The 280,901-nt window shown below is 48.8% G+C and overlaps 8 protein-coding genes across 16 annotated transcripts; 4 read left to right on the forward strand and 4 right to left on the reverse strand.

Moving 5' to 3' along the window:
- Positions 1-7,293: 7,293 nt before the first annotated feature.
- Positions 7,294-35,634, forward strand: DPYSL3 (dihydropyrimidinase like 3). 2 transcript variants are annotated; one of them, XM_069869719.1, is made up of 14 exons: positions 7,294-7,579; positions 21,542-21,630; positions 23,788-23,972; positions 25,017-25,181; positions 25,426-25,487; positions 25,873-25,953; positions 26,901-26,969; positions 29,458-29,578; positions 30,456-30,612; positions 32,329-32,470; positions 32,801-32,971; positions 33,577-33,756; positions 34,343-34,505; positions 34,945-35,634. In XM_069869719.1, exons 1-14 carry the CDS (start codon positions 7,301-7,303, stop codon positions 35,031-35,033), a joined length of 1,953 nt encoding a protein of 650 aa, XP_069725820.1. In that variant the 5' UTR covers positions 7,294-7,300; the 3' UTR covers positions 35,034-35,634. The 2 variants fall into 2 exon arrangements, with proteins under 2 accessions (XP_069725820.1, XP_069725821.1); XM_069869720.1 differs by lacking the exon at positions 7,294-7,579 and adding an exon at positions 14,986-15,100.
- Positions 35,635-37,103: 1,469 nt separating this feature from the next.
- STK32A (serine/threonine kinase 32A) lies at positions 37,104-59,132 on the reverse strand. Its single transcript, XM_069869037.1, has 13 exons — positions 58,974-59,132; positions 54,928-54,983; positions 53,572-53,723; positions 52,937-53,110; positions 50,129-50,166; positions 44,002-44,091; positions 42,214-42,311; positions 41,012-41,128; positions 39,742-39,867; positions 38,600-38,728; positions 38,193-38,257; positions 37,561-37,985; positions 37,104-37,521 (listed from the first exon to the last, which is right to left on the reverse strand). Exons 1-12 carry the CDS (start codon positions 59,023-59,025, stop codon positions 37,895-37,897), a joined length of 1,188 nt encoding a protein of 395 aa, XP_069725138.1. The 5' UTR covers positions 59,026-59,132; the 3' UTR covers positions 37,104-37,521; positions 37,561-37,894.
- A 7,603-nt stretch (positions 59,133-66,735) lies between these two features.
- On the forward strand, positions 66,736-134,146 carry PPP2R2B (protein phosphatase 2 regulatory subunit Bbeta). Of its 2 annotated transcripts, XM_069869213.1 has the most exons (10): positions 66,736-66,760; positions 66,900-66,977; positions 115,295-115,392; positions 116,191-116,356; positions 117,985-118,097; positions 126,808-126,985; positions 128,519-128,683; positions 132,269-132,438; positions 132,914-133,005; positions 133,807-134,146. In XM_069869213.1, the coding sequence occupies exons 1-10, from the start codon at positions 66,751-66,753 to the stop codon at positions 134,084-134,086; spliced, it is 1,350 nt and encodes a 449-aa protein (XP_069725314.1). In that variant the 5' UTR covers positions 66,736-66,750; the 3' UTR covers positions 134,087-134,146. The 2 variants fall into 2 exon arrangements, with proteins under 2 accessions (XP_069725314.1, XP_069725315.1); XM_069869214.1 differs by lacking the exons at positions 66,736-66,760; positions 66,900-66,977 and adding an exon at positions 82,850-83,082.
- Positions 134,147-137,960: 3,814 nt separating this feature from the next.
- TCERG1 (transcription elongation regulator 1) lies at positions 137,961-169,495 on the reverse strand. Of its 4 annotated transcripts, none has more exons than XM_069869419.1 (21): positions 169,397-169,495; positions 168,450-168,675; positions 164,868-165,020; positions 164,414-164,663; positions 161,534-161,776; positions 157,749-157,811; positions 156,240-156,440; positions 154,883-154,998; positions 154,129-154,214; positions 153,041-153,201; positions 152,085-152,151; positions 151,560-151,695; positions 150,518-150,607; positions 149,677-149,795; positions 147,481-147,631; positions 143,114-143,278; positions 142,095-142,277; positions 141,227-141,406; positions 140,216-140,299; positions 139,866-139,966; positions 137,961-139,063 (listed from the first exon to the last, which is right to left on the reverse strand). In XM_069869419.1, the coding sequence occupies exons 1-21, from the start codon at positions 169,471-169,473 to the stop codon at positions 138,862-138,864; spliced, it is 3,054 nt and encodes a 1,017-aa protein (XP_069725520.1). In that variant the 5' UTR covers positions 169,474-169,495; the 3' UTR covers positions 137,961-138,861. The 4 variants fall into 4 exon arrangements, with proteins under 4 accessions (XP_069725520.1, XP_069725519.1, XP_069725521.1 ...); XM_069869418.1 differs by having other exon boundaries at positions 154,129-154,217; XM_069869420.1 differs by lacking the exon at positions 157,749-157,811 and having other exon boundaries at positions 154,129-154,217.
- Positions 169,496-172,014: 2,519 nt separating this feature from the next.
- On the reverse strand, positions 172,015-195,171 carry RBM27 (RNA binding motif protein 27). Of its 3 annotated transcripts, none has more exons than XM_069869580.1 (21): positions 195,012-195,171; positions 192,466-192,584; positions 191,817-191,941; positions 189,504-189,610; positions 188,727-188,917; positions 187,672-187,929; positions 186,897-187,130; positions 185,580-185,714; positions 183,605-183,754; positions 181,623-181,770; positions 181,190-181,343; positions 179,813-180,070; positions 179,584-179,712; positions 178,616-178,738; positions 178,057-178,131; positions 177,783-177,947; positions 177,265-177,369; positions 176,973-177,158; positions 176,288-176,374; positions 175,715-175,825; positions 172,015-175,082 (listed from the first exon to the last, which is right to left on the reverse strand). In XM_069869580.1, the coding sequence occupies exons 1-21, from the start codon at positions 195,068-195,070 to the stop codon at positions 174,996-174,998; spliced, it is 3,006 nt and encodes a 1,001-aa protein (XP_069725681.1). In that variant the 5' UTR covers positions 195,071-195,171; the 3' UTR covers positions 172,015-174,995. The 3 variants fall into 3 exon arrangements, with proteins under 3 accessions (XP_069725681.1, XP_069725680.1, XP_069725682.1); XM_069869579.1 differs by having other exon boundaries at positions 187,672-187,932; XM_069869581.1 differs by lacking the exon at positions 183,605-183,754 and having other exon boundaries at positions 187,672-187,932.
- A 728-nt stretch (positions 195,172-195,899) lies between these two features.
- Positions 195,900-218,832, forward strand: LARS1 (leucyl-tRNA synthetase 1). Its single transcript, XM_069869449.1, has 32 exons — positions 195,900-195,979; positions 196,169-196,287; positions 197,899-197,986; positions 198,620-198,700; positions 199,119-199,256; positions 199,642-199,803; positions 200,482-200,594; positions 200,980-201,043; positions 201,579-201,646; positions 201,946-202,171; positions 202,275-202,362; positions 202,456-202,532; positions 203,176-203,229; positions 203,931-204,071; positions 204,707-204,784; positions 205,693-205,778; positions 205,862-205,927; positions 206,028-206,110; positions 206,890-207,028; positions 207,721-207,933; positions 208,955-209,012; positions 209,868-209,931; positions 210,488-210,671; positions 210,911-211,001; positions 211,839-211,979; positions 212,513-212,653; positions 212,743-212,853; positions 213,937-214,047; positions 216,032-216,136; positions 216,727-216,822; positions 217,810-217,942; positions 218,442-218,832. Exons 1-32 carry the CDS (start codon positions 195,974-195,976, stop codon positions 218,645-218,647), a joined length of 3,531 nt encoding a protein of 1,176 aa, XP_069725550.1. The 5' UTR covers positions 195,900-195,973; the 3' UTR covers positions 218,648-218,832.
- A 10,315-nt stretch (positions 218,833-229,147) lies between these two features.
- On the reverse strand, positions 229,148-262,585 carry SH3RF2 (SH3 domain containing ring finger 2). Of its 2 annotated transcripts, XM_069869234.1 has the most exons (9): positions 262,534-262,585; positions 261,446-261,943; positions 246,506-246,775; positions 242,827-243,155; positions 235,344-235,433; positions 233,578-233,748; positions 232,127-232,350; positions 230,045-230,412; positions 229,148-229,698 (listed from the first exon to the last, which is right to left on the reverse strand). In XM_069869234.1, exons 2-9 carry the CDS (start codon positions 261,815-261,817, stop codon positions 229,405-229,407), a joined length of 2,118 nt encoding a protein of 705 aa, XP_069725335.1. In that variant the 5' UTR covers positions 261,818-261,943; positions 262,534-262,585; the 3' UTR covers positions 229,148-229,404. The 2 variants fall into 2 exon arrangements, with proteins under 2 accessions (XP_069725335.1, XP_069725334.1); XM_069869233.1 differs by lacking the exon at positions 262,534-262,585 and having other exon boundaries at positions 261,446-262,113.
- A 9,593-nt stretch (positions 262,586-272,178) lies between these two features.
- Positions 272,179-277,448, forward strand: GRXCR2 (glutaredoxin and cysteine rich domain containing 2). The gene is made up of 3 exons (XM_069869268.1): positions 272,179-272,775; positions 274,963-275,184; positions 276,985-277,448. The coding sequence occupies exons 1-3, from the start codon at positions 272,230-272,232 to the stop codon at positions 277,162-277,164; spliced, it is 948 nt and encodes a 315-aa protein (XP_069725369.1). The 5' UTR covers positions 272,179-272,229; the 3' UTR covers positions 277,165-277,448.
- Positions 277,449-280,901: the final 3,453 nt, after the last annotated feature.

A 280,901-nucleotide genomic window follows, 5' to 3' on the forward strand; every position in this document is an offset into this window, starting at 1 on the left:
ACATAAATAGCATTGATCATCAACGTAGAACATGTGAAACATATTTTCCTGATAAGCCCTATCACACCTGGTAATTCTCTCAGCCAATATCTTTCAGGGCTTCCCTTGCCCTGTTCCCAGCAGTGTGTTTCCTTGCTTCCAGTATACTTGGCTGATGCCTGTGCTCTCCCCAGCGCTCTGCTACTCCTGGTTCTGCCATAGTTGCCCTTGTTGTTCAAGCTCTGCAGAGAGAATCTGGACCTCTCTTGTCCTTTCATCATCGTCGTGGAAAGTGCTTTGCAATCCTCAAAGGAAAAATGCTAATGAGTTAGAAACTATTACTGTACAGGTCTAAATAAATAAATTGCAGTTTCAGACAAGGGCAAGTGCTAAAACAGCACACACTCCCTAACAGGGTTAAGGCACACACGTTACGTTGTTGTAAAAGAAGCCAGAAAAGCTGCCAGAGGACAGCTATGTGATATGGAGTTTAAGTCCCCCTGAGCTATAATGAGTTCCAGAAGCGATGCTCAGAAGGCTCTCTGTGTAAACCTCTTCATCCAGAACCAACACAATCTCTCAAACAAGTTAGAAAGCAATGGCATCACAATTTCTATGCAAACTCAGAGAATGAAAAGAATGAAGAAGATAAGAATGGCAGTATCCACCGAATATTTCAAGAAAAAGACAACAACCTACAGCAGTTTGGATTCCTTTGTACATGAAACAGGGAACTCTTAAAGTGACCGGTTCCCCAAAGCCCCAGGTAAGCCAGCCAGTTCAGTTGCAGTTGCTTGACTGATAGGGCCTGTGAAAAGAGTTCAAGCATCTCAGCCTGGCAGGAAAGAAAAGCTTCTGTTTTTACATTCTTAGCACAGAAACTTCCAGAGGCCACTGTGGTACCTGTTGCTTGGATTTTTATCAGTTCACCTTGGCACTGAATGAAGGATGTGAATGTTCTAATGTTGCGTGGCCACTTAGTCTAAACCTGTAAGAACATACCATGGATACTGTATAAAAAACTGTTTGACCACCTGCACTCATCTGTGTGTGACACACACGGGGTCTCATATCACAATGTACATGTCAGAAAGAATGGAAAGGGAAAAGGCAAACACGGCGAGGCAGAAGGGCCACACCGCACAAGTAGCCTGCTGTGTCCTGTGGAATGGAAAGGTTTCTAACTTCCCAGACTGCAAATAGTTCATCTGGCAGTTTTGGGTCTCAAATTCTTAAAATATTGAGTGTTTTATGGGATGTGCGAAAGCATTCTTGCACTTCAGGCATTAGCACATCTGGGGTGCAGACTGATTTCAGACTCAGACATCCCAAGTTTATCACGAACATATACAACAGTCACAGGCTTTGCTAGGGAGATGACTAATGTGCTGCCTCTCACAGTTTTCCAGTCACTGTGTTTTGAAAGTTCGCAGCCACCGACATCCTTAACTGGCCTGTGCTCTGTAAAGAGCCTGCATCAAAAAGCTGCAATTTGGACCCTGCGTTCTAGCCTGTCCAGCAAGAAAGCATCTGGCTCTGTATCTGTTCATCGGTTGCTCTCTCTCTGCTCTTTATTTCTCACACTCGGTTAAATTCCTAGAGCAGTGACACCCAGCACAATGGTGTTTTGTGGTGCACGAGCTCCTGTTAGCAGGAAAAAGCCTGCGGTGTGATGAGTAGGTTTAATTCCTGTCTCTGTGGTCTGCCTGCGGTAGGGCACTCACAAGCTCTCAGTTGAGAAGTCAAAGCAGCTGAGATGAAAGAACCAAGTCAGAAAGCAGGAAAAAGCCCTTCAGCCTGAGCAAAGGTGGGTATGAACACGTGTTATAAAGACAAAACTTTGGCGTTAATTAGATGTCTGTGCAACACTGTAATCCCGTAAAGCCAGATAATCCCTACCCCCTTGAACCTTTCTTCCAAAACTGTTAGAGATGAGGTGGCAAAATTTTTATTGTCTCACCCTCTCAGCTGGCCCTCTCCAGCCACTGAAGGACTGAAAAGCATGCCTTGTAGTTTATTCTCAAGGACAACAATACAATCATCATGTCGAAGAGAAAGTTAAGCAGAACTTGATCAGTCTTCTAACCTTCTACCGTGTCCAAAAGTTTAGAAGCTGGAGCATGGTGGAGGAAGCATCAGGCAATGGAGACAGCAGACTCAGCAGCAGCCTGCCCTTCATGAACGCGTCATCTCCTGGGGAATGAGGGAACCCACCCGTCTCTGACCTCTGCCTCAAAATATAAGTAGAACAAACAGATTTTCTTGTCATTTCTGGCTCTTTCACCGTTTCTTCTGTGTTTGTCCTTAGCCTGACTTTTTATGAGGCACATGAAATGCAGCGCTGGAGGCTGTCCTGACATTGCTGCAAGAATGAATCAGCAAAACAATCCTGTCTGGCTGGCAGTCTCTTAAAACAGGACAGCCTGGTAAATCAGGTCTGCAGAGTAAGAGAAGGCAGCTCTAACTTTGCCTGAAACAAGATAACTCCAACTCATTGCATCATTGCTACTTATCATGCATGTAGTAAAGGGCTGCAGTTTTATCAAACCCATGTAGGTTGCAGATGAGGATGAAGAAATTGGTGTTAACTGGCCATTACCACTGCCCCACTGCTCCTCAGTTCTTCTCCAGCTGAACCTACAGACCTTAGAAGCAAATACGCTATGAAACCAGACATGCATTTATCATGCTAACAAAGTTATGCTGTCATTATGTCTCATTATGTGCAATTAAAGATCTGCTACCTCCAGGCCCTCAGGAAAACCAGTGTAAAACCATTTTGCATTGATTTGATATGAAGGAAGGAAATGTCCTCACTCAGGACACCGCTCTCCTTTGCTTGAGCTTGTGAGCATTGAAGGAGGGGTCAAACCTCACCTAATGTCAACAGCCTGTTTCCTTAAAATAACTCAACATTCTGTAAGTCTAATGAGTATTGTGGTCACAGCTAAGGAGCCCGAGACGCTTCCCTCCCACCCCCTTGACTTTCTTTAGTGAGGCTGACTAACTCCAGAAAAAGAAGCAAAATAAAAAGCTAAACACTAAATACTGTGATTTTCTGGCAGGATTTTCTTCCTGCCAAAGCCTTTGTGTTTTTCTGGGGTAAAAGGGGAACATCAGCTGACACGCAATGCTAAGAAGCACCGGGAGTTATCCGATTTCTGCGAAGTCAGCTTGAACTCTGTGAGGGTGTCTGGACCTTGGCTGGTGCTCGGGGCCCAAGGACCAGGCCACCAGCACTGGGGCAGCTGTGGAGAGCTGCACGCAGCACCTCCGCAGGCCAGAGCTTCTTCTCAGTGGGGCAGAGACGTCTGTGCAGCTGCTGCAGCACTTGCAAGAGCTTTGTGTAGAGACTTCCAAGTGGAGTCTGGTTGAGAAGAGGTGCTGACTCAGGTCTGTGGGTCCCACCGGTGGGCTGTCCCCCATGGGGCTTCCTGGGTGCTAGGGTCATCCTGGCCATGGGAAAACACCCACACATCAGCAGTGACAGCGTGTCTCATCTTCAGCAACGTGGGAGCGAGCATCAGACCATTGCCAACACTGACGGCCAATGACAAAAAGTTCGGTGTAATAATGAAGGGCATTTAATTTACCAAAAGCGGAGGTGAAGGTGAGGATGTGACTGCTGCCTGTGAGACCACTGAGGGGAAAGAACTTCTGCAGCAGTGAGAGCACGCGAGCTCTGTGTGCCAGCAGTCCCACAGTGCTCCCCAGCACATCTGCCTCTGCGCATCCTTCTGCTGCTGCACCTGAGGCCTCTGGCATCTCACGAACATGCACAGCCTCTGCCGTGTAAGTTGCTATCGTATGATACACAGAGGGAGGGTTTTCCTTTTGGTCGTCCGCTAGCTTATGTTTTGAAACACGGTATTTGATTTCTGTCAACTGATAGATGCCTGTGAAAATCACCTGACTGAAGAACTCCTGATGTTTGCCATTGATCCTGAAAATATCCATTGTTCGATAAATTTCAGCTGCAGCACTAAGCACTGTGATTCTGCTTTGGGAGCAGCCTAAAACAAAAGTGAGGGCCGGTGGAATTCCCCTTGTTAGTGAGACAAGGGAAACAGAGCAAGATCTTAACCTTCTGATGCAGTGAGCAACTTCCAGTGTCACAGGCAACATTATGTGAAAAAGAAGTCACAGTTTGGGGATTGCTTCACTTTTTAAAAAATCCTTTTCTGTCTTTATTATAGACAGAAAGTCGTTGTGTGAGCATCTGGGAACCAGCACAGAAGTTTGCCAACAGAGGACGCAGAGTTTATCCAATTAAGAAACTGCCTGCCGGTGTGATAAATGGAAAATGAATGAACAAAATGATCAGAAAATATCCAGCAGAGAACAACGGTGCCTTGGCAGTGGCAGGCGAGGTCACCTACTTCTCTGTCAAAAACTTTGCTGTTTGAGCAGTTCAGTTGGCAATTTAAATTCTTCAAAAATTGAAAAGGTAACACTTTGTAAGTAGGCAGCCTCTGAGAAAATGCTCGTGACTGCTCCACCACGAGCTGTGCCTCTCACTGGTTACTCAGAAGACTGGGCAGTCATCATCGGGAGCCCCCGGTTCCCTGCACGGGACTAACCGTAAGCCCAGCTGGTGCTTTGGCAGCAGATGATGAGAACAACAAAGGAAACCAACATGGGGGCTGAGCGCACAGAATAAGAGAATGCCTACCCCAGACAGAGTGATTATGTCCCATCTCATTAACTAATCCTTTTGCAGAAAGGGATTTACCTGAAGAACATTTCCAAGAAGGCCGCACCACTCCCCCCATTCATAACTAGTGCGGCTCACCCTGTGACACAACTGATTTCCATTTCTGGGTGCTCCTTAATAAAAGCAGTTCATACTCAACTAGAAAGACACAGTCTGATCAGATGCAAAGCAGAAGCTTGTCAGTACAAAATGGAATTTCCCACAAATGAATGCTGTGCCCTAAATCAGAACAGTAGCCTGTTTATTTTCTTCCAAGATACGACGAGCAGTGCCCATCTGGCCGGCTTGGCTCAGGCTCCTGGACTGGGAGGGACGGTCACTCTTGTTCTGGGGTCAAGATGTGAACGCAGTCCTCGAGCTGAGGAAACGCGCTGCGGGGCTGATGTGTTGGTTCTGGTAGGTCCTGCAGCAGCAGCCGAGTTCAAATGCCGAGTTCATCCTCCTGGGGCCCAGGCTGGGAAGACAACTTTTCCGTGGGGTCCCCTCCCTGATCTGTATCTCTCACCTGCTTTGCACAGACCAAGCGAGAGGAGAGTTTGCCAGCAGGAGTCTGAAGATCACCATTGGTAATTATTTGCCTCAAAAGCATTTTTGTCAGCTAGCACATAAACATGTAATTTAAAGAAAAAAAAATGTGCTAAATTACAGCAGGCAGACATTTTGTCATTGTATAATTAAAAACTTCAAATCCGATCTGAGACAGGCAGGAATATAAATAACGCATCCTGCTGGGCTGAAAAGCCAGGCCATTGCAGTGAACACATGCTGAGCCCAAACTTCAGTTCTCATGGGATTCTTGAATTAGAGGCCTTACAACACCCAACAAAGAATCCTAAAAGTGAATTACAGTTTGAGAAATAAAATAAAGAATTGTATTTTATACAACAAGTAATTTCCATTAAAGGTCAGACTTTAAAACCCTCACTTCTTAGAAGAGCCCCTGTACTCCTTCACTGGTCTCCATAACTTCAACGCAGCCATTTAAGCAGCCAGGCGCTAGGAAAGATAAACACTAGAATCGGGATTTGAATAAATATTGCTATTAAAGTACAACGCTGAAACTTTTGCACATTTGCAGAACCAGACAAAGGCCAGGCCCTGTGCCAAGGAATTTTAATTCCCCATAAAGCTACACATCCATATGGAGAGGTCTCAACCAAAAGAAGGGGTTCACTCTGACTTCCCTGCAGGCGGCGAACAAAGCCACGGGGCAGTCTGTGGCTCGGAGCTCGCTTTGTGTCCCGCAAAGGCTCATCTCCTCAAAGGTTGTTCCTTGGCAACTGGAAGGTAGGGGCTCTGTGCACCGTCTTGAGTATCCTGCCCACCAGCTCCGAAATCCGCAGATGGGTAAATTTTCCCTCTTGGTAGCGGCAAAGTCTGTCTGAGATGTTTTTCAGCTTCTGCTCAGTGGGTCCAATGGCTGCTGCCATGTCAGAGCGAGCGTCACGCAGGCAGCAGTGTGGGGCTCTTCTCTGGCCACGCGTCCCTGGTGGGGCTCTGGCGCAGGCACGAAGCCCAAGGTGGTGAAGCATGGGAAGCCACAAAACTTGAGCAGCCACACATTAAAGTTCATGTAAGATTGCAAGAAGAACGACCAGATTTAACCCTCTCTGGTGTTGCTTTAGGGAAAGCAAGGGTAGACGCTGACTGTGTAACGTGATGGTGTTAAAGGAACTCATCCAAGTTTGCTGACACACTTCGTTTATATTTAATGCACCCTCTCTTCTCCTAACCCTTCAGACTGAACAATCACTCAAAAATTCAAGGCCCTGTAGATTGTTCCACTTAGATGGAAAAAAAAAAGGGTGCAGACACTGGTATAAGCCTGGTTACAAAAGCAGACCGCTTCCCAGAGTGCAAAAGGAAGGAAACGATCCCAAGCCATTTCCTCCCCCATCATCCAGCGGCCACATATTCCCTCTCCAGGCACAGTCACAGCTCATTGTTCTCCACGGTGTTCGGGCACCGTGTGAATTTACCCGCACCAGAGAGCCGCCAGTCCCGTGGGAACGGGCAGAGACAGCGGCACTGCCTTGTTTTCACCAAAAAGGTTGGGAAAGTGGGACTGACAACACTAGGAACACAGACACACGGGGTGGGGAATTCCTTGTGGGATGTTGAGTCCAGGTACTGCGTATGCTTCTTCTGTATAAAGAACAAGTGCTTGGGAGAGGAGTTTCGGGTCAGGCTGCGGCTCCAGCGCTGCCGGACAGTTTCTCGGGCTGCTCCCCGGCTGAGCGGCCGCCGGCCCGTTCCGGGCTCCCCGTGTCCCCGGGACGAGGCTGCGCCGGAGCCGCCGGGCCCCGCTCCTCGGCGGGCGGAGCTCGGGGGGCGCTTCGCTTCCCCGCGGCAGCCGGACCAAACCCGCTTAGAAAGTGATTCACTCCTAAGCAACAGTTACAAACTGCAAAATCTGCTTCTTCCAGAGCTGACGCTAGACTGCATTACTAACGTAAAACCGCTCTCCGAAGCGAGGGGGGGCGGCTCTCGCGGTGGCGGCGCTGGGGGCCCGGGGCGGCGGCTCGGCAGGGGCGGCCCCGGCGGCTCCGGGGTGCCGTGCAGCCGCCGCCCCTCGGGCCCCGCCCCGCCCCGCGCGGAGCGGCCGGGATGGCGGCGGGCGGGCGGCGCGGCGCCGAGGAGCTGCCCGTGTACCTGGCGCGGCCCGGCGCGGCGGCGGCGCCCCGGCAGAAGCGCGGCGGGCTCTTCTGCAGCGTCGAGGGCGCCTTCGAGAGCAAAACGCTGGACTTCGGCGCGCTGCGGGTCGGGCAGCGCCGCGCCCCCGCGCCGGACCCCGCGCCGGACCCCGCGCCGGACCCCGGCCCCGCCGAGCCCCGCGCCGGCCCCGCCGAGGAGCGGCTGCAGCACCCGGACCCCGCGGGCGGCTCGGTACGGGCGGGGGGCGCGGGGCGGGGCGCGGGGCCGCTCCCCGGAGGGTCCCGGGGGCTCGGGGGGTGCGGGGCAGGGCGCGGGGCCGCTCCCCGGAGGGTCCTGGGGGATGCGGGGCAGGGCGCGGGGCCGCTCCCCGGAGGGTCCTGGGGGATGCGGGGCAGGGCGCGGGGCCGCTCCCCGGAGGGTCCTGGGGGATGCGGGACAGGGCGCGGGGCCGCTCCCCGGAGGGTCCCGGGGGTCCCGGGGGTGCGGGGCAGGGCGCGGGGCCGCTCCCCGGAGGGTCCCGGGGGGTGCGGGCTCCCGGCGCCTCGGCTGCCCGCAGGGTCCGCCCCGCGGTGCCGGAGCGGCTGAGCGCGGCCGAGGGCGGCTCTCCCGGAGCTCCGCAGCGGCTCTCGTTACCCTCGGGAGGGGGAACGTCTGTCCTTGCCCCGACACCCGAGGGCTTTGGGTCGTTCCTGCAAACCAGGCTGATCCTCGTCTCACACCGACACGGAGCACAGTGTGAGCGGTGCGGGCGCCCCTGGACCCGGCGGTGCCGTCGCTGAAGGGATCATCGGGCACTAAGTTTCTCAACTTCTGCCTAATTCGGGGTCACGCTCAGGTCCATCTGGCTCTGTAGTTCCTTCTGCCAGAGGCTGGCATCGCTGGCTTTTTTGATTCTGGCCCTGTTCACACCCATGTGAATTTGGCAGGACGACAATTAAGTTCCGAGTGCTGAGTGAATTCCTCAGCGGGGTTTGAGTGAGCCCATTGCTCATTTCTGTGTGAGGTGAGGATGGCTGCTAGCTGGGCTGTGGTCAGTGAGTTCCTTTGGGATGGAATTTCTTAGTAAAGACTCATCTTAAGGGCACTTTCAAGGGTGAACGCAGCAAAGTATTAAAAGACATTTGTAAAAGTGGAAGCAAAAGTCACTGAAATAAATGGCGAGCTGGCAGCTTAGTTTAAAGAAGTGGTGTGGTTGCCTCAGGGTTCTGCAGAAACCTCCGCTTGGTAAACTGCAGATGTTTGTGATCGAGAGGACTAACCTCGCTAGCTGGAGACTGGTGGGAGCGGGCAGGAGGTGGAGGTGCAGTGTCGTGGCCTGTTTCGGTTTGGGGAAGAGCATCAGGCTGTCCTTAGTGCCCACCGTCTTCTGTAGGGACCTCTCACTAGGCAGGGAGTTGCTTTGAGGTTTCTTCATTGCACTTGAGTTTCTGCAGCCTCTGCTCTTTGGTTTCCTATTGGCACGCTGTTTGGCTCCTATTCTTGTGCTTTGCTCCTTCACAGCCTGTTTTACAGAGTCAGGAAAACGTGGACTTTTTTCCTGTCAGTACTCGCCTTGTCCATATGGTTTGGAAAGCAGCAGCAGAACTGACCACTGCATTAACAGTTCTGTGCTGCTGCTCATTGGAAAAAAAGCAGAAACTCCTGGCGTTTGCCTGCAGGCTTTGCTGTGAGCCTTCCTTCATTAGCCGTACTGAAAATTCGAAACAGACTTGTTCCCTTTTAAGGTCTTATGTAGACCTTTATCTCTGGAGCTCCATAGCTCAGGTTTTCCTTTAACAGCTCCTCTCTTCCTGACTATTCCTCCTGCCAGATTTCTTCCTCCGAGGCCTTCCACTTGATTAGCATCAGGAACCAAACCCTTTTTATCTGCATGTCTTCTTTAAGAAGCTTCATGTAAGTATTCTTGTGCATACACAGCTGGAAGAAATTGTATGGCTTGGTGCTAAAGCTTTTAAGTTCAGGAGCGTCCCAGAGTCCAGCAGCCCCAGTGGCAAACGTCCGTCGTGCATCCTGAGCCACGCTGTCTGCTGCAGAGCCACAGGGGGGTTTCCTTGTGTTGAATTCTCTGTAGATTCAGAGCACACAAAGCTGCTTTTGTCAAGGCAGATCGGACTTCTCTGAATAATTTCACAGACTAAGAATCTGAGAGAGGGGTTAAGTCATCTGCCCCTGGACCAAGGAAGTTGTTTATTAGGAAACCTGAGAATAAGGCACTTGCCTGTGCTCGGGGCAGCAGGCAGGGCTGCATCTCCCGATTTTTACAGTGAATGGTTTCTTGGGAGTGAAACAGATCAACACACATTTTGTTTATTTTTGTAATGGCATTAATTACAGTTAAAGCACCAGCATGTCTGCAGGAAGACTTCTGCAGTGTGTAACTGCCCGGGGATAACATGGTGTCGTACAGCCTGTCAGCATATTGCAGGCCCAGGTTGACGTTATAGCCTCACTTTGCTTTATTAGAAACTGTACTGCAAGGACATAAAAGCATTGTGGATTTGGGCATGGTGAATCTGTAGCTACACTACAATGAGGGACACAGCTAAGAGCAGTTGGGTGCCATGCCTCTGCTTTGAGCTTTGCCAGTTGCTGGAGGGACAGGGAGAGTCGCTGGGAAGGGGCCGGGAGTGGGTGCGGGAGGAGGCCCTGCCTGCGCGGGCAGAGGCGCTTTCTGGACTCGGCCACATCCTGGTGTCCAGTCCTGGTGCAGGACTCGCCCAGACGAACGATGTGCCTTGTAAGGGGCTCTTTGCCAAAAGCAAGAGGCTGGTTTCCCCAGTTTGAGGATTTGCTGCCGCAGGGTTGTTGTTGCAGAGCACTTCAGATTTGGAGCACATTGTTGGGGTGCCAGATTCTACTCTGACCTAGACTATTCACAGAGACCCTATTCATCAAGAACAATCTAACTTGATGCAGGTTTCCATCAGGAACAGACTGTGTGGGCTCTACCCTTGGGAAGTTTCCTGCAGTTTTCCTCGAGAGCTGCCCCAGAGTGGATTACAGGGCTTATTTTACTATAATGAAGTCAAAGGGAGTTTCTCTGTAGGTTGCAGACAACACCCGCTGGATTCTTGTGGTAAGGATATTCACCAAGGGCTGTTAAGGTATGAATAGGTATTAGAGAGCTGCAGCTTGCTTTGAGGAGCAGGAAAAGGAGCCTTACATGGCAAAGGGACACCTCTGTGCTCTGTGCCTGGGAAACAGGTAAACCAGAAGTCTGTGGTAGCCTCCTCCGTGTGCCTCCTTGCTGCTCAACTGTGCAGAGACTCTGCTTTTTCATCCTCCTGTTCAGTAACACGGGCAGGAGCGCTTGGCTTGTTGTGCTCACCCCGAGACGCTTCGTCTCATCCTGCTGCGTGGTTCTGCAGTGAAGTCGTCATTTCCAAGGCAACTGGCTGTGGTTCCACAAACATGGGATTGCAGCTTCACCGCAGGCTTGAGCAGCTCCATCAGGCTGGCGTCTGGGGAGGAAGAGGCTCCCACCCTTTGCAGGAGCCAGGAGTATGGGGGAAGCGAAGGGGCAGCCGAAGCAGGCGAGAAGTTCATCTCCTCCAGAAGAGCCGCTGGAGCCAGTCCTTGGCTTTCTCCTGGAGTTAGCCAGTGTCGCACATGCCTCATCGTGTCCGGTTGTGTGACACCACTCAGATTCAGTTAGGGATAATCCTGCAAAGACACACAGGTCTGCCTCAAACAGAGAAGGAAACTTGAACTAATTTGATTCTCTCTTGGTTTTTCTGACACTTGTAAAGTGTGCTATGACTTCAGCATTCAGCTTTTTTTTGTTTCCATTACCAGTAACTTACACCAGAAACACAAAGCCAACAGCAGTCTTTTCCTTAGTAGTGAACTTGGTGTGATCTAAAAGTTGCAGTTCTGCACTGCCTTTTAGCACAGTTTAAAATCTTACAGTCATAGAAGGGGTCTTAAAGCACTTTGATGGCATTAATTCATAACCTCAGTATCGCCCCACTCAGCAGAGAGCTGAGAGCAGGCTTGTAGCTTGGTTTTATGTTTTGATTTTTTTGAGAAGGATTTTGAGTTACATTATTTCTGGTATTGCTACAAACAATAGGCACAAACCCAAGGCACTGAACCAGTTCCTGCAATGCAAATGCGACAGTGAAACCTACATTATATGAAGATAAAATTATATGAAGATAAAAAACTCCTGCACATTTTTGTTTGTGTTTTTTAAGAAATCTGATGCCTGAAGCACAATAAGTGGTCATTTCTGTGTTTGTTTATGCTGGGTTGCAGATTATTGCCAGCAGTTACTCAAAGCTGAAAAGTTTGATAACTCCCCCCTCCCTGTGTAGGCAGACACAAATATTGGATTTCATGGGAGTCACACAGTAGGGCCAATTTTGTAAAGAAATTAGTAGTTCCTGCTTGCTGCAAAGAGTTTTATTTTACCCAAAACCTCACCCTAGCATTGAAATTGTTTGGTTTATCACACTACTTCATGGCAACAGCCCTTGGTTTCTTTCTGTGCTTATTCTCAGCTCGTGGTGGTCAGGGGATTTTGCAGCCAGGTGTAAAAAGATGAGTTGACTGATCGCTCAGTCCAGCATTAATCTGGTTCAGCATTCTTGAAGCAGTTCTCTCTCCTGTGAAAAGGCAGAGGCATGGGTGGGCTGGCCGGCACAACCTGCAAGATGAGTATGTCTGCTGGTGCTTTTCTTTTGTGTCATGACAGATGGGGAAGGGCTCTTTATCAGGGAGTGTGAGGATAGGAGGAGGGGGGACGGTTTTAACTGAAAGAGAAGAGATTTAGATGAGATATCAGGATGAAACGTTTTGCTGTGTGGCAGGTGGAGTTCAATCAGCATAGTGTATGAGCCAGACAAACTGCATGAGCCATGTGGACATTTCCTGTTCTTCTTGCAGGTTTGCATGACTTTGAGATGCCCATTTTAGGAAAAAAAGGGAAAACAATGCAATATTCTGAGTAGCAGCTAAACATTTTGAGATTTGCAAGGCAAGACTCCCTGCTTTCTCACTTGGAAGAGGCTTTGTTGTGTTGGAAACTCAATAAGTGTTTTGAACATAGTTGAAAGTGTCAAATGCAAACTTCAGTAGGTTTAAATTGAAATGAAACATTGTGGTTTGGCTACAGCAGAATAGTTGGCTCCATCAAAAATAATCTTTTTCTTTTCCTTTTGTTAAAGATGTCATCACTTCCAGTAGGGCAGAGCAACCCCAGCTCTGTCTGCCTGCGGGCGGGAGCCGTGCTTGTCTCTGGTGTGCCAGGCGAGCCACCAGCAGGGTGCAATGTTCTTTTGGGGCTTTCGTTTCCTAATGGGCACCGTCCCGCTGGTAGACAGACAGCTGACAAGACATGCGTCTTCATGGAGGATTCTGCAGAGTCCTGCTGTTTTAACTCTTCTTGCACAGTGTGCCTGCTGGCGGGCTCCTCTCGGGCATGGCAAGGCCGGGGCTCGGCAGGCTCTCACGCTGCTTTGCTTGTTCAGAGGTTTTGCTTACGGTCTCACCTGGGCAGCCAGAGTCCCACAGTGGCTGGGCTGGAGGCTGACAGCTTGTGCCTGCCAAACTGGACACCTGGATCAAGGCAGCTCAGAAGAAGCTGAGCTCTCGCGTGTGAAGGGAGGAGACTTGGAAACAGCCTGATCCTGTGCACACCCTGTCGACTGGGCTGCCAGCACCAGAGCATGAGCTTGCAAATTGTCTAGGCGTCTACAGTGCCATAGGAAAATCATACGGGGCTTCAGGGGAGGGTGTCTGAATTGTTTAGTGGGAAGCTGTATGCACCTGTATTAGAAGCAACACTTCTCCAGTATCACCAGTGCCCTGGGAGGAGTGTGGCAGTGTGTGTACAAGTGACAGTGACGTTGTCAATACCAGCTGGGGAGGAATGATCCCAATGTGGTCTGGAGGTCTTGGAGGTGTAAGCTGGGAATGGCAAAAAGAGATTCAGCTCTGAAAAGTGCAAGGAAAAGAAAGACTGTAAAATGTAGATGTCATTGCAAATGGCATCAAAACAAGGAGGAACACAATGGAGACCAGCTAGAGCTGCATTTGCTCTGTTGCTTTACTTCAGGCACAATCATTCCCTACAGGGATTCTTTCCATTGTCACCTCTACAAAGAGGTGCAAGGTGGAGAAAGCTGATTTTTCTTCTGGGGAGCAGTTGCTATGGATGGCTGGAGGAAATGGGAGGAAGAAACAAAACCCAAACATGCCAGCATCCTTCCTGGAGACAGGAATGAGAAGCTGGAAAATGTAGCTGGACCTTGGCTTGTTCAGCTGGGCTGGCTTTCAGCGGCGAGTCAGGGCGCGCAGCTCAGTTGTATTACTCAGACTAGGCTGGTTCTTCCAAGGCTTGCAAGGTGAGCAGCGCAGTGAAGGAAGACATCGGCCGGGAGGGAGCTGGGGGGCAGAAACCTGGGGACTTGGGTCAGAGGGTCTGTGAAAGAAAGGCAGAGAATTATACATAATCAGTACCCAACCCGGGGCATGCGCGCCGCTCTGCTGGGCAGTCTGCATTTCCATCGTGCCTCTGAAGGGAGGAGCTGGGGAGAGGCGGTTACCCACCAGACCTGGCAGAGGTGAAACATCTTGCCCGGTTGCTGCTGGCGCTGGTGGGGGTGCTGGGCAGGGGCCAGGGGCCCTGGTGGTGCCCTGTCCTGCAGCCCCTGTGGCTGGCAGCTCCCGCGCTGCCTCGGCCTCGCGTGGGTCGCTGAGCAGAGCCAGCCCCGGGACTAGAGGAGCGCTTGTTGAGCTGCCCAACTCAAGGGCACCTCATTGCTCTGCAGGATCAGGCAGTGGTTGAATTAATTGGCCTTGAAGCAGCAGTCACTCGTGTACACACATTAGAATATTCCATTTGACATCATAGAATTATAGAATCATAGAATAACCAGGTTGGAAGAGACCCACCGGACCATCAAGTCCAACCATTCCTGTCAAACACTAAACCATGTCCCTCAGCGCCTCGTCCACCCGTGCCTTAAACCCCTCCAGGGAAGGGGACTCAACCCCCTCCCTGGGCAGCCTCTGCCAGGGACCAATGACCCTTTCTGTGAAAAATTTTTTCCTAATGTCCAGCCTGACCCTCCCCTGGCAGAGCTTGAGGCCATTCCCTCTCGTCCTGTCCCCTGTCCCTTGGGAGAAGAGCCCAGCTCCCTCCTCTCAACAACCTCCTCTCAGGGAGTTGCAGAGAGCAATGAGGTCTCCCCTCAGCCTCCTCTTCTCCAGGCTAAACAACCCCAGCTCTCTCAGCCGCTCCTCATAAGGCCTGTTTGGTTTCAGCCGCGTTTATTTCTGGCAGAGAGAAGGGACAGGTTCCCCCTCGCTGGCTGCTGCTCCGCGCTCCCTGGGGCCGGTGGGACCGCGGGGACCCCGGGGGCAGCGCCTCGTTGACTGCGCCTGGAAGAGATCCTGTGGGAAAAGGAAACAGTTCCCTTTTGAATGATTTGGTCTGAGGGCAGCGCGTTTTACGGTGCGTTTGTGTGCGTGCAGCACGGCAGCCGGGAGGAGAGCGCGTCCGCCCTGAGGGAGGGTCTGAAGTCACCGCGGCGGGGTCGGGGCTCGAGGCGCGGTCGTCGCTCCCCGGGGGCGGGGCCTGCGGGGCGGTGTGGGGCGGGGGCGCCCCCTGGCGGCGGCGGCGGGCGGGGCGGTGGGCGGGGCGCGGCGGCCCCGGTGCGGGGTCGGTGTCGCCTTTGTGCGGAGGCAGCGCAGGCGGCGGGCGGCACCATGTCGTACCAGGGCAAGAAGAACATCCCGCGTATCACGGTGGGTGCCGCGCGGGGGGGCCCGGGCTCAGCCCCGGCCGGAGCCGCTCCCGGGGCGTCTCCTCAGGGGCTGCCGGGGCGGGGGGCGCCGGCGTCGCCAGCCTCGGGGCGCGGGGGGCGCCGCGCCCGCTGGAGCCTCCTCGGGCCCTGCCGGTGCCTCCTCGCGGTCCGCTGCAGCCTCCCCGCGCCCGCCGGTGCCCGCCGGGGGCCGCGCGGATCTCCCCGCTGGGAGGGCGCTCGGGGCTCGCGTCCCGTTGCGGCTGTCGGCCGCCTTCCTGCAGCTCCTGCTTTCCCTCCCGAGGAGCTTCGGCTGCTTGAAGGAAAAGGGAAAACAAAGCGCTCGGGCGTCGTGATCGCGTTTGATGTGCAGATGTGAGCGGAGCGCCCGGAGACGCGCGAGTCGGTGGCCGCTGCTCGGAGCAGCCCTTTGTCAGCCCCTTTGTCGCCGGCACAGCCGCTGGAACGGGCGAGGTCGCTGCCTGCACACCTTGCTGTCGCTCGACGGCGTTTCTGCTGCAGGGGGGATCCTCCCATTCTCTGGGGCGTCTCCTCCGAGGACCCTTACGATCCGCTGTACTGATAGGCAGGGCTCGTTCTGGCTCCACTGGAATCCAACAGGAACAGTGGTTACAAAATCCCACAAGGTGCTTTATTTCTCCCTATTAAATCCTCGCCTCAGCCTGCTGGAGGGGAAGATGCTGCGGGTGCGTGGTGTCTGTGTAGCTGAGGTTACAGGTGCTCTCTGCCTTCTGCACCTTGCTGACAACCCTCAGGGACTCGCTTACCCTGCTCGGCAGCATCATCGTGTCCTGGCTGTGGTAGAGGAGATGGCTCTGGGATTCTCATCGAGTGACCCGCATCTTCTGAACCCGAGCATTGCAGCCCAAGGGGAGCAATGAAGTGCAGACAGGTAGTGGTTCTCTTCTCTATCTTAACGGAATGATAGAGAGAAAATGTCAGCTATGGTGTTTCCCCTGGAACAAAGCCTCTTCCTTCCCTTCCTGCAGATTGTGCCCCCTCAGGCACTCTTTTTATTGCTTATTCCTCCTTCCTAGATTTCTGCCCCAGAATCTGTTCTTGCACGTCAGGGCGTGTAGCTGCTTTGGGGGATGGCAGATTGTCAGCTAAGCTGCGTTTATTAGCAGAGAGGCATTTGAGACTGCAGTGTGCTGTTAGCATGTAAGACATCTCAGAGACCTTTAAGGCATCTAAAGCATCCCAGCTAGGGTGAGGTCTGGAGTGAGAGAATTACAGGAGCCAGCTCATGCTTGCAGGTCACTCACCTATAGATGACTAACAGCACTGAAGCAGTCATTGAACTGCAAGAGAAAGGAGTGGTGCTTCCCTTGGCTCTGTCGCTTCAGTGGTAGGAAGGTCTGGCTTTTGTGAAGGGTGTATTGGGCATTTGACTGGCTCTACTTCCTGACAGCCTTTGTTTGACCTGTCCAGTGTATTCTGCAGATGCACAAACACTCCCTCACTCCCTCCTGATGTCTCTCATACTCAGTAGTGCTGCAGCTGGAATTTGTAGTTAGTTTCTGACAATAACACCTGAAAAAACCCTGCTTGCCTGGTGTATCTGCAGCAGTTTCTGGTCTTTTCTGGGACAGCCATTTTAGTGGAGAAGCCAGGAGCATGTGAGGGCTGCATGTGTTTGTGCGAGATACATTGCTGTGGGAACTATTCACAGCCTGAATTGGAAAAGCTTGGTCAAGAGCTGTGTGTGACAGTGTGACAGGTGAGGCTATAGCCATTGAGGAAGGACTGGGAAGTATTGGCATCTCTGTTGGCTGCAATGTGGAGAAAACACGAGGAGCTGGGATTATCTGAGAGTTTTGGCTTTCTCGGCGAGTGCTCTGTCAGAGCTCTTCCCTGTGCGGTAGGTTGTGCACAGTGCATCAGAAACCACTGAGGGTAGTACTGCTTTCCAGACGTGCGCTGATGCTGGGATGCCCAGCTCAGGAGAACAGTTGTGTCCGACCTTTTGTGTCTACTGAGAGACTTCTTCCTAGTTCCTTCTCTTCAGTTGTTTGGAGATATAAACAAAATGCTTCCCCTCCTGCTGCAGGCTGTTTGTTTTCCTATCCCTGCAGAAAGAGAGGTGGAAGTGTATAAAGTGGTGAAGTGCCTTGTCCTGGTTTCACAAAATAACTGTTAACAGAGCTGTTGGTTGAATTAGAATCGCCCAGTGTTTGTGCTTTGGTCACAGAAACCTTTCCTATCCCAGGCAGACTGGAATTCCTGTATTTTTTCTTGGTGTGGGCCATGCCTGTCCCGTTCAACCGCCCTGTCGCAGCCCACGAGCACTATCTCTGTGGTGTCTCTGGCACCTCTAAAACCAGTGCAGTCTGCACAGGGGTGGCCGGTGTGTGGTATCAGGTGCAAATGGGGAAAGAAGTCTCAGTTACCAACTTGACAGATTTTGGGAAACTGAGAGCTATAAATATGGCATTTCTTACCACACTCACAGACGCGGGGAGTCACTGAGTGTAGCTGGTGGGTGGCTGTCTATCCCTGTGATTCCAGACAGGTTTTTTTCCGTGCTGTTGTGTGATACGTTAGTAAGGAGGAAACATCCAGCTACTGATGAAACACCATTGCAATTAGTGTCTTTTACAAGGGAAAGAGCAGTAGAGCCGTACACCTGCTTCCATGCTACCCTAATTATGCCATTGTGCTTTGTAAACAAGGTGAGTGCTGTTCTTGGCTGGATTCAACACCCTTCTGGAAGCTGCTGCCTCACTTCTGCAGCCTCACACTGAGAAATGTTAAGAGGCCCTCTGATCTTTCGGAATCTCAAATGACCGAGTGATGCTTAAGAGCATCAGGAACAGAGTGTGGGCATGAGGGAATGGGTAATGCTTTTGAAAGCTTGATCCCAAATGCCAACAGGTGGAGAGACAGGGAGTGTTCAGCAAAAAGGCTTCCCAGCAGGGCAGCGATGTTGGGGCTGGCAGTGATCCCGCCAGGTTTTGGTGGAGCTGCGCTGGGAGGATGTGTCCAGGCTTTGCCCTGTGGGGCAGCATCCGTGCCTGCAGAAATGAGTGCTGCAAAACGTACCGCGCCACTGACAAACAGGCTGTTGCTGGCTGCAAGGAGACTCCTGGAGACACGGTCGGTGGTGGAGATGAGTCCGTAAGCCCGACTGGTCCGTGCCAGCAGCCAGATAGAGCTGAGCGGGGCAGCAGCAGTGACCCTGGGCACACTCGCCCTGTCCCGCAGTGCTTGTGCCAGGCTGAAGGAAAGGTGCTCCCTGTGGTGCCTCCGTGGCTTGTGGTGCAGGAGGATTTTTCCATCTGCTAACAATGGCTGATGACACAGCCTGACACTGGCTGGCAGGGAGATGTGGTGGGTGTGGAGGCGCACAAATGAGCTCTGGCAAGGGAAACAGTGCATTTATTGTAGTCTGAGTCTGCTCTGGCAGTGTGTGCTGCAGAAGCCTGTCTATTAAGTCAGACTTGTTTCCTCCTAACTGCTTCATTCTCTTCCTTTATTTTCCCCTGCCCCTTAATGTCTGGGTGTGCTCCTGAGAGATGCCAAAGCCCAAAGATGTGGTGTCACTTGGATTTTCCTTATTTCACTATATTGTGTTTTCCCTTGTGGTTGGCACCAGCCCTTCTCCCTCCTGTGGGTGCAGGGGTGACTGCAGCGGGCTCGGGGCAGGCGCTGGGGTAGCGCCCAATCCCCTGAATGAACGCCTTGTTTGTGCTCCAGCCATTATGAACCTCACCGCTTCATTTGTGTACTAACAGAGTTAGCACTGAGCAGCCCTGCCCATCTGCCGCAGAAGGACCGTTTGTGTTTGCGGGCAGGCATATTTTCTGAGTTCATATTAGCAGTTTATTCAGTAATTGTCAGGGCTGCAGGCTCCTGTCCCCATGCCGCCTGTGCCTGTCTCCCGTTGCTTCCTCTTGGCAGATGCGCAGGGAGGGGCAGGCCAGCATCACTGGCTGGTGCTCCCACACTTCAGTGAGAATGAACTCCAGGGTCTTTGGGAGAGCAAGCTGGGGAGTTTTAAAAGGTATAGGCATGACAAAAACCTCAGAGGTCCAGTTGTGTTATTGAAAGGGCAGGTAGTCTCTTTCTTTCTCATTATGTAGACTAGGTAAAGCCAAGGGGGATCTGCCAGGGTATAGGGGGCTGATAATGTGTGAGAAACTGTGTTTGGTTGACTGATATATAAAATGAGGATCTTCATCCCTGTGTTTCTAACTGTGGCCTTGGTTCTTGTGTAGCTGACACCTGATACAGCTGCATGTGAGTTTTCATCTACATTTTTTGTAGTGTTACTGAAATACTCATCATTTTCATCCCTGGGAGCCAGGGCTCAGCTGCTTACCCTCAGCGACTGATGGTGTAGGCAACCGGCTGTGGTCACACATCACCCTTTTAGGGGTTTCTGAATTTAAAATGACAGTATTGTAGAGAGGACAATTGGACAGACACAAAAGGAAGGACGAACGCCCTGTGGTGGGGGAGGAGGAGGAGAATCAGTGGCTTGCCAACAGTGTCTGTTTGTGGTGGGGGTCCTCAGCCCCATAGCCAAGCATTGCCTAGCATGTGCCCATCAGGGAAGAGATGCAGCACAGGCAGAGAGCTGGCACGAGGATTTGGGACTCCTGGGGCTGTCCTCCTTCCTTGTCTGTACCCGAGGAAAAGGGCTGCAAGCGAGAGATGGTAACAGTCCCCAAGGCTGCTGGTCAAGGCCAGTATCTTTGTGTGCTAGTTGTGATCTGTAAAATCAGGAGCAGCGTGGAGATGTCTGTGACCAGCAACACGCCCTTGCTTTCAGGCTGCCCCTTAGCACAGTTCTCCTAGAGCTCTGCACCAGCGTGTTGGCTTAAGTCAGGGCAGAAGGGGAGCTGACCCCCAGTCTGCTTGTCAGGGAAGGTGGTAGGTGGGATGGGAATAGGGGAACAGCTCAGTCAAGCGATTTTCCTGGTGGAAGGCAAGGCTCTTGGTTGACATTAAGCAGTGCTGAGCAGGGAAAGTAAATCTCCATTGCTGGCACTTGGGTTGCTGGTCATCAGTGCAGCCGAGGGAAGGCCCTTGCCTGGGAAGTGAGGAGAGATCGTGGCTCTTCCCTCTGCACCAGCGCTGAGCTGCAGCCGGGGCTGAGCGCGCTGCGCATTCTGATCCTTTCCCCACCCAGTTTCTTTGTCTTGACTGTGTGTGGATGAGATTGCTGTAAAAACGCACACCGGTCTCTGGGCTTTGGCTGCTGCAAGCTGCAGGGACACGAGGGGATTCTCTCGCATCTTCTGTTGCCAGGGAGGAAGCTGCAATTTACCATCACTCTGGCAATACTTGCAGAAATCACCCCAGGGGCAGCAGATGAAGAACAAAGCCAGTTCCCTGTAGAGGAATTAATTGTGCAGGAGCTTCACCGGGCGAGCCTGGCATTTGAGCCCTGCTGAAGGCTCCGGTCAGCTGTGGTCCAGGCTCGGACTGTGGAAGGGGGAGATACTCACACCAAGCCTGGGCTGCGGGCACTGGGAAGGAGCAGAGAGGAGAGCTGGAGGTTTGCTGGAGGCGTTTTAAGCAGTCAGGAAGACTGCATATTCCCTGAACATCCCAGTCAGCTTATGTCACCAAAAGCATGGCAGCTGAGTGTAAGATTGGGCTGGTAGAGGTAGAAGAACAGGATCTCAGCCTTCCCAGTTCCTCAGAACAGGGTCTGACAGTGTCTATTCTCTCAGTCAGTGTATGCTGGGTTGCCCAGGTCCAAAAGTGTGAACACAGGGAGAGCATAAGAGCAGTACCAGTCCAGGTGCTTCTCCTCTGTCAGAGAAGGCTGCTGGCGGTTTCTGTCATGGGAATACAGTTCAGTGTCTCCCAAGTCTTATGTAGTCCTGTCACGTGAAACTTCAGAAAGACCATCCCGAGCATTGTAGGGGAGGAACAGATTCCAACAGCAAAGGCAGTGTCTTCAGGGCTGCCAGTCCTGCTGGTGGTCTTTTAAGGTGGCAATGGAGGAGAGATGAAAATTCTATTCTCTAATGCAAGTTATTTTGCATGATATTTGGGTAAAATTTAAGGACATGCCCTTAATAACAAACTAAATACTGGTATGTAACTTTTGCTGCCTGCAGATTATGTACGTAATGACCTGGTGTGGGCAGCTTTTGACTTCTGTGTGTATATTTCATGGAAGTGTATTTGCTGTGTCCCCAGTGCTTCTCCTTTGTTCTCGTTCTGTCTAAGTGGTGTTCTTGGCAGTGCGTGTTGTGATCAGAAACAGCCCTATGAGTAGGATTTTTTCAGTCCTTGCTCTTGTCCTGTTGTTTCAAGTGTCAGTACAGATGTGAGTGTTCTGTTGTATCAGCCGTTGGGGTGAGCTGCCAGACACAGTGGGAGAGCGCTTCAGAAGGGCACTGTCCTGGCTGCTGAGAAGCGTGCATATTGCCTGCTGCTGACAGCTGCTCTGCTCTTCCCTTCACAGAGCGATCGTCTCCTTATTAAAGGAGGAAGAATAGTCAACGATGACCAGTCATTCTATGCTGACATTTACATGGAGGATGGCCTCATAAAGTAAGTATGGGACTTCTGTAGCTTCTTATCTCCATCTTCCATTACTTCAGGTTGGATGGTTATTAGCTTTGTGTGGATGCAGTCAGTATCCATCTTGCCAGCAGGTAAGACTTGATAGCCTGCTGTGGTTAGGTTCAGCTCTGCGCAGTGTGTGTGAGCACATAGACGATTGCCTGACACGTTTACTTAGTGACTCCAGTGATGGAATTGCAGTTGAGCTGTGCCCCAGGTCGTCTGCATCCTTGAGATGTTCAGAAATTGCAGGCTAACCTCTGAGTCCTCCCCAGCTTTTTGTTTGTGTTTCAGAGGTGCAGTAAAACCTCCATTGTTCAAAGGCTACTGTTCAGAAGTGGCAGATGTATCACACGATTGAAAGAACTGTGATAGTTCATAGCAGAGAGACTTGGAAAGGCATTGCTAGCTCTATGATAACAGGAAAATATCCAGCCTTCCCAGGATGGTGTATTTCAAAAATCCAGGAGCAGAGAAACACTTCAAGAAGTGGGACTGTAGTTTTATGAGGCTGTTTTTAGCTCCTGAGCAGGAGTGTTCATGACTGACTAGTACTCGTACCAAGGCAGGCATCAGAGCCAGCTTCAGGTCTTGCTGTGGTACAGACTATCATTTAACCTCATCTGCAACCTGGAGGTCAGAATTTCCTTGCCTCCCAAGTGAAATGCTCTCACAGGTGAATTCTGATAAAAATATAGTGAATAGTTTATTTCTTTTAGTGATGGATTCATCTCAATAAAAACGGTGGAAAGAGCTGCTGCTTTATTGCTGTGAGGACACTGGAGTGAGCAGTTCTGTCCACAGAACTTTTATTATCTGAGGAAAAAACCCTGCAAAGTCACTAAGGCTCTTGAATGAAGTGCTAAAATGGACCTTGTTCCTCATTTACTTCCCCAGTGTGCCAAGGAAATCAGAAGTTTTCTGCTAAACCCAACTTGTCTTTTATCTTGATTTATCAGGGAAGGCTGAGGAAGGCTTGATGAAAATAGGATTTCTGAAAGAAGAGATTTGAAGGCTGTGTGCTACATATGGACTGCTAAAGGGATTGAGGGGGTGGGGGGCTGAGTGGAGGGAGCCCGAAGGTCCAGGTGACCTGGCCTGCTGGAGGGCTGGGTGTACCTAGGGAGGAGAATGTCGTATGCTAGAACAGCACAGACTCCAGAGGACTGTGGTGGTATTTTAGGTTATGAGTAGATGTATTCTGGAACTTCTTAGGTTTCCTTTTTCCAGAAGATATTTTCAAGTACTTGGGATTTTAACTGCCTTCACTGCAGCATGGCCCGGCTGGTAGCAAAGATGTCCCTCAGGGGCATGAAGACAACATGAGAGGGAGGGGAGGTCTTGGGGAAGAGGAAAGTATGCTGTCTGCACTCCTTGGGGAGAGAGTGAGCCCAGTGCTTCCAGGCTGTGCCATGAGCCCAGCCGGGCTGCAGCCAGCCATGCTGTGCACTTTGTAAGCTCTTCCCCAGTTTCCCTTTAATGTTGGGACTTTGTGCTGCAAGCAGCATGACAAGTCCCTGACAAGCCCTGAGCTGGCCTAGCAGCTGTGGCATTATGCTGGGAAATCATCTTTCACTGTAAGTAAGCCTCAGACTTGAGCCGTACTTAAGGTGGGGAGAAGGACGGGGGAGAGGGGAGATTAGGGGTGCAGCTTACTGGAAGCAGGGCTGGTGTTGGGTTTTGTGAGCATGTACCCTGGGTGAACAGGTAAGATTGCTGTGCTGGAAATGCTGTCAGGAGCCTGACCGGTGAGTCGGGGGTACAAAGTGTCCTAGGCAGCTTCTCACCATACACTGCTGAGACCTACATGCCCATCAGACTGTACTCCTCAGCTACCCCAATCCAGTGCTTGCCCAGACACCAGGTAACATCGCAGTCACCCCTAGAGCCGTCAGACAGATGGCGGCTACCCCTCAACTGTGCAAATTGTAGGTTTAAGTGAGCCAGGCAATCCTCCATTTTGCTGCAGTGAGGTGATTTTACTCTGTTGGGTCCTGCAAGGTCAGGTGTGGGGGTGGAAGGAGTGGGGAATTTCTTCCGGCAGGAGGAGCTGACTTGTCTGCTCCCTGGCTGAACTGTTCTTTGGTTTCGTTGTGGCTTGTTTTCTTTTGTGTGTGGCTCACCACCTTGGTGTGATCTTATCAGGCAGATTGGAGACAACCTGATTGTTCCTGGAGGGGTCAAAACCATAGAAGCCAATGGGAAGATGGTGATCCCTGGAGGAATTGATGTCCACACTCACCTGCAGATGCCATACAAGGGGATGACAGCTGTGGATGATTTCTTCCAAGGAACGAAAGCGGCCCTCGCTGGTGGAACCACCATGATCAGTGAGTGCAGTAGGCAGGTCCTGTATGTAACAGCACCAGCACTCTTGGAATATCACTCAGTTATTTCTTTTTCTCTTTGCTTTTCAGTCTTTGTTTTAAAGGTCCATGACAGTGTGCTCATATTTTCTATGGTCTCTGTCAGTGCAATCTAGAGAATGAGGATTGGGATGAATCTTTGGAATCCTTAGTAATAATGGAGTGATGGGAAAAGAGATTTGCCTAGGACCCCTTGCCCTTGCAGATCCCATGTTCTGCAGTGCTTCATTGTCTGCAGACACTTGTACCCTGGGACACTCAAAAAGGAACAGTGGCGTAACTTTTTTTGCTGTTAAGAAAAAATAGGGCAGCATGATGCTCAGATGACTCTGAGCAGAAGAATAGAGCAATGTCCTGGCATCCCACACTGCTCAGAAATAAACAGCACTAATGAAAAAGGAAAAGGAATTCCAAGGTCTTTCCCTGAAGAAGGCATGGCTATTCACCGGTCTGAGGTCTGGATTTTATTGCTGTGCAGTGGCAACAACTGTGTGCACTGTGGGGTTTCTTGGGATGCAGGAGCAACTGTTGACACTTCCAGTAAAGGACTAGGTTTCTTGTCCTCCCTCCACTGGATCTCCTTGCCCTGTGAGCCAAAAAAATAAGTTGTGTAAGATGGACTGTGGCAGGGCCAGAGATGGTCAATGGGGAATACATGGTGGGCAATAAAAAGTGCATTAGTATTGCAGCGTGGGAGGGGGCTATGTGTTAATGGAGTGGAAGTGGGGGATGAGGAAGGACAAGGCCCTTCAGCTGATTTCTCAGCAGAAGCCTGTAAAAGCCACTGGTCCCATGCCAAAGGCTGTTAAGCAAGGGCTCTATGTGTTTCTCTGCCGATAAATGCATTTAGAGGAGCCCAGTCACATTGTGGAGGTGATGGAGGCCTCTTTAGAGCTGTCCTGAAGCTGCTGAGGAGAAGCGTGGATTGCAGAGATGCCTGTTGGTTTGCAGTGGGGTGGCCGGGCGGGGCGCCTGTGCCCACCCCTTGCCCCCAATGTGCCTCTGCAGTGGACCATGTGGTGCCAGACCCTGAGTCCAGCCTGGTGGAAGCCTTGGAGCGGTGGCGGGAGTGGGCTGACGGGAAAGCCTGCTGCGATTATGCGCTGCACGTGGACATCCCCCGCTGGAGTGACCGTGTCCGGCAGGAGCTGCACACACTGGTCCAAGAGAAAGGTTTGTTGCCCACCACTCCCTGGCCTTGGCAAGCCATGTCTGCTTGCTGTGAGGTGGTCTTGGTGGAAGGAGGGAAGGGGTGACCATGCTGTCATCCATCCTCTTGCCACCAAGTGCCTGCTGGGATCCTGTGTGGCCACAATGCGGATGAGCTGCTGGGGAAGGCAGCCCTGCGCCGGCAGCCTGACTGGGGCTATCCCAGAGCCCCCGGCTCACCCCTCTCTGCTCTGTGCTCTGCCTTTAGGCGTGAACTCCTTCATGGTGTACATGGCTTACAAGGATATGTACCAGATGTCAAACACTGAGGTAAGACCCACTTTCCCCCTTGCTTGTGATGATGTGAGGGGCAGCGGGGACAGGGTAGCTGTGCTAGGAGCAGGGTGACAGGTGGCTCACTGCACTTGGCTGGGCATTACAGCTCCTCTCTGCCTCAGAGAGCTTCCCTGGCTACAGGCTTGGCCCACTAGCTACGGGCCACCTGGGCTCCTGCACTGTTGTGGAGATCACTGAGGGCATCTGCCAGTGGCTGCAGCCTTTGGAGAGCACTGCCCGGCATGGCCAGTGCTGGTCCCAGAGTGCCCACACCAGCTCCTGCCAGGGCTGCGGGACCAAGGTGCGGGTGCCAAGGCTGCACAGACCAGGCCAGGCAGTCTGTCTGCTCAGTAATGATTTCTTCTTGTTTCTATTTCAGCTGTATGAGATATTCAGCTGCCTGGCAGAGCTGGGTGCCATAGCTCAAGTTCACGCTGAAAATGGGGATATAATTGCACAGGTAACTCAACTGCTCTTCTGGTATACGAGGACTGAAAATCTATCCAAGGCAGGTTCAGTGTGCAGCATTAACGAAATGAATAGAGCTGCACAGATGTCTTCTGCAAGTTGATCTCTGCTGCTCGCAGCAATATCAAGTGTACCAAGATTTTCTGCGCGGTGCATAAGCAAATTTGAAATAGTGAATTAACAATTATCTAGATGGAAGAGAATGGGCCATCAAGTACGGTATGTTCACTCCAACCACAGCGCTTTTTTAGTGTGGAGAGTGAGAGACCTTTGCTTTGCACGTAATTGGCTAAGAGAGACAAAGTGTATTGAAAAGTGCCATGGCAAGAGATATTTTTTTTTTCCCTGCTGTAAGCCAGCACTGGGAATGGAGCTGGATTTGCAAGGAAATTGTTGTGAGGGATGTTGTCTGCTGTTCAAGTGTGTAGGCTGTATTGGCCCGCTATGTTGTAATCGGTGCTGGAGGAGAGAAGTCCAAATATTTTGATTTTTATTGACAGAGAAGACATTACTCAGTTATGTTCTGCAGTACTTGTTTTTTCCTGTCTCTCATTGAAGGAGTGTGAACTAAGAGGTCATTCTTCAAACAGCCTCTCAGGCTACAATGATCAGTTTTTGTTTGGACTTTGTAGAGCTGTAGTGCACAATTGGATGGCTCTGTTATGGAGCTGGGGAGTTTTGTACCCTTTTTTCCTCCACACTCCGTTTGTTTCATCAAAGAGGTTTCAGCTGATGCCTGAGCTCCCTCCCAGCACTTGTGTTTTCCCGTCCTTTCCCACCCCTTGAGGGTGCAGCAGCCACTCACCATGCACGGTTGGACACACAGGATGCTGGGTGATGGCAGCCCAGAGGGGAGGGCTTGACACAAGAGGGATCTGCTTTTCTGTGGTTGATAGTTTCAGAGTCTTACAACATCCCTCTGTCCTTTTGATGTCCTAGGAACAAGCCAGGATGTTGGAGATGGGCATAACTGGCCCTGAGGGCCATGTGCTGAGCAGACCTGAGGAGGTAAGATGCAAAGGGCGATAATAACCTTGCTACGCTGAAGAGCATTCCCCACAAGTCACCTTAGGGCTTAATGTATGAGGTGGGAGCAAGCAAGTGGAGTGTGTGTGTGTATCCATCTGTGGGTATCTTTACGCAGGCAGTACTGTCTTGTTCATCATCAGCTGAGGAAAGAGCGAGGTGCACATTTGTGGCAAACATTTTCCAGTTTTGCTTGAGTCTCTTAGCAGAGACAGGGGCTTCTGAGTCTCTCAGAGGTTAATCAATCAACAAAAAGGTCTATATGGCTGTAGCAGCATATGGGGCCGCTCTGGGGGCATTTGTCTTGTGTAGGTGACTTTATGGGTGTGAGAAGGATTTAGTGGTGAGTTTTGGTTCTTCTTAAAGTTCACTGTTCACATGGATGGGAGTGCATGCAGATTCCAGCCTCTTCCTGCTTAATCTCTGCTTATCGTCTGAAGGTTGTTTCAAAATCAGATGGACAAAGCCATTGGTGGAAGGAGTGGGAGGGAAGGAGAGGGGGAATTTCCTGGTTACAAGTCATTGTCAAGACACTAATTAGATTACTTCTAATTTTAGCTCACAGGGTATTTTTCTGTTTGGTCCCTTAATCTGAGTTGAGTCTAATTTTAGATAGGTTTTCCTGAGATAGCTCCCTGCCGAGAGATGCTTTTAACTTTCCACAGCACATGAAAGAAAAGAGACAATAGGAATTTGGTACAATAGCAAAGCCAAGCAGGGGAGCAGGGGGGGGAGATTTGTACTTCAGGGTCTGCTGGAAATAAAGTTAGTTGGCTTAAATTGGAAGTGTAAGAAGTTGACTGTGTTATGGCTGCTAACAACATCTATAGCCTAGTGTAATGCAGTGCTTGTTCTTTTTGAAGTATGAGGCTGTAAAGCATTTTCCTGCACAGGGAGGACACTGAATGTCAAATACAGTAGATCAGAGTCCTGCTGTATGTAAACTGACATTTATTTTTTTACGGCTCTAGACCTGTTGCCACTAGTTGGCAAGCTAATCTGCAATTACGGGATGCTGTGTTTGTGCCAGGATTTGAGAACTGTCCTGTTATCATAAGGCAGCACTGTGGTTCTTCTCATTCAAAGCCAGCAAAACGCTGAGTGTTTGATCTTGAAATGCCACTAAAGCATAAGGCAACTGAGAGCAGTGCAAGAAGGCTCTATGTACCGTCTGTTCAGCCACATATGGGTCTTATTGCCTTTGAAACTGCAGTGTCCTCTACCAGAACATACTCTATCTGGGAAAATGGTAGGTACAGGGCAAATAACCCAGCTACTACCCTAAAGCCTGCAGGTTGATGGCAAAGCATTGGAAGAGTGGTCTGTAGTTCCATGGGTCTGCTCTGTCCCGAAGAGGTCTCAGTGCGGGTTGAAGACGTAATATTCTATCAGGTGGTGGTGGTGATGTGGTAGGGCAGGATGGCGCTACTCCAGATTGTAACCTGCTGTGAAGGGTATTCAGTGATGAGTGTTTGCCTCTGTCCATGTTTAAACCCCATCAACTGCTCAAGTCCATAAGTGCACTGATAAAAATGTTTTCTTGTTTAAATTTCTGTTGAAAGAGTCTTTAAGCATCAGAGAAAAGCCTCTTTTCACTGTGCAGCAAATAGCCTGCAAAAGTATGAGGGGCGTACGGGTGCATGTGTGTCTGGTGTGGTGCTGGGCTTCTCCTGCTGCCCGGAGAGTTAAGCTGGCACAGCAGCTGCCTGGCCTGTGGGCAATTCCTGCGTTCCCTGCATCGGGCAGTCCTAGCCTCCCCTGGGAGTTGCATGATTGGTGCATTGTCTTTTTAAGGCTTCTGTTTTGATCTTTCTCATGCTGAAGCTTGAAGCCAAACTGTTGAGCAAACACTTGGAGAACCTCTAGGGTTTAGCTTAGGCTGAGCACGGGCTGATGTAAGAGTCCAAAGATAGCCCTCGTGCTGGAAATCCACCCTCCACTAACAGCAGGACAGTGTAACACGAGGTAGGTGTCAGCAGACTGGGACGAGCAGGACAGCCAGGCCCTGATGTGAACAGCCTGCGAGCACCTTGCCTGCTGTACCCAGCCACCAAAGAGCCTGGAGCACTGAGCAGTCTGAAGGGACAGACCCTTTCGCTGTCTGGCATCAGCCTGTGAGCTGTGCTGTCAAGTGAGGGCAGCAGTCCCTGGGCTTCTCTGGCTGTTGGGAGAGCTGGAAACAGGTGATGTTAAAAATCAGCAGATGCAGCTCTGCGCTGGCCTGTGAGTATGGTCCAGGCACTGTTCCCCTGCCTAGAATCCTGCGGCTGTAGCCTGCGGGTTGAGCCAGGCCCAAGGAAGACTGAAACTTCCCCCTTCAGGTCTCCCTGATTAACCAGCCCTTGGAGAGTCAAGGGTAAGAGCAAAGGCACAGGATGCCAGCAGCAGTCTGTGGTCCGCTGAGAGGAGCAGGGGCTCTTCTCGACCCACCTAGTGCTCCTCTGTAGCTGTGCACTGTTCTCTCTTCTAGCTGGAAGCAGAAGCTGTCTTCCGGGCCATCACTATTGCCAGCCAGACCAACTGTCCCCTCTACGTAACTAAAGTGATGAGCAAAAGTGCTGCTGACCTCATTTCGCAAGCCAGAAAAAAAGGTGAGTGGCCGCTATTGCTGCACACAGCCTTGCTGTCACTGCTGCGATCCTGGGCAGCTGGATTAAGTCGTACCCATGTCCTCACGGCTGTCCTCCCTGCCCTGCAAAGAGCCATGGTCACTAGCTGCTGCCCTCTCCCCTGGCCTGTCCCTGGAGTGAGGCACCGGAGAGGAACGAGCCTGCCAGCTCTTTGGTGGCATGTGGTAAATATTTACAAGGGATAAAGGAGGAGGAACACACAGAGGATGACGATGAAGGATGTTGTGAGAGGCTTGGTCGTCAGCCTGGCATGGTTCAGCGTCAGGCTGCGTTGTGGCCTGCCTGCCCCATTGTGGGCTGTCATTTCTTATGTGTGACCCCGGCCAGCTGTGCCTGTGCTGTTGGTCAGCTTGGAGATGTGGCTGTCGCTCTTGGGCTGAAAGTCAGCGGGATGAAACGGCCACTGTGGCAGCGCAGGGACACCAGTGCGTGCAGGAGGGGCTGGAGTGGACCGGGGCCTCCCTGCGCAGGGCAGGGCAGGTTGGGAAGCAGCCATCTCCTGGGGCAGGATGCCAAGCTGCCAGTGTGGTTTGTAGTGTATCCTGGGGAACACAGCTCTGCGGTCATGCCTTCCCATGCAAGGCTTGCTGTGCCCATGGGGTGTGTGCCCTTGAGTGGGAGGCCCCTACAGCGATGGTGGGCAGAGCTCACCCCTGGCATCAATGGCCTTTGCTGTCCCTCCTGCCTACCCCAGCACCTGAGGTCCAAACCGGTGCTGTGGGACAGCCTGACATGGATCTGGGTGTCCTCTGGGCACAGCAGGCTGTTCATAGTGCTGTGGAACAGAAAATGCCTCCATGCTCCACCAAAATGACATCCTTTCTGCCCTACTTTGCAGGCAATGTGGTGTTCGGTGAACCGATCACGGCCAGTCTCGGGACTGATGGAACACACTATTGGAGCAAGAATTGGGCCAAGGCTGCGGCATTTGTGGTCTCTCCGCCTCTAAGCCCAGATCCAACAACCCCTGACTACATCAACTCCCTCCTGGCCAGGTGAGGGGCAGCTCTGCTGGGTGATGCTGTCGGAGAGAAGCAGACTCTGGCCTCAGATAGGGAAGGAAGAGGTTAAGGAGTACTGGGCAGCACAGACGTCAGTCCAACCTGAACCCCTTCACTGTAGGCATTCAGTGAGCTGACTGATGAAATGGCTTTGACTTGGAGTGGTTGTTGGTGGTTTATCCCTGTGGATGGAGGACAGGGGAGGCATGATAAGTTTCACATCAGTAATGACAAAAATATCAGGGCAAGCAGTCGTGAACTATTTTAATGCCCTGAAGAAGGCAAAGAAATGAGGACCAGCTAACAGACTTGCCTACTAGAGCACTCATCAAACTGGAGAAGCCCTCCTGCATGCGTGGGGTGGGGAATGGCTGCGATGATGTGGGAGAAGGTGGAGGGGATTACAGGTGTTATGAACTGGTGGGGACCCACCAATCAAATACAGAACAGACATTTTCTCATGCCCATACAGGTGAGCAGTAGTACAGCCTGCAGAGGGCTTTAAGGGCAGTTTGCGCACATCCCATGGGGATGGTGGATCCCTTTCTCACCCTGAGGGCAAGGGAGTGGAGAAGGGATTTGTTGAAAGTAGAGAACAAACAATAAAAGCACTTCAGCAATTTTGACCTTTCACAGTTATACTTCATCCTCTCACTGTCAAGGCACGCACAGCAGCTAGGGACACAGAGCTGACTGCTGGCCCTGCCACGTGTGAATTGCACACCCCTCTCATCCTGTGTTTGCACGTTGAATTGTGGCCATGGCAGCTGGTCTGTGTTAGCCAGGGACAACTGACACAGAGCAGGGTGTAAATGGGAATGACCTTTGAGGTAATGCTGAAAACATCTTTGATGAGATGTGAGCAAGGGATGACTGGTCAGTAAGAGGTGTCTCGGTAGAGGAGTAAGTTGGGATAAACCTGGGCTGTGCCATGGCTGGCGTAAGAGCTGCTGATGCACTGGGGTCTGAATATGCAGCCCACCCTAGATTTTGCTGTGGTCAGCGAGCAAGATGTGCCTCTACTCAGTCTGGATGTATGAAATGGTTACAGGGCTTAGGGACTGGCAGGGAAAAGTAAGCCCAGCTTTTGAGCTTTCTAATCCTTCCCTTCCACTTAAACTATATCCCAGATCTCAAAGGAGAGGCAAGTGCACTTCTGAGTCCATGCAGCCTGCAGGTGTGTCCTGACACCTTTCCCATGCTGTTCTGTGAGGCTTCAGCAGGAGGAGAGATTGTGAGGCCCCAGCTGGGCTGGGTGGCTTGTTTTCTTCCACCGGGACAAATCTGGTGGAGATTAGGAAGCATGTGTCATCAGCCCAGGTCTGCAACTGTGCAGGCAGTCAGACATATGGCAGAAATTGTCAGAGGAAGATGGAGATTACCAGTGGATTAGGGCTGATTCACAGCCCCGAGCAGAGCCGTTGTGTCTGTGCCATCCTGGATTCAGGTGCAGCTGATGTGGGAGCCAGAGACTGGAGGCCACTTGTCTCACGTGGGCAGTGCTGGGAGCTGGCCGGTGAAGCTCTGCTTCCCTTTGCTCAGCAGTGATGACTTTCCAACTGCTGCCTGTCCCCTGCTCCTGTGAACCCAGCAGCAACTGGGTGACTTCCAGGGAGCCGTAGACAGCACCCCAGAGGAGACCCATGTCCCTTGTGTCCCTGCTGTTGTCTGACCACAAAATGACTGACAGTGCTTCTGTTCCCACTGCAGTGGTGACCTGCAGGTCTCAGGAAGCGCCCACTGTACATTCAGCACTGCACAAAAGGCAATTGGAAAAGACAACTTCACAGCGATCCCCGAAGGGACCAATGGCATAGAGGAACGAATGTCCATCATCTGGGACAAGGCAGTGGTAAGAGTCACGGCAGGGAGAGGGCAGGGTGGGTGGGCACCTCAGACACCCTGTTCTCACCTGTGCAGCTGAGGAGCACCTGTGCCCTCTCTGGCTTTGAGAGTCAAAACAATCCAGAGCAGGAGAGGCAGCTGTTGTGAGTTCAGGGTGAGCACCCAGGAGCTGTGACTGCCCTCAGTTTTCCGTCTGTCTGGCACCAGTAGTAAGATCAGCTCCAGTGGCCTGAGCCCAGCCAGCTGGTAGCTCATGTGGAAGTGAGTCTGGTGCTGCCCAGGGCTCTCGCTCTCCCTTTCCCCAAAAGAGCACTTGCTTCTCTTTGTGTCTGAACAGGCCACAGGAAAGATGGATGAAAACCAGTTTGTGGCTGTGACGAGCACTAATGCTGCGAAGATCTTCAACCTGTACCCACGGAAAGGGAGAATAGCCGTAGGCTCGGACAGTGATCTGGTCATATGGGATCCCGATGCAGTGAAGATCGTCACAGCAAAAACCCATCAGTCTGTAAGTGCTTTGCTCCTCTGGGAATGCTGGAGGGTGGGGTGTGAGTAGCATTGAACAAAGGCAGCCTGGCTGCTGGGAGCTCAGTGCTGCCTTGCCGTGCTGGACTCTGGGAAGGAGGAACTGAGTCCAGACTCCAGGCCACGCAGTTTTGACTGCGGGGCAGGCTCTCTGTGAGCCCTGGGCTCTGCACATCGGGCTTTTCTCACCCTGCTGTGTTGGTCGTCTCCTGACCCTGGCCCGTGCATATATAAGGACATGCATTTCTCCTTGTCTGAGTGCCTCTTTGAGCTACAAATTTTCCCTGGCCTTGCCAGTGTACTTTGTTCAAACCTTACCTCAAGGCTAGATCCTGCCCTCCTCTGTTGTTTGAGTCCTTGCTCACACGGAGTTGCACAGCAGCAGGTCCTGGTTCATGTTGGGAACTCTGATGGGTTCTTAATGTGATGAATTTGTGAGCTATAGGAGACTTCTGGGGCAGACAATGCTGCTACAGGTGTCCTTTCCCTGCACTGGCAATGTCAGCAGTGAGGTGTGGGGGCTGAACAGCCCCGACTAGGCAGGCAGTGCCCATTTTCCTCCTGACCATCATCCCCTGTTTGCTGCAGGCTGCTGAATACAACATCTTTGAAGGGATGGAGCTACGGGGGGCCCCACTGGTTGTCATATGCCAGGGGAAGATCATGCTGGAGGATGGAAATCTGCATGTGACCCAGGGGACTGGACGCTTCCTGCCCAGCAGCCCTTTCCCTGACTATGTCTACAAACGCATCAAAGCCAGGAGGAAGGTGAGGAGCCAAGGATGCCAGGAGATGGAGTTTTGACGCTGTTAGTCCAATTGCCCTTTTCCCTAATACCTGATCAGTTTACCTCTGCTGGTCTCGCTAGACCCTGGAAATGTGTCCGCAAACTGGTGTGTTTTGAACCTACGGTGGGGTAGTTGGGCCTTGGGTAGAGAACTTTGACCTTAGTGTTGATGGTGTGCGGCTGCTGGAGGCCAGTGCTCAGCTGGGTCAACAGTGTGTGATGCCTGTCCTTGATGCTGTCCTGCTGCAGCAGGAGTCTGGAGGGAGATGCTGAGTTAAAAACAAAGAGACTGGGCACAAAACGGCCTTTTCCTTCCCCATCCAGGCAGCATTGACCCGTGCTGAGTGAGTGCCTGTTGCAGCAGGTTCTGGAGGGTGGGAGTGAAGGGAGGCTGTCACGCAGGAGTGGGCAGCAGTGCAGACAGGATGGAGGGACAGAGAGTGCTCTGGCAGTGTGAATTGCTTCTGCAGTGGGACTGGGGAGCCAAGGACTGCTGGAGCATGATCCTGCTATGGCAGGATGCCCCCGGGGAGCAAAGTGTCACTGTCCTCTTCTCTCCGGTGACAGATGGCGGAGATGCACGCTGTGCCCCGGGGCATGTATGACGGACCCGTGTTTGACCTGACCACCACCCCCAAGGGAGGCACCCCCGTGGGGTCAACCAGGGGGTCTCCCACACGGCAGACACCTCCCATCAGGAACCTCCATCAGTCTGGATTCAGCCTGTCAGGTGAACACACATGGTGTCTGGGCGGGGAGAGTGTTGGGCCACTGCCCAGGCTGTTGCAGACCCTGGCGTGGGGTGTGGGGCAGCTGGGAGGTGGCTCAGGGCAAGCTGAGCACAAGAGCAGAGCCTGGCAGGGTGATACTCTCTGTGTCCCTTAAAAGACAGGGCCAGAGCTGGCCCTCTGCCCCACTGCACCTTGCAGTAGAAGAAAGGACTGCGGCCACAGAGGTGCAGCATCAGACCCTGCTTTTGCTGTGCTGTGTGGATGTGTTTGTGGAGAAGCCTTATACAGATGTTCAAGCCACTGCTTGAATGGGGTCATTACTGAAGTTGGAGAGGCAGCAGGTTGCTGTAGTCCCCAGCCTGACTGCCTAGTCCTGTGAAGAAAATGCTCTTAACTTCTCTTTCCCTCTTCCCTTTGTGCTTTCTTGTCCTCTCCCAGGTACCCAGATTGACGAAGGTGTTCGCTCAGCAAGCAAGCGCATCGTCGCACCCCCAGGAGGCCGCTCCAACATAACCTCCCTCAGTTAAATGTCCGTGATGAGAAGGAAACAAAATGCCTCTTCAAGCAAAGGAAGAAAAATGGTACATTGATGTTTAAGAAGGAAAAGCAAAATAAACCTGTTCTGAAGAATCAATAAGCCTCAAGCCTTATGCTTCACAAATGCTTCTTGCTACCTAGCTTTAAAGATATTGCTTCATTTTGTTTTATGCATAGCCTTAAAATTCTGCTGTTGTTGTTGTTGTGGGTTCAGTCGGGTTGTGTTTTTACTCTTCCTTTTCGTATGCATGCCTCTCAGACAGGTCGCTTGGTTCAGTGTGTTATTCGTGTTGAACGCGTGTGGGACGCTGCAGTGTGGGACAGCGGGAACGACCGGGTGTGGGTGAACCAGCTAGGCAGGAGAAATGGTGGGGGCCAGCCAGAGATGCAGTGAGGGCCGGGCAGGAGCTGGTGGGAGCAGTGGGTCTGTGTCGTGATCGGGTCCTTCATCTCTACCCAATGCTCATCGGTGTTTCACCGCGAGGCCCCCGGGAACTCAGATCGTCTCTTGTAACAGCTGTCACGGCACCTCATGGACATTTTACTACTTTGTACACTTTATTAAAAAAACCCAGTTGTTCCTTCAAACAACTTGTGTTGCTGGTTGCCTTTTTTCTTCTCCAGGCTGCTGTGGCGAGCTGGGCAGCGGGACTTCAGGAAGGGCTTTGGGTGGTCTGTGAGCCAGAGGAGCTGCTGTAGGGGTCAGGGTAGTGGCAGAGCCTCTGGGGCAAGAGCAAAGGTGGCGGCAAAACAGCACCTTGCAAGTCATGTTCCTGCAGCTTGATCCGGTCATCACTGGCAGTTAACACCCAGCGAGAACTGCGTCTGTCAACTTTGTGGTGACAGGACCAGCTCTGCACCCTGCTGCCTGGGCATATTGCTCATGTCATCCCAGCTGGAGCTGGCTTGGAGGCTGTTTTCTGTGGGCACCAGTGAATTAAATGCTCCCCTTCTATCAAGCTGTGCTTATCACAGCCTTCTACAACTTGCAAAGCATGCAAAAGCCCCTTGATTGTTTTTTTAAATATTACAAAAAAATAAGCATCAATTTAGGCTATGCTAAATAAACAAACACTTTTTTTTTTTCCTTAAATACTTGACCTTGGAATATTTATTTTTACATGCCTGCAACTCACACGACAAGCTGTCCACAATGCAGTCCTTAAAGGCCTGTGCCAGAGCAGCTGTGCCAGGGGTGGGGAGGACTGTTCATACTTAGAAGTTTTGTGAAGTTCTGTTATCAAGTAATCACAAAGATTTTTTTCCCCCAGTTGCCTGGTAGTGATTAAGCTGAGGCTGTGCCTCTGTTTACAGAGGAAGAGGGGGAAGAAGAGATGGTTTTAGAAGTCTGAGGAATTTTTAAAGAGGCGGTGTTCTTACCTTCTAAGTAGTAGTTGAGCTTTTGTTTTTTTGGGGGGGTCAGCCAGTACAATGGTATTTGTACAGCAATATCAGGGCTGATTTCCTTGTCTGGGACTCCAGGTAAACACATTATGGTGTGAACCTCTCCACTACCTGCACCGGAGCAAGGCAATGATAGCTGTGTGCTGAGTGGGGGACAGGTACAGCTCTTGGCACAGTTCCTCTTGCCTGATGTAGGACTGGGCAAAGAACAGAGCGAGGATTGATGGAAAATGCTGCAGCTGCTTCCTCCCTGCAAAGGACAAAGCTGAAAGTAGAGAGACATGGAGATGCTGCTCCATTCAGCAGACTTATGGCTAGGATGCAGGCACAGCTGGGGAAGGGGCGAGCAAGGACACGACAATACTAATGTGACTGGGCTGTGACAGCAGAAGAAAGTGGTTTTCCCATTGCAGTGACCCCCTTTGAAGACTCAAATAACCGCTTGCTGGTGAACTAATTCCACTCCAGCTCCACAGCTCCCTGGGCAAAAGAGGGTCACGCTTTCCCAGCTGGTTATATCCGTGCTAGCAGCCCCCTGCAGACACACACTGTGCTGCAACTACTCCAAGAGCCTGACCTGAGCAAGTAAATGCAGGCAACCGGGCACAGTGGGTAGAAGAAAGTAGCAGTGCTGCAGCAAATCAATTCAATCCTTCTCCCCTCTCTCCATCCCGGTTCCTGTATCTGTTTCTCACAGAGCGGGACTGGTGGGCGCTTAGAGCATGCAGACAGAAGTGGAAATGAAGAGGCAGCAACCAGCCACTGGGCGAGTAACTGGCACCCAGGTGCTTTTCCAGGACAGCCTGAAAAATGCATTCACCATCCCATTAAACTGCTGCAACGCATTGAATCTGAAGGGGTTTGCCTTCCAACACCATAGGTAAATCTGAATGCCTATTTCTAATGTCTCTAGCATTGAAATCATGCTTGATTTAAGCAGCTATTGTTTGCAGCAGCAGCTGTATTCCAGGTGCAGTCTTTGCCAAGACTGAGATTGGCCAAAGCCTCTCTATTACAGTAATGCTGGGAACGATGGCTGGCGATAACAGCTCTACAAAGGATGCACACTCAAGCCTTTGGTTATTCTGCTGGCAGGCACTTGGCAGGCAGCACCAAGGGCCGTGATGCTGGCTGGCCAAGTCCAAAGGGTGAACGCTGAGTGTCTCATCCATTGTTTCGTGGTCACATTCCTGCCACCAAGAAAGGCAAAATAATAGGATCTGAGTCTAACTGACTGTGGCAAATTGCAGAGGCAGCGGCCAGAGCTTCTCCCCAGTGGCCGTGATCCACTTGCTGTGGGGTGGGAGGCAAAGGGAGCAGGGGCCCCGACCCCAGGCTATGGGCAGTGTCCCAGCAGCAGTGGACAAGTCCTGTAGTCCAGCTTCCTGAAAATATGTGAGTGTGCACTGGCCCCATGAAGAAAGCTCCAGTAGGTGCTGTGCTGCTCTCAAAAGCTGTCATTCTTGTTGTCCTCCTCATACATATCTCTGCTTTTTGCCAGCGTTATCGTCTGCTGGGTGTTCTGGCAGTGTCTCACCCTTATGGAAAGAAAGGGACAATCAAGCTGTGAGGGAAAACCCAGTCAGTGCCACAGCCCACCCAGTGGGGCAGCTGCCCAAGATCCTCCTGTTCTGTTGCCCCACAGGGGCTGCACTGAGCCCCTACACCCCTGAGCCCTGCAGTAACAGTCTGCTTGCACAAACTAGGAAATCACTGCAGTTGGCAGCTGCTGGGTCAGTACTTACTTTTCTCTGTTAAAAACAATGAAGTCCCGCTGGAGCATCTCCAGGTGCTTCTGAAGATGGCAGGCCTTTCACATTCAAAGAGAAAAACTAAGAATCGGTGAATAAATTCACACTTGACAGACATTACAAGGAGAATTTCAAGGTGATACACAGATATCTTTAGGTATAGAGGCTCCTTAGAACTGCAGGGGGAAACCAGCTTTAAGACTATTCTCATACACAACCGGTCTGTATACAGCAGCCTTCCACCAAAGGGAAAATGTGTAAGAGGCTTGGGAATAAAGCTAATTACAGGGGGAAAAAACCGCTCTTTTAAGCAGTTTGCCATGGTCTTGCTAGATGGCAAACAGCTTTCTTGGAAAATGAGAGAATTCCTTACCCACGTGCTTGTACCTGCTTGCTCTCACCTGGGAGGAATTGTTCTTGCTGGTATCTTTCTCCTTCTTAGCCAAGCGCTTTTTCTTCTTGTGAAGAGGTTTGGATTCTAGGATCATTTCTTCCAGCTCAAAGGTTGGGTCACAGTTCAGTCTGCCTTTCTGGAGAGGTCAGAGAAGTGGCCTTAAGTGATCGGAGCCTATCTTGAAGAGTCTCTCATACATGGGACTGCATCTAGGAGCTGAATTTTGTAAAAACCCAAACTAATCACAACTGCAGACACAGGCAGAAGGCCTGCAGTGCTGCTGACATATTTTATCTGTTCCCTCAGCCAGGGGCTGCTCTCGCTCCTGCCCTGCCCTTTGGCTGCTTTGAAGTGATGGCAAGGACCGGGTGGCAGGACAGGGCGGCACAGCAGCCTGCAAAACTGATTTTAAAGCAATAAAAATATGGGTTTACATAACAGAAAACCACCAGCAAAGGTGGAGGAAATACACAGAATTAACAAATATTCATAGTTCAGCCCAACTTTGGTTTGGCTGAAAAACAGTCGAGTAACACTGCACGCAACACTCCTTGGATTATTTTCCGTAAGGGTTATGTTACTTATGTGCTGCTTTAATTCAGTTAAAGGAGGATCAGCAACACTAATCTACTGCATTTGTTATTTTACTATGAGCAATGGGCTTGTTAGGGAGAGCCGTTCCGGGAAGGAACAATTATCACAGCATGGCAGGCGGTCTCCAGGCTGCTAAGGTGCCTGCGTCTGCTCACAGGGTTTGGCACGTGAAGAGCCAGAGCGAAGCAGGGCTGCTAGAAAGGGTAGTTCAGCACAGGATAGCTCACAAGTACCATCAGCATGGGTTCCATCTAGCACGCCACGGACAGTCCGGAGCATGTAAGACCAGTTCTGCATCCAGAAATTCTGGGAATATTATAGACAGAGCAGATCAATTTTAGGGCACCCACACTTTGTAGCCACCCCCACTACTCTTTATCACACCTACAGGGAAGTGAAAATTTTGCTCTTGCCTCTCCATTCTCTGTATCTTGAAACATCTGATACTCTTGTGGAAAGCTGCTAGAGCTTCTCCTGGTCTGGAGCCAGGCCGAGGGCAGGATGCAGCGGGGAGGGGCTGGCACATGGACACCCTGTAAATTCAAGCTGCCTTACTGTGGGAATGAACTCCGGTACTATCCTTTTCTGGAGAACAGCGTTCCAGTTCACATCTGACAGATACGGGAAGTCCTGGACATCCTTCAGCTGAGAAAAACGCTTCTCGGGATTCAGCTCCAGCAACTACAGCAAGCGTTAAACGGAAGAGATGAGAAAGCAAGACCCTGAGGTCCACACCAAACACTGTCCCCTCAGGTTGTGCGCTCAGCCGAGCTGGGCACAGCACACACAGCGCAGGTGACGCAGCATTGATGCTGGCACTTCAAGCAGGATGCACCTCTGCAGTTAATATCCTTCTAGGCTTAATGAAATATTAGCTCCATTTATTTTTAAGCAAAAGGAGATATTATTCAATTTTCCTTTTGTAAAATATGCCATGACTGTCTCGGCACAGAACTGAGATCTCATTTGCATTAAAAAGTTTGAGAGTGTTTCATCAGAGAGAACAAAATATTTCTACACACTATTTGGAACAAAAAATAGATGAGAGCTACATGAAGTATTACTTTATTGCCTGCATTTCTTCAAAAATTAGAAAACTATTTACATACTTCCCAAAACTTGCAGGTAGTGCTTCTGGGCAGGGTTCAGTTTTGAAGCTTTGCTGACACTGTATGCAAATAGTGTCTGACACAGTCAGACAACAGCTTTGTTTATTTAAGATATGGCTTCACTTCAAACATTATTTCAGCTTCAAAATGATTCCAGTAATGATTTTGAAGCAATTTTGACAACGGCTGTGTTAAAAAAAATAATTACAGTGCTGAATAAACCTCATGGCATCAAAAGATTTCAACAGCATCAGCACTTCTTGCAAATCTTTCCATTATTGTGAAAATGGCTTTTTAAAAATTAAAAAAAACAACATTATTTTGCCAAAGTTATTGACTCATATTAACGTCTACTGCTAAGTTACGTCCTTCCAGAGAGACAAAGTCACAGGGGAAACTGGAAGCAAAATGTGCCTGTGTCCTTGGGAGAGATGCGTTAGCAGAAGCTGCACCTGCCAGCACAAATTCCAACCCCTCGGTCCAGGACCCAGTGCTGCTGGCTGGTCCTTGCATCAGTGGAACTACAACGTTCAAAGCTGGATATTTATCATATGGTGCCACCTGAAGGTCAAGAACACTGGGCCAGGACACAATTTGCAGTGAATGCCCAGAACTCACTGCAAACGCCACCGAGCACGCTGGGGGGACTCGTTTCTGCAGGCGCCCCGTAAGATACATCCCAGCCCCGAAGGCACCTGCTCCCACAGCTCCCTCACCTTCTTGATGAGCGACACCATCTCCGTGGACCAAGCAGCAGGGTACATCACTGTTGCTGTCTTGAACACATACGCGATTTCATTTGTGGAAGTATTGGAGCGAATGTGATACGGCCTCTGCGAAAAGTGCCACAAGGAAAGCCTTCTCACTCATCTGTTTTTTTCAGACTCTTGGGGAAACCTTTCTAGAGCAAAGCAGCCTCAAAGTCTTTTGTACATGCCCCCAGTCTCTGTTGATAGTTCCATTACAGGTTTAAGCACCTAACAGCGTTTCTACTCCTATCTCTGGAAACAGTGCCATCAAGTCACAAGTCAATGTAATGACCAGTCCTGCAATTCATTTAATCTTAAAACTTGAAAACTCATATATTATATTGACATGCTTATGGGGACACATGGCTCCAGTCACCCAGCAGGTCAAGCAACCGTGTCCCCGTAATGTGTACTAACTTGATCACTCAAAATTTGAAACACTCAAATTCATTTGAAAAACCTATTCTTTAAAATATTCCCATCAGAACATTTTTAAGTGTTCTGCAAGCATTGACAATAAAGTTTATTAATAATGTGTTTTGCATACTTGTACTGAAAGAAATTGTTTGCTAGCTTCACAAGATTTTAAACAACCTTTTGCTTAGAAGAATGTGATTTAAATAATTTTATCCCATTTTTTTTTACTCAATGCTTCCAAAACATTAATTTATTCATCTGTCTGCAAGGCCCCCAGCCTCACCTGGGTTCACACAGAACACGGATGTGTCAGGGACTGTGCTTAATGATTGACACATTGCAGGTTGTTCAGATTGCTCAGTTTTACTACAACAGCAAAGAGGTGGGTGTTTTTTTTCAAGTTTTCTTTTTTTCTCTGCAGGACTGGAGCTCCAAGCGACTCGAGTCGCAGACCAAACCTCAGGAGCTGACACTTGTCTGCCTTGCCCTGTTTACGCCAACCCAGTGGCCCCTGAGCGTGACAGGGAGCGATCTCGACACGCGATTCCGTACTGCGACAATTCCTCTGAGCTCTCTGCTGGGAGCACAAGAACACTGGAGAATATGTGGTTTCTGATTCCTATGCTGTAATAACCCTTAAAGCTATGAATTTGGTCCAGCCCCTCCATCCTCGTTACACAGCATTAACCTTTCCAACAGAGAGTTTAAGGAAAGAGACTGACGGACGGGGACACGAGCCACATGTACAGTACCCGGGTCCTAAGCAGCTCGTAGGCAGTGATTCCCAGTGACCACCAGTCCACAGCGAAGGAATAGCCGGTGGGTTTTGTGGAATTAAACATTTCTGGTGCTGCAAAATACAGAAAAAAGAAAGTTTGTGATGCTGTAATCTCGAGTGAAAATCAGCAACTCGGAACACTTGGTCCGTGCCACAGAGAGCATCCCCCTGTCCTGTCTGGGGCACAAATCAGCAAATTACTCCTCACCATGACTTTGATAATTTCTGCTCTTTTCTTCAAAGCACCTGGCTGGCAGTTAAGCCCTTCAATGGAACGCTGCTGCGGTGGACATGGCAGAACCCATGGGTTTCCTGGCAGCAGTTCAGTTTTTGGTCTTTGTTAGGGTTCTCGACTGCTCTCTCAGCCTTGCAAGGCGGAACCTTCCTACCTGAGGGGGCTCCCACCTGTGTGTGCAGACCCCTCACCTACCCTGACACGCTGCGCCGCCACTGCGTGAGCTCCTGCAGCTGCACCGCAGGACCCGCAGCCTCCGTCCTGCCTGGCACCGCGTGCTGGCTCAGCGTGAGCCAGCCCTGACCCAGCTCCCAGCACGCCAGCTTAGCCCAGACACTGGGAGCAGACCTTGCAGCCTGGACCCTGCTGCCTGGACGCGGGTAATTAGTGTGGCATGAAACGTTTCCTGCTGTGCTCAAACCCAAACAAGCCTTCCAGCCCCTCTGCTGAAGTGTGACTGCCAACAGTTGCTCCTTCGGTGTTAAGAATTTAATTGGTGAATGTGTGTAAATGATGGGATGGCCTTAAGAAACAGATGTGCTGTCAACCTTATAACTGCAATGTGTAATCTGAATTACAGAACACTTTGTATTATGTCTAAGAGATTGACCAGACCCAATTAATTGCCTACATCGTGCAACCATCCTCGCGCAGAGCCCTTGCAGCTCTACTATGCTCCTGCGGCACTCGAGAGCCCCTTGGTCCCTCCATGTGGATCTCTCAGTGCTTCTCTGCCCACAAAGCCCAAAAAGAATAGACTCCTTTTGCTGACACAGGACTTGTCCGTTATCCCACAGAATGTGAGTTGGAATAAAGACTAACCCGAATTCACTCAATCTAGGCACAAAACTGGCCTGAGTCTCTCCTCGCCCGCCCCAGAAAGACCCTCTGCCCACAGCTAGTGCTCAGTAAATAGTCCTTTTGGGAAAGCTGTCCCCATACCACTCACATCTCATTGTTCATATCTGCACTACCTCAAACTGGTAGAGCCTACACACGGACTCACCCAGTGAGTGGAAGCAGCTCTTCAGAAACATCAACATGCAGCATCAATGCAGACGTGGGGCCTAATGCACCCTTTACACAGAAGAGCAAATTTTAACTGGGCGAAGCCTGAGCACCACAGGAGGAGGTCACCAGGCTAACGGGAAGTGTGTTGAGGCACCAAGCAAAACACTCTTTCTTAGCGAATAAACTTTCATTTTGAGTGTAAGAAAAAAAAAACCTGCAGGATTTTTGTATTAGCTGGGAGGCAAGAATTGCTCTAAAAAAACAAAAGAGGGAAAAAGCTTTCTTTTTGTGCATGTTTTCATTTTTAAATATTACAGAAATGCTTTTGAGTGGTTTTGCTTCAGTTAGGTAAGTGCTGCTTCTCACCTCAAACAAATGCAGGCGTTTTGTTGCATACTGGGAACAAAAGAGCTCAAACTTTCATCACAATGCCCTTCGGCTGCATCCCACCCCAGCGGTCAAATCAAGCCCATAACATGGCAACCCAAGAGCATGTTAAGTGCCGTTGGCTCTTACCCATGTACGGTTTTGTGCCAGCAATGGTGGTGACCCGTATTCCTTTAGTCAGCATCGTTGCAATATTGAAATCGGTGATGTGCACGTGTCCTAAAAGGAAGAGGTTAATGTGTAATTTGTTTTGCTTTAATTTTACATTAGAAACAGCTTTGAATCAGAAACTTAACAGTAAAACATTTCATGGAAAGGAGGGAGCTTCCAGGAAAAAAAATTCTGGTGGGAGAACTCCTAGAAAGTATCCCAGCCTGCAGGCTGCTTACAGATGTGCCTTGTTACATCAAATCATAGAATCATAGAATAACCAGGTTGGAAGAGACCCACCGGATCATTGAGTCCAACCATAAATATCCCCTTACTTACCTTCTGAGAAGCAAAAAATGGAGTTCTACAAGAAGTCACCTAATAATGATTGGTTTTAGTCTTTCTAAACATGGAAGGAAGAGAACTGAACTTTTCTCACATTAAAAAATCCACACCATCTATTTATTCCCTTGCTGGGAAAGGAGGATTGTAGCATTATTTGGGAAATTACATTTTAAAACCATCAGTGTTGGTGTCCAGCATCGTAACTGATGGTGACGTAGCTGCCACGTTAACAAACCCAAGCCTTTAAGAACTGGTTCACGTCATTTACACAGCCCAGTGTTCCCATGGGCAGAACCGGGCTCCTTGGCAGCATTCCATGCTGGAGGATGCTCGGGAGAACCTGCAGCCAGCGACAGCTCCCTGCTGGGCTGAGGCCTCGTGGGCTGCATCAGCCTGCATGCAGCCATGGGAGGAACTGCAAAAGTGCAAGGGGATGCAGCAGCAGGACATCCTATGGCATCGCTACAACATATCTGCCCTGGCCTCTTCAGGGCTGCCCAAAACCTGAGGCTCCTGCAGAGCGTGGCAGCCCGCTCCTCACTTGCCGCGGTAAGTGTGTGAGCAACTTATGCCTCTAAAGCACAGGTTTAGCCTTTCCAAAGCTGAGCTGAAGACACGAGTCAAACATTGCCCGTTTTGTAGGAGCTGGCTGAAGCAAGCATTGCTCCCCTTGAAGAGACAAATACAGTGCCCAGCAAGAGGAGATTTATCCACACCCCTTGAGGGAGTGATGCTGCTTTCCACCTCTATAACTGTGGCTCCTCACACAAGTCAGCTTATTTCAATGGTATTTGCTTTTAAAGATGATTTCCAGTGTTTACAAGCACACTTAACACTGGCCGTCTAGCTACTTGCCCGTTGTGTTCCCAGGTACCCAGCACCTCTCTCCAGTCTCCTCCTCAGAGGATGTGTCTAGAATGGAAAAAAACCACCTTTGACAGCAGGAAAAATAGCCTCACACAAGAAATTCATACATCATGAAAAGCCCCTTGGGGAGCAGGAATGGTGTCTGCTGTCACTGCTACAGTACACACAACCGCTGCCTGCAAACTGAAAAGGAAATAAAAGGGTTGGGTGCGATTTGCAGGGATGAGAAGGGAAATGCTTCCACCTAGCTCCTGCTTGCTCTTTCAGCTGCACTTTTTGTTTTGCAAGCACTTAATTTATTGCTCCCTATTCACTAACCTTCTATCAGTGAGCAGACCAGTCATGTACAGCAGTACAGCTAATCAAGACAAGGCTGGCCTCATTGAAGTGAATTTCTTTGAAACCTGTGGGTTGTTTCAGTCTAATTCTTCTGGTTTAATGCAGGCAATCTTCTCTTCTTCCTGACCTCATGCATCTTCTATGGTGCTGAACCTGCTTAATCCTGACAGAGCTGGGCTCGTTATCAAAAGCATCAGATGTTTTGTACATTGTGTTTTGCAGACTCATCACCTTCCTCTGTAACAACAGAGTGGCTGAACTGTTGTTGTTTCCTCCAGCCACAGAGATCAAATCAGAGTGGCTTTCTACTGATGGAGATGGTGTGCCAATACTTCCCTCAGCCATCAGCTTGTCTTTTCTGGATCCTATGAAACATTTAAGTAAATCTTTACAATTGTGTCTATTTATCTGTTATATGAGAACAGTGACACATGCCTGCATGGTGCAGGTGTATGATCTAGCTGGGATAATTTGGGGAATGAAAATAGAACTTTCCATTTCACCTAAAAACATCGTCTCACAGCCACACTCCTGCCTGCATCTCTTCACCAACATGCACAGCACATGGAGCACAAAAGCCTCTTGCCCATACCCCATTGTGGCTACAGTCAGTGTGCAGAATGCAGATATCTCCAAACTCACATCCCACAGCTCAGGAGGATGGCGGGGGTATGTGTACAGCTCCGCTTAAGCCAGGCTAGAAGCAGCTCAGATTTCCATCAGAACTGCTGGAAGCACGCGGCTCTGGCAGGGAAAGAACAGATACAACTCAGCAGGGCAGTGACCCAGGGGAAATACCTCTGCACCTCTGGGCTCTCAGTCCCACCAAGAGGCACATTTCCTTATCAAAGCTGCAGTGCTTATCAGGCTAAGTTTGAAAGAGTAAAGGAAAACTTGAGGTCCCTCTGGTGAGCTATGGGCCCTGCTGGAAGACTGCGAGTGCTGTTCAGACCTCGCCTCTCACAGGGTACCCAACTGAGCTGTTGAAAGCACGTGTCCCTCCTCGCTGCTCACGCTGCTGTACAAAGGCAGAGCCTCTCTGCCTCAGGTTGCCCAGCAAAGGGCAGCGTCAAATCGCTGGGGAGCGCTTGAGAGAAAAGAATGACATACAACCATCTTGCCTGGATACGTCCTCTGCGTCCTTGCACTGTTTTGCCTTTCATCTCTAGCTCTCGTTCCACTTTGAGGAGAGCCGTTTTCATAAACATGAATCATAAAGACTTATCAAGAATTTGATATTCTGAGCACAAACATGCCTTTCTCTGGATGCATCTTTTAAATGATTCACTTCAAATAAATCACAAGTTCTATAACCTAGCCCACTCGGGAAATCACCAAATCAAGCCAACGAGGCAGGGAAGGAGGCTCCGCACGGTACGACCAGGCTGCACAGTGACAGCAGCCTTACAGACTGGGGTGGACTGGGTGACCAGGGTTAGCAGCCACTGGTGACCGAGATGGAAGCCTGGGTCTTGCTGCTGAGCTTTAGGGTTGAATTTTAAGGCCCGTGTTTTCCTGATTGCTCAGCATCTCCAAGCACAGCCTGTTTCAAAACAGCACAGCTAGAGCTGTACTCTGGGCAGCGCGTCCTTCCCGAAGCTCATCCTGAAATTGGTACTTTCAGATCAAGCCTTTGGTTCTGCATTAAGGCAGAGAATTTTATTGTGTTCAGCATCTCTGTTATTACAATTCTTTCACCTCTCCAGAGCATATTTTGTGCAAAGCATGTAACGGTTCTCCAGATTCAACTAAGTTAATATTTTAAAGAGCATTAAACTAGAGACATTAGTTGCTGTGATTAAACTAGAGACAGTAGTTGCTGTGGGGTACAGACGCCCTTCACAGACTGTGCTGTGACTCTTACCCAAGATGAGGGAGCAAATGGGCTGCGTGTGCAGTGCCTGCATGGCACGAGCTCACTCATTTTAGCACTGCTCTCAGGAACCTTTTGGCAGTGGTGCGAGAAATAATACTGAGCAAAGCTGTGACCAGCCTCTTGCAAAATACCTCTCAGTTTTACTGGAGATAAAACTGAGCTTTTCTTCAATTTTATTAGACAAATGACCTGGTCAAAAACTCCTGATGAATTAGTTGCAGTTCCTGGAAACTGCCATCTGTTATATTCTTTTATTCCCAGGTGAGCTGTACTGTCACCGAGCCAAATCAATAGACTCATCATTAAATCACTTTGTGCTTGGAATGACTGTTGAAGGTGGTCATCTGCTGAGGATATTCTCACTGTGGGACCCTATCCCAATCTCTGATGTTGAACAACGGCTATATTTATTGCACAGAAAAATATTTGCCCAATATGCTACTTTATTTATGGCTCACTATAACTTCTTAGCTGAAATCGATACAGTAATACAGAATGTCACTGACCAGGGTGACAGGACAAACGCGTGGGGTGTGCGTCAAGTTCGTGATGGTCAGCGGTGGGACAACACATTTCAACATGTAGCAGGCACCACGAGGGGCATTTTTACTATCAAAAACCAGAATACAAAGATCAGATGATGCGCACGAGGGCTCCCACAGCCTCGTCAGTGATTAAAACCAGCAACAAGGGCGCTGTGGTTTTTAACAGGCATGGGCACCTCTCGATGTGTAAACATGAAATGGCAAAGGAATCATAGCTGGAAAGTTTGCCCTTCGGGGAGTAAAGACGGGCCAAAGGGCGAGTCAGGGGGAAAGGGGAGCCTAAAAGATGAAGGACTGAAGTCTCTTTGCTGAATACTTTGCCTCATACTCTCAGGGAACTTGTCTTAATCGAGAACATTATAAAAAAATCAATGTTAGCAAATTGCACATATTTTGCGATCACAGTTGCGAGAGCCTGGAGAAGGGAGAGGAGGGAACGGGGAGCTGCAGCACTGTTCCACAGGGAAAGAGATACCAACAAACAAGTACAGTTTACCAGGCTAAATATAGATAAACCTGCTATGATAACAGTTGCTCTGGGGACAAGAAAAAATTGAACTCACAAAGCCCTCGGTATGCATGAGCAGACACATCTTCGCTACCATGGATGAAAAAAAGAAATACTGTAAGTCACAGTCAGAAGGGCACTGAAGCCAAGGGTACATCCACAGAAAACAAGTGCTTGCTGCAGAGGTTTCAGAGTTAAAATATAATAGCTAGCAGAGAATAGGCTCAGAAATCAACCTAAATTGCAGTGTCATTAGAGAAGTTTGCAGGTTACGTCCTGCTGAGCTGACTGCGACTGCAGAGACAGCCAGAGTTTCTTCCTCTTTTTCCCCTCTTCGGGGACCACTGACCTACATTTCCCTGGCTCTAGTGCTCCCAGCGCCCTCCCAGGTGGCTCCGTCATCCCTGTCCCCCAGGGTGCTGAGGGTCTTGGGAGATGGGGACAGGTCACCCCACAGTGTCCGCTGTTGAGGACTGACCGACGCACGGCGCTGGCCGAGAGCGAGGCCCAGGGACCCCAGCAGCACCCAAAGCGGGGACACGGCGATCGGGGGGAGACTGGGTCTCTGCACCCCTCTGCACGCGGGGCAGCAGCAGAAGCACCCAGAGAGGCAGGAGAGAGGCTGCTGCACCACCCGGGGACAAAGGCAGCTCTGCTCACAGCTCCTAAATAAATAATTAGCCAGCACTTTGAAATTAGAGGTCATATGCAGAACAGGTAGAGTCTGGGCTCGGGTGCTGCCAGGCAACCCTAATTACACACAAAAGCTACAGCAGATCCTCAGGAGCTTCAGCATCTCTGTTACAGCCTCTGAAGCTACAACAAATTCAGATATGCCTTGTCTTTTTATGCCTGACTTTTCCTGCAGCCTTGCTGTAGCTGCTAACGAAGGTTTCTCACAACAAGCCAGTCGCACAGATTTTCAAAAACCAGGAAATAACAAACTATTTGCCTAATGAGTTAAAAGCTTATCAATATCAGACAATTCTCTACTGTGAGAGCTTTGCCAGGACAAAACAGTGTCTCTAGAGAGCAATGCAGGAACATAGTTCCAGTTTTGCCTGTGAACAAAACTAAAGAAAAAATGGTAGCAATAACTACAATATACCCACCCCCAAATCCTCTTTGGAGCTCCTTCCCAATGTCAAACAGATAGGGGAAAAAGAAAATACTGAATGAAGATTATGTATTCACCCTTAATTCACTCTGTTTGTGAGCACACATTACACACAGCCTGTAATTAAGTTTTATACAAGAGCCAAGAAGGTCTTAAAATAAGGTCTGCCAGACAACTGACCACAGGCAGCACAAAATGCATCGTCCCTGCCTGTGCCTTATGGAAACACCATTAGGTCAGGCAGTGAGTGTGTGTTGATTAAACACTAAGGCACCCCCAGATACAGCACAGCATCACAGGGTGCCCAGTGCCCTAAGGAACACGGCGCTGCCACTCAAAAAGCAAAACAACAACCAAAGCAGGATGGGATGGCCTGTTCCTAACCCACCTAGGGTGGGGAAAGCAACACAAGATGAGAAAACCAGCAAGCACCTGAACCTTAACTGGGATGCCTTGTTTCTGACTCTGGTTTTATGCACATGCACACGTGCAAAACAACTGGCACTTACCATGCTCATCCAGTAAAATGTTGTCAGGCTTGATGTCTCTAAGAAAAAAAGGCAGAGAAGGGGAGACAGCCATTAGCCTAGAAAAGTGACGTGAACCACAGCTGCACACACTCTAGGAAAGCCCGGGCTCTGCGGGACATGCTTCTAGACCTCATGCCCTAGGGAGGCTTCTTTGCTGGGGCTCTTCAGATCTGATGTTCCTGCAGAGTTTGATTTAGACATAATATAATGACTAATGGAACAACAGAAGCAGAGATGGTGGCACAGGGCTGTGACTGTGACGGCTGCTGTGGTTTGGAATAGTAGCACCTGGGTAGTCCACCTACAGCTTTAGCTCTTCTTTATATCTTTTCCTCCTTTTACTTCTTTATCCGTTTCAATACTATATTGAGAGCTGTTCCCTATTTACTCAGTAAAAGTGAAATTATTTTAACAGCTTTGCTGTAGATATAAATGGGTTACCCACAGGTTTTGTTTCTGAACAAGTAAAAAAAAAACCCATCAACAAAATAACAAAGGCTACCACAAAGCTGCAGGAAACTACTTTCTATTGAAGAGAGAAAACACACACCTGATACACCTCCTGTATCCACCTGGGTGACTTTACAAGCCATTACCTGGTTTTAATGAGCTCATTACACCACTCCCCACTCACCCAATATCAGCCTCAGCCAGGCACCTGGCAATTTAATGCCCCACGAGACCGTCACAAACACAAGGCAGGAACACGTGCAGGAACCCTGCACCAGCCTGATGCTTCCAACCATGCCCAGGGGTTCAAAGGGAAGGAAGGAGCAGGTTGGGGGTTTTATCTTTAAAATAGTCACTAAGATAAAGCTTGATTTCACCCAGCCCCCTGCAATCAAGAAAAGACAATAAATCTAATTATCCTGATGTTCCCAATTACAGATGTTGCAGCATAACTGACTCAGCTGGGTCACTCTATCAATCTAACTCCATCCCACTGGATTTCAGTGTTAATTAAACAACTTGCATTACAGTGTTAATTAAACAACTTGTAAATTTTACAGACTGCCATATATGTTTTCTTGTACTCAATTCACCTTAAACATGTACAGCTGCTTGAAATACGCATCACAGCCTAAACTTTAGCATCTCCCCCCTATCTTTACAGCCAACTCTCTGGACATCCCAGGAGTTTTGCTGTACTCTTTGTGCCTGCCCTCACGCTGCAGCTGTCACGGGACGCAGTGCAGCCCCGGGCAACCGCGATGGCCACTGACTGCAGGGATGCAGCTCCGAACAGGGACTGCAGCCCCCAGCACCCTGTGCTCTCTTGGCTGTCAAATCTTTCATCGCTGCAAGGAGCACCACCCTTCTCAGGCAGACTCATTCTTATAGCATTGAGTCACAAAGAATCTCCATCCCCTTAGTCCAATAAACACTGCTACTAATTGTAATGCATTACTAACAGAGAAGGATTTCTTCCTTGTGCTTCCCTTAGCCCTGTGCCTGACTTGATTTGCTCAGGCCAAGCCAACAGCGTGAGGATTCACCCCTCACTGCCCAGGACAGAAACAACAGAGTCCGCACTTCACAGCGTTCATTTCATGCTCATCCATTATTTGGTGCCGGCGAGCAAGAGCCGTACGGAGACGGCCAGTGCCCTGTCACTGCACACCAGCTTCACGTCCCAGACTGCAGCCGTGCCCGCTGGAGCCTGAACGGGGCAGCTGGGCTGGCCTGCCTGCCAAGATAAAATGCATCAGAGCAGAAATCTATGCAGGTATAAAGCAAACCAAAAAGCATGAAAGATGAGCCTCCTGAGAAAGTGGGAGCTATCCCCAAGGAGCTTTGGCTTCATCTGAAGCACAGCAAATCCTTGCTGGTGCTCTAAGGCTTTCCGTAACTGCAGAGAACATGCTATGGGCATGCCAAGCATCAGCCTTTCTGCCTTCACATCTTAGAAATGGCAGCCAAGTGCTACAGACACAAACGAGCATTAATTTCCATCAGCCCTTCAACAGCGTGTTCCTTCTCTTCCTAACAACCAGGATCATTTCTATTGTAAGTTTGGTAGCATGCTTTATTTTTACATCTCACAAGAATACTCTTCTTGAGCAGTATTTATAAATGAGATAATCTTCCCACTGCCCTTATCAGCCCTCCCTGTTCCATCCCCTGTTAGCAGCCTGGAGCCCCAAGGTGTGCACTGCCTGGCACAGCAGGAGGAAACACCTGGGTGTCTGTCTACCCAGAGCCAAACCTCGACTCTCCACCCAGGGAAAAGCTCTGCTTCCTCTGGTACTTGGCTGGTCTTCAAATGTGTGGGAATAGCCCTAATATCTTTTCACTGGCTGTGAAAAATCTTGGTGGCCAACAAGAAACTCTTGTCACTTCCAGAAAGGGATTTGGGCTCATACAGAAGACACGCGTTTGTTCCCATACCTTCTCTTTCAGCATGATACAGAGAGGGGAGCAAAAGGGAGACACTTTCAAGTGTCATGGCAGGGGAAATCTGAATGTTGATACCTACCCTCCCTGGACCAGGACGGATATTAACAAGCTACACATAATTAAACCTATTAGAGACGGCTTTTTGCAGGATTAGCAAACAAATCAAATATGCTATATCATAGCTATTCCAGAGGGAGCAATAACATGCTCCCTGCTGTATATGAAATGCTTCTCTCTGGGAAGCCTCATGTTTTCAATAAAAGCAAATGTATGTGGGAGAATATTTTGTTTAGCTCTTAAGCTTCTATTTGTCCTTTCATGCCAAAGAGGAACAGCCTGCCCCTACTGCAGTCTACGCGCACCCGTCCCCCTGCGAGCTCCCCCGCTGACCTGTGGATGATGTGCCTGCTCTGAAGGTAGTCGAGGGCCAGCACCAGCTCACAGATGAAGAGTTTCACGGTGCCTTCTCGGAACCGCACGTTTTGTTGGAGATGGTAACGCAGATCCCCTCCAAGCAGCAAGTCTACAACCATAAACATATCTTCTTCATCCTGGAATGAGTACCTGAAATGGCATAAGCATGGTTGAAGGATGATAATATAAAAAAAAAAGACAGGTTATAACGGGACACATGGTACCTCTGGGAATACTCATAAATTCTTGGAACTTTTTCACTTGGGAAATAATGATTTCATGACCTTTCCATTGCTGGTTTCCTTCTGCAGTTAACTTCTGTCTCCAGTATTCTCAGGATACTTGAGGTGACAATAACGTAGCTTTAGATCCACAACAGAGTCTGCGCAGTTTGCGTGAACAACTATCAGCAGCCCATGTTTTTATGTCTAACTTGTTGCTGTCGTGGACTTCAAAAACAAAGCCACATCCAAACCTCCCCATGACTCTAACACAGCCTGTTGCTGACTTCTCCCTCCCAAGGGCTGTGGGGGGAAGAGGACAGGAGTCTGGCAGGCAGGCACAGCTCTCAAGCATGTTTATCACAGGATACAAGCGGAGCAAAACTTTACCATAAATTAACTAGGAAGGGGTGTTCCAGACCCTGCATAATCTGCAGCTCCTTGAAAACATTCCTCACTTCATTACGCTCCACGCACTTTTGCTTATTCATGTATTTCATGGCATACATCTTCTTGGTGTCGTTCTTTTGCACGATGCAGACCTACCGGCACAAATCAAGAGATAAATCGGATATGATTTGTCAGCAGATTCCGGCACACAAAACTTGGGCGCACAAGCCTTCTCCAGTGGCTATAGCAAAGTTAAGAGTGCCAAGTCCCAGCTCCATGCACTGATGCTGCAGCACTGGACATCACCAGTAAATCCCTCACCTGGTTTTCAGCCAAAGAAGAAATTTTGCTGGGAGGAAGGTGAAGGGAAGAAATTGGTCACCACAAAGACAGGAGATAGGGAATCACACACAAGTAAAAATTTTATTTAATACACTAACTGTTCTTGATTGTGTCTGCCCCTCCCACATCAGTTACGGTTTGGAAGAGTTCTTTCCACCACAGAACTACAGGCTAGAAACTGGGGAGCAGCACCACAGCTCCTCTGTCCTGGTAAGTGTCATTCAGCTCTCAAAGAACCTTGGGCTTTGTTGGAAGAGTATTGGGGTACGAAATTTAACCTTTCTTATACTTCATCAAATCTAGAAAGAAACATTACTCCAATAAAACACCTGGAGTTTGTAAGAGCACAAAAACCCACCCCAAACTAGATTTTCAGATTTGTTTCTGTCACAATTTATGAGCTTGGGATGAATTTGCAAAGTTTCAGTCAACATTTTTTTGTTTTGCCAAGAAATAACTCTCTTTGCCTCAAGATCTTTGTTGCACCCTGCACCCAAGGCACATCCCATTACTGGCACAAGAGTGCCTTTACAGGAGGGGGCAAACGACCTTCCAGAATTCTGTCAGCGTATACAAGCATGGAATTCCATAACAACATAAAAATAAAAACAACCTATGACTGAAACCTGATGCTTAATAACAAACAGTGTCCCACAGAGAAATACCCCCTCAAAAAGCCTTCCAGGCCTTTTGTGTTGGTTGCAGTTCCTTATTAAAAGTGCATCACGATGTTCAGTGTTGCCTCTCTGGGGAATCTCAGAAAATGCTTACCTAGAAACAGCTCAAAATTCAGCCCATTGGATTCATCAGTACCTCATTTTAATCTCCTGTAATGTAATTTGTGGCTATGAAATGGCCACAAGAAATCAGGCTCCAGTTCTTCTTTAATTACCAGGAGTAAATAAGGAATGCAGGGGTTTTTTCTTTGCTCTCATGTGAGCCTCTAATTCATCCAGGTCTCAACCAGTTACATTTCCAGCTCTTCAAATGGTCGTTAGTTCACAAAATACTTACTTTTCCAAAGCTGCCCTTCCCAATAGCTCGCAAAATTTTGAAATGGTCAAAGGTAACTGCAAGAAAGAGCAAACATTCAAATATTAAATGGCTGAGCAATTGTTTGATGATATTACGCTATTTCTGCTTTTTCTCCATAAGAAAAGAGCTGAGAAAAACAAGGGGCACCTTAGCCACTTTCTGTTGCTTTTAGAGATTTGGGTGCTGTTTAAGACTTGGGGTTTAACAGGCTGGTTTTGCTTCCCAGCTCAGGTGCAAAGGCAAGTTCCCTGGGCCAGCCCTTCTCAATGGCAGATCAGGCAAGGAACCACCGAGCGAATGTTTTCACTCTGCTCTGCCTGTTAAACATGAAAGTCTCATCTAATTCCTGCTGAAACCAAATGCAAAGAAGTTTAGTCCATCAAACATTAACACCATGTGGAGACATAAATGGTCAGCTGTATCATTGTGGTATTCTCGACAAGTGCTCGATAACTGCGCAAACGCTGCGACCCCCAGTGAAGCTCCGCTGCCACTTACCATCCAGAGTGGCTGCTTCTCCGAAGGAAACACAAGATCAGCAGCTCTGATCTGCATTTCACTTCACCTTCAGGTCTCGGGATGGGGCTGGAAGGTGCACACCCACAGAGCAAAGGCAAACACACTGTGAGTGCTGCTCTGAAGGACCTTGCGTATCAAGTGTTTCTGATCAGCCGGTATGAAGCTGCTTGCGCTTCATCTCTGGCAATAAACAGACCCAGAGAGAGAGCAAATCAAGTTACCACACAGGAAACACAGATTAACTGTGGTGGGTTCAAACCCTGCTGCCGATGGCTGCATGACGTGCTGCTGCAATGATTCCCGAGTTCCTTGCTCTGAACTCCGTCAATGCTTCCCCAGCGCTGCTGCAGCAGCCGTCAGCTAAGGAGAGCTCACGCCAGGGGATCTGCTCCTTAACCAGCCTTGATGGCTGAACCGAGCCGCATCGAAACGCTTGCTCAAGGCACCAGAAAAGCGCCTCTGATTGATAGACTTATAACAACTCATTAGCCTTAATTAGCGTGACCACTGCAACTGAATGATACCACCAGCTTAGTGACCATCTCAGAAGGCAGCCAGCCACACTGTTCTCTGTGCCAATGTCCGGGTGTCGAGGGCAGGTTTGGCTCTCAAACACCCATCCTTTGTAACCCCCCCTAGTCTCCCAGAGCCTTTGGGCTCTCAGCAGGTGTTCTGCTACTGGACAGGACTCCACACCACCTCTGGCACTTTGCTACACAAGAGGAAAACCTCGAAACTTCTTTCCCTTTCATCTTCAAGCAAGACAAGAATGGAAGCACTTGCTGCACAAAGAAACACAGCGATGCCTGCCCTCATCTCCTGGCAGCAGCCTCGGGCACCTGCAGGCGCCCTTCCAGACGCAGTCTGCAGCTCCTGGCTGCCAAACCACGGGCTGGGCTCTGCTACCAAAGCTGGCTCGGGGCTCACTGCGGGCTGCCGACGGCACCTTGCTGAGGCGCAGGCTCCAAGTGGGTGTCTTGCATAACAAATCTTCTTTTGCAGCTGCAAATCCAGAGGTTTTAAGCCGGCAGCCAGATTTTGCACATTAACACACACCCTGTACTGCTATTGTCCTTTAATAGTAATGTTTTCATTAGCATTTTAAACATGGATCTAACACTGAGCTGGTCATAAGAAAGCTAAATCATATACTTTTAATTTCAGACTCTCAAACTAGGTACAACCATATTTTAACCACTCTCTGTTTTAGCTTTCCTGCCATCCCCAATTTTCACAGTGAGCCAGCCCAGAGCCTCACTTCTACAGAGTACTGAAGTGTGTGGTGTCCAAATCAGGAACCAAACACATGCTCTTCATCCTGAATCTATATTTACAGATTTGACAAGCCTCATTTCACTGCCTGATGGCATCTAAAACAATGGAAAAGCCAGAGCATTTGTCCTTCAGAGAGAAAATTCACGTGATATGCCAACACAGACAAATCATGTTTAAGAGATGCCAAGGAAGATAATACAATCCCTGTAAAGAACAAACTGAAGCATAAGCATGAAACACCATATCAAAAGCAGGGGCTGTATTTCTAAACCCAGGTTTAAGTGGTAATATTTAGATTAAAATGCAGGACTAACTAGCCATGAAAAATGTCCTCATCATAGAGAAGTCAGCCCTGCCAAAGGCCCGACTCCATCTGCCAAGCAGAAATCAATGGTTTGGAGGGCTTGGGTCCTCCAATCCCTGTTGCCCACCCAGCACACCACGCAGTATGGTATGACTTATCTGCTTTTTGTCACTGTAATTTCCCCCATTTTCATTATATTTCCTCCCTTCTCTGCTCTGCAGACTCAGGAAAACAAGTGCTACCATAGGACCAGGAATGATAAGGCAAGTCACTCCACATCGGGAAGCTGAACTCAGCGCAGATCCAGGCAGAGGAACAAAGACGTGTCCAAAGCTCTTCTGAGATCCAGGGCCAGCTGGGAAGGATATCTGCCTGTCGTCCCACAGGACGCTTTCTGCACCCGTTCGCCCAGAAGCAGCACAAACAAAATCTGGCTTTAAACACAGCTTCATCCTGCCTGCATCGGGAGAGGAGATCACCTTGCAACACCGAACCTTCTGTCTGGTTATTACATTTTCTTTTCATCTCACTAGCTTATTATGCACAACTGTGCCTACTCAGAGGAAACACTGAGGGAAAAATAATGCTGTCATCCCACTTCAGCCAAAGGCAAACAAAGCCCCTTTGAGAAGTTCATCTCAAAAACCCCATGCCTGGTGCCACAGGAGACAGCCAAATTATAGCAACAGCAATCTGGAAAAATATGCAAGAGGCGCTACAACTGTGCGCGTGCATCGATGGATGATGGCAGCCTGGGTGCGGCGTGAGCCCCTGCTCGCTCCTGTGCTGCGTGTGTCCACACTCCATGGAGCAAACGGCCGAGCCAGCGGCTCCACGGGGGCACAGGAAGGTGAAGTAGTTTGCCAATGGCTATTCAGAAAACTACAGCACAATACAAATCCAGATCTTTTCACCCTCAAGTCAGCTCATTAACAATGCTGTTTGGGTAAAGGTTACACCTTGTTGCAACTGCCTGAGTGTTCCCAAAGACTTTTTTTTTTTTTAAATTTTAAGCAAACTGAGAGGTAATGTGAGAGAAATGAAATGACTGAACATTACAGCTCAGTTCTCTGAGAAGAAGACCTAATTCCTGGGCACAACAGCAAAACACACATTTCCTCCTCACGCCTCCCCAGCAGTGGGTCCCAGTAACGTCCCCACTGAGCTGCATCTGGCTATCTAGGACCCTAGTTGCCTAGGATTGCATATATTTTACTTTTATTTCTATGCATATGTATCTATCTGCATCTACATTTTATTACTGTACCCAGGTGAAAGCCCATTTGGCAGTTAGCAAGCTGAATCATGCAACTGGAAACATATTTATGGAACAATCTTTTAATGACTGTCTATAATCTTGGCAGCACAGTGACTCTGGCCTCCAGTACTGCTCTCAGCAATGCACTCTCCTTTTCCAGCCAACCAAGTGCTGGTCTCCCAGTGCCGACACGCAGAGCTGCCTGGGTGGGCATCATCAGGAACCTTCACCCCTGTTGCTGTCGACCAGGTCCTGCTCGGTGGCCCTCCCACCAGGTCCCATGCAGGGATCATGCATTGCTCAGGCCATCTGCCCCCCAAAACCCGACTTCATACCAGCCCTCCTTGTGCTGTGATCTCCAGAACAAACCTCCCCTGACTCCAGGACAGCAGCATTTCTTCCTTGCCTTTGAAGCGCCTCACAGTGCCCCAGAGACATCTCAAAACCAAGCCTCTAGCAACAATTGCTCTCGCAGTGCGCGGCTGCAGAGAGCGGAGGCGAAAGGACCACAGGTCTGCAGGAGACCCCACGGCTGCCGCAGACCTTTACACACTTCGGCTTAACCAAGTTGCCCAGGTGCTGGCAGCCCCAGCATGGGAGCTGGCATCAACTCTGAGCCGCAGTCTCTGCACTTTGCAGTCTCAGACAACAACAAGGAAAAGCTCTTACCATCTTCACTTTCATCGAAGGGTGGCGACTTGCTGGAGGTGTTTGCTCCCATGGCACATCCAGTTCCAGCTCAGCTCGCTGCACTTTGCTGTGTTACCACCCTCGGAGCTGGTGCCTCCAGGATGGAGTTACCCACGGGCAATGTCCTGCTGGTGCATCCTGAAGAAGGCAGGAGGCAAAAAATCATCATAATTCAGGATTAAGAAGCATTTTACAGCTTGCAAACCTCTCACTGAGAGTGAGGGAAAAAGCACATGAAAATGGAGTTTACTAGAAAACCCCTGTAACATCACAACCTTGTAACCTCAACCAGGAGCGTTGCCTACCAAGGGAAGTACAGAAATTGACTGGTGACCAAAAGATCAGAGGACACGGGTCATGTTTGCTCTATCAATCAACATATTATACTTTGTAGCTTCAATGATGTTAAAACTGATTTAGAGGTGATAAAGTGTGGCTATTTGTAGTGAGGCCAATATCCAAACTAAACAGACACAGTGACTTGGCTAGATAAAATCAGAATGGTACTTTTGACTACTAACGTCACGTGGAAGTGAAAAAGAAATTCAAAGTGTCAGCCTTTTGATGTAAGTTGTTACAGAAGTTTTTCATTTGGGATAAAATCATATCTTTTCCTTTAAATGAAAAGATTTCATGGTAAATCAAGGTGTCATTACCATTCAGTTTCATCAATTTTTTTTTTTTATATGAACTACAAACAAAAGCTTGTTATTTATGGTTCAATGCTGCCTGTAGTGGCTGATTTTCCTCTCACACTGGGGAAGGACAGGTCTGTGCATCAGCAGAGAACACAGGCTACCAAAAGGCACCCAGAACAGATCAGAGGCACCACCCAAGGCACTCTCCCTCTGAGGTGTTCCACAATCTCAGCTGCAATCCACTCCCGGGGCTGCGGTTCACACAGACCTCCCTACTCCCAGCAAAGGTCAGGAGAGGTTGCATTTCTCAAAAGGTCAAAAAAACCCATAAGAGCTTGATTTTTCATCTCAGAGAACTGAAATAAGATGCAACAGTAAAACAAATGAAGCAGCAAATGTTTATGATCCCTGTCTGTGCCTCTGAAGGGAACAGACTGAGCCTTCAGTCTGAAACAAAGCCACACCAGCACCTCCCTTCAAGCCCCAAAACTTTCTCTCCAGAGGAAACACCTTCAGCTATAACAGCCACAAAACAGGTTTGCATACCGATGCCTCTGCAGCATAGGGCTCTCACGGCTGTCCACCAAGGTCACTTACTCAAGGAAGGTTTCTTGTGTAGGAGCGTGTAGCTGAATTTATTCCTGAAATACATCAATACATAAAAGCCATGAGGACGGAGCTCAGGCATTCCTTGAAGTTAAGCGAGCCTGAGTAATAATTACTAGGGTTGGTGACTTTATAAAGTGCACCCAGGGTACAATACAGATAACAACCTTTCCTGTTTCGCACTGCAAAGCCCTGAAATGATTAAAATCGTTACTTTCCCTCGGGCCGCGACCCCTCACGGTTCCGCATTAACTTGGTGCTCGGTCGCTCCGCTCTTCGCCCCACGAGCAGCGCCCTTCGCCGCGGCCCCGGGCTCTCCCCAGCCCCTCCAGGAATTCCACAGGGATGAGGAAGCAGCTGCCTGGGGGTCCCAGGCGCCCTCCGGCAGCCCGGCGTTTTCCATCCTCCGCAGGCAAGTGCGGAGCCAAAACAAGGGGGGGAAGAGCAACCACCGAACGCGGGGGTCACACCCGCTCCGACAGCGGCTGAGCTCGACAACGAGGGAGAGAGCGGAGCGGGGGCGGGGGCTTCTACGGGAGGCGAGCGGCCGGTTGCACGGTCGGAATTACCTCTGACGGCGAGCGCCGAGGCTGCGGGGCGAGGACCGCGGCTCAGCCCCCGCCAGCGCCGCTCCGGGCCGCTGCTGCTCCGCCGCTTTCCGACGTGAATCCCAGCGCTTCTGTCCCCGAGGGGCTGGGATCGCCCCGAACCGCCCCCAGCCGGGAGGGGCTCGTCCCGGGAGCCCTCACCGTCCCCGTCCCCGTTGTCTCCATCCCCGGAGCCGTCACTCCCCCATCCCCGGGGGCACCTACCGGGGCCGGGAACAACCTGCGGCGGCCGGGGCGGAGGAGCCCGCGGGCAGGAGGAATCCAGGAGCCGGAGGGGTTCGGGAGTGGAGGATGTTCAGGAGCCGGCGGGGTTCGGGACCCGGAGCGGCTCTGCAGCCGGAGCCGCACGGCAGCCCAGGGGGCCCCGCTCGGGCTCCTCCCGCCGGAGCCGCCGCCGGGGGCCGCGCCGGGCAGCCCCGCCCCGGGTAACGGCCCCTCCGCCCCGGGCAGCGGCCCCTCGGCCCCGGCGGCCCCTCCTGGGGGCAGTTCCCGAGCGGGTTCGGGTCCCGCTGCCGCCCTGCCCCGCGCAGCGAGGGGCCCCTCCTCCTCCTCCTCAAGGAATGGAGCTTTCCACCTCTATCAACTCAGAAATGGGAGGCACGTCCCAAGTAGAGGAATTTTTTAGTGGGAATAGAAAAAGAGGCTTTGTTCCAGAAGCAGACACCCATTACGGAGCCCCCTCACCTGTGCGCTGTACGACCAGCCCAGCGCACAAACCAGGGGCGTTGGCACAGACGGGTTGGGGAATAATGAACTGCTGTTGTCTTCTCTGCTGTACGCTGGTACCTGCAGCCTGCCTTTTGACACCCGTTTTCAACGTCAGAATTTAGGGAAAGCGCTGTAAAGAGGTTTATTCTTACACGCATTATATGGCATCCAGAAGAGTTGCAGCTGAATCCAGAAAATTACCTGCCTGGAAGGAAAACGAAGCTGCCGCCTAGGCCTGTGCGTACATATGAGCTGCGTGTCCAAAATACACTTGGAATTTACGTCAGAGCCACCGGTGCAGACTTCCCTCAGGTGTGTTCCAAGAAATCCAGCAGTTCCTAGCAGGTAGAGTCAAGGGCAGCGAGACCAAGAGGAGATGGGGCTGGGGGCGCCCAGCAGCAGGCAGGCACCCCCCTCCCCAGCCGCAGCTCCACCGCGGGGATGGGAGATGCGCTCCCGGCGGGTGACACCCCAGCCACGGGAAGATGAAGCGAAATTCCGGAGTTCGCTGCAGAGAGGAGGCGGCGCAGGAGCGTGTGTGCCCCGAGCAGGCGCTCTGGAAGAGCAGCGGGGTCTCCGCAGCCCCCTGAGCAGCCGCCCCAGCCTCCCCGGGTGGATCTCTGGTGCCTTCTAACGGAGAAGCCGCGAGGCTGATCCCTCCTGCCGGAGGCTCCACAACAAACCGGCTCTCTCCGCGGCCCTTCGGGGGTATCGAAGTCCCTCCAGCCACCCCAGCTCCTGCTCTGCAAACCCAGGTTGTGCGGAGGTTTGAGGGAACAAAGCATCGAATTGCTGCCACCAAATTAAAAGAGAACGCTTTATGCTCTTTTACAATTTTAACTATTCAGGAAACTGTATTTTTGTTTCAAGTACAAAACTAATTTTTAGCAATGGCTTACAAAAATAGAGGAGTTTAGCCATATTTACAGTATGTATTTCCCAGAACCACAAGTCCTAAAAGAAGTGAAATGATACTCAGCAGCCCTAACCATCTGGTGAACTTTAACATTATGGTATGTCTTACATGTGCCAGACTTTACTACCTGTTGCTGACGTCTCTTGTGGTTAAAGCAGACTCACTTCACACGAGTGCCCAAAGCTTCTACTGAATTAGAAGAATTTTGTATGCTTTGCAGGTGGGTGCTTGTTCAAAAGTTAGACATCAATATGCATATTTAATCCAGTTTAAAACCGGTGTGTTGAATATTTTAGTCTGCTTCACTTAGGTGAAACCTTCCTTTGCTGCACACTGAGAAGTAAAGGAGAAGCAATCAAAGCGGGCTGGATGCCACTAAGCAGAATTTCAGCATCTCAGGTGTCCAAAATGCCATCAGCTGGACCAGTCCAACAAGGAGGAAAGACACGGCTAAGGATTCAGTTCCTTCATCTGGTTTCCCTGACTGACATATATCCCATTACATTTACATATTGTCATTTAAGTGCTTTCCTCCCAAGAAGAACTATAAATTCAAGCTGCACTGGGTTTAATCTATGGCTAATATTGATGGAGGAATCCAAACCCAAGTTAATGGTGCAAACAGGAACAAGATAGAAATCAAAGCCAAAAGTACAAGTAACAGTGTAGTGGAAACTTGGCAAATGAAAAGAGGATCTGTAGCATTATGCAGGTGCTGGAGGATCTGTAGGTAGCAGGGACAGTCTGTAATATTTTAATAGAAGATGTAGTTAATCTTATGTTCTGTAAAACAATAATACTGGAGTGAAGTCAAGAAGATTTGAATCCTTAATTCACCTTAAGGCATTTAAATACTAAAAATTGCATCTACAGCAGGAGAATTTAAATGAAAACAAGATACCTCCTGTTTATTGAATATTTCAGTAAAAGGTAGACATGCACACAGGGGTCTTTTACTATGAAATCATAAAGAACCAGTAAGAAAAGTTTGAAAAAGTACTGTAATTTTAAAACTGAGAGAAGGGATTGTTGATGGTGGTTGTGACTTACCCAGTTCCCAGACTCCCACAAGCTTTGGCACAGCACAGCGGCAGCTCCATGCACTCGGAATACGCGCTGTCAGAGGGCTTGATCTGAAAAGGTCTTGGGCATCCTTTCCATAACACAAACCACAGCATCCAGCGGCCCACATCAGCAGAGGACTTTAAAGCAAACCAACGCCTGCAAGTTTTCTGTTAGAGCTCCAGTTTGGAAACGGTGCTGAATAACAGCTTGTCCTGACAGCAGCATGTGAAGTGCTAGGATGCTTCGGCTAGAGGTCACTAGAACGTAAGGCAGAGCAGGATTTCAGAATCATAAGTTACTCCAGAGGGAGGACATGCTCTGCAGAGAGGAATGCTGGTTAAAAGCTTTTATGTATTAACTGAAGCTCTGCATTCTTTCTCTGATACTGCTTCTAGTGAAGAGATTGCACAATGTTAACACTTTGCATGAGCTCAGTTAGCAGCGAGAACAGATGCGTGTAGAAGTTAATGCTGTTTCATGGTCGCACTGTATGTCAGTCGGTGGGCTGGGAAGTAAATAGCATTCCATCTTCCATTCCTTCTAACTAGTACATAACGTAACCTCAGGCCCCGGGAATTGTTCCTGTGTACCTCATCCAGTCCCATCAATATTACTAGACCATCACACCCAGCTCTCCCACTGCCATACAGCATTCATGTCTCGTTTCCTTTCAGGACTGAATGCAATGCAGTCAGCAGTAGACATCATAAAACTAACCAATATCCATGTGCAGCCTTTCTTAAAAGGGTTCTTAAAATTCTTAGAATAAAGAGACACTTAATTTACATGCAGGGAAGGGAGAGACCAAACTTGGAGGCAAGATTTTGTTACACATCAATATCACAAGAGATGTACTACATTAGTGAAATCCCATTCTCATAGTAGGAACTGGTGTTCTGAAAGCATTACAAGAGTGACAGGTGGTGTCTACATAGTCACAGAGAAATTGCAGAAGCGAAGTCGGCAATAGAACTTTAAAAACACAACAGCATTCTTTAAATCAATCATTTCCCACATTTGAAGTGGGAACTCAATTACTGAAGGCCTTTCTCCAGCCTGGTTTTTGTAATTTTGCAGTATTCCTGTCCTAGGACTCAGGAGGTAGTGAGGGCCAAGAAACCACACTGCTTTCCAGTGCAAAGTGGGAAAAAATTGTCCCTGGTGTAAATGCGAGACCTTCAGTGGTGAGGACAGGAATAAATTCTGTCAAAGACAGTTGGGCAAAAAATTTACTGAACAACAAAATTTATGACAGTGAAGAACCAGGTCAGAACCCTGCAAACTGCCCAGATGCTGAAGCGACTCATTGTCGCTCTTACCAGAGCTCCAGCCTGGACTCCACAAGCACCACAGAGCCTCCGGAAAATGTTAGTCTTTCCATTGCCTCTATGCGGATACTCCATCCTCTCCCGTTCCCCTGAATACATTCCACTCTCCCAGGGGTGTTGCCACCACCACTGCCTGGCTCAGCCTTGGCCAGAGGCAATTCTGCTCTGGAGCCCGTTGGCCCCAGCTTCCAGCAGCCTCCGGCAGCCACCACCCCACCACGCCCCGTTACCAAAACCCTTGCCACACAAACCCAACACACACACATATAAAAATATTCTTGTCCCAGATGAGCTTGATTGCCATATTTACTTACCAGTTTTTACAATCTGCGCTCCAAATCTCCAAGGAAAAAAATTAACAGCTGTTGATTTGTATGAACCCAGTTGCATAAATGTTCTCACTCCTATCCTCCAGGGGAAAGTCTGAGTAAACATGAGCTAGGGAAATCTATTCCCATAGAAGGAGATTTTCATGGAAATCTGAAAAACTCGGTCATTTATGAAAGTACCATCGTGCCTTGCTTAATGATGGCACATGGTTCTGACCAGGGTATTGCTAGATTTATCGTTACACCAGTTGACGTATTCACCTGACCAAATGTACCCCAAGCCAACCTAACCTCAAGTAACCTCACTTAGCATTAGCGTAATATGTACATCACATGAATGAATAATTATTCAATACAGTAATAACAATATGTTGCTAACTAAATTAATACTGTGATACAGCATTAATGATACTCCTGTAATGCACTGTACAGGTCTTTTCATACTCTCAAAACTCCAATTGTCCCTTGCATTTGGCTTGAATCTTCTAATAAAGCTCATTCTGGACTTTGTATCTGTGTTATGTATTGAGGGCAGTGATACTTCTTTTGGTACGTATTATATACATTGACTTGTATTAGTATACAAAAACTTATCGTGATACAAATAAAACCAGATAGAAATCTCACAAAGACACGTGGGCAGCCAGGAGATAACCTGTTAACCCAGTCACACCTCCTGCTGCGCGTTCTCTGCCTCCTGCAGGTCAGGAACAGGTTGGAGCCTCCCACAGGACGACCCTGTGGCCGAGTCCAGGAACACACCTGCAGCCTGTGACACCCTCACGTTTTCTGTGCCACGTTTCACCTGTGTGTAAAACGGGTAAGATGGTGTTTCCTGTCCTCGTGGCTCAGTTATGCAGCTTTCTTCATGTCTGAAAATTGCTTTGAGGTGAAATGTGTTTTAGGATAAAAGGAAGAAAGTTTTCCTTTGAGGAAATGTATTTTTTGTGCTACAGTGAAAACTGTATTCTAGAGAGGGAAATTCTACTGAACTGTCAGGAAAATGAAGAGCAGCAGTAGGTAAAATCCTAATTTCTCTCAGAGAGGCTTAACGCGGAGTGTTGCTACAGCAGCAAGCACAGCTGAGAGAGATACAGCTCAATAACACGTCTTGTGGTAGAAATGCCTGTAGGATTCTTTTAAAGCAACTGCAGGGTACTTCTGATTCCCGGCAGATTTGGACTGTTGTGTTACTACGTGCTGTAAAGCAGCTTCATTCTCCTTGGGTTCGTTACCAAGCGGTTCACAACTGCACTGACTGCAAGTGGGGAGAAACCGTGTTGTGGCAGGACGATGAGTTCTGTTCTCCTCTGCCTCTCTCTTTAACAGTGCTGGAAGCATCTGAGGGCATTAGTATTCTGATGAAGAGAGGCTGTGACAAAGACCGTGACTACAGGGCCTCCTGACTCTTCTGTGATGCAGCCAGTGATGTAGAGGGGACTGACTCCAATTGCACCGTGTTGGAAAGCGCCTGGAGCAAACCGACAGAGGGGCGATTCATAACATGGGTGTAACGCTCTCAGTTTCGCAGTGTTGGCCGTGTACCTTGTAAGGAAGAATGATAGCAGGTGAGCAAGCACCTACCTTCACACAGTGACTGGGGATAGTTGTGTGCCTGTTGGTATGTGTGTGCTTGTATACGAAAGGACGAGCCAGACGCAAATGTGACCCTGCCTCATCTTCTTTCTGCACGTGTTTCCCTGGCAGGATTTGGAAACTTCATGCAGGATGTGCTGTGGTGCTTCAGTCAAGTAAAAGGAACTGTGGATATTGGGGTGACAGAAGGTATGTTTGTTTTTCATTTTGTTGCTGTGATCAAAAAGGTCTTGCTTCACATCTCACCCGATTGGCGTGCAGAGGGGCCGTTGGTGTGTGGTTGGAAACCGCTGGCAGGGAGCGAAGTTATGTTCTCTTTGTTTCTGCCTTCGTTATGTTCTTGTACGTTTGAAAGAGATGGGTCTCTAAAATTAGCTACTGACCCAGAAAATTCATTTGAAAGTATTATGGCTTAATCATATCAATAGTTTTTGGTTTTCAGCTGATATTTACAGGATCTTTCCAGGAATTACAAGACAGTGACTCCCACTATAACATCCTTTACTGGAATCAGCTGGGTTCTGTTTCTGGGCAACACAAATATAACTTGATGCTCTTTCTTTTATCTCAAGTCAGAATAAATTGCAGTGCATACAATTCTACAGATGTGTACCTGTGTGGGAGGGATCCGTGTGAGCAGCTGGGGATGTAGGAGCACACGGTATGCCCTTTCACACTCAGTAGATTTCAGGGTGATATGTGCTCCTCCTGTGATTTTTTTTTTCTTGGAGTAACCTGGAATCACAGAACAGTAAGGGCTGACAGATCAGACTTGAAGTCTGCGTTCAGTGAAACTGATAACAAAAAGGTGGTCGTGTTGGTCTGTTGCATCTGATCAACAGGTGCCAATGGCCTCGCCATGACGAGCAGAGAGCTCGGGGAAGTATTTTAGGTGTGCGACTGGGCTTTTGGCTGTAACACTGGTTTTCTCTTTGTATGGAAATGTGTGTCTGCAGACATAGGCGCACATACACATGAATTACATGTCATAAATGTACTCACATCACAGAGGCCTCACTTTCATCAGAAGTTTATCTAGTTCATAATTTGCTGGTTTTATGCTGTCTTTGTGGCGTATGTTTGACCTTCTGAACTCTTGGTGACATCCAAGCATCCTGAATTTACAACAGGTAATCCCATTAGCTATTGGAATACGTGCAGTTGTGCGTGGTCAGGTGAGAGTGGCTGTGGCTATTGTGTTTACAGACTTCTGCACCCTCTAATGTAGAGGAGCCTGCCTCCTTCAGCATGATGGACTGTCGTTCTGCCTTTCAAGTGATACTGAAAATGTTGACAAGAATAATTCTGTTAGTTCCCTGATAATATTAATTCCTCTTTTCCATGCACACGTAAAACAATGCAAACTGAAATATATACAGACTCTCTCATTTTTTTTCTTTCTTTGTTTATCGCTTTCTTTAACTTGGAATACAGTATCATAGTGTTCAGTGGTGTAATGGATCCTTTCAATCTAACACAACTGTGTGAATCAGTGAGCTCTTTTGTGCATAGATGGGAGGCCTGGGATATCTTTCAACTGCTCAAACAAATGCTGGTTTCAGTATTACATATGAAGTGATGTTGCTGATTGCTCTCTTGGTGCCACAGTACTTTTAACTATTTTTCATTACTACTAATAGGAAATAAATTTTGGAGATCTTGCCTTATTTTGATGTATTAGTAACTAGCAATTTGCTGTAGAAACCAGATCTGTGCAAATTTAAGGGGTGGCATTTCCTCTAGTCCCCTCGAGCCTCAAGATTCACAGTGTAGAACTCCCATGGCTGTGGGAAGCTGCCTCAGCGCTTGCAGAAGGGCACGGCACTGGGGAGAGTCGCACCGCGGGTGCAGGCATTAGAAGGGCAAGGGCAGCTGCATGAACTCTGGGGCTGCCGTGCGTGTGAGCGGAGCTCTGGGCTGGGAATCCAGGCATTTGGCACTGGCATCTTGGTCATGTGAGATCAGTCAGGTGTAATGTATGCATAAAGTTACCAAATGAAGGAGAACCACATACATATTAATGGCTAAATTTGAATGGTCCTATGAAGTCAGATGTTCTACCCAGTATTTGGAATATTTACCAACTGGAATGTCGCCAGATCCTAGCAAGCTGTGTGACCAGCAGTTGTTTCCAGGAGCTCTAAGATTTTTATTATGGCTGCTTGCACACGCCTGTTTGCTACGTAATGCAAATATCTAACCAGTAACTCCAAACCACAGATTTCTGTGTTGAATGATGGACTGCAGGCTCACCAAGCTGGCTCAGAGCCTGCTTTTGTTATTACATGTTGGCTTCCATTTTGCGTTGCTTGCTAATTAAGCTCAGATATATATCCCAATTTCTGCATGGAAAGTGAAACTCAGTTTGTTAATGGAACATAAAAACTGAGTATAAATATTTAAACAGATCCAAGCCACAATAAAAATAATTTGTGGGGTTTGGATGTTGTTTTAAAGAGGCAGAATTAATTTGTTTCTTGGGGAATATTTGTGTCTATTTTTAAGTGGAAAACTATTTTTCTGTCATGTGCAAAGGAATCTATTGCATCCATACAGATGGTGGAAGAGAAGCACAGTATTCGCAGACTTCAGTCTGTCAGCCGATGCAGGCAGAACACAAGAACAGCCACAAAACCGTGGATGAAATGGAAAGACCACATTTATCTCCAGTACCTCGCCTGCTGGGGAATCTCCAAAGCAGCACCCAGGCGCAAGCGAATGCACGGGCATTGCAGAGCTTGGTCCTTGCTTGAGGATCACTAGGCCTGCTGGTTTTGCCTGTATATCAGGGATTTGCGCAGGTGCAGTTCAACACCGTGCTTTGATCTTCCCTAGAGCGGGGCAGGAATCTCATGTGTGTGTGACAGAGGCTGCTTCAGAGTCTGTCACAGGCCCACATTATCTAAACACAGAGGTTCTCCGTGTCAAGCACACAGGGCTGAGCCATGATTAGTACGATGTCTGTGTTTTTCTGCACCCCAGATGCAAGTCTCTCGAGTGTGTTTACAGTCCTCCTCACTAATCTTCTTCTTCTTTTCCCACAACATACTTATTTGTGCAAATAACTTGGAGTGACTAAACTGGTAGCTTAAAGAAAGTTAAGGTGATGCTGCGTTACGTGCACAAGGTTTGCTGTTGGTGTGGAATTGTGATGCTGGCTGGTTTTCCTGCTCAGGAGTTAAAAACAGCCTCATGCTGTTCTGTGGATAGATTTCTGTTTGCTTGGGAAATAGAAAACATAGAAATAGAAGAAAATTTATGATGTCCAGTGTACCCAAACCTGAGGTGGTGCACAAGGGGTACGGCAGCTCTGTGGTGCAGTCTGAGCAGGGATGAGCTGCAGTGGGTACGAAGGGCTTTGACACCCTAGCTGTGGTCGGCTACAAATATGAGGGGAGTGGTACTGCTCCAGTGTGACTCATGTTGGAGAACAAGCGGTGGTGGTGAGCACAGGGAGGTCTTGAACTGCAGCTGCAGAAATGCAGAACAATGGGCTGGCTGTGCGGTTACCACAGGCTGTGCTCTGGCTCAGAGCCTCGTTAGTTAACAGCCCTACTGTCTCTGTTATGTTGTCATTGAGGTTGCACTTGCTGCGTGTGGCACTCCTGCTGGGAACCCTGGCTTTCCTGGGACACGGTACTGTTGGTATTTCACCTGTTCTGATCTGCGCTCAGGGGGCTGCTGGCACAGCAGTCTGGGGTTTGACACATTCTTCCCAAAACCAAGCATTGGGTCAAGGTTGGAAGAAAATATGGGTAGATTTCTTAGCAGCGTTTTGGAAGGAATAAAAAAAATAGCATTGAAACGTCCCTTGGCATCATCTACCAGGATTAACTGTACTTACTGGTGGTATTGACAGAGTACGGGGGTTCCTCTAAAAGATCTTCAGTGCAGCTGCGGCAGAGGCTCAGGCTGTGGCTGCCCGCACCAGCCTGTAGGACAGCCCTGCTGCACCCTGCCACCGGGTACAGAAAGCCCTTGTCCCCAGTCCCTGTCACCACCCCCCCCCCCCCCCGCCCCGAGAGATCAATTAACCTGATTAACCTGTTGCTTCAGGAAAACCTTCCCCTTTAGCTTAGCAGTGAGAAGTGTTCAGACTGCACGGTGTCTAAGTTTCTCAATGGCAAGGTAAGCAACCAGCATGGGAATTGGTGCTAGAGAAATAGACTTCTGGCTCAAAATTAAGTTCTTTTCTAGTGAGAAAACATACCAAATAAGGAAACCTATCTTTAAGTGGATTGATTGTTTCCTTAGTATTTTGGTACTCGCAAGACTCAGAATCCTTGAAAGAATAAAATGTGACTTTCCTTTAAAACAAAGGATTTTGAAGTTACAGTAATTCCCAGAGTATCTGGATGAACAGTTCCCTGACTCAGAAAGGCTACCAAAGAGTGGAGCAATCCTGGTGTTTATCAGTCTCCAAGGTAATGATCAGTTTGTTTTCTCTGAAGCCTTTAGCAGTTCTCTGGTTTTCCCAGTTTCTCAGTTTCTGCCCACCTTTGCAGTAGCATTTTTGGAGGCTCAAGAGGAGGTGACACGAGGGCCAGGGTCTTTAATCACTCATGTGTGAGCGGATTGTAAAGCTTATCACAAAAGTTCCCTTAAGCTTTTTAGGGGCCTTTAACATGAAAGCTCAGCCAGAGGCACCTTAAAATGAAGCTTTTTACCTTAGGGGCACCTCTAGGCTAAGCTTTTGGCCTTTAGGATATTTTTGAGTGATGCATGTAAAAACTAAAATTAATTATTTCCTCCTATGCTCCAGACAGCCGATACCTCTACTAACAACCACAGAAAGTATGTTCGGGTTTTACCTCTTGTTGTACTCAGATCAGCGGTTGTGTTCCCGCTGTGCTGACCACAAGAGGGTTCATTTTTCTGGTGAGCCATTCCCATGGCTTCATCGCGAGTCAATCAGGCACCAGCAGCTGGGAGATCCACTCATGTCCTGAATTACCCTGGAGTAAAACCCACAAAAATAGAAGCTGAACCAGCGCTAAGGCTACGGAATGGTACGTGCATTAGAGGCACAATAAGATTGTGGAAGTATGCAAATATGGTTTGGTGTAACTAATAGTCTATAATTACATGAAGAGAGGCCATCAGTTTAAGGCTGATGGAGGAGAACACTGAGTTAACATTGAGCTTTCTACAGTAATTGCATTTCCCAATTTAGCTGTTCTTTAATTTCTGGATGCCATATTGACCCTTGCTTTTTAGTGGTGAACATCAGACTTGCTCTAATCTCAATTCTTACATTTATCAGTACTTGCACCGTGTGACCACGGGCAGCCAGAACAGCTCTTATCATAGATAGAATCATGGAACATTTTGGGTTGGAAGGGACCTCAAAGCCCATTCTTTTCCACCCCTGCCATGGGCAGGGACACCTCCCACGGGATCAGGGGCTCCAAGCCCCATCCAACCTGGCCTTGAGCAGCTCCAGGGATGGGGCAGCCACCCTTGCTCTGGGCAGCCTGGGCCAGGGCCTCACAGTAAAATATTTCTTCCTAAGATCTCATCTCAATGTCCCCTCTTTCAGCTGAAAACCATTCCCCCTTGTCCTGTCCCTGCACTCTCTGATCCAGAGCCCCTCCACAGCTTTCCCGGAGCCCCTTTCCAGACTGGAAGCTGTTCTAAGGTCTCCCTGGAGCCTTCTCTTCTCCAGGCTGAACAACCCCAACTAATGTTGCTGAGGATTTTTTAAAATCAAAACTACTGTTAATTGTGGATGTTCCATCCAGTCATGAAAGGGTTTGGAAAACGATTTTTCTTCTAACCCAGTTTGCGTTGGAAAGTTGCTCTTGTGCTGATCAGCAATCCCAGCACAATTGTCGGTCTCCAGGCTGCCTACTGCTAAGGCTTCCTGCAATTTTGGATGCCAAACCAGCTCCAACAAAAGACAGCTGAACTAAGAGCATATTTCCAAGGCTCTAGAGATAGTTCCATTATGTGACTGCATTTCACTCACTACAGATGGGTTCAGCTGTAGCTTCCCAGTGTTCCTGTGTCATCTATATTTAGTTACTGCTTAAATCAGCACAAAGGTACCTTCTGTCATTCCTCCTACTCTGAAGAGACCTGATTGAGGTTGCAGGGTCGCACAGCTAGAAACGCTTTGGAGCAGGAGAGCAGCTGGATGGAGGCTGGTCTTCAGCGCAGGGCTCAGTTCTTGCGTTCTGTAGCTGGCCTGAAATGGAGTTATTTTAAGCATCTTTGGGGAAGGCAGGATGGTCAGGGTGACCTACCTTAAGAAAGAACAGAGAAGTTGTCTCTGCTTATTCTCCGCACCACAGCGGCTTCACCCGTCTGTCGGTGGGATTGTTGAATTCCTTCTCCCACCTGCGGCGCGGGGTGAGGGCACCGCGGGCTGCATTCGGCACAAACCACAGGCACAGCACAGTGACTCTCATCAGACCCAGAGGCACATTTCACTGCTGTCCAGGTTGGCAGAGCAGATGGCAAATGCCCAGCGACAGCCTCTCTGTTTTTGTACGCTCTCTCCACTGAACCCACACGGGAATGTCACAAGTGACCACGTTGGCAGAGGGCACGAAAAGCCACAAGTCCACGTGTATTGACCCCATAAAAACATCTCTTCTCCGCGGACAGCTTTGCTGAAGCAAGGTGACCAAGAAATTCCCTCCTGCAGTGAAGCTGTGCAGCTGTAATCACTGTGCACAAGACCCTGTTCTCGCTGTGAAAACCTTGTATCACCCCAGTAACTATTTGACAGTAACCCAACAAATTGTGTTTGATACTGTACTCTAAATAATTTTCTAATGTGGATTATAAAATTAAAACAGGCTGTCAGAGTCTGGTCTTGCTATATTTGGGAACTAAATGCTCTATCAGCTTTGTAAAGCCATATGGTGGATTTATTTGCAATCAGCAGTTCTTTTCAAATGCAAGTTCATGGCATTTAGTAATAAATTTTCCAGTATACAGCTCAGCATTCTTTTTTTTCTTTCCTTTCCCAGCATATGATTTGAGAGTGGTCAGCTGGCTGCATTTGTAGGCCACCTCTTGTCTGAGCAATGCCTACTCAGCACTATAATTAATCACTTACGCCAGTGAGTTCTTACAGAATCCTGTGTACTTCATTATCAGTTTTTGCTCTGCACAGATTTGCTTCCAGTGCTGCTGGCTGCTTTTTTCCCCTTCTGTGCAGCGTTGCCTAGAAAGTCAGTGATTTTGTAGCTTAGTTTCCTCTGGAAATGGGGCTTGTAAGATCCTGCTTGGAGCCTGTGTCTGCGTGGCCGTCGGACCTGCTCCCCTCTGGCACTTGCTCCTGCTCCCACAGATCTGGCTGGGGCTATTTGAGGTGCCAGCTCTGTGGGAAGGTGGGCAGAGGGAGGATGGTCCCATCCTGAGTGATGGGACGCTGCATCCAGACTGGTGCTGGGGATGCTGGGCGCTGCTGACCAGAGCCTGTGTGCAGGTGGAGGTGTGCTTGTCACCCAGACATCGTGTGCTTAGTCCCCATCGTGGACCCAATGGGCTCAGGGGAGAGGGGGAGAGCGCGTGTGGCTGTGAGCAGTGGGACACAGTGCCAGCCAGGGTCAGATGGACCCGAGATGTGACTCCTGGGTCTCCTCCTGTTCCGAAGTTCTCTTGGTGGAAGTAACCACTGAAACCCACAGGTGATTCCTGCTCTGGGCTCTCTGGGCTGGGGAAAGCTGTGCCTCTCGGCTGGGTTCACACCAAGTAGGTCACGTCTGCCCCATCACGTGGGGCCCAGGAACGATGCCCAGACGGAGGCCAGCAGAGGTCACAGCAGCGTTAATGTTCTTGGCTTCATCACTTTCAGGAGAGAGGCAGGACCCCAGTGATGATTCCTCATGCCCAAGCAGGTCCAGAGCTGGGGATGCCTGGTGCAGAGCAAGGGTTGAGGCTTGGTCCTGTCTGGGGGGAGCAGGAATCCCACCACAAAGCCCTGGGGGCTTCCCGTGCCTTCCCCATCCTCCTCTCATGGGGGAGGCAAACAGCCCCCCATCTTCTTCTGCGGTTGCCCTATCCTGAATGTCAGTGCACACAAAACTGCACAGCAAACTAATTACCTGCAAAGGAGCCCATGTACAACCCTCTGCTGCTCGGGCTGCCCTCAAACCTTTATCTTCTCCTGTTTGGGCTGGCTTTGTAATTTTTCAAGAGTAGTTGTCCTTGAGAGGAAAAGCAATGCAGGTTTGCTGTGCCTGACCTCACTCTCTGTGTTGTCTAAACTTAGAAGCCATAAAATTCACACTGATGAAATTTCTCATGTGTAAGACTGGGAAGACCCTGGAGAATGCAGCTGATAGAATGTCATGGCCATATTTTTCTGACACAGATTATTTGAGGGCAGGAGTCAATGCCTTTGACTTTTTTCCCCATAAATTTGAGTCTCAGGAAAATCGAGCGCGGCAGCCTCTTTGCCACGGTCTGCTGGCAGAAGTCATGTACAGCAGCATCTATATTGCTCTCAAATAGACTCTGCAGCCAGCAGTGTTATGCCTGGTTCTGGTTCTAGTCAGGTGTGGTGAGTCAGAGTGGAAGGGCTAAGAGAGATGAAGTGTGGGAATTGCTTGGGCCGAGCTGCTGGATCCCAGGAGCCGCGGGTGCTGCTGTCGGCGGTTCCTTTGTGGGGAGCGGGACGGGCACCTCTCAGCCCGGGATCCCTTCAGCAGCAGGACGGTGTGCATTGCTACGGGGTGGGTGCAGTGAGCTGCCAACAGGTGTGAACTCAGGATGATCACATGAAATATACTATTCAAATGCCTTTTATTAACTAGCACAATTCCTTGGTTTAGGTGACTAATCATGATAAGACTTCATACAAGCTCTTATCCAGTTTTGCATCCATGTTGCATGAAGAATGGGGTGCCTCATGCCTCAGGAGTGCACTGGATGTCCAGAGGACACGCTGATGGGGTGATGATGTTCATGCTAATGAATCACTCTCCATCCATGACTGTTTCTTCCTTTGAATGTTCAGAAATCATTCAAAAACATGACAAGAATTAAATTAGTTTTGTTTATCAAATTGGATTAAAGTACCTGGATTCCCAGTGTGGACAGGGGCAATTGGATTTCATGTAATTTGCATATTCTTCCAGTCTCATCTTGGTGGGGATCATTGGCTGTTTTAGGAAGTAATTGTTTTTAAAAGGACAATAAAATCTTAATGATCACATCATCATGTTTCAGTGCAGACTTTTATGCATAACGTCTTACTGACCTAATTGCTTATGTTGTTATTATATGTAATGCAGGAAAAAGGCTTCGAGAAATGCTGGTACGTGTGTGTGAGTACATGCCCATGTTCGTGTTCTCATGTAGCCTGTGTGCTGGACATGGCTCCTGCTCGGTTCATGATTTGGTTGGGGCTATTGGATTTCCCTCCCTCAGGCATCTTATAATCTGTTTAACATAATACAGTCATTTGTCTTGTTTGCCGGCTACTTAACAGACGGATTTGTGCTTTTCATAATTACTTTATGAACATTAATAAGACGTGATATCTTTTATTAGTCAACAGTCTTCCAGGTTTGTTTCTCCAAATGACATGAGGTAGTTCATGTGTAGATATTAGTGACATACAAATATTAGTTCTACAGTGTTAGTGTTTTGAGAAGTCGTGCACTCTTAGGGCTCCCCATGGTGGCGTTGTTTTCCCCCTCCCCTCAGCTGTACTCTGGACTTATTCTCTGGCAGCACAACCAGTTTTACATTCAGTTCCAGGCTGATCTCTCTTCAGTGTAAGAAAAGCATAGACCCAGACGAGGCTCTAAGCCATTCTCTATCTTTATCCTGCCAATGTGATGTTCTTCCATCCCCTTTATATCCTTGTATGATTCTCAGATCCCATCTTTCCTCTTGGAGTTTTCTAAAAGTGGAAATCAGTGTAGATGAGTACGAAGACTGCATATGGCACAGGAGAGTTCACAGCCTGCAGGTTGTTTGATAGCTCTCCAGGCTTTTTTGGTTTGGGGTTTTTTATTACCATGGTTTATAGGTGTCACCTTTGCTCAGTGGAACTGGTTTCTACCTTTGGCTTGATGACTGTATTTTTTAAGTAGGAGAGTGATGAATGAGAAGTGGTTTTTGGAAGCCCCTTCACACGCTCATACACACCAGTGGCAGCCAGTTGCTGGAGCCAAGGCGAGGAGCCCAGCCTGCGCCCGCTGATTCATGAGCAGCAGATGAAAAGGGCTGCGCATGGCTGAGGTGTGGAGCCAGCTGAAGATAAACGGATGACCTTCAGTATAATTCTACAATATCTGTCCCACTCAATGCAGATGTAAGTTCACGTTCTCCTCCTATATGGTGACCTAACCTAACATAAATCATTCTGGGAATTGTAACTCTGCATAAAATAGTGGAAATAAAAGGGTGATTTTCTTCACCAATTGAAAATAAATCATCAGGGAAATCCAACAGAGAAAATATTGCCTTTATCTTCCCACTCTGTGCTCAGTAGATTTTGTTATTCAGGCTTAGACTTCCTATAACAATTATCTTGTGAACAATGTTTGTGTCATCTTGCATCCCCTTAATCCCTTGTATCACATTTCGCTGCAGCAGACAGAAGCACTTTGGGGCAAGAGCCAGAGTTTATATGTTAGCATCTCTGTATATAGTGTTCCATGTCCCCAGGAGACCTTCTGCACTGATGGTGTTTCAAACCTGCATACCCCACAAACACCAGTCAGGTTCTGGTTTTCCCATCTTGTGTGGTGGATTTTGCTAGTCGGGTTAAAAAACAAAACCAAAGGAGCAAAACTTCTCATTCACAGCACTGCCCAGAGTAGCTGTTTTCATGCAGAAACTTCTTCCTTAGCATCGGCTGTGCTCAACTGGTTCTGATGCACTGATGCTGTAACATTCGGCCTTAATCTTCAGAAACAGCAAATCCTATTTACTGTGTAAGTATTTAAGCTAATTATATCTCTGATGTGAGGAACATGTGACAAACACTTCACACTGTATCCTTTGAAGGACATTGAAGTCTTGGACACTCATGGAATAGTCTGTGCCTCATTCCATTGTGGTGGTATCGTATGTGTCCTGCAGTGTATTTACCAATAATGTAATTTATTAATAATATAGAGAAAATTAGTATCTTACAGCTGGATCATCTGTAGAGTAAAGGTGGAAATCATTCATAACAAGCTTTTCCTGGCAGCAACATGTTGCATGGTTATGGTACGGTTGGTCATGCTGATAAAGTCACCTAATGGTGGGCTCATCCCTGCCCACACAAACCCTGGCTGGGGGAAGGAACACGGGCACACGTGCTGCCAAGCAGCCGGGTTGCTGAGGCTGCTGGCCACGCACTGGGCTCGGAGCAGGTCACTGCATCTGAGGTACCTGTGAATCCAGCTGGAGCCCCAAGAAGCTGTGGCACCAACAGTGGGGTGACTGTTGTGCTTGGCGGCGATGAACTGCAGGGAAGTACATCAGCTTGCTGAACAGCCAGCAGATAACCCAGGTCTGCTGCTTAAGAGGCATAGAAATAAGACTGTTTTCTAATTTCAGCACACTCCATGGTTATTTCTCCTTGATTTGCTGTGTCTCCTTTGCAACCCATAGGATAAATGCATATTTTCTTATGTATATAAAGTTCCTATATATAAAAAAGTACCAGTGAACAGTACATCTGAAGTACACAATGAGATAATACAAAGGGAATACCTGAAAACATGGTTGAGAAAACTTATTTCTTACCTAACATATATATCCAAGACTGAACATATGGGAAGAGTTCCTGCTGATTTCCAGCCCTGATAATTGCGATGGTCCTCAGTTATTACTGCTTTCAGCAGAGAACAGATTGTGAAACCTTGATCATCTAGCACAAAAATGTTTATTCTTCCAAATGCCTGGGCTGTGATCCTGCAATTCAGTGGTTGCGCTTGATGATGTGGAAGTGCCTGGCCCTGTTCGGTGCATTGAGAGCTCTGTGCTGACACGTGTGATGAGTGCATAGACAGACTTAGATGTGTGAGCAAAAGCTGTGTAGTTTTGCACTGAAAAAACAGGCCTCACTTCCTCAGTTGCAGCTATTTGAGTATGAACAAAGACGGAGCCAAGTTTTAGCTCAGAAGAAGATGGGAGCTGTGTGGGGCTGGCCAAAACAAGGGCGAAATCTGTGAGGAGGCAAAGGGAAGCTGCTTTCAGCCCCTGGCACGAAATGCTTGGGCAGGAAAGAGTAAAAATGGTGAAAGGCCTGATAAAATACTGCAGAAACTGGTCAGCCTAATTGAAGACAGAAGAGAAAGCGCTTGGAGAGCAGCTGCTCCCTGTGCCGGGCTGGGTGGGTGGCAGCACTCGTTACTGGTGTGCTGTTAATCATGTACAGCTTGTACCAGTACCAGCAACAGCGCGTAGCGGGGGTGAAGACCAAGGAGATCAATTTATCATATGACCTTTGGCAGGCAGAAGCCCTCGCCTACTTTGCATTCAATGAACTGATTCTTCCCTTTTCTGCCCCAGGGTCCTGACCCTTGTTCCCTGCCGTTCAGGAAGGACACAGCTGCAGCTCACCCTTTGCGTGTGATCTGCCTTCCCAATTGTCTTGAACTTGCTTTAATCTAGTAAATAACTGGTGTTCCTGAAGTCATGCTGATTAAGGTTCACATGATTGGAACTTCACTCTGGATATGGGCTACTGATTCCCCAGCTTGTGATTGAAAACGTGAGAAACCAACTGACTTTGTGCAGTGTAGTTGTGGTCTCCATGAGAAACAAGGGCTGGGGGCTGCGCAGGGGGCTCCGCAGGCCTGTTAACGTGTGGTGGGACTCATACACGCTCTCTGGTGACCCCACAGCACCCCAGACCTGTGTCTGCGGGTGAGGAGGTGTCACACCCCGCCGGAGGTGTTCCCCAGGAGCGTGTTCACTCTCAGCGACGGCACCGCGCTAACAATCAGTTAATCAACAGCAAAAATCCTTACAAGTTTATAAGAAACTTTGTTACCTAAACCCACATCTAACAGTTAAAACCTGGAGGTTAGTGTTCTAGCCCAGACTGGTAGTTAGGAAAATAGATTTAATGCTCATGGATAAGAAGGTAAAATAAACGAGGTGAAGGAAGTTTTCTGCTGAGCATAAAATGGGAGGTTTGATTCAATTATTCCTAACGCGCTGCTGAGGCCCCACAGAAACCTTGCAGAGGAGCTCTTAAACCTATTCTGATTGAAGCAAAAACCAGTGGAGTGGAAAGTATCCTGGCTCTTCAAGAGATGTCAAAGTACGTAATGTGGCAGGCACACGGGGGTTTGGAAACCAGTGACAGCTACAAGCTGACCTTTGGCGACTGTAATCTGCAAATGGATTCCCGCTTAGGACAGCTAATGCTTTCAGTTACTGTAAAAGCTCATTCCTGGATTCTAAAAAGCTGAGAATAAATGGATTTCACGATGCAGCTCCTATGCATGTTACATAACAAACAGGTGCCTGTAGATGCATTTAAACCACACAGTGTATCGACAAACTTTCCAGGACTTATGAATACATAACTATAATGCATGCACAATGGGGAGGACAATTTTTCTGGTTAATAAAGGAGAAAGGACATGGTGCATGTTAAAACAGAAACACGGTGGCGATGGAGCTTGTTGAAAAGAAAGGGAAGGAGGCTGCTGATTTGTGTTTGTGTTTCTCATGGTCACAAGCATTGCAGGGGCTTGTTATTCAGCAGGGCATCGCTGTCTTACTGAGGCTGCCATCTGGGGTCAGAAGGGAGGGTGCGGTACCATAATGTTCGCTCCCTAAAAATCTGCCTGTATTTCTTTTTTCTGGAGCTGCATTGCTGATGCCAGACCACTGCTGCATCTGACACCAGCACACCCGCAGGCAAACACACATCACAGGCAGAGGCAATCCGAGTCCTGCGTGCAGGGGTTTGCTTTGATTTTAACCTTTCTTTTCCTTTTCTCTTTTCCTGAGGGAGGTCCATACCCCTTCCTGCCCTTTGGAGACAGGAGATGACAAGCACAGAGGTGTCAGTTACCTCACCCAGAGCCAGCGGCTCCGAGTCCTGCTGAGCTGGGTGCAGGTCTGAACCTCTCGCTGTAGGGTCCACACAGAGGGGAGGTTTAAAGCATGGTGTTACTGCCAAGACTCTTCCTGGCCTGCAGGAAAGCTGTGGTAAATGCACCTCTGCTCATTGCCCTGAAACCACGGCCAGGCCCTGTGCCGTGTCACCAGACTGACCTGTGGATCTCACCCACTGCAACTGAGAGCAGTGTCAGCCACAAACACAGTCTGCTTGCTTAACTTAAATGTGTGCCTCGTGATGATAGCAAAGACCCCACATTCCAGGATAATTCAGTGAAGGCTTTGGGCGTGGAGACTTCAGGCTCATGCCTGTCTGATCAATGCTCCTGGCTTGCCACACCAGTAATCCTCATGTGGATGAATGGCCCATGGTGCGACGCGGTTGACTGACAAATCCTTGAAGTTATACATGAGTAAGTGCCAGAGTTCTCCAAGCTGCAGCTTTACAATGCCGTATATCAACCTCCTCTTACACAGACTGTCAGAAAGCGTCCAGGGAGGCGGGCAGCGGAGAGCCTGGGAATTCACCTTTCCTCACAAGGTCATGGCACGGGGCAGAAAGAGCTTTTCCTCTCTCTTGCCTTTCTTCTGAGAGGATTCGGGCACTTCTCCACAGTGCTGCAGTGCTCTGGTGCAGTGTTTCTGTGGTGCTGAGGGTCAGTGGGTCAGCGCTGTTGTTGGTGCCGCAGTGCTGTGGTGCAGTGTTGCTGTGGTGCTGCAGTGCTGCGGTGCTGCGGCGTTGCAGTGTGCTGGTGCTGCAGTGCAGTGGTGCAGCTGTGTGGCGGTGCCGCAGTGCAGTGCAGTGGTGCCACGATGCTGCAGTTTGCCAGCGCTGCGGTGCTGCGCGGTGCCCTGTCAACACAAGGTGCTTACTGGCCATACTGGAGTCCTCGAGCCTCACCACCTAGAGGTTCTCTCACCTGTGCTGCCCCTGAAAGAGGCAGCTCCTGAGGCAGCTGTGCGATCTCAGAATAACAACACAGCCTGTAAAATCTTGTCCCTTCCCAATGAGATTTTAATCACGATAAAACACGAGGGGAGGGAATCGAGCTGCAGCACACCACTGTACTTACAGCGTTACCCAGCATCTTTGCCCATTCCTTCTGCATCCCTCACGTCCCCTCTGGTCCCAGTAACGCTACGTTCCCCGTTGATGTGGCCCTGGGCTGTCAGGCGCCTCCTGCCTGGGCCCAGGGCTCCTGCGGCTGAGCCCATTCCGAGGGCGTTAAGGGCACTGGGTTCCCGGTGCAGGACGGCGGGGCCTGTGCCTGTGCCTGCTCGCTGCGCCCAGCACCGAGCGGGAGCTCCGCGGCGTCCTGTACCGCAGACCCGGCCCTTCCTGCGCCCCTGTCCCGTGTCACACAGCGCCAGCCGCTCCCTTGTCCCAGAACGCCAGGCTCTCGCTGCGCCCCTGTCCCGGGTCACCTCACGAGGACTCGCTGCGGTCGGACCGCGGCCCTTCCCGGTGTCCGGGGGGGAGGCTCAGGGAGCCCCGGGGCGGCGCAGCCCGGGCAGAGCGACCGGGGCCGGGCAGGGGCGGCTCCGACCGCCCGGGGCGCTCCTGCCCACGGGGCCGAGCCGGGCCGGGCCGAGCCCGGCGGAGCCGAGCCGAGCCGTGCCATGCCGAGCCGTGCCATGCCGAGCCGTGCCGAGCCGGGCCGATCCCAGCCGATCCGATCCGATCCGATCCCAGCCGAGCCCGGCCGAGCTGAGCTGAGCCGATCCCAGTCGAGCCCGGCCGAGCCAAGCCGAACCGATCCCAGCCGAGCTGAGCCGATCCCAGCCGATCGCAGCCGAGCCAAGCCGAGCCAAGCCGAGCCCGGCCGATCCCAGCCGAGCTGAGCCGAGCCCGGCCGAGCGGACTAGGGGCGATCCGATTCTATCCGACCCGACTCGATCTCAGCCGACCCGCCGTGCCGATCCGCTGCGAGCCCCGCCGAGCCGATGTGATCCGAGCCGAGCCGTGCCGGCCCGGTCCCGGCCGCTCTGCTCTCAGCTGACCCGGCCCGTTCCGAGCCGGTCGCCGCCGCTCCGTCCCGTTCCGGCGCGGCCCGAGTGGGCGGAGCCCCGCGCCGCCGCCCCCGCCCCCCCGCATGTCGCGGCCGCCGCCGCGGAGCCGGGCGCGGGGGGGGAGGATGGATCCGCGGCTGCGGCTGCTGACGCCCCGCGCCCGCCAGCCCGGCGTCAATGGAGGAGGACGCTGAGACCCGCAAGATCAGCGGCAGTTTCCTGCGAGACCACAGCTATGCCACGGAAGGTGAGCGAGAGCCTGCTCGCCCGCAGCAGGTGGGGCCGGCCCCGCACCGCCCTGCGTTTCCCCCCGCATCCCCGTCCATCCCCCTTCCATCGCCCCGCATCCCCCCTCCATCTTCTCCGTAAGCCCCTGCATCGCCCTGCATTCCCCCTCCATCCCCTCCCGCATCCCCCCCCCATCCCCTCCCGCATCCCCCCCCCCATCCCCTCCCGCATCCCCCCCCCATCCCCTCCCGCATCCCCCCCTCCATCCCCTCCCGCATGCCCCCCCCTCATCCCTCCCGCATCCCCCCCGCTTCCCCCGCGGCTCCCGCATTCCCGCATCCCCCCGCGGTTCCCGATCCCGCGGGGCCGGGGCGGTGCGGGGGTCCCTGCGGGGCCGCCCCGGTGACTCAGCAGCGCCGGCCCCCGCCGGGCTGGGGACCCCTCGGCCCTCCCGCAGCGCCCACCCCGGCACGGAGCTCCGCGCCGGACGGGCCGAACGGGCTCATTAAGAGCTTAATTAGCGGCCAAAGAGGCTTTCCTCGCTGTTGCCTGCTCCTAAGGCTCCGGAGGAAGCCGACGCAGGACCAGACTTGGGGAATTTTATGACTAAAAGGAGCGTTTATATAGCCAGGAGATCTTCAGCTTAACGTAGCGATGGAAAGCTTGGGAAAGCCGGAGAAAATGATGATGCGCCGCTGGGTGCGGGTTGCGCGCAGCTGGAGCCGCGCGGGGTGCTCGCTCCGGAGGCTCCGGCGCTCCCGGGGCTGCGGACGGGCCGGGGCCGCGCGGGCTCCTTCCCAGCCGCTTCTCCGGCGCGGGGTTGGAGGGAGTTTCTGCTGGGTGGGATGGGGGCAGCCGGTGCTTCCCGGAGGGTGTTGCGGCCGGGATGGGGCTGAGCTCCCACGCCTCCCAGCCGCCCGGCTCGCATCGCCCTGTGCTGCGCTCTGTGGAAGGGTGAATTCGTCATTGCTGGTTGGAAAGGCAGGTGCAGCCTTATAATAAAAAATAGGAATGTAGCTGCCCAGTGGTGGCCTGCTGAGAACTCGGCTTTCCTGGTCGGGAAGGATGGAGGCTGAGATGAGCCTGCAGTGATTTCAGCCTCTGACACTGGGAGCTCTGGGGATTTTCCTGCCCGAGGTTTCTGTGTTACGATCCAGTCTGTCTAGAAAACCATGGTGAATTCCCCCAAGCCGTTTGCTGGCGCTCTTGGAAGAGCCTCGTGCGTTGCGCAGGAGCCTGTAGCAAAGCTCTCGATAGAAATGCAGCAGCCCGAGCGTGCGGTGGGTAGCGGGGTGAGCTGGGGGGACCCCGCTGCTGTGGCAGGGCCCGAGCAGGTTCCCCACAGTCCCTGCTGGCTGGGCATCAGCTGGGAGCTTTACTCGTGTTGTTTAGCACCCCGATTCTCAGTGCAGTTGTTCTGCTAGAGGAGGGCTGAATGCACTTTGAAGTGGTAGATCCTGCTAGGGTGGGAAAACATTAAGGAAGATAATTCTGTTTTATTCTTTCTAAGTGTGAAAGCCACACGTGCCCACACCAACGTGATTGGTCTTCTGTTTAAAACCCAAAATCCTTCCAAGCCCTGTTCAGAAGGCGCAGACGTGCTCTGGAAATGAGGGTTTCTGGGGTGTGTCAGTGGAGGGAACAGTGAGGTTATGCAATTCGGCATAGCGAGGTGCTGCTGTCACTGAAACAGGTCTGTTATTTTTATGCAAATATGGGGTGAGGATGGTGTTTCGGAAGCTCTCACAGGAACGCCTGGTTCCTGCCTGGTGCTCAGCAGTGCTGCTGAGGAAGGGGACACAGCCATTGTGCTCCTTCCTTCAGTCACCAGGGAGTGGGAACTGCAGAGATGCTGTGCGACCCTGTGGGGTGCGCCGGCTGCCGCGGGGCACGAAGGACACGACACCCTGCCGCTGCTCCATGGACACCGCTCGGCTGTTCTCCTTGTGCCCCTGTTCCTGAGACGCCAGCTGATGCCCCTGCGAGTCTTTAATCTCCTTGAGGAGTGTTTCCCAAACCAAATAGATTTTGTCGTTGAGAAATCTATCATTAAGCCTTGATTTCCTTTTCCTGATTTAATCTTGTTACTTCCAGCTGTAAACCCCTTGCCTCTCTCAATCATTCCCATCCCATCTTTCTCCTCGCCCTTCCATCGTGCCGTGGGAGGGAGTCCTGATGCTGGTCCCCTCTGCTCTGATGATGGGACCGTGGCCCTGCGAGTCCCCACACAGGCACCTCGGGAGGGCCTTTGGGTACCTGCGTGCTGTCGGATGCGTAAGCTGCCTCTGTGTACGGCACAGGACAGGAGGATCAGGCTCTTTTTCTGTCCTTTGGGGAGAGAGAGAAGCAGTCTGTGTGATTAAAACCTGAGAGCTGGTCCCCAGTTTCCTCAGGTAGCTGGGTGCATGTCTGTTCCCCAGGGGTTTCTGTCCCTCCCTCTGCCTGCCTGGGCTTGGCGTGCGGTTCCAAGGCCCTTCCAGGCACATTCCTGCCCTGTCCTGATGCTGGCAGAGCTTCAGAAGGTGCCTTGGGCTGTACCCAACCCACAGCCTCAGCAGTGTTGTGCCAGGTCCCTAAACACTTCTTCCTTTTTTGGGTTTGTTTGCAAAGAGCTCTCAGTGACGGGGACTTTTGTTAAAATCCGTATGAAGTCCTCAGGGAAGCACCGGGCATGGTGTTTTCTCCCAGTGCTGGGTTCAGGATGGGAGCTGCTGGGTATTTTGCTGTCGCAAATGAAGTGAATTGCTGTTTGGGGATCATCTGGATTGGGATTGGATTAATCCGGGAATCTCCTTGAAGTTGTTTTATCATGTAAGTACTTTGATTATGAAACACAGTCCTATACTTTGTGCTTTTTATTTATATCCATGCACTCTGATTAGGTCTCCCCCCTTCTCCCTGAGTCTGTGCTCCAGCCAGGTCGGAAGGACCCATGGACACATCTCCTTATGTCTAATCTGGGGATCACTGCGAGGAGAGCAGTATAACCCAGCCGTTTGTAGTGCACTGCGTCAGAGCCGACTTGGGGATACTTTAATCCACAGATTAATGAGAGAACAGAAGTGCCTGGGGACTCTGTAATCTAGGGATTACTGAGAGAACCAGGAGCAGGTAATGAAGTGACTCCAACCCGCTGTGGATGGGCCATACGAGTGCGCGGTCACTGGTGATGGCATCTGTGGTGGACCGCCTCTGGCTCAGGAGGCCCCTGAGCTGAACATCATTAGAGGGTGGGAGGATATTAGTGGAAACAGGTTACGTGGTTGCCTTGTTTGTGTGCATCTCTTACGTTGTCCACTGGAGATGGGACACTGGGCTGGAGACTGGCCTTAAGTCCTGCCAGGGAGGTTTACATTGGATAATAGAAAAAAATTCTTTATCAAAAGAGTGGTGAAGCACTGGCAGAGGCTGGCACGGGCAGTGTGGGAATCTCCATCCCTGGAGGGGTTCAAAAAGCGTGTAGCTGTGGCACTTGGGGACATGATTCAGTCAGCACGGTGGGATTGGGCTGACAGTTGGACTGGACGAGCTTAGAGACCTTTTCCAACCTTAATGATTCTATGATTCTATGTGCTTTTGATTTGACCCAGTATGGCTTTGCTCCTGGGCAAGGTTCTTTTGGTCGCTTGTGTGAACAAGAGCCTGCTGGGCTCTGCCAAACCTGTAATGCCTCCTCTCCAAAACACGGCAGGGTGTGGTGCCTGGAAAGCCAGCAGGCAGTGGCGCTTAATGGCATATGCTGAGCAGACCTGGGCATCATCAGCTACCCTAAACTCTGGGAGCGAGGCGTACCCCTGCCAAGGGTGGGGTGGGGAAATAGAGGTTCATGGATGAGATCCTTTGAGTATATGTTCCAGTTGCTGAGGCTGCTGGAAATTCCACTGGTGTCTCCCATCACCGCTGTGAAAGGTGTGTGCTGGCTCATACTGAGGTGAGACCCACAGAGCCCTGCAGGCATAGCAGAGCTGAGGCATCTTGACATGTAGGATGCTGATCAGGCAGGTTAAAAATAGCAGCTGCTTCCTCCCTGCTCCTCCCGATCTCGGCTGTGCGCCTGCAACCAGGAGCTGGAAGCGCTTACGCTGATGTGCTGAGCAGGCACAAAGCCCCAGCTGCAGCCGGGGCCGGCGTGGAGCTCGGGTACCACTGGGAGTGTGCCAGGCAGTGTCGCGCAGGCGCCTGCTGCCATGGGGCTGGAGCGGGGATCTGGGGTGCCCAGCGACAGCAGAGCTGCTGCACGGCAGGTCTGTCTGGGGCTGGTGGGTGAGCTCCAAAGCACCCACTGACTTCTTGTCTCGGCATCTCCGTGTTGTGCTGCCATGATGCCTGGATGCCCGTGTAGCGGCAGCCGCACTCCTCAGGGCCCTCCCAAGGTCCCTGTGACTGAGGACACTGGTGGATCCCTGCCCTGGAGCTGGGGAGCCAGAGCAAAGCACACCTGGACTGAGCACGCCATGCCTGGTCCATTGCTCCTGGAAGGGATGAGGTGCAGCCGTTGCCATCCTGCCCTGGTACCTGGGCACTGGAGCCAGGTGTGGGACACACTGTTTGTCCCTTGTCAGACACGCAGCTTGCATCCCTGCTGCCCTCCCCAGTAAAGGCATAATTGAGCTGTTAGAGTCAATGTCTCCATTCAGAGCAGTTGTTCCGGCACCAGTTGTTATTTTTCTCCTGATTCATTGTGAGCCTGATTTCTTGAGGGGAAACATTTGAAGGGTTTTGATTGAGCAGTTTTGTTCTCCCATAGCAGCTGCAGGCACGGACAGAGCTGGGAGTGGTACTGCTCCTCTTGCACCGTGCTGTTGGGCTTTGGATCGCTCTGGAAGTGTGGCACAAGTTAGTGGGACTTCACTCTTTGAAGGAGTCCTGGATGCTGCTGTTGTCCTTGACATCCTTATGTGGTTTCCCATCAGGTTTGCAGGTGCATCCAGCAGTTAATTGCGCTGGGGATGGATGGAGCTGCAGCCGCCAGGCTGTCTCTGTGCAGGAGGCACACTTGGGAGTGGGAAGAGTAGCCCACCCCGGCACAGCGGGTCCCAGCACCAGGCAGGTGGCTGTGCAGTTTGTGTGGTTATTCTGACTTGTTTTTAAGCCTTCAGCTGCTTAAGCCTCCTGCAATGGAGCCCTGGCTGCAGCTCCAGCTCACTTTGGCTAGGTGACTCTGAGGCAAGGATGTTGTCGCCCTCTGAGACGTGGTGTGTACCTCAGGAAGGAAGAAAAATGCCAAGCAAGTCAGAAGCATTTTATTGCAACCTCGTGGGGGCTGTGGGAATCCCAGGAGTCTAGGCAGCGGGGCTGAATAGGAGAGCGGAGTTGTGTCCAGGTCGCTGGGTATCCAGAAAGATCCTGCCTCCATTGCAATGCTGTTTGTCTGCATTGCATGCAGTTGTCATGCAGCCTTTTTGTTTCCTTTAAAAACTGTTTCCTGGCTTGCTGTGAGCATCCAGTCAACTGGGATGGGCTCCCTCTCCTATTGCTGTGCCAGAGCAGATCCTGTGCATGGAAAGGTAACTGAAATAGAAACCAGAAACCAAAATAGACACGTAATCTCCCGTTTCGATCTTCTCTGTCCTGCATTTCAGTTGATTCCCTAGTGCAGTCATAAAACACAACCATTATCTCAGCTTCCTGAGTATGCAAACAAATTGCTGTGATTTTCCTACCCGTGGATCAATCCGTATCCATACTCTCTGAGTAACAATAAAACGTTAATGGAGATAAAGACTGTTATCTCCCTCATGTCTATTTTGCCACTGGAATAACAACTTTAAATGTTAAGAGTGCTGAGATTTATAGATGCCAAGCCTGCTCAGCAGAAATAAATCATGTTCCATAGTGCACATTAATGTTTACTGCTACTGCATTATCTGAGCCAGGGTGGGAGTTGACCCTGTGGTAACATCCTCAGATGGGAATTTAAATAGTTCTGTAGTTTCATTTAAAAATTCCATTGGCTGCCTGGTTTGATCTGCAACTCATTTTAGTGCAGGGGTACTGAAGCGGAAACTATCCAAACTGCTGGTGACGAGCTCCCCAAGAAGTACGGAAGCTCTGGATCCTGAAACAGTGACTGTTTCAGCTGCAGCTCCAGTGAGCCCAGCCCCACATACGGTGCTTCCCAAATAGGCTGTTTTCCAAGGTTTTGTAGACTTTGGAAGACTGCTATTTTTTTAAGCTTCATCTTGGTGTTTTCGTTCTTGCTCTCAGGTCCTCAGTGCTGTACACGTTGACAGCAAGATAAAGGTCTTTCAGCTGTTACTTAGCACGTGAGCTGGGGCAGTTGACCTCCCTGCAGAGCGCGCAGTCCTTGCCCAGCCCTGGCGTTCTCCCTCGGGGATGGAGCGATGTCCTGCTGCAGCAGCGCCCAGTGATGGCCAGCTTTGAGCTGGCACTTGGCCCTGGTGCCGGGTGCTCCGGGTGCCTCCATCGGCCCCAGCAGCCCTGCTGGTGGTGCTGCCAGCCTCGCCCACGCGCTGTGGTGTCACCAGCTTCCCGACAGGAGCGGTGCAGCCTTGGTGGCGAGTCAGTCGGCATTTCCTAGTGCTCCTTTTGTTAGCTCTGCGAGTACAGGAACGTGATCTGACTCTGATGAAGAGCGACCTGTATGCAGGACACAGGTGCCTGTCGAGTACTGGCTACTGACACCTCATCCTGCCACCCATCTCTGGCTGTTCAGCCAGCATGAAACTGGGTGTGAGAAAAGAATCTGTGCTTCCTTGGGGCCCCTGCCCTGTTGCTGCCTGATGCAGTGTCCTGGAACGCAGGTGTGTGGTGTGACCCTTGCAACATGATGCAGTTTTCTTGGACTTCAGTAAAGCCTTTGACACAGTTTCTCCCAGCATTCTGCTTGAGAAACTGTCACCTCTGGCCTGGACAGGTGCACACCCTCCTGGGTGGAAAACTGGTTGGCTGGAGGGCCCAGAGAAATGGGGAGTTAACTCCAGCTGGAGGCCAGTGACAAGTGGTGTCCCGAGGGCTCAGTGCTGGGTCCAGCCCTGTTCAATGTCTTCAACCTTTCCCCAGCTCCCTTATGAGGGGCTCAGAGAGTTTCCTTCTCTCTAGCCATTTCATTTTAAGGGAAGCACTTCATGATGTTCTGTCATAAAATACTGCTGTGGGTTGTGGGTGTGGACAGCTGGGCTGTATGGTTCCAGTGAGCAATTTCAGCATCAGGATGAGAACTCTGCACTGAGAAAATGAGGCACAGCTGATGTTTCATGAGCAAGCAAAATAGCTCTCATGACCATTGTTGGTTTTTGTTCTGCTGAAACAACAGGCTTGGCTACGGGAGGGGTAAGGTTGTCACCCAGCCACCTGCAGCAGGAGGTGTTGTGGAGTGCTGCGTAATTCACAGGAGAAGTAACAGAAGGGAGATAAACGCTTGACACTTTTAATCTGAATTTTCTGAATGCTTACAGGTACGTACATGTAAGGTTAATTCTTTCCAGACCTGTGTGTATCAACTGATCTACACCTGTGTGGCGAGTAGAGGAAGCCTCGGCTAGGAGCAGATGATTTCGTGACCCCTGTCTTGGGACCCATGCACTTGCTGGTCCGGAGCAAGAGGTTTGCCCTGCTGCTGGAGGTCAGGTGTCGGCAGCTGCGGGAGCTGCTTTGACCTCAGCTGCCAAAGCTGTCCAGGGAAATGTGTGTCTGTGTAGGATCGGGGGAATTGGAGAGATGGTTTCCAAGAGCCCTTCCTCACAATCCCTAAATAAACTTGGCCCCGATTGCAGTAAGCTGACAGACCCTTAATTATAATAACAGCGTGAGCAGTGTTGCTTTAACTGGTTCCCTGCTGAAAACTTCTGGCTAGCAGGAGTGGTGCACCAGATGTCTGCCTGCGATTACCTCTGATTGTGAAGATCGGTTTGGGAGCGACACTCTCAGCCGGAGGATACAAATAGTGCAGGTTTCCAGGGGTGGCTTGGCTTGTTTGCCTGGTTTCTGGGCAGAAGCCAGAGTCCCATCGCGTTGGCCCATCAAAATCTTTGCAAGCATCTCTGCAGCACTTACCTTACACAAAAAGCCGTTGTGTGACACCAGAGTGAGTGGGGATCTGCACTTCTCCAGACAGTCACGTGCTGATGAATTTTGGTGAAGTTCCAGAGGTGTCCCTCCTTCCTCCCACTCCAGCCTTAGTTCTGGTCTCTGTGCTGTGGGTTTGTGCAGCCAACAGACTGCTGTGATTTCACCTCCTGTGACACAGCTACATGCAGAATGTGGCAGTTAATGGGGTCTTGACAGCCCTTGGCAATGCCTCTGAGTCCCAGGAGCTTTGCTAGGCTGGAAAATGCACGGAGTGATGCTCTGAGCCTGCAATTTTTATATCTGCTGTGCTCTATGTGTCAGAGTGGAAAGCAGTCCGGGGGCTGGGTGGTGGAGAGAAGCGAAGGCACGGTTGCTCTGAGGAGTCTCCAGACTGTTGCTAGCAAGTGTGATTGACTGTGTGAGTGATCAGGCCACGGAGAGGCCGTCGCTTGGCCAGGCTGGTCCAGCGCTGAGGTGCTGTCACACTGCTGGCACCCCAAAGGTGTCTGCTGCATGGTCACATCCAGCAAGTGCAGCTGGAAGCCCTTCTCCCCAAGTACCAGCTAGGTCTGAGCTTCCCTGCAGCCAGAACACTTTGGTTATGGATCCTGTTCCGCACTGTTATTTGACACCTTGATGTAATATTTTCATTAGGAGTCCTGCAAAATAGAGCAGCCCGGTGTTACTGATGAAGAGCCTCCAGCTAATAACAGTCATGAAGACTTTTTTCAGCAACAGAAGTTATGAAGAAGCATCCTTTATTAGTCATTGGGCTTAAAAATAAAGTCAGAGGTCAGTGCTTGTGGCACTAATAGGTCTAGTTTGCCCAAGGTTATGTTTGTGATGCCAAGCAGAGATCCTCTCATAGCCAGGGCTGTTCCTGGTGTCAGTGGTGCCAGATCCATTACTCCCACGCATCTCGAGATGGTCCAGTTTCAGTGTTCACTGTTGGTGTGGTGTGTGTTGGGTTGCAATGTCCCCTGCTGGGCCACTGGAACTGGAATCCAGCCCACGTCAGGCACTCGGGGATCCGCATCCTGGAATGTCAGTGAGGCAACAGTGGGTCCTGGGTCTCATCCAGCCCTCCTTCACTAGCAGTCTCGGAGCAGTTTGTAAACAAAGTGAGGCTTCTTGCTTGTATGTTCTGGATATATTGACTGATTCTTAGCTGTTAGTGTGCTTTCAGGCTGGGCACTGATCTTGGCGAAGCTGCTTTGAAGGTAGAACTGAAGTCTGCAGAACCACCTTGTCTGTACCAGGCTCTAGGGAGGAGGCAAGGAAGTCTTGTCATGTTTGGACATTTGATCTAATGTAAGAATTTTCTAATTAGGATGTTTACGAGTTAATCACATGTGACACTTTGTTTGCTCCCTGCTGCAAGCCTGAGATGTGTGTGAGGATGTGGGGAAGTGGATCATCCTTTTTTTGGCTTTGTGTCACCCTAATGCGCTATCTCCATCTGGTTGTCTCCTCCCCCCTCGTGATCCTCGGCTAAAAGTAAGTGTGTACCAGTGGCTATTAATAGCTGAATCCTGTAACAGTCTGCTCTTGCAGATGGGATTCTCAGCTTCTGAAGCCTAAAACTCATTACAAATAAAGAAATACGCTGTGTGGTCCTTAATACAATTAGGCTTACTGTAGGTTAGGTTCTCAGGGCCAAATGCCACCCTTGGCTTCTGTGTGAAGGTTGCCAGTGAGTGTCCTAGGCAACAAATTCGGACCAGCACATCCCCTCGACACTCCCATACGATACGGACGCAGGCACAGTGCTCTGTCTGTCTGTCTGTCTGTTCCAAACGTCCTGGTCTCAATGGCTCTTCCTGTGCAGTCCTGATGTCCCGTGTCATTTACGGCACCCGGACAGGGGGACCGTGGCCTGTGTTGCTCGAGGGTGGTGGCTGTTGAGGGCTTTGACTTGTTCCCTTTCCCACCATCTCCTTGAACACCTAAACCAGTCAAAGTGCAAGTTGCCCTCTTTGCGTAAGGGTTTTCTGTGTGGCAGGTAGAAGGTGTCTGTCTCTTTCTGACAGGGGTGTTTTACCTGCAGGAGGAGGCAGAATGGCAGAGGATTATTCACAAGCATCTCTAGGCCCCTTTTTCTCAGGGGACAAGCAGCTGTGTATCCAGCAGCCCACGCAGCTAAAAGCAGTTGGTTGAGACTTCACTTGTCACCTTATGTACCCGTGTGCTTGACTGCATGCACGTATGCTTGTCGTTACCACTGGTAAACCTTCTCCTGCTTGCCAGGCTCAGCACTTATTAGGAGGAAAAAGGGAGAGAAAAGACAAACTGCTTTGGCCTGAGAACAGCTGGGAGGGTGTGTGGGACAGATGGGCCATGTTAACTGTGCTTAGGACAGGTTAGGTGGAGCAGGTTCCAGGGCAGGAGACTGTCCCTGTGGCTTGGTGTGCAGCCGCAGGCAGCGCTAGGTGGTCTCATGAGGGGCATGTGGTGGGACAAGAGCACCATGTCAACTCAGACACCAGTGCCTGGTAATGTGACAAATTCAAAGCTGTGGACTTGTGCATTTATCTTTGTTCTTCTTGGAGTCTTGGGAACTAGTTAATTTCATTCCCCAAATCGCATTTTGCCTTGTCTTTTCATCCCTGTGTCAATCTGTTGCTAAAGTCACAACCCCACGTGCCAGCTGTGCACGGTGTGGACTGGGCAGCCGGGCAGCAGGGCTGGAGCGGCGGGGGCACAGTGGGACCGGCTCCGTGTTCCCCAGCCCCCACTGGATGGTTGTGGGCAGAGGTGGCAGATGGGAGCGGGCATTGGGCTGCATCCTCCTGGTTTAGGGATCTAGGGGCCAAGTCCTGACAGAAAAGTGGGAGCAGTTTGTGTTGCTGGGGGCTCCTGCACCAAACCTTCCTCTGCTCTTTTCCTTCACTCCAACCTGCCCTTTCCCAGCTCTCCAGCTTCCCGCATGGCAGGCGCTTCCAGTGATGGACCTGCCGCTGACGGAGCAGCAGGAGAGCAGTGCGGAGTGAGGCAGGACCCTTCTTCAAAGGCAGGAGGGACTCTGCACAGAGCTGCGTTTAGAGAGAACTGCCAGCAATTGCTCCAGACTGTGCTCCCGTCTGCTGTGCTTCCCCTTGCCAGGGACCCACGCAGCCGTGGGAACCAGTGAAGCTTTGGAGGCTTATTCTTAAAGGCTTTGTTTCCACAATTGAGACAGAGCTGTGCATTCTCTTAAGAGAGAAACCTGCTGTTAAAACTACCAGGTTGGCTTTTTTTTTTTACCTCTTCTTGCACTTTTTGGAGGGATGCTCATGTTCCCGTGCGTGGGAGGCATCTGTCCCTGTAGGGCCAGCGGTCCTGCCCCATCTCTGCTCTTGCAGGAGGGGGTTGAAGCATCTTGCCCAAGTTTTCAATGTGTTTGTGTACCATGGCTTGGGCACAGAGAGCCCTGGCAGCAGCGAATGTGGCCAGCACCACTGTGGCCGTGCAGCTGCCTGCTCGGCTTTGAGCCTCTTAGGTCTGTGAGGTAATGATGCAGCTGGGCTGAAGAATATGGAGCTGCTCACTTCACTGGCTAGAAATGATCGTCATGACTCCAGACAGGAGATGTGCCCTGGTTTCAAGTACCGTTGCACAGCTGAATCCCTGACTTCTGTGGCACTTTGTTCCCTGTCTTTTTAGAGCTACTGCCTCACCAAACCTCTTTCTTTCTTTGCAATCTGCTTCTGACAATGTGTGAAGTTATTGACAAGGTGATGAAATCTGGTGAACTAGCATTTGCCAGAAAAAGAAGGCTTTTTTCCTCTCCACGTGCAGTCTCAGGCCCTTAGTTGAAACCATCCCCCTGTAAACCCATGTGCTGATGTGCAGTGCACCAGGTACAGGATGGTGACCGCTGGGCTGGTGGCTGTGGGTCCAGCAGTGCCTTTTTGGGGCACATGCAGCCTCAGAAGAGATGCAGGTAATAATGAGCACAAGAGGAATACACTGTGACGCTGTTCTTGTGAGTTCTCCTCCTTTGGGTGCTGATACTGCTTACCAAACCCTATCCCTTCTGCCTCGCTGGGATAAACCTGTAGCAATGTTGTCACCTAGAAAGAGGAGGAATTGTCAACTCTGTTTTACAATCGGTCACAAGATGCATCTGTTTGATACCAGCATGTCACCCAGGGGCTTTGTGCTGTGATAGGGGCAGCAGGCACTGTGGTGTTTGGGATGTGATGCATGCACAGTGGTCGGAGCTGGCACTGATGTGGGCTTCGCAGAGGCTTTGCCATCCACTGATGGGCTTGACTGCTTCGGGAGGCTGACATGAGAGAACACGAGTGTAGTCGGATGCATTAAGTGGGAAGATGCTCCAAATGGATGATGACACTAGCACATCCAGAGGAAGCTTTTGGGAATATTTTGTTGGGAAAGAGCCTGTCTTGGCAGAGTGCTTAGAAAGATGTTACAGTATTTGAATTTATTGTTCGCTGTTCTGATGCCTTCAGTTGTCCTTGCAGATGCTAGGTCTGAAGCTCCCGGCTGCTCCGTGGATGGGAGCTGTGCGTGTCCCAGCCCAGGCTGGAGCTGCAGGGGCGGCTCCTTCTCCAGCCCCTTTCAATGGAAACAGGGGCTGCGTTTTCCTGGTGCGGTTTGAGCAGTCTCTGTGTGACAGTACATTAACACAGATGCTTGTTTTAACCATGGCGCTCGATTTCCTCCACTGTGAACATGCTAACAGGCAGCTTGGCTGGATTGTCAGATTTAGCTTTTGTTACGCTCTTGGCAGAGCTATTTGCAGGCTGGAAGGCTATTTTAGGTATATTTAATTACAGTGGTTTTTTGCTTAGTGAATAGCTGCTGGTACGGTTATTAACCTGTAGTGAAAATGTTAAGGCAGATGGGAAATATTCACGGCATTCTTTTATTCCATCCCCCTCCAAAAGATGGAGAAAACAATGTTCCTGTTTATCGGCCAGCATTGGTTTCTGACTGGCAGGGTTTGCAAGCAGTTCACTGTGTGCCTTTCTTTTACTTTCCAACAGCCATTGATTTTTGCAGTGTTGCAATTAGAAAACAAGAAACATAAAATGATGTTCTTCCTGTATTTTAAAATGGAGTTTCAGGCTCCTGCTGTCTTTTTATTGGTTTCCCCTCTTTCCAGCCCTGCTGAATGTTGCTGGAGTCAGCATGCTGTCACGGGCCTGTGGAGATCCAGGTCTTGCTGCTGTCGCTTAAAACCCAAATGGCTTTGCCACGATTTTGCCATTCTGGGGCTTCCCGTGTGATGGAAAAGCGGCTGCTCTGGAGCTGCAGCTGCATTGACTGGCAGCACTTGGCTGATCACTTCCTGTAATTAAATCCTTCACTAGGAATAAAGTTAATCTTCTCAGCGCATGTAAAACCTGACCCACAGCCTGAGCAGGCAGAAACGCTTGTTTATAGGCACCTTTATCCAAGTGTAAAGGGTCCGTTCCTAAACCAGGAGCAATTAGTATAATTAGATGTTCCTTGTCCTGAACCAAGGATGTATAATAATAAACTGTAAAGGATATGGCAGCTTTCTGCTCAAGATGCCATAGATTGTCAGGGTCGGAAGGGACTGTTTTGCCTTTCACTGTGACCTCTGGTACGACACAGCTCTGTGCGAGCCCTGTCCATCCAACGGAGCCGTTGACTCTGTGGCTGGGACTCTGGTGCAGGGGTTTGGTTGTTTTAAATTCTTTCAGATTAACATTTTCTCAGCCCTGTGGTGCTCAATAAGTTGGGCAGAGAAAAATCAAGGAGGCTTTCCCCAACTCTTTTTCTTTGTGTTTGCATAAACACATTAATAAACTAATTGACCAAATCCTTGCTGGCTGGCGGAAGCATTAAGCCTGTGATGGAGAACTGACTTGAACCATATGGTTTAGTCCCAAGGCTTCTTTGGGTTTTTAGAAGAGGTTCAAAAAGGGCCTGTTTGCATCATCTTGAAACATTGACATTCCAAGCACAAACAGTTTTGCATAATTTATTACTCTCGATGTAGCTTTGCTCTTACTTATAAGTTCAACTTCAAAGTACTGCACCCTCACTCGTAATTATTTATGTGCAGCAAAACAAAACAAAACAACATTAAGTGCCATCTGAGCATTGCTGTGTTCCATTTGATGGAGAAATTTGAAGTTGTTTCATAGTCATAAAATTTCTCATTCATTTATTAAGAGCCAAAATGAGAACAAAAAATAGCCTTTCCCACAGCCATTAATATTTGCTGTTCCTAGAACTTGGACTGATCAAAACCAGGTGCTTATGGAAAGCAGATATGTGTTACCTGGGTGATGCCAGGCCCCCACCATCAGCTATTTAATTTGGACAATTAAGATGTATTTGTCAGTTCCACTTTCATTTAGCATGAGATCCCCTTGCCAGTTCTCGCACGCTGCCTCAGTGCAGTGGTGTCTCAGCTGCTAACGATGTCAGGGAGTGTTTGGATGTGACAAGACTGTTATTTGCTTTCCGCAATTTATCTGCACCACAGCACTGGAAAGATGCTGTTCACCATTACAGACTCATGGCTAAAAGGGTCAGCTTGCACCTCGCGGCATGTCTGGGAGGCTGCCTGTTGCTTCGGGATCCTCATTGCTCCCGTGACTCACTGGCAAAGGCAGAGCTGCTGCCGGGCAGTGGTGGCGGGTTCCCACCACGCAGGACAAGCTGTGCTGGCAGCGGAACTGGGAGTTGTCCTACTGAGCAAGCGGTGGGGTAGTCACGGAGAGATTGCCCTCTTGTCTTTGCAGCAAATACCGTTAGAGCTAAAATTAGAAATGTAGCGGAGAGCTAGGGATGCCCTGAAAGCTGGTCTTCACCAAATCAGCCATGCTTGTGAAATCTGGTTTGCCAGTTGTTATGTTCTCCTCCTCACAATCGTGGGTTTCCTGCTAATTGATTCTGCCCCAGCTAATGGTCTATCATGGGGACTTGCTCTCATGATCTGCATCTCTCCCATCGTTGTGTGGATGCTAATGAAGGGTACCAGGGAGACATCAACCATGACGATAGACGGTCTGAATAAATCAGTGTGCATGGATCATTGAGCATCTTTGTGGTATAACAAATGGCTTGTGGTCAGTTAATCATATAAAGAAACATCTCTGAGACCTCATGGCATTATTCATAAGTCTTAAATCTTCTTGCAGTTTCATAAACAGAACATCTGTTAAAATATGGAGAAGTTAGTCTGGAACGGTTAGCAATGGATTTAATTTTTGGGGAAAAGCCTTGTCTCTCCACCACTCAAACTCTGTTGAGCTTGCAGATCTCCTTATGTCGGGTCTCCCATTCTTGCCGTGCCCGCACAGCCCTGCTTGGGTGCCACAGGAGCCTCTGTGCTTCCACGCTTGCTCAGGCACCCCTGGTAACGGGCAGCACGTGCCCTGTGCCGCTTGTTCAGGGCAGCGTTGTACACGGCCAATGGCTGCGTGGCCTTCTGTGCAATGTCCCCGGTGTCACTGCGGATGGAGTGAGCTGCCTGCCATCGCGGTGCGAATGAGGGCTGGCGGCAGCCCAGGGCCTCGCACGGTCTGTCTTGGTGCTGCTCCTTCCATGTAAATGCGGCGCTGTTGGTACAGATGAACAATCTTTGTTTCCTGCCCTCATTTCTCCCCCACTGGAAGGGGAATAAGTGTGCTGGAAGGTTGCCTGCTCTGATGGCCGCTCTCAAAACTCTGTCCAGCTTTTGCTGAAGTGCCATCCCTGCGCCGGGCGAGCCGGAGCAGCTGCGGCCGATGGGGCCGTGGTGGCTGCAGAGACCCCGCTCGTCAGGGCTGTGGCTGCCGGTGGGTTCCCCAGGCTGCTGTAAACCTCCTGCAACCCCTTCCCCCGTGCCCTTTCTGGACTAGAGGTGGGAGCCGCAGGTTGTGCCAGGCTGGCTCTTGCCGTGGGGCGCCAGCGTGGTGCCGGCACCCCGTCCTCTCCTGCCGCTGGGTGCGGGAGGCTGGGTGAGCGCGGAGAGGTGGGCGCCTGGCAGGGCAGCAGGGGACTCTGCTAGAAAAGGGGGGCAAATCGGGTAGTGGAGGAGGAAACTTGCACGTGGAAGCAGCATAAATGGCAAAGTGAAGGTGAAAGCCAATTAGCAGATCAAAGGCAGAGAAGCCAAGCCCCAAAGAAAGGGTTTGGCAAAGCAGAGCACTCTGGATTAAACCCAGGTGTTAATAAACCTGGGCTGGGCCGTTCCATCATAGAGTGGAAAAGGAAAAGACAGGGATTGAGAGTGACTGGAGGGCTGCTTGTCCCAGCCCCTGTTGTGTCCGCAGCGGGGGCCCAGAGCACCCAGGGGTGCCCCGTGGCACTGGCCATCGCCCTTCCAAAAAGGAGCTTCCCCGGGAGCCTCCATCACCTGCACCGCAGCTATTCCCACTGAATCTCCTCTCCAACTGCGTGTATGGTGGGAACAGTCCTAGGCACTGACAGGCCGTTAATTACTAGTAGCAATTAATCCACACGGGAGCCTGGACAGTCAGCATCGCAGTCCGTTTTGCTATTACAGAAACGAGGAGCTGTGCCCTAGAGCGCTCAGACCCTCTGGCATGGGCTGGCACAGCTGTCAGACACCAACCCCTCGCTCACTGGCAGAATGTGCACGCCTGTTCTGGTGGGAAGTCACAGATTCACTGTGTTCTTTTCACCTCGATTTGTCTAATTCTAGGTTAAGAGGCTTTGAAGCGGCTCCCAGCCCTGTAACAGAGTGCTCTGGGCCACATCACAGCCTCACGGCAGCTCTGTACATGGTTCACAGTCCCTGAAGATCAGCCCCTTCTGTGGCAGCCTGGGGATTGATGTCTGCAGCTTTTCCATCATGATTTAAAAAAAAAAAAAATCAAAACTGTGGCCATCCCAGTTTACAGTTCGTGTTTCAAGAAAGTGGCTGTTATGTCTTGCCAGCCCTCAGCACGTTCTCTCGTTAAATTATGCATATGCTAATGAAGTGTGAAAATCAGCCAAATAACAACTCTCTGTAATCGCTTAATGTCCCCAGAGCATTGTGGCTTTTTTATTATTATTATTTTATGATTTGCGACCCATTCTGAGTCACGTTTCTGCAGGGCATTCTTCCAACAACTGAGGTTAATTAGTATTTTCACTTTTTCCCCTTCTGAAAGGATCCCAAATTATGTGTTCACAACCCACAGTGCAGTTCACATTTTCTGTTTTGAATTAAGTAATCCCCAGATTTTCATTAGAGTGGGGAGCAGCTTCCCAGCACAGTTGCTAAAATCCACATCCTTCCCCTCTGCTTGCACCTGGGCGGGTTGGAAAGGACCACGTCAGCCGGTGGGTGTCCTGCAGCTGCTTCTGCTGCCATGGCCATTCTGGAGGAGTGATGCTGCTCCTTGTCCCCCCTTGCCCAGGTCCCCTGTCCCTGGGATGCAGCGCAGACAGCCGTGGTGGCAGCCTGCTTACCTGCCCAGAGCATTGCTATGGAATATTAAGCCATTTGTTGGTTCCCCAGCTCTCCTGTCAGTGCCACAGTGGCAGCCCGCACAAACAGTGACGCCTGCTGTAAGCTGTACCAGGCAGTGAACCAGGGGCAGAGGATGTTGCATTGACAGTGGCCTCTGTCACTAGGAACTGCTCGTCCTCCTCCTTCAAGGCACGAACAACCGATGTAGGGTGCCTGTTTGGGCACTGTGTCATCCCACCCGAGGCGAGCGTGTCGAAGCTTTCATGGTACCGATCCCTCTGTGTAGCAGAGATTTTCCCAAGTTCACCAGCATTACAGGGTGCTGTCAGACTTGAAAAGGCTCAGCTGGGCTGGCAACGATGCTTGGAGTCACCGGAGGTGGGTGATGCTGCAGTGTTTGGGTGGGGAGCTCTGAACTGACGCTGGCTGTGACTCAGACTTAGGGCATGGTTTGAATCTATCCTATCTGTGCTCTGTGGCTGTGCTCCAACAATGCGATGCACTGTTGGTGAACCTCAGAGGGCAGCAGTTGTGGGGAGAGGGAAGCCCAGTGCCTTGCCTTCAGACAAGCATTGGCAGGCCCTGGAGAGCGTGTAGAACACAGAACCCTTTCTCGTTGACAGCACAAGGAGAAATAGAGCTGGGGTACCTAGCTTTTGTCTCACAGAGTTGTGATGGTGATGAATAAGTGCAAAGCCTTGAAATCATTTCTAGACAATGGGCTGCAAGGGAATACATTGCCTATCACTGCAGGTTTTCAGCAGAAATTGCTGGATATTGTATAACTACGTCTGTTCAGGGCTGACCACAGGTGCTCCAAACTGGGAGGGTGATCTCTGTAAGCAGAATTACTCACAGTTCAGTAGTAAACCAGTAGACCTGATGATGGGATGTGCTACTAAAAGCGTTTGATTGCACGTGGATCTTCTGATGGAGCAGCTGCCATGTCCAGACAAGTGAGAGCTTCCTGCCAGGATAATTTTCTGTATTTGTTTCTGTCTTTGTCATTAGTTTTGGGATACACAAATCAGTAGTCTATTAATGTCGCCACGTTACTGTGTTAACTGGACCTCACGAGGAACCAGGTTCAGCTGCGACTCTGGCTTTGGCTCCGTGGCAGATGAACAGCATCATAATTATCGCAGTCCAACAATTTTGCCCAAAATGTTTTGTAATAATCCCGCCTCGGGAAGCACTATGTTTAGCTTCAGTGATACAGCCCCGACACCAGAAACAGAGCTCCCAGCAAAGACCTTTAATCCCCTGTCAGAATCAACTTAATTAAATCCCCTCTGACTGGGAGAGCATTTTCATTTGATCTAATGAATGTCTGTGCTTCCGTTTGGAAGCTTGTTACATTCCAGAATTTCCTGGTAACAAGCAAGATTTATCTGCCTTTTTCCACTTAAAACAAATCCAAATAAATTTTCCTTCTAGGAGGATGAGATCCATGCTAGCACAGCTAATTATAACTGAAAAGCAATGGGGCAGTCGGTGTGCCAGGCATGGCTGGTGGCGGGCAGGGCAGCGGGCAGGGATGCTGGTGTGGTGAGATGCCTTGCAGCCTCTTTGGTCTGCGTGGAGGAGCTGGTCTGAGCTGCTCACCCAGAGAATGGACATGAGCCTGTTGGCGTTGGGAGGTCCTCGAACGCGTTTTGGGCTGGTGACAGTCTCCTGGAGTAGGAGCTCGGCCGTTGCGGGCGGTGGGAGCCCAGTTCCCTGTGCAGAGGCGGTACCGTTCACCCAGCACCCACCCTGACCATAACCCTCAAGCAGGTTCTCATAGTGTGTGTCAGCAGAAATGCCAGGGAGCTTTCTGAGCTCTCCACATGGAGAGGATGTTTGCTCTTTCCGCCCTCTGAAATCCTGGTCATTTGTACACTCAACTCATAGTAAAAATGGACAGAAAGGTTTGTGCAAACAAAGAGGCTTTGCCAGAGAGTGGCCAGCAGGTGCCCTTGTCTTGTATTATTGAAGAGTCCTTCAGTGTTTCACTATATACCTTTCATGCGGATGATGGTGATGATGAGCAGCCTGGCGAGGATCCAGCCATGGAGATCTTTAAGCTTAAAGATATTATTTCTTCCATGCTAAAGATGAATTCTTGTTATCACAACCTGGCAGATCCTAAAAACAGCACGACCATGACCCCTTCATTCCAGGCACATAGTGAATTGTTGTTCAGGGAGGTAAGCGAGGTTATTTCCTTTTGGGCAGAGAGGAGGAGGTGTTCCCGTGGTGTGTTAGGTCCTCATTGAAGTCAGGAGATGAGCAATACAACCAGGTGGAGTTCCAGATTGTCTGCAAAAAGAAATATTTGTTATTTACACTTGCAATTTATAAACCATGTAAGTTTTACTTTCTGTTACTTACCAGCAAGAGACAGAATGTGTTCCTATTCAGCCAGGCTGCAGCCCTCTCCGGGGTGAGGTCGGTGTGTCTGGCACTGGGGGGCTGTCTGCCCCTAGACAGCACGGCTGCGGGTTGTGCTGTGCGGTGCCACGAAGGCAGGTCCTGCGTTCAGCCAGCTGCTGCCTGCTTGGCGTTGGAGTTGGGTAGGACTCTGCAGGAGCTGGTGCCCGGGACGTTGTCTGAACCATTGCATCAAATGATGCTGAACACTGCCACATACAGAAATGTGTGTGCACACACTGTGGGCTGATGCCAGCAAACAATGCACAGTTCAGACGATGGACTCGTTTATAGTCATAATCTCCTCCTTCTGCTGCTGCACAAATTACTTTTAAGTAATTCATTTCAGTGGCTCAGAATATCACTTAATGACCGTAACACTAAATTGAAAGAAAGAAAGTTTAATTAAAATACTGTGTGGAAAATGTCTTGAGATGAGCTCTTCCAGGGCCAGATTGAAAGTGATGGCACAGGCACTCAGCTTCTGTTGCAAGAAATGTTTGAATAGGCAGAAAATCTAGTTTATGATGAGTTTTAAAGTGAGCAGATAGAAGCTGTGTTGTGGACTGGCCCCATGCAGTAGCCTACAGGCAATGGGACTGGACTGTACAGACAGAGCAGAAGTGCTCTTGGTGGAGTCCTGTGGTGGCCAATGGCAAATGGAACCATCCCGTTTGCTTGGACATAGGATGGCTCTGATGGAGTAGGTGCTGCTCTGTACTGCTCTGTACAGTGTCACCAGGCGCCACTGGGCTGCAGCTGCTCGAGCCCAACAGGAAAGAAATCCTTTTCTGATGCCTTTCTACTTGATAGAGCCCCAGATGTTGGATTAAGCCATCTTTAGCAGATTAAATTCAAATCTATGCAACAAATGCCAGGGACTGTCTGTACATAGCTTTAGTGTGTTTGCTTTCCCCTAAATATAGAATTGGAATATGAAGCACGTTCTTTCAAGTACTGGCACTCTCCGAAGGCTGTGGCTTCCGTGTGTGCTTTCTTTAAAGGTAGATTATGGCAGGGATGGCTCAGCTGCTCTGTGCAGAAGGTGCTTATCTGTCATCGGCTGCGTTCCCTGTTTGCCTCCTCCCTTTCCCTGGTGTGTGTTGGGTCCACCTGCGTCTTGTGCTGATCTGCTGGCACTTCTTCCCCTGCGCTGCTTCCCTGGCTGTCCCTGAGCACAAGCAGCCCAAGAGATGCTCTCATTTTCAGGTGTCTTTATGCAACCTCTGCATCAGGTGACCCCCTTATAGCAGACTCTGAGGGGAGTTGTGGGCAGGCAGATTTCTTGGCTGGCAAGGGAGGACCCTGTGAGAAACCTCAGGTGAGCTTCCCTGCTCCTGGCTGCAGGCTCTTGGCTTTTCTCGGGTGTCTGAAAACTGGGAAGGAGAACAAAAGCAGAAAAATTGTGAGCTGAGTAGCTCAGGCGGTAGGTATGGCTTAGGGGATTCAAGGTTCATCTGGTCACCCCGTGCCCAGGTTTTTACTCTGAGTCTCCATGTTCGTAAAGCATTTGGGATCTTTCATGGAATGAGACTCTGGTGGTCCTCATTGAGAACTTGGTATCAGCCCTGTTAGAAGCTCCCCGTGCAGGAGGACATCTCTGTGGCAGTCACTGCGTGTTGTAGAATCATGGAATCATAGAGTGGTTTGGATTGGAAGAGACCTCAAAGTCCATCCAGTTCCATTTCCCTGCCGCGGGCAGAGACACCTCCCACTGGATCAGAGGCTCCGAGCTCCATCCAACCTGGCCTCGAACCCCTCCAGGGATGGGCAGCCAGAGCTTCCCTGGGCCAACTGAGCCAGGGTCTCCCCATCCTTGTACCTCGTAGCTTTGTACCACCAGCTGTCAGCCTGGGTGCTTGTTCCAGGGGTGCTGAGCTGTACTGAGACGGAGAGCGGCATCAGTGCAAGATGGTAACAAATTTGGTGACAAGCTGCAAACAGCTGCTCTCCAGGAGGGGAAAACTAGCTGCTTCCAAATTGTACTTGCCTAGCTGACATTTGGGTACTTCTAATTAAAATTTTTAAAAAATCAATAGGTTTTGCTGATAAGTGAACAGATGGCTTCAGCACGATGACCAGAAAGACAGGCTGCACGGCACACTGAGCGCTTTGGCAAACCATCCATCCCGACCCTTTAGCTGTGCTGATGATTTAACTGTGGTGTGCGCATACTGGGGCTCCCAGGGTTTGCAGGTGACGTCTTGAGGATACGTACGTGTACTGGTGGTCAGAGCCAGTTGTAGTAGTGGTCAGCACTACGCTGATCTTGCTAGAAATGCAGCCTTTGTCTTCCTGCTGAGGATAAAGACCTCTTAACCACAAAGAGCTAGGTATTGTTGACATCTATGAATTCATGTTTTCAATGTTGGCTGTTCGGGCTGCAGCAAGCAGCGACATCATTGGCACCTACAGGGTTTTAGGAGCTATTTGGAAACCAGACTGCTTTCTGGGGTTGCTTATCCCTTTATGCACATGGATGAGAAATGCCCAGACGGTCTCATGGCAGAACTGGTAGAGAGCCCAATGTTCACAGAAATCTTTAGAATTTTGAAGATGTCAGTGTGGCGAGAGTGAAGTGGAGCACTGGATCCACACTCAGGTGCTCTTTACAAAGTCTGATTTATTTTAAGAGGATATTTTTTCAGGGGGACTTGGATTTTCTGTTCTTAAACCCAGATCAGCCACACTGAGGAGGCTTTCTGTCGAGTGTGCTTCTGGGGCTCTGGCAAAAGGATGGCTGTGTAAATCCTGCCATCAGCCAAGGTGCCAAGCACAGTCAGGTGAGTAATCTGGGGATGCTCCTGGCAGCATGAGCGTGCTCAGCGCACACCCCAGGCAGCCGGCGCAGCGTCCCATCGGGAGAGTGGGGCTGGGGACAGAGCGGCGGGGTCTGCAGGGAGGTGCTGGCCCTGGGAGTGGTGGCGGCTGCAGGCAGGCTGCTGCTAGGCTGCATCAATTCCCAGTACGGCTCCACTGATCCCTTTGAAGAGGAGGAAGGTCAACATGTCATGGAAGGCTGCATTCAGGGGTGGGTGGGTGTGTGCATGCAAAGGGGATAATGTAGAAAAGAAGAGTGAGAAGAGAAAAAAGCTAATGCAAGGAAGGGTGGATTTCAGTAATTGCACAATTCAGGGTAGGCTTCGTTTCCTTGGAAATAACCACACTCTGTAGAGCGTGTGTTTTCGCTGTCTAAGTACTTACAGTGCCTGTCCTGCCATGATGTGGAGCATTAAGGCAGTATCAGAAAATCTTTCCATGGCTCGGAGCCACGTGCAGGTTTGCTCTCCCTGAGTGGGCAGCGCAGCCTCCTCCCTGCCGTGCGCCGGTGTTGGCTCCGTGTCCGGGATGGTGAGGCCAGCCTGGTACAGGGTGGAACGGCCCCAGAGTGGCTCTCACCATTCCCAGGTGCCAGGAGAGGCCACAGGCACTCGTGTGGGACACAGCCCGTCCTGCTGCTCAGCCGGGTGCTCATCGGGGTGAGAGGTGGTCCCTGAGCTGAGGCTGCTCCATCCTGGCCACGGAGCACCCGCTCGGCCGGTGGTGAGCTCGTCCCAGTCTCCCGCAGAGCGCTGTGCTCTGGGACACTGTAGAGCAGCTGTTAATTTTCCTCTCAAAGTAAGAAGGATTATTTGCACTGGTAGAGAGATTCTCTGCATCCCGTGCTAATTGTCTTGATTAACATGCTGTTCCGCCATCACAGGTGTAATGTATAACAGCTCTATAAGGTTTTCATAGCCTGACCAATTAAAAATGGTCATTAATCCAAGAGCTAATGAGTTGCGCATCTTAATGTCGAGAGGAGGTTTGCATCGCACGTGCAGATCCATGACCGGTGAGCACTGACAGCGCAGGCACAGGTGTTTTGGGGCTGGCTGGGCTGCCTCTCTGCGGTTGCTGCCGGGGCAGGGTCCCTGAGAGCAGCCCCATCGCTCTGCCGCTCCCTGTAACCTCCTCATCTGCTCGCAGCGAGCGTGTCGGGTTGATGAAGGGCCTCGCATCTGTCTGGGAGCAGGGGACGCAGGAGCCCAGCGCAGGGGGTTTCACTGCGCACGCCAGCCTTCACCTCGCTGTTTCCAGCCCTTGTCCCATGCTTTTTCTGCTTCTTGCCCAGAGCTGCCACTGGAAACCACCAGCATTTTCTGAAGCAAGCGTTCCCGCCCCGAGAGCAGTGTCTGCTGCCCACGCGCCAGGTGTGGCTGTGGCTGCTGCTGCATGCCGGCTGCAGCTCGCTCCCTTGCAGCGCTGGAGCCGCGAGCAGCTCCTTGGTGGCTAGAGGGACATGTCCTTCCCTGCAGGACAAGTTTTCCCTGGGCTGGTCAGGATCAGGGTGTTCCTGCCCAGAGTACAGGAGGTCTTTCTCCCTGCTGTGGCGTGTGAGTATCCACAGGGATGGGATGCTCCCCATGCTTCTTGAGGAGCCATCTCTTACTGCAAGGCACTCCCGAGGCAGGGGAATGGCCATGCCACGAGGTGGGCAGGAGGAGCTGGAGCATTATATCTCCTGGATCTCATGTTCAATAGGGAGGATGAGAGTGAGCATGATTCTGCTCTGTGCTGGGAGAGGACCCGGAGCTCCAGCCCTTTGCTTTGCCAGGTGTTCTGTTATAATCAGCTGCAATAGGACTCTGAAGACAAGATGTGTCAGGTTGACAGTGAAGAATCTCTGAGTGCCATTGTGAGGTGTGATTCTGTCTGGAAGCTGCTGTTGTTGGCTTTCTGTTCTATTTTATTATTCTGCTGCTGTTAGTGACCCAACCCATCGCATTTTGAGGCTGCCGGGTTTCTGCTGATTGCACTTGGCTGTGGAGGAGTGTCCGATCGTGGCTGCCGTGTGACAGGACAGAGCACTGCCCTGTGCACCCGGGCACCTCGCACTTGAGAGCTGCTGCTCTCCCTGTGCCTTCCATGACATCATTTCATTATTTCCTGAACTCTCGTTTCCAGCAGTTGCAGTGAGTTAATCCTTGTGAGGACAACGGGAGAGAAGTAAACCCACATCCTCCATTTAGGCGCTCTGGAAGAGGTGCTGCAGTGGGGGACGCTGCAGAGATGCATTGGGGGAGCCAGATGGAAGTTCCTTTTGTCTAGGTCTGTAGCACTGAATTATTCTTTGCTCTAACAAGGGTAGGGAAGTTTTGAATGTGCCAGTATTTTTAGCACTTAAATCTAGGAGAGATTTTCCATTTTGGGGAAGAGTAGCAGCTGCTGCTAGCTCTGCAGCATCACATCCTCGCGACAAGGAGCCGTACCCAGGCGGCAGAGCTCAGCATCGCGTCCAGCCTCCCTGAAGCTGCTGCAAGGTCTGACTCCAGCCAGACCCATGCAGAAGACAGAACTGCAATGGGGCAGAAGAACAGACTTGGGCTTTCCCCAGTGTTTGGAAGTTCTCAGGTGCTTTTCCACAGCCCTGGCACGTCTGGGATGCAGAGGTCAGGCAGGCATAGCTGCTGTGCCGCGCTGCACTTCGCGGTGTCAGCGAGCGATGGTGTTACAGGGTGTTTTGCTGATGATACCAGATCCTTACTGGGCTTAATGCAGTGGAATTGATTTCTGTTTGCCAGGCTATCATTCACCTCAGCAGGGAAAAATCAATGCGGATCAATCACGTGAGATTTTGCATGCCATTAGATCCCAGTTTAACCTCTGCTGTCCTCTTCCCTTTCCGCCTCCTCCCTCCATCGCGGACCACACAGTTTGGGGGAGGATTGATGGACTGGACTCAGGCCTGTGTGGCCCTGTGAATCGTGCTTTGCTTGGGGTCCCCCTCCTGCCACAGGGAGGTGGGATGGAGAGATGGTGTTTTGCCCGCACCGAGGCCCCTGCCAAGGGCTGGTGGGTAGGCTCGTGGTCTGGCTGCCCCATTACCAGACACAGCTGTGTCTTTGGTTTCCCTTCTTAAGCCCTTTAATTTTTCATAACCTCCTCGTGGTTTCTTCATCCACCTGAATGGTTTCAAGCGTAGATTTTATTCTCCAGTTAACAGAACGTGCCAGCATCCCATTTGCCCTCTCCAACACAGCGGAACAGGCGGCTGGGCAGGGGGATCAGCATGCAACAGTGTGTTATGTTCCCGGTCGGGAGCAGCATCCCCATATGCTTGGCAAATCCCCCTCTCCCTTCACTCTGTTTGAGGGACTGATGGGGCCGGGGGAGGAGAGATGTGTTTGCAGTGAGTTATTATCCCACACTTACCAGCATTATACTGGATTTGACAACTCATAGCCTGGGATTTGAGCGATCTAAATCCTTCTCCACTTGGCAGCCTGGTTTGCTGTTATTTATGGTGCTTCCCAATTTGTTATCATCTGCAGAGTTGGAGGCTCTGTGTGCGGTGCCATCAGCCAGGTGGTTTGTACAAATAAAACAACAAGTGGAGCACGTGGTGAGGAGCTGCGGTTGCGAGTGCCCTCCTCGCCGGCAGGGCCGAGCGGGCAGGAGCGTGCTGTCCCGCTGGGGACAGTTGCTGCAGTTGAGAGACTGGAAAGGCAGAGAATTGGACTGATGGTGCCATGTGCACGACTCCCGGGCCTGTATGTGGGTGCTGGGTCATGGGCTTGCCCACTGCCCACCCCGAAAGAGACCTGTCCCACTGGACCCCAAGGAGGGGTACGCGGAGGTCAGTTGCTTGGACTGGTCAAAATTTGAGCCTTTTGTTCTGTTTTCTTCAATATTTTGACAGGAACAAGAACAATCCTAAAAAACGCTGAAAACTTAGCAGATTTATTCTCTGCCTTTTTCTCTCCATATCACTTGTGTGTGATACTCTTCTCATAGATCTTCCATGAGTGTAAATAGATGCATCCTCTTGACTTCAGCAGGAATCCACCAGCTTGGTGTCTGTCCTACAAAGCAGCAGCAAAAGCACCTTCTTGTCACTTGGTTTGGAGCTGTTTTATGCATGAGGGGCTGAGTAACGGTGACTGAGCACCAGGAGCTGGAGAACGCGCCGACTCTCCAGTATCGGTGCCTGGGGCGAATGAGTATGCTGCATGAGATGTTTATAAAAACAGACGAGCTTTAGGGTGAAACCACGCAGAGCAGCGTGGAGCTGTCAGCTCTGGGTCTTGTTGGGTTGGAAATTGCTACTTTTGCAGCTGTTTGGCTGACTCATTTGTGGACCTCAAGACACGAAATTTGCTGTTTGTGATCTTCCCACCGTAGCCAATTTATCATAATGATGCTTACAGTAATGCTCTTCCTGCCTCTAATGGGTTTTCTCTGGGGCTGGCAGGGAGCGAGGCTTTGCAGCAAGTGCTTGTGCATCTGTCGTGGCCCTGCCCTGTGGATGGAGAGGATGGTGTGCAGACTCTCTGGGGGCAGAAGGCATGGGAGCAGAGGCAGCCAGGGAAGACACTGTCTTGCAGTCACTCACCTGTCCCCTGCTTTAAGCTGGCAGCACCCTGCAGCCACCGTGCAGTGGGCTGCACCATCCTGCCCCAGGTGGAACTGTTCTGAAAACTGTTTAAGATAGCAAGAAAGGGCAAAACCTCAGCACTCCTGTGCAAAGCAGATGCCCCACAGGTCTGAGCCCAGGGATGCCCCTGCCACCAGGGCAGTGGCTGTCCTGCTGCACTGTAGGTTGGACCATGGGTGTCATCCTGTGTGAAGCGGGGACATGTGCTCCTGGTATATGTGGTGAGACGAATGTGGTGTCCCTATGGCCTTCCCACCAGGTCAGGCAATATCAGGACCCTTCTGCACGGAGCTGGTGATGATGCTGAGGCAGAGAGGATGTGCTGGGACCAGGGCGCATGGGATGCTCCAGGAGCTGGGAGAAAGTGGCTGGGATTCTCCAGCAGCAGGGATGAGGTGCCTGGGATGCCCTGGGAGTAGGGATGGGGCGCCTGGGATGTGCCAGGAATGGGATTGGGGCATTGCTGGGCAAGAGGAGTGGAGTGACAGTGCAGGCAGCAACCTGTTCTGTGTCTGGCTGCTCCAGGGATGCAGATCTTGGCACTGACTGCATCTCCCCCAGTTTTGTCTTCTTTCTAATAACAGGTTTGTTTTTCTGTTCCTCATGGAGCACTCGCTTTCCCTCCGTAGAGGGAGAGGGTGAGAGCTGTGGGGCTGCGTATTATAAATTACCTATTTTTCTGATAAAACTGTATTGCTACGGCGGAAATCAAATCCTGTCTTCGATATTTTTAGCGTAAAAGCGTGAAGGAGCCCTGCTGCTGTGGGAAGGGAGGCCAGGCGGGTGCTGGTGGAGGGGAGCGTCTCCATGGAAACTGTTTTCTTTAAATTCCCACATTCGGGGCAATGAGCATGTAGGAGGTGATGAAGGAAATGGAAAAGCAAAAAAAGGGAGAAGGTTTTTTTCCTTTCTGTTGTCACAAAACTGCTATAGGAACCTTAGGAGAAATGGCATAAATTATTGATCATTTCAATGCGAATACATGTGAATTTTAATTAATAATCACCCTGTCATGTCTCAAGTGCAGTGGGTGGGGAAGCTCTGGCAGCAGCCCGTGACCAAGCAGCCTGCACTGGAGGGGGGCAAAGGCTGTCAAGAGATGTCTTGGAAAGGCTCCGATGCTGCACTGTGCTCCAGAATTGTGACCTCTTGAAGACTCCTCCATCTTTCCCCCTCAGGGATGTTGATGTGAGAGAAGAGCCCAAGCCCAGCCCACGGGTTTTGGGGTGGGCGATGGTGCCAGGCTTTGGGTTGGCTCACAAGAGGTTTCTTTAGTCGTTAGTTGATTTTAAGGTATCAAGATGTGCTGTAAGGTCTGTTATTATCCTTGTCTGAAATCCTGATGGTTGGCATGAGAAAACGGTCTGGGAGGCCCAGGAGGATCTGTGGTCCCCCCCTCCCCACAGGCGTGGAATAAAGAGGTGATGGGGAGGTGGTGCGAGGATCCTCGTGATGCCCGGCCCCGCTGTTCCAGACAGCTCTGCTGACAAGGTGATGCATTAGGTAGCAGGCACTGTCTGAAAAAATGTCTCACTGCAGCATGGAAAGTTATTTTTAATTCATTGAAAAATGAATGACCTAAAACCAGCGGCTGGCGATGGAATAGTTCCAAACAGATACATTTTCAACTGAGTAATTTTAGAAGGAAAAAATAGTGCTTAGTGTGAGGTGAACATTGACACCGCCTGGCTGTGGCTGCTGCAGTTCCTTGGCTGCTGCTGCACCTTCTTTCCCAGCCCGTCCCTGGCATGTTCTCCGCGTGACACCTCTGCTGATGCTGGGCTCAACTGGGGACATCGCAGCCGTGCTCACTGAGGTGGAGATCACCTGCTGCAGGAACGAGAACTCCTGCTTGAACTGGGGCTTAGCTCAAGCTGCTGGAGCGTATTTGCTGAAATACAAAGTTTCTCAGTGCTTGAGCGTGTTTGGTTCTGGCTGCGGCACCTGCCGGCAGCTGTGGATGCCGTTACCTGTGAGAGTGGGGGACGGCTTTTGACTGAACTGTTCAGGGTCAGAGGTTTTACATCATGTTGCTGATGCATTTGTGGATTATAAGTATTGGCAGGGAGGCAGTCTGTTGAAAGAGGTTTTAAAGAGCATGCGAGAGCGGCAGAAGCAACCAAGAAGCCTGTGTAGATTATAATGCCTAAGGGAAACCAGAAAACAACTCCCTTAAGACCTTCCACGAGCCTTCCATGACCTGTTTCCCCAGCTGCTAATTGGGAAGGATTTAACCAGCAGTTCAGAACCAGCCAAGAGAGGAGTAACAGGGGATCTGAAGCAGCTGAAGACCCATTCAGTGACTCTAACCCTCCCAGACTGCAGTCCCCGCCAGGCGCTGAATGTGCCCGGTGCTGCCATCAGCCCTGCCGCATTTGGCCTGGCTCTTCACGGTGCAAGCAAGAGCAGAGCTTGGCCCTTCCGCATTGCTGTTCAGCCTTTTCACTAATGGCAGCAGATGGCTAAAACCTTTCTGGCTCCTTGCGAGGGAATAAAGTGTTTTGCCTTAGAGCTTTCCAGCTCCGTGCCAGCCAGTGCAGCCTGAGCGCCCCCAGCTCTGCTCGCTCGGCAGGATGGAGCCGTTACCGTTAGCTTCGCGGGGTTTGCTTCAGCAGTGCCATCTCCGTCTGCGGTGATATTGTCTTCCTGAATCTGTTCACAGCAACCAAGTGTTGTAAATGAGTTAAGATGAGCTTCAGAATGCATTTGCTCTCACTACAAATGTACTTCATGCTGGAGAGGCGGGACAAAAGAGGGAAGATGTGCTAGTATTGATAGGAGCAGCATGGAGTTCATCACTCACCGCCGGCAGCCATCTGGATTTTCACAGCCCGGCAGATGTGGTGGCCTCCTGGCACGTCACCGGGGACTGAGGAGGTCAGGGAGCGAGTGGGGAAGTCCCCTTGAAGACACAGTGGTGGGCAGCAGGAGGACATTGGGGATGGACTTGTGTCCCTGGCCCCTCTGGAGGGCCGGCTCCCCACGGCACGGCACGGCACAGGGCTCACAACCCACCCTTGTGGTGGTGGAACAGGCAAAGCTGGATTGAGGCTCGGCATCTGTCTGCCGCATCGAGCGTGCCGGAGGTGGGTGCTGCTGCGGGCGAGGGCAGCGGCGTGTGCCGCTGACCCAGGGTGGGCACTGGTGAGTGGTGGTGCGTGCCGGTGTGCAGAGGTGCCTGCTGCTGTGTGGAGGTGTGTGCTGGTGAGCTGCAGTGTGCGCCAGTGAATGCCCCACACCATTAGGGCGCTATGGCTGCCCAGGCACTGCCAGTGCCCGTTCTGGCTCCCAAAACCTCTGGGAGTCACTCACTCGGCTCCAGGGCAGAGGTGGATTGTTTTGTGGGAGCTTGTGGCCATGGAAGAGCCTCTGAGATGCCTCCTCTGGGAGATGCAATGGTCTGGGGTGTGTGCTTGGTGAGTGCTGTCTTAGCTGATGTCCTGGAATCATCAGAAACATTCCCAGCTGCTGTGTAACTCTGCCAGTCTCTGAATTTGGGTTGATGGCCTTTTCTTCCTTATCTGTTCTAATCTGATGTGGTAACTTCCTAGCATATGTCTGAGAGGGATAAAATTCATAGGAGGGAGAAGGGACAATTCAGGTTCTGTGCTCTGGATGCTCTCTCTGCTGACACGTAACAGAGCTAATAAGCAAGAGGAATCATCGTGGTGCTCTGAGGGTGCCAGTGCCCGCAGTCTGGGCACTGCTGGTGGCGTGTGTGTGGATGGTGTTTGCAGCCGGAGTCGGCACTGGGGCTCTGCCCCTTCCCAGAGCTGCAGAGGCTGCAGCCATGGCTTGTGCAACCCTGTTAGTATTGCTGGACTGCAGAAGTGAGAGGGAAAAGAATTGCAAGTCCTGTCAGCTGCCATGGCAGGAGTGAACTGCCTGTTCTCATAGCCGAGTGCCAGTCATCGTGAAATCCATCTTGCACCCAGCACTGGGTCCCCAGCAGTGTGCTCATTCTTCCCCTTCCCCAGCTCCGTGCCGGCAGAGCGCGGCACTCTGGGTGGCGGTGAACACCAGTTGGGCAGTAATTGCTGTGGAATTAACCTTTGACATTCTTCTAAAAATAGGCCAAATAAATCCGATCATTAGCTGCTCGCCTGCCTGCGTTGCCTCCAGGGTAAACACAGCCGATTAAAGCCGTTACAGGTTATGGGTCTGGGAGCGTTCCCTCGCTTCTCCCTGTTGCTGAGCACTAGTCCTCTGCTCAGGGGCTTTGCCCTCTGTGGTGGCACCTTGGCTTGTGGGAAGGGGAGTGGGGCGAGCGTGGTGGCTTTCGGTGTCACAGAGGTCTGAAAGGCATCACTTCAATTTAGCTTGATGGACAGTGGGAGATCCAGCTCTAGGCAGAGAGAACTGGCACTGCTGATATGGTCTCCCAGGCTGCTCCGCCTGGTGGGTTCTGGTGGAGAATACAAAGGTGTCTTTGCCCATCTGCTCCCTCTCCTCTGAGGGTGAAGGCAAACCAGCCCCCCAGGTGTTGCAGGGGAGTGAGGAAGCAGAGGAGCCGGGTGGGCATGAAGCCCTGTGCATGGGCCCTGCTGGTAGGTGCTGGGGCGAGGACCACGTGGGCTCCCGCCCTGCATCCCGGGAATTGATCTCATCACCTGGAATGGTGGGGCAGCTCCCCAGGGTGCAAGGGGCGTGTGCTGTGCTGTGCTGTACCACGCTGTGCTGTGCTGTGCCACCCAGCACGGTGCCACGGTGCCCAGGCTGCGTTCAGCACGGCGATGGAAATACCCTGAATTTGGCTGTTGGGGCACAGGCTGGGGAAAGTGCGCAGCAGGTCTCGGTTCATGATAGCAAAGCTCCAGAATGTGATGGCCATGGTTATTACAGACAATAGAAAAACGGAGATTTACGAGATCCCACAGGGGATGCAGTGCTGACAAGGCGTGTAGCGGTACAGAGAATGGTGCTTTCTCGATGCCTGTGAAAGCCAGCCTGCAGTTACTTAAATTGTCTTTGTCTTCTTTCCAGCTGACATCATCTCTACAGTAGAGTTCAACCACACCGGAGAATTACTGGCAACAGGGGACAAGGGGGGCCGCGTTGTAATATTTCAGCGTGAGCAGGAGGTAAGTGTCGGTGAATGCAAAATGCCCATTTCATCCTTTTAAGAGAAGCTTCCTGCTGTTCCCTAATCCGTGTGTGTCACTCCTAACCTCGGGTCTCTCGTGGCAGGCTCCAAACTGAAAAGCAACTATTAGCATAACATAACAGAACCAGATTTCATCTTGGAAAATGACCTGCAAAACTGTGCTGCATTTCCTGCATCCCTCAGTGCTGGCTGCAGCCGGGTGTGACTTGGATCAGGCTGGCGCGTGTGGATGTGCCAGGGTGTCCGTCTTGTAGCTACCACCACCCACAAAATCACTCTTGCCACAAAAACCTCCAGCCAGCATAGACAGGTGAAGCAATCATGGTTCCCTTCTGAAACGCTTTGTCTCAGGAGATTTTAAGGAACTCTCTTTGAAGTTGCAGCCTGCCAAGCCTTCTGCAGGAGTGGCGAGCGCTCGGTGTTGAGCGCAGGTGCCTGTGCTGGCGTGAGCAAAGCCAACCTGGCCAGGGGAGTGGCTCAGCCACTGCTGCCTGGGACATACCCCACCACTTCCAAAGCCATCCCAGTCAGCGGGCCTGGCACGGCACGCACGGCCAGCGGAAGCCGTCCTCCCCTGTGGGTGTGTTTGCTGCGGGTGGAAGGGATGGGTCAAGCCTGGCCATGGAAAATGTCATGGTCCGATGGTGGCTTTAAATTCTGCTCACTGTGGCCAGGCACTTGGCGGCACTCAACAAACCGTAGGGAACAAGAGGGTCACCGGGCAATGTTCTCCTGCTCTCTGTGCCTCAGACTCCTCTCTGTTGCTCTTCCACAGAGCAAAAACCAGCCCCATCGCCGAGGAGAGTACAATGTCTACAGCACCTTCCAGAGCCATGAGCCGGAGTTCGATTACCTGAAGAGTCTGGAGATAGAGGAGAAGATCAATAAGATCCGATGGCTCCCGCAGCAGAACGCTGCCTATTTCCTGCTCTCCACCAACGGTACGTGGCTGCAGTGAAAGCCGCGCTGGCTCCCTTCGGGGTGACAGGGCTCCTGGGGCAGCGGGAGCCTGGCCAGAGCTGTCTGACAGAGCATGGTTCCTGTGCCCGAGGGTTTGTCCTTGTTTTACAGCACCTGTTCCCTGCGAGGCCCGGTCCCTTCCCCTGCTGACACCACGTTTGTTTATTTTTTGGATCTTGGAAACCCTTTTTTTTTTTTTTTAATAAGAAAACCCGCAGCTGATTTGTTTCAATTTGCAGCTGTGTTCAGCTCAGCAGCTACATGTTATGTTCAGATAAATACCAGGAGGATCCAGGAATATTACTTGGGATGAATGGAGCCTTAAGATGGATGTGACTTAATTACTTCAGGGAAAAAGGAGGGGTCTAATTCTCTTCCGTAACCAACTTACTTTGTATTATAGAATTGACTCTATTGATCATTGTAATAAAATTCGAAGACTTATTAAACTCATTTGGGGGGAGAATCGTTGAAATGCAATGAAGATTAATTATAGAGCATAATGTTCTGTTAATTGAGTTTTTAAATAATTTTTTGATTAACAGGGATATTATCTTTCCGTTTGGGAAGGTGTTTCACATGCTAGCAGGTCTTCAAAATTATTCTTTTAGAAATCCTCCCATGTTATGCTGTTTCTTTTTGTTCATACCGTTAAACTCACTTTACACATGGAAACCCCAGAAGTGGAGCGGGTTGATAAAACCAAAATTAATGGCACTCTCTTGGAATTGCCCTGTAAAGGAGGAAATGAAGATGGATGATATGTTTGTGTATGGAACGTGGTGGAAGTGATGCTAAACTACTGATAGTGCTTGCTCCAGCCCCGGTGCTTCTGCGGTTGCCTCCCCACCACCCCAGCCCCTCCTGGAGCCACCTCGGGCATCCGCATTCCTCTGTTCCTGTTTCCAAAGGGCTGGGGCAAGGAAGGCAGCGCCTCGCTGCTGGGGTCGGTGGGGGTGGCTGAGGGGTGTTCGCAGCATTAAGGTCAAAGAGGAGGACAAATGGAGCAGCAAATGGGGGTAGAATTAGGAGAGCTGCTGCATCCTTGGTATTTGATGCATTTCCAATTATTACAAGCTAAATTAACTGGGAAATTGCTCTCAGAAAGTAACCCGTGGCCCTGGGATAACTGCTGTATGAGCTATGAAATGGAGGAGGAAGAGATCTTACGTGGGGATTGTCTCTCAGATGGCAGTGTACCATTGCCGGAGCATCAGGCTCAGCTGCCCCGTACTGGTGCCAGCACCTCATCACCTTGTCTAGGGCGATGGCCCATCACGCATCGAACACTACACCAAGGGCATGACCTGAGGCTCTGAGCCCTGGGAGATCACTTCTTCTGTTATTTCTCCATTACTCCACTAGTTCTGTTCTGTTTTTCATCCATCTTCTTATCTGGAATGAACACCAGCAGTTGTCCAGCAGGAGGAGGAAAAGCAGGGCTCTGGAGATGAAGTGCTGTGGGGACAGGTACAGCTTCTGTAACCACTGCCAGCACGGTGCAGGTGGGAACGCAGCAGGCTTCTCACGGCTGCAAACCTTGGCGTGTCTGTCGGCGAGCGGCACAGGGGCAGCCAGGGGTAACCCTTCTCTTTCTCCTGCCCTCCAGATAAGACTGTGAAGCTATGGAAGGTCAGCGAGCGGGACAAGAGGCCGGAGGGATACAACCTCAAGGATGAGGATGGCCGTCTCCGAGACCCCTCCATGATCACCATGCTACGGGTGAGTGCGGGGAGACCAAGGCTGCCAAGGAGCCCTTTTCTCCAGGGTCTAGGATGAAAATCATAGCTGGTGTCACCTGTGTGTGACACCAGTGCTGGCTGTGCTACAGTACCAGGAATGCCATCTTGACACAGCGGGTTGATGCTGAAGGGCTGGTGGATGCCCCTTTTTTCAGAGGCTGGTGCTTTTGCTGGTGTGTGAGCACAGGAGCGAAGGAGGGAGTGTCTGCTGGAGCAGTGCCCGGACTGTGCCAGCCCTGGGCAGACGTGCAGTGCTCACGCTGGGTACCCCAACATGTGGGATTGCTGCTGCACCACCCAGCACGCCCGTCCCGGCGAGGAGGCAGCTACTGGAGCTCTCGCTTCTTGGTGTGTTCGCAAGCGCAACTTCTGCTTCGGTAGCACAGGAACCTTCTCTAAATGACTTTTCCTCTCAGCCTAAGGAGATTAAAACTGGCCTTCCAAATCAAATGTAAACACCTAAGGCTACATTTTCCATTTACTGTGAGGGGGATGGATGCACAGAGCCCATTAGTGCAGCCGCCCCTGCACCCTGGGAGCGTGTGGCAAGGAGAGGCCCATGGGCACGGCCGTGCCCGGCCGCTGGGCATTGTGTTGCCACCGTGGGAGCTGACTGCGCCTGGCTGGCAGTGCTGGTGAAATTGCTCTTCCCCCAGTGCTGCTCTGGGATAGTGTTTATGATCTTTGATTTGCATATAAAGAGTTTGCTCCGGCCGGAGGCAGCGTGCATGCCTGGTTAATTCAATCAGAGCTCACCCCAGCGAGAACAGGCGGTGCTGGAGACCCTGAGCAGGTGGGCCCAGCAGCGTGCCAGGTGCTCCTCTGTGAACGGGGAGAAGCCGTGCTCCCCGGCACAGACAGTAACTCCTTTAAGTCGTAGGCCTAGAAATGCCCAGTATGCAGTCATTTTGTCATGATGTTAATCAGCCCAGACTAGCTTGCAAATTATTAACATCCTGTCAGAATTTGCCTTTTGAGTACTTGGAGGTTTTATAGAAATGAAATGGTTGCTGTGATTATTCTTGGCTCACTTCTATGTGTTCCAGCTCCATTGCAGATGAAGCCATTGCAAACCCCAGACAGGTACTTAATTCTCATCTCCGCACTGAGTTGCTGCTGGTGGCTGGCAGGCATTTTTCTTTACAGAGCAAGAAAACGTTTCATTTCACATACATAAGTATTTGCTGTCATGTTTCAGGCAGCATTTCCAGCCTAATACGCTGTTACCTAGGTAGCCTGTCAGAGGAATTTGTTTGGCACCTGGGTGCGGGAGCTGGGGTTATCAGCCTCTGTGGGGCTGGAAGGCAGGTTTTAAACAGCCAGCGGTGCTAGGGGAGTTACTCAGTGAGTGCTGCCTTCTCTGGTTAAACGTGTGGGAAAAGCCCTGGGATTACTGAGGGAGTGTGGGTTGCAGTTTCGCCTCCATCTGTGCACTTGCTTTGGGTGGGTGGGCGGTGGATGCAGGAGGGCAGAGCTGGTGGGTCCCATCCCAGACTTGCCTCCACCAGTGGGGAGCGGCTGCCAGTCGTTTGGGGCCTGCAATGAGGGTAACGACACCTTGGCTGGGTGCACGGGCAATGCGATCATGAAAATATATAAATAATCATCATGCTTATCTTTGGTATTGATTGTGGGCATGAGCTGATTGCATTTGACTGCATCCTGGCACTTGAATTGCCAACCGCAGGGCTGCAGTGGAGCCGAAAATCAACCCAGGTGTTTTTGAAGCACTCGGCTGGTATTTACACCACCCAGCCTGTCCATCAGTGCTGGTCCCTGAGAAGAGGCACAGGTGCAGAGATGCTGCTGGCGGGGCTGATGCTGGGTCCAGCCCTGGGCAGTGCCAGGGATTTCCCGAAGACGTGGAACAGCCCCACAGCGTATCAGGGCTGTGTGCGGGGTGGGGGCAGCGAGACTATCCCGCTGGGCACCCACCTGCCCCATCCCTGCTCACCCTGGGAGCACCTCTGCACTGCCCGGGTGGTGAGGCAGCAGCAGGCACTGGAGTTTGTCTGAGGAGAAGGGAATTGCGATTTTTTTTTCCCCTGTAGAAAGTCCTACTGAAATACCTAAGAACTGGACACTTAATTGAAGTCCACTGTCTCTCTCGAAAGTTTCAGCCTTGATTTTACTTTTGGTCCATGTCTTCCTGATAGCAGCTTTATTCTGTGGATGGAGGAGTTTGCTGGCTGGGTGTCTTTCACTGTGCTGTGAGGTAAGGTGCTGCGGTTCTCCGCTCTCTGGCAAGCAGCCCCGCGGGAACATGCAGCTCCTGCTTCACAGCAACAGGAAGAGGTAAAACACGATGTAAGTGCTTGGTATTATGGTTATTAGTATCTGCCTGCGCAGCGCCTGCTGTCCCTGAGGACGGAGGATTGAGGAATCTTCACCAGCCCCGGTTTGATCTAATGTTTTGATGATTTTCCTTAGACAGATATTTACATAGCAGTCTCCATTTTCCTGCAGCTTCGTGTGTCTTTGACGTTTAATTGTCCTGTCATGCTCATGCTTTGGAGCATAGCTGCACCAATCCACAGTTTAATTTTTGACCACAGACAAGCAAAAAAGGGTTTTAAAACCACCTTGCTGCAATCAGCTCTTAGCTGTTCGTCGTAATGGTTTAAATGCACTTGATGAGCATTGTTCTCTGAGGAATTTCTAGCCCACATAGTGCAAAAGGAATATTTAACTCTGCTCAGCCTTTTGCTGTCATTAAAGAGCTCTATTTATTAGGATAGGCCCCAGTCTAATAGCTGCAGCCCTTCAGCCTTGTTTAACAGCCTCCGTGAGCTCTCAAGTGCTGGTTACTGTAGAGCCGTACCTGTGCCCTGGGATGTGTGTAGGAAATAATTAACAAATATAATATCCAGAGCTTAAATCTTTTTAAGCAGAGAACATGCTTGCTTTGGTCCCGCACAGCGCAGGTCAAGACTGCAGTGAAGCACCAGCGTGCACCCTCCCACCAGCACCCCAGCAGGAGGAGGCTGCAGACCCTGTCTGTGCTTTGGATGAGCAAAACTGGGGGAACTGGGTGGAGAGAGGCAGCTGCTGGGCTGGGCCTCCCTTCCTGATAGAGGGTTTGATCTTCACCGGAAGGCGATTTTCTGTGGTCTCCACCGGAGACCTCCCTGTGTGAGGAAAGACCCAGGCCAGGTGCGATGGGCAGCGCGTGGCTGCGCCCGCTTCTTGGTGATCATAGCTGTCACGGAGCTCTCTCTGCACCCACGAGCCAAGAAATCTGAATGCTTTGATCAAATGGGAGATACAAAATAGAATTTATGACAGGTTTTGCGGGAGCTGAAAGAGTGAAGTGTTAAGTCCGAAGCGGTTTCCTCTGTGGAGGCAGCGCTGTGTTTCCGCTGCATCCAGTGCACCTCATGGGCAGCCCCAGAGCAGAGCTGTTCGTGGGAGAGGGATGGAGGACGCTTTGGAGAAGGACTGCTGTGCTGCTCCATTTCTGCCCTGGCAAAGAGATTTTCTTTCTGTTGTAAGCGTTCTCCAAAACATTGTCATTTAAATGACAAAGTAATGGGAAACGTTCAGCTTTTTGGGCTATAAAATGCACATGGCAGAACTAATCAATTTCAAACGATCGTCCTCAAACCATTGCCACAGAAATTAAAAAAAAAAAAGGGTTTTCCCATTTTCATTAGTTGCTCACGCTGCTCTAAAGCCTGTGTAACAAGCTCTGTGTAACACTGGCGTGCCCGGCTGCCCGTGGGTAGCGTGGCCCCTCTGCCCGCGCAGGGCGGCGCTGGGCTCCCCGCCGTGCGGTGCCGTCTCTGGGAGCTGCTCTGCTGCTCTGGGATGTGCTGGGGCACCCGTGTGCCCTGCCTGCACCGCTGCCCGTTTCATCCTGCAGGTGCTTGAAGAAAAGTGAAGGACCCCATTCTACCTGCCCTTTTCTCATGTTTTTGTTCTTCCCAGGTCAGGAGTCAAATTCTTTCTTTTCTGGTGAAAAGTCATTATTCATCCTTTTAGCATTTGTAAACTTGCCTTGAAATGCTGATGACCAGAATTGACCTTTTGGTTATTTTTTCCATCTCTTCTTCCACAGCAATTACGTGTGTCTGTGTCTAGACAGACCGTAACAACGATGCACCAGGCAGAGTTATCAAACGGGTGGGGATTGCTTTGACTTTGTGTGTGGTAACAGGACTGTGCTTCTGCACGCTCCTTCCTGGAAAAGCAGGAAAACCGTACTCTGCTGAGGGGATTTTACTGACCCTGGGGCTTGTTCAGAAAGAGAAAAGTTTAGCAATATCTTATTAAACAATCTCATCTTCAAGGAGAGTGCGGTTCTAATGAGATTGACATAAAGACTAAAGGATTTTTAACTTCAAATAAGAAGTGTTCTGTTTGTTCTGTGAGGTTTCTGCAAACTGATTTCAGAATTGAGGTGTAGATGGTGGAAGTGATTCTGGAGCATAATTCCTGAGTAAGGATAAATTCTCAGTTACAAACAAAAAAAAACCCCAGTCATGCTATAAAAATATACAGAGAATGGGGAATCTGGGATGATTTGGGCTGTGTGTGGAATGACACATGCTCAACCATGCACTAAGAACCCTCTGTGAACTGGCCCCATTTTTGGAGTGGATGTTTGTGTTGGTGGCCTCAGCAGCTGGTCCTGGTGCCCCAGCTGGGACCCAGGCCCTTCTGGGCAGCCTGCACCTTTCGGACCCGTACGTGTTGAAGGTGGATCTTCAGCTGGCAGCGAGCCTGTGCCTGCCTTTCGCTGCGTGGAATGAGGCTCGGTAACATGTGGCAGAAGAAACGGTGTCAGTGTGATGCTACCAAGGAGGGAAATGTCTGGGGAAAAGAGATGAAACCAGGCTCTTTGTCAGCTACACAGGCCAGTAATGAGATAGCGGGTTCATCCTCCCACGGGAGGGCACCTTCCGCGCTGCACGGGGAAAGGCCAACGAGACAAAATCCTGACGAGCATGAAATTGTCAGTCTGCCATGAAAATAGCATTTGATGCACATTTTGTCTGCAAAATATTAATCTACAGGCAGGGTTGGCCAGTTACAGAACGTGTTTTTTGGAGGTAAGAATTAAACACCAGGGAGCACATGCAGAGGAGCTCGGCTGCTGGAGTGAGCCAAGAACCTTGCTGGATTTTCCCCTGAGCAGCTAGCTCTGCTTTCTCGTTTGCCAGGAACTGTGTTACATTTTCCTTCTTGCAAACCCAAGGTTGAGGTTAATTTGGGCTTTGGTAATGACTAATCCCACTTGGCCAAGTCCTACCAGCTCGCCAGGGCTGCGGAGCAAGCTGTATGGAGCAGGGTCGGTGGGCTGTACCTGGGCATCACCACGGTGCTGCCCTGCTGCCTGTCCTGCTTGCAGGTAGTCACAGAGCTTCAGTTGCAGCTGGTACTGAGGCTTGGTAACCCCTGATGAGGTGGCAGCTGGATAGACACCTAAATGGATTGATTATTGATTGGGTTTTTTTAATGGCTGCTACACCCTTCAGGAACTTTTGGCCTCCAGCGTCCCATTGGAAGGATTCCCAGCAACGCTTTCACCTTGCGTGCAGGTGGTGGTTCCCATCTTGCTGTGGGGCTGTGCTGGGGGCTGTGTGTCCGCAGTCTGAGCCCCGCTAACGGGCAGCTCGAACGTGGCACATGTGGGGCTTGTGCTGTGGGAGATCTGTGTCTGTGCCGACCTTCGTCTTCTACCCTTGTATATTGAGGTGGGTTCTGAAAGCGCTGCCACGCAGCCCCTCTGGGCAGAGGACGTTTTTTTTCTGAGAACACGAAGCCTCTGCATCTCTTCAGGCCACGTCCATCACAGTGACATAAACGATGAGGAGAATCTCTGCCTCCTACCTCGAGAGCAGGGACCGTTTGGTGAGGGTTGACGTGACCACAGTGAAAGGGGGGAACCTGATGGGAACAGAGGGCAAAGCAGTGAAGTGGCAGTGATTACTGACGTCGTGTGCCCTGTGCTGCGCTCCTTGACCCGGCATCTGCAGGTGGTGGGAGGACCTGCAGTACTGGTGGTGGGAAGGGGCCAGGACACGCCGGCTGCCTCCATCCCCAGCCACAGAGAAAATGAATTTTACAGCTCAAGGGAGGATTAGTGCCTCATTAACTCTGGAAAGGAGAAGCCTTTGCCAGACGAGGGGAGTGGAATCGAGTGTTATGCACTTTGAATGAGTGGGACCAGCTCTTTTGCAGGGGGTGCCTGCTAAAGGCAGAAGGAAAAATTAAGACATATTTTGTTGTAAATGGAAAATGACTGGCATTCCCCCCCTTCCTGAAAACAGAAAGTAATTTAATTCATTAGTCACTTATTTTATTTGACAGCCTTTCTATGTACTTGATGTGGTTTGTTACACTGAATTACCCTTTAATAATGGCTCTGTATAATACCAGAGCCTGCCCCGCAGGTTGGCGCTGTAATTGAAGAAGGGATGCACCGAGGAGGGCTCTGCGCTGCTGAGGATTGCCATGGCAATGCTGGGTGCTTTCCGCAGACGCTGGCTTGGCCTCTGTGTGCTTCAAAAGAAATAAAAAGACCGTGTGTCAGTTGCTGTCACGTTGCCCTGTTCGTCAGGCGCTTTCTCTTCACCATCACGAAGCGCTGTGCCCTGAACTTTCCCTGCCTGGGACAGCATCGCTGCAGCAGGGACCAGTCTGTGGGGTCTTCCCTCAGACCACCCTCCCTTTGACTTTATTGTATGTTCAGACAAAGCGCAGCGCAGGTGTCCGTCGGGCGCTGGGATGGGCTCTGGGGCGCAGGGGGCTGCGTTGCTGGAACAGGCGCAGCCCAGAACAGTCCCGTGGTGGTGAGCAGGGAGGCAGAAGGCTCTTTGCTTGTGATTTCCATGTCAGCAAGGGCGTGTGTCAGTGCTGGTACCAGGCTCGAGCCATTGACACAGGCTCACGTCTCCCTCCCCTGTGGCAGCGGCATTTCCAGCCGGCTTTGGGGCAGATTCCAGTGGAGAAGAGATTAAACCCAGGCTGGGGCCCAGCCAGTGCTGGGCAGCTGCTCTCCCTGGCTATCGTGAGACGGGATCTGCCTGCTGCTGCAAGATTTCTGCTGTTGCAGGATTAGATTCCTGAGCTGGGGTGCTCTCCTGGTGCATTCCTGGCAGCTCCTGTCTCAAAGCACCAGTGCTTTCAGGTTCAAGTTCTTATCATTGATATTCTTAACGAAAAGCTCACAGCATGCGATGAGAAGGGGCACAGACACTTGCTGGTTTCCATATTCCAGTGCAGATTCTTATGCCGTAGCAGATAAAAAATCCTGCTGTAACAAAATCCTCTGAGATGACCAGGTTTGTTCCTGTCATGAGGCTTTACCTGGTGTGAGACCAAGTTTCAGACAGAAAAAACTCCCCAGAATTTGGCTCTGAAGAAACGTGTGGAGATTTTTCTTGGTTGAAGCGTTTCGGTTAGCTGTGGTTGCAAGTAGCTGCCATATGAAAGCTGGGTAGAGAACTGTGCTGGGATGCTGGAAGTTGCGGATGGCCCTGGGGACCCAGGTTGCCCTGCTTGCTTCGCACCACGGTGCGCGCTGCTGGGCTCTTGCTGGGGAGAACTGCCCTGGGGTTTGACCACGCAGCACCATCTCGCTGAGTGAAACGCTCTGCTGAAACCTTCGTTGTACTTAGTTCTGTGCCTGGTGAGGCCCAGTGTAACCACTGAGCCCTTTCCCTTTGCACAATCGTCATGTCTGACGGTGAATGACAGCCTGGTTCTTGTAATCCCTGAGCCAAGCGTCCCCAGATGGCTGCGCAGAGTCCTTCAGCAGCAAACGATGCATCATTGGCCGTGTCAGGCTGAATTAGCAGGCAGGCTCGTCACATTAAGCTCAGGCTCTGAGCTGGCAGTCCCTGTGCTCTAGTGTCACTCGAGCTGGCTGTCACACTCCCGTCCCCACCTCAGCATAAGAAATCTCTTTGGGCAGCACACAGATAATACAAGCAGTAATGAAGTAGCTCGAGGGAATAGCTCACTGGCAAACAGGAGCGCAGAGTGACACCTTTCTAGTGTATTAGGTTGCCTGTGGAGCGTTATGTCTGAAGTTATTATTTACACCACTCCTCGTGTGTGCTATTCTTATTGCGCCTCCCCTTCCCCGGTGCTTACATGAGTTATGCTTATTAATCTAAAGGCAAACGTGTGTATCTCGGTTTCCAATCCCTCCATCTGTCCATGCCCTGTGTGTTCCCCTTCCCTGTCTCTTCTCATCTCTTGCCTCCGTCACTTCACTGTGAAGCAAATGCAGAGAAGTTAAAAGACAAATCTGTGCTCATCTGGATCCCTCAAGAAATACGCTTTTGTTAGAAGTGCTCCAGGAGTTTCAGATTCCAGTTAACTGTGACAAAACAAGGTAGAATAGGGTTTTATTTACTTTTTCAGAGAAGGGATGGCTGCTGCAGGAGATCCAAGCTGCTTTACTGGGTTCTTGCTGCCTCTCAGTGATTTAACTGCACTGCCGCCTCTTTCATAAGTGAAGGGCTTCTGTGTCTGCCTTTCCTTCTGTTCTTACGCTTAGGAAGGTGTTAGGTTTCCTTGGGGACTGCCTGCTAAGAGGCAGGTGGGATGGAGCGCTGGCAGCCAGTGCTCTGCGGGCACCCGCCGTGGGAGCATTCCCCCCATGCCAGGTGCTGTTGTGGGCCGGGTGGGACAGGTGGACCCTGTCCCTGGGTGCTGATGCTCTGCTTCCCGTCCTGCAGGTACCTGTGCTCCGGCCCATGGACCTGATGGTGGAGGCCACCCCCCGGAGGGTGTTTGCCAATGCTCACACCTACCACATCAACTCCATCTCTGTCAACAGCGACTACGAGACCTACATGTCAGCGGATGACCTGAGGATAAACCTGTGGAACTTTGAAATTACAAATCAAAGTTTTAGTATCCTTTGGTGCGTGCCAGTCTGTGGCCCCTGGCTGGTTCCAGGCCACCTGAGAGCAGCAATGAGGCAGGTGCCTCAGCTGGGGTGCAAAACCCTGGTATCCAGACACGTGCAAATGTCAGTGGGAGAATGAGAAAGCTGAGTGGGGAGATGGATCCTCTGTGAAGGTGAGCCTGACCCAGGCTCCACTACCAAGCAGTCCCCTCTCGATTCTGCCCGTGTGTCCAGGCTGAGCTGTGCTGTTGGCAGGACGCTGGGCTGTCTCCACTGGTTCCGTTCAGCTGTCACACCGAGCTGCTCCCTCTGAAGTGCAGGGCTCAGCCGGCTTCGTTGCGACCGCTGCCTCCCAGCGTGGGTGACACGGGTTTGAATTTTGCCTGCAGGGTCTGTGTGGGGCGGGCAGGAGGGAGGGGGTTCTGCGGGTGATGGAGAAGACAGATGCCTTGGGGAAGAGGGAGAGAGGAACTATTAATGGTGCAGTCTCCGTTGTACCCTGCGGTGCGGTGACAGGCTGCCAGTCACAGTCGTACAAATGAGGCCGTGCCAGCCACCCTTGTAACCGCTGCATCAGAAACAATAGCAGCGGGGCACTAGTCATCAGTGATATTTATATACTGATTTCTGTTGAGAAATCCCCAGGGCAGGTAGCAAATTTAGGCAGCTGGAGAGGATTTCAGCAGTCACAGGTGTGTGGCTGGTGGGAGCTTGAAGCAGGTGCGGTTGAGCAGTGCCACAACGTATGTTGCTTTTTTTGGGAAGAAGGTGAGGTATGTTCAATTTGGGTAAAACCTCAGGGGATTTAGATGGCCTGAGGGAGTTTGTGCAAGGTGCAAACATGGTACCCAAAACGCTTCCTAAGAATAGATGGAGAAATGTTACCACCGGAGAAGTGTTCCCCCACCTGCACAGTGGGAACATTGCTGGGTGTCTGGATTGCACTGTAGGATCTGAAGTCGCTTCCATCAGTGACCGTGTCTTGGTGTCAGGCTGAGATGGACACCTGTCAGCTGTCCCCTGTGGCACTGGGAGGCTTTGTGGGGCCACGCAGGTCCTCACCAGCACCATCTGCATGGCCTGGGGACAGGGTCTGTAGCTTGGATTTGAACCCAGCAGTTCACAAAGCCCAAGCATGTGAAATGTTTTGAAGTGACACGTCCCAGGGCAGTGGTGGTTTCTTTTAGTCCTCGTGGTCTGGGTTTTGCTTTCAGTGTGGTTACTCACCATGCCGACACCATGACAAAAAGATGTTTACTCTGGCTTGAGTGAATGAGCAGAGTCAGTTCTTGTGCCTTGTGGAGGCTGCGGTACTGGAGCTGCTGTGCCCACCTGAACAGAAATGTTTGGTTTTCCCCTCCCTGGCGCTGGCTGGTCCCAGCTCGGCGCTGCAGTTCTGCCCTGGGACAGTGCTGCTCACCCCGAGCACCTGGTTTGCATGGTGAGGGAGAACCTGGGTATCCAGAGATCAGCAGGAGGAGATCCCGCAGGAAGAGCAGGGTCCAGGCTGCGTGGGGCTCCTTGACTCGCCCTGCCAGACATCGTGGACATCAAGCCGGCCAACATGGAGGAGCTGACAGAGGTGATCACCGCCGCCGAGTTCCACCCGCACCACTGCAACACCTTCGTCTACAGCAGCAGCAAAGGCACCATCCGGCTGTGCGACATGCGCACCTCTGCCCTCTGCGACCGCCACGCCAAGTGTGAGTACAGCCCCACCAGCGGGACAGCCAGGATGGGGCCCTCTTTGGGTTAGAAGAGCCCCAGAAATAGAGTGCGGGGACTGACCTGCGCCTCGGTCTGCCCTGACATCTCCCCATGTCCTCCCTTCAAGTGTACTGGGCTATGGTCCTGCCTGCCCCTGGCCTCAGTCCTACCTGTCCCCAAAAGGACCGGGTTGCCCTGGGTCCCAGCCCTAGACCCTTTGTGGGAGCATGTTTAAACACCACGGTGACGTTTCAGCAGCAGTGGGTCTGAGGATCACCGGGATGGGAGTCCACAACACTATGGAGCTGCCGATGCCAGAAGACAGGGAGTCCTGTGCTTCTTCAGGCTGTTTATTCAAATAGCCCCATGTCCTGTTATCAACTGTGGTTGATGCTGCAGGGGTCAGGAGGTGCAGAAATGGCCCCTCAAAATGTAGAGTAATCTGGGCAGGTAGGGAGTGTATTCTCGTCCTCCCTGGGCTGACGGGAGTGAGCTGCTGCTGAGGCAGTTGGTAGAGCTTGGGTCCTGCTCAGCCTGTACGTGTCAGGATGTCATTACTGGAAATATTCTCCTTATTGGCAACTGGGTGAACACCCATGGCATTTATGGATAGGCTGGTTTGGTATCTACCTTAAAGATAGTGAAATACGGCAGAAGCGAGGGTCCGCGCGCTGTGACTGCATAGCTAACCCCCTGTGTCTCCTGTTCTTGTTTGAGTTTTCTTCGGAATATGGTTAATACCTTGTGGGAAATTAGTGAGATTTTCAGTGTTTAAAGTGTGATCACATTAGGAGAACAAGATGTACAAAGTGGGTTCAAGTTAATGGAGCCCAATGCAATGATCCACATCCAGAGAGCACCAGGGTGTTTAGGTTTCTCAGAGGCAGCAGGGAATCGCACACCAGCTATTGTTTTTTGGCTTTTGAGCTGCAGTTGCAATCTGATACTGGTTCTAAACTGAAGTAAAATGGATGGAGAGGAAGGCTTACATCGCTGTCTGGAGATTCAGAAATAGCAAGTGGCAGTTTTCTCAGATCCTGAGCAGAACACACCTTTCTCTTCTTGCATTTTCCAGTCTTACAGTGACAGCTGCCAGCTGAGCATCAGAACGCAATTATGGAGCAAATAAAATTCATTTCCCTGACACCTCAGCAGCAGAAGCACCCCCGGCATTTGCCTTTGTTTGGGTACCGCTGCATCCCTCCAGCGCGCATTAAGCACACCAGCCAGCACTGAATCCTCACTGGGTTTGACCTCCCGTGACATTTCCTTATTGATTCCCCTCCGCCCCTCGGAAGCAGCAGCCTCGGTCAATTGTGGTTCAGCAGATGCGCGAGCTGAAATTGAGACAGTTCATCAAAGTTCAAAATGAAAAGCAACATTGGCTTTTGGAGGGGAATCCTCCTACAGAAACATTTAATAACTGTCAATATTAAATAAAAATGCAGAAGATAGCCCTGCCTAGTCCAGTCAGGTTTATTTGGATAGATGCAGAGTGCTGCTTGGGGCCGGCTTTTGCGGGTGTGCTTCTCATTAAATTCTGTTTACACGTTTTGTTTGAGGCTCCTGTGAGCTGTGACATCATGTGTGTTACCTCCAGCCATGTAGCTGGCCTGAGAGAGAACACCAGCTTCCATACAGGAGTGCCTCCTCTGCAGGCATGTGCAGAGCCATGTGCTACAGCAGCAAGAGGAGTCCCTTTCAACCCAAACCATTCTGTGATTCTATGATTCTGTGATCTCTCTCTGTATTTCATGGCAAGGTGTGTTTGTGTTTGTGCTCTGAAAAGCCTTGGAAAAAGTGAGAAATGGCCCTGTTGGGGGTTACTGTAGTTATTTCCCTTTGGCAAAAGGCATTGAGCTTTCCACTTCTTTTTCTATGGAGCCACTTGTCCTTGTACCTTGCAAACTCCCGAAGCAAAAGGCTCAAATCCATCCTGTTTCCTGAAAGGAGACCTTTGCCTTCTTTTTCACTGCTGCCTGCAGCAACATTACCAAACATTTATTCTTTGCTGAAAACAGTTTCAGCTTTGGTGGAGTTAAGAAGCACACGAAATCGTGTTGGTGTGGTAACCGACAGCTCACGTGTTTTCTGATTTTGCAAATGTGTTTCTAGAACATGTGTCCCGCTGCTCATTTTCGGGTGGGCGCCCCTGCCTGATGGGCAGCCCGGTGAGGAAGAACCAGCCAGGCTCTGTGTGGCTCCTGCTTTCCAAGCATGGAGTGGAAAGGCCACTGATCTCCCTGCGGAGCAGGATCATCCCGTGGGCTTGGCCGTCTCAGGCGTGGTTCGTCTGCATCCCCATGCAAGCCTCACGAAGCCAGCCGACCTGGTGTGAGCAAAGCTGTGACGATTGCCACGCAGACAAGTCATGGCGTTCAGATGCTCTCCATAGAGCCTCAGATCTTTGTTTTCTCCTGTTGCTGTCACTTCTCTTATTTAAAAAACTTGACATGTCGTCAGGTTTCCTGCTGGTGATTAAAGGGCCCGGCGCTGGGTCCTGCTGTGGGCAATGCCATTTCTGATTTGTCGAGAGATCAGTTATACTGGCACTGCAGGCATTTTTGCCTCCGTACTCCAGAGTTCAGGCATTGGTATCACAACGAGGGGACAATAAACCCGAGCAAACACCAACGTGGCCAGGCCGGCGGCTGGCACAGCCCCTGCTCTGCGCACCACGGGGTCAGGGCCAACAGCCGCTGCCACAGAGGGTTTGTAGCAGAGCTTCAGCGTGAGGGACAAGGGTCAGACAAAGGCAGCTGGCGGCTGGATTTGTCTCCAGTGGAGAAGTGGAGCAATGTGAGCTGCTCCATGTTACCAGCTGCACTGGAGAGGTGTCTGGAGAGGTGGAAAGAGGAGGCTGGGCTGACATCCCTGCTCTTGATGCACCTGTGATGGATTTTTAAAGCTATGCTTGCCCAGCTGATGCTATTTGAAATCAAATTTGTAAATACATTTTATCTGGAGCTTCATCTGTCTCCTTCAAACTGTTTGAACTCTGATTTGTTCAAAGACTGATCAGATTAAATCTGTAGGTTGCAGTGGTTATAAAATATTTACATTGACTTTCAGTTATGCTGCACATCGATTTCTAGAGAGCAAAAGCAACATGCAGGGCTCTCAATCTTCTGGGCTTCTGTGGTGCTGTTGATAGATTGGGCTCTGATGATCCTTCTTGCTTATCGCATGCATTAAAAACAAAGGGGCTTCAGTTGTGGTGAGTGAAATCATTCAGATGTGGGCATTGTCCGCTCTAGGCCAAATCCAGAAGCGGTGAGCGCTGGGCCAGCCGGCTGTGGTGATATCCCATGGGCTTGTGTGTCCCTGTGATGGGCAGAGCAGGGCAAGCAGCGCTGGGGCTGGGGGGCGTTAGGGCGGTTGCCCTGGGATGCCAGAGTGGGGCCGTCTGTAGGTCTCCGCAGCCAAACTGGAGCTCCCTTCGCTGTGCGGCAGCGTGACTCCAGGGATGTCCGCTCCTCTCCCAGGAGCATCCTGTGATTACGGAGCAGGGTGGCAGGTCCCTGGCTTGGGGACAGGGAGCTTCTGCCTTGGCTAATGGCTTGTCCTTTCCTCTTCCGCAGTTTTTGAAGAGCCTGAAGACCCAAGTAATCGGTCATTTTTTTCCGAGATCATCTCCTCTATCTCTGATGTCAAATTCAGCCACAGTGGGCGGTACATCATGACCCGTGACTATCTCACCGTGAAGGTGTGGGACCTGAACATGGAGAACCGGCCCATCGAGACCTACCAGGTGAGTGCGGCACGGCTGGGACCTGCAACAGCCGGGCCACGCGGTGCCCCTGCCCGAGCCACGCTCCCGCGCCAGCAGGGCGGGACAGGCACAAACCTGGTGACGGGAGAGTCATGCCATTAACTCAGGGAAAGCAAATGAGGAACTGTTCAATGTGGGATAGGGTGGCATGGTGAATTTTAATCCGCACACCCACGTTGAGCGCAGAGGGGCAGCTCGGGTACTGGTGGCCAGGAGTACCATGTGGGAGGTGAGCAGCAGGGCACCTATCTCTGCTCCCTCTGCCAGGGAACATGCCCCAGCGCTGCCTGAGCCGTATGTGAAGCAGTGGTGGAGATAATGGCTGTGTCAACGCTGCCTGGATCAGATACAGAGCGTGTGGGGCTGGGCAGGGTCTGGCAGCCCCTGGCAAGCACTGGACTGGTGTTTGCTGGATGGTGTGAGGCCCTCATGTCCTCTCCCTCCCTGCTGGCAGGTTCATGACTACCTACGGAGCAAGCTCTGCTCACTCTATGAGAACGACTGCATCTTCGATAAGTTCGAGTGCGTCTGGAATGGGTCCGACAGGTGAGTGGCTTGGCAGCGCGGATCCATCCTGGTACCCAGCCCAGAGGGTGCACGCTTTGGGGCGACCCGGTGGCTCCGCAGCCCTGCTCGGTCCATTCCCTGGCCTTCGGCTGGATACGGAGTCCGAAGGGTTTTCCTATGGATACAACAGGGATCACCTAAACCCACAGTCCTGTACCCGTGCACTGCTAAGGGTTTTCTGGTGGGATCCCGGCTCTCTCCTGGATGGCTTTGGTTCCATTCTTTTCACCCACATCCAGAGAATGGTGGTAATGTGTTTGGCTCCAGATTGCCGAAGTCTGGGATGACAACTACCCACACAGAAATCACACCAGGTCTGGGGCAGAAAGCATGCGTGACCACTGGATCTGGCAGGATTGCTGCAGAAAGAGTTAATGAGGCACAACTGGGCCTGGAGCCCAAATTCCAGAGGTAATATAAATCTCGTTACACCTCTGGATACTCAGTTTGCCTCTAGTCACCAGGCAGTTTGCCTCTAAGAAAGTGTGAAAAGCATTCTGTTCAGGTCAGCTGAATCTTTGCCCTAAAGACTGATCTCTGTACGCGTTGTTATCCTGGAAGGAATTGCCTCCCCCTGCACCTTCCCTGGGTTATGGAGGAGAAAGCTCTGGGGACACGGCTTCACTGGCCGAGCCTGAGCCCTTCTGGCACAGGATGGGGCACGAGCTGCCTGGTGCCCGCCTGGGTCGCTGTGTCCTGGGGTGCCCGTGCTGGGCAGGTCTGGGTGTCGCAGGGGGCTGGGGTGCAGGCGGTGACTCCTCCTTCCTCCCCTCCTCACAGTGTCATCATGACCGGCTCCTACAATAACTTCTTCCGCATGTTTGACCGCAACACCAAGCGCGACGTGACGCTGGAGGCCTCGCGGGAGAACAGCAAACCCCGCGCCATCCTCAAGCCCCGCAAGGTCTGCGTGGGCGGCAAGCGGAGGAAAGACGAAATTAGTGTGGACAGTCTGGACTTTAGCAAAAAGATCCTGCACACAGCTTGGCACCCCTCGGAGAACATCATTGCCGTGGCAGCAACAAACAACCTGTATATATTCCAGGACAAGGTTAACTAAGAGGACAGCTGTTCTTTAGGAATCTCATGTACTGAATACTAGTAAACACAAGATTTCAAATGTTTTGTTTCTTTCTTTCTTTCATTCATTCTTTCTTTCTGTTTTTTCCTTTTCCTTCCTCTTCCTTGGCTCAGTTGATGCTCTGCAGGTAGCGGCTGTGCAGGGGCAAGAGCCCTGCAACCCCAGCAGATCCAGATTTCGCTTTATTTCCACGTTGAACTAAGGCGGCACGTGGGGTTGGGGCTGTCCCGGTGGCTCTGGGATGGCTGGAGCTGCTCCTGCAGGGCATGAGGGGCACACGCCGCGTGCCTGGGGGCTTCTCTTCCAGCAGCCCCGCTCTGGTTGTTTTAAACTTAATCCTACACCAGCTTTGTTGCAAAATCAGGGCATTGTCCCCTTTGCCACTTTTTGTATTTGTCCTTTATTATTATTTTGTGTTTGAAAACACCGGAGACAGCAAAACCAAATGCAAAGTGGAACTGTTCAGATTTGCAGTGGACAAGCTGAAAAGGGGGGAGCTGCTGCGCGTGGAAGCGTCTGCTCCTGCCATGCTGCTGCCCTCCCTCACCCCACAGAAACCCTCCGCAGGATTTGGCTTTGTAGTTACTGTGGTGCCTTTTTTGGTATATTAAATACCTTTATAAACAATGCTTCCGAACTGCATTGAGTGCAAACCAAACTGAACCTGGGCTTTTCTTCTGCAGTTCTTGTCTTTTGCTTTGGTCATTTTCACTTGTTCTGTTCTAGGCTTTTGCTTGTTGTGACTGTCTCTCTCTCTCTTTTTTTAAATTTATTTATTTATTTATTTAATTTTTTAAAAGATAAAGTATAAGTTGCTAATTTATGACCTTCTAGAAAAGAATCCAACCATATATTGCTGTTAGCACCTGACCGCTTCAGAGGGAGGCTGTCTGTGGTCCTACATAATAATAATAACGATAATAATAATAAAACCAATAACACTTCCTCTTTGCATGGCAAGGCTGCCCCTTTCTCCTCTCAAGATTGTTCAGGTCCCTCTTTTACTTGAGTAACTATTCAATAAAAAAACCCACACTACAGAATTTTCAGTCAATCTGAAAACGGCTCCTGCAACAAAAAGCGAATGAATAAAGTCAATTAAAACATCCAACACTCCCAGTTGGAGTGGCTCCATAGGGGCGGCCCAACGGTGCGTCCTCCCGGGGCCGGACACTGGACTCTGCGAGGGCCACGCGCTGTCCCGCGACACGTCTCTGTGACACCTGAGGATTCCTGCCGCGGCCTCCCAGCATCACACCTGCCACAGGTGACAAACCGCCGCTCGCTGAAGGAGCGCAGGGACCACATGGAAAACAGGGAGCAGCGGGACCCCGGCTGTGCCGCGGGCCAAGGACAGAACTCGGGGTGCTGAGTGCCGGGGTGCCCTGTCCCCACCGCCCCGCCACCTCTGGGGGGTGACCACGAGGGAAACAACCAAGTACACTGGCTTGTATGTATATGACAAGTGATGGCTTTCAGGAGTAACTGTTTTTTTAAGAAAAATTAAATGGTTAAAAAAAAAATAGCAAGAGTAAATGGACCATTTTTTTTAAAAAAAAAAAGTTCTTGTTTGGTTCCTGTAAAGAAAGCCTGCGCGCCGGTACCAGGAGTAAAGTTGTCCCAAATGTGTCTCTGTGTGGAGTTGCTGCTTGTTGTGCCTCTTGCATGCTGGGTGATAGCAGCTCTGTGGCACCCGCGTGTGTCCGGAGAAGGTCCCTGGCCAGAGGTCCAGCCAGAGGTCCCAGGGGTCTGTGCCCCTGCTGAGGGTATGGGACACGGGATTGTTCGGAGGCCGGTGAGGGCCTCCCCCTCCAGCGGGATGCACCGTGGCAGGGGAGACCCTTGGGCACAGGGGTCATGGTGGGATGAGCAAAGGTCCTGCACCTGCTGCTGGTGGAGCAGCCACAATGCTCCTGTGCAGAAAGCCAGCTGCTTTCTGCAGCTGTAGAGGGGCTGTAGAGGGACTGGCCCTGCCACCAGCCAGGGACCGTGGCTCCTTATCCTGAAAATGAGCCCTGCTTTTCAATATGTTTCTTCCCTTTCCCTAAGCTTGCTTAGATCTAACTTCACCAGCCTGTTCCAAGCACTCAGCCTCAGTAGCCACCCAGCTGCGATGGGAAAGGTGCTGGAAAAGCTGCCAGCACGCCTCGTACCCAACCATCTCTCTGGCTGGGGGCCCCAGGACTGTCCCTGCTGCTGGGGGACACCAGGGACTGTGACAAGGTGCCGTGGGGGCAGGGGACCAGTTTCCCGATGGCATCACCAGCGTCCTCTGGCAGCATCTCTGCGGTGCACCAGCAGCAGCTCCCTGCACGAGGGGCTCAGCCCCTCAGGCGTAATTGCTTTACCCACAGAATCAGCAGATAAATAAATGTTAATGAACATCTGGTCTCCATAAACAAGATAAATTAAAATTAATAGCAATCTTATTCATTTAACAAGCAAGTTAACCATATTTTAAACCGGCCATAAAAAACGCCTGGGGGACGCGCAAAGCTGGGTGGAAATAAACCCATTTACTGGCAGAGCAGGGCTGTGCTGTGATCTCAGGGCGAGCGGCACCGCGCTGCGACTCCCACAACCAGGGTCCCACTGTGCTCACCTTCCATGTCCCAGACACGGCGTCATTGCAGGGGACGCTGCGGGGTCCCCCTGTGCTGCTGCACACTGCGCTGCTGGCAGCCAGGCCCCGGAGCGAGCAGACGTGTCGGTCAGCGGCACCACTGGCTGCTGGGGCTGCCTGACCCTGCCCGTGCTGTGGCTTAGCAGACACTCAGTTCATTCATTAAAGTGAAATTTTAAATTAGGAACACTCTTGCTGTTCTGTTTGCCCAGCAGGGCTTTGTCTAGCAAGACTGCAATTGCCAGGGAAGATCAGGAACTGACTAGGGGAAAAACCATCCTTTAAAACGAACAAAACAAGTGTTTTGTGGGTGTAAGAGTAAGGAAAGGAGGGAAAATGGCCAGGAAATAAGGTCACAACAGCGCTGGTGACAAATTAACAAATTACACCATCCCACCCAACCCCCACAGGAATGTCTGCAGGTAACGCAGGGCTGGGGGTGCAGCAGAGGGGCTGGCAAAGGCTGCTGGGGAGAAGACATGGAGGTTTGACCTGAAAATGGCAACAAGGGCAGCCCAAGAAACCCTCCCCATGCCAGGACTGAGCAGCAGGGACCAAAGTGCAGCTGTGTCCATGCCCCTGCTGCCCTGCTCGCAGCTGTAGGGTTTCCTTTAGGTGGTCACACTGCAGCAAAGGGCATCAGCCGGACACGGCCCAGGACACGCCAGCAAAGGCATCGCTCAGTGCTGCTTTCTGACTGCTTGGGCACTCCTGGGGCCAGCAGGCACCAAGGAGGGACACTGGCCCTAAATCAAGGGAGTCTGTTCTTACTATGGGCACCGCATTCCAGAGGTCAGCAGCACAATCCTCTGTCCAGGCTGCCTAAACCCTTGTGAACAACCTTCTGCCTTGGTGCTCAGGCTGCACCTCCCTGTAGCCAGCCACCAAAACACAAACTGCTGGAAAAAAACCAGTTTCTCATGAAAGTATGAACTTGGACGAAGAGATCCACATCAAACACAGAAGAGAATACTTTGCTACCACAGTCCCTACCACCTCATATTTAAGCAAAAGACTGAAGAACAGAACTAGAATATGCCTTCACTGGGCACCCCCGGCACTCACACTGACCTGAACGCTGCTGCCAGAGACCAGCCTGATGCTGCACAGCACTGTGGGTTCTGCTCTGCCAAACACAGAATTTAGGCAGTAAGGCTTCAGTTGTTTGCTTTACTCATAAATGCAGAAGTCCAACAAAAACCAACAAAACCTGGTATTAGGCCTGTACAATCCATATATAAAAAGGGTTGGTTTATTGTAGTTCAAATACATAACCTGAACAATCCCAACATTTCAAAATTAAAACTTTAGAAACACAAGTTGAACATCCAAAACAGGAGTATAGTTTACAAGAATCGCCCAGAGGGGAAATCCACAGTCTAATCCAGAAGTATGTAAAGATCACTTTATCGTAAATAAAAATGTGTTTGTACAACCACCTTGTGCTGCTCCAGCGACCACCGTTATTGACCAACTCTTCCCAGCTTCAGGTAAAAGTTATTAGACAAATCCTCACTTGGGCAGAGCAACCTGATTTCACTTCTAATTCACTGGTAGGAGAAGGAACATAGCAGACCTGTGAACAAATTTACTTTGGCCTCTTGGTCCTAATTCTCCTCTCTCAATTCTAACTCTGGCTTTAATGGACTTAGTTCTGTCTACACAGGTGAAAGCAAGCAGAGAACTGGGACCTGTGTTTGCAGAACGCAGCCCTCAGTAACCGATAGTTTAGGCTGTCAGACCACAGGGGGCTGTTGGGGCTCAAGCCACAAGCCCAACCATCCTCAGGACTCACAAGTGTGGCAGTGCTGGGGGATGCCCAGACCTCAGACATCCATGCTTCATACAGACACTGCACTGCTCCGAGATGTGCAGTTACTAAATACAGCCCAAACATTTGGATTTTTGTCAGTCATGCCCCAGAGAAACTCATAAATATCTTTAATATGGGTCTTTTGTTGTTGGTTTCCCCCCTCCACAGACCATTTTATGTTCACAAATGCTGCTTCTCCCTCTGCTCCTCAGATGGTTTTGCAATATATTCACGGTAATGTGTATGTATAAACCTGACAGATGGCTCATGCAAGCTTTTTGATTTAACAGATACTCTTGGCTTAAGAGCATTTCCTATCTATTTTGTTGTTCGTCTGGTCGGCTCTGAAGCTGTGGGGGGTGGGGGCGGCCCTCGACGGTCTAGGTCATCTACGTAGGACACGATGAGCTTGCGTCTCTCTTCTGGCACACAGTCAAGTACCAGGTATCGCTTGTCATTCTGTAGTATCTTCTCGACATCCTTCAGATGCTGATCTGACTCCTGGATCAACTTTTTGGATCTGAAAGCAAGCGTATGAATTACCACCCGTGAGCAGTGCAGGACGGAGAGGGTGCCCCAGGAACCCACCCTGCTCCCAGCAGTGGCTGGGGAGGCTGCCCTCTCTGAGAGAAAGGCAGAGAAGAGAGAGGGTGCAGAGATTTGGGTATCTTCTTAGCTAGAAAGATGCTGCTTTGATGCACCTAGGGCTGATCCAATAGTGCCCTGTGCACGGGAAAGAGCAGCTTGCTGCCCATGCTTGTGCCGCTACAATTCATCACCACAGAAACCTGGGTCTGGCTGCAACGGCCTTGTAGAGCACTACATGAACTATATAAATGCTAAAACCTAGAGGGCAGAAACCAGGCATGTTATTTATGGGTTTTTTTAATAAAATTACAATATTTCATTGCTGTCTATGCTAAAGTCCTGAAATGCAGTCACTGCAGCACTGATCCCTCCCCAAGTCTAAACCAAGGATGAATACAAACACAAATGACAAACCTCGCAACAAACATATTAAATGCCTGACAGCACAAAGTCCTGCTCACAGAGTACTGTTCCACAGCTAAATAACATCACACCTGTGTCAGTTTGGTTTTCATCACTTGTTTGTCAGCAGCAGAAACATCAAAATAAAGCAAAGAGAGGTCTCTTGCTGCTGCAGCTTTTTTTTTTTTTTTTTTGACAGGTTATTAAAGGTTGTAGAAGTGCAACTTAGGTGTCAGCTAGCACCAGGAGAAAAAACTGGCACGAGTTTGTTGCAATTCACATGGAAAAGCACAATAAAAAGGTTAGTTCCCTGTTAATACTGCACTACACACCTGTATGTTATGAATTTGGTCTCTTTCAATAGCGTTCGGAAGTCAGCTTTGGCAGTGATGTATTTGTCTCTAATGTATTCCTCAAACTCCCTTTGCTTTTTCTGAAAGAAAAGGACAAGTTTAAAATACTGAACACAGACTTCATGCAACTTAACATACTGAACATAAGCAGTAATTACACATTAATCATGTTTTTCTTAATCTTTAGCAGTTTTAATTTACCAAAATCTTATTTAAACAATAACACTTCTGTTCACATAAAGCAGAAACCACTTCAGCGGACACTAACTTAAATTTCTGTGTATCCTGCACTACACCCAAAGTTCACAGCCGTGATGCAAACCACTTACCCTGTCACTTGAAGAAAATTTAATGCATCTTGGATCTTCTTTAATGATTTTTTTCACTTCTTTCCATGTTGACGTTAAAGTTATCTTTCAAAAGAAGCAAAAATAGTTAGATTAAAAGAAAATTAGATTCTAAGTATACAGAAGGTAAACATTACATCTAAAGCTTTGAAATATCTCGAGCCCACTGACAAAGTTGTTGCTGCACTTTTAAGTGTTGTGATTCATGCTACTCCAGTTGTATTTTTCATTAGTTGATTTTATTCATTTACTTTTCTTTAGTAATTTGAGATGAGAATCCTCACAAAATCACCTCAAATTATTTTGCCAGTACGTATCTAAGTATATGAACGTGTTGCTAAAACTGATCTACAGAAAACTCCCTTCAGAGTTACATGTCTGTCATTTTATCCTATCACATTAAAAGCCTGTTGATCTTCTAAGCACTTTTAACTAAAGTATTAAAAAAATGAGGTAAAAGCTTCTGGGTTAAAAGCAAGCTGACTGGTAGGCAGGTAACTAAAAAAAGAGTGAGACTCCCTAAAGCCCTAGTGCACAGAACAAGTGATAGATTTCCACAGCATCACAGAGCAGAATTTCAAGTTCAGTATCAGAAGGAAAAAGCAGGAGAACATAAACCAGATAACTAGTAAGATTTTAGATGAACAGTCATTAATGCGAACACACAGATATCTGTGAGAGCAAGATGCCACAAAGTAAAGAGCATCACACAGCTCAGTGCTGAAGAAATGTAACATCCTGCAGGAGATAAAAAGATCATTGATTAGAAGTTTACATGTAAATGAGGTGCAAATTAAACCAAAACAGCACTTGAGATAAACAGGTAAGAAAACATAATGCCCAGATTTTGTTATGAAGAAGAAAAGATAGTGAAGCAGCAAAGGGGTGCGGGAAATAAAACCAAACAAATCTGATTGTGTGACAGGAAGCCAGAAAAAGAGTAATAGCAATAGGATGGCGGAGCGTTGAGGTTCAAATGCACACAGCTCTTACCGCTGAAGTTTCATCCAGGAGTTGCCTGAAGTGTTCCCTCTTCTTTTTGGTAAGTGCTTCAATATGTTCATTAAAGAGCTTCTCTTTCTCTTCTCTTTCCAGCAAGGAGCCAGACTCCCATCGATGATCTTTGCGCAGAGTCCTTCTGGTATCAGACCACGACACATCTGAAGAACGCACCTGAATCAAAAGAGGATTGGTTTCTTAACTCACTTTTTCTACAGTTCACTGATATTTCTTATATATTACTTAGGTTTTCAATTTTTCTTCTTTTAAGTCAAGGTTCAAAAATAAAGATTAAAAAAAACAGCCCTTATGTAAAAGTCTGTGGTAGCTTTTCCACAAATACTGACCAGGCAGTGGCAGAAAAAACGACTTCACATCAGTTCAAATGCAGACAGAGATCCCTCCCACCGAGCATTCTCTCAAATAGGAAAACCCAGCACCCTCCTCTGCTGTGCACAACGTGCTGTATTAACTGTAAGTGGCCTGGAAAGGCAGCCTCAAAGACAATTATTTCCAAAGAAACAGTAGGAGCTTTGCAGTGCCTTCCTTCTAGCCCGAAAAGCATCCTCAGGGAGCTGTTGCCTTATGTTAGCAGATACCAGCCCAGAATGATGAGCCATTTGTATCCTGTTGCCTTATAAAGATTCCAGTGCCGAAACGTGGAACCGAGCACCAAGAACCTGTTGGGATGTCACATCTGACGCCAGGGAGCAAGAGCATAACACATCTACCAGTGAGAACTCATTTTGCCAATCCTGTCCAACTGGGTTTTATTTCTCTATAAACTTAACTACAAATGACAAAGCTTTTGCACTGGAAAGGGGATGCACTGCCAAGCTGCACCAGTCTGTCTGCAGCTCACCATGTCAGACAGAAGCGCTTTGAAATTCTGGATAGCTTCTTCCCGTTTGTGCTGCTCACGTTCTCTATCAATTTCCTTGGTCTGCTCCGAACGAGCTTTCTGGACTTCCCTTTCTCGTTCGCGCAAACTCGCCTCAATGCGTGCTTGTCTCTCCAGCTCCTTTTCTTTCTCAGAATCTAAATTCTGAAACACAAGAACAAACTTTTCTCAGGAAGAAGGACACACCACCTTTCATACGTTCATTAGACAGAAAAGTAAATTAAAGGGTTATCAAACTAATGGCCCCTTGGAACGAGACACTTCAATGTGATCTGAGACCTATGGATCACAAAGTTTTGCCTCAACAGCTCTGTGGAAGTGTTATAGAGTTTACATGGTGGGGAGGAGAGGGGCTTGGTCACAATGCTGATCACAGAACCACCCTTCCCAGGAGCAGGTTCCTGTGGACAGGGACAAATTCCGATAATGAGGGTGGGGCAGGAGAGTGTGGCATCTCTGTTAGCACAATTTTACATTCTCAGCTGTGAATTGCCTGGAAGAGAATGGTAGGAATATTGGATTAAGAGAGAGGAACTAGTGACGGAACTGTGCAGGAACCACCTATGTTCCTGAAGGAAGCTCAGCTGAGACAAAAATCACAGCAAAGGAAACTCTGCCTCTCCAGATAGGCAGCAATCAATGTGTTGTCTGTTTGGGCTGCAGTTTTACAGGCATTTTTACAATCGATGGCTTTACAGGAGTCTCTGCCTTTCTGCTGGATAAATCTTCCTGGACATCCTGTGTGTGCACGCATGCGTACATGGACTGCAACATCCGTGGCAGCAGCAGCACCAGCGGTAGCACCACTCAGTTCCCAACTGCCATCCTGGGATACTTCTGCAGCCAGCTACGGCACAGAATGCTCTTAGCACTGAAATGAAGCACACATTAGTGTCCCTCCTGCTCGGTTCCTTCCCCTGTTCAGAACAACGAGGCCAGCAGAACACCCATAGCTGAATCCCCGAACGCCCTGCACACACCTTAGCTATTTTCTCTATGTACTGCTTGAACAGGTCCTCCCTCTGCGAAGAGCTATCCACCGCTTTGTAACGCGGGTCAGTCTCTACTTTGTCCTTCACTTTGCTCCAGCGAGACTGACTGTCCAGGTGGTGATTTGCCAGCAGTTCGAAGAAGTCCATTTTGATCTGGTTTACAGACAGAAACAGAAAGGCAGTCCTTGAGAAAGACACTTTGATACTCAACAGTTTGCATTTACGAAAAAAGGAGTCAACTTACCTCCAACTGAGGGAAGCATATTAATATTACATACCATTACAATTCAGAGAAATCACTAAAAATCTGAATTTAGTCATAGCTGCATCTAAAATTCACTTCCCCGTGGGACAGTTTTGCAAGAGCAGATACATGAAAAAGATCTGCTGCATCTAAGATGATTGATATTCTTTGAAGAATAATTCACCAATACTGTTTTTATTATTTTACTCCAATTTAAGCTTCTTATTTTAGCTTTTATATATTTATATTAAAGTAACAAGCTACTGATTCTATATTGCAGCACATTAATACCACAGAAGCTATGGAGTTTTAAACAGGGCTCAAGATAAATCAAGTATTTATAGGTTCACCCTGTAAGTGTACAGAGAACAGAGGTAAATACTTGGATCTGCTGACAAAGGGCAATGTCTTAAGGTAGATCTAACCGATAAAGAATTACATATGGTAGTTAGGTAAATTACATTTAAGATGGATAAGCACATACGTAAAGGTTTAAGGAAATGTACTTTTTGAATCAGCAATGGCAAGTGAAGACTGTCCACAACAGCCACCACAGAGAGCTGGCAGAGGAGCAGTCACAGTGGTTTGCTTTATCTCGAGACAATTGGCAATGCATTGTCACCCAAACTCCCAGAACCAGCAACTGCAAGAGCAGCTACCGAGCCTTTATTACATCTCTTTCTGGGGCAGATGATCTCCCTGTTCCTGCTGCACTTTAGGCCCTTGGCATTTCTCATTTTCATTGCCATGACTTTATGCCTGGTTTGGCACTCAAGGCTCCATCTCTCTGGTGCAGAGAGGTAAGAGGCTGCTCCGCCTTGCTCACCGAGTGCCAGGGAACGGCTACAGGGACCCCATGGGCAAGGCAAAGCATGCTGCCTTCACAGCATCCCAAACCCTGCTGGTCCAGAAAACAAAACCCCTTCAGGGCACACATTAAAGACCCCAAAACCAGGGAGAAGGGGGTGGCCGTTCATTTATTTGATACTCATCCCTTTTAAAAGGGAAACCACCAAAAGCAGTTCAGCTGCAAAAGGCTGTGGTTCATAAGGGAAGTGAGCAGGTGCACAGGTGAACAAGCTCTGGTGTGCCAGAGCACCGTCACCTCCCGACTCCCTAAAAACGGGCCTTGTTACAGAATGCAAGGACAAAATGAAGATCAGAACCAACATCCTGCAACCTTGCCCACCGATAATTTTAGTTCTTAGCAATATTAACATATACACATAAGAGGCTTTATAGTCTTTTTTCTTTACTATCTCAACAGGAAGATTAAGAAAGTAAGCAGGGGTCAGAGAAGAGCTGGTTAGTGCCAGTGGGGAGTTGCTCTACATCTACAGCACTATCAGTTTTTCTTAAAGTAGCTGAACAAAATGCTAAGCAAACCATTTATTCATTGTAAATTTAAGAACGTTGTTTAAAAACATTTTAAAACATGCATGCAGTATCAGAAGTATGAAGCTTTCTAAGCCATGGCATTAGAAATATTTGTTAAAAGTCAAACAATTTCCAGATGTTGCTACAGAAGTCTATAAAGTAAGGGTGTCTCAGAGGTATGCACAGATCGCATGTGCATATATGTGCATTTTGCAGGACAAACACTGCCTACTCCACCCCCGCTGGCAGCCCCGTGGCACCAGCTGCAACACAGACCAGACTAAGCCCACCACCACCAGCCAAAGGGCGATGCTCCCCCAGGAGCCACTGCCTGCTCCCCACTTCGCTCCCACGGGACCTTGCTGCCAAGAGCTCTGGACTGAGACGCCAGCCGGGCTTTCTGCCGCTTCCCAGTGACTGACCCAGCAGAAAACTGGAAGGGTGCAACCAAGTCTCTCCTGGGAAAAACAAATGACACTTCCAGGCCTTTAATGTTCCTGCAGCATGGGTTTAACGTCTGCCATCCTCAACACATCCAACACAAGTGCTGTGACTTGGGCTTCCATTTAAAAAAATGGCAAAAACAACTAAAAAAATTGAGTCAAAGCCATCTCACCCAGAAGTAATCTTCTATGCTGATGGCTCTAGGACACTAGGTGTTCAGTACATTTACACACAGTTACCAGCTAGAAAAAGCTGTTTGGAGATTCTGGCAGAGGCGGGAGGCAGAGGCAGTTGCCGAGGGGCTGCAGGGTGTTTGCACTGAGCACTTCAAGCCTGCGCAACATGGGACACCCGGCTCATCCCTCGTCAGACACAACTCCTCTCGAGGACACAAAGCTATGCGGTGTCCTAGGACAGTGTGTGAGCAGCTGGGTCAGCATTACCAGTGCTCAGCCCCTCCCCTGATCTCCTCAAACCCAAGCGTGCCTCTGCATCTCTCCCTGACAAGGAGCATCGGTATCATATGGGCCCACTGCAACTACCAGGCAAATGAAACCAGCCCTCTGCAAAGGCAGCTGCTCCATCACCACCCAGTAACCTGTAACTCAATGACCCCAAATCAAAACATTATATAACTTAAAACCCTTACGTTAAAGATTTCTGTAAAGTTGATCCTCCTTAAATAAACATTTTGGAGTTTTAAAGCAGACTGAGAAAGCTTCAGGTTAAATGCCTTAAATTTTCTTTTATGTTTTAAGCACTTTCAAAATCAAAGGAAAATAAGACTGGAAATATTGCAGGTGTATTTAGAACTCTTTTTTTTTTTTTTTGGCAGTTAACACATTGCAGGTACAACTCGCATCACTTCACAAGGAAAAAAACTAAAAAAATGTAAAGTACCGGAACTGCGGGAGGCTAAAGTCACCACACAGAGATACCAATTCTTTCCTCACTAGGGAATCCCATAATATTTGCGTGTCAGTGATTGACAGCTGTCAGACTGAACTGATTGACAGGCCGCACAGCACATAACTGTAAAGTCTATCCACTTGTTATAAAACAGAATACATAAAATGGTTACAAAAGGCTTTTGGAGAAAACACATTATTTCAAAAGCAAACAAACACAATCTCTTGTCTTTTTAACTGTTCAACTTTAGAGCAATCATGCAACAACAAATAAATATTTACTTTTAAGTCTTCAACTGCACTAGTAAACTGCAAAAATGCTTTAAACATTCATATTCAGAATCAAAATGTCTTGTTCTGCACTATGTCAGCTCTCCCTCTAAAGCACAATCATTTCTTGAAAATACCAGCAATAAGTCAATATTTGACAAGAATCAAGCGCAGAATCAAATCAGAACAGATCTCCTAAATTAAAAAATCTTATTTAATAACAGAACTGCCCCCAAATCCAAGCTGTTATTCCTCATTTTGCTCTTCTTATTAGGTGAAATCTGCAATATGTTTATACTGCAAAATAAATATTGCAGACTTTAAAATGTCAGAAATGATTAGGCCTCAGAGGTCACTCTCTCCAGTCACATGGCACACAGGGACACGGAGGGAAGCGGCTGCTTGTTTTCCTGATAATGGCTGATGCCACCTCCCCAGCAGCCTGTGTCCCCAGTGGGGAATCCTGCCCTCTGCTACGGGACAGTATGGGCAAGTGACATTTGGAATTCATTAATCTTTAATAGCTGACCTTTAATTCTAATAAGTAGCAGTTAACACATAAGATATATTTACTGAAAGATTAAAAAGTCACAGGAGCGCTAGCTTTTAGAGGGAAGGAGCAATATATGGGAGCTATTTGAAATGTAAACTGAGTATCCTACAGAGGATTTCAAGTTCTTGCTGCTGCCTCCACTGAGAGAGCAGGAGGTAACGGCCAGTTCTGGGATTTCCAGCCAAACAGGACAAGAATCCTTTTCCTTTGAACATTCTGGGATAATATAACTTAAATTAAAAAAATAAAAAAGGGGTGTTATTCCAGCTGAGAACGTACTGCTACTTGCTAGGTATACAAAACCCAGTATGAATATTTAATTAAACTCAGCTTCAGAAATCAATGTATTAAGTTTAATTCTATGCGCTCTAATAGTCAGTATGCCTGAAAACTGAAACCAGCCACTCAGAAATCCCACAGGGCATTTACACTGCACAACCTCTATGGGTAGAGCAGGACCCTGGCTCGGTGGAGGCAGACTGGAAACAGATGCTGGCTTTGTCCCATCTCACTCAGACTTGCACCACTCATGCTGCTGGAACTACAAAAGTCACCTTACCTTCTCTCCTCTGGTCTTCGAATCTTCTTTTTCCTTCTTTCTTGCCGCTGTGATAAACTCATTAAACAAGGCCTCCCGATCTTTCATCTTTTCAATTGCCTTGAATCTCGAGTCTTTAGCATGCTTGGCTGCAAATTCACTAAAAGTAGTTCTGCAACAAAATGGCAAGTGAGCTAATTTGGCAGAGCTGTCTTTGCTGGGAAGCAGGTTCAGCAGAGGAATATTTCTGCTGCAAGAACACAACTGAAAAAAGGCAACATCCTATGGTCTCACTAGAGATGCTTGATCAATGAACTCTACAGAAAGGAGTCAGGTTTAGGCACACATGATAGGTATCATTAGAGAGCTACAGGGTTGTTTTGTTTGTTCATTTGGACGCAGCTACCTGCAGAAAGGGCAGGTGTAGGAAGAGAAATTGTGATGCAACCAAGAAGAAGACATGAAAAAACCTCAGCTGTTTACAAAAATCCTCTGGTTTGTGGGTTAGCAGCTCACCACCAGCCTATCCAGGCATCTCACAGCTGTTAAACTGAAAATGTTGCGAGCACTCACTTGCAGCCAAACCATGCTAAGAGTTCACCATGAAAATCACCTTTTGGTGTTAGTCACAACGGACACTGCCTGAACCAGTTTTCCCTCCTGCAGTGAACGTTGTGTGGCCTCATCTTAAAACACACATAGTTGGTATTTTAAGCACTATGGGCAGATGCAGCAATACTGGGCGTCCAACCCATCATCCCCACAGCATTTCCTTGACAGTTCTCTCACCTCCAGGGCCAGATTCCAACCTGTGCAGTAGAAATAGTACTGCCACTTACCTCGAAAAAAACCACTACTGTGCTTTTTCCAAGCTCTGATGCAAATCTGGCCCCAAGAATACGTGAGACATTTATAATCATACGAATGTTTTCATCACAGCATGGAAATAATTAGACTTGGAAAATCCAGCCTACTGTTGCTGTAGGGTAAATCGAAACAAGAAGAGAATTTGGTAGCTTATTCAAAAAGATCAGAAAGTGAATGTACAGCTATACTGAAGAACAAGAGCTGCTTAAGTGAAGTGGAACACAAACTCTTGAGCATGTTGGACTGAGACAGATGATAAAAAACCCGTCTGGCACTCACAGGAGTACAGCAATATCTTTAGACAAACACTGAAACCAGAAGACAAAGGATAAGATTAAACAAGACAGTATTTCACCTGGAATTCTCTCTCCCACCCCAACCCACAACCAGGTAAGAGTCAGTGCCTGTAAGACACACCGGCACTCTCTGGGAAGCTGAGGATACTGAAGCTAACACCAGTGTCCACGTTCATCTCCGAGTTACTTCTAACAGTTACTACTGATGAACTCGCTCTTAAAACTCTTCCATACCTCCATTCTTCCCCACCTATGACCGCCAAAACTGCTATCCCTATTAAATGAGCAGACAGCTGTTCCAAATAAGAGTTATCAATCACATTTAATGTAATTTAAAAGTTAAAACAAAACTGGCTTCCACCAGATTTCCAAGATGGGTCACTGAAAAAATTAAGCTGAAGTGAAACAAATGAGTTATTTCACTGTAAAAGAACTAAGGCCAGATAAGCCAAGAGATGCTGGAAGAGAATGCTTTAAGGCTCATCTGGTGACATAAACACATATTTCACAAACTTAATATGAGAAAGCTGTGAAATGAACAATTCTAGCACTAAAAACTTGAATGTTTGCCTGAATTTCCTGCCATCGCCTTGCTGTTACCACTGCAGGCAGGTCTGCCTGGGAGGGGAATGTAACAGCTTCTGTGGTACAGCACCCAGAACATTCTGTCAATAATATTAACACACTTTGTAACCAGAAAAATGCCCCTGCAGCCCCCTCCAAACTGAGGAAACCTTCCAAGTACTTCTCAGAGACTACTGACAGTCTTAAGAAACAGGGTTATTAAAGAAAGCATGTGGTGGATCACAAGGCCTTTCCCACAATCCAGACATGCAGGGGATTTCTTTAAAATGACTTCTTATATGTGACGCACTGTACATCACAAGTCCTATCGCTTTATGGGTTAGGTGAATACAAGCCATCAAATATTTCAAAAGCATCTGATGATTTTTCTCCTCTTTGCCCATTATGAACGAGGCTAACCTACCTAATAGCACCCAACACACCTTGTTCTAATAGTGCTTGCGCACATGAACAAGAGGGAAGCTCCTACCTTGGGTTAATCTTTGCTTCTTCCATCATTTTCTTGAAATCCTCCTTGGCCTGCATTATTTTGTTTTTCTTCTCCTTGCGCTCTTCTTCTGCTCTGGTTTTCACATACTGATCAAATACCTACAGAAACACCAGTCACTGCCATGACACACACAAACCTGACACCACATAAGCTCCAGGCAAGAGGAGGAAAAAAAAATCCTATTTCTTCCCTTTTTTCCTCCCATTTCCTTTCCTCTCATCAGAGAACCAACTTAGACAAGGTAAAAAGAAGGGTTAGGAACTCTGTGAATATGTGGATTACTCCAGTCTGCTGAACCTGTCATGTACTGCACCTAAGCATGTCATCTAGTAACTGCAAGTATTTCCTTACACTTTCAAGTTACTTTAACTTTTTTCTGGGCCCTAGTTTAAGGCAGCAGACACTCCCAGTAATCTTGAAGTTTTTCATTTTCCTACACCCAATTGAAGAAAAGAATTTGTTTAACTGTAAAAATGCGCGTAATTTTTCCCCCAACTATTTTTTAAAAAAATAAAAGGACAGATCATTCATTACACGATTCTCACCATTTCATTCATGTTTTGGGAGCTCTCTGTACACATACAGCTTTCACTGAGTTAAAATATTAGATCTTTCAACCACTGAAAAAATAAAAGCTATCAACTCACTTCTTTTGCTGCTGTCTTCTTCCATTTCCACACAAACCCTAATTATACCTAAAACCCCTTGCAACACTGTTTGGTCTGGAAGGTTATCAGGAACAAGAATTGGAGACTGAGGGGTCCGGCAAAACCTGGAGTAGCTGTGTCTGAACAGGGAGTGAATTTGACTTCTCTTTTACCTGTTTTCTTTCTTTCGGGTTGAGAAGTAAGTACCGAGGATCAAAAACTATCTTGTGTAGCTCCTTCTCCCACGTTGAAAAAGCAGAGACCTTTAATTAAAGAGCAGAATTTTAACTGATGGTTAAGGTTCCTCAAATATATAGAAGTTGTCCTATAATTTTCAAGCAAAACTTTACTTCCGATGGAAAGAGGGAAATGAACTTATGCTCAAGTTCCCATCACTAATGGACGACAGTGGCTGCCGTAGCAAGTTTCAGCACTAATTGGCTCTGAAAACTTTTAACAAGCTTGATTACTGCTACTGTGTAACACTTAAAATAGTAAGTACACCAAAAGAAAGCCTACAGATCCTGGGTTCTCACCACCCATGCCTGCTCTATGCCTTCTCTAAGTTGTATGAGTGTAAGCAGTTCTGCTACAGAAGAGATTGATTTAAACACATTCAAGCTCATCTTAAATAAGCCATAACTCCAGTTACTGAACCTAAATGAAACCTGCACAGGCAGCCAGAACCACTTGTATTTTTTTCAAGTTACTATATCAATTTATATTCTATCAGCCTAATTTAGCTATTGGAAAGGATTAGTATCAAGCATATTTCAAATTTATCTAACTAAAAGCAAGCCATCTCCCATTTAAGGACAAGAATGTACAGACCGCAGTGGAACTTACTGCTTTTCTCATGTAGGAACATTTCCACAAACACTAAAGACACGTCCAGTTTGTGTGTCCTGTTTATTTTCAATGGCAGCTTTCACTTAGGTACTCACTTAACTTGGAAAAGAAGTTAAAAACAATCTGTCTTGATACTGTTTAATGTCAGTGACTTCGAAATAAAAGGTTTGCTATAATTGTAACATTCTTTGAAACATGGAATCTCATAGCACATGCATCCACTAATCAGAGGAGGATGAGATTGTTTTCTTTACATAAAGCACTGCAGGTACTGAATTTGCTCAGAATTAAGACCTTTGCCAGAACCTCCCCCTCCCTCTCTCCCCTTCTCTCTCTCTCTCTCACACACACACTTATTTCTCTGACCCCTCTTTCTAGAAGCATGTCCTTGAATTGTTTCATCCGAGCCTCCAGAGGGACAATGGCTCTCTCTCGAGCGGCTTTAATTTCAGCTTCCATAGCAGCCTCCTTCTCTGAATCAATATCTTTGTTATCATCTTTCCTGAAAGAATTAAAACAGACAGCGTAACTTGAGAAGCTGGATTTTTTTTTGGCAACAAAACCTTGGCACAGGAATTAACAAGCCAGATAAACAAGCAACAGAAGCAAACTAAGATAAACTGCACTCAAAGTATTTCTGCATTTACCAAATAACTTACACCAATTATGGTTTCCAAAGGAGGTACTATTTCTTCTACACGCGAATCTCAGCTACCTCAGAGAAATACCAAGATTTTGAGCTGCTAAAATTATCAGAAAGTTGATGGTGGCATTCACCAGTCTTATCAGTTACTGTCTCTACTCTGCTGAACACAATAGCACACTGCTAAGATGAAAAGCTTTCATTATTTTATCTACACAGACCACTTTGTATCAAAGAAATAAACTTACTTGCGCTTTTTGATTTTAATAGGCTCATCTTCGTTTGCATCCTCAGTAGGTTCATGTTCTTCTCTAACTGTAACAGATTTCAACACTTCAGTGTTTATCTTTATGAAAAATTTGCAAATCACAAACGAAGCCTTGTGCAAAACCAGAGGACAGCATATGCACCAATAACGTATTTGGACAAAGGCAAACAGATGGTTTTCATTTGCTTACAGAATAACACTAGCAGAATTTGGTGGCAAGACTAAAGGACTTGTGCCCAACTGTATATTTAAAATTACAAACACTGATCTCTTATTTCCAAGGAAAAAAACTCAGGCTCAACAGTCTGATGAAGCACGTTTGGATCCCCTACAAACACTGATCTCTTATTTCCAAGGAAAAAACTCAGGCTAAACAGTCTGATGAAGCACGTTTGGATCCCCTGATCACCTACTTGCACTTTGCCCTCCTCCAACTACCCAGCCCAAGTGTCATCCAAGGATCATTTACTAGAACTCATGCCAGGAAGAAGCCTCATCTCAGCAGCCTCTGGAATGTTCTCTGCTCTTGGCAGCTGTTTCCAAACCTGTATGCGATGTTCTCCAAGCTAAATCCTCTCTCTGAGGGCCCATTCGTTTCATACGTTTAATCTTTTCTGGTCCCTAAATTGCTCTTGCTTATAAAACATAAAGTCCTTTCTTTCTAGTCAGTAAAAACTGGGGTTTTTTCAGCCTGTTGGCATTTAGAAAAAAAATTAACCTTGTTGGTACCTACTTCCTTCAACAAACTGTTTTTTTCTGAAGTACCCTCTAATCTGCATTCCCACCAGCCTTCTCAGATTCCAAAGCTATTTACATTTTTCAATACATCCTTACATTTCTCTCACTTATTCAAATGTTTCTAGCTTTGAAGACTGAGATAGAATAAGTGATAGATTACATTCAGACTTCTTAAGAAGGCAATAAGATTGCTCTTACTAAGTTTTTTTCCTTCTTCCATTCCCTTTTTGTGAGGTGGTTCTTGAATAATTTTGTCCACGTCAGCTCTCCCGATCAGGTCATCTGGTCGGTCCCACATGGAAAGACGTGTGGTAGGGTTATAGAAGAAAACGCGCTCGTCACCAGTCCACACCACACACCTAGGGATTCAACAGTCAGACAGGACCGCTTGTGTTACCTTAATGCCCCTTCACTCTGCATAGTTGTTGCCATGTGCAAAGGCTGAAGCACACGTAATGGTCACAGTCAGATCCAGGTCATACCTACTGCCCAGCCATCAGGCTTTCTTACTGTCCCAACAGGACACTGAATTATTGTTTTTCTCTGCCAGCACATTTGAAATGCCATTTTAAAAATGCCTTCTATCAGGAGCCACAGCACGCTCCGTTCCGCTCTGGACTAATGTTTTAAACAGCTGAATCAGATTTGGGGATAAAATACACCTCACCTCTGTGATGCCCTGCAGAATACGAGAAAAGGCAACCTAATGTTCTTGCCAGAATGCTGTAAGTGGTGGGATGAAAGAACCACAGAGGTGATTTGAAGGGAGATGGTTTTAAATATCAAATATTAATAAAAAACATTGATGACTAAATTGCAAAAATTAAACCAATACACTTTTCCAATCAGTAAGATTTTTACCATGGTCACCCAAAGACAGATGATTTATGTACATTACAGCAAGAGCAATCTCGCCACGACATCACACACAGAGGCACCTATTGAGTTTCTAGGCCTAAAAGGAATAAAAATCCCCAAGGACTGTTTTGGCCAGTGGCACCACCCACTTGCTCCCCAAGGTGTAAGGGCAAAGGCGGCACAGGCTTTTCTTTTTGGCCAGTATTTCATACCAGATCAGGAGGAACCACTGGCGATGAAGGAACTGGGATATGGAACCTACACTGCTAACGTACCTCAGGAAGCCTACACACACCCCACTGAACATCATGATAGTTGGCAGTGTGACAGCATTGGCTGGAGGAATCCAGTGTTATTTGTGACAGAAGTGTGCCACTGTCACTTGCTCTAAGTACCCAGCCTCCTCCCTAAGGAAAACCACTACCTACCATGGGGTTCCTGGGATAGGAGTGGTTGCAACCGGTTTGGCCTTTTGAGCTGCTTTCTCTTCTTCAGTCATTTCTTCCTCTTTCGGCTCCTCAAAGCAAAAACAAGTTACAGGATTCAGGCAATGACAGCTAGCTAAGTATCCATCAAAACTAACTACCTCATTTTAAACAAATGCAGTCTGACACAATAACAAACAGCTCTCAATTACACTTAATCTGTGCTTAAAACAGAAGCACTGGAATTTCAACAGTAACTGCTATTCAAAAACCTCAATACAGGAAACCTGTGTTCACATAACTTTTGACTTCAGTGAAACCTTATTTAAATGCCTTCCTAGATCTGCATGAATCCCTGGGTCAAGGCCTGAGTACAGGGGTGAGGGTGTAGCTCGTCACAAAGAAATTTCAGTTTATTCTTAGAATTAATTTCTATGAAAATGAAATGTGACAAGTTTCATTTCTCTGAACACCTAAAAATCAATGAGAGATCATCACGTCTGCTTAATGCCTAACCTTCCCACATTCTTATCAACTCCTTAATTCACTCTGCATTTTTCTTTCAAATGTCCCTTCTAACTTACACATAAAATTAATTTTAAAAATATAGCTATGAGCCCCAACAAGAAGACTTCCGAAATCCGCCCCCCGAACTCGATAACTCCTGTCAGCACGCCTGGTCTACAGACTCATCCACACCCGTAGGATGCTGGATTCAAAACAGCGATGCTGACTATTGGGTTGCAGGGCCTTTTACCTCCTTTATAAGTTCTTTTATAGGTTCTTCTTTTGGCTCTTCCTCTTCCGTCTCCATTGGTAAAGCCTCCTCTGTAGGCTCTTTAATTGGCTCTTTAATTTTATCTTCCATTTTTTCTAAACACAAATAGAATTTTCCGCAGTATTATTATGGAACCATTATAGAACCATAACAAATTTATTTTTATCAATATGATTTTCCAAGCAGAACAGCAAAATGAAACTTTTATTTTTCTGTCCTTCTTCGACTTCACAGTGTCTGCTTATGAAGACATGATTATCTCTTGTACCAAGAGCTGCCTGAGACTGGAAAAGGAAACAGCGTACAGCAGCCTATTCTACTAAAAAGCCAACTAAAGCGTCCAGCAAATTGCTGAAGCACCAATAAAAATATCACCCAACAGCTGCAACAAGCAGTGTGGTGCTGTGCACCACTTCTGGACTCAAAATGCCATTGCCAAAAGAAAAATCAGAGAAAATATGTGGAGAATTGGCTGAGGATTGCTTTGCGCCCACTTAAAAACATCATAAAATGCAGAATCTTTACTCAAAATTGATACTTGCTGTCCCAGACGCTTTCACCTCAGTAAAAAGGTGATCTATTACTTAAACCTGAATTATTAGAGAGATGGGTATTAATTAAATTGGTGTTCTGAACTTGTCTAAGTAAAGATTTCTTGTAACTGAAAAATGCAGCAGGCAATAAAAGGAAGAACTATTTGGGTCCAATTGGATTTGGTTTTCCTAAAAGACGTAACAAATTAAATAAAAGCCACAAGATTTTTGCCCCTTCTTATGACAGAAGAGCTGTTTCCCTCCAATACCCTCCATGGATACAATGTGGATTCAAATAAACACAAGTCAGAAAACAAGAACAGAATATGACTTAGGGACATGGACGTGGGAGGTAATTGCCACCCTATATTCCAAACCTGCTTATATACTTAATTTTTGGAGATCTGACATTTAGCATTTCAATGATTGTCATTCTTCCCCAGGTTTACAGTCTTTAGAGTAACCAAATTTTTCCCTCACTTTCTATCTTTCTGCAACTGCGATCTTCTCAAACCTGTTGAGTATGTAAGGTCCTTGCTTTCAACAGGAGCAGAAACACGCATTTACCCAAGGGTTACAGGTCTGAAAAGTCTCTAGCACCAAAAAGTCTTAGAAAACAGCAGAAAACAAAGCAACTGAAACTTTCAGACTCAGGACCAACAAGCATGGATACTTACAATCAGGATTTCAAACCACTCTGGCAAGAGATAAGGGATTAGAAAGGTTCACACTTCCAAACACAAACACCAATGGTCTAAGCAACTTTGCCCGGTATACAGCTGCATTTTAAAAAAAAAAAGTACCTTTTTCTTTCAATTCTTGGGGTTTTTCCCATGTTGACTCCAAGGTTCGGTTGTTATAATAGTAAGTCTTCCCATCTGCTGTTTTGTACTCTGTCCACTCGGAGACAGCTGTTGCTCCAGCCAGCGTTGCAGGCGAAGCAGCAATGGCAACCTGGGGATGGATCATGGGAACAATGGGAGGGGCCATGCCTGGCAGGACTCCTGTACGGAGAGGGGAAAGGAAAAAAGGAAAAAGAACAGGAAAAAAACAGTAAGTGACAAGGAAGTACCTGAGAACTTACACCTAGCACCTTGCTGACTTAACTTACAAATAATCAATCCACAGAAATAAATATAAGGCTTGTTTTCAAAATTAATCTGGAAAACAGTGCATCATTCCTACATATCCTTCCTGTGCTCATTCCAGTAACTCCCATACTGCCAGGCAAATTAGGTACCGCTTTATTTTATGCAGTGTAATGTGTAATTCTGCACAGCACAAAGCTTGCCCATTTTCAGATGTTTGCTTTAATGCTTTGGAATTAAGTGCTCTATGGATTAAAAAAGCCTTTATTAGAGCACTACAGCAAATTATTTGTTTTAAAAAAATCCACTCCACTGTTTTATTGTGCTGTCATTTTAACAGATATTCCTATTGCTCTTGAAAAAAACACAACACTGGCTTGAATTTGAGCCATATAATACAGGGCAGAACTCTGAAAGGTCTTAAATCTTGGCTTAAAAAACTTTCACATTAGTTCAGAGCACTGGATAAAAACTGGAGAGTATGAAATAATTCCAGATTGTGTGATGGGTTTGTTTAGTACTGCAGTTTCATCAGAAAAAACATTTTGTTTGCAGTGTGAAGCAAAATGGCAAGTAAACACCCGCAGGTAAGCAAGCCAGAATGTTGTTATCCTGTTATGACTCTACTCATCCCAACAAAACGGATATATTGGACATATTTGAGTGACAAATTCTAGAACCCAAATTGAACAGGACTAGAGCAATAAGAGCATAATTTGGAGCCTTGAACATCTGTATGAAAAGGTCCGACTTTTTAAATAACAGAAGAGCATACATTGCACATTGCTGTACTCTGTATTCTCAGTAAGCAACTTTTCCCAAATCCACAGTTTGAAAAATAAGAATTGATACTAGGACACACACCCACGCACACCAACATGCGAGCACAGTCACGTCACCACACGTGGAAGTAGGAAAAACAAAAATCCACACACAAGAAACTGAGACTAACTAAGAGGAATGGGCATGGAAAGTCACAGTTATTACAGAACTCAGTGATTACAGAAAACTGGAGTTTTTGTGTGAAATAAACTAATGCTAACAGTCATTTGAGAAAGGTACTTCCTGGCCAAACATGATATTTGCATTTATACTGGTTTGGAAAATAAAGGCTATAATATTCATTCAGTTGGGGAAGAAAATAAATAAATAAAAGATAAACACCAACATTCACTACCATGCCAACTTACAGACAAAACGAACTAAGATGGGTTTGAAAATTACCGGTCTTGGTGGTAGCGACTGTCTTTACATACGGGCAGCTGACTATTTGCATCATTGCTACACCTGTAAAACGGATAAGCAAGCATGTTGGAAAGCTGCCATTGTACGTCAGCTACCACTGGGAGTCGGGACGCTACCCATTTCCTGCTGCAATTTGGAATGCCGTTTGCAGCCAGTGAGAACGTGGGAATTGTTTTTGCTCCAACATTTTATGCCAGATCAAGTATAAAACTGATTTGAAGCTGCAGCAACAATTTCTGCCTACGTTTAGCAAGTTACTGGGATGTCATTAAAAAGAAAAACGGTATTTCAGCGTAGACGCAGGGGTTTAAGTTCATTCAAGGGGGAACACAGCTCTCCTTGTTGGGCAGCACCATAGGAAATATCCTGCTAAGGGTGCTGGCTTCCACCGACAGCCTTTGCTCTTGACAGATCCAGCAGCAAAATGAAATGGAACATCTGGGCTATTTTCAGTCTGTGGTGCATTTAGAAAGCAGTGGTAAGGGCAGTAGGAGAGATTTAAACCAGTCAGAAGGGCGGGCAGGGCAGGGTGAAAGCCAACTTCAGCCCGAAGGGAAAGCTGGGATTAGGAGGAAAGGATGGAGGGGGCAGAATGTAGGGGAGAAGAAATAAAAGTGGTGCAGCTGCAAACAGAGCTGCATCAGCTCTGTGGCAGCAAACATAGTCTGTATTTTTCATGATCAAGAACGACATGAGCTGAAAAATGCTCTCAAAGCCACGCAAGTAGCCTTCAAAAAGGTGACCTCGTGCGCCGCCCTGCTCCCAGGGTCACCAAGAAATGACACAGAATGGGCACAAAGGGGAAAGCATCCCATCCTCCTCCATGAGACGCAAAATTCAGTAGGAAATTAGATGGGGTGAGGGGAACGCATTTCCAAAAGCCTTCATTACAGGAGGTGGAAGGAAACTGCAGACTTTCTCTCTACACTGGCCCACTCTGGACACTCAGAAACTGCAATACTTCAGGAACCTTCCCCTAAATGGTTTCAGTTTCACCATCTGATGTTGGAAACCCTGCAACCCAAAGTGAAATTAAACCCCTGTGTTTGTAACCAAAGTAATTTCTCTTTTTCTTCACTAGAGATCCAGTATGGAAAGCAGACAAAAATACTGCCAATTCATTTAAAAAAATATTTGCGAGAAGCCAGAATTGTTCTTCAATAATTATTCCAATGAAAGAATCCCAAACTGGTTTTACAAAAAAGTATGAATTGAGACACAAAAACACTGACTCAAACAGCACTGAATGAAGTGTTTGTCTAAATTTGGGGGCGTGTTTCATGTCATGTCTTTGAAAATGAATCTGAAAATTCGTTTTGTTAAGGAAGTTACAGCATGTCTTAACACTGGTCAGTATAAATAACGCCATCTGCGGGGTCGCTGGAGTTAGGGATACTGCAGCGCAGATATGACTGAGCAAATACCCAAGCTGGTTCCTCTGCCAAGTTCATCCTCAAACACACAACTAACTTTTAACATGGGAATTAAGAGAAAGCAGACTTACTTTTTAAGATATGAGATTAAGAGATATCACTAATCAACTCTTCCATTGTTCCGACTTACTATAGCACAATACAGAGATTAACTTTGAAATCGCTTGGCAACGGTATCGGTCAGCTCTGCCTCTGGAACTCGAGAGCAATTTGGCTGATGTTACATCCAGTGCTGAAAGCCCACACATCTCCACAGTAAAATTTCATAAGCCTTTTTGACGTCACTTTTTACCACCATGGAGTAATTTTGACTTCTCTTTTGTTTCTCATCACTGTGAAATATTTTAAAGACTTCCTTTTCTTTTACAGTGTTTATAAACCAACGCAAGCCAGAATTAACTGAAAGTAGTAGACTGACTTCACTCTGTAATCAAGCAGAATGGCCAATTAGACTCGTTGGTGGAAGCCCATGCTTCCCTGCTGGGTACCCTGCCACCCAGAAGGTCCATCTCTCTGTGAGAACAGGAGGAGCAACCAGATCGAAGACTTGCTGCAGAAAAGTTCTGAAAAATCCCACTTCAAAATGGAGTTTAAGGAGGAGAAGATTGCTGTTCTTGCTCTGCCTGTCCTTCTGTATTGCACGATTCAAAGCTTCTTGACCGATAGCTTACGAATGGGCTCAACCCAAGCATGCTCCCAGCATATCTACCTGCACTGGCACTCCTCCCTGCAGCTTTGCCCATCCATGCTTTCCCTGACAGCTCACATTTAAGTGGATGAGGATATCCTTCAAGGGCAGGCAAGGGCTCTTCTCTCTGCTGATCCCTTGCCGGCAGTGCCAGAAGTCACAGTTAAGAACATTCAGCTGACCACCCTTATGGCTTAACCCTTCTTATTGTTCTGCCAAACCTCACAAATACAGAGACGTCAGAATCCTCTCTCTATTCTTCATCCATTTTTTTGTTTGGCCTTGAACAGCATGTTCAGAACAGTGTTTCCTGTCTTAACACAACAAGCACGACACTGCAATCTCCTTCTCATGCAAGTTACAGATGAAAGCAGCTTCGGCCAGTTATTACAGAAGACTATCCTAAATGCAGAGGCAACTAACAGTTGGTCCTCTCTTCTAGTTCGCAGAACACCCATCTTAACTACTTTGGTGCTAATATCCTTTATCAAAGTGTTGTAAAGGATTACTTTTTATCTGATCAATGTGACGGAAGAGGTCTCCCTCTTGGTGTACTGGATCGATGTGTTAAAACCGCAGCAGAAAAGAAGTCACCTCACTCAACCTGTACAGAGAGTCAGAAATAGGAGGAAGATGCTCAGAGCTGACTCTGTAACCCTTCATCACAAACTAACTTGTATCCAACACAACTGCAGTCGCAGACCAATAGAGGTCATCAGCTGTGGGTACATCTTTAGTGCTACCTCACACAGGAAACATCAGCCACTTCTGTACTAGCACAGGAACTCAACCCTGAGAACTGACACATGCTACCTGAGCAAGCAGTGGCTGCACCCACCTGTCTGGAGAGGCCTCTGTAGCAAACACCAACAACAGCCAAGTCTGGAATTCTGCCAGCCTAGAATAATCTCTTTGAGTATCTAAATATTTTATAACAACGTAAGAAAATGTGCTTTGCCCAGGAACCAGCGGGTGCCATCTAAGGCTTCTTTTCTGTGGCCTTTACATCCAAAGCCTATAAACAACACTCCAGCACCCACAACACCTTCCTCGTGGTCCTCAGTTCACATACGTGTTCAGCATCACATTGACAGCTGCAAACCAAGAGGACTGCAAGGACCTAGGATCATTCTGGGGTAATGTGTTCAAATAACTTTTTTCCTGCTCATAAACATATTATTTGGTTTAATTTCTTTTGGCTATAATCCACAGGACTTAAGGTCTAAATCAAGCAAACATAAAAGAATTATAGCAATATTGCAATTAGTAAAACGTTGTGCTATGAATTCTCAGTCACACATGGGTTCTGTCCAGCTCAATTTGCTTTAACAGGATGAAAAGTCAGACATGTGTCATGAGATTCAGAAGCATTTAGTGCAATTCTTATGCTTCTCTACTGCCTAAAAGAACCAGGTCTACAGGTTTACAGGCAGCTGTGTGCCGATACATATAGCAAAGAACTGGAAGGAGAAGTCAAAAAAATTCACATTCTTAAAAAGTCTGTCTGCTAACCCTGAATTCTTTCAAAAATACTCTGAGTGGAGAGGATTCAGGCAAGTTCCAAACACAGTGGACACATGAGTGCAAACAAATCGACAACATGGACATGTAGCGGACAAGACAATTACAGTTCGCCAATTTACCTGGAAGTGGAATAGGCATGCCAGGAAGGGGGACACGAAATGGAGGTACCATTACTGGTGGAAAAGCAGGAATTGCTGCAGTTGGTTGAGGCACTGCATGAGGAACTGCAGGAGGCAATGTCTGTGGGACTGGCTGGGGTACAGTCTGCACAGGTGTAGCAGAAGGAGCAGAGGTTGAAACACTGACTGATGGTGTGGCAACTGAAACACCCGAACTCGGGGTCTGGTCTTGGGTGGTAGGTGCTGATAAAAAAACACAAAGAACACCTTGTATCTTAGACACTGCAATATATTCGCTGCAAACATACTGGCTCTCTGTTTCCCAACAGGCATTATACAAGCAGGTATGCTTAGATATCATCAGCAGGAAGACATCAGCGGACAAAAAACCTTTGCCTTGTCTGTAACAATAAATATTCACCACAAAAGCCAATTTCAAGTTTTCCTTTGTCCTATTCTTTACACCCAACCCGTCTCTAGAGCAGCAGCAAGGATGTACCAAGAGGCAAATACAGCCCTGCATTCCAGGCCAGAGAATGGAAAGGGAATATTACAAACAGACAAAGTCTGTTCTTCTGTTAAATGAAATAGGTTCTACTTTATAGCAGTGACGGCAGCAGCATGAGCCTGACAACAGTCAGAACCACATTAACTGAGCCAAGATCCAAAATGGAAAATGTCAATAAGGGCCCATGTGAATAAGCAAGGAAAAGGCAAGGACTTTTGTTCAGAAGCTGCAAGAACTTTTTTGGTCCTCAGTGCCTCCCAGTGTGAAAATACCCTACCAGGATTCAATTCCGTAATCCTTGCCGCATGACCAACACTGGCCCCTAAGTGAGAACTCAGCACTGCAGAGCAAAGCGGTCGTGGGCGGAACCTGGGACTGGTTAAACTTACTGACCAGCCCTGAAAATTCACACTGCGAGACTGGAAGAAAAGGAACTGCTGGGAAAATCAGCTAATTGAAAAAAGAAACCACACCAACCGGTAACCTTATTACATATGGGCACACTGTGCATTTTTGTCAGTGTCTGGTGACTACCAGAAGCATCCCCAATAAAACACCAGTATCAGAACATTTACATGGAATTTTGAGCTGTCAGTATTTCGGAGAGGGTGAAAACTCTTAGCACTGCCTAAAATTTAGGGAAACAGAGCAGACAGTCAGTATGTGATTTGTTTTAACGCCTAAGTCAAATCAGTAGCAGGCAAGAACAAAGCTCAGCCAGAAACGCCAGGCTTTTTACAGTCTAAATCTTAGAGATATAATATTATTTCACATGATAAAATTTCATCACCCAGGCACAAACACCAACAGTAACAGTTCTTGGAAGCAAAGACAAAGTTTAGCAGGTAGAACAGGTAGAGGTGGAGTAGGTTCTCAGCATTCGATATTAGGAAGCTGTGCTGCAGAGAAGGTGCACGGAGTGCTATTCCAAAAGCTCACAGGCTTGGCACTAGGCCAGAAGCTGACTTTCACCTTCTACCTGATTCCTGTTACTCAGCAAAATGGTCAGAGATGACCACATTTCACCAAAGCAGCCAAACACAGGAGTACTGTTACCTTTCCAATTTAATAAAAGCCCTAAAGCACTCTCAGCAATACAAACTGTTTGCTGCTCCAATGATCTGTCCTCCCTCCAGTGTTAACGGAAAGCATAATCCGAGGTTTACCTAAATCTGACTCCCTTTCATACACAGAGCTCCAAAGCTTGGGTTAAACAGTGAGCGGGGCTTGGCTTCTCACCGCTACATGAAACAGATGAAGGCATTTCAGAGGATGCAGCCACCCGCTACCACAGGAGTGACACCCGCCCAGTGGCTGCTCCTCTTTCACACTCTCTGGCCTGACTCAGCACGCACATTTCTGACAGCATAGCTACAATCATCAGCTGTCAAACAGCAGGGTTCCTGATCACACAAACACTGAGCACACAGCCAGCACTGCTGACCAGACTGGTCCCTAACAAGTGCACCTGGCTTTGTTCCTGCTAGACAATCACATTCGTTGTTTGCTGGTGACACACACATGTGCAAATGGCACACAAGATACATCTCTGTAGAGATGCTCTGCACTAGAGGTGCTTTGTTAGCCTAGGCATGCCAAAGTGTAACGTAAATCATAATATCTGTGTTACATGCAGATACCGTGCAAAAACACACATTATCTGCATGATGTATAAGCGCTGTCCCATTTCTTCTCAAGATTCCCTCAGCTGGCAAAGCCTTAAAAGCAAAGGCTCAGCCTGTGCAAACAGCAGTAATCTTCAGGTTATTATTCAAAGGTCATGAGTGAACAAGAACGGCTCTGAGGATTTTGCTTTTCCGTTCAACTCTAGCAAATGGGAACTTACAAGGCTTAGTCAAAAGAACAATGCTAATAAAATTAATATACCAGAAGTAGCTCTATTCTGCCATCAACCACTTCTCTGCAGCCGAGGAGCAGCAGCACAAACTCAGCCTCTTAAAGCAGCAGATGCCTCTTTGGAAAGAGAGGAAACCACTACAACTTCCAACCCAAAGTAACTTTTCTTGGAAATAACTTCTACAAAACAAGTTAGCTTTCTCTATAGAAAGGAAATGGATGCATAACAGCTTCAAGATGATGTGATAATAGCAGAAGAAAGATAACACAAAGACCTAATGGACAAGGGCTGCACACGCTGATCCAGTATTACCCTCCTGGAGTAACTTTTACAGACTGGGGAAAAAAAGGGTTCGCATGCGAGGTTCTTCTGGACTAAACACTGCACTTTGAACTTGGACTCCAGTTTATATGAACCAATTCCCTCTGGATACCAAGTTTTTGTTGTGGTAATTCCCAGAGCAGCATCCCCACCAACTGCCCTGCCAAAGCCTTAGGAACCCCTGGGTACTCACTGGAAATCGTCTGTGAAACTGAAGTGGCTGTGGTTGTGGTAGAGGTTGTGGAGGACTGGGTGCTCGAGGAGGTGGATGGAGAAGCTGCAGATGCAGGGCTACTGGTGGTAGGGGTGGAGGCACCTACTGCTTGCGCCTGGGCCTGGGCCTGAGCTGCCAGCATCGGTGTCAGCTCCGACTGCTGAATCACTTTGACCCCATCTGGCTTGGTCCACGCCGACTCACGTGTGCGTGCGTTATAGAAATAGACCTACAATTTAAGAATGTCATCATCAAATAGCTGCTTATCTGGAGGAGCAGCATTTAGAAACGGACCAACACCTCTTGCTTTACAAATAATTAACAAGAGGACAGACAAGTGTGGGCAATCTTGCCACAGCGCGAGGCTGCATGACCACATGCTCACAACAGCAGTAAACAACCATCACTTCATTGTTCCTGGTACCCATCCTACCTTGCCGTCTGGAGTTTTGTTTTCTACCCATATCTCTTCAGCTGGGGGCATCGCTGGTGTCCCAGGGGCATTGACAGGAGGCATTCCTGGAGGGAACATCATACCAGGAGGTGGTGGCATGCTTCCCATGGGAGGAGGCATAAATGGTGGTCTCTAAAGGCATATAACAACAATAACAACAATGGTTATAACAACCATAATTAAAAAGATTTCCAAGCAAAGTTTCCCTGCATTAGAGCACCGACAGGCAGCACTGCTAAAGCAAGGTGAACTCAAAACAAAACAGCCACTAAGGCAACGCCATCCTCTCTCTCCTTCCTTCTCTCTTCTCCCCAGCTTGCCGCAAAATGATCTTTCTCTTCACTACTCTACCTGCCGTAAAAAGAATCTGGTTGAGCTTGCTTGTTGTCTGCTGGTGCTGCTTTCCCAGAAAAAAGGGGTGAGACAGTTGCAGGGCAGTGCTGGGGGCGAGGAGGAGATCCTGAATATCCTGCATCTCTGCTCTAAGCACAGTACGTCCTCCACTTCTACCTTTCAGCATCGCACCCACCCTGGCACCAGAAGTGGGACGAGAAGTGAAAACCCAAACACCCAATGCAAAGCTGAGCACTCTGCTGACACGGCACAAAAATGCAGACATGCTTGATGCCTGGATTCCACGTGTAGTAGAAGACACACGTACTGCACGGCACGATAAACCAGCAGTGATGGAATAGCTGAGACCTGAAGTGCGTTCAGAATATAAACCAAACACACAGATCAAGGCAACAGTAGCTCCCAGGCCTGGGGCTTCCAGTCAACTTGGGACGATCCTTGAGACAGCAGGAAGGAAGTGAGGTCCTGTTCTCTGCTCTCGGTCTGAGCTCCATAGCACACACTAACACTCTCCACTGCTCCAGGGCTTTCGAGGTAGTGAGTGCACGAGCACATGAACGCTAACACTGAGAAAGAGGAGAATGAGATCATAAACCATCAGAAGTAAGGTGCAGGAGCTGGAAACTGCCTTAGGTAAACTTAAGCTGAGCCTGAAAATGTCGCACGGGACAAGGCTCCCAGTGCTGAATGCCAGGAAGAGGAACGACGACATTCAGCAAGGTAACTGGGGCTGTGCACAGCCCTCAAACATACCCTTTCTGTCTTCAATTCCACTGGAGTGCTGTTCTGCTGAAAACGTTTCAGTGATGTGAACAGCCACTGCACACCTCCCCAGGAAGCCTAGGGTCTAACAAACCGCGCTCTGTTCAAGAAGATGGAGAGGAAGCTGCTATGGAAAACATGCGCTGGTTTCTTCTTGAGATCCTCTGCTCAGAATGGGGGCAGCACACAAAATCCAGCTACAGTTTGATGTCAGTTTGTTTCAGATAAAGTCCAGCTCAAGTCCTTGTTCGTGCTTTCACGGTTCCTTTGCTTCCTCTCCTACCGCTCTCTCTGCCTCACACAGAGCTGCCCACAGAGCCACTCACTGGACTGCTCCGCACTAATGGGCGTGTGGAAAAGCGCTCCCAAAAAAACATGTGCAAAGCAGGGCCTGAAAGGGCCACAGACTAACCTGTGTCCTTCTCTTTCCATCCTGCCCACATCCCTACATTTTAAAGTAAGCTTCAGAGCATGGAAGCTCTCACTATTCCCTTACAAATCATGGATGTAAACTGTTGTTTATGAACCACCACCCAGAGACTTTTCACCTCCTCACCAGCCCGTGGTCCCACAGAGCAATCGCACTGCCCTGAAGCACCATGCTCCTACCGTGCAGTTAGAATGGCACATCTCCTGTTCACATTCTGTGCCTTCCAAACCGTCTGAATCTCTGAGAAGTAGGCAAAAAATCCTCAAACACACTTCATCATGAAACACAGATTACAGAAATCACAGAATCACAGAAAGGCTTGGGTTGGAAGGGACCCCAAAGTCCATCCAGTTCCACGCCCTGCCATGGGCAGGGACACCTCCTGCTGGATCTGGTTGCTCAAAGCCCCATCTGACCTGGCCTTGAGCAGCTCCAGGGATGGGGCAGCCACCACTGTCTGGGAAACGTGTGCCAGGGCTTCCCCACCCTCACAGGAAAACTCTTCTTCTCATCACAATCTCCCCTCTTTCAGCTTCAAACCGTTCCCCTTTGTCCTACACCTGCACTCCCTGATCAAGAGCCCCTTCACAGCTTTCCTGGAGCCCCTTTCAGTACTGGAAGATGCTCTAAGGTCTCCCTGCAGCCTTCCCTTCTTCAGGCTGAACAACTCCAACTCCTCAGCCTGTCCTCGTACAGGAGGTGCTCCAGCCCTCAGATCATCTCCATGGCCTCCTCTGGACTTGCTCCAAAAGCTCTGTGTCCTTTCTGTGCTGAGGACTCCAGAACCGGACACAGGGTTCCAGGTGAGGTCTCACCAGAGCGGAGTAGAGGGGCAGAATCCCCTCCCTTGCGCTGCTGGTCCCACGGCTTTGGATACAGCCCAGGACACGGCTGGTTTCTGGGCTGTGAGAACATGTTGCCGGCTCACGTGGAGCTTCTCCTCCCCCAGCACCCCAAGTTCTTCTCCTCACGGCTACTTCCAATCCATTCACTGCTGAGCCTGGATTTGTGCTCGGGACCCACTTCTCCACGTCCCTCTGGATCCATCCCTTTGCTCCATCAGGTCGACTGCGCCACACAGCTTGGTGCCACTGGCAAGCTTACTGAGGGTGCCCTCAATCCCACTGTCCACAGCTATGACCAAGATGTTAAACACCAGTCCCAACACTGACCCCCGTGGAATGCCACTCGAGATCTGCCTCCCTGGAGCCCGACAGGCCCACGCTGTCCTGGCAGGAATGGTATCATGCTGAAAAACCCAGCAAAGAAACCACGACAGCAGCCATGAGCCGAAATGCACCCTACCTGCACCAAGAGTCAAGGTTCGCCAGTGCAAGGGCTGCCTGCAGCTGCCCCAGTCAAAGACTCTGCCTGCTCTTAGGGGTTTTCCAGAGGTAGGGACTTCTCTTGGGAAGGTGTTGCCTGTTGCTGGTGCAGCACCAACACAACCTCCTGAACACGGTGCTGACAGAGATCGAGGCCGATCACACGCCTGCTCCTTGCACACCCCTCAGTGATCGTTCACTGCGGATCACAGCAGCGACAGCAGGAGTGGCTCCTGCGGGAACCCACCTGGAAACCGGCTGTGCCTCTGGCAGTCCTTGTGCTCCCACCATTCCCTTGCTCAGGGAGCACAGGCACAGCCAGGATAACCCTAGAGGCTGGTGCGTCCTTTCATGGGCCTGCTCTGAGGTGTTCTGAAACCGGAGCACAGCTGGATTCTGCTCTCTGCACAGGGCTCCAAAACCACACCGGCTTCCACTGCAGCCTCTGTCGCTGAGCGTATCCCAAATGATTAATGCAGAATTGCCTCAAAGAGCTCAACAGAAGCGGTGTTTCCACACCACAGGTACACCGCACCGTTTAACACCATGCACGAGCCTGATGCTTTCGTCCTGCCGTGTCACTTTTTCATTCACTTTATTGTCTTTCCTCTTGTTATTTCCACATGTGGAAATGACAAAAAAATCCCTAAATCCCAACTCAACACACAGAGAGAATCTCCCATTCCTTACCTGTAAATGTGGAGGTCCCATTGGTGGAGGAATCCCTCCTGGAGGTGGCATGGGAGGCATGTTTGGATCAAAGGGTGGGCGCCCGAAAGGGGGCCGAGGTGGCGGAGGGGGGCCTCGCATCATGCCAAAGGGCGGAGGTGGTCGCAGGAGAGGTGGTGGGCCCCGCATCACCGCGTTCGGAGGGGGAGCAGGGCCGCGGAACCGCAGCGCCTGCTGCTGAGCCATTCTGTGGGTAAGGCCAAAGGGAAAGAAAGCATGTTTGCTGCTTGGCTGTAGGAAACCCCATTCTCACAATTAGCATGGAAAAGCCCTAATAAAAATTGAGACGTTAGTCAAACGCCTCATTGGAATAGAAGCACGCAGCTATTTCAACAGTCTCTTCCCCTTAGCAGTCGAGTTTAATCTTCAGTCTTTCATTTGCACGCAGGGAGATGAGCGAACTAGAGCTGGGACGCGGGCGGCAGGTGCTGCTGAGCCGCATCCAGACCTGCCCAGGTTCCTTCAGCTCCGGTTTCTGCCCGCACCGCCCCCGGGGCTGCTCCCGCAGCAGCTCCCGGCTGGGCCAGGGGGGTCCCAGCGCTGGCCCGGGGGCTGTCAGGACCCTGCCTCCTCCACACCGGCAGCCGAGGGCGGGATGCGACCCGTGCAGCTGGGACTGCCCCCGGTGCCCCCGCCCCTCGGCCTGTCCTGCCCGCCTGGCTGTCCCCCCTGCCCCCCCGCCCCCCGTTTCCCTACCCCCGCCCCTCCCGGTGCCCCCCGCCCCACAGCCGGGGTCCTAACCCCCCCGCCCCCTCCCCCGCTCCCTGTTTCCCCCGCCGGCCCCACCTCCCTACACGCGGCCCCTCTCCCGGGCGCTGCCCGCCGCGCCCCCGTCCCGGGCAGACCCCGCCCGGCGCCGCCGCTGCCCGGGCCCGCGCTGGAGCGGCGGCGGCGCCCCCCGCCCGCACCTGATGTCTCCGCCGAACCGCTCGGCCGCGGCCTCGCCCTCGCCGGCCCCCGCGCCGCCGCCGCCCCGCTCCGCCATGGCCGCCGCGCGCGCCCCGCCCGCCGCGCCCCATTGGCCGCGCGCCCCGCCCGTCAGCGCGCGCGGGGCCCGCCGCGAGCCGCCATTGGCCCCCGCGCCCGCCCGCCGCGCCGCGATTGGGCCGCGCGCGGGGGGGGTCACGTGAGGCGCGGCGCGCGCGGACGGACGGCGGCCGCGGCCAATCGGCGCGGGCGGCGCGCGGCCAATCGGAGCGGCCGGTCCCGCCGGTCCCCGCCTACTGGGGGCGTGGCCAGGGCGGCGGCCAATGGCCGGGAGGGGGCGGGGCGGCGCCCGGAAGCGGAAGTGCCGCGCGGCAGGCGGGGGGCGCGGGGCGGGCCCGGGGGCGGTTCCGGCCGGGGAGGCCGCGCGGGGCCGGGGGCGGGTCCTGCTGTGTCCGGGCCCGCCGGGGGCGGCCCCGCGGTTACCGTCCGCGACCCCTGGCCGGGCCGCGGGCAGCAGCCCCCGCTGCCCGGCTGTGTAACGGCAGAGCCGCTGCTGCCGCAGGGCGTGGAAGGGCTTTCTCGTGGAAGCGCTTACATCCGCGTACTCTTTTATCCTGATTCAGGCTTAATTCCCTCTTTCGTAACAGAGACATCAACAGTGGGAACTGAGATTGTTCAAGTCTTCCTCGTTCTGCTTTGACCCACAGGAATCGCAGAGTCTAAAAAGCGAAAAGGCAGAGTGGATGAAATTGTCTGACGTCTCCTTAGCCGCCAGAGAGCACTGAGGTTCGTTATGTTGAGTTGACTCCAAATGATTTTCACATGAATTAGTCAAGCACCAGAAATGTATAATTTATTAGCATTTAAATAAATCATGGAGCAGAAGTGCAAGATGCACGGCCTAGGCTATCGTTAACTCAAAAATGTCATTGGGCGCAGTGCCGCACCGACACAATCAAGGCACAACAAGATGAAGTACAAAAGGGGGTCGACTCTTGAAAAATAGTGTGGATCCTGGCACAGCAGCCAGAGCCCCAAGCCGGGGGTGAGGCCGGTGCCTCCCCAGGTCCGGGGTTCCTCCGCGTTGCTGTCAGGGTGTTTCCCTCTCCGGCCCTTGCAGCCCTGGCAGTGCCGCAGCCCATGCGCCATCAGGCACGAGGCATTGGCCTGTCCTACAGGAAACAACCTCAACAGATGCACAACGTCCCCACATCACCCGCTGCTTGTGGCCGTGTATCCCGGGGCTGGCGCTGCCGCCATGGCAGATTTAAAGGAGAAAAAGTGTTTAGAGAGCTCTTAGGTTGTGATGCTTTGACCTCTCAATCAAAGCTGTCTCCAAACAGCAAGAAACATGAAAGATACTGAAGCAACCACCAGTGTCCTGAGGAACAGAGGAGCGGAAATCCAGGCTTGGGAAGGATCCCAGGATTCTTCTGCCTTGTACAGGGTGGCCTTACAGACACTGATTGGCTTCTCCACCTGCACTTCCACAGGCTCTCCATGCCAGTCCCCTTTCAAGTTTATTCCCTTTTGTCATTAACTTTGATGATGTAGGAAGACACAAGTGTTTTGAACTTAATGCCAAACATTTCCTGCTCGATGTTAAGACTCATCTCCTCCAAGGGTTCTGTTGTACCTTGTAGTTGGTGGTTATCGTGAGGAAAGCAGACTGGAAGATGCTAAAGTTCAGTTACTGGCCATGAGAAAACGTCCAAAGCCTCAGGGGTCTCTGCAGCAGCTCCAACCAACACAGAAAAGCCTGCTCACGTTTCAAAACCTTCACCGCGCAGGACCACAAAAGGCTGTGAGGGAGACAGCGATGCAAACAGAGGAATTAGGGAGGCAAGTTCCCTCTTCTCCACCTTGTCCTCAAAGCCAGAGCACAGCAAGGAAAGGAAGAAATCCCCTTGTTGTGCAATGTCCACTGTTTCCAAACTAAGCTTCCTACAGCACACTGACACTGCAAGGAGGAAAAGTCATGTGAGAGAAGAGGCTCTTAAATAACTTGAATCACAAAGTTTTACATTAATGGAAGTAACGGGAGAGAGAAAGGAGTAACAGCAGTTAGTGAAAGCAGCAAGGAACGAGAATGAAGTTAGTGACAGAATACATTAGTTCTCAGACCAAATTGCAACAGGGTTAGAATTTGCCTGTGTAGTTTTTGGAGGTGCTGTTTTCAATAGCACAGCAACCCTGCAGGTCTGCAAGAGCCCACGGAACCCACCCTGCCCTGGAACACATGCTTCATTTTCTGGTAAACTTTGAACCGTCCAAGAGTGTAAAATGGCCTTGACTGGAATCTCCACCCCTCCCTATCCCCTACATTTAACTGGCCCAGGTTGCCCAGAGCCGGTGTGGCTGCCCTGTCCCTGGAGCTGCTCAAGGCCAGATTGGACAAGGCTTTGAGGCCCCTGATCCAGTGGGAGGTGTCCCTCCCCATGGCAAGGGGTGGGACTAGATGGGCTTTGAGGTCTCTTCCAACCCAAACCATTCTGTGAGTCGATTTCAGAGCACAGACGCATTTTATCCAGGCATTCACTCCACATCAGTAAACACCCCTTGACACCTGTATTTCCCCCCAAAAAATGTGATAACGCTCTTTTTGTGATAGCTGTAATTTTTTGGGAATGGTTCTGCTGTCCAATTTAAGTTAGAATTTTCTTTATCTTTTCTAAATTTTGAACCATCCCATAGCAGATCTTTATTGCAAAAAAAGTCAACATGCATCTTAGAAATTCAGATTGTAATCAATAAAACAAACATTACATATATGAATTTAAATGTATAAACAGTTAGAAATCCAACAATATCTCCTATGATGCTATTACACAAGTTCACAATTCGTAAAAACTATGGTACAAGTTCGCTATACACCACGAGGAACCGATTCCTTTTCACAGGGTTTGACCAAGAGGCACAGTGCTCAATGAGAGCTGGCAGTGGCTTCAGCTTCACCCTCGCAACTCGAGCTTGTTTGTTCTTTCTGCTTGGGTTCATTCAGTGAAAGGGAGATCATCGTGCACACCGCCTCTTTCTTCCCTACCCCGTACCCTGTCCATGTTCCCATCCCACAGTCACAGGCACATCCGACCCAGCGTCTCCCACACAGACTCTGCGGTGCACACCAGCTCCCTCGTTGATAACATTCAGTCTCGGGAACTCTAAAGTATGCGGCCTTTCTACGTTGCCATAGAAACAAATAAGCTGTACCAACCCACCACCCCACCCCTCCAGCACAGTCCAGCAGAGCCTGGCACACCTGAAATACAGGGAACTCATAAGCTTTAGCAAAACAAAGGCAGCTTTGCAACAGCCTTCCCCTCCCCGAGCCCCTGCGGGCAAGGACCACTGTACAGCCCAGTGCCAAGTTCCCAGTAACGCACAGCACCGGCTGCGCTCAGGGATGTGCCCTGGGGGTCGGTGTGAGCTGCCAGTGCATATCCTGAAGGGGGGAAAAGAACTCAGAAGCTCTGGACACAGGAAGGTACCGCACTCGGTCCCTGCGCCTCGCTCTGTGGGAACAGCTGGCCCAGCACGCCACACAGGTCACTGCGGAGCCAAAACCCTATGAAAAGGAATCCCAGTCTACACCTGTCAAAGCCTACTGCAATGCATCTTACAGCTCTGTCCATTCACTGTAATTTTCATTTTCCAAATACAAAAATACAACAATTCTTATGGAAATCTATACGCTGGTAGTTTTAGTACACAAAAAAAGCAAAAATATTTACAAAATTATACAGTTTAAGAAAAAACTCTGTACAGAAAAATATATAAATCCTTTTGTTCCCTCTCTCATTCTTTAAACTGTCAGGACTCAAAGGTGTTTGTTGCAATGGATTTTTCAGAATTCACACTGACTAAGCCACAGCCATAAAACAACATCAGATGATTGGAGAAAAGCAAAGACATTCTTCTAGGTTGGTAGGACTGGTTTCCCCTCAGTTCTTCAATGTAATTTAGCCTCAGCAGTAGCAGGGCAGCCCCAAGTGTATTGAGCAGTGAGGTTCTGATGTAAAGAGACAGAATACTGACACGTTCCCTCCAGTGGACATGGAAATAGGAGTTCACACTGGCTTGGATTCTGCTACACCAAGGATGATAGATTAGGTGACAGTGAGCCCAGCGCTGTGCACAGGACATGGCCCTGGCCGAGTTCAGAGCCATTGGAATTTAAAGGCTTTGATGTGTAGCTTTCTGCAGCCATGAACTTGCTGGCTAATGTACTGGAGCCAACTACCCAAAGGGGAGAGCCCTTCTGCACCCACACCGTGTTTAATCCGTAGAGGAACATACATAAACTGCATCAGGCAGTGCATGGTAGGAGGGGACAGAGTGGAGGGAGATGCCCATTCGATGACACCTTCGTGAAGGGCAGGAGCTGGGCACCAGCTCAGCCTGCAAGCATCACCCTCACCTCTGCGTTCACACACCCGGTGCTGGGGGAGGCCAGCTTGGGAGTGTTTTTAAGATGGTACAACGATAAGGCAACTGAGGACAGAACAGTGCTTGTCCCACATATGTCTGGACACGACTACACTCACAGATAAACAAGGAACCTTGCAAGCCCAGCACTCTGCATGCTCCTCTTGAGATGTACCACTGCTCTAACTAAGCCTTTGAGTGGGACACAGATTCTGTCAGTTAAAAAGCCTTTTGCTCTGAACGCTACAAGGATTTGGTTTGAACATAAAATGAACAGTTGGTGAAGGGAGAAGAGAAAATTTCTGCTGGCTGGTAGGCAGTGCCAGTTCAGCTGGTTTACTTTTTAGGAAGCATGAAACTCACTACATTCACAATCACAAATACTGAAGTGCAGTAAGCAGTCTGACTTCAACCTGAATCTGTACTGAAACTACAGAAGAAAATCAATGGGGAGTGCAAATCCCCTCAAATAGACGCCACTGCTGATGCCTTCTGTGAAGCACAGTTTGAGGAAACCACGTGAACTGGACAATATTCTAATGATACCCTGTTAAATTCCTCCTTCCATCTCTTCTCACAAAGAGCAGAAGACAGAGACCACGTGGCTTTCAAACATATAGAAATAAATGAGTTATAAATTTAGCCACAATTCCTACACTGACTCCATATGAAATAAGACGCTACCCTTTTTCAATTAGCAAATGAGGCAGTTTTTTCTTTCATAACATTTAATGAAAGTCACGTCTTTCCCCTGACCCCCTTATATTGCTAAATAAAACCTGTAATAGCTTTTCAATTATAAACTAACAAATCAATTGCATTATAAAAAACCCAAAACAAGGAAATACAGGTGACACAAAAAAAAGGACAAGAAAATATTATTCCCTCCCCCCCTTCTTTTTTGATCCTTCTTAAATAGAAAAAAATCACCACCCTGGTGAGCTTGGTAATAATGTAAAATGTTACTGGGCCTTTGGCTACCTTAGTATCACAGCTCAAGATCCGAAATGTTTTATAACAAACTTCGCCTACTTTAAGTCTTGTGGTTTGAAAAGAAAGTAAAGCTTTTTTTGGCTCATCAACTTCCTTAAATAAATGTTTAAAAGATGCAGCTTGAATTATATTCCTAAAATTATACATTTCCAACATCAAGTTTCATCTTCTCCAAGAACGGGATTCATCCTCATCTTCGTCATCGTCATCGTCATCTTCGTGCAAAAACAAATCTGAGGTTTCAGTCTCCTAGAGGAAGAAAAACCAAACTCGTAAACAAAAGTTCTGTGCTACGTCCCAGAAAACATGTCATGTGACACAACAACAGCCACACTTGGTACCAAGTTCTCGTCACCCTGTGTTTCGCTGAAACGCACACAATCCCATCCAACAGGCTCTATGGAAAGAACAGCAGCCTCACACATCAAGAGAGGAAATAAAGGCAAACTTCAAAGGAAGCAGGAATAAACAACCGCCCACCTGCTCCAAGACAACACCTTTAAACTCTGTGAAATACCTGGATGGGAAAACCTTTAAAAAAAGGTTTCTTAAAGTGTTCATTCCAGGAGAGAACATAGGTAACTGTTCCTCTAGTGGAGCACTAATACTGGGAAATAAAAAGATTCACAGCCTGCACACAGAGAACGCGAGGCTTATTGTCACTGTTCACAAGTCAACATCCCATCCAGAAAGTGTCAGTTTTGTTTTCCTTTTTCCTTCTTCAAAAGTGTGGAAATGTACCTCAAAACCCAGTTAAGTTTCTGTTTTGCAAAAACATCTTTTATGAAACTTCTTCAGCAAACAGAAAGCTGTACCCCAAAAATGTGCTTTGCTATCAGATTCCTAGAAGGGGGATTCAGGTTTTTAACGTGTTTTCATACCTCTTCCTTAGACTCCTCTTCCTCAACTTCTGTGGACACCGAGGGTACCTTAGGTTTGTACCACGATATTTGTAGCCGTCGGTCCTTGAACTGGGATCCCTGGTTAGCAGCCTGGATTGTATGTCAAATGAACATAGCATAAAGAAGAGATCAAGTGAAGAATTTAAGATGCCCAACAACAAGCTGGACCCAGAGCACATCATGCAAATGCACATTTGAAGACCTCAAACATAATAAATCACAATCATCCAATTGTGTCTTCTGAAAGCAGCTTCAGTCAACCCCAAGTCTGCTGAACAATGCTCATCTCCCAGCAATCTGCAATGACTACAGAGCTCAGAACTGATTGTGACATCGAACCTTTATCAGCAAATGACCTGTGTTACTGTTAAAAAACTGGGAGATACTTCCCCCTCCAGTGACACCACAGGCAGCAGCAACAAAACCCACATTGTCTGGCTCAGACCAGTGGGATTGAAGCCTGCTGTATTTTCAAATACAAAGACAGACAATAAGTTAAAAATTCTTATTAAAGAACCATAAAAAAACCCCCCATCCTTTAATTGTACTTACATTCTCAGCTTCTGAGCGAGATTTAAAAGTTAGAACGACACTTAGTGGGGAATCCTCTTCTTGAAGGTCTTCAATATCTCCAAATTTCTATAAGAGAAAAATCAATTAGGAACAGTGGCAATAGTCTCCTCCAAAAATATGACCATCGTGCTACACCTGCAGCATGCCAAAATGTCACTGAAATGTTTTTCAGACAGAAAAGGGAGAGCCAGAGAAATCTCAGCTGCATCACCCAGCAACACTGCAGCATTTGTACCTGTATTTTGGGGCAAAAGCTCAGATTTACCGTTATTTTAATAAACAGAGCTTGATTGTGCAGGAGGAAAAGAAATAAGTATATTAATTTATAGCTCAGAACTCAATTCAAATGCATTGGGTAGCTATTGGAGAGCAGCTTTAAAACGTTACATTTACACCCTTGATAACTTCTGAAGCTGCCTGCTTCCCTATTACCTGTTCCATGAATTCACGACAAAGTCTTTGATCTACTTGCACTAACAGAAACAGAGACTCACATCTTCAGGGATTCAGAAAAGAAGCAGTTACTTACAATGTCCTCACCATGCTTCTCTCTGGAAGTAAGCACGTGTGCAGGGTACAGGTTACCTATGCAATTTTGGATTCGTAGTTTGCCCACAATTCTCCTCTTCAAGTTTTTCCTTTTTTACTGTGACCTCATACTTACAGAGAAGTGCTGTAGCAATTCATCCTTCTCCTCTTCAACAAAGCCTCCAACTGTTAGTGCTTTGGGACGATGATCCACCACCATATGATTCAACATGCCCCTTCCTCTCCCACCACGACCCCGTCCTCGTCCTCGGGCTGGCACTGTCTTTCCTCGACCGGCAGGCAAAATGCCTAGGCGGGCAGCCTGTTCAAAGGTGGCAAAGCATGTACAAAGCCATTCTTGGTTTGAAAGGATTTACGCTACTTATATATCACAACTACATTAAAAGCATCAATCCAGACAAACTCACCTCTACTTGTAACTGATTTAGCTTTTTTCGCAGCTCTGTTGTGTCCTCTCCAGAAGACAATCTCTTGTGAAAGTCCAGTTCTGCGTCTAAAAGTTCCTTTTGTGCCTTAAAAAAAGGCACAGAGAAAAAAAGAAAAATCAAAAGTAGAACTGTGTGCCTTTAACGTTTTACTCCGCTTCTTCAGCAACACCTTTATGTAAATGATAAATCAGTACATAATATCCACTTTCTGCTAAATTCAGTTTGTTTTAGTTGCCTCCATGACCCTGTCCAACCCATTTTTCAAAGGTCCAGAATTCTCTGCTTCAGAATTGGAACAAGCTTGAATGAGCTACAACCAAAACTGGGTCATCCGAGCTACTTAACACCAAAGCTTACTTGTCCATTGTTATCACTCTCAAACTCAAACAATTGCTTGAATGCGTTTTGATCTAATGTTGCTGCAGTTTTAGGATATAACATTAGAAACAGTTACAAAATGACAGGTGGGCAAGTGTCTTGCACAATAAATAAAATACCTCTGTCTTGGACTTCAGTTTTGATGGTGTAGAGGTTGTGGATGAAGTTTTTAATTCATCCTTTAACTGAGATATTTTTCCTGTAAGCTCTTTTAAGGTCTTCATGATTTCTGCTCTCTCTTCTGGTTTCACGGCCTTATTTTTCTCCAGCTTGGATATCAACATCTATGTGTTAATAAAAGAGCAGGAATATAAAATTCCAGGAAAACCAACACTGAATAGACAGCAGTCTACAAAATCAGAATGTATGTACTAGATGATATTCTCATCTTACCTTCTGGCATTCTATTTGCTTCTCTAACATCTCCTGCTGCTTTTTCCTCATGTCTTGTTGGAGTTTCATTGCCTCCTACATAAGGAGAAAATTGTTTCCATCAGTAAAAATAGTCTAGCATTACATGTGAAGGCCACAATGAAGTCTACCCATTTGCAAAACACACCAGTATAAAGCGTACCTGATCTGGAATAAAACAAGGAGTTGCTAACTCCCTGTTCTTAAATATTCTACTGAATCTGTGCCCCCTTCAGACAGCTGTTAAAAAACATGCCCTGCATTGTCATTGTTGTGTCTCATACCCGCAGAGATTGCAATCAGAGCAATGCCTCATGAAAACCCACACCCAACCAGCTCTGTCATGCAGGATGCCCTGAAAGGAGTACTCCCTCACCCATGATTAACCTCAGCGTGCATTGGCAAGATAGTGATAACAACTACAGCAACTACGCTAGTGTAGAATGCTGTACAGCACTGAGGTTTAAGTCGCCCATCAAACCTTACTTTATAAAGTACTTTGACTGCTACAGTAGCGGTCAGGCAATGGACAGCTGAGTACCTGTTTTTTTTTAAGGGCTTCTTGCACATCGTGGGGTTTAGAGCCTGCACCAGGCTTCATTGATGTCTTTAAGTTTGAAGAACTGTAAACCATTTTTGAATGGCTGCTAGAAGCAGGAAATGTCTGAAACAGTAAAAAACACAAAACCATGTAATGGTATATCACACCCCTTATAAGCTATCAGTGAGGGAGAGGAACCCATTCTGTGAAACATGAACACCAACTTCCAGATTTGAGCAATGAGACAGAAAGACCAAGGCAACTAAAACACATGCATAAAGGCATCCATCTAACAGCCACCTTGCTCAGAAGCAAGCAGCTTAAATGCTTGCGAAAATGACTCCTGCAAAAGATACTTTCCCTCCTCATCCAAAACCCCCTCTGTATCCTGATACCCACTAGGAAGGCCACTGAAGCTGATCTGCATCTGCATTATATTGAGCTTTGCAGCCAGTCTAACAGGGCACTTTCTGACCAAGTAAGGCAGAGCAAGGCACCTGTGTCCTTCCTTTCTAAAAGGACTTCTCTGTGGCCAAGGACATGTGTTGCACTATGGTATCAGTGTGAATTAGACTGAATCAACTTGAACTCCCTACAGAAGCATTCTATAAGCTTCCAGTGCCGCTGTTAAAGCACAGCATAAGCGCAGAAATCACTGGGGAGAGCGATTTGACTCACTGACAAAAACCTGACATTGCGTGTAGGCTGTCAAATATATTTGCTGTGAAGCACTGCCAAAAATATTTTCTGTTACTAAAAATACTGATACTTCGTTTCTGTATAAAACAGGAACAAGTGTCTGCAAACAGCTAAGGAAACTAGGAAAAAGACTGTGTGGTTGCATGGAATCCTAATGAAAAGAAACAGAACCAACTTGAAAAAACTTGCAAGTTATACTTGTTGGTTCCTTCTCAGCACACATGCCAAAGTTTTCACTGGTAGCAGTAAGATGGTCTTTGCAGACATACCGGAGAGTCGTCTACCACTGCCCCGGCCTGGCTTAAGTCAGGTTGGTTTCCGCCTGCTGCTCCGAGGCGACGTTTCACTGGGACTTTGTTAAGCACATAGGCACCAGAGGCCAGTGGTTTCGTCATTACCTGTGCAACAGCAGATATTGAGAAATAACAATTATATCCTCTGCTTTTTGAAAGCAGTCATTCAGGAATGCTCAATCCCTAGTTTATGACAGCTCAATACCTTTGACAAGTTGCTGTGCGTTGTCACAGCTGGAGAGGTGGCCAGGGCTTGCTGCTGCAGGTGCAGTTGGTGATGGAGAGACTGCGTGGGTGTCTGTTGCTGCTGCTGCAACGGGGACTGCTGCTCGCCTTCCCTGTGCCACAGCACCCTTATAAATCGGTTGTTTAGAACGGCCTCTGTGCTGGAAATTGCTTTCCTAGCCTCATCATTAGTTAAGTACTGAATTAGAGCAGCTTCAGGATCATTCTGGAAAGCAACCTAAATCAAAAGTTCATGAAAATACATTACTTCTCAAGGAAGAAAACGTTTCAACCAGCAGCAAACTGATCTATGAATAATCTGCAATAATGAGTGGGATACCCAGTGATTAACAGCTCAGAATAAAGGCAAAACACTCTGGGTGATTAAAGTCAAGTACCTTTTGGCAGATATTACACGAACCTGCAGCAAGTCTATGTACAGCAAAATTAAGTCAAATGAAAAAAGACTCCTCTGACCAGCCTCACACATTCAGAGCACCATGAACCCAGTGGGGTGGGACTGAAAAGACCCTGATACTGTCTCAGAATCCATTTATTCCAACCCCCTGAAAGATGCCTGCTGTCCCAGAATGAGCAATGCAGAGGTTCATCATGTTCTCTGTCTGCAGTGTCTGACAGTCTTGAATAAGGCTATTTTTCTCTAAAACCTAATCACAGGGATAAAAACATAGCCTTATTTCATGCATTATTTCATCATCAGGGGGCAGAAAGCACCACAGTGTCTCTGGGCTAAGACGTAAAATTATCAACTCAAGAAATACAGAGGCTTTCCAGGTGCCAGTCTTCTATTCAGACCTTTAACCCAGGATCTGAAGCAATAATTCTGTCTAGAAAAATAAAAAGGAAATTAAATGCCATTTTAACCACGTAACTACCTGAGCTTTGCTTATACAGTGCAGAAGGAAGACCCTGCACTGCAGCCAGTTCTAGGATGTAAAGTGGTAACAAACTGATATATTAGAGAGACTCTTCTGCAGCATCTTGGTTTAAAATTCTGACTGAAATACTGCAGGACTACAACACAAGACAGAAACTGTTAGAAAAGCTCTATCAAAAAATCATACCCAAGTTGCTCAGAAGCCTGGGTTGGCTTAGATACTGCTAAAACCAGCAAGCCTTTTAAATGTAATAAGACCTGACAAAGCCAGAAGCCAATATACTTTTACAGACAATAATACAGAACGAACCAAGAAAAGTTTTATTTGACTTTAATCCCCTCCTCTCCCAGCCAACCTCCAGAAAGGTTTCTCAAGGAACATAGCTCAGCTGCAATACTCAAGAAGGCTACAAGGAAAATACAAGGCCCACAAATGGGCATAAAAGTGAACTTTTTTACCTGAATGTTTACAATAGTTCCAAACTTGCTGAAATGTTCGTTGAGCTGTGTAATATTGTTCAGTTCTGGTGGAATTTTTCGAACTTCTAGTTTTGTATTAGTGTACTGATTCTTCTTCAAAAATCCTGGCTTATTCTGGTTGTTATTCGCTTGCCTAGAAAAAAAGACAGCAAGTAATTTAGATAGGCATCTCAACACCTAAGTAAGACAGCAAATGTTAATGCACATTCGACTTCTACTTTCATCATAAAAAGTATAAATTCTAAACATTAACAGAAAAGAGCTCCTTCCACCAGCAAATGTTTAAGTCTGTGTTATGTGGACACAGAATCTCTGACCCAAACAATCTAAGGGACCAGCAAATTGCTGCAGTCACAGCACTAACAGCTATGAAATGCATCCCAACTAGTCAAGTGCAGTTGCTAATTCTTACTTTCCCAGCCATGGTTTCTTTAACGGTGGACATTCCATGCTGCTTGGAGATCTTTTCCTGCTGTCTGGTTCAAGGACAACTCTAGTTACAGTGCTGCTATTATTTGTAATGGGAATGGGAGGTTCAGTCTGGATGATAATGTTGGCAGCTGGAGGAAAGGAAAAAGACCTATGTTAATCACCCCACATCAACAGAGACACTGGAAAAGCTTTCACATAAACAGTAAAAAAGTTAAAAACCAAAAGTTAGCAAGTTGGCAAGTTTTGTTTATGAAGTTACTGCAGAAATCATTTGCAAGCCTTACTCAACAGGTTGAGGAAAACTACCTTGTCACTGCTGGCTGGACTCATTTTGGACATTAAGATTAGTACTACCTTGAAGAAACAAAGCTAAAGCTTCATTTTCCAAGGTTCTGAAAATTCAGATTCTGCAAGATGAGGAAGAAAAAAAAAAAAAGAGACGGGGAAAGAACAAAAGAGGAGGGAAAGAACCAAGGCTGAGTTCCCAGACTTCAGGTTAGAGCTTTGCAGCTTGACAAGGGCTGAATAACCAACCAACAGTTTTAACTGCATTAACCTCTAACAGCAAAAAAGCAACCCAGGATGTACTCCTCCCACTGCCATTCCCTGTCACCCCGCCATCCAGTTTTCAGCAAACTGTTATGCGCCAGCCATGGCACGAACTCACACTCTGAGGCATGAGATTTCAAGTCTGAAGCAGCTTCCACAAAAACAAAGCTGAAATGCTAGATCACAAATCTCACAGATTTCATTTGCCAAGTACTTGTTTACAGTCTTTTTAAGACTGTGCTACTGCCATCAGTCTCCTGCAAATGCTGAATATCCAACTCCTGAAAAGCAGTCTGAGTTACAAATCAACTTTCTATGCCTTTTCTGTACGTGAGAGCTCTGCTGATGACAGTGGTGAGAGCAAAGACTGGGTATTTTAGGGCATTTGGCTTTTACCTTACTTTAGAGGATGATCTGAGAACAAACCTCTCACACACCTGACCGAGACAGTAAAACAAGCAGCCTGAAGCACCACTGCCAAGCTCCCAGCCATGCCTTAGAGCCAGAATGGGTTCTTCAAGAGAATCTGGGGGCCAGCAATAAAGCCCCAACCCTGACTTTATGAGGCTCATTAAGATGAAAACAGCAATGACAATTTCTGCAATAGTATTTAACCATGTTCTTTATAGGATGAGACACTGAAAGTGCAAAATATCTTTCTTCTTTACTGCATTAAGGAACACTAAAACGAAACAGTAAACATTGATAGTTAAAAATTTTTCTTTTAAGGATGATGGCAGGGGAAGCAGGATGGAAAAAAGAGAGTTATGCTAGGAGAATAAACATTTTTTTAAAGAGCTCCGATTTGTTCTCTCCCCTAAGAGGGATTTGGTACGTGTCACCACTAAAGCCACATCTTCATTCACCCAGTTAAGGGTTCAGAATTACCTAAAGGCAGACTGTGACTTCTGCAGGAGAATTAGAACACTCCTTGCAATGTTCATTTTAGAGATAACAGCTGGCTACAGAGTCAGACCACCACGCCAAGGCAGTTCCCCCCTTCACTGCAGTCTCAACAGTCAAGACAAGCTCTGCAGATCATCACCTATGCACCCCAAGCCCTAAACATGCCCTTAGCAATTGCTTAAAGCCATCTTTCTGCCCCATTTGTCTCTCTAGAGGCACTCTGCACCCTAACAGTTCCTTTGCAGGATAAAGAGGAACAAAACCCCACCCATCCAACCAAAAAATCCTTCTAACATTCCCAACCTAGGGGCTATTTTTAACTAAAAAGGTTGCTTTGATGGCAATATGGTCATATCGTCATTTAGAAAAAGGTAGAGATGTTTGAGAATTGCTCTAAATACTAGAACAGTGAGGAAAAACTACTGCTTTCAGCCTGAAAAAGGGGAAAATGAGTGTTGATGGTCTCGGACAAAAATAGCAAGAGCAATGACTAGAAACCCTTCCTACCTCTTGGATTTGTATCCATCTCCCCAGATGTTAGGCCAATTAGATTTGGACGCTGCGTTTGTGCTCTCGTAAAGAACTGTCGGTACTGAGATCTACCGGCACTGGTAATACTAGGAGCTTCGGGGTTATAGCCATCTGGCTCATATGTATCTACAAAAAAAGGAGAGAAATGAAAGAATTTTTCAAATGAGTTTAAGACTCGGGTTAATTTTCCTTTAAGGGAAATGCGTGGATGTCTGAGAATCAGAAGTTGTTCTGAATGAAGAGGAGAGAGAAAAGTGGTTGAACAGCCAACGTGTGTAGCAATTAAACTCTCAACTGAACTTCAGGCTCAGGCCTATTTGGGCAAAGCCTCATTTTTGTTAAATCTAACTGTGTTTGTCAAAAGCCCATAGTTCAAGAAGAGCAGTCGTTGCTGCCCAACAGACCAGTTCAATGCAGAAAGGGATTTCTGGGGTAGGACGTACTTCAGTGTTTCCAAAGAAAGCTAACAAATTGGGGAATTTGACCAATACTTACCTATTAAATTCTCTTAAATTACATAAGAGTGAGATCAGCTGCCTGGCTCTAGTAAAGTACTAGCGATTATAGTAAAAAGGGTAACCATGAGAACACAAGATGGCAGAACTGACTCATTGTTCCTCCAGCCCAATGTCCAAATCAAAGATGATGCATTTTTCCAACCGCAAAAAGGAAAAGCTCTACCAGAACTAGAATAAAGCCAGCAGAAGACTCCACAGGGACACAGGACATCCCAGAACAGGGATGCCAGTACAAGGGGACCTGACAGACTTGAAGCACTCTACATCACAGCTCCTTATTCCACAGTAACAGAGGAGAATCTACAGTTTAAAACAGATGCCCCGGAATTTCAATACCAAAGCTTTACAGTTCCGTTACAGACTCTGCAAAGAACTTCCACTACCCTTCCATGAACTGAACTGCAAGGCCTTCCTCCACACTTTGGTACAGGACTGACAGAGGACAACCAGTAGCTGTTACTGAAGCAGTCCAAGAACAGGACATGAGAATCTATAGGGATGCTCTGGAGAACAGAGCTACAGAGGGCAACTGAAGTCAGTGGTGCCCCATGAGCCAAGATGGGCAGAATCACTCGTAAAAAGAAGTTCTGAAGCTGAAAGAATCAGGTGGCGACATCTGAATGCCTGGCAGCATCTGGACATAGCCGAACAGATCATCTAACAAGATGTATAAGTGACTGAAGTTCTAAAAAGCACGAAAGTCACAAGGGAAGTGACACGAATCATAGACCAGAGCCCTCCTTTCAATGACAGTCAGGATGTTTAGGAAAAAATTCCCAGATGGAAATACTGTAAAACACTGAGACTTAATGATCTTATTTTGCTCAAGTAAAGCATGGAAGTGCCATTACTCCTTTCATTACCAAACAAAGGCAAGCTTTGTAGGATGTCAAATCAGCAATCTAGGGCTCTCTAGGGATTTTGCTATTTCCCTTCATAAACCCCTCACTTTAAGCTTTGAGCTCTGTTAAGCAAGATGGCTCCCTGAAAGCCATGCATTTGTTCAAGTTAGGAAGCTAGAACTAAGCTGATGCCAGGAAGAAAAGCAAATATAGAAAGCAAGCGTATTAAGAGCATAGAGACTGTTGTGATACACAGCTGGGGAAAACTCATCCGTAGCAGTCCAAACTGGACAGGAATAAGGACTGGGTTAAACTGTAATTACAGGCCTGCAAGTGTCCCTTTCTCATGAAACAACCTCATTGCTTTGAGCACATGAAACCAGATGAGCTTTCCTCAGCAAAAGAACATGACTGCTATTGCATACAGAACAGAAGACAATGTGCTGACCACAAGGAAAGCCATCAGACTTCTTTTTAGATTTGTCCGTACTGGAGAAAGGCAGAGGTAATCATTTCCAATCACACATCAACAGAGGAATTTAAAAAAAAACAAACAAAAAACCCCCCAAAAAACAAACAGTATTTGCTTACGTTCGGATACTGTGTACAGCAGGTTCTGGGGTAAGGGAGGAGGTAGCCTTGCTCCTACGGGTGCAAGACTGGGAACGGCACTTGTCCCAGGCTGGTCACGATTATTGATCAAACTTGACTGTGTTAAAGGTGGCCCTAGAATGACACCACAGAACAGATCACAACAACTCATAACTCCACAGATAACACATGCGAACAACTCAATGCAATTTGTTTATGCCTTGCTTTGAGCAAGGTCAAGACTGTAAATACGTACAATCCCACTACAGCAGAAGGATATCGAGGAGCCCTGTTCAGGTAGCTTACTCAGATTCCAATAGCTTCGCTCTTTCCCAGAAAGGACAGAGTGCCTTTTCTTTCCCAGAGGTTAATTATGGTTAGAGATCGCATCAACTAAAGCAGCTCCTCCCCCTGCTTTGCCACAGAGAACCAAGTCTTGCTCTGAGCAAGAGATCATACCAGCAACATTTTGATTACAGTTCTGAAACAAGAACTATAGGGCAAAAGGTGCTCACAGACAAGGAATTTATTTAGCATTTTTGCTTTGTTTGCCCCACATATGATACATATATTCCTAATTAGCGTGTGCCCCCAAAGGACAATGAGTCACACTACAGAGCCTGGAAAGACAGGACTAAGAGCAGAGAGTCCTGTATCTTCACTCAACAGCAACTCAACCCTGCCCACTGAATGGCTCATGCACAACTAAGGATCAATTCCATATGGAATAATTTCTCATCCCATAGCTGCTGCTGTTTGATACAGCTAACACAGCATGCACTGTGTGCTGGAATAAAGCACAGAGTAACCACACACACAATATCCTATTTCTTCATAGAATTTACATTATATGATGCAGAAAGACAACAAGAAAGACTGAACAGTTCAAGATCACTGCTGAGCCAAAATAGGTCTCAGATGTATCAGTTACGTGCTGCTAAAACCAATACACAACACAGCACAGACACACATTTATTAGAACTTTCAGGAAACTAAATCTTTGCGCTATTGCATTAGGAAAACAAAAGTGCTAGAAATTCAAGTGTCACAATGAACTCAAATGACACCAGGGTCAGGAGACAATCTGAAAGATACTTGCCCCCACTTCCCCACCCCATTTTTCTGATTCAATCTGGTGTGCAGAGACATCCTCTTTTTACGAGCTGATGTTTCAGAATGATTCTGGTGATACTGTGAATAGCACACAGATTGCAAAGAAACTTGAACTCAGTACTTTGAATGCACGCAAATCTTCCTGAGAGCATCATCATTTTAACCTGGCGATGTAAAGGAACACAGAACAGCGGCTGGACTCACTTGGTACGGGAAGCACAACAGGAGGCGGTGGCTGTGGATGAGCCTGCGGAACTGGCAGCCTCAGGTTGCGAGCGGGACCTGGCAGAGGGGGCAGAAGCATGCCAGGCGGAGGAGGAAGTCCCGGTGGTGGCGGAGGAAAAGGAATCATACTGGGCAGGGAAACTTCATCTACTACTAAAGGATCATTTCCATGATCAAACTGGCAAAGGTCACCAAGCACACAAAATCCTCGCTCTGCAAAACAGGCCATTTAATCTTGTTAGGATAAGAACATTAGTTATCAGAGATTTGCAGCATTTCAGGGTTTGCTGTTATTTCTTACTAAGAAAGCACGTGCTCACTGATCCAACATTACATCACCAGAAGATGTTTCAAAAGAATTCAGATTAATCTTCCGTAAAAGCATGCAAACACACATGCACCCATCATAAAGGCTGTAGAAAAACAAGTCATGCAGTGATTTTATATCAAACATATGTCCTGCAGTCTTTATCAGAGCTGCCAGCACCTGAAATATTTGCCAGGCGTACACAGAATTGTGTAAAAACTCCCTATGTTCTTATCTAGCAACCATTAGGTTATAAGCAAACTGCTTCCAGTCAGAACAGTTATTTCTGCAGTAAAACACAGGTCATACATGCAGCTTTCACACACAGGGTATGCTCCATGCACTACTGCGTTTTGACTTGCTGCCTGTGTTTAGTGAATGCTTTAAAAAGGCCCAGAATAACAGAAACAAGGAAAGAAACTGAAACCCAAGAAGCAGACAGTTTACCGTCATAATCTCGACATCTTCTTTTAGGAGGAGGGTTTCTGCCAAAGGAACTGGGATTGCTGTGATTGTTGTAGTAATTTGACCAGCTCTCGGTTGTGTTTTCAAGGTGGTGTGCAGGTGCAACTACAGTAACAGCACTGGGAATAGCTTGTGCAGAGGAGTACTGCTCAGAAGATTTACTGGGAGACACGGAAACTGGATTATACGAGCCTTCAACATCATTTCTTTCACTCTTGAATTTTGATCTCTCTCGGTGCTCTGCTTAAAAAAAAAATAAAAAAAAAGTAAGGTAAAGTCTTCATGGTTTGTTCTGTAAATCACATCCTTGAGAGATACCACACAGCAGTAAAATTAAATATCCAGCATCCTGTATGTTCCACTGTTCTTGAAGGAGCCGAGTCTTACCAATGGAATAAGAACCCAATATAACGCAGACAGGGTTTTAACTTCAGAAATCTAAATGATTTCTTTGCAAAAGGCACATTATTCATCCCTCTACTCCTTATTTCATTTGCAATTACAGCACTCTCTTTTAAGGAGAAAGAGGAGGGGAAAGCCTGCAACAAAACCCCTAACCCCCTCCCCTCAACCAGCATGGTCTCAATGTGCTTTAAACCCCTTGTAATCTGTGCCTTTTATTTTTCTAAAAGACTGAATGAACAACCAATCACCGAGTAACAACCTTCAGTTACACAGAAATCTGGTCTAAAAAACACCCAGTAACAAAGTGAAAAAGAGGGTAACCTTATTTTGCAAAAAGATAAAACGTTGTTAAAGAACAAAACAAATAAATCAACAGCACTGTCAAGACAGAGCACAACAATATCTGCCACTGGCACCCACTGCTATACATCTGTGGATAAATTAAGAGGTTAGCAAAGAAGAAAACAATCCCCTTAATTGTTCTACTCTGAAGAACAGCATCTAAATAATTTCAAGAGTACAAAGCTCTCAAACACTGCTCCCGCTCCCCAAGGACACCTCCCACCCACTGGACCAGCCCATACGCACTGCGGACAGGAGGCGTCCTCCTAAAGCAATACCTGGGTACTCACCCACGCTCCTGTTTGCATCACGGTCTTTGCTTCTGCCCCTGCTACGGCTACGGCTGCGACTCAGCCCTCTGCTTTTACTGCGGCTTTTGCTCCTGCCACGTCGCCAGCTGGACTTCTCTCTGTACAAGTCCCTGTCGTAGTACCTGTCGTAGTCCCTCCATTTCCCATCATCTCGCTTTTTCTCTCTGGTTCTGGAAAGCAGATATGAAACACCTTTACAGAAAGAGAAACCAAACTGAAAAACAAGCTTGCCACAAGTTGTGACGTTGTTCTTCCTTCCCATCAGACTCAGACAGCAAAATGTTTGAGTTGGAATTTCCCTGATTACATAGAAAAGGACTGGATCTTACACTATCAGTCACTATATGGTAGAAACCAGCAAGGAGAGGGCTAAAAAAATCTGGAAAAGTGGAAAAGCTAAATGACCAAGCCAGAATATGTTTTAGAGGTGATGCTGACACTGTCTGAGCAACCCCCCACAATCCCTACAGGCCATCCCAACAACGCTTTTCATTTATGTAACAAGGTAGAGAAAGGAGTCGATGACCTTCCCAGGTATTAGCATTTGAGAAACATTACCATTTTTATTTTACAAGAGACCAACTTCTAGTGAAGGGTTCTCATGTGCTATCAGCACACAGATAAAACATTGCAGACAGAAAAGTGGAGAGGAAATCAGTATTTTTCTGAAAAATCACTACTATGAGGTGAAACTGCACAGCTGAAGACTGCCAGCAAATACAGAAGAATATATCAATATTTTGGTTCAAAACTAACCTTTGTTCACTGGAATCCGCACGGCTTCTCTGCGGACTGGAGTACTTTTTCTTCCTGCTGTCCCGCTCCTCTTCAACTGACTCTTGAAAATTCTGTTTAAGAGACAACTGCCAACCAAGGGCAAGCATCAACTTCATGTGTTACTTACACAGAACACACAAGCACCACAAGTAAGCAAGCGCTAGAGGTTGTTGGGCTTTTTGTTTCAAATCTTGCAAGTTTTTCTGTGTAGGAGGAGCCCCAAAATAAAACTACTGTATATTATCAGAGCATCTCTGCTCTAAGAACAGGCTGGGAGAGTTTGGGTTGTTCAGCCTGGAGACGAGAAGGGTTCCATGGAGACCTTAGAGCAGTTTCCAGTATTGAAGGGGGCTCTAGGAAAGCTGGGGAGGGGCTCTTGATCAGGGAGTGTAGGGATAGGATGAGGGGGAATGGCTTTAAATTGGAAGGGGAATGAATTAGACTGGACATGAGGAAGAAGTCTTCATGCTGAGGGTGGGGAGGCCCTTGCCCTGGTTGCCCAGAGCACTGGTGGCTGCCCCATTCCTGGAGCTGCTCAAGGACAGGCTGGATGGGGCTTGGAGCAACAAGATCCAGTGGGAGGTGTCCCTGCCCACAGCACAGGGGTTGGAACCGGATGATCTTTAAGGTCCCTTCCAACCCAAACCATTCTATGATTCTAAGATTTTGGTTTTAAACAGAGTTAATGAAAGACAAGTTCTCTACCCACGCTCTAACCCATAAGAGTAAGTAGTTCTGCAACTGAGGTGTTTTCTGACTGGTAACCGGAATATAACTACAGAGTTACTTCTCCAAGCAGATTCATCACCAGGTTACGCTCTGGCATAAATGCTTTAAAAACAAATCCTGTTCACAGCGTTGAATGAGCCATGTTCCTTGCTGGCCTCAGTAAAAGCAGTGTTGGCAGCCTGCCTGCTGCACCCCCCTGCGCAATCCACCGTGAATCCTCTTGGTCCTTTTGCTGCCATTTCACACTGCTCAGAAGCTGATGGGAATTTTGGTGGCAGAAGCTGAGGCAATAATCTTCAAAAGATGTTTTTCCAATTAAAACAAAACATGAAGGAAGGCTTCTTGCTTCCTTGATTAGGATTATCCAGGGAGAATTGGTAGGAATATTCAAGACGTGGCTTGATGGGGCATTGGGCAGCCTAACCCAAGGCCCTGCTTTCAACACCTGGCTGTGCCACACTATCTGGAGTCCCTTTCAGCCCAGACTTCGCTACAGTTCTACAGCTGTTTTATTTTGTGTCCCTCATTCGCAGGAACCACATAACACACAGAGCTGTATGACAGATCACCCAGGTCCTGCTGATGGTGAAATAGCCAATCCATATCCTGATTGGGAGAAGTTGTCCCACAGAGCTGTCCTGAGTATCCTCTTTTCCCGTATTCCCATCCCCTATCCCCTCATTCACCTTTCTCCCACCACAGAACTGTTTAAGTCCATTGAGGGTAGTTCTAAACCACTTTTATAAATTAAAATAAATTACAACAGTAGTTGCAGAACTGATCAGAAAACTATGAAAGGCAAAGTCTTCTATAGTAGCAAATCATGAACTTCCACCAGCAAAGCTAGTTCCATAAACTGTCACAATTTTGGGTCTCAACCTCAGGAAGAAAAGGACATCAGAAAGGAGAGAAAAAAATAAATAGCAACTTCAATTACATCAGCTGATGAGTCAAGCAAGGACCTGCATTCCACAACACAACACAGCTCTGTGCTGGCTGACTGACGGATTTCCACTGCAATTATCTGTCACTTCCATGACTGCCAGCCAGTTCTGACTCTGAAGACAGAACAAGTAACTCCAACAAGCAAAGTCTTTCCTTCAAGTTATTTCAGGCTCACAGACAAGAGCTCAGATCTGCACACCGACTTAGAGTACCTGTCAGGAAAAAAAAACGTTCCCCACGGTCTGTTTATAAGAGTTTTTGCTCTTAACGCTGCAAGGACACGCATGTCCCCATTCACTGGTTTTAATTATCACAGAAAACACTGAAAATAATTCCTGTTCCTTACATAATGAAACTGAAATGTTCCAGAACGTTTTTGCCTTCTCCCCTCTCTTAAACCCTTGCTAATGGTGATCAGCGTACACTGCCAGGGACATCAGAGTAGGGTTCCTGGATGCTGTTTATCTAAATCACAACAGACTCTACAAAGGGATTTTAAAACGTTCTGGTCTGAATGGTCACCTCTCATTTTTCTCAGGATGCACCACAGAGATCACAACTGTATGGGATGGCTCATCTGGAAATTAAGAGGCAGGTAGGCCAAATACACAGTGTTACCTCTTCCTTGATGACTTCTTTTTCCTGACCTGCAGGCTTCGCTTCTGCTTTTGTGGGTTCAAGAGAAGGAAGATAACTCTTTGTGTAGAGGCTTTCAAAAAGTTTATCGACAAACCCTGATGTTTCTGAGGATACAGAACACAGGAAAACACCATTACACATTGATCTGGGGGCACTGACAGATTTACCAGAGAAGCCCCTGAAAAAAGTCACCCAGGTGGACTGCTTGCAGCAGCATCTGAGGTGAATGAACATCAGCTCTGATCACAGAGCTGGAATTACACTTGGGGAACTTGAACGAAACTTCCACAAGCAGCTCACAGAAACCTGAAAGGTTCTTAGGGGCCAGGCTCTCCACATGTATAAAACATCTGTCAGGGACTCTCTAGCAGCATTACTGGTACTTTAACATGAAGCTGTCAGCTTTTATTTCACAGCATTTCCTCCCAGCCACCACAAACAAAAGACATAGCTTCATCGTAACGTATTTTTTTTTTTAATCAAAAGATCTTTATCTTTTCTTGCTCTGTAAGAAAGACTCAGTTCATGGGTGACGAGAAGCATTTTGAAGGCAACAATGGTGCGTCACCCTCCCTCCTGCGCACAGTGAAATGGAAACCAAAAGAAAACGCACCAGAAAGCACAGTACCTTTTTGCAGAAAGACATCCAGCTGATCGGCACAGAAAGCTTTCAGCTCTTTCTCTGGTTTATCTTTCTTGACTAATGCCACAACATAGTTGGCCAAGGCTGAGGGGTCTGCGTCACATCTAGGGAGGGAGAGAGAGAGATGCTCGTGATTCCGCTGGCGTGTGCCAGCCCCTCGCGCTGGACAACCCCTCTCACAGAGGAGCTGATGAGGAAAACCTGGCAATGTATCAGGTGCTCCTCTGCCTTCTGGCACCAATGCAGCACCCGGGGCCGATGGAGCCTGCAAAGAGGCTTTTCAATCACAATGCAATATTTTATCTGCCTTTCAACTGCCCCACACGCTACCACACCTGACAATGTTCCCACTCTCCTGCTCCTTCCTGAGCTTTGCTCAGGGAAAACTACCTTTCCTCCTCTTTACAGGAAGAGCCTGTTCCAGGGCAACTGAGCAGCTACCGTTGTTTCTTCCCCCAAGCACAGTAACCATCACCAAGTGTGGTTCTACAGGAACACAGAGCAAGTGTCAGGAAAGTCACCACAGAAGTACCGTAAGGTATTAAAGCAAGGTTAAAGAATTAAACTGGAATTACTGTGAAAAGAAGTTTGGAAAGATTTACCGCAAAAGCACAGTTCAGAGAGGCAGAGTCACGTTCTGCACTCCTGAAGTCACCGTGCCCAGCATGCTGGGTTTTGTCTGCCCCAAGGTCGACTTCCATGCCTACAGACATTACAGTAATCCTTTAACTGTGCTGAATACCTAATGGGGTGCAGCTACCTGGCACGGGTTCCCCGCCTGTGCTGCCTAAGCCCTCACCTACCTTCAAGAAGGCTACAGACAGCCAACTCTGTGCAGGAGTTCTCTGCCCGGATCTTTAAATTAGCTCTTGCCTTAGACTCCATTATTCACCTACTAGAAAAACACAACAACAACTAGACGAAGTGTTAAATAACCAAGGAACAGCTCCTCACTCTGCCTCTCTAAACAGGTGCAAGTGCAAGCTCTCAGGTGGGTGGGAACCTAAGACAGGCTGACCATGTAAAGATCTGTTTTTAAAGACTGTCACTGAGAGAGGGGACTGGGTACCTTCTAAGAACCTGAACCGTGGAAACAGAAATCAATAGTATGAAGCATAGAGACCTCAAAATAGTCCCAAGTTAAAAACACTCCAGAAAACAAACAAACAAAATGCCGACAGCTGTGCAGCTAACAGCTGGTTAAGGAAAATCAAAGCCCTCAGCAAGCAACCAGTCAAGCATCTCTGCTCCAAAGGCGTTTGCTCGCTCTTCCCAACATCCGACAAGAGCTATGTTAAACGCAGTAATTAACAAACCACCAATTTAGAGACTTCCCAACTCTTACATGCGCTCACAGAAACAAACTGTGTGTGATGCATTTGGTGCCAGTGCCCATGTAGTGCAGCTGGCTATATACCTTCAACTTCAGAATAAGGAGATAATCCGTCACTGTGCAACCACCTCCACTTTCTCCTGGGCATTACGTAATGTGATGCATGACAGGAGTACACATGAAGCGTGGATAGTGACCCAGGTGAACTGTTTTATATCTCCACTCCTGCATCCTCACTGCCAGTATCCCTCAACAAATCCCACAATTCTCTGCCAGGAGCCCTTCTCTCCAACTCGCGTCCCTGCAGGGCAGCTCAGCTGCCACAGGAACACCAGCAGGACAGCAGAGGGACAGAGGGAACTCGCAGCCAAGGTGCAGGAGCAAGGGTTATGCTCTGGCACAGACGATCTTGCAGAAGAACCTGACCAAGCATCACAGCCCTATTACCTTAAAACGGAACAAAGGAAAGCCAAGGAGCCTTTTCCAAGGCCTACCACTAGCCCAGGGAGGCTGTACATTTGATTTAAAGCATGAAAACAGAAAAACAACTGTAAAAACATTAACTACACACAAGGAACACAGTATCTGCAATGTCAAGTGTGTCTCAGTGTTACTTTCTGCAGGAATCTTATGGCCAGCTGCTCGCTTGGAGGTTCACTTCTTCTAGAAGGGCCCTGCAACGGCTGCAGCCACGCATGACCCCACACCACATCGCCACTCACGCTGGGTCGAGAGGGCAGGTCCCCAGCACAAACAGCCACTTCCACCGCCAAACGCTTCCCAGCAACCCGCTCCCTCGTTCATAAGAGCGGGACGAGGCTGCCCGCACAGAGCCTGGCTGAGAGGGAGCCGCTCGGGGCCGTGGCCCGGCTGACCCCGGGCGGGGCCCTGCCCGTGGCCGCTGGTCTCCCAGCAGACGGGCCGATGCGGGGCCCCGGGGGCCGGTGACTCGGCCAGCCCAGGCCCGGTGGCCCGGCCGATCCGCGGGGCCCGGCTCGGGGCTCTCGGAGGGGGCGGTGCAGCTGCTGCCGCCCAGCCGGGCTCTCACACGGCGACCGAGGCCCGTGCGCCGCACCTGGGACAGGATCCCGGGACAAAAGGCCCCGGGCCCCGCACAGCGGGAAGAACAACCGCGCGCCCCGGGGCCTCGGCGGGGCAGGCGCCGCGGGGCCCCGGCGGAGGCGCCGCCTGCACTCACATCGGCTCCAGCAGCTTGGCCAGCCAAGACTTGAGAGCGTCCACGTTGTCTATGATCATGGTGCCGCCGCCCCGCCCGGCTGCGCCCTAGGCCGCCGCCATGGCCGCCCGGCCCCGCTCCTGCACCGGAACCGGAACCGCGGGCCGCGCACCACGAACGCGAGCGCCGCGCGCGGGCTGCTGGGCTGCTGGGCTGCTGGGCGCGCGGGGGCGGGGCCGCGCCGAGACAAGCCAATCAGAGCGCGGCGCTGCGAGCGGCCAGCCAATCGGATCCGCGGGGCACCCGTCAGGGGTCAGCGGGGGCAGGTCCGCTCTGAGCCAATCAGAGAGCGGCGCTCCAACGTGCCAGCCAGTAGACTCGGCGGGGGCGGGGCCGCGCAGCCAACAGCCAATCAGAGTGCGGCGCTCGGCGCTCCCAGCCAATGCCCTGGCGGGGGTGGGGAGGGAGCCCACGTGACCCCGCGCCGGGATCGCTGGGGCCGCGTTTAAAGGGGCCGCGCGGCCCTGTGCGTGGTTTGCTGGTTTTGGGCGTCCTCGTCTCCGAGGGCTCGTCCGGGGGCCAGTGCATTAGTCTCGGTAGCTGTAGCTCCTGACCTGTCCCTGCCGCTGCCTCGCACTGCATTGAGGGGCGGCCCCAGGAGCGGGGATGCGCATGGGGGACGGGAGCAGGGCCGGGCCGCGCTCCAGCTGACGCGGAAACAGCAGCTACCGGCGTCACATTGCAAACGATCGTTTCCCCCTCCCGTGGCGTTGGTCTGGCCTGGCCTCTTTTCCCCCCCTTCCCGTGGCGTTGGTCCGGCCCGGCCTCTTCCCCCCCTTCCCGCGGCGTTGGTCCGGCCCGGCCTCTTCCCCCCCCTTCCCGCTGCGTTGGTCCGGCCCGGCCTCTTCCCCCCCACCCCCCTCGGCGTTGATCCGGCCCGGCCTCTTTTCCCCCCCTCCCGCGGCGTTGGTCCGGCCCGCAGCATGGCGGTGAGCGCAGGGCCTGCTCCCCCTCCCGCCTCTCCCTCCTCTCCGGGTCCCTGACCGATCCCCCCGTCCCTCTCCATCTCCGTGTTCCCCCGCTCCGTGTCCCCTGTCCCTCTCTCCCGCCCCCCCTCGCAGGGGTCTGTAGCGGGTTGCAGCTCTGTGTCTGTTAAGCAGACTTTTCTCGTTCAGCAGGAGCGCAAAGGGACAGCAAAACTCGATTTCCTGAGGAAAATTGAGAAGGAGATCCAGCAGAAGTGGGACGATGAGCGAGCGTTTGAGGTTAACGCTCCGGATAGGCAGGACCAGAAGAGGTATTGCTGCGTTCCCTTGCGGGTTTTACCTTTTACTGCTTGAACCGGGGGAGCTTTTTGTGGGGAGCTTTGTTCCACTGGGACGTGGCCGTTTGAATGGGCAGCAGTTGTGGGTTGTGCAGAGGGGCTTGCTTGGGCCTTGAGTTGGCGTTTCTGTAGCTGACACCAGAAAGCAGCAGCTTGCAGCTGGTGGTGGCAGAGTTCCACTAAACAAAAGTCTTCTCCTCATTCCTTGTTAGTGTTGGTGCCCTCCAAGTTTTAAAAACGTGTTCTCTTTGGTAATTTCTGACTTTTGTCATGGTGGATGCATCACAGTGTGATGCTGGAGCCCTTGTTAGCAGGAGGGCTGTTGCTCTCCTGGTTAGAAAGCACCATCTCTGTACCTGGAGGAAGCCGTGTGCTTGTTCTGCTTCACTGGAAAAAGGAAATCGTCAAGCAGCTGCCTTGGGTGCTGATGTGGGCCAACCAGTTTTGCTTTATGTAGGAGTGGACGGAGGGCAGGTGTGCGATAACCACTGCTCTCGGGTGAGGTGCTGTGACTTCTTTTAGCGTGTGGTCTGTATTGCAGAGGTTTGTCCCACTGTCCTCCTGCTCGTAGAGCTTTGATTTGCACTTCTGCTGTGATCTGCAGCAACATTAGTCCCGGGACAGCATGAGGAGGAGAATGACCCACGTGGGTCAGAAGGCTGGAGTGCTGTATTTGGAGGCGCAACACAAACTGTTGTGCAGGGCTGTTGCTCACACTGCAGAACTCTTCCTTTTACTTAAGAGAAATGGGGTCTGCACTTTTAAATAGTTGGTGTCTTCCATGTTGAAATACGAGGCTGTAATTAATACTTAGTTTCTGACTGAAAATGAAAGTAGTAGGTCAGCTTTACGATACAGAGCAGTTTTATCCCACACCAGGTAAAGGCATTCCTTGTGCTGTTTTCTCTGGCTGTGAGCTGGCTGAGCTCTGCTGTGATGTAGGTGAAACTGCTGTGAGAAGGTGGCAGCTTCTGGAATTGTAATACTTTGCAAGCAAAGAAATGACTTGACCTGTATTTATGTAGCTTTGTGCATCAGCAGTAGTGTCAGAAAGGAAAAGACAGGGCATGAGGTGGAGCGCAGACGTGGAGGTAGGAATTGGAGCTGTCCTAAAAAGCCTAGAAAATATGCTCATTGCTTTGAGGGGTCAGATCACAGCAATAAAATGTGCATTCAAAATGCTGTGTGACAATCTGTCGGTGTGAAATGAGTAATTATTGACAGTGTGCTGCTAGGAAAGCTGAACTCTGGCAGTGGGAGATAATAAATGATTTCAAGCCTCTGCAGTAATTAATTTGCAGAAGCAGGACTGGAATTTGTTACCTCTGGGGAGATGTTCAATCTGTTTCAGAGTTTCTCTGTGATGTTGTTCCTGTGTGGGTTCTTTCTCTTGTGGTTTTTTAAAGATGACGAAACCTGTCAGTTTATCAGCTTTTTAAAATTGGAGATAGTACTGCTGGAAAACATGATTTTAATGTCACTGTGGGCTGATAATAGCTGAATGTATCGCTTACCTGTTGTGCATCTTCTGGTGGTTGTTTCAAAAGCTAATTACATGTTTTAATTCTTTCTATGCCTTCTCAGCAAAGGAAAGTACTTTGTTACCTTTCCCTACCCCTACATGAATGGCCGTCTTCACCTGGGACACACATTTTCTTTGTCTAAATGTGAGGTAATAATTTTCCTTCGCTACTAGCTTTTAGCACCCCTCTAGAACCCATACCAGTTTTCTAGTTAAATGGTGAGCTAATAGGATGCTTTGCTAATTGCTGTGTACATTCAACGATGACTAATTCAGACTTTCCTTTGTTCCTCTGTTGTCAGTGGAAATATTGCTGGTTGAAGAGAAAGGTCCCCAACTGTTTTTTTTAGTCCTCGGAGACTTGGCTATAAGTGTTTCTCCTGTCTGGTTGTTCAGATTTGCCCAGGTTTTAGGTGGTGCTGCTATATGGCGCAGGTTTCACAAGAACTGCTGTTGTCTCTTCTCTCCTGAAAGCTGTGCTCTGTTACCTGTGTTAAGAGATTTTAGGTGGATAGGGTTCTACAAAATCAACCTCTTCTTTGCACCTGTTCTTCACCAGTCAAAACCAGCTCCTTGAAAAGCACCAAAGCTCATACTTACGCAGCTGGGCAGTGGTGGCCCTGCTAACCAAACCCAGTTCTGCCTGGGCGCTGCTGCCTGCACTCCTCTGTCTTTTGGCAGTTTCATGTAAAAGAAGGAATTGTGCTTATCTTTTGGGAAGAGTGCTGGCTTTGCCTTATGCCATTCTTGTTTCATTTGTTTTGTTTTTCTACTTTTTTATAGTTTGCAGTTGGGTATCAGAGGCTAAAGGGAAAGAGCTGCTTGTTCCCGTTTGGCCTGCACTGCACTGGGATGCCTATAAAGGTAAGGCGGTTTGAGGTGCTAAGGGCTCTTTCTGTTGTTTTTAACGCTCCTCAGAGCAGTGCTTGCTGCCCATGCAGAACACAGTGTTAATGTGGTCCAAAGCTCATCAAGACAGTGTGATTCAGAACATGAATTTGTAGTAGAGGTGCATTGTGCTTGAACTACACGTGGACTTTATAGAAAATAAAATACTTTAAAACTAAGTTTACCCATTGTATTTTTTTTATTTGCAAGAAAATCCTTCCTGGAAACCTTGTCCTAGCATGTCAGGTGCTCTTTAAGCTGCAAGATCTCCTGGAAATTAATGCAGTGTCCAGGAAAAGTTGCAGTGAAATGCAAAGTGTTATCAGTTATCTTTTAGCTACAACTGATGCGGTTGCTACAGAAGTGCTGATATTCTGCCCATGACTCTGTTCAGGCTTGTGCAGATAAGCTAAAGCGAGAAATTGAGTTATACGGCTGCCCTCCAGAATTTCCAGATGAGGAGGAAGAAGAGGAAGAAAATTCTGCTAAAAAAGAAGAAATTATCATCAAAGACAAAGCAAAAGGCAAGAAGGTAAACTTTAAGCAAAGGCTTTCTGGTTTGGTGCTGTGCTCTTGAAGCTTCAGAGTATGGTTATGTTGTTTTTTAACTCTGCAGTCAGAGAAACTGGTGGTGTGGGTATTTAGATTGTTTTCCAGATAGCTGGGTGCTTTTAAGGTAGACGTGAAAAAAATGCATCAGCTGCATGCTTCCAGAGATACCATTGTACTGCATATAAACTTAATGCTGAGCTGGTGTACTGTTTGATGATTTCCTGAGGAAAATTAGGTCATCCAGAGGAATACTCTGATTTTATTTATTTTTCCTCTTATCCTATTGCTTCTTACTTGGGAGAAGAGACGAGCACCCTCCTTGCTACAAGAACATGCCCTTTTCCTAACCAAAGTTGTCCTTTCAGAGCAAGGCTGCTGCCAAGACTGGCTCCTCCAAATACCAGTGGGGAATCATGAAGTCTTTGGGTCTCTCTGATAAAGAAGTAGTCAGCTTTTCTGAAGCTGAGCACTGGCTGGATTATTTCCCTCCCCTTGCTGTTCAGGATCTAAAGAGCATGGGACTGAAGGTAACTGTACGTAATCTGCGGTTGAGTCATGCACGCAGCTGTGCTTATGGTGTTGGATGCTTGGAAACGCGCTGCTGCTCCTTTGAGGAGATTCCCACTCAATACCAGTGTTACTCTAGAAATGTTTCTGGAATTTTGAGTTATTCATTTAACATTCTACTACTGTTGGGCAATAATTAAGTGCTTTCTTGTGTAGAGCTTATACCCTGTGCAATGATCACAATGGGAAATGAGAACCGAGTAAAGGAATTGTGCCTTTCCCTTCTCGTGCCCGTATTGAAAAGTCGTTCTGTAGCCAGTATGGACAGCGAGTTTAGGAAGAGTAATGGGATGTTAAATGGAGTTTCTTGTCCTTCTGACAGTAGATCTTTGTAAATAAAGACGGGTGGAGATCTTGAAATGAGGTGGTGCTGAAATTTACCTCAAGTGACTGGTTAGAGCTAACAAAATCTCTACAGTTCACAGTGGGCAGCCTTGGGTTTTGCTATTTCCTCTCTGTGCGCACACACAGGCTGCATAGTTTGGTGTTTAAGTGTGCGCTGGTTATGTAATATACACTTGAGTTATCTTTTTGGAGAGAACCTTGCTTTTTATTTTTGGAATAACAGTTGTGCTGTTGTGAGGTCCCTTGAATTTCTTTGTTGTATTTACTCATTGGAGGCTCTTCTGCATTCCCAGGTGGATTGGAGGCGTTCTTTCATTACTACAGATGTTAACCCTTACTATGATTCCTTTGTACGATGGCAATTCCTTACGTTAAAGGAAAGGAATAAGATTAAATTTGGGAAACGGTAAGCCTGCCATTTAACTGAGTTTATTGTGGAGATAGGCAAGCTCAGAGCTACTGGAGATGGAACCCTGTGATGTGTCTCTAGCATGTGCTTATAACTTGCATTAAACTAAGATCCTTCCATTTCAAATGCTCCACTTGACACAGTAAAGGTGTGTATTTTATTGTGTGAGATCATGTTCCTGTTTTAGTTTTTCTGTGGACGCCAACTCAAAGCAAAATAGGGCCAATACTGAAAACTTAAAAAACTGAATGTAGACCTTGGTGAAAACAGACTGGTGTAATATTTGAAAATACCATTAGGAGCTTTCTTTTCCGATAAGATTTTTTTTTCCTATCTATGCATTATTGTATTTGCAACTTAACAAAAAACTACTTTTTTCTAGGTACACAATTTATTCTCCAAAAGATGGGCAGCCTTGCATGGATCACGATAGGCAAACAGGAGAGGTAATGTTTTTAATTGACATCTTCATGCATTGCTTATGATCTTGAATACTGAATGGGAAAATAAATTGTGTCTTGGAGCGGAACGTATTTTGTACGTGCGAAGTGATTGGTTTTCAGTTGTCAGTACGTGTGAAAATTGAATAGACTCCTCTATCAAATGCATTTGTCTTGAACTCTGGGCAGTATTTTCCATTGTAGCTGTTTTCTGTGATCATTTGTTGGTTTGTACCAGCAGCATCGCTACATCATACCCTTATCTGTCTAGTGAGACAAAACAAATAAGCTGTTATTAACTTATGGGTTGCCAAGATAGTGGCTGTGATGGGAAGGTTTTTGGATGCAGGAATAAAGGATAACCTCTCTCTTTAGTCTGTGTTTCAGTTAACAGCCATTTGTTTCAGTGGAGATCTGATTGTCTCTGAAGATAGCATTTGGTGCCTGAAATAACATTTGTGTTAGGTTACTGCAGAATATGATTTGTTTTCTTTACTGCTTGGTATCATGCACTGATTGCTGCGTTGTTTGTGAATTGCAGGGTGTTGGGCCTCAGGAATATACACTAGTAAAAATGAAGGTGTTGGATCCTTACCCTGCAAAATTAAGGTAGGTCTTGAATTTGCAGTGGCAAGTAGGTTCTGTTTTATGCCCAGAAGTGGCCTAATGAGGTTTTGCCCTGTTACTTCTGGTGCTTTGAAGCCTTAGTTTGTGTTTTGAGCTGCTGTATTCCCTGTCTGTGTGGAGTTCTAATGGGAGTTTGAAATCAAATGACGGAAAATGAAATAAGCCACTTCTGTCCCTCCAGAAACGTCACTTAGAAGTTCACATTAGCTTCAAAGCATGTTCTGTGTTGCCCTGATGTTTTTATTTTGGTGACTTCTAAAATACCTTTTTTCCCCCCCTAGTGGCCTAAGAGGGAAAAATATCTTCTTGGTGGCTGCTACACTCAGACCGGAGACCATGTTTGGACAGACTAACTGCTGGCTTCGCCCAGACATGAAATACATCGGCTTTGAAACTGTGAATGGGGATATTTTCATCTGTACCCAGAGAGCTGCCAGGAACATGTCTTACCAGGGCTTCACGAAAGATAATGGAGTTGTGCCTGTTGTCAAGGAGCTGATGGGAGAAGTTAGTATCTTGCAGCTTGCTGGTCAGGGTTGTTTGTTCCTCTGAAGCTTATACTTAAAAGTGCTGTGTATTGCAATGCTATTTATTCCTTTGTCCTGCACAGGAGATTCTTGGCGCTGCGCTTTCGGCGCCTCTCACCACCTACAAAGTGATATACGCTCTTCCCATGCTCACGATCAAGGAAGACAAAGGTAACTGCTGCAGTGTCCTGCCATGGCCTGTTTGATGCACACTCTGCACCAGGTATATGTTGACTTATCTGTGTTTGTTGTATCTTTGTCAAGGGACTGGAGTGGTGACAAGTGTTCCCTCTGATTCTCCAGATGACATTGCAGCGCTGCGTGATCTGAAAAAAAAGCCGGTCAGTCTGTTAACTTGTGTTCCTGTTTCCTTTCTGTAGTCTGGAGGGGTCAAAAAGATAAAATGAAACTGCCTTTAACTGGAGTTTTGCCATCTCTAACTTGAGATCAAAGTCGTTAAAAATGAGTGAGGTTAAAGCCAGCTGGGTTGGGACAGATTTTTATTCTCAGCCTTCAAGAAGAGCATTGGACAAGATTCATGGCACCTCTTCTGCCTGGTAAAGCAGAGAAGAGTACCTGTGAAACAAATTCCTGCTCTGGGAATGACTTCTGGAGATGAGATTAAGAACTCTACGTGACTTTACAATCACACTTAAATAGCTGTTACTGTTGAAGCTTTGAGAGGACATCAGTATCTGAAGACCTGGCCAAGGCTGTTGGAGTTTTGTTGCACTCTTTTTTGAACTACAGAGATAGTGTTTTTTTTCCCTTCTTAAAAATGTAGACAAGCATGAAAAAGATTCACTTGGAAACGTGACCAGGATTAAACTCAGATGTGAGAAATGGGGAGAAGGCAGGGAAGTGGCTTTATTTGCTTTATAATAAAATACTGTGTGCAAGAAAGGCCCTGTAAATGGATAAAACCCTTTAAATCTAGCATTTTCTTCTAACCACATTGCATCATTTTTCTTCCAACTTTCCAAGGCTTTAAGAGTGAAGTACAGCATCAAAGATGAGATGGTCCTGCCATTCGAGCCGGTGAGTACAGCCAGGTGTGTCCACCTGCAGCACCCATGTCTTAGTCCTCACTAATGAGAAACATAGGAGCTGTGCCTACCTCTTCCGGAGTTCCTATTTAAGTCCTCCTCAGCTGAGAGAGCTGGCAAGTTAAAAGTCTCCATGTTTTGCTCTAGTTGTAATGTTTGGTCTGTTAGGGGTTGCACCCCAGATTTGTTATTCTATGCTGTATGTCAGAGAGAAAGTATTCCATGTTACCCTTGCTTCCACGCGCTGCCTTCAGTTATTATCTGAAGCCGTGCTGGGATGGCCAGGGATTTTTGATTTGATGATTGGAATTACAGTAATACATTTTAAGTCCTCTGTAACGTGATCAGTAATGCATGCTGCAAATTACACAGAGTAGTGCAAACCAGTAGAAGTTCGACATTAGCCCTGGCACCTGGTTCTTTGTTTAATGATGCTTTTGGCCAAGATACCATGCAGCACAAACAGATGCTTTTGGATAACTGATAATAACAGCCTTTTTTCCTCTTTATAATCTCTAGATCAGACTTCCATGTTGGCCTTGGGGCTGCAAACCAAGCAAAACAGAGTTTTTTGTTTTGTTCAGTGCGTCGTTTCTGATGAAGCTTATGAAATCTGGGAAACAAAACTTTGTGTAGCTCTTGTGGCATTGAGATAGTTGGAACTGAGTATCTGACACTTGTGTTAATCCTCAGGTGCCCATTATTGAAATCCCAGGGTATGGCAACCTCTGTGCTCCATCCATCTGTGATGAGCTCAAAATCCAGAGTCAGAATGACCGAGAGAAACTTGCTGAGGCCAAGGAGCAAATGTACCTGAAAGGGTTTTACGAGGGAGTAAGTAATACAAGATTTTGATAAGTGTTTTCTTGCTGAGTTTGTTTAGGAGGAAAGAGGTGGGTGAAGATAAAGAATAAAACAAAAAGACTGCATAAAAGAGGGAGACTTTTTTTTTTCCCCAGACACTTCCCATTTGCTTTCTCCTGCAGTCAGATTCTGTAGCTGAAGGAGTTAGTGAATTGAAGAAAGAAAGAATGAACTTGTGACTGCAAACCAAGGCTTATAATCTGATTTCTAATGAGTGATCACATTCTGGGAAGTTGAGTTGTTTTGTTACAAGGATTGGTTTGGAAGCTGCTATGAAGAGAGCAGTATGTCATTGTGCATTGTGGGTGGTCCTTTCAGTCTCCTGCCTTGACCTGTGCAGTGGCTCACTGTGATGTCCTCCTCAGCTGTTTTCTTGAAAGTGTTGTTTCTGACTATCTGTGTTTGATTGCTCCATGTATGCCAACGTGGATGCAAACTCATTTTCAGTGAAGGTGACTGTCTTATTTAATAAAAAGAAATCTGTATTCTTATTTTTTGCACTTTTAAGATTGCAGTAACTGCTACTTCATGTTGGTCTGTGAAGGTATTGTACCTATTTCTTGTTAATCTAAACCAAAATCAAGCCAGTTGGCCATGTTTTACAGGTAATGTTGGTGGATGGATTCAAAGGACAAAAAGTTCAAGATGTCAAGAAGCGCATTCAGAAGATGATGGTGGATAACGTATGTGGTAGTATGCATGTAGCTGCCTTAAAATGATGCATTTTGCCTTTTTCCCAGCAGCTGAGTTGCTGGAGAGAGAGCTCTCTGATTCAGCTCTGCAGTGCTCTTAGTGGTACTCTGGGTCACTACAGAATATGAAATGCTACAGAGTATGAAAGAAGGACCTTGTGTTCATGGACTAAGTGGGATGAATGGCTTAATTGGAGGACTCTCATTTCTTGCTTCATCCCATCACCTTGTCTAGGTCTGATTTAATCTTTGATAGAGTTGCAAAGTTACTGAAAGTGTAGGATCTGAAGCCATTTTTTTTCTAGCCTGCCAACAGAGGAGGTCAGAGACATGTAAGCAGCCCTATTCTGGGGCTCATTGCATAGAGAAGGAAGAGCGGGACATGAACAGTGATAGTGTCATCGCTCCAAGAGGATTTTCCTGATGAGGACCTAAGTGGGAGAGGCTCAGTTATTGAGTCAGTGTTCCCTTATTGTTGCAGCATTGTTGTGTTCGGATTAGGGCACTTTGTCCTGTTCCATCTTGCATCAGAATGTGGTTTGTGAAGGCAGAGCTAAAGCTCACTGTTCCTTTTTCCTTTATCTTCCCCTCCAGGTGTTTCTAGTCGCTGTTTTAATTAGTAGGGGCATAGGCAATGAGAAATATTTTGTACTCTGTCCTTTTCGTCATGCAGGGAGATGTTCTTTACAAAATTATGTGGACTGATAACCTCACAGAAACACATAGGCAAGTGTTGCCCTCACTTTACTGAAGAGGATACTGAGGCAGAGAGCCTATGCAGTGATGAAAACCATGCAATAAATGGTGTAAACCAGAGAGGATGATTTTTAATAAGATGTGAGGATTTTCAAGACTTTAAGTACTTAAATCCTAGCTTTTGTTGCTCTTTCAACTCCTAGGATGAAGCCATGATTTATATGGAACCTGAAAAACAAGTTATGTCAAGGTCTGGTGATGAGTGTGTCGTGGCCCTTTGTGACCAGTGGTAAGTCAAGTAAAGCTGTTATGAAGGTAGTGCCAAATTATTGTACTTGTGGATGGCTTTATTACAGCAAACTTTTCCTGTAGGTATTTAGATTATGGTGAAGAGAACTGGAAGAAACAAGCGTCAGAGTGCCTGAAACACCTGGAGACGTGAGTTATCAAAGCAGATGTAGAGGGGATTGAATGTTTGCTACTGCTGGTGGTCTTAGAGGGCTGGGAAGAGTAAGTGGTAACAGCTTATTTCTTACAGGTTTTGTGAAGAGACTAGGAGAAACTTTGAAGCTGCGTTAGATTGGCTACAAGAGCATGCATGCTCCAGGACGTATGGCTTAGGTAGGCACACCACTGCTTTTCTTGCTCAGGAGTTAATGGAGATGATACTTATCCCTTCTTTTGAAAAGTTTAAGTGCTTAGGAAGAGATTCTTCAAGATGAGGGTGGTGAGGCCCTGGCCCAGGCTGCCTAGAGATGATGTGGCTGTCCCATCCCTGGAGATGCTCAGGGCCGGGTCGGATGGGGCTTTGAGCCCCCTAATCTAGTGTGAGGTGTCCCTGCCCATGCAGGGGATGGAACTGGGTGGGCTTTGAGGTCCCTTCCAGCCCAAACCATTCTATGACTCTATCTGGAATCCAAAGTGATACAGGAACCCAGCATCCCAGCGAAGGCACATATTCTTGCAACTGCATGTGGCCATGGGTGCATTCCTATGGTGATTCTGTGCAGCATCTCTGTAGCTCTTTACCTGAGCCACTGATTTGGAAGAGACTTCATCTTAAGTGTTCTCCTTAAATTCTGACTCACCTTTGTCTTGTGTAGTCTCTGGCATGGGACAGCTGTGATAATTGCATTACAGTGCACAGCAAAGGATCAGGAGCTGGAAACTGGCAGTTGTGTTGACTAGAAAAGTAGCAAGTATTTTCTCTGTAGTAAAATTTTCAAATGCATAAGCTGAGTTTTTAGAAAAGGGGTTTTTAAAAGCATAAGCATTAATACTTGCTTATATATGTGCGTGTGTGACTGGAAGTCATACACTGCTTAGGTATGCTTGAGTGTCATGGTTGAACGTAGGGATGGTGCTGGCAGTATCTGATAACCAGTTTCCATCTCTGCTAGGTACCCGGCTGCCCTGGGATGAGCAGTGGCTGATAGAGTCTCTCTCTGACTCAACTATCTACATGGCCTACTACACAGTGGCCCACCTGCTGCAGGGAGGTAACCTGAGAGGCCAAGGAGAATCTCCTCTAGGCATCAGGTAAGGAGAGTGAATCCTCACGTTTTCTTCACTGCAGGCCAGTGGTTATGGAATTGTGGGTCTGACTTGCATCTCCTCATTGTTTTCTTTCAAAATTGGGGATCCTACCTCTAGTAACTGGTAAAGTGTGTCTAACAGTAAAAGTTAATTTTGAGTGGATTAATTCCGTTCAGAGTGGGAAAGGACCATTTTTCTGTGTAGCAGATGACCTTGAGTTATACAGTGACTCTTGTATTCCTGCTCTTTTACTTCCATGGAAGCTAGAAAAAATGGCTGTACAACTCAGGACAAGAGAGGGCAGGGAAGCATATCCTGGTGAAAGGATTTCGGCATTCCCTTGAGGTCACAAATAGTGCTGAGGGGGGTGCCATTTGGAAAAGGAATGATCAGATTTCCAGGACATTAAAAATTATGCTTTAGTTATGAATTACTTTACGGGACACTTCATGCTTCACTGGGAAATATCAAAGGTCCATTTAAGCAGGCAAGGCTTGGAGTTGTGACTTTGTTTCTGGTGTTGAACTCGCTCATCTGATCTCAGAGTACCCGAACGCCCTTTGTCTGGGTTTGCTCTGCTTATGAAAGGCAATGTGCTGTGACGATGAATTGGTGTTGAGCTGCCTCATTCAAAATGCTGTGGGGTGTAAGAGGAACTCTTACTGCTATCTCAATGTGGTACTGATTCCACACAGGGCACATCAAATGAGCAAAGACGTCTGGGATTACATCTTCTTCAAGGCAGCTCCATTTCCTAAAACTGAGATTCCAAAGGAAAAGTTGGACAAGCTGAAGGAGGAGTTTGAGTTTTGGTATCCTGTGGATCTCAGAGTTTCTGGCAAAGACCTTGTTCCCAATCACCTCTCATACTACCTCTATAATCATGTGGCTATGTGGGCAGATCAAAGGTGAGTTTGGAGATGGTGCAGAACATGGGAGCAGGAGATGAAGTGTGAGAGCCACATTTGCCAGTGGCTTTTTTGGACTGTACGCCAATCAGAATTAGGCTGAAACTGTTTACTTTTGTACCACAGCTTTGTTACAGTGTCTGTAGTAGAAGTTATTGCAATCAAAGGCTTTTTACTATTATTTCCCATGTTTTTTTCTAGAATCCTTTAAATATTTTTAGCTGCAAGATTCTCGTATGCAAACTCTAAAGCATTACTTAAAGCAGAACTGAAATCTAACTGCATAAAATGGCTTCAGCTGAGAGGACAGATTTTAGCCGTAGCTTTCATTGGCCTGTAGTATGAAAGTCAGCCATCTGCTGTAAATATATCCTCCTATGGATTTTCCAGTGTTGGATCATATTCTCGTGCCGGGATTTTAAGTGATTTTATTATAATTAACTTTTCTTAATTACCTCTCAGGGATGGTTAAAACAGCATGTGTCTGTTCCTGTGGATACAGTGCAGACTGAGAATCCTTGCAGTCGCCTGGTGCTCTTACACAGGTGTCATTCTGTGCACGCAGATCCTGTGTTTGCCTTCTTGAAGCTCTGTTTGGGAGTTGTATAAAACTGTGTCAAAAAAGCTGTTTTTTTATCTATAGTAAGGACAGGCATGGAGAACTGGATGTCTGCTCCCTCTGCTGGTGGAGGTGTGGGACCCAGCTCTGCCAAGTGCTGCTGGGCAGTGCCAGTCGCTGGCCTTCCATTAAACACAGCTGAATAGAGGGAGGTGGGGTAATGAAGTGTAGTTGTAGGTGCAGTGCTTCCCACTTTAAATTTCAGTGATGATTTTCACTTGCCCTTGCACTGCAGTTCTCTTTGAAGACACTACTTAATTGTTTTAAGGCACATCCTGGGTATTTTTTTGAAGATTCTGCTTAAGGTTTTCAACTCAAACTGGAAAAATAAATGTTTTTGTTCTTTTTTCAGAAGAGAAAAGGTGTTTACTTCAACAAATGCTTTGTCTTGTTTTCCAACAGAGAAAAATGGCCAGTGGCTGTGAGAGCGAATGGACATCTCCTTCTCAATTCTGAAAAGGTAAGAGTGAGGTTTTACGTATGAGATGGCTCTTGTGGCTGTCAAATGGGTGCCTGCCAGACAGGCTGGGAAGATCTGCCTCGGAAGTTAGGAGGAGGAGATAGTGAAAATTTTAGTGATGCCCTCCAGTTTTTCATTTATCACAGGTGCAGATGTGCCTTTCCTCCAGTGCTATTGAACACTTAAGTTTGTGCTCTTGTGTAGCTTGCCCAGGTTAGTAAAGATTGCAGTGCATTTCTGTTAAGTTTTAGGGTGATACAGAATGGAGAATGATTATTTTTCTTGACTAAATTTAACTTTCTTAAGCACTGGAGTGGATGCAGTGAGAGGAAAAAGTTTGTGCCAATAACTTGCTAATGTGTATGAGTTCTGAAATCGGATTTACTTGCATCTGAAAGTGCCTGAACCTTGGAATTAGGCCTTAGAGACTGTCCAATATAAAGCAGAAATGCGGGATGAGTTGAAAATGCCAGTTTTGAAGTAGTATTTAAGTTTGGTTTAGGTAATTTCTGGAATCAAATTTTGGTACCAGCTGTGCTATTTTTCGAAGCCTGATGAGGTCTGGGGTAGAACCCAAAACGATGCAGAAGGCAGCTGTCGTTCCCCCGTGGCTATGGGGTGCGTGGACTTTGGTAGTAACAACTTGTGCGAGTCTCAGGAAACTCAGCATTCAGCAGTTAGGTGAATGCTTGCCCAGTATAGGCTGCTTTTACTGTGAGGCCTAGTTCAGATTTACCCAATTGCTATGATTTATGAGAAAATACATTCTCAGTGGTTTGCATGAAGCCTCATGTCTGCCTTGCTTATCCAACAGCCAAATGGATGTGTGAGATAACAGACTCTTCTTTCTTTCAGATGTCTAAATCAACAGGCAACTTCCTTACCCTGACTCAGGCTGTTGACAAGTTTTCTGCAGATGGTAAGTACGTTCAGACCTGCATCTGGTGTTCCATTATGCCAGAATGACTGTTTTGCCCTCAAAGGAGTGGTGGGTTCGCTGGGGTGTTGAGGTGCGGTAAATCTACTGCTTACCACCCATTCCTCTTTGAAAAGCTGAGCTCTATTTAGAACATTAGGATGCCTATTTCAGCAAAGGAACCGCTCCTTGTGTCGAGACCTTCTAGAGGGGGCAGTTCCATTCTTTTGCAGTCACTTAAGAGGTCAAATATGAGATACGCGGTGTGTGTACTAGCATGCCTGTGTTCCTCCTTGCCTGCTCTTGTTTTCTGGACTGGGATTGTACTGTTCACCTGGTTCTTGGTGCCTGGTTTCCCTCCGGAGGAGGGCAGTGCCCCTCTCCTGGGTACAGTGCACCCTTTGAGACACCTCTGTAGTTGGCTGGGCAGTTTGTGAATTCACTTTACATTTGATTAACTCTTAATGAGAAGTTCATTGTATTTTGTTTTGAGTCCCATGCCTCCTGCATCTCCCAGCTAACTGCCAGCCAGCACCTTAGCTGATCTTGTTTCCTTCAGGCATGCGTTTAGCCTTGGCTGATGCTGGAGACACTGTTGAAGATGCCAACTTTGTGCAAGCAATGGCAGATGCTGGTATTCTTCGTCTGTACACGTGGGTGGAATGGGTCAAGGAGATGATTGCAAACAGAGACAGTCTAAGAAGTGGTCCTGCCAACACCTTCAATGACAGAGTCTTTGCCAGGTACCGTACAAAGGCTAATCATGCAATTGGGTCTGTATTTTTGTCTTGTGAGGGCATCTCTGTAGTTATTTTTTTTTCTATGAATGATTGAATTCCATAAACCAAATCATGTTGTAGAACGGGCTGTGCGATTGGATTGTGCTCTGCTGGTGTCATTTGTAGTGGTGTTTTGCACTGCGTTGCCTTTATGTGAGGTAGATTATGCAGTACTGATGTTTTCACCCCCCTTCCCTCTCTAGTGAAATGAATGCGGGCATAATGAAGACAGACCAAAACTATGAGAAGATGATGTTTAAGGAAGCTCTTAAAACCGGCTTCTTTGAATTTCAGGTAGGAGGTCTCTTTGTAGGTGTAAGAAACTAACACTTGGTATTTGTTCCTTTGTTGATTTCTTTTGATCCTGATGTCTCTGATCCTTAATTACACAGCTGCGTTGGAAAGAGAATTGTGCCAAGAAATGAGAGTACTTCAGTGGAATAAATCTGAGATTATGAAGATCTGCTTGAGTTGTTTTAGAGAGGGAGACAACTGTGATGCCACAAATAGTCCTGATCTCTAATATGAGCAAAAAGCTGCTTAAAAAAAGACACTGTTGGAAAGAGTTTTCTTTCTTTAGCTCTTTTGTAATAAGGAACTCTTCATAAGAAATCCAGATAGTATCAACAAAACTGTTTGGAAGCAGAGTGTGTTTTGATGTGCTCCATAAACCATGTCTTCAGAGCGTCTGCTGAACCATGCCACTTCACCTAATGAGTTACAGACACTCCTTCATGGGGCTTCTTTGTCAGGAGTGCAATTATGTAGGCTGAACTGTACAAATAATGATGGATCATGTTCATAGGCTTTTTTCTTAGTACTTGTTAGTCTCCTTATGCAAGCTATTTGGGATGACAGTCCCCAACGCACAGTTGGAGGTGTTTGTGTCTCTGTCTGTGCCAATAAACACTTTAAAAAGTACCATATTAATGTGAAAATCAAATTGCCAACTGACAGATTTACACTCGGATGGTTCAGGAAAATACAGTTCCTGTAATAATCCATTAGGGAGTTTGAGGCTGCTTACATTCTAAAGGCATGTTAGAGGAAAGAGTTATGCATATTTTCTTCTATGTGATTCTCCATGGCCACTGGGGCATGTTAGTAATGGTTATATTGGCTGTGTTTCAGGCAGCGAAGGATAAATATCGTGAGCTGGCGATAGAAGGAATGCACAGAGAGCTGGTGTTTCGGTTTATTGAAGTTCAGACTCTACTGTTGGCTCCCATCTGTCCCCACTTGTGTGAGCACATCTGGTCCCTGCTGGGAAAGGTACTCATGTTCTGTTTTTTTTGTCTGAATGAGGTCCAAGCTTTTATGGTTTTTTAGGAAGGCTCATGTCTTTCATGTGCAAGTAGAAGAAACCTGTGTGTTCTGGTATGAAGAGCCATAACAGGTTATTGTCCATAGGACAGTGAACGTACAGAGTTAGCCTGTTCCTGGGATCACCTGTGCAACTTTAAAACAAGTCACTTCAGTTGTCTGCTCACAAAGAACTGATCAAAAATTAGAATGCAAAATTCCTAGAGTTATGCATGAAACTTGAGAGTTTTGTAATTGCCCTGTACTTGCAGATGAAGTTATGTAGTTACGTGGCATGTGTAATTGCATATGTAGTCTTCAACACACTTGCAAATAAGTGCCTGGTTGCTGTGTACTCCTTTACAACCTGGTTACAGGTGGGTGCTCACTGAAGTTTGTGCTGTCTAGACACCAGTTTTGAGTCAAGCTATAACGGGTTGAAAAGCCACCAGATACTGACGTGTGTTCAACTCTGTGCGTATCACTTTGTCCTTTCTTCAAAGCCTGGTTCCATCATGAGAGCCTTATGGCCGACAGCAGGGCCTGTAGACGAGGTGTTGATCCGCTCCTCTCAGTACCTCATGGAAGCAGCTCATGACCTCCGACTCCGCCTCAAGAACTACATGGCACCTGTGAAAGGAAAGGTGAAGCGTATCATCTTGTGAGCATACATGTTTGATAATCCTGTGTTGCCTCAGGACTCCTCCCTAAGAGTTTTGCTCTGTTTCCTTAGAAAAGCGTGAAAGAGCCTTCCCAGAAGCCTTCTCACTGTACCATCTATGTGGCAAAGAGCTACCCACCGTGGCAGCACACCACCTTATCGGTTCTGCGCAAGCACTATCAGGTCACCATCCTTTCATGTTTCTTTGGGCTGCTTATCTGCTTTCTTGTGGGCTGCTCTTTTGCTATGTATAAGAAAACTTATAAGCTGTACTTTGTTACTGATTTATTTAAATATAAAGCAAGATAGTTTTAATTTTCTTTATGCTTTTACAACTGTCCAATGTGTTGTGGTGCTTAATGAAAATGTCCCAAGGATTGTCACTGATTTGGCAGCATAATTTCGTTGTGTTTTGACATCTGAGTAAAAAGCAACCCGTTTTCTTTTTCCATTTGTAAGAGGATAACTTTGAACATTTTCTCCGCCAGTATGTTTTTGAGTGCATTGACTGACAGATCAGTGCTTCCTTCCTGTGCAGGTGGGCTTGGACCTCACATAGGTCTGTACTAGTCAGTGCTGTTTCAAGAAATATGTTGAAATGGAACTCATCAGTCATGAGTAGAAGTGAGCTTTTCTGAAAGCAGAAGATTCTGCTTCAGGCAGGGAGAAACTGCTGAGAGGGGCTCTTGGCATCCTAATAGACCACCCTTCTCAGCTTGGACCCATCAGTGTTGGAGCTGAGAGATAGAGACATGGCTTTTCCAGCTTGCGGTATTGAGATAAGCTGATATACCTCATGTGAACTTTGGTTTTGTGGTATTAAACGTCAAGGGTTCTCTAGGCTTTTTTTCTCAGCAGCGTTAAAACTTGAGTCCAATGTGTTGAATGGGATTGTTGCAAATGCTGAAATGTTGGAAGTGAAACCCAAACATTTCAGGAAACCAGCACTTAAAAATGTGCTTGTGACAAGGCTTAAATGTGGATTTAATATGCATCCTAGTGGAACATTTAAGTATATTAATACATAGTCACCAGCAAGAATAAAGCAGAATAACGCAGAGTTGCCTGAATGTCAGTGGTTATCTGATCTTTTTGTCGAAGTTTTAAAATTCTACTTTAAAAATGTTTCAAAGGGATGAGAGAATTTTGTGGAGTCAGTGATGGTGACAAACCTTGCTGGTGTTCAGGGGGAAGCACCGAGGGTATGTGGTGTTGAGGTTTGTTCACGTTACTTGTACTTTCTAATGGATGTTCATCAATCTTTAGGCCGGTGGAGGTCAGCTGCCAGACAACAAAGTAATTGCCAGTGAGCTTAGCACCTTGCCAGAGCTGAAGAAGTACATGAAAAAGGTTATGCCTTTTGTTGCCATGATTAAGGTGAGTGTCAGAGGGTTAGTTCTTGTTTAGAAAAAGCTTTCCTGAGTGACATGTGTTGGACAAAGGCAACACTAGCTGTAATTTTGTGCATGGGTGTTGTTGTTTCCTTTATTTCATTCCTGGATCTCCTACTGACTTTAGCTGTCGGTCTCTGCCCTCTAACCCCTGCTTATTTGGCATCTCCATAGTTTTGTTTATAAACTTTTGACACCTTTGGAGGAAAGGCAGAATGAAAATGTCTCTATGTGAACTGGCCCAAGTGAACTGATGGGCTCGTTGGATCTTGGTGGTTTGTGTGTTCTGCAGGTTATACCATCTGTGCTTCAAATACAAGTGGATTGCTCTACATTTGAACTGCCATTGTGTTGGCTTTCCATTTTTTTGTGCTGGAACCAGCTAGTTTGTCATAGTATCTGGGAAGCCTTCAGAGGGCACAGAGCAGATTTGAAGGCCCCTGTACAAGTGAAGTTCATAAGGAGTTGTAGTGATGTTAGATGAACTGATGCAGCTGGAAACGGTCAGACCAGCTTTCAGTCATAGAATCGAAGAATGATGTGAATTGGAAGGGACCCAAAGCATCGCTCAGTCCACCTCTTGTTCCTGCACTGGACAACTGCAATGTTCACATTGTGCGTCCAAGTGCTTTGTCCAAGCACTTCTTGAATGCTGTCAGGCTTGGCTCTGTGACTGCTTTCCTGGGGAGCTGTTCCAGTGCTCCACCATGGTCTGGGTGAAGAACCTTTCCTGATGTCCAACTTAACCCTCCCCAGTGCATCTTCCTGCCATTCCCTCGGGACCTGACATTGATTGCCAAAGCGAAGAGCTCAGCGCCTGTTCCTCCTCCTCCCCTTGTTGAGGAAGCAGTAAAATGTGATGAGGTCTCCCCTCCGTCTCCTCTTCTCCAGGCTGAGCAGGCCAAGTGACTTCAGTCACTCCTCATATGACTTCCCCTCAACTCCTACAAGTGTCAGGTCTGAACACCCCTGGGTTTGATGCCCTCCTTCGGGCAGCGGCTGGCGATCCTGGTGCGTGCAGGAATGGGTTGGCGTGCTGGCGTATACGCAGCTATCAATCCTGTCACTTGTAAAGAACAGTAAGCAATTTCACATGAAGACGTGGAAACATCACTCCCTATATCAGTGTTTTTTTCTGTAAAACCAATCATTCAGCTATTCCAGCAGACAAGGAGAGTTTGTTTGTGCTTCCTAATTGTCAAAGGGGAGCTGAAATGTGGAAGGAACTTTGTGATTTACCAAGGGAAGCAATTGTTCACGTAGGGAATTGTTTGCTTTAAACTGAGAAGGCGACCAGGAAACCGCGGCTGTGCTGAGTCCAACAAAGCAGGTCTTCAAAGGAGACAGCTGGCTTGGTGTGTGAAAGCAAGCAAGGGCCGGGCTAAATTCCAGAGGGGAAGTTCTGTTTTAGGGAAAAAAATGATCACGTGGTTGTATATTGCCTTTGATACTTGGTCTCTTGTGACGGTTGCTGTTGGCTTTTGGACTAATTAAGTTACTTTTATGTTAACATATAAAGTAGTTATTTCCCTGCAGAGAACTTGTTTTACAGTTGCTGTGAACACTTCCAGTTGTTGTGTGCTTGGCCTGTGTTTTAAACTAGGTCATGAGACCAAATTTCCTGCTGTGAAACACCACAGAAATGCTGACTTGTTTTGTGAATTCTCAACCTGCACATGAAGTAGGGATTATAAATAACTGTGAATGTCAAACACCTTGTCAATTCTACATTAAAAATGTGCTCTAATTGCTCTTACTCCTCCCATTGGTGTTGCTAAGTCCCTGTAGGAGAAATCCTGTTACAAAGAAGTTATTGCTCTTACATTAGCGTGTTGGGCCAGCAGAGTTCTCATGTCTAAAAGCCTATTCTTGTTGTGTCTAATGTAGATAGTTTGCTATTTTGAAGCATCGTTTTACTTGCAGTGTTTAGAAGGTTTTAATCTCTGTTTTTTTTTTTTCCCCTATGACAGGAAAATCTAGAGAAGAATGGTTCATGTGTTCTTGATCTGGAGATGGAGTTTGATGAGCGGGCGGTGCTCACAGAGAATATTGTCTACTTGACAAATTCCCTGGAGGTTGGTACATACTTTGCATATTCATTGCTTGGTTTTTGTTGGGAATGCTGGAGAACCAGCCTTTCCTAAGGCTCTGAGCCTGTTTGTGTTTAACTTCTGGGTGTGCTTTGCTCAAGCAATAGCGTCATACCAACTTTATATGTTTTGGTCTTGCTGCTGGTATTTGTCAAATACCGGTGTAGAGATCTGTTAAATACAGGCATGACACATGGTGATAAGTGCATGGCACACAAACATGATCCCATGGAACAGCAGTGGTTTTTGCTGTAGTACTGCTTCTGCCTGTGGTAGTAAAGCCCAGGGACCCTTTTGAAGAGGTTTTTTTCTCTGAGCCAACCAGTGTCTTGCATTTTTTCAGCTGAAGAAAGGAGGAGGGGATGTTTCAAGGCCTTGCTAGCAAGAATGATCAGAGTTCTTGGCTTTGTGTCCTTCGACTCTTCCAATGACACGTTAACTGTTAATTGTCACATCTGCTTCCTGCTTTACTGCACAAACAGTTGTTTAATAGGCCTGGGAACTCCTCCTGTTCCCTCCAAAATCATTCTACTCCTATTTATTTCTCTTCCCACCCCCTTTTGATTTTTTGACAGCTGGATCACATTGAAGTGAAGTTTGCATCTGAAGCAGAAGATAAAATAAAGGAAGAATGCTGTCCTGGAAAGCCATTCTCCGTATTCAGAACTGAGGTAAAGTCAGAAATTCAGATACTGGGAGTCTGAAAACTTAATTTAAAAAAAAAAACAGCAACAAAATTCCAACAAAAAAACCCCAAACAAACAAACCAAAAGCAAATGTGCCATTTAAAACTTTAATTCGGTGTGAACATTGGATTTTTTTACCTTTGATCCAACACCCCTTCAAAATATGAAACATCTCCTGTAGCAATTACGTAGCGCTCTAAATGTGTCTGTGACTATGCCTGAGCTTTACAGCTCTTCCAGTCAACACAATTCAATGATTCAACCTGAAGGCTTTTAAAAACGGGTGAGCTGAGCATTAGTACATTCTCATATTTGTTTCAACCACATGCCTCGTCCACCACTTTAGAAAAGGTGGATTGTGTTCTAGTTAAAACATCAGCCCAAGAACTGAGAAGGTTTCATGCTAGTATGGCTGAATCTCTCTTCACCACTGTTATTTATGGACTGTTAGGTCACTTGTTATGCTATAAGTTACTGTAAATTTTTGTGTGAAACTGTTTAGGATTCGGCAAACAGGTAATACAGTGGGTTTTAATACTGCCTATGTTTAGCTGTTAGTTTATTACAGGCTAATAAATAGCAATTGGTGGCATAAAAATAAAACCTTTCCAAAGCATTCCTGTAGCTGTGTTTTGGGGCCTTGGAGGAATTACTGAGCAATCCCTAAGATCAGTGAAGCTCCAACAGTTGTATTGTATATGGATATTTTTAGCTCTAATAACTTTTAACACTAAAATTGTGATTGAATTCCCTAAATATGTCCTAAAAGCTTGTGTATCCTATGGCTTGTGTAGTGAAGAGTTGTGGGAGTGCTTGCACCCTGCTGCTGGCAGTTGGTGCCTCTAAATGAAGTTTATCCATATAGAAAATCTGCTGATAGGTGATGTTTGTTTGGTTTAGTTTCCTGCTTCCTCTGAGGCTTGGATCAATAATACACATCCTCCTTTAATGTTTGTATGCCCTTTCTTCCAGCCCAGCGTGTCTGTGTTTTTGGTGAACCCTCAGCCATCAAACGGCCACTTCTCTACAAAAATTGCCATCAGGCAGGGGGACAGCAGAGAGACAGTAATCAGGCGCTTGATGAAGACGGACAGAGGAATCAAAGGTGAAACACGCACAGACGTACAGTGCTTGCACACTGATTAGTTTAACCTTTCCCAGGGAGAAGTAGAAACAAAGCTGCTGAAGTTGGTGCTGCTGTCATAGGTTCTTAGAAAGAAGCAGGAAGTTTTGTGTTTGAGTAAACCAGAAAAGAGAGTATCTGCAAATAGGCTTCTGTGTAGCTTTTTTTCATTAGTCTTTTTGTTCTGCTACTGGGACATAGAAACCTGGTTTCAGCCAGGGATTAACGTAGGTGAAATTTCCCCTGATGGTTTGGGTTTCCAAGAAAGAGTTGAACCTGTGCTGAACATGCTGTGCCACCATGGAATGACATCTTTGTAGTGGGTGTCAGTCTCAACATGGATCTTATTCCCAAGAAAATATATTTCCTTGCAGCGGGTAGTTTTAAGTACTGAGTATTAATTGTTGTTTGGATTAATGCACTGGATGCTGCAGCTTGTGCATAGATCCCACAGCCTAACTGGCCTGTCTCTGTACTGCAGATCTCTCTAAAGTGAAGCTGATGAGATTTGATGATCCTGTGCTCGGGCCACGCCGTGTTCCAGTCCTTGGCAGAGAAGAAGCAGAGAAAACACCCATTCTGGAGCAAGCCATCTTCCACATCAATCTGGAGAAGAAACAGGTTTGCATTACTGAGAACGGCCTGACAAAGGACATCGGTGACACAATTGTTTATCTGGTTCACTAAACTGGTGCCAGCCTGACTTCATCTCTGGCAATGAGAAAGTTTATAGGTGACTTTGAAAGAATCTGTAATGAACAAACATGGGTATTTGTTCTATTAAAAAAAAAAAAAGACCACCTAAACCACCCTAACTCTGCATGCGAGTTCACTCTTTTAAATGTGGATATAATAAAACTATTTTCCTCTGGCCCTTTGGCTTTTCTTGAAAAGAAGCAGTTATCCTAAGAGCTACCAGGGCAAATCTTCTTTTCAGCTGCAGCCAGTGCTTTCAGAAGCAAACTGAACCCCATTTAGAATTCTGCTCCTTCCTGAGAAGGTGGGGATCTGAGTGGAGAAGTTTGTTGTAAGTCTCCTGTAACAGAGCAGGAAAAGTTGCTTGTGCATTTCTGTGCTTTACTTCCTAGTGAGCAGGGGACTGAACGCAGAGAGGACGCTGTCACAGACTGGCCGTTACAAAATGATTCTCTACTGAAGAACTCCCAAGCAAGAGTTAAATATGAAACTTTCCATGCATCTCAGCTCTTAAAACAGGAGTGCCTGCTGCAAACTCTGTTAAAGGCTGGCTTTTCCTATTTTGCTCTTTCATAAATCTCTTAAGCGGAAAGGTTAAGTGTTCTTTTCCTAGATTTTAAATTGATGTTTTGTTGTAATTTCAGGCCTGTTGCAGGCTGATTTTTTTTTTTCTTTGAGTCGTGAATCAACATGTATGGCTTCAGGACCTCTGTCTGTAAATTCATGAGGGTGCCTGGTGCCTGCATACGTTGTTTTGCGCCTGTGCTCGTTGACAGTTTCACAATTCCTCATGCTCCATAGAGCTTTCCCACAGGTGTCTGGGAGTGCTTGTTCGTAAGGCAGGGCTGTGTGTGCTGCTTGTGGGTGTTGCGGCGGGGTGTGTGGTTCCTGTCACGAGGGACAAGTCCAACGACAGTTGCATTTCCTATAGTCCTGGTGTGCAAGTGAGACAGCCAAACCGGCTGGAGAGTGGCACGGCAGAGCTAAGACTATTTTCTGTGCTGGCTTGTTGGCTTCCAGGAGGTGTCACTGTGGTGCTGGTTCTGGGGTGCTCAGTAGTCCTCACATTATGATTTTGGGTAGAGAAATATGGAAAGTGAACCCTTTTTCCTTTTTATGATGTGCCTGTTTTTGAAGTACGTGAATTCACAGCCACAGAGAGCCGGGTCATTGCTTTTATTTTCTGGCTCTTCTGCTTTCCTGCTGTAGCACCATATGATATTCCCTTGGCTTTCTTGCCCTTCAGTTTTCCTTTTTTCAGGAGAACACATGAATGCTCTTCTCCAAAATATTGTGAGGCTTAAATGAAGTTTCTTACAGAAGGAAGTTAAAATAATGTGGAGAAGTTTGGTGGAACAGCAAGTGCCACCGGCTGTGCCGCATGGTGTTGCACTGCACCGGACAGAGCCTGGCACTGTGCGGCCATGACAGCAGTGGGAAGGTAAGCTCAGAGCAGAGAGCAGACTTATTTCTCTCTTCAGCTGCTTTCCAGAGTGGAAGGAGGACATCTCCGTGTTGCTGCCCATCTCAGCACAGTCATGAGAAGTGAGAGGTCTGGGTAGAGTTGTCTCCATGTCTCTAGCCAGGAGCCATTCATGTTATGGAGGAGGCAGCAATGGGTGACGAAGGCACCGTGAAACCTGTTCCTTCTCTCTACCGGTTCTGCTGGGACTTGATAAATTGATTCCGTTTTACAAACAAACTCCAAGCCCTGCAGTGAATTAAATCTCCCCTGGCACTCCAAGTGCAGGGCCTGCCTGCTTTTCCCCCACTGGTTTGGGTTTGGTCTGTGAGCAGGGGGAGCTCTGCGGGAGGAGCGGCTCTGGGCTGCCAGCAGTCATGCGGAAGCTGCCCTCCACTTTTCAGCTGGGTTTGGCTCCATCCTTCAAATCTGACTCAGTCGAATGCTCTGATTTGAGAGCCTCCTGCTGCCTGGATGGTGGGGAAGCCGGAACTATATGACGTTGGAGCCTGGAGTTTGGTGATGTCACTTGCTCCATGCGTGGCGGCTGCTCCCAGGAGCTTCTTCCCATGCCTGGCTGCAAGTCCTTGCTCTGCTGGCAAGATTAATGTCTCTGGGTCCTGTTACCGTCTATTCTTTCCTGGGTAATGCCTGAGGACAGGAATTCTCTTTCTGGTCTAAAGTAAGGAGGAAAGTTAGGAGCTCTTATTCTTGGGTAACGCTATAAATAATCTGGTATATAAAAAAATATAAATCTATATAGCAGCCACACAGCTGGTGAGAAGTGAACGCTCTCTGCTGTGTGCTGCGCTGTGAAATATCTCTCTGCAGTGAGTCTCAGGTCGGGCTCCTTTACTCAGGAATTAAGTTCAAAGCAGTTTATTAATCCCTCCAGGCTTTGCAGGCAGAAGAGAGAGTTATTGACTCTGTGGCACCAGCAAAATATCCAGAATCTATATTTTGTTTAGAGCAGAAACAGTTGTTCTTCAGCAGTGCCTGATTGTGTCGAGAGGCTCACATGATCTTGGAGTTATTTGCTGCTGAAGTGGGGAGCAGCAGCAATTGCTGTGCGAGGGCTAGAGGTGCCCATTGGCTGCTGTGCCAGGGAGAGCTGCCCCGAACATCTGGGGCGAGGTTTAGCAGTTAGAAAACACTCCTCCTCTCCTCTGATTGGGGATCTGAGTACTTTTCTTGTTTAGCGTCTTTGAAAATGTTGGGACATACAACTGTGCAGATGTTACCTAGACGGGTCTGCGCTGCTCACCCCTGGCTGTGGGTGCTGGTGGTGCCCGGGTGCAGGCTGGCTGGCTGCGATGAGCCACAGTGCGAGGCAAGCAGGTGCGTCTCTGCGTGGGGTTCAGTCCAGGCACCCATCTGAGGAGATGCTTCCTTCCCCAGAGGTGCTGCTGCGGCTCAGTGCCTGCAGCCAGGATGAATGACCCAGAGTGGAGGGACGAATAGTGATCTTGTTAAAATGCTGCTAACATGGCAAGTTCATTTGGAGCTCAGTCCTGGAGAAGATGGATCCCACCCACTGCCCCCAGTGCTTTCTGCCCTGGCGTGTGCAGCACCTGCAGCCAAATTCTTTTTTGATCTGGAAATCTGTTCTCTTACCTTGATGCATTTTTAAAGCTGAGCTAATGCATTAAATCTCAGGGATTGCCCTGCCTCCCACACTGAGGCAAAAGCAGCGTTTGTTTTATAGTGGAACAGCAACTCCAAGGAACTACTCATGGTTTTTAAGTACTTCGTAGGAGCAGAGTTGTGCATCTGTGCCAGGGCTGGAGAACGGCACAGCTTGAGAGTGGATGCTGTACAGTGCACATCACCGTGTAGCTGGATGGTAGTGGGGCAAGGACCCCTTTCACATCCTTGGGAGGCACAGCTGAGGGCTTGGCACACCCTGCATCCTCATGTCTTGCTTTTGGTGAAACTTCCAGCACTCCTCAACCTGCCTCCCTGTTAAAGGTGAATGGGGCAGATTATTTCAGGTCAGGGGCTCAAACGAGCTACCCTGGCACGTGAGCGTGGGGTAATTCACTGGATCGGGTCTGGATCTGGCACATAAGTTCACTCTTACAGTGCAGTGATCTCGGGAGGAGGTGCAGGATGAGGTGGAGAAGCAGGTCCTTGTTCGTGTTGCTGGAGGTAAAGCTCTCTCACTCCTTCTAGGGGACCCTTGGCGGAGAAGGGGCAGTGGCCCGAGAGCCAAAGCTGTGGGCCACCAGCAGCCCCTGCAGCCTCACTACTGCTCAGCTGAGGCTGTCCTAGTTAAAAATTCTCCCAGCCTGAGTCATAATTCTTCCTATCCATCCAGTCCTTCTCCCTCACCACCCACCATGCAAAATGCCTTGTTTTAAAAATAAACCACACGAGTCTTTTGCAGCACCCTCTGTCTCTGCTGCTTCTTGTTCCCCTTGGCGTGTTAAACCTGGAAATAATGCCCAAGAACCCGCCTTGGTGCCTGGATCCTCATGGGACAGCAGTGCTCTGACCCAGCAGGGCTTTGAGAGCGTGAACCGAAGTTGCTGTCTTCAGCTGGGACCTGTGATGCTGACAGTTGGAGAAGGTTTGTTTGCTGTTCTTGGCAGAGCAGCAGGTGAGGCTGGGAGCAGTACTGGGGTCCCGTCCTTGTGCCCTGTGTCCCCGTCTGGGAGTCCCTGCAAACCTTACCAAGCAGAACAGGTTCTGTGCTCTCCTCCTGGCCAGAGAGCTCAGAGCACCGTAAAAAAAAGAAGTCAAGTGTTTCATACTAAATGTTACTGTTCTGTTTGCTTGTAGGCTCCTGATGGGGCAAAGGATGTCAAAAGCAGATGTCAGGAGCTGGAGCTCCGCACCTGGAATGGAGCTCGAGCAGAAGCTGGCTGGGGAGCCAGGGAGCAAAGCCCTTGTTCCTGGCCTCCTCCCCAGGTCCTCTCTCTCCCTGGCTGTTTCCTCCCAACCTGAAAAAATGAAGTTAAAATAACCATTTCTGTCTTTTTCCATGCGAAAAATTTTAATGGTACTATAGGAGTGTCCATGGGCTGGAACACCACTCACGTGGCAGGCTTTTCCAAGAGGTGTTTTTCCCCCTTGGTGACCCCCCAGTTGTCCCTGCAGGAGTGCACGTGTGCTGCAGCTACGTCTGCCACTTACGCTGCCGGGGTATAATCTGTTCAGCTCCAATTAACTTAATTAATCTACAGGCTACAATCCTAAATATTACTGCTATAAACTTAGGCAAATAAACTTCTGAAAACTTAACATGTTCTAAAACTGTTATTTTTCAGTTACAGAAATACAAAATAAATATCTTGAGCATTAATAAAAAACAGAAAATTAATATCTTTTTGTTTATTGGCTTCTTTCTTCCCCCTAATAGCAAAGTAAATTGAAAAAAACTCTTTTAAAAATGGACTACGCTTCATGGAAAAAATAGTGAGCATCACTGAACTTGTACAGGCGTTTCTGAACAACAACCGTGTGTTTTATTTGTTCCTCCTACCCGTCACCAATTGAGAGATTATATATCCTATTGCTTCTAAACATATACATGTAAAAATGGGCATTTCAGGATTCTCGTTTCAGTAACATGTCTCTAACGTTCCATTATGATGTTTCCTGGGCTCAGTGTATACAGAAGACAATGTTTCCTGGTCCGTTGCACAGGGGATCAGGGTAAATTGCCTTTTGTTGATCCCCACTCCCTTTACAATTTGTGTCAGTTGGTAATTTTGTATAAACAGATCCCTTTTCCTCTTCTGTTCCAGGTGCATCAGACCCACCTGGCCCTGCTGGGGATCCAGTGTCGAGCCCCCGGAGCAGTTCCTGGTCCCTTCACAGCTGCCCTCTTGAAACAGGTACAGTGTGATGGGCTGGTGCAGGCGCCCCCAACCTCCCTGCCAAGTCCCATTGCTTCACCTGAGCAATTTTGGGTTCTAAACACTGATTTTATGAGTATTTTGAAATGTTACTCTTTAAATGGCGGAGATACTGCAACTTACGGCAAAAAAAAGCTGAAAAATTTAAAGCCTGTAGCTATTATTACACTTAAAACTTGTAGCTGCACAAATGAGCTGCAATAACTCTTGGGCAATGAATAAATCTCCCAAAATGACCATAAATGTACATTTGATCTGACATGTTCCTGGTCTGCTCTGCTGTTCTGAACTTAAATGTTTTGGGGCCACCATTTGCGTTCCTGGGGCCGGAGGAGGGCTGGGTCTGTGCTGCAGCTCAGAGTCGGTGTGGCAAAGCCGACTGCGGCTGGAAGAGCTGCAGGGGTGAGGGCTCTTCTGTAGAGGCTGCTTCTTTGCTCAGAGTTTTATTCTCAAGCTAATTCCTTGGGTTTTCTGAATCTAGAGGAGATGCTTAGTGTCTTAACAGTTCATGTTTTGACTTGATGGCTTAGGAAAAATTAAACTGGATGAAGGCAGGAAATAAGACGCTTGCAGATAAGTGTGCATTAAAACAGCTGGTGACTGAGAACACAGCGTGGATCAGTAATCCAAACATATTACAGCCTTAAAGGCAGTTTTCTAATGTTAGTTTTGGAAAATGGACCATTACCAAAGGGAGAACAGGATTGTTGGGAGAGTAAGAGCAGCAATATCTGGTGTTCCACATGTTCTGATCTTCTGTTGTCTTCTCTGTGCTGGAACACCTTTTTTCCTGAAGTCCCAGGTCTCTGGAATCACGTGGCCATGGTGAGGAGGTGAGTTTGGGTGGTTTTGACTTCCATGCAAGAAGAGGAGCCCTCATGCTGCAGGAAAACCCCTTGAGAACGACTGTCGTGGGCTCAGCAGTTGGAAGACGAACGGGGATTGGGCAGGCAGGGTTTCTCTGGTGGCTGCTGTGCTGTCCCTGGCTGCTCTGCTCTCTGTCGGTGCCTGGAGCTGCCCGGCACCAAACCCAGCCTGGCTGGCAGTTCCTGGTGGCTCCCAACCAGATGTGATCCTAAATGCTTTGCGTGACAGAAGCATCGTCTTGTGTGACTGTCGCAGAACAGGGACTGATCCTGAGGGCCTCTCTGTGGGCCCCAGGCTGGCTGTGGTGCTCAAGCTCCTAGCAGAGCAGTCTGCTGGCTGGCAGCAGCCAGTTGCTGTCTGAAACAGCCCCGCAGAGTTCCCTCCTGAGACTGACCAACATTGCTTCCATCTTTCCTTGTGGCAAGTGGTGGGAGAGTCTGGACAGGACCGGGAGGCTCCTGTGTGTCTGAGACGAGTTGCTTCTGGCCAGGGCAGGGAGGCATCCTCCGCGTGAAGGATGGGGAGAGAATTAGTTAATGTGATGTTTTCTTACCTCTGCTGCCTCGGTAATTTATCAGGAAACATGACGGCAGTTCAGGCTTGGGGGGCAGGTTACTTACTGAAGCACTCTGAGGATTCTGCCAGGCTGGGCAGGCAATTAAAGCTGAGCTGATGAATGATCTGATTCAGGCTCGATTCATTAACTAATCATAACAAATGAGCAGATGGAAAATAAGCCAAATTCCAGAACTTGTGAGAGGTACATTAATGGTTCCTCTGTCTCCGTGCGCTGCTTTACAACGCTTTTCCAGAGCTGCTTTTCTGTGCTCTGCTAACAAACACGATGCTTTGGGTGGAGAGAGCCTGGATCAGCCTGCTCGTGCCTGCAGCTGGGATGGCAGGGAACGATATTATAGAAATATCTTGTGCTGCAGGACGCTTGCAATTGTATTTTACTTTCCTTAATGTTGTTTTCTTTGCACTCTGTGCTTCCTGTGCTAGTTTGTGGTGAAACAGGAGAGTGCAGACTTGGAGGCTGGGCAGGGCTGGGGCTCGGAGCAGTCTCTCTGTACCATGGGGAGACTTCCCTGGGGAAAAGTGGTGTCCTTTCCCCATGGGCCCTCCTGGCCAACTCTGCAATTGCAAAGCAGGGTCCCAGTGCCGCTGTCTAACCTGTCTTCACTGTGGAAATGGGGCTGAAGAAAGTCTGAGGGATGGGCAGAGAAGAGGGAAGTTAAATATATTTTTAAAAAGAACAGAAACCATTAAAGCTCTCGCCCACCTCCATGTAAAGCTGCCACCCTTCTGCCAGCATGTGATGCTTCCGTTTTCAGTGCCACCCAAGTAAAAAAATAAAACTTGGATGGCAGCAGCCAGAGCTGGCCAGGGTTGGGAGCAGATCTCCATGGAAGGTGCAGAGTGCTTCAGGCAGTAGCAGAACTGAAACAAGAACCGCAAAGCTTGCTCCTGTTCTGGGACCATGGGGTGGGGGCTCTGCATGCAGAGTGAAGGTGGTGGGAGCAGTTGTTCCAGAACTGATGTTTTCAGTCTACGCACTTGGAGAACTGCTCCCTGACAGACCCAGTTGATGTCTTCCCCGGGTTCTCTGCATTGACAAGGGCCACTTGTTGGGCACCACCTTGCTTAGGGCTTGTGGCAAAGCTCCAGATTCTCCTTTAGCCTGGGCTTTTGGAAGAGAAAGGACTGAGTTTGAGTCCCTCTTCCTTTGGGTGTGCTGTGGTGAGGTGAAGCAGTCCAGATGCCTCTTCTCAGGTGTTGCCAGAGGAGGAGTAGAGAAGACGAAGAGAGGAGGGTATTTGGGCCCTGTGGGCTGCAGACTGGAACCAGTGGGCAGGTATGTCTACAGGAACAAGATGCTTATTAGAGCTGTTGCTTTAAAATACGTCCTGTTTTCAGTTTTCTCTCTCTAAATATTTTGAATATATTTAGGGCACTTATCACCATAGCATTGAAGCACTGAAACATCCTATGCAAGAAACTGAGACATCTGTCCCAAAATAGCTGCCTGCTCTTTTAACATAGCATCATGTTTTCCGTCAGTGCTTCCTTTCCTGGCCATTGCCCGTGACTGTGCGTGTGCACGTGCACAAGCGTCAGAGCCTGCTCTGTCCCCGTCAGCCCAACGCTGTCCCTTGCTGTCGTAATGCAGCGGGTGAAGGACCAAGTCCAGGGGAGGTTGTAGTGCTTTTTGCTGTGTTCATCTCAAGTCTTCCATACCATGTAATGGGCTGAACAGTTTTGTAGGCTTCCCTGTGCGCACAGGTGCTGTGAAAGCTTATTGCTCTTTATCTTGATGTGAGAGGCTAGGAGGATGGTTTTGTTCCCTAAAAACCAATATTCTGAACTGATAATGTGCTTGTTCCATCCGTGGGGTGCAGCCCAGCCTGCTCCTGCTGCTTTACCCTGCTCAGCAAACAGTGCCCAAGACAGTCCTGTTACACCTTGGCTTTGTTGTGCTGGTGTGAGATGAGGACACTGCTTTTTGGAGGCAGTAAAAGGCAGAAGTTTGCCTTCCTTCCATACCTACAATGTCCCTGCCATGTATTCAGTTGGGCTTCAGATTTCCTGCTGCTCCTTCTTCGCCGGCATTTCCATCTGCACAATTAATTCTCACGTAGCTCCAACCACCCATGCCTCTGTCTTCTGTCAGTCTCTGGGGAGGTCACTGCTGGAAGGCACTGGATGCTCCCTCAGCCGATTAGAGACTGGGCCGTCTGCCCTCTCGTTAGTGTGCGACCACAGCAGGAGCTGGCGTGGGCAGATGGCACCTTCCCCTTCAAACCACCACTGTGAGTTACTGCCGGGGCTGGTCCTGGATGCACTTAACACGATTCTGTTTATTTCTGAGCGTGCTTGGGAGAAGTGGGGGTGTTCTTGGCTATGGAGCCAGCGTGTGAGGTTTTCTGGTTTAGTTTTGAAGAGATGACAGGAGTCTTCAGCAAAGAGCTGGCGTGTCTTCGAGACGTTCAGCTGCCTTTGAGGTGACCTTGCTGAGAGTTGTGCTCACCCCTTATTTGCAGCTTGCATCACCTTTCGTACCTGGGCAAACCCTACAGTTTCAGTTTGTCAGAGTTTTTCTGCAGGAGCTTAAATAGTGACAAAGAGCACAAGATGAAGAGCTTGTCTGTGCCATGGGTGGTTTCTGTGCTGCCGCAGATCCCTGCAGGCAGGCACCAGCTTTCTGCTCCACAAACAGAAAAGGTCTGGAACAGTAAGAGGACAGGGGCTGTGGACTAGTAAAGGACTTTTTTCCTTAGTTCCAGAAGATAATGGCCTTCCCTGAGGCTGTGCTGGTGCTCAGAGAGTTTCTGTATGCCAGAGGAGTTAATTGCTTGGGGTTTGTGAGCAATTAACCAAGGATGCGATTTTCCTGAAGCTACTGCTGTTTGGAGATCTGGTGGTTGGGGGTTGTGGCTGGGGTGGGAATTGCTGGTCTAAACTGGCAATAAAAGCAAAGTGTGAAAAACAAAAGGTGTTTGCAGGGGTTTGCTGGAGAGTGGTCCCAGCTGGTGAGCTGGACGCTGCTCTGTGACTTGGACTGCTTTTCCATGGATTCACAGCAGGACGCTTGAAATGGGGTCAGCTGAAAACTGGAGCTGCCGTGGCAGAGAGTGGTCTGTGGCACGGTGAACCCAGAGTTCTGCTTTCTGTTACGTAGGCAATGTTTCATGCATCTTAATGTAGACAACTCCCTGAATTCTACTTAGGATACTTACAGAAGCCCTGTCTGACTGGTGAGTGGTGGGAAGGAGCTGGAGTGAGCTTGGGGACTGTTAGGAGGTAGCTGACAGGTAATTAGAGGAAGCCAAGCCATGAGGAGAAGTGAGATTCGATACCCCTGTCTGCAGAGTCGCAAGGGCTGTGGTAACAGCACATCCCTTCCCATTGTCTCTTTCCTTTCCAAATCACCTTTTAAATTGTGTTCAGTGTTAACCGTCCTGGACTGAAACCAAACAGAAAAGCAAGCAACTAATGAGCCTAACAAAATTGGAGTGAAGCCCCTCCAAAGGCAACCTGGTCGTCAGCTGGGAACTGACTGAGTTTGATTTATGGTTTCTTTATCCTGCAGAAGCAGGAAGGTAATGAAACGGTGTTTTGATCTCTGTGGGCTTTCCTGCAGCAGCAAGGAGATGAAAACAAGCTTAACTATTTCTGATACCTGCACGCTTTCTTCCCCTCCTGCTCCTCCTCTGGTACCTTACAGGCAGCCTTGCATGGCACCAAAAACCATCAGGTTTGTGGATGCCACAAACCCGCTCGTGTCTCTCTGGTGCTTGCAGCAGCCCCAGGTGCAGAAGAGGCCAGGGATCCATCCATCCAGGCAGGGATGGATGCTGTCCTGTCCCATCCTTCTCCCTTGGGAGCTTCCCCAAGCATCAGGCTTTCAGGTCCTGAGGGTGCTGGTGGCATGGAGAATGCTCCCCTGGCTGTGGGGTGGGGAGGGAAGGAGGCTGGTGTGGGGTCTGGGGCATTCATCCCTCACAGGAGGAAGGAGAGGGGCAGGCGCATGGAGAAAAGCGAGCAGAGGAGTTACCCTCTCAGTTTGCAGAAATGCTGCTGTAGTTCTTCTTGACAGGGAAGGTCAGCTGCCCCGAGAGGTCCAGCGACAGCGCCTTCGGGTGCAGTGCCCGTCGCTGGGGCAGGGGGCTGGAGCTGGTCCTGGGCGAGTAGAGCACTGCCAGCTCGGGGCCCGGCAGGCTGCCTTCTGCCAAGAGAGCTTCCACGGCCGCTGCCGGCTCCGTCCTGCCGCGTGGGAGGCTCGGTGAGGGCTGCAGGCTGTGCCGCTTGGGCGGCGGGGGGCTGTGGTTCTGGAACCTCACGGTCTTCACTTGCTGCAATGAGAAGGGAGCAGAGTCACAGTGGGAAATTTTTTTGCCTGATTTTAGAGCTCAGAAAAGACTCAAGATTTGATTGTAATGGAACGTTGGTTTGCATGGACACAGCCTCTACAGCATCTCACCCTTTCTAAAGGACAATCTGAGCAGCACGGTCAGCAAGGCAAATACCTGATTTCCTAATGCAGGTACTGATCCCCGTGATTTCTGTCAGAAGAAAACCTGACGAGAACGGAGCAAAGCCCTTGTGGGGCTTAGCTCTAGTCAGTATTGGGCTGATGCTGAATGCCAGTCCCGAAGGACTGGGGGACCCCCTGGTGTAGCGGGTAGCCACCAGCCGTACCTTCTCAGCTGCGTTGCGGGAGGTGTCTGGTTTGACCAGGATGGATGGTGGGGCAGATGCAGGTGGCTTTGGAGCTGCCTCGCTCTTTGCTGGAGCGTCTTTGGCGTCCAGGATCACCGAGCTACACACCGAGGGAGTTCTGCTTTCTCCTCCTCTGGCCACAAGCACCGGGGAAGCATCGTGGGAGAAGTTTGGCCTCGTTCCTGCCTCGGCTGTGCTGGCTCCAGGAGGGATGCTGTGCAGCGACGGGCTGACGTGCTGATAAAGCTGAAACTGCTGAGGCCGCACCACGGCCATAGGAGGACGCCTGAGTGAGCCAGCAACCTGCACGGGCGTCCCAGCCTGCCCAGGCCTCTGCAGGGATCCATCTGGGGAGCAAGAACCAGAAAAGAGTTGAGGCAGCGGGAATCCAAAATGGTACAGAGAAAGCAAGGAGGCAGAAGTGAGCGGTGGTTACAACCCAGCACTGAGCGCAGTTCACAGGGATCCCCACGCACCGGGACCGCTCTGCAGGAATGCCGCAGACCATCAGTGGTGTGGAAGAGGCACCTTGCTTGCCTGAATGCGCTTGGAGCGGTGTTCCACACCGGCATAGGGTGGAAACCTTGCCAGCCTCATTGGGAAGAACACACCCAACCAAGCGCTGCATAAACCTCTGCAAAGAGTTCTGTGCCAAGACAAAATGTCTACGGTGACTGTGCTCCCCACGGCTGGGTGCCAGTGGTGTGGGACCCTGGCTCCTCTGCGGTGGTGGGAGGCATTCACCCAGGGTCCTGGCACCCTGGGGAGGGATCTCCCACAGCCCCAGGCATGTGTGTGTGGGAAGCACAAATCGGGTTTTTGCAGAGAAGGAGAAGAATATAGAGCTGCTTGGGAGGATTTTCCCTCTGGCTCTCTGCTACATCAAGGCTTTGACTTCACAGCTTCACTGGGTAACTCCCAGTGCTGCTTTTTTGTGCAGTAGCCTTTCTCATCTTCAGGCTCTTCATGATATTATCCATCTCGGATATTTCCAGGTTGAATGTTTTTTTCCCCTCAGTAGAAGTTGTTCTGTTCTCTTGATCATCCTCCTGCATGAGTTACCAGGAATACAAGCAGTGCTCAGATATGAGTTTGCCAGAACTTCCCCCGTGGCACAGCTGAGTTTTACTCTCTTGCTCAGAGTTCCTTTCTTAATAATTCCTGATAATACTCTAAATTAACCTTTTTCTGAATTGCTTCTGAGAATGGAGTTGGGGTTATCTTAGAGCTGCCTGTGACAATTCCAAAACCTCTCCCCTGAGCAACAAAAGCTAATGCAGGGCCCAAGGTTGTGTGTGTATAATTAGGGATTATTTCTCCCCATATCTGTGTATTGGTGTTTCAGCTGCTGTTTTAGTGCTGTGTTGCCGGATGTGGTGGGCTTCAGGGGTTGGATTTGCTGATTTACATTTTCCAAGATCACTGCAGAGGTCCCTTTTAGAGACCTGTACTATTGGCTTGGTACAGTTCACATTTTACTCTTTGGTTTGCCACATAAAAATGCTTTTACATTTAATAGTCTCCCTTACTCTGTTGTTTAAGCATTTGGGTTATGAATGCATTTTGTGCCACATTCGTGATCCTGAGCTGCTGTCCCAGAAGCGAGCCGTGCCATGCTCTGGTGCGGCGCTGGTTGATATGGGCGAGCCAGCTAACACCCCCACCCCGACTCATCCACAGGGCTTTGCTATGTTCAACCGAGCGAATTGCATTTTTCTCTGCGTTCTGGACACTGCAGCCTGGCCGTAACGAACCCCCTTGGAAAGAGCCTTGCCAAGAGCCCTTCTCCCAGCAGTCGCTCTGTGTCTGCAGACCTGGAGTGTCAGCAGGGGAGCCTGCGCCCCAGCTGCTGCTGCAGGGAGGTGCTGAGAGTGCCCTAGGAGTGCTCCACCTGAGCAGGAGCCCAGCCCTGCCAGGGACCACTCCAGAGAGCAGGGGCTCTGGAAACGTGCTTTCCTCTTTTTACTTTTTGCGGCTCCAGTGCTAATTACAGGCAGCTGGTGTGGTTTGAGGGGTACGCATCTGGCACTTACTGGTACGCATCTACCCCCCAGCACTTACTTTTCCTCGTGCCGCCGCGTCCACGCCGCAGCGATGCCTGTCCCAAGGCTGCAGCTGCGCTCCTTCCAGGTGAGGTGATGGGCATGGGCAGCAGCACTGGTTTCAAAGCTCTGCTCTGTCTTGGGCCATTTTCTGAGGTGCTCCCTTGAGACGAGAGTGAGGAGGTCGATAGCGTCCAGGAGGTGTACAGGGAAGGCATCTTCGAGTCGGAGAGATTAGGTTTCCTGTTTGAAATGGAAAAGAAAATAAGGTCAGACCAGGCATGTGGGTTTGTAAGGAGAGCAGGAATTTGTCCAACAGGGAAGGGGTGATGCTAGTGTTAAAGCAGCACCAGGACCTCCAGTCTGAACTGAGCAATTTGGCAGAATAAAATATAAGCAGGGAAAGAGAAACAATGCAGGGAGAAACCAGACAGCAGCGGGAGTATGTGGGAGTGAGAGTTTTTGATTTGTCACAAGAAGGCTTTTGGGGGCAGGGGCGGAGATGCCACTCATGGTCCCTTGGTGCAGACCCTCAGCCCTGCACAGGGCATGGGCAAGGCGTGCGTGGAGCTGATCCCCGCAGGCTGCCCCTCTGAGCAGAGCTCCCTGAGCTCATCCCTCCCCATCCCTGCTCCTGTGGATGGGACGGCACCATCGCAGCAAGTTTCCAGCCATGGAAACCCTGCTCCAAGTAACAAAACTGCAGTCCTGGGAGAGATGTCTTGACTTATCCTCCTTTTCTATTTGCAGAAACAGAACACTACATTTCTAAGTTGTTCTGCATTTTCTGCCTGACCCGAGTGTGTCTCAGGGGAACTGAGGGCACAGGCAAGGGTTTTTTTTCTCTCCTAAATTGTACATTTAATTGTTGCTCTTTGTAATACATGTTTGTTCAGCTACATCAGTGGCGTCCACTCCTTAAACGCCTACTCTAGAGACAGTATTTTGACTCTAGAAGAGCCTTTAGCTTGTGGTTTCCCTTCTAGCAGGAGCAGACCTAGACTGGAATCATCCAAATGGAATAAAAGGCAAGTTCGAGCACAGACATGCTGCCGTCCATCCTGGCTCCCTCCTGAGCCAAATTAAACAGTCATGGGAGAAGCTGCTGCTGTCCCCATTGACATCCCAGGTTTAAAATAAGTGGGTGAAGGCTGATGTCATGCTGTTCGCTCACATGGGCCATGCGCCCGCTCTGAGGGAAAACTGCCAGCACCCTCCACGTCTCCCTGCCACGGCACTGGAGGAGGAGGAGGACGTGATTCCGAGGAGTTGTGTGCAGCCAACTTGGTACACAGGAAAATAAGAGGAGTGAGGGCTGCCAGGTGTCACACCACCTGTACGAGGAATCCTTGTCCCTTGCTGCAGGAATCCCCTGCAGTGATTTCTCTGTGGGGATGAGAAGACCCCAGATCCTACGTATTACCTACTTCCCTCTCTGCATGTTTTTGTTTCATGTAAGAAAAACCAGACCTGAAGAGGGGAGCGACATAGTTGCTGGGGAAGATGCCCACTCTCCCTGTGACGAGGGACATGCCCCGCAGCCAGCCGTCATGGTCCTTCCCGAAGACGCGGACCCCTTCTCCCTTCTGCAGCTCCAGCTCCTCTGGTCCGTGAGCCACGTAGGAATGGAGAGCCACACACCTGAGGAGAAAGGACGGGTGAGGGGAGGCTTTAACTGCCCCAAACAGGGTGGTTGGGGTGCATCCCGAAGCTCCTGGCTCTAACCGTGCTGAAGAACTGATCTGCTGGCTTTGGGTGAGCGGTGGCTTTTGCCTGAAGCCACTTCAACCAGCACTTGCATCAAATATTTGGATGCTGCTGTTATTGTGGAGAGAACTCACAGGGGAGAAACTGTCTGCAACTTCTGGCTAAAGGGGATATGAATAAAAGAAGAGCTAACAGGAATGGAGAACAAAGGAGATCTCATCAATGTTTTCTGTCCCAGAAGTGCCAGCCAAGGGCGACAAGCATTGTTCTGGAGGAGAAAGCTCCACCTCGCAGAGAGTGCTCCATTGAAATGACTGATTAAGGGCTAATGTATACCTGTCCTAAGGCAAAGCAGTATGAAAGAGCGCAGGTAGATGCTCTGTCGGAGCAATAGCATCAAGAACACATTCTGTCTTTGAAGTCCCGAGCTAGAGGCCGTGCATCCCTGCCTTAAGCCTCATCTGGAGGTGTTCAGAGGCACAGGGAGGAGTGCTGCACATACTGCGAGGCAGGTGTTAACCCCATTATCCTCCCTGCCCTCATTCCTCTGTGACCAGACCCCTGCAGAGACAAGCACGGGGACTCCAGTCACTACTGGGGGCTTTTGAGGATGAAGTGGACAGAGGAAGAGACAGACAGCTCTGCTCAGGGCTGGTGAAGAATCTGGACTAGAAATTCATTTGAGATCCTCTCTGGACCTCTCTGTCGTGGTTCTGGGACTATGAACAAGTGATGAGGCTTTGTTTTCCCCAGTTAACCATGCGTGACCACACAGCAAAACAGGAGCAGGAGAAAGTGGTGGACTTCTCAAAACTTCTCCCTGTTTGTTCTTTACAGAAGTTTAATTTGTCTCAGTGCATGCAGTGGTTTTGGATGCCCCGTGCTAATGCCTGAAAGCAACAAATGCCATGAGTGCAACCTGGATTTATAGATATTTCTCACAGGTAGCTGTGCACCCGCAGGCCTGGCTCGACACTGTGGAGGTGCTAATTGCCACGTAGACAGCCTGGTGCTATTTTGTTGTTCTTGGGCAGCTGATTACAGAGCCAAGATGATGGATCTTACCTAGAGGAATGTAACCCTCACAATATGTCATCTGCACATTTTAAGTCTGGAAGAGTTTGAAAAGGTTAGATCATTCAAAACACCAGTGACCGTTACTGCCTTACTTGAAATAATTAATGGGAGGCACTTAAGGAGTAATTAGTTTCTTAAAATGGTCCATTGACAAGTGGGCAGAATGATACACTTATAAATGGTTCAGTGGGGTAGGAAGGTGCAAGGATGGAGCACCTGCTGGGAGTATAACTCGAAAAAATGAGACTTGGGACAAGGGAATGATCTATATCCCTTGATTTTCCTAAATTTAATCTTTGAGTTCAACTGCAATAATTCTCTGTGACCAGAGCTGCACTCAGGTCTGCCTTTACCTTTCAGTTCACAAGAACCTTGTGCTGGAGAAGCCTCCGGTGAAGATACAGGACATTACATCCCTCCCTCCTCCAGCATATTTCAGTTTCCTTACTTACAAATAAGCTGGGATGTGGTGCTGCAGATGGGGAAGAGTCACGATGGCTGCTGAGTGCCCCAGTGATCCTGATGCAGGGTAGTAAGATGTACTGACCTGCAGGGAGAAAGAAAGCAATAAATTAATCTGAATATAGGCTTATTTTAGCCACTGGAAGAGCAGCTAAAGATGTGACAGGCTTCACCCACCCTTCAGGAAAAAACAAAGACGTTTCAGGAGAAAAGAGTTTGGAGCATTTGACAAACAACATGACCAGGCAGTAAAAGGAAGACTCTTGGTCCATCTGCTTCAACACAGAGATGCTTTCCAGGACGTGGCTTTTGGTTGGTGCTTATCCCACCAGAAACCGGCTGGTATGAGTAACCTGCTGTGTGAGGAGGCTCTCAGAACAATGATGAAACAGGATGAACCTAAACTAACAACCATGACTCCAGGTGTTAAATTTGAGCCTTAGACCTAAACCTGTAACTGTTGCCGGTCTCCTCTATATGAGATCCAAACCAGAGAGGAAACGCTCCTGCCTCTCCTCTTGCACCCAATATTATCTCATCCCTTTCTGCTCGGCTCAGAATGAGGTGAGGACTTTTGATTCACTCAGTCTCTGGTCCCTGCTTCAGGGTGGAAAAGGAGTGTGGGAGAACAGCATTTTAAGCCCAGACTTCGCTAAGCAAGAGACGATCGCGTCTGCCAGGTGAGGACTGGTGTCATCACTGCTGTCTCACTTGTTATTCATTCAGCTCCAGCTGGGAGTATTGGCATTGTCTAAATCCTAAATAATACAGTCCTTGCCCCAGTGATCTTTTAATAACTGTTATTAAAGCTGTTTGCTGTGTCTGTGGCGTCCTGAGGAGCCTGCAGACCTGTGTGCACGTGGTATGTAGACTGTGCTGGGTAAGAGCTGGAGCTTGGACATGTTTGTTTGGTTTGGGGTGGCCTTTCCCCACCATCACTTTGCATATGAGGAGAGGTACCAGCCACCCTAATGCCCCCTCTCTCCTCCTCTCCTGGGGGTCTTTCCTGTTCCAGGGAGGAACCCCAGACCTGGTTCTGCTGTCAGGGTAGTTCTGTGCCCTGAGCACGCCGTGCCAGACCTGCAGCTGTGGTGGGTGAGTGCCCGTCCCTGCTGCCACCCACCGAAGGTGAGTGCCTGGACCTCCCTGTCCTCCCAGTGAGGATGCGGGCAGTGTGCTGGGCTGTTCCCATTCCTCTGTCTCCTTTGGGTTTGGGTACCTTTCCATGGCCCCAGGCTGGATATCACCTCCAGCCTCCCCCTCTGCCATGGGCTGTTTGAAGACCAGACGAAGGAGGAGGAGCCTGAGCACAAAGATGATTCATTTTAATTTGTGCAAAGGAGACAAACTGCAGATGGAGTTCATCAACTTAAAAGGCGGTGCTGCTCATTTTCCTTATCTGCGACAGTCTCTGTGGCAGCGGCTCCTGCAGAATGAGCCCGTGCTCCATTAGCTCCCAGCAGACAGCAGATGTTACTTGCTTGCCTTGGGAGAAAACATTTGCTGAGCATCCTGGCCAATTTATCTGGGCCAGTGCAAGAGGACTGGCACCACAGGTTAGAGGCTCTCGCAGCCAGGAAAGGGAGCTGGAGAGACACTGTGGTTAAAGGACAGAGGAAACTGCCCATGGCTAATGAGAGGGCTATGATTAGTCACTTCATTAGTTCAGCAGTTAATTTCAAAGGCTTAAACTCAGGCAAATTGGATGACGTCTCTCAGGCTGATAACTGCTGCAGCTCCATCTCCAGTGTACTCTGCAGGCTGAAGGAGCTTCCAGGGGCCAAGAACAAGGTGTGGTGATGTTTCACTTGGCTGCAAAGTGGGTTAGCGTTTCATGGCTGGCTGATGGAGTGAGTGGTAACAAATTGGTATGAGAGCCGCTAGATATGGGAGACATTAATCCTTTTCCGAAAGCATCTGAAGAACATGCAGATAAAAACCCATAGCATATACTGGCCGCTGTACTGTGTACTAAGAAACGCTGCTGAAGTGCTTGGTGGACAGTTAGGTCTAAGTGCCTCCTCTGCTCTTTCCCTGTGGCCACTGGGGCCAGGTCCCCTGGACAACCTTTGGTGTCTTTCCCCTTGGTCAGGAGACTCGGCATGCAGCGGGGTTATCTGATCAGGGCTTTCCTGCCATACCAGAAGATGATCCTGCCAGGAGCTGCAAGGCAGCGCGCTTGAGAGGAAATGGTGTCCTTGCTGGCTGCAAACTTCTGTAGCGGGTAGGGTGCAAGGTCTTTCAGTGAAAGTTAAGAATTTTCTAGGGAAGGAGAACCCTTCCCGTTCCCATGAAAGCCCAGCTGTCTTTCATATAGCAAAAGCAACATGATTTAAGCTGAACTCTTCTGAGCAGGCATAGCCAGTGCCTTGTGCATGTGCCCAGCAGCGTGGCAGAGCATTAACTGGAGCTGGGAGAACAACACGCTGTCCTCCAGAGGTGGTCCCTCCGTGGCAATAATACCCTGCACCTCTATTGCCTTGCTTGGGTGGCTCTCTGAGGGCTTTGCAGGCATTAGGAGATCAGTGAGGGCTCTCCAGCCCCACAGAGGCAGGCAGGGTTTGTTATCTCCACTTCCCGGGAGGGAGGCTGAGGTCTCTTGCAGGGGATGGAGGGAGCAGCTCTGCTGTGCCTGGCTCTGGGGCTGGGATGGTGGCCTTGGGGGCTTCCATCGGCCTCCACCCTCCAGCAAAGTTTCTCTGTGAAAATGATGAGAACGAGCGGTGCTGCTGAGCCTGGCCCAGGATGGTCCCAGTTGCTGAACCCACTGGTCGGTGCCAACCGTGCGTGCTCCTTCTTGTCCGTTTGGTTTCTACCTTTGCTCCTGTGCTTGTCACAGCAAAGCTCGGGGCTGGGAATTGCAGGGGGAGGGCGCCCAGCCCTGTATTGGCCTCCCCACAGTTTGGAGCATTCAAGCTGGCATCCTCGGGATGCTGTCTTCTGCTCATCTGTCTGTTCTAGAGCACAATAAGATTTCTCGGATTAAGCTGCTCATCCCCATCTGGAACTCAGTGCTGCATGTGCTGAAAGGCACGAGCCATGTTGTGCTAGTCAGGAGGTGAAAACAGTTCCCAGCGCGGCAGGGCGGCTGCAGCAGCGTCCCTGGCGATCGCAGGCCCCGGGAAGGCACCGGGCTGGCGTGTGGTTGGCTGTGGGGCTACAGGATCGCTAATGGTGCAAGCCGCCAGGGCTTTAATCTGTTATTCCTTTCAAATCCAATTTCTAGTGATCATGCCTGGGACACGGTGCTGGAGTGCTGGCTTAGAAAGGGGAAAAAAAGTGACTCACCAGCTCCATTGCTCTCCAGTAAATTAAGTTAATTAAAAATCCCCAGCAACTCTGGACCTGGAATGATGGGTCAGCTTCAAACAGCCTTTGCATTTCTCTCTTTTTTTCTAGTCCAGGTAGGGTCAGACCAGGCTCTCATATGAATAAAGTTGTTTGGAAATTATGATTCTGTTTGAATAATTTTCATAATCAAAACCTTTGAGGCTTGGGAATTTGGAGTTTCTTGTTCCTGCATGGAGCAAAATTGCTGGTTTTCCTGGTGGAACTGTGCTGAAATGCCCACTTCTGGACAAAAGGTTTAATGTTTTTCAGCTCTCTGTTCCCGCTCTGCATGGAAGCAGTGATCCTTTCAGAGCCTGCTGGTTTGTATTTTCAACAGAGAGGAAAAGAGATTGAATGAAATGTTTTCCAGCCACATGTAACTGACTTCAGCGTTCATGTTTGCCGATCTCCTGTGAGTACCTTGCAAGCCCTTATAAGTACAAAGGGTTTAATTTCCTGCCTCTCCTTAAATCCCTCTCTTGCCTCATCTCCCTGTTTATCTTGTCACCACCGTCGTTTCTGTTCCTGAGCCCTGCTGACACGGACACTTCCCTGTCGAGGGTGTGGGGAGGGAGGATTCCCTGTGCCACCACGGGGCGGTTGCTGCTCCTGGTGCTCCAGAGCTGGGTCCTGCGAGTTTCAGATCGTTACATAGAAAAGCTAAATGTACACTGGACACTGGAACAGGCTGCCCAGGGAGGTGGTTGAGTCACCTTCCCTGGAGGTGTTTAAGGCACGGGTGGACGAGGTGCTGAGGGATATGGTTTAGTGTTTGGTAGGAACGGTTGGACTCGGTGATCCGGTGGGTCTCTTCCAACCTGGTTATTCTGTGATTCTGTGATTCTGTACCATGTGATGGGCGTCAGGGTCATCAGCTCACCTCAGTCCTTTCCCAAACGATCAGAAGACCGTGCAGACAAACCCCTAATGCATTTTGGCCAACTGCACAGTGCGTTTCCCCCAAGGAACGCTGCTGAAGCGTGGAACGGGAGCAGCAGCTCTCAGCCAGATGTTCCCTGGCCCAAGCAGGGGCCGAGCCCAGAGGCAGGAACTTGGTTGAGGCTGGGAAGAGATTCCTGATCTGTGCTGTGCCGGAGGCGGCAGGCGGCACAGCTCAGCACCGCTGAGCACCCTTGCACAACAGCACATGCACAGACACGATGCGCCACAAGCCCTGCAAACTGGTTCTGGCTCCACCTGGGCCCCTTGGCACCACGACGGGGAAGGATGAGCAGGAGGAGGCTCCGGTTATTCCCTTTTATGGGCTGAAATGAGTCTGACCTGATCTGTGGTGGAAAGGCCCGGCAGGCACAGGGTGTTTGGGGAAATCCTGCAGACACCCAGCTCGGCTTCTGTGGCTTCCCCTGCCCAGCCCACCCCTGCCTCCAGGCTGAGGTCATCCAACCCTGGGCTTGTTCTCCAGGGACAATTCCCACTTAACTGGTTAAATCCTCATCTACTTCATTCTCAAAAATTGTTGAGTCTTGCCCACCAGGTCTCAGAAACACCTCCAGAGAGGGTGTGCTGTCTGGGGCTGGCTCCTGCTTGTTTTGGGAGCTGCCAGCACTGCTCCATGTGCAGCACCGCTGGGTGTGAGCGCAGGCTCGGGACTGGCTGCGCTCTCTGTGAGGATTTCAGCCTGGAGTCGGAAAGGCTGTGCTGAGCTGAAGACTCCATCTGCTGCACCATGTCTGTGACCACCCACAATGATCCAGGCTGCTCAACCTCTGCAGACTTGCTAGGGAGCATGAAAACGCATGGAAGCAACTCTGGATGTGATTCAACCCACTCTTTTCTTTACTACATTGCTAATAACGGGAGACCCCAGCCTGAGGGTTGTACTCTGGAGACGAGTTTTCAGGACTGGTAGTAGCCATGCAACTGTTCATTACTTCAAAGCTCATGGTTTTTTCTGGAGTAGTTTAAACCCAAGAAACTCAGATCTTTTCCTTCCATGAATACTGTGCATATAAAATCGCTTGGCGTGGAACAACCACACTTTGAGATGCGCTGCTCTTTTTCCAAAGCCTTGGCACTTGGTGTTGAAGCTGAACTCCCACCAGGAGCTGCTGAGCAGGGTAGACCAACCATTGGGATCAGCACCAGCTCTCGTCTCTCCTGTTATGCCTCAGTCCTGCAACTTTACCCAGATCACGAGGGCCAGCCTATCAATAAATTCATCCCTGCAGCTTTCTCATCTGATCAGTACTAGGAAGAAGGCCAAATTACCTTGGTGGGACATGGCCAGTGTGGTCCAGCCTGGGCTTGCAAAAGAATCTCAACTCTGCAGGTCAGCCATCGCAAACCAAAACCAGAGATGGGAAAGGAAAAGCAGATGGGAAAGGAAAATCATGTGTTCATGAACAGAACAGATCCTCCTGCAAACCTCCGTGAGCAAAACTGCTGTTTAGAAGAAATGAAATTCCGACCCTTCTAAGGCAGCACGTTAACACATCCACTCTGCTGCTGCTGCTCAGTTCACACTGAGACATTTTTTTGTACAGTTATATTGGGTTCGTGAGACCTGATACCACTTCAATTGAATTATGGTTCTATTGTAAGGTTTCATTTCCTCTCACATAAACCAGGACCTAATATCCATGGCTCTTTGCAGGCTATTGCTGAGTACAAAATGCATGCTGGGTTTTATTGCACAAGACACCGAACTACCAGGGGCTGGCTTATTGCTTTATAAAGCATTAGAGCCACCTTGAATATGAAAGATGTCGTATAAATCTAAACAAACCCTTTTTTCTCCCATTTCAGATGATCTGTGAAGATTCTGTATTGAGATCTTTGGTCAGAGTGTGAAGAAGGAACGAGACTCTTGTGCCTCCCAAAATGAAGAGCAGACATAGTCCAAAAGGTGAGTGTGTGCTTATTCTCTCAGCCTCAAATCCAGCTTCTCTGAACATTGTCCCAGGTTTAGACTGCAGAGGGGAAGGGCTCCTAGTATTTGCCTTCCCCTGGCAGAAACCATTCATCTGGGCGTGGATAGATGCGGGCAGAGGACCGACTCTGGGTAGGGCAAAGACCCTGTTTGCTTTTCAACAGCCCTGGTTAGAAGAAGAAGGAGGCTTCTTCATTACTTTTGCAGATGATGTAACAGTGCTGAACTGGTGTTTTGTGAGGAGTCCTGCCTGGTAGGCGTTTTGCTTTGGGAGAAAACTATGTGGATTAGATGATGCTAATGGATCTCTATGCTTCCAAAATGCCTTCATGTGCCCAGGTGGGCAGAGTAGAGGTTGTTTAGCAGAGCCCAGATGGGGCTTCTCCTGCGCTGCAGATTTGGGCTCAATCAAGTTTTTGATTAAGCCCCATCCATATCATTGAGGATATCTCCTTGTGTGCATGAGACTAACCGGAGAAATTGAAACACCAAGTAATAAAAAGCACAGGTTTCTACTTTCCTTTTAAGCTTGGAGGTTAGAGGAAAAGGCCATTAAGATGGTCACTGGCAGAGCAGACTGTCTCGTATAATGCTCCTTCCTCACTAACCTTGTTATCGGCTCAGAATTCCTGGCCTGATTCTGCGGGTCCTGCCACACAAATTGATTCCAGGAGAGGAGCTCAGAGAGGCTCGTGGCCAGAGGTGAATGTGGTCGACAGCTGGTTTTAGTTTTAAATCTGCCAATGCTCAGCACTGTCTGTTTTTGATCTACGTGGTTCTATGTCAAAGCAGATGTTTGCTTGCAGCGTGAATCGGGGCACGTGTGTGTCTGTGAATAAGCTGAGGCTCAGTTGGCTTCTATGGGAATTCACGCTCCCTACTGCTTTCTACAGTGAAAAATGTTATACTTTACAAGGTAAGTTCTATGTTTTTTGCACCTGGAGCTCACTGCAGGAGGGCAGAAATCAGAATGGGGATGTGCTTTAACCAGGCTTAGTTACTCTGATAACTTACTTTCTCTTTCTGTGTGTTCCCTTGGGCCCTTGAGCTCTGAAGACAGACCTTTCCAATGCAAAAGGAGTGGAAAGAATGCCGGGCAGACTGGTGTGAATGGATCATCTCACTGACATTGTTAGCATGGGTGTTTTGTCTTTGCATGTTTGTGCTGTAGCTTTCTGACTTCCTGCCCGCGTGTCGAGTGTTTCTAACCAGGATTTGCATTTCGCCTCATATGGCTCCTGCAGCACCCGCACCTTACCTGGAGAGAGGTGCCGTAGGGAAACTCCTCCTTCTCGCTGCTCTGGGTGGCCACGGTGGGGTTGCTGGAGCTGATGAGCACGGGGGAGCTGATCTCCAGTGCCTGCCGCTCAGAGGGCGCGTGGACCATCCTGTTGAGGGTGTTCAGGGCAGTGGTGATGGAGAACTGCCGCAAGCTCTTCCGCCTGGAGTCGGGCACCTTGGGGAACGCAGGTGAATCCGTGACTTTTGCTTTGGGAGATGCCATTCTTAGGGATGTGCACTTAAACTGAGGGGACCAGTGGCTTTTGCTGGTCTGCAGGAGTTGCCTTGCAGTGGTGTTTGGCTGGAAGAGAGAGAAGGGAGACGTGATGATGTGTTTCAGAAGTTTCACCTGGCACAGCCTGATGACTACTCAGTTTTTTTCTCTTTTTCCGCTTTCCCTATCTGGCAGCAGAGCTGGGGGCAGAATTTAGATGACGTTACAGGTGGTTTTTAAAAACTTGTGGCTCAGTCATTTCCCTGACATGTTCTCAGTGACAAACCCTGGATGCAAAACTACTGATGCAAAGCTGACAGCAAAAGAAACTAAAGCTGGTTTGGAAAACACGTTGCTTAGACAACAAGTTACTCAGGGTGAGCCCTCCCCCCATACATCACCAAAAGCGTTGTGACTTGTCAAAGCCCTTGGTTTGCAGGTGTGTGAGGAGACCTGGTGGACTCTCAGCTACAGAGTAATAAATGGAACTCTAACTTAGAAGGGACACTGGGGCACATCTCCCTTTATCGCGCAGCGCTGGCACACCTGGGCGCATCCCACAGCAGGTGTCAGATCCCTGCCACCGACTTCAGGGCATGAACTTGGAGAAGCCCTCACTGGTGGTGACTTCCCAGCAGAGAGATCCACTCAGTTACCTCTCTGTAGGCCAAAGCATCCATGGTTTGATCCTGCTTCTGCAGAAAAAAGCCTGGCTTTTCACCCATTGGGTTTATTGAGAGCAGGGCCAGGCACTGAGTTTGCATATGGGCAGTGTTCAAACAGTGTTTCTTGGAACGTGCTGATCACACAGTATTAATAGTGAAGGGCATGTGGTGACAGTGTTTTTTACCACCGTGACTGCCAGAGGAATTAATCATGATTTACTGCTGACATTAACGAATTGCAAAACTTTGAGATTCTCACCCACTCGTGTGAGGCAACGTGCCTGGCTCCGGGGATGAGCAGGGATTGCTCTCACACAGGAGAGGTATAGGTGTTTCTCAAGCATTATCATCTTAAAGCACGGATTGTTTTCACATTTCCCTCCTCCTCACTCCTTAAAGCAAGGTTTAAAGCCCACGGTGTGTGCACACATGCCCATAGAAAGTGGCAGCATTGTCATTTCTATGTGTAATTCAACTTTAGCCAAAGCCGGAAACATTTTGCTGCCTTCTCTAAACGTTGGGGATGTCATATAATGGGGCACAAATCTAAGTGTTAAAGCCAAGAAAAGCCTCGCATCTCACATTAGAGACCTTCATTTGCCTTGTCCGTAATTAATTCCTAATTCCTTCTTGGCTTTATGTGGCCCTAACAAACTTATTTCTGTTAATGCCAGACTTAAATAAGTAATTAGTAAAGCTGAAATGGTTTCATGAAATGAAAAAGACATTTTATAAAATATATTAGAACTTCAAATAAGATGTTTTACTGGTGTCCTTTCATAAAATAGCCACAAAGAGGTGCTTGCTGTAATTATGACTATTACAGGTATTAACTTTATTTCTAGGAATTCTTGTTGGTGCCATTTACGCCCTGCATCTCAAGCTAAACTACAGGAATGCAATTACTGGCTAGACCGGTGCTAACAAAACACTGTCAGGGAGTGAGCAGCTTCAAGGTGTCCGGAGCCGCAGCGCTGGGTCTGCCGAATGCAAGGCACCGAGCTGGTGCTGAGCAGGCTGGGGGCGGCTGGGGCCAACACCTTTGCACCCCTGCAGGACACAGGCACAGGGTTTCAATCGGAACTGGTGGAAATTGTGTTACTCTCACAACGAGGAAGGTGAGTCTTGGCTTTCATTTGTGTGTCTGAATGTTATCTGTTGGCTGCTGCCTTGAGGAATGAGAGGAGATTGGTGTGTGTTATTGCACCTGAATCTCTGCACAGCCTTTTTTCCCCCAGCAGCTCGTATTTTGGATCACACTGCCTGCAGCAGAGCATTAGTCAGTGTAAGCCAGGCTGTGCTGGACAAATGCAACTCCTGTGTCATCCTCCTGAGGCTTCAGCATCCCTGGGTTGAGGTTCCGCTGCCTGCTAGTGCTCCTGGAGGAATAAATCCTCTCGTTATGGTGGTTTACAGAGATGGCCCTCTCTGGGTACCCACCACGCTGGCCAATCGGCCCGTGCTCAGCGAGCTGCAGGAGGACAGGGCGCTGGCACCCGCACTGCCTCGAGGCTGCTGCAGAAGGGAGTTACAGGAGCGACTGCTCCAGTCTTCGCCATTTCGTGTGGTAGTAGCTGGCCTCTGTCTCAAAGCCGGGGACAGGAGGATGCTCTCCCCTCTGTGCAGAAGCATCTGTTTGTTTTAGATATGTGCTAATTTGCTATGTGTGAGCTTGGCTTATGCTAGTGGAGATGAGTGCAGCTTCCTAATGCAGATAAACAGAATGAGTAAGCTGTGAAACAAAGGCAAATAGAGTGAAAGAGAAAAAAAACAAATGAAGATGGCAGAAAGCCGAGGAAGGCGACACCTACTAATAAGTGAATCCTGATGACAAAGGGAGGAATGTTGGCTGCCCAGCCTCTCTGCATCTGCACTAGTAAGCTGAAAGCCCACACTTCATAGAGCTGTTGGTGATGTGTGATGATGCTCTGAGATGAGTTTTCTCTTTTAGCTCCTCCACTAAGTCAGAAACCACAGCTGGCTCTTGGCTGTTTGATTTCTCTTACCCCTGCCAGCCACTCCACATCCAGCTCTGACTCCCTGGGGATGCCTGGCCGGGTCCATGGCCGCCTCCTCCTGCCTCCTCTTCCTACCCATGAGAGCGAGGAGAGCATCGCAGCTGGGCTGACAGCTGGATGGAAGAAGAGGTGATTTCTCTGCAAGGACACCGATGCCTCTGGGCAGTGCTTGCTGTTCCGCTCTGCCATGCCTCACCTAATTTTGTCACTACAGGGACAACTGACTTTGCTTGGAGGTGCAGTTACTGTCATCTGACAGAGTAAATGCAAGCTCTGTAGCCTTTGGGGAATAAAAGCAAACACAGTAAAAGTTCAGGTATTGCTCTGCAGTTGCGTGCCTCCGGTAGTCTGGGCGTGTTGAGCCTACACAAATGATGTACCCCAAGACCTGGAAGCAGTTTTCTTTCCTGTATCAGGAGGTGACTTTAGAGATCTCCATGGAGTGTTGGCCCTGAGAGCAGACTACTGCCATCAGCCACTCCTCATCAACGACAGCCACACGGGCAAGAAGCTGCCCTGAGGGACTGCGATCGCTGCTTGTGGTGGGCACTTGCATCCCTCTCTGGATGCCCCTCGTCCTGCACATACCCATGTGTGCCCCTGGGACAGCTGTGAGGTTTAACACCAGTGTCTGAGGGCACCTGAGAACCTTACTGATTTGCACTATGGAGACCCTGTGGAGCTGGGGAGTCACAGAACACCGTACAATCTAGATAAACCCAGCCGAGCCCAGGTCACTGCGGGGTGCTGTTACCTTGTGAATCGCCAGGCAGTCCTTGTTTTCGGTCTTATCCCTGCTCCTCAGGTCAAAGCTGTAGAGTGCTCTGCCGAGGTGCTGTGGCAGGGGCAGGTGCTTGATGACTTGGACGGAGCTGGCTGGGAAAACGCCACTGATCCCATTGACCTCCCCCAGATACCAGTTCTCATCCAGCTGTCGCAGCAGCACGATGATGTCCCCCTTATTGAACCTCAGCTCCCCAGGGTTGTGTCCTCGGTAGGTGTACAGGGCCTTGGCTCGCGGGACCTGTAGGTTGAGAAACAGCCTTGCAGTTCATCTGTAACGGCGATGTTCAACATAGACAGAATTCCCCAAAAGCATTCATAATTGCTGGGAAAAATGTAGAGGTCTAAGGCTTAAGCTTGTATTTATTGGGATTAACTACCCACATCCTTTCTTGATGTCTTTTTCTAATGAAGACAACCTCCAAAATACTTATGCTAAATTTATATCGAGATGAAAAGCAGGCTGAACTTGTTTAAGAATATTAAAAAACAATTAATTCTTTAAACTCCCATGGGAAGATGAGTTTATTACCTGCTACAAGAACTTCTCTGATCAAATGTCTATTTTAATGAACCTGGGTATTTCTATTCCAGAGTGACTGGAGGTCGCAGCCATCGTCCAGCTGACCTGCCGGCTGCTTCCCGCAGTGGCCGACAGCGGATGCCGAGGGGAGTGCGACAAGAGCAAGGTGAGTGCAGGTCACTGCTCTCCTGTGGTTACTGCCTTCCTTTAGCACTGTGTAACCCTGGTTTTATTTCAGTCTTTAATCTGTGTTACAGGAAGAGAGGCTTTGTAATGTGACTGTTGTTGCTGTATAATATGAGAAAGAAGAGATAGACCAAAACCAGAAGAGATGAGGGCACTTTACCATCCGACTCTCATCAAAATGAAACTACAAAGTTCACTTAAAATAATCGCTTTACTGACCCTTAGATATACTAGAAAACTCAATTTAATACGCAATGCAGCAGATCATTTAGACAGCTGAATAACCCGGGGCCATCCCTGGCCTCGGTGCCGTGAACCCACGCGGTACAACTCAAGGACAGCCCGGGGAGTGTTTTTTCTGGAGGAGTGCAGAAGTGCTGCTGCTTCCTGAGCTCTGTGTAGCTGTTCCAGATATGCATTTGGGGGGTCCTGCAGACTGGAAATGAGCAATGCTGAAAGGCTTGATCTCTACATACTTGTGTTGAAGAAGTGATGGAGATGCATTTATTGTTTAGAGTACTGCATCCCACACAAGTGCATCCTGAAATGAATAAGCAACCTGTGTTTGTTTATGGCTATTGGCATTTGCAACGGTGCAGTTGTGAGTGAAATGCAAAAGACTGAGGAAAGGTGCTCAGTGGGGACCAGTGTTGTGCTCTGTTCCCCTGCTGGCCCTCTAGCTGGCAGTGGATGCTGTGAGAAGTTGTGCCACAGGATGGGCTGCTCTGCTGGCAGACCCCCTGGCCCCTCCTCGCTGCGGATTGCAGAGCAGTTAGAAATAAAAGCTGTAGGAACAAACATCCCCATGTGTGTTTGTGAAGCATCAGTCGCTTAATGATGCTGTTCTGGCCCAGGCTCTTGTCAGTACACAGCATTTCCATCCCATATTGGATGAGAGGTCCATCTAGCCTCACGTCCAACTGGGAACGGCAACCAAGGCAAAGTGCTCGGCACTGCTGCAATAGTGCTCCCCTGGGAGAGATTCCTTCTTCGCTTGCAGCAAACTGTGATTGTTCCTGGCGTGAAGAGAGACAGCCGTATACATTGAAAACGATTATCTGAACTGTTAGAGCTGCAACTACGGCTCTTGCCTTGAATCGTACCAGATTCTCAGTTCCAATAATGTGTTATGTTGTGGCTCATTTTCTTTAACCCCTTTAGATGAACTGTTCTGCTGTTTCTGGCTGTGGGAGCTTCACTGCAATTGGTAGGAATCTTGAACATCCATTTTCTGGGTTCTGTCTGCTTTCCAAGACATGGTAGCATTTCCTTCAAAGAATTCTTTGGACCGAGAGGGGATTCTTTGAATTTGGGATGAGAAAGTAGTTTAAAGATCCTGCCTGCCCCTCCTGTGCTGATAGATGAGATAAAAATCCTAACGAGTTACTCCTGGGCACCTCCAAGGGGGGCAGCCACAGCTCAGTGCTGCTGTAGTGAGGAAGCCTGTGCTCTTCCCTAGGGCTGCTGTCCTCACCCCCGGTGATGTCTCACAGACACAACACAACTCTAAATTGTAAGGGGAAAAAGACCGCATGCTGAGCACTCTTTCCAGCCTCCTTGCTGATAGCACAGCTGCATGAGATACCTGCTGAGAAAAGGGGAAACCAGGGTTGCCTCCAGCTCTAGAGCCTTGCTCGGTTTTAAGCCGAGGTGCCAGTGCCCAGAAGAGTTAGGGGCAAGAGGCTTTTCAGCTTTCTCCTGTGCCAGTCTCTGCTGATCTAGAACATCCTTCTCCACTTCCTAGGATTTGGAATGTCATCTGTGGACCTGCAGGAATATCCGTTGTGGCTGGCAAAGGAGCCCTACCCACAGCCAGGTGCTTCAAACCCAGCACATCTTCAGCGCTGGTCTGCTGGCCAAGGCTCGTGGACCTCCACGGGGAGCAGAGTCTCATCCCAGGAGAGCTCAGCTCCGCAGGTATGTGGGGAAGCACGCTAGTGGGGTGATGGGTGGGAGGGTTGCTGGCTCTGCATCTCCTGCAGGCAAAATGTAGATTTTTATCTGTCGGTGGGCAAGTGCTGTGGTCTTGTGAGAAGGACCCTGCATTGTGTTTCCTTTCCAAGGCATAGTCCCCAAGACCCTGCCGCCCTTGTGGGAGGTGGCGCTTCCATAGCCCTGACTCATTCAGGCTCTGTCTGCCTTTTTCTGTGGAAGGAGATAAACCCATTTCTCCAAATCCACCTGTGTCAGTGCCCACAGCTCAGGAGGGATTTCTACAGAATTCACCCCTCCTTCAGCCACACTTGGGACATCAGGAAGATGAAAGAGAGAAACTCAATGTTTCCTGAAGTGTGGAAAATATTGAATTTTCCATGGAATGATTTACATTTTGGGAAGAGAACATCTTCCAGCACTCCCCACACTGATGCTTGGTAGGGAAAAGGAACCGAGGAGAGAAAAATTTATGTACTGCATTTACTTCAAAGTATTTGAAACAGGAAACAATTAGTTTAATGTTTAGTTCTAGTTAACTCATTTTGTCTGTTAATTTGTGCTAAGAGTAAACACTTATGTTTGGGTTAGTGGCACTGAGGGTACATTGCTGGAAAAAGAGAAAATGGTGAATGTGAGACCCAGGCCAGCTTTGCTCTCCATCCATCCCTGGAACTCATGCTGGGAATACAGACCCTGTCAGTGCCCAGACAAGAGGAACCCTCACTGTGAAGGTGTCTGGATGTCCACACTTTCTCCTGCAGGAGAACAAATTGTGGGAACAGAGGATTCCAGGAGCGCAGTTCTCACTCACAAAGACTCAGTGACAGCCCCTGGTGTTAAAGGAGGACAAGGGGCACAGCAACAGCCTTTGATTGTCTCAGGAGAGACCAGAAACCAAATAGCACTCACGCAAAAAGAGTGTTTGTCTGCTCAGGTGCTGAGTCCAAACCATCCCATTGATTTCCCAGCTTTATGCAGGACATAGACTGAGCCTTTCTCTACCCACATGGAGCAGCCCATGTGGTTTCTGCTGTGCAGGGTGCTTTCCTGCTTTGCAGGCCTTTCACAAAGTAACTCTATGCTGAATTTTTCAGAAAGCCGTACCTCAAAATCACCATTTTTTAACATGCTCATAAGATGTAGGAAAGAGAAAGAAAAGCAGCTCAACCACCGTGCACCAAGCCACCTCGCTGTGGCTGGGGAAGCCAGCAGAAACCCTCTGCGGGCAGCAGATCCCATTCCTTATCATTCCTCCTGGTGCTAAACCACAGACAGTGGCAGGCATACCTTAAATCTGATTTCTTCCTCAGGCTTTGGCTGGTTTCTGTCTGCTCTTGGATGTACTGGATCCTCTGCAAGGCATCTGTTTTTCTTTATTTAAAGTAGGTTAATTGCAATGGCAGAAACTGGTGTACTAATTAAACTTGGTGATAAAGACAAGATGTGCCTGGAGGTAGCTCGCTCTGGGCTGACGGCAGAGGGAGCAGCTTTTCCCAGGGGTGAGTGGGGATGGGGGATTCAGGAAGGGCAGCAGGAGTGGAAGAAGAAGTTTCCCCACTGGTGTTGCCTGGTGCACATTGCTCCTCAGCCAGAGCCAGGCTCCTGCTATTTCATTTGTTTTGATGGACTTTTCTCTCCTTACCACATCCAGTTGCTTTCTGTTAATCCAAGGCAGTGTTTTATTCTAATGGGGTGATAGAAGGGAATACCATAGCACACTGAATTGCCCACTGACACCTTTCAGGCTATCAAGAGACCAATGCGATGTTTTGCCAAAATTCTTGGGCCAAAGGGTAACATTTTCAGTGCTGCCTTATTTTTTTTCTCATTTCCCACCCCCCGCCTCTGTCTTCTGCTCCATCATTCCTGAGCTGTGACCCTGTTGTCACCATGACCCAGCTGTCACCGTGCCTGCTGGGAGGTATTTTAGTTCTGCGAGAGGCTGGAGACCCAAAGGGCTGCCTGCAGAGCAGCTGAGAGAGCTCAGGTGAGAGAACACAGCAGGTAAACTCCAGGGTATGGAACCAGAAGCTCTCTCTTGCTTCAGCACAATGCAGTGTGTGGTCCTTGGGTGAGATGCTTGTCTCTCCTTGGCCACTCCTGCATCAGGGATGGTTGTGGCAGATGCACCTCAGTGTCTTGTCCCCATTAGTGGATACGAGGCCAATAGGGAGAAAAGATTCTTTTAGAACTATTTTTGGCATTTGGCATGAGCTGTTCCAGGGCAACTGGCCAATCCATCTGAGTCTCCCTCCATGCTAAACAAAGCAGCAAATTAAAAATACGTACATGTATGTGTGAGGAAGCGATTCAAAGCATCTCTTTGTAGCAGGGAGAAATGTGCACTATAATTATCTTAAATGAGCCAGTTATAACTTCCTTGTTATTGACAGTGGATTAATGTAAGACCACACACTCATAGCACTGGGATTTAAAAGGAAAAAGAGACAAGGAAAAGAAGTGTGTGAGGCTGGCTGGGGGGGTGTCACTGGGGAGAGGCATTAAAATTTGTCACGAAAGGAGGAAAGCAAAGCCAGGGAGTGCAGGGAAGAGGAGAGATTGCTGATGGAGGCTGTGAGCACTATGAACCTTGTCCCAGGAGATTCCATTTAAAACCACCCCGAGGAGCGCGGCCCCACGCTGACACTGTCTCTGCAGAAGCAGACTGACCCTGGGGAGAGCACGAGGCCGAGGCCGTAAACGTCCCTGCACTTGGGATGCATTTACTCCTTCAGCCATTTCTAAGGAAGACTCACTGCAAATGACTTCAGCGAGGCATCAGGTGGGACCCTCCTGTTTTCAGATGCTCTGACTTACGTCCACTGCTGCGTGGATAAGTGACGAATGGGATGAGCGACGAATGAATCCTTGGAATAGCTTGTTGCTGCTGATGCCTGGGGATGCTCCCTTTGGATTTGCTGTGTGCCAAAGGGAGGGCAGAGGGAACAGTTTTGGCAGGAGCGAGCCCCAGGAGCGCTGCCTGCTGCAGACTGACATGTCCCTGTGCCGCTGCCCGACGGCAGCATCAGCTCTGCCCCTCTCAACCTCAGCGGGTGCCCTGCTGACTCCAGAGGCAGAGCTGTGGGGCTGGGAGGCTGCTGACAGATGGATCAGGAATGGCCTCAGATGGGTTTGGGCCTGCACGAGGGTGATTTCCCAGCTCTGATTTTCATAACTCCATGCAGGGAATGCCCTGGAGTCACTCTCTGCTGCTTCTCGTCCCTTGAAGGCAGCCACCCTGAGCATGCAGTCTCCTCCCGCACTGGCCAAATGCTTTTGCAGTAAATACTGAGGGCCTGATCCTGATCTGGGTTTCATGGGTGTTGCCCACATGCGGGGAGGCAGTCACTCCCCAGGACCTTGCGCAGGAGAACTGGCTCAGGCGTGGGATGCTGGGGAGCCCCGGCACCCCGAGCTCGAGCAGCAGCAGCACTGCCAGGGCTGTCCCACCCTGGAAGAAGCTGACTGACCAGAAACAGACCTGGGAGGCTGAAAATGAGCTGGGATGAGCAAGGCCAGCTGTAGCTGTGTCACCCCGAAGGTCTGGCTGGACCCCTAGGAACTGAGATGGTGCTGGGGGGAGATGTGGTTGTCCTTGTGCATGGTCTGCAGGGCCCATGGGGGAGGCGGCACAGCCCCGGGTTCCGCGTGAGCTCTGCCTTCCCTTCCCACTCCAGCACTGTGTTGTTTGTGCCGAAGAGCTAAATATCCGTGCGGTGCAGGGGCAGCGATATTCCTGTCGATACACAATTTCTGTAACGCATCACAGCCTCCTTGAAAGGAACAATTTATTTCTAGGATAGTGCCAGGAAGAAGAGAAATCCAGTTCTGGATGTCTTCCAGTTTGATTTTAATCCCAGCAGGTACCATGGGTTGGTTCAGTTTGCAAGTGTTTTTTCCTATTTTGAAGCCATTTGGAGCAGGACTGGTATTGGTCGGAGGGGACTGGCGCACGGGTGAGCTGCACGGGGCAGCGTGAGGGGGACCAGAGACGGGATTTGCCAGGACTTGCTCTTCAGGGAAATATGTTTAATGGGATCCTTCAAGCCTCCAACTCCATCACGCCAGCTCTACACCTAGGTGGCCGGAGTCCAAGCACAGCCTAAATATTAAATTGTCCCGAGGTGCACAAAACAACCTCCCACTCCTAAAGCTGCCACTGTGAAGCAAAGCAGGGTCTGTACCAGAGAGTGGATGAAGCTCTTCCTACCAACCCTACCTCCTTTTCTTTAAAGAACTGCAGAGTGTGAAGAGGTGGTATGCAGCAGGTGAGGGCACGTTGCGTTGCCCAAGATCCATGTGTGAGCATCAGAGAGGTGCCAGGATGGCTGCAGAAATGTTAGAATATCTTTGCTTTTGACTTTGGCCCAGGGTGACCCGTCCATCTCTGCACAAAGATGCCTGCATCTTCAGTGCAGGGACCCTCCTGACACAGGGACAGGCTGTTCCACAGCATGCATGGGAATAGCCAGACTGTCCAATGTCTGTAGGAAACGGAAAACCTGTGTCTGACCTCACCGTGCAGGTGGGAAGGGTGGCAGGGTGAGATGGCCAGTGGTCCCTGCTCTCAGGGGCATACGTGTTACTGGAGGCTGCTGTGCTGGGCACTGCACTAACACAGCAATTCCCGCCCTGGAGAGCGGGCGAGCTAAAGGGACAGTGCAGTGGGACGATGGCAGAAATATTATCCCTGCTTTCCTTGTGGGGATACTACCAGGAGGAGTGTGAATGTCTCCCCCAGAGGCAGACAGTGACTCCAGGACAGATCTAGGAGCACAACCCAGGCCACACACCTGGTGAGTGGTGATTGGCATACTGCGAATGGTGAGCTGGTTATTAGCTACATAGTGGTGCCAAAGGACTTGCTGGCTTTTCATGAAGAGAGATTGTCAGTAACAACTGCCTCCGTTTTGATTACTAACTTTCTGCAAACCGCCTTCAGCATCCTGCCACTGCCTGCCTGCATTTCGATGGGATGAATGAGCCCCACATCCTCTCCTTTCTGTGCTCAGCTAGTGCAGTTTCAGGGCTCTTTAGGATCCAGTTGGATGAAAAGAGCTATTTGAATGTAAATTAATTGCCATTACAATTCTGTTTTTCTGCTTTTCGGCAGAGGAGATAACTTCAGCCTTGTCACAGAGAACAAAACCATCAAAAGTGAACTTGTCATTTCAATCTCTTCATATAATTATATTCTGCGGATTCAGACAGCTGGGTGGTTTCTGCGTTACTTCTCCCCTGAGGAGGATTGCTCTCATCTTCCCAGCACAAGCAGACTGTGCACCAGGAGAACAAAGTCAGTCCCCTCCTGCTCCTGCCGGGACTGAAGCTCGCCAGATCTGCCCAATTTGCTCTGAAGTTCTCTGGAATGTGAGGCCAGGGCTGGTTGTGGCTCATGCTGCCAGCTGCCCCGCTCTGCGTGCGGGAGATGTAAATGGTGCAGATTTAGCACTGGGTATGGAAAATGTCGTCTTAAATTCCAGGTGCAAGTGGGTGTGATTTACAGACTGAAGAGGTGAAAAGCAACTGGAGGAGCCTGCAGAAGTGGGTACTGGAGCCTGTTGCTGAGACTGACAGGGCTGGTTTCTGCGCTGCTCCCTCTGCGCATCCGCGGTGGCTGGTGAGGTGATGGCACTGGTGGATGGGGGCACTTACACCACCTGCTAACCATATCCCTGGTGCCCTTCGACACGTCACCGCATTGAGGCATACGCCACGTCTGAAATTGGGCTATTGCCACTCTGGCTTTGTAATGCAGAGGTGACACGGAAAATAGGGAAATTGATTGCAGAAAATACAGAGCAGCTTTTGTCACGGAAAAGCTGAGCAGATGTTGGACCAGGGGCAGCCAAGGCGCTGCCGTGGGCACCCAGCCCTGAGGGGAGCACCTGGCTGCACGTCCGTGATGTCCTTACAGCTCTGGAGGAGGATGGGGTGGATCAGGCTTTACTTTGGTGTGTGAAACCACACAGAGGCTTAGGTGGGCAGGACGAGTGCCAAGGCACGCACAAAGCAGGGGTTAGATCTGAGCATGGCTTTGCTTTGTAGACGCCTTGGTGCAAGCAGATCAGGGACAGGCCTGAAAAGCCGTTCTGTGAGAGGAAAGAGGGGAGGCTGGCAGCGGCTGGCGAGGGACAGCGCAGGGCGAGGGAGGCTGGTGAGGGGCACAGCAGGGAGATGGAGGCTGGCAGCAGCTGGCGAGGGGACCAGGGACTAGGATGTATGTGCTGTGGTGTCTGCAAGAAACCTTTTCACAGATCTTCCACTCCTGGTTGCTGCTACCAGATGTTTTTGTCTCTGCTGCTGTCAGCAGTCTCAGGCAGTGGTTAAGTTGTGTGTCATGGTTTGAAGCCGCATGGAAAACAGAGTGTCAGCCCTCGGCGTGCCCGGTCATGATGCTCTGCCTCAGCACCGTGGTTCTCAGAAGTGGCTGTTTACCGTGTAGGGAGGAAACCTGCATCCCGCTCCCTCCTCCGGCTGCTCCCAAGCCCTCTCCCTGCTGGTTTCGTGTCCTCCCTGGGCAGGGAGCCGGGCGCTGCTGAGCCTGGGCAGCTGCCAGGCAGGATGGCGCTGGCTGTCTCTGTGCTGCATCCCTGCCACCGTCCCCTGCCAGGGCCCTGCGCCCTCCGATCACCCAGCAACACGGGATTTAGCTCTCATATCATTTCAGGGAAGTGCTCAATGACTGATGGCGCATATCTCAGTCAGCCTACCAGCTCCACTTAGCAGCTGTTTGGAGGGTGGCTTAATGACCATCATGAGATGATGGCCTTGTCTTGGCCAGACCTGGGCCTGGACACAGGAGCAGCTCTCCCCTTTCTGTACTTCTGTTTTCTAGGGAGACCAACCAACTCTGTAGTCCAGTTCTGCAAGATGCAAGCCACCAGAGTTTCCCAACGGGTGAGGCTTGCTCTTTCCTCCCTGCAAAGCCAGTGAGAGATTCTGTGTCCTTCGATTATTCAGGAAATCCTCTGAAAGACTAGAATTGCTAAAAGTCACATCTGTCTCTTAGAAACAGCAGCTAAACTGCGTTCCTCCATTCATGCTTCAGAACAAAATGGCAGTTCCTACATCAGGGTAAGCTCATATATCCTCTTACAAACTCATTGGGAAAGGGTTTTCTTACAAAAATAGATTGTGGTTCTTTACTGATCTGCACAGCGCCTTGCACAGTGGGTTCTGATGCCAAACAGAGTTTGACTACCTGAAAATCTGTAACAGCAGGACAAAGTCCAGTGTTTAAAAGCCAGCACCCCATCTTTCCTGCAGTGACGTAGAAGAGGGCACAACCAGGTTTAGACAGCAGCAGTGAATGGGTCTTCTGGCAAGGTTCAGCCTCGCGTGTCAGGACACCTCTTAGCTCCAGCCCTGGTGCCCTGGCAGAGCTGCATGTGAATGTGCCATAGGGGAAATTACAAACTCCAGCTGATGATGAACTGTGTGGACCCAGGGATGGTGGCCAGCCACCAGCGAGGGAACTGCGAGCAGAGGAGGGCTCTCAGACTTTCAGCCTCCTCGCTGACCACCATACTTAGCAGGTGAATGCACATGCTGAGAAACCCTGCTGTTCTATTCCTAACTTGCCATCTGAGCCTGACTCATTGCCTTGGTAACAAATTAAAACACTTTTATGTGTTTGCAGTTTGGTGCCTAATTTTGTACAACCAGGGAAACTGGCTCCTGGTGTTTGCTGTCCTTTGCTTTCCCCTGCCTGGCGGTGCTGCCCAGGAGTGGCCCCGAGCCCCCGTTGTGAGCCGCACCAGAGGTGCCAGTGCTCGGCAGCGTGGTTCACTCGGGCTCTTTGGGAGTTTGCTGGTAGCTGAAACAGACTTTAATGCTCATAAGACAATCACACACCTGCCCCAGACCTCGGCCAAGCTGCCCATCGCACCATCGCTTCCTGGCTAGAGTACAAGCGTGCCGCCTCACAGTTACAGTGCAACCGGGTGTTTCATCCTTCATCCCATCAAAACGGTATTTTCTTTTTAAGCTTTACGTAAGGAACCTGACAGAGCGCTTGACCTGTTGTTGCACAACCAGCTTTTAGGGTGTGTATTGCCAGGCAATCCATATTGAGGTGACTTCACTCTCTCTTTACCGTAAGTACGAGGTGCTAAAACTACATGCAAGGGATCAGAAAAGGCATACGCTGGCATCTCTGTGCAAGGTGCAAGCGAGCACTGTGGAAATAGTTCTGTGGGTCACACTCGATAACTTTTTAGAATGAGACAAACCCTGGTGGGATGTGGCTGTGGAGAACTGGAGCAAGCACTTTCTCCCAGAAGGATGCAAACAAAGCCTGTGCAGACTCCCAGGGTTTGTAACGCTTGTTAAGAGCTTGTCCAGGCCAAGGTGGTACAATTCACACTATATGGTCACTACTATGACTGCACAGGAACTGTTGGGGTTTTTGGGGAGTGAGGAGTGTGTTTTGCACAGTGAGTGGGTCAGAAAATATGCTTGCACCCAGCAGGTACAAAAAGACCCAGCAATCCAAGCCTGTCTATTAAATTCAGCAAGGAGCTGGAGATGCTTCTGGAGGAGAAGAAAATATCAGGACGCAGGCACTATATATAGAAGCCCATGTGAAGGTGGCGACGTTGGAGTGCAGTGTATTTTTATCCCAATAGAGGTGTTATCTGTCTATCTCCCATGAAATGCTGGAGGGAGGTGTAACAGCGCTCAGTTAATGCAAAGAGAAAATAGCCGAAGTCACAGTTAAATTTGCGTGGTCTGTGTTTTCCAAAGGCAAGCTGTCATACTCAGAATTTTTCTCCTCTGGCTCACTGCCCTGTATTTGTTGCATGACAAAGTTCATCATCCAAGTAGCTGTTTAGTGGCCTGGATGGATTTTTGCTGCGTGTACGGCACAGTTTAGGTCTGCTACTCATCAGAGAAGTACGGGAGTTTTGCGTACACCTCAGCACACCCGATCTTTGTTCTCTCACCAGCGGCAAAGCCATGTTTAGCTTACACTGAGGCTGAAGCCAGATAAGAAGGATGCTTCAGCACAAGATGTAACCGCATCTGGCACATGCCAGGGGCAGTTCCTAAGAGTTCAAAGGCTTCAGCGCAGATTATTTACGCATTCACCTCCTAGCAAATCTTTTTATTCTTAAATTCCAGACAGATTATTACATGGAGATCCTGAAAATCCAACGTCTTGTTCTCTCTGCGTAGATGTTAAAGATCTTAGAACTTGGCCAGACATCCTGGGAGTGGCTGCCGTGCCGTGCCAGAGGGCTCTGTGCATGATGGCCAGAGCGGCTGCTCTCCCAGCGGCTGCACGGGGGCTGCCCCGTCCCAGCACAGGCACAGCCTGGCATGGATGCACACGTACGGGCTCACCCCGAGTCGGAACGTAGGAAGTGGGTCCAAAAGCAATTTAAATGCTAGCAAACAAGAAATAGTTTGGGCTGGGCTGTGAGTGGAATTCTGCCTGTTTTTTAAGGACTGGCTCTGTGGAATTCCTGACTCCAAACTGAGTGTTGTACTATTGCTAGCTGCAGCAATGCCTGCTTGCGCTTCCCTCTTGGAATGATGGCTCGCTTGGTGATGAGGGGGGTTATTTTACTTATTTTGTCTTTGTGGATGCTCATGAGATTGAATGGCTGAACGCTGGCAAGGAAACATCTCTGCTGAGGAGATCTTTGATGAAACTTGTGATTTCCTCAGCTCCATGGGATGAAGGAAGTTTATTTATAGAATGGCTTCTTTAGTGAAAACAAAACTGCTTTTGATGGCATATCTGGCTGCAGTGCAGCATGGTGCACATCAATCTCATTTACTTTGCAGCACAAAGTCATGTAGAGTGTAAGTGGTAATTAGTGAACTATACAGATTGGGACGGTCTTCCTTTGCAGAGCACATGGCCTTCCACTGCAGCTGCAAATGAATACTGAGTTTAAGGGTACTCAGAAAGCAGCAGTGGTGGGATTAACTGTAGGGGAGCAGGATTGCATGATAGCTGTTCTTACTGGGATTCTTGACAAAGACCATCTGCTTTGTAGTTCAGATGGTTTGGGGGCCTCTGCTCACCCAAATTACTGCAGATGAATGCCCTGAAACTCAAGCACTTTGTGGTGCAGGGAGCTGACAAGTCACCCTTATTACCGCCTTGTCTCAGTGCGTCCTTGCTGCTGCCCAGTGAAGCTCTGCTGTTACCGGTGCCAGTTCAGGGAGGGTCCATATCCATTAATATCCCACCAGAGCAGCTAAAGTGACCTGTGGTCCCATCTGCGTGTATGTAACACCACCAAAATGTCAGTAATATGTTGCGTGCTTCGCCTTGCAGCTGAGGATTCCAAAGTGTTTTATAATTAATTAACTAATTAAGTCTAAGAGCTTTTCAGTGTAATGCGTTCTCCTATCCCTTCATCAAGACGCATATGGAGTTAGAGGCCGTCCCAGCGCTGCAGGGAGCCGCTTTGCAGCTGCAGCCCTCTCAGTCACCAGTTCCCAGCAGTTTGGTCTTCAAACGCATTTGGGAGCTGCAGACTGATGGATGTTGCCATTGAGTATTATCAGCAACAAGTTCCTACCTGTCCTGAGATCTAGTGAAAGAAATGTGAAACGAGGGAGAGACAAGAAAAACAGATGAGGGTATTTGTGCTATTTTATCTGGGGCTGGAGGATTCCGACTGGAGAAACTACAAAGCTCCTTGTTTTCAGCTGAAATGCCGCCTGTAATGGCAGTGGCTGAAAACCGCTGCTGTCTGGTGGTTCGTACTGTGTGCCAACCATGTCAGCAACTCCCTGAGGCTCCCCCGGAGAGGCAGTCACAGCGAGGGGCCTCGCTGGCTGTGGCCTTGCTGCTCGCAGAGCTGGCAGCGCCGCTGCGGAGCGGGGGCATCCGTGGCAGAGGCTGCAGGGAGCCTGCGTGCAGCCTGGGAACCGCAGTGTCCCAGCCAGCTCTGCTGTCCCACCCGGCCAGCGCTCACCAAACAGGTGCTGCAGGCAGGAGACGTTTGTCCCTGCTCGCCAGCGCTGACAGAACAGCGTTGTCCAGCACCTTTGGGCACCAAGCTGCGTTTCACCTGAGCTGAAGCGTGATTTCTGGCTGCAGAGGTGCGTGCAGGAGAAGTGGGGTGCTCCTCCAGGATTGCTTTCCTGCAGCCCGCCCCTGGCCCGGGCACAGCCTCGGCACGCGGGCAGGCCAGCCTGGCACTCTGCTGGGCCCGTGCTCCCGAGGAAGGGGCTCGCTCTCACACCACACCACCACACTTCCCAGTGAGAAAATCTGAGCAAAGAGCTCCTGAGAGATGTCTGGGTCTGGTGTGTGATCCATCCAGGATGACTTTTCGATGGCACAGAGATTCCTTGGGCTATGCACACCACCTTGTACCTGCAGGACACAGGCTCCTCCGCAGCCCCACAGGTACCTCTGTAGCAAGTGGGTGAGGAAACCCATCCCACATCTACCTGGAAGGTTGTAGCTCTGGAATTCTGAACAATGCTCTGAGCTCTAACAGCTGTTCGAGTCAAGGTTTTAAATGGTGCAAACAGGTTTGTGGAGACATTTTACAGAGAGTAGCTCAGGTAGGAGAAGTGAAAACCTGATAATATAATGCAGGGAAGGCGAAGCCACACTCAGTCTCTACCCCAAATTGAATTGGAGCCCAGCTCCTTTAACTGGTCTGATATCACATCCTCGCTATTTAAGAAAATCCTTTGTACTGTTAAAGAAAATGACAGAAACAACTTAGAATTTTAAAATTAGCCAAGTAATTCTCCCTAGGTATGGTTGGTAAAACCAAGTTTAACTTTTATCATTAGTGAACCTCAGGGTATTTTGCCAGAGACATAAGCATCATTACATGCTCTCCTTCCTTCTCAGTGGCTGGGGAAACAGAGGTGCAGTGACTGGAAATACCTTTCTGCACTTCTAACAGTTACAGCTTTGCAGTTACCGATATAATAGCTATCAGTCAAAAACCAGTATATTGCTCAAAAGTCAAAGTGCCTTAAATGGTCCCCCCTAGAGTCAGGAAACACTTGAAAACTCCTGGGGAAAAAGCTACTGTGATGGTTTAGTAAGGAAAAGGGGAAGCTGGTTTTGTCTCAGCCTGAGTGTCAGGGCAATCACTGTTGTGATGAACTCGAAACAAACACCACAAGGAAACAGCAGCCAGATTTGCAAACAAAACGATCTCTCTTACTTCAAACATTTCTGCAGTGCTGCTAACAGGAAAGTTTCATAGCTCTTGGCACACAAGAATAAAGCTTTCTGTGCTGATGGACAGAGCAAAGAACAGAGACATTCCTTACCCCTTCCATGTGGATCCTGGGATTCGTTGCTACCCGGTGCTGATGAAGTTGCAGCCCCCTGGGGACTCTGCGGAGGGAGGCGGGCGAGGACAGGACCCCCGACCTTGGGATCGAGCCAAACCTGGTAACGTTTTGTCCACACCTGACTCCATCCAGGAGTCGAATGAGGAGCAGGTTGGAGGGCAGCTGCTCGATGCTGCAGAGGACGAGGGTCCTGCACTCAGGACACCTGAGCTCCTTCTGCGATTTCAGGATCCTCTGCAGGCAGGGCTTGCAGAAAGTGTGCTGGCAAGGTAGCACCTTCGCTGTGGCATCAAGCTTTTCAAAGCACACAGGACACTCCAACAGGTCAAGGAGAGCTAAATCATCCATCTTCGGTGCAGAGCTCCGTCACGAGCGGAGCCAGAGCCACCCACATGCCACATCCACCAGAGCGGGCTGAGGTGCCTTCCTGTGCCTGCGAGAACCACACCAAAATCCTGGACTCAGACAGCTATCCTGCACGGAGGGAGAGGGAGGAGGGAAGAGAGCAGAACTTGACTGCTGGAGTATGTAATCCATCCCACCTACATTGCAAAGCAGTGCCTCACCAGCCAATTTGCAAGTGTATACTTTGTGCTCACATCCAAGTTTGAAGTGAGTCATTTGTGACTCAGTACGCGAGGGGCTGGCGCTCGGGCTGCTGACGCCAGAGGCAGGAGCCCCAGGTCCTGCTCGCGGGGCAGTTGGATCCCATTGCCCCAGCTGGGCCAGGTAGCTCCGCCGGCCAGGGCAGCACCGGCTGTGGCAGGACAGGCACGCTCAGCCTCACTGTGCACTAAGTTGTTTTTAACACTAACCGCTCTGCGGATCATAACTGACACGACAGTAAAAAAATCTACCAGCTCAGGAGATAAGAGTCCCTGATAAACATCTGACCGGACCTGTTCATGCTCAGCTTTGGCTGAAAGCAGCCGCTCGCTGCGCACATCCCTCGCACACCTACACACCGCCTCGTTTTTCAGATCAGTCCCAATTAAGCTCATTCCCTACCCGTTTTGACAGTGGTTCTATAAAAAGTCCTTCAAACACAAACACTCTGAAGGTACCTGGCAGAGATGTGAGGCGCTCTGCAGTGCCATCCTCACCCGGTTTGGCTGCCTCAGCTCTCTGAAGCAATTATTCCTCCCACAGCCTGAAGTCACTCAACCTGTTCAGCTTCCCCGGCGCTGCACACTGGTGGAGACTGAAGCGCACGCCACGTCGGGATTCAAGTCAGGACTCGCGGCAGCCGCGCAGCCCTGCAGAGCAGCCGGGACACCCAGCACCCGCTGCGTGCTGGAGGGGCTGAGGGGAGCCCTTGCATGGCGAGCTCGTGGGGCTCGAGGTTTGAGTTCTGCCGTGCTCACACATATGGATGTTACATAACAAGAGAGCAGCAAACGTAGCGAAGATCCAAGACAGTTTTCCTTACAAACCCTGCCCTGTCTCCGTTGTGTGTTTGCAACCTACAAATACTACAGATATTAGAGGAGAAGACTGTTAACTGAAGGAACGATTTCTACCTCTCTTATGAGGACAGGCTGAGAGTGTTGGGGTTGCTCAGCCTGGAGAAGAGAAGCCTGTGGGGAGACCTTAGAGCAGTTTCCAGTCCTGAAAGGGGCTCCAGGAAAGCTGGGGAGGGGCTCTGGATCAGGAGTGCAGGGATAGGATGAGGGGGAATGGTTTTAAGCTGGAAGAGGGGAGATTGTGATGAGATTTTAGGAAGAAATATTTTCTGTGAGGGTGAGGAGGCCCTGGCCCAGGCTGCCCAGAGAAGTGGTAGCTGGCGCATCCCTGGAGGGGTTCTAAGTCAGGTTGGATGAGTCTCTGAGCACCCTGACCAAGCTGAAAATGTGCCTGGATGAGTTGGACTGGATGGGCTTTAGAGGCCTCTTCCCACCCACACCATTCTGTGATGCTGTGACTCTGTACTTGGTGCTCTCACAGGTGATGCCATCAGACTGCACATGTGCCCCTTCCCTCCTCTCCGGAGGGCTCGTTCAGAAGTATGGAGTGGAAAAGGCTGATGTGGCTTTTTGGCAAAAGTTCTCCTGTATGGATCATGATTTTGCCAAAATAAAACTTTTTTCATTTTCTTTCTTTTTTTTTTTGTTAAAAAAGCTGGCCATTGGGCTGAATTTAAGTGTTGGCAAACATCTTCAGGATAATGGAAGAAACCAGTGACCTCACTCTGTTTCATCTCAAGTTTCCTTTTGCTTTGGTATTTCTTTGTAGTCTCTCATATGTTGATTTGCGCTTGGCTGACTGAGTGCACACTTTTTAATGAATGAAGCTGCAAATAACATCACCTCATCTAGGGGTGTTTTTAAATGCAATGCATGACATAAACTGTATTGAAAACAAAGGTTTTGAAGGTTGTTTTTCCTTTTTACATATCCTTCCCTGTTTGTGCTCTGTGATTAACACTCATTGTATTTTCATCTGATTAGAAAGCAAACAGAATTCTGAAATGTCTTGCGGTGGGCAAGTGGTGGGAGTGAAGTCGACCGGCTGGTTTTGTGTATGCAGGTAACGCAGCTCCCCGATCAAATTGGTTTGTGAGGGCTGCTTCAGTTTTTCCTAAACTGTAAGGGCCAGTCTGCTTTGGTTGTGCTGCCAACGCGATGGGTGGGACTGGAGCTCTGCTGGCAAGAAGATGGTGTACATTTTGCAGGGCACAGCTCACAGCGAATTCCTGAGGGAAACCAGCGGCTGCTGCCTGACTGCCTCGTGGCACAGTTTGGGAGGGCCCAGGCGGGGGGATCCAGCGGTGCCGAGTGGACTCGAGAGGTCCGGAGGGATGCGGGGGTCTGGAGAGCACTGCACCTGCTAGGCGGCTGCTTTGGGCTCCTGAGGGCTGGGCTTTACCCCTCTTGGTGATGTGTGGCTGTGGGAAGCGTGCTGCCTTCTCCATGCCCCGAGAATGCCACCAGTGCTAAAGCTCTGGGCAACCTTCTCCCTGGAGGTGGCAGCGATTCCAGTGCCCCTCTGCCTGCCTGGGGCATGCAGGGATGCGGGATTTTTCCAACCAGAAGTTTCTAAATTGCACGGTACAGTGAGGCTCTGATCTTGATTGCAGTCTGTGGGTTCTGCTGCAATATAAAAGCCAATGATGCTAGCACTTAGCATTTACATAACACCTTAAATCTTCAAAGCACCTTAAAAACGCTAATTCATCTGTGGAAAGGCCCTCAGGGTAAGCATCACTCCTACTTTACATGGAGAAAACCAGGGGATGAGGCCACACAGCGTATCAATGTCTCATGGTTCTCCACTCAACACTCAGACCATCCCATTAAACTTTATTTTCTGCCACCGCCTCTCCCTCACAGAGTGTCTCATAATTGGGGTTAAAATATAAAGGCAGAGCTAGAAAGCTGCTAGTCCTTCCCTTTCATTTAAAAAGTCTCTGTTTCATGCCGATGCTGTAATTAACTCCAGGCTGGATGCAGAGGGTGTCCGGTGTGGAGGATGCTGCGTGTCGGGCAGGAGGCAGCACTGTCACTGCTGAAGCCTCCTGCCTGGGCACGGCTGCGCTCACCCCTTGCCACCCGGTCCTGCAGGAGCCCTCTGCAGCTTTACCAGGGGAAGGGAGTGTGGTAAAAGAGGGATGAAATTGCCCACCCAATGGAGAACTCACATGGAGTCTCCACTCTTTCTAGGGAAACGTTTGGTGGGAACGTAGCCCCTCCTGGCCACTGGGTGCTCCAGGCTGCTGCCCGCAGGCTGCTCGAGAAGAGTTTCCAGCAGGACCCTGACGTGGGCTGGCGATGGGGTCCCAAGAAGTCCCCTTTGGTAGCGATGCTGAGCTACTTGTGTTTCTGGGTTCCTCTGGGCTCTCTGCTCAAAATTACAGTGGGGAATAGCGTGAGCAAGTAAGAGGAGCTTCTGTGCTCTTGATTGGCCTCCTCACTCCATCCTTCATCCCACCAGGCGCCCTGGGTGCAGTCAACCAGTTGCTGCAAGTGCTGCTGTGGCCGGGGAGCGTGTCTGCTAGGAGAGGGCACGGGCACTGCGACGCTTCCCTGGGGGCGGTAAAACACCTCTGCTCCTCTGCAGCTCATAAGTGGATGCCACACGCCTCCTCCTCCGGGGAAGAGGGACCTTTCAGGCTGTTTTTAGCTCCTGGAGGGCAGGGAGAGGGGGTGCCACTTACAAGCTGCTACAAATTATAGAGCTGAAGCTAACAGCTTGTCCTCCTACCCACCCACAAGCACAGCGTGAAGGGGGGACGGCAGGTCCTGCTTGTGCCTGTGGACCCCCAGGGCCAGGAGGGGAGGCAATGTCCCCCCGGCTCGGCGATGCTCACCCTGCGGCTCAGCTCCCTGTGGTCAGCGCGGCATCGGCCACTGCAAGTGGCTGCACGGCCGCAGCGCGGGGTTCGTGCACATGGGCTAATGCTAATTGGGAGAAGCCTGCACATTTAGTAAATACATTGCATTTGCTTGAAGACATAATTAGGGCAGTGCGAAACTGCGGGGATGTGCACAGCATGGGAACCTGCAGCCAGCAGAGCAAAAGCCTCCTTAAAATTTTCCATCTCTCAAACCAATCCCCAGTTCCCTGCTCCGTCCTGGTGGGGCAGGCAGCCAGCAGGCACTGCTCCCTGCTCCCACCACCCTGCTCCTCGCAGCAGGGACAAACCCACCGGCAGTGGGACAATAACCCTTTCTTTCACCTTTTTACCTTTTCTTAGGTATGCATCAACTGCTAGGTGAAAGCCAAACAGCGAGAAGTCATCTACACTTATGTAAGAAGAGTGATTTAGAGAGTGGCTAATTAACCTTACAGAGTTGCATGCTGGTTTTTGCACACAACGGCCTCATGCAGTCGTGCTGGTGGGTAACATGAAGGCTTCAGCTGGATCTGAAGCAGCTGGAGCGGAGCAGTGCCTGTCCAGAAACAGAGAATTATTTTTAAATGAAATTTATTCACTGCTTTTCCTTAAGACTGATTGTTAGGTGTTTGTTAAGTGTTATTAGAAGTAGGTGGTGGTGAAGCTGGGCCGAGCAGCAGCGAGTGGACAGACACCATCCTCTGCCACAGCCCTATCGCTCTCTGCTTTCTGGTACATCCATCCTCTTCCCCCTACAGAGCAGTAAGAACCACAGAACACCAAGCAGTAAATCCTGCTCTGCTGGGATTTGCCCAATAAGGGCTGAATGTGCAGGGATGCAATTTCCAATTTTTAAAACAAGAAATAAGGGTTTCCAAGCAGCAGTAGACCTAAGCCCCTGACCAACAGGCACTGGAAAGCTGCTTTGAGTGCTTCTCAGCTGTTCTTCATGTAGGTCTGGCCACAGAAAATGCCAAGCTCCGATTACCTAATTAAACACAAATGCAAATAACAAGGCTGCTTGCAATGATACATCCATCATCTTTTAGTGTTCCCAGGTGCTTCCAGCCAACAGCAAGTGCTGCAGCCCAGAGCAGGGCCTACAGCGAGGCCAGCAGGTTATAAATACTGCTGCTCAGAAAGCTCCAGCTCCATGGAGAGAACAATTGTGGTACAGGAGGAGGACTGTGGAGGGTGTAAGTGTTGAACAGACTGCTGCAAATGGAGCTTAGGAACTACTGGTGGTTCAGTTATGTGCTGCTTCTTTGTTTGATCAGGTAGAGATCTGGGGGCTGGTGGTTTGAGTTTGTTTCTCCACCAGCTGATGCTTGCAGAGCAGTGCTGCTGGTGGAGGGGGGTCTGGAGAGCAGCATCCAGTCCGCTACTCAGTGGAGGGGAGCGTAGTGGAAAGGCTCAATGGGGTTGGAATCCTTGTGGTAGAGTTACTTCATACCGGCAGAGCCGTTTCCATGTCTGCAAGTGCCTGGGAGCTGTGTCTCACTCATGGGGTACCCCAGAGTTCCCATGCGCTTACCTCCAGTACGAGGTGGTGCCTACGTGTCCACTATCCCTCGCTGGCCGTGGATGCTGGCTGGGCAGTGCCACCTTGGCGCTGCGGCTGCTGCTCTCTTGTCTGGTCTGTGCGCCTGTGTTCTTCTGAGCTCCAGTTTCGGGCTGAGCTGCTGCTTATAGGAGGAGCCGAGGGAGGTTTGTCTCCATAGGTAAAACTCCACTCTTAGGAATTTCCCTCTTTGAAGTGCTCTTCTCTGGTTTTTGTTTCTGTGTGACTTCCAAGGTTTTTGTGCTTACTTAGGACTCTTGCGTGCCATGTGAGAGTCTCTAGGGCTAAGGTGGGTGCTAAGCAAGCTGGCTTTCATCAGGGAGCCTGCACGAGGCTCCTGGAGGTGCTGGGCGTCCCCCACTGCCCTGACCTCAGCCTGCAGGAATGCACACGAAGCCAGGCAGCAGCCACCCCCAGGACACGTCTTAGCTTGGGTTCCTGGAGAAACGGAGCCTTGGGAACTCGCAGGGTATGGTGTAGCTCTGTCTGTGCACCCTCGTAACTTGTGAATCCAGTTCAGCAGAGAGTAAAAGCATCCAGAATTTTAAATATCCTGTGTCTTCTGTGAAAACAAGAGCCTGAGTACAAAAGAAGCAAACCCTGTGAGCTGCTTCACAAAGGGAGATGATGCAACGTGGTTTCACAACTTGTTTCAAATCTAATTAGATGCTCGGGACTCCCCACAGGAGAGAGGTATTGAATGTGCTCTGAACAAGAGAGGATGTTTGCATCTTAACAGATTGGAGAATCCAACCATGAGCTAAAGCTATATGAAATCCAGCTTTCTTTAACTCCTGTATGTGTAAATCTACTAGTTCTTACCACCCTACCAGTGGCTTTTCCTGCTGTATCCCTGTCCCTCAGCCTACATGAGGTATGGAGAGGATGGAGTTCAGCCCCCCTTGTAACAAGAGGTTTGGGTGCGGAGCGAGAGATGATTAAGAAAGGCCTTGTGGGGGTGCTCGCCAAGGGCTGGTGGTGAGTCATCAGCACCTGCTTGCCACTTGATGCACGTGTTCATTAGTGAGTGGATGGACGCTGCTGGGGTAGTAGACCAGCACTGAGCAGCCCCAGCCCAACGAGAGCAGGAGACCAGGGCTGCACTCACCACCCTCCTGGCTCCCTTGGCTGTGGGAGCTAGGAGAGAGACCCCTGCTTTGGCTCCTTTGAATTTCAGCAGGTTTGGTGCTTGCCCCTCTGTTTCACAGCAGGAATGCAGTTGCCTGCCCTGTGCTTCAGGGATTTCTATATAAATCTCTGGCAGAAGATGGAGATAGCGGGGCGCTTCAGCGATGCTTCCCATCACCAAACTGAAACAAAGCTTAGTGCCTCCGGATCTGAACATCAGAGCTCAAACTTGTGTTCAAGGCTGAGCATATCTTGCAGTGTTTTCCATGATTTTGAAGTTGTGGGTGACTGGTTTCAGTGCTCTTGCACTGGTACCACCACTTCTGTTCATTTTTTATGCCTATTTTCTGCTAATGATATTAAACAAATTCACTACTATGAATATCCATGGGAACAGAGAATACCGAACAGACCGCTTTGAGCAGGAGGTTGGATTTAGATCCTCTTGAAGTCATTTCCCTGCCTGGATTATGTGCACACATCCAAAATGTAACCCTGTCCTTAGGCTAGCAGCAATGATTGTAACTCCATGCAGAATCTTTTTGCTCCTGCTTTTACTTGCTGGCCTCTTCAGCACACAGAGCCTGTTCCAACTCCTTTAAATCACCAGCTAAAATTATCCACTTGACCTGCTGCTCTGAACCTTTCTGCTTGCTACTCCCACACTGAAGCAAGTTCAATGCTTGTGTCCTTGCTTTCAAGCTTCTACTTTGCTCCTTTGCTTCCTTTATACCTGCCCTGCCTCCTTATCCATGACCTCTAGCCTTCCTTGGTGGCCCCTGATGCTGGCTTGGGCCTCTTTTTACCTCCTCTCCAGCAGCTGCCCCACAGACCTTGCTTTAAGATGCTGAATGTGAGAGAAGTGAGGTGGGACTGAAGCATTTGGGCATTGCTGGAGCTGAAACCATAACACTCTGCCCCATCCCGATTCATTGCCTACCCTGTGCCCTCATGGGAAGGAGGGGGGGCTGTAGTGCTCGCTCTAAAGGCACAAAACACAACAAACCACTTTCAGCAAAACTTGCAGGAGGAAACATGCCTTCAAAGCCTCACAGTCCAATGCACTGCAGCTTTCCTTTCTGTCCTCCTTTGTACGTTCTCTACTTAGTTGCAATAGATCTAAGCCAACATCTTGTGCTCCTTAGGGCAAGGACTGTCTTTGTTCTGCACAGCCTCCAGCACGCTTCCAACAGCCACTTCATTCCTCCTGACGTGGGGAGGAGAGTGCGGAGGCTTTGTGCCTGACAGAGAGATGTCATTAAAATATAGTGGAAGGGAGTCTGAATTAAAACATAGTGTAGTGATGGTCTGGATCATGAAACTTCATGAGTTCACTTCTGTATGCAAAGTGATTATTGTATTTTCAGTAAGGCTTGTGCTAGCTGTGAGAAACAAACCCACACTGACACGAGAGCAATGTGGATGCTGCTGTGCTGGCAGGGCTGTAGCAGACGGTGTCAACCTCCTTGCAGCCCGTCTGTCCTTCACCTGGCTCTCGGCTCCTGGCCGAGCTGCCCACCCCTGGCGCACTGTAATGCTCCTTGGCTGGCGTGAGGCACACATGGCTTTGGAGATGACCTTGTAAACCACCCTCTGAAACCCTGAGATGTTCAGGATAACTAAGAAACACCGAAAGGCTGTTCAGAATTCTTTTCTGTGCAAGACTTATCTGTACTGGGACGTAAGAAGCACGTGTGTATCTGAGTGTGGGATCCCTCTGCTGCAAACCCCAGTAGGAGCCTCTATGTGTGGACTTCGGGTTCCCAAGGGAACATGTGGCTGCTGGACATCGTGCCCCTGCAGAGGGCTGAATTTCACCCTGACCCCAGCCCCTGTGCCAGGAGCCACGAGCTGTTCCCATAAACAGCAAATCCAGCCGATGGTACTGCAGAGGCTGGGACTGTTCTTTGGCACCAGCTGCAGGGCTGGGGCAGATCTGCTGTGTTTTGACAGCATCTGTAAGTAACAGTAAGGGTGGGAAGTGGCTTTGCTTGTCTTGCAAGCGCAGGTCGTGGCAGTGGTGCTCCTGCTGGGTTCTCTCATTTCTGCTTTGGACTCCATTTCCTGTTTGGTTGTTCCCTTAATCAAAAGAGAATGAACTTCAATTCAGGGATATTGTGGGAAATGATTTGTACCAAATGAAGACTGCTGGTGTTCCTTTGAAAAAGCAGGAATACTGAGGCCTGATTCACACAGGACCTACAAGAGAAAGGGGTGGATCAGGCTCTTCAAGTAAACGCAGCAAGATTCGAGTTTGATTCATGCAAATCAAAGTTTTCATATAATGTGAGATCCTCCTGTCTGAGATAGGATGGGAGGCTGACATGGACATTGTAATAGTGTTTTTGAGATGCGAAGGGTGTCTCTGTGGCTGTAGGTTTACTCAGGCGTGTTCATGCATGTTCTCTTGATGGAATGTTCATCTTCTGGGTGTCCTTATGATGAGGCTGCCAACAACCCAAGGAACCTGTGCAAGCTGAGCCTGTCACAACAGAAACCACTGTCGCGCACGAAGACTGTCCCTCTGGCTGGGGGGTCTCTCATGTGTTATTAGCGTACGCCACGCTCAACCATCATCCTCGTATTTCATGAATGAATTCTTAATAAACACAAATTAATCTATTGAGCGTATTAAGCTTTTAAAGCACTGTTTTTGAATTAAAAGAAGCAAGCCCTGGCAGGGTGTAGGCAGAAAGCTTCGTTTTATTCCCACTCAATGAAACTGCATTTAATAATGGAAATTTGCTGAGATCTTGTAAGCTGAAAGAAGAGATCTAACCCCTGTTGTGTGCACTTATGATACAAGGAGGTATTGGGAGATGTTTAAAACCCAGACAGCAGTTACCCTGTTGATGCATTTTATACCAAATATGCTCTTCATTTCCCCTCCGAAGGAAAGACCAGTCCCAACAAATGCAGCAAGGATGAACAAACCCCTGCTTCAGCTGAGGGATGAAGCACATGCCAGCTTTGGGGAGGTGGGTGGGCATCTCTTGGCGACAGGCTGTCGGGGCAGGTAACCTGGCTTATTGCTCACTGCCATCTGGGTGGAAGTTTGTGAGTGTTGGAGTTCACGTCCTGCTGGGGGAGGCTGGCTGTGACCAGCCTAACGCTGACCTCTCCTTTTCCATGGTAACCCAGGCCTGGCACCCTGACCCTTTGCTCTGCTCTTCTGCAAACATCTGCTTTGCCTACTGGAAAAGGATACGACTGAATGGGAATAGCTGCCTTTGAGCACAGGGACTGCAAATGAGGTGGGTCTGGGGCCTCTGGTGTCTCTTCAGAGGTGACAGCCTTTTACAAATGAAAAGCAAACCTAGCAGGGTCAGGAGCCCCTGAAAGGCAGCAAGAATTACAAACGGGGACTCAGAGCTAAAGCGAGAAAATCTTAATTCGATCTCCACCAGCCTGTAGAGGAATTCGTTTGGATTGAAATGAAATGGAGCTTTGTGCTCTCAGAGTTTCAGAGCAAGAATGGAAGAGGAATTATTCACATTTGCTATTTGTGAAGCTGGATTGCTTTTTCTGTGAACTTGTCTTTTTAGCTTCTCACCTTGTCAGAAAACTGTGAAAAGCTGCTGGGATGGAATATTTGGGGTAGCTTTTATCACAGCAGGCAGCAAACATTTCCATGGTTTCAGAAGATGGGCAGAGTTCCCTCTTTAATCCTACCCTCCCTAAGTTAACTCCTTTCTCCTTGTGGTGAGCTGACCTGTCCCCCATTCACTGATCCGCCTCATGTTTCACCACCATCGATGTTTTCTCTTTGTGAATATCTATCAATATTTAATACTGTGGTGTCAGTTCTGCTGTAAAATGAGAGGAACTACTAAGAACCTTGAATTATACATTGTGTGGCTGGGAGAAGCTGGAGAGTTTTCTTTTGGACCCAAAGCTCTTGGGGTTGATCTCAAAGACCTGCAGCTAGAAATCCTAATAATGGATGAGCCCCAGAAGAAACTCAATCAGCGGCACGAGGGAAGGCCCCGCAAAGTGAGGTTCAAAATATCATCAGCTTGCAGCGGGAGAGTGTTAAAACAAGTCTTTGAGGATGGGCAGGAGCTTGAGCTCCCAGCCAAAGAGCGCTCTCGGCGTTTCCTCCGACACAGCTTCGAGCCAGTGGACCATTTCTGTGGGGCCGTGGAAAAGCCTGAAAACAGGCTGTATCCACCAGCCAAGCTGACTGCCCAGCGCATCAGCATATTCAGAGAGAATGATAAATACGGTCTCACCAGCAACTCACCGCTCCTCAGCGACCACCAGCCCGGCGAGAGCCATTGCAGGGTAAGTGATGTCCAGCCTGGGGGTGTCACACAGCTTGGAAACCAACCTGAGACCAAACCCTCTTTATAGCTGTATAATAACAGGAGGCTCAGCCTGGGGATCCTCATCCAGATAAAACTCAGTTTTATCAGTGCAGGATTTTAAAAGGATGGATCTTCAGCCTTTATCCCACAAATTCTGTACCCTGCTTACTCTGCAAATGGTAAGAGCTGCAGGTATTGTGGCAGCACAGCCAGCAAGTGAACAGCATCCGTTCACTGTACTCCTTCTTCTCAGCAGGTGGATTTGCATCTGTCCGTTCTGTAGAATAAGATAAGGCATTTCCACATATATCAATATCTACACATAGTCATCCTAATGCATCAAAAGCAGTCAAATGTGAGGTGGGTATTATCTTAATCTGTTATATTTAAAACATTAAAGTTGCATGACTTCAGATGGCAGAAAGGTTAGTGCCATGGCAGTGTGCCAGGAGCCTCCGAGCGAGTCAGAGCTCCCTGTCAGCTGCACTGACAATCCTGGCTTAGTTTCACTGGGTATTTTATCAACCCACAATTAATGCCATTGATGTAGAAGTGTCTCTTCAGTTCTAATAAAAAGCCTGAGTACATGTATTATAAGTTAAATTCATTAATACACAGGGATTATGTTCATTTTCTTATTCCATCGAATTAGATTTGTCTCTTACTGCTAATGTGGTTTTATCAAATCTAGACACACAAACTAAACGACCCTAGCAGTGATGGTGTATCGGCTGATAACACGGCCACGTCACTGGTACGCAGACTCTAAGTGGAGTACGTTATGCTGATCTCGTCAGCAAACTTCTAGAACCTGAGCTGTTCAGAGGAAAGACAGTAAAAAGGAAGACGGAGTGAGGTAACTGAGGGGGTTGTTGAATCACTCTCTGGCCTGAGAGATTGCTTATTCCCCTCCAGCTCAGACTGACCAAGATTAGGCAGCGTCAGCAAATAGGTCAACCCGTTGTCCATCCCCCTGCCAACCCCAAGCCTGCAGCACATCCTTAGTGACGGTGCCCCAGCTGCTTCCAGAAAGGTCACTCAAACCCAAGTTGTATTGTCATCTGTTGTGATCTTTGGGTAAATTAAGTCTCATTCTGGCACTTGTACAATAAAGAGACTGAAATGTCTTAGTCTGGAGAAGAGGAGCCTAAGGGGAGACCTCATTGCTCTCCACAAAACCCTGAAAGGAGGTTGTAGCAAGGTGGGTGATTCTATAAATGCTTTAAAAAGTATAAAATGTATTTTATGGCCTTGATTTGAATACACAAAGTGTCTATTAGTTCTTGGCGCTAATCGCAGTTGCGTGCAGGAAACCCAGATGGCTGATATTTGAACTGTATTTAGTTAGTATACTGGGCATCTAGTTTAACTTAAAACATCATACCACAATGAATCTCTCCTGCCTAAAGCCAGAGCACTAAGGTGATCTTATCCATACCACTCATTTGTTATGCATTCTTGGGTAACACTTGGGTCTGTTCCACAGTTCCATAACCACAAATACCTTGAGTAATCACCATCCAGTATCAGTTTTGTTTTGCATCAACATGCATTTGGAGATGCCACGTCTGTGTAAGGAGCATGAGCCTTTTAGAGTGTGAGGGCTTTTTATCGTCTGACCCTTTTGCTAGCATTAATAAATTACAAAGAAAAGCTTTGTTTTTAAATCTGAGACACTCTGTTAGAGGCTGCGGGATGGTCACCATTGTGGGGAGTTTCTATTTCTGGCCAAAACCATGAACCCCCCTCTTTGCCACCCCCTAACTATGCAACCTTCAAAGAAAGGTAGGTCGGTCCTACAGAGGTTGCTTTTCTGTGTATTTGCACACAGCTGCTCTTAGAATTGTGCCTTTGTTTTTTTCTCTTGCATATGGGTTGGGATGAGCATGTACATCCCAGGAAGCTTTCCCCACACAGAACAGGACATTAAAGTGAGGCTCCTAGGATTTGCCCTGACATCTGGGTCTAATCCTGTGGCCCATTAGGGTGGTCTCTCCAGTGCCATTCTGCTCCACACGCTGAGCGGCTGCGTGGGGCTGCCTTGTGCTGCAGAGCCAGCTGAGCAGGTGACTGGCGGAGGGGATGTTCTTCTGTGAGCCCATGTATTGTCAGTGCTTGTTGGGTGTGTTTATACAGGTGAGACACTGATAAGATCCTTTTACAGGCTTCCCCAATTATAGATTTTGGCAAGATCATCATCTACACCAATAACCTGAAAATCATCCGTGCACCGATTGACCAGAAAGAGCTCATGAGGAGAATCATCCACACTGAGGGGATAAATGACTGGACCTTCATACACCGAGAAAGGAGAGAGAGATTTGGTGGTGGACATAAAATAATGATGGATGTGGAGAAAAACGCAGCCTGCAACCAGTACATGCAGGTAAGAGAAAATGGAAAGTGCTTTTCTTCCCTCTAAGGCTTTTGGGTCTCACAGCTCTGGTCAGACCACTGAGTATTCCTGCCTAGGCCTCATCTATGCATCTGACATTGAACTAAGTTTGGATTAAAAGCATCACTTTGTTCCTCTTTCTGCTTGGGGACAATCAATTGGCGCTGCACGGCAGTCTGTGCTCTGGGGACAGATCATCTGTCTCCAGATGCTCATGTCTCCCACTCGATTCTTCCCTGAGATCACTGACACTTATGTAGCTTGGCTTAGCTCCATCCCCCATCTCCGTCTCTCAGTGGAACAAGAGCAGGCTGGAGTTTCTCCATCCTGACAAGGCTAAACACAGCTGCTCTGTGGCTGAGACTGCCAAAGGCTGAAATTGTTATAGCAGCTGAAATAAGATTGTGCCCTCCACTTGTTTTCTCATAGGTTAGTCTTTGTTGGTCTGAATCTCTATTAGTCTGACCTTAATCTGATCCCACACAACATGTTGTTGTGCAGGGCAAACATGAAGCACTGCAGTTTTGCAGCTCTGCAACTGACCTCCTGTGCTGAGTGAGGGTCACCTTGGCCCTTCCACAACCATCAGCCTTGATTATGGCTGATTGGACCCCAAGAAAACCAAAACCAGCCCTGAGAAACTAAGTAGGAATTTTGACCTTGACAGTTTTGAAAGAAACTTGATTTTCAGAAAGAGGGTTTTAACAGAAAAGCCAAGAATCAGGCCACCTACTGGCACACACTTATCCGAGTCACCAAAAAAATCACTTCTAGCCTTTGGGGGGAATACATGTGGAAAAGGATCTCCATCAAGTAACCGATTACTTTCTCCAGTCACTCTCACTGGTGGAGCATACTTTGGAGAAGGAAAATCTCTCTGTTCCAGAGAAATTTGTTCACCCTGCAAGAACTTGGTGAAGTATTCTGTTCTCCTTGATGGCTGGGAACAACAAGTAAAACTTGAAAGTCCTAAACCTGTATAGAATAATTTTGGACTTTCTATACACTGGTATCATGAACGTTCATTTAAGGATGAGCAAACCACAGGAAGGTTGTTGTTCCAAGAGTCAGTCATTTTGGACTATCACAATCTTAAGCAGGTACCACTATGCAGCAATGTGGCACCAGCTCCCCACATCAGAGTTGAAACCTTGTTCTACAGCGCTGTGTGAGGTAGAACGGCTGCACAGGAATGATGCAGGACTGAACCTGACAGCAAAGGCATAAACCTACGCTGTGATACTTTCTTCCTGATGCAGATATTGAATCATTTCTGGGCTCTGTTGTAGCTCTGAATTATAAGATGGGATTTGATAGAGTCTGCCTGGCACTCTGGAGTGAGCTGCAGGGCCAAGGAACAGCCTGAAAGGAGCTGTGCATGGCAGTGATGGGGAGCTGGGGGAGGGAACGTGAAAAATGCATGGAGGAATGAGGAGTGGCTCAGAAGTGAGGACAGAGCCCTGGACCTGGATGTGATAAGAAAGGACAGGATGATGGCTGAAGCTCTGCAGCCCCTTGCAGGAGGGGATGAAGGAGTCTGGGAGGGCTGTGTTATAAGCCCAGTCACATTAACTTCTTACCTAGCAGCATCTACAAATTGCCCCCAATACACAGGAACCTTTTTATTGAAGATCTTGCTGTTGAGAGCTGAGTATTAATTGTCAGAGCGGAATGCAAGGAGCAACAATTGCTTAAGAGACCAGAAGGCAGAATTTCCCTCTTCCAAGCATGTTACAGACTTTGGTGTCTGAGATCCATTACCAGATTTTTTTTATCATCTCTTTTTTTCAGGAAGGCGATGCTGAACACGGCTGTTCCCAGTGTAAAGGGTCAGGCTCTGCTCCTTGCTCACTGTGCCATGGAAGCAAGTTTTCGATGCTGGCAAACCGATTCAGGGAGTCCTACAGGGCTCTCCGATGTCCGGCTTGCAATGAAAGTGGGCTGCAACCCTGCCAGATCTGTGCTGCCTGACCGGACTGCCCTCCCTCAGTAGGCACCACAGCACTGTTTTGCTGAAGGCTTTGAATCCTTCAGCCTTCAAGCAGTCTCGCTCTAATGACAAATCTTTAAAAGCTGGGAAGGCATGTTGTACACACCTCACAGTAAATATGAATACTGCTCCTCTGCTGCTGACTGTCCCCCTCTCTGCTACATGCATCTCTCTTCTTCTGCATCTTCCTGGGTGCGGCTTTGCAGAGGTGCTGTCAGCAGGAACGAACATAACCTGGGTGCTGGAAGAAATGGCCCACGCTTGGAAGTTCAGCACCTGCGTAAATGTCTCTGGCATCTGGAACAAATTGGGAATTTACCAGCATTGTCCCTCAGGTTGGGATCTGGTGCCTGGCAGGGCCAGGTCCTAACCCAGCAGGTGCTCTGGTAACACCATTAAAGGCAGCAAAACTCGGTGCAGTTTGGGTGTGTCAGGGTGAGAGATTGGTTTGTATGAGGTTTGCATTAGGGTGTGAGGTTGGTTTTTGCTGCTCCGCAGCAGAGCGGTGCCTGCCCTAGGTTTAACTTGCTGAACATTTTAAAATTATGCTGGTTTTTGTCATTAACTCTGTGCTCGCCCTGCAGAGTCACAGGCATTTCCTGAACATGTAATGGTTCTTACATCCTTGTTGGTGGGTGCAACAATTCCTCTGTCATCTGATCCATGGGAAGAAGATGAAAACCTTTCCTGAACCTGGAACACTGAAAAGCACACAAAATTTCATTATTATAAGTAGAGGTTATTAAGGTTTTAGCCTACTCACTAGGAAGTGCTGAACTAAACCTTCCCTGTACGACGCTCAGCAGTTTTCAGGATCAGGCTGGCAGTGGGCAGGACTTTCGTTGCTTAATATTAATCCCATGTTGTCATCTGCTGAAGGTAAACGCTAATTACTCGAGGTGAAGCAATGCTGCGGGATGCCTCTCAGGCTGCCACTGGTGGCACAGAGCCCAGGGGCTTCAGGAGGGGGAGGCAAACATGGGAGTTAGTGTTTCTTCCCCAAAGCCTTAACTTATTACATTTTATATTCACAAGTAACGTTATTGCAGCCTTAATGCACGTATTGCTGCTGAGGATCTGTTAGGAGACTGCTTGTGTGTGCTCCTTGCTGAGGCTGCAACCCAGACAGGGTAATTTATAGCCATATTTCTGCTTTCCTGTGGCAGGTTATAAGAATTCTCTGCAATACTTAAATGATAAGAAATAATGCTGTTTTAGCATTGAAATAATTCGAAAATAATACAATATATCCCACAAACCATTCCATGATTCTATGTCCATGGCGTACGAGTCCTGGGCTCCCTCATACCACATGGCACCCTGGGATGCCCAGGCTGGGTCTGGTGTGGGGGATCATGCAGGCAGTGCTGTGGCCAGAAAGAGCCCAACCACTGCTTGTAGAGCACTAAAACATCCAAGAGGGATGTTGATGCCATGAAATCCTGCCTGCTCTGAGCCACAATGGGCCCGGTGGGGGTACAGCACAGCTGCCCTGTGACATGAGGGACTGTGCACAGCTGGGACAGCAGCACCTGCCCTTCCAGGGACTCTGCTGTGGTGGCTGGGATCTGTCTGAAAGAAGGCTGGATCACTAGAAATGAGTTCTGGTTTCCTGTTCTTGCAGAATCTGACCCCTGTGTTGTCAGTAGGTGCGGTGTGGTGTTTGGCCTGGTGCTGCAGCAATCATTAGACTTTTATGTAGGCTTTAAAATGAAAATGTTTCACAGTGGCAGAAGGCTGTGTTAGCGACAGGTAAACAGCATTTCTGTGTGGCACCTGCTCCTGGCAAAACAGCATCCTGCTAAATCTTCCTTCTGAGCACGGTTGTCTCTTGGAGCTGAGCTCCAAGCTGTGCTTCAATACTGCCCCTTTCAGTGGCATTTTCCTTTGAACGGCAGCACAGAAATAGGGATGAATTCTAATCTCTGTTGTACCCAATGTGGGGCTTTTGCCCTCTGGCTGTGACAGATTTTTGTGAACACGCAGGTGAGGAACAGAGCAGGCTCCATTATGTTTGTTTTGGCCGTGTGTGCTTAAACGTTAACAAGTGAGCAGCTGTACAGTGCGGGGCATTTCCTTGGCACAAACGCCTGTGGGCTTGAGAATGCTCTGCAGGACAAGATGTTGAAACAAATGTTGACTTTGGGCTAAATTAATCCTTGATGCAACCAACTTAAATCACAAAGAAGGATTCTTTTGTCTCAGCCAGCTCTCGGTCTCCTGTAAGCAGAGGTCCAGCTTGGACAATGGCAGTGCTGGGAGGAACCTGGAGCGCCCCCGCTTAGAAGATGCAGAGCCAGCTCTGGCACCCGGGCACCCGTGTGACTGGTGCACAGCAGAACCGGGGCTGAACTTGCCTGGTATCTGCTGTGGGGCCAATGCCTGGGGCAGCCCTGGCTGGGGCAGCAGCAGAGCAGAGCCCTGCACGTGCTCCCTTGCAGCCGGAGCAGTCCCAGTCCATCGGCGGCACGGCAACCTGTGGTGTGCAGCCCTGCTCCTACTGCTGCTGTCCTGGGCACTGGGACTCACAGAATACCCCTTGCTAAGTCACCTGTTGCTGAAAATTGTCAGATCCTTAACAACTGGGTTGGTTTCATGGATTTGGGTAGGAGTGGGAGGCAATATGTTGCATTTCTACCAATGAATAACAAGTTTTTCCTGTTTGATGAAGTCACCAGACTTCTACATGTGATGTTGGTGGGGTCAGCGTCTCATCCTCAGAGACCATCTTGTGTGGAAATGACTGCTGAGGGGCGTGAATCGCTGAAAGATGTGGTGGTGTGGGTTTGTTTTCATTGACTGCCTGATTTTTTTTCTGGTGTTTCATGGCTCAGTGCAAAATGGAATTGGATCCCTGCAGTGCTGTCGTGCTCTGTACTAAAACTCAAACCTTCACGTGGGTGAAATTGTTATTACAAACGAAAACCCCAAATTTCGCAAGCTGAAGCACCAGGACTCTGAACAGTGAATACAGACAGAGATGCTTAGTCTGGAGTCTATTTCTCTTCTGTTTCTGTTAACTGTCTACAGCTGTTTCTTTCTTGCCCTAGAACAGCACTGTGCAAACAGACATCTAGGGGTTGTGTTTTTATTAAAAAAAATAATAGCCAAAAAAAGCAAACATTTCTGCTGAGGAAATCCTGAGTTGTGTCTTTGGGCAGCCAGGCTGGTGAAGTGTGCAGTTTAGACTGCCACACTATGGCTGAGCCGGAGATGTGCTCTGAAACCATCACTTCAAAACTTGGAACAAACTTGGGAAAGGGAAGGCAGGGCCACCTTTTGCTGCTCTCCTCGAGTGCCTGGCTGTTAGGGGTGAGAGGAGAAGCAGGGTTAGTGTTTTCCATTGTGGAAGGCTTGAACCTGAGCAGAAACGCAAATGGAAATTACATTCTGCAGCGTGCTTCCATCTGGCTGCAGAAGGGCGGTTGGAGGTGAATAGTGAGGCTAATTATGACAGCCAGAAGCGCGGAGCAGGAAGGTTAAAATAACCCTCATTTGTGCATGGCAGCAAAGTGCAGTGCATGCTTTTAGCCAGGAATTTGATATGATTGAAAAACTAATTGCCATAGTTACTCCTAAATCCTGTGATTCAAGCTGACTTCAGGGCTCCTGCTCTGGTTGTTTCTGTCAGGATTCTACAGGCTGAACATTTGGATGTTGTTCTGTGGCAAAACAGGGTGAGAAGTTGCAACCAGACATGCTCTCAGAGGAGCCCAAA

This window comes from Phaenicophaeus curvirostris, chromosome 15, assembly GCF_032191515.1.
Source record: "Phaenicophaeus curvirostris isolate KB17595 chromosome 15, BPBGC_Pcur_1.0, whole genome shotgun sequence".
NCBI lineage: Eukaryota > Metazoa > Chordata > Aves > Cuculiformes > Cuculidae > Phaenicophaeus > Phaenicophaeus curvirostris.

What these genes read in the sequence shown, in the direction of transcription:
- DPYSL3 (XM_069869719.1), top strand. Translation starts at nt 7,301, where the DNA reads ATGGCGGCGGGCGGGCGGCGCGGCGCCGAGGAGCTGCCCGTGTACCTG. An exon ending in CACACTGGTCCAAGAGAAAG is followed by an intron (nt 25,182 to 25,425) that starts GTTTGTTGCCCA and finishes CTCTGCCTTTAG; the next exon opens with GCGTGAACTCCTTCATGGTG. An exon ending in CAGCAAAAACCCATCAGTCT is followed by an intron (nt 32,972 to 33,576) that starts GTAAGTGCTTTG and finishes TGTTTGCTGCAG; the next exon opens with GCTGCTGAATACAACATCTT.
- STK32A (XM_069869037.1), bottom strand. Translation starts at nt 59,025, where the DNA reads ATGGGAGCAAACACCTCCAGCAAGTCGCCACCCTTCGATGAAAGTGAA. An exon ending in TACCGGAGTTCATTCCCACA is followed by an intron (nt 38,729 to 39,741) that starts GTAAGGCAGCTT and finishes TGACCTCTCCAG; the next exon opens with AAAGGCAGACTGAACTGTGA. An exon ending in ATTGTTTTTAACAGAGAAAA is followed by an intron (nt 37,986 to 38,192) that starts GTAAGTACTGAC and finishes TCTTTCCATAAG; the next exon opens with GGTGAGACACTGCCAGAACA.
- PPP2R2B (XM_069869213.1), top strand. An exon ending in GGCCCATCGAGACCTACCAG is followed by an intron (nt 132,439 to 132,913) that starts GTGAGTGCGGCA and finishes CCCTGCTGGCAG; the next exon opens with GTTCATGACTACCTACGGAG. An exon ending in GTCTGGAATGGGTCCGACAG is followed by an intron (nt 133,006 to 133,806) that starts GTGAGTGGCTTG and finishes CCCTCCTCACAG; the next exon opens with TGTCATCATGACCGGCTCCT.
- TCERG1 (XM_069869418.1), bottom strand. Translation starts at nt 169,473, where the DNA reads ATGGCGGAGCGGGGCGGCGGCGGCGCGGGGGCCGGCGAGGGCGAGGCC. An exon ending in CCAAGAATTGAAAGAAAAAG is followed by an intron (nt 154,999 to 156,239) that starts GTACTTTTTTTT and finishes ATTTGTGTTTAG; the next exon opens with AAAAAATGGAAGATAAAATT. An exon ending in GAAGCAAAGATTAACCCAAG is followed by an intron (nt 147,632 to 149,676) that starts GTAGGAGCTTCC and finishes ATTTTGTTGCAG; the next exon opens with AACTACTTTTAGTGAATTTG.
- RBM27 (XM_069869579.1), bottom strand. Translation starts at nt 195,070, where the DNA reads ATGATCATAGACAACGTGGACGCTCTCAAGTCTTGGCTGGCCAAGCTG. An exon ending in GCCAAGCTGCTGGAGCCGAT is followed by an intron (nt 192,585 to 195,011) that starts GTGAGTGCAGGC and finishes CTCCCTCCCTAG; the next exon opens with ATGTGACGCAGACCCCTCAG. An exon ending in GCTGTACACAGTATCCGAAC is followed by an intron (nt 183,755 to 185,579) that starts GTAAGCAAATAC and finishes CTTTTTTTGTAG; the next exon opens with ATACATATGAGCCAGATGGC.
- LARS1 (XM_069869449.1), top strand. An exon ending in ACGATAGGCAAACAGGAGAG is followed by an intron (nt 201,044 to 201,578) that starts GTAATGTTTTTA and finishes TGTGAATTGCAG; the next exon opens with GGTGTTGGGCCTCAGGAATA. An exon ending in TGACAAGTTTTCTGCAGATG is followed by an intron (nt 209,932 to 210,487) that starts GTAAGTACGTTC and finishes TGTTTCCTTCAG; the next exon opens with GCATGCGTTTAGCCTTGGCT.
- SH3RF2 (XM_069869234.1), bottom strand. Translation starts at nt 261,817, where the DNA reads ATGGATGATTTAGCTCTCCTTGACCTGTTGGAGTGTCCTGTGTGCTTT. An exon ending in TATGTCGCTCCCCTCTTCAG is followed by an intron (nt 232,351 to 233,577) that starts GTCTGGTTTTTC and finishes CATTTCAAACAG; the next exon opens with GAAACCTAATCTCTCCGACT. An exon ending in ACGCGGCGGCACGAGGAAAA is followed by an intron (nt 230,413 to 232,126) that starts GTAAGTGCTGGG and finishes CTTGCTCCCCAG; the next exon opens with ATGGATCCCTGCAGAGGCCT.
- GRXCR2 (XM_069869268.1), top strand. Translation starts at nt 272,230, where the DNA reads ATGTTTCACCACCATCGATGTTTTCTCTTTGTGAATATCTATCAATAT. An exon ending in CCGGCGAGAGCCATTGCAGG is followed by an intron (nt 272,776 to 274,962) that starts GTAAGTGATGTC and finishes ATCCTTTTACAG; the next exon opens with GCTTCCCCAATTATAGATTT. An exon ending in CCTGCAACCAGTACATGCAG is followed by an intron (nt 275,185 to 276,984) that starts GTAAGAGAAAAT and finishes TCTTTTTTTCAG; the next exon opens with GAAGGCGATGCTGAACACGG.